We start from the raw sequence: 256,324 nt of genomic DNA on the forward strand, positions 1-256,324 counted from the left end.
TCAAAAGGAATTTAAAAATAGGAGTAGACGGCGCCATTTGTAAACTATGTAGAGGAAGAAAAGAAATTGGAGCGAAGGAGCAGGGATCCAAACAAAACAACACAGAGAGAAAGATGAGCTGTCCGGACAGGTAGAGCTGACCGCGCATGCGCAGTCTTCAGTTCCACCCTCGGCAGGAGTCAGGGGTTCAAGGTCATCCTTGGCTGCAAAGGGAGTTCCAGGCTAATCTGGTGTCTTAATTAGGGTCTCCATTGCTGTGAAGAGACACCACAGCCAAGGCAAATCTTATGAAAAGACAAATTTAATTGGGTTCAGACCATTATGATCAAGGTGGGAGCACAGGATAGCCTCGGCAAGCATGGTGAGGGAGGAGCTGAGAGTTCTGCATTTTCATTTGGCTGCAGCCAGGAGACACTGACTCTGGCCGGGCTTGAGCATATATATGCGACCTCAAAGCCCACTCCTACATGACATGCTTCCTCCAGCAAGGTCACACCTTCTAACAGTACCACTCCCTATGGGCCAAGCATATTCAAACCACCACACCTGGGCTACTTGAGGCCCAACATGTGGTAACATTGACCTACCTGGTCTCTATAGTAAGATGAATGCACATGTGTACACAAACACCTGCACACTCCAGAATTGGAAGACCGCATAGAAAACAGAAAGAAGAAGTTGGTGAGATGGCTCAGGGGGGGCACATGCTTACCATCAAGTCTTACAACCTGAGATCAGTCCCTGAGATCCACATGTTGGAAGTCAAGAACTGACTCCCAAAGAGTTGCCCTCTGACAACATATGCCCACCTGTTTCATATACACAATGATGTAATTTTTTGAGAAGACAAAAAAGGGAAGAGAAAGCATCTAAATAGCTTTCTATTCTGTAGTTTGAAATAGTATATTGAATATGCCATAAAGCTTTCTAGATAAAATATTAAAATCTGTTCTCCCATTTCAAGTTAAAATATAACTTTTAGAACACTAAAATTTGTTTTACCATTTTATTTTTTGAGTCAGGGGCTCACTATGTATCCCTAGATATTCTGGAACTCACTGTGTAGCCCCGGCTGGCCTCAAACTCACAGAGGTCTACCTGCCTCTGCCTCCTGAGTGCTGGAATTAAAGGCATGTGCAACCACCACCAGGCTGTCTTATCATTTTAAATAAAATATCAAAAGTTTTTTTGGGTGTGATGGCACAATCCTGTAATCTCAGCACTTGGAAGACAGAGGCAGACAGATTTCTGTGAGTTCAAGGCCAGCCTGGTCTACTCAGGAGTTCCAGGACAGCCAAGGCTACTCAGTGAGACACTGTCCCTGAGTAAAAAAATTATTTTACCATGTTGAATAAAACATAAACTATCAATTTTATTATTAAATTGTTATTGTATTTATTAATTTTAAAATATATTATTTTTTAGTTTATTTGAGAAATTTTCACAGGTGTACAATGGATTGTTATTCAGTCTCTACTTCTTTACAACTTTTTCTGCAATCTCCAAGAGTCCCTGCTCAACTTCATGGCTTTTCTTTGTTTTGATAGGGTACTGAGATCAATTAGTGCTGCCCATGGGTGTATGGCTATCCAGGAGCTAGGTTCCCTACAGAAAGTCCCTGAGGACAAGTGACAGGGTGGAGTGGGGCTTGGTGAGCTCCTTTGTCATCCATGCTAGTTCATCTTGAGCAGATGACCATGCTCACTAGACAAAAATTATTAGACTGTATAATAAAAGGCAACATGGGCTGATGTGAGGCTCAGTAGGTAAGCACTTTCCAATCAAGTGTGAGGAGCTTACTTTGAATCTCCAGAACCATGCAAAGCTAAATGTGGATACAGGAGATGGAGGAGATTGGAGGAGGAGATGGAGGAGGAGATGGAAGAGGAGGCAATGGAAGAGAAAATGGAGGAGGAGGAGATGGAGGAGGAAGTGAAAGAGGAGATGGAGAAGGAGATGGAGGAAGAAATGGAGGAGTAGTTGGAGGGAGACAGAGACAGAGACCACTGGGCTAAATATTTTGCTGACTGAAATAAAATCAGTCACAATGGAAGAATCTGGAATGATTCCAGCACAGGAGGTCTCTGTCTCAGTCATCCATGCACATACACGCAGAACACATAGAATTTATGGGAAATCAAGTCCATGTCGATATAATTTAAAACCTATCAGTTTATAAGCACCCACGAACATCTAAAAGCCTGGCATGCTGGGTAACAAATCATGCTGTCTAGCAAGTGATGATGGAACGTCTCTGCTGCTCATGGAAGACCAAGGAAGGAAACTAAGTGTCATGAGGAAGTCACCAGAGGCTGACCTTCAGCCTTCAGACTCTTCCACCGAGAAGGAAACTTCCAGATTTCACTGTGTCATTCAGTGAGTTCTTCCAGGAGACTCTGAGTGGCATCTGGAGGTGTTTGTGGTTGTCAGGGGAGAGGGTGGAGACCAGAGAGGTTGCTTCACATGCTGTGATGTACAGCACACCAAAGGGTGAGATCAGCCTGGCCCCGAAAGAACCTGCCAAACCCACAAGAATCTACATTTTATTCATTAGTTGTTTGAGACATAGCCTTGTCCTGTAGCCCAGGATGGTCCCAGAGTCTCAATCCCTTGTTTCAGCCCGCTGAGTGCTGAGGTGACAAGTGTGCTCCACTGTATCTGGCCGTGATTTTTACCATTTATCTGTAAGATGGATATCACAGTTTAAAGGTTTCTGCAACAAACTTTTCATTCTCCGTGCCTGGCCTCTAACTGCTTGGGCCACTTCCCACTGAACAACCTGCCCATTCTTGTCTCCTCTTCCAGTCTCCATTTATAATGGATTACAGCACTCTACTGACCTACTTAAAGCCAAGACATCTATTAAGGAGAATCTTCACAGATGCACATTGGGAATTTATCCCACTTACAGTTTGATGCAGTGTAGCATCATCGGGCAGGGTGCCTTTACTAAAAAAATGCCAGATCAGATTAGATCAGCCTGAGGCCATGTATGAGAGATTATTTTGACTGGTAATTGCCAGGAGGACCTGGACCCTGTGGGCAGCAGCATCACTAGGCAGGTAAGCCGGATATGTATAGTGGTACTCACTGGCCATGCCCATGAGTGGATGAGCCAGGGCACAGTGTTCCTGCATGACTCCTGCCCCAGGGTCCTGCCTTAAGTTCCTGCCTCGACTTCCTTCAGTGATGGATTGTGACCTGGGAGTGTAATCAAAACCAAGCCTGTTTCCTTCCTGAGATGTCTCTGGTCAAGGCATTTACTACAGCAACAGAAAGAAAATTGGAGCAAAGACATCTGGGTTCATGTCAGGACTTCAGCACATGCATTTGGGGGTGCCACATACAATGTAGTAGTCTGTAACAGGGCAAAGTCACTTACATTTTGATTTTTGGAGAGTCCTGGGAACACGCAAATCCTCCCAGAAGAGTTTTGGGGAAACTCAAAGATGAAAATGTCTTGGATTTCCATAAGGCATTTGAGAGGCTGCAGGTTCCTCACCAGGAAGTGACTTAATGGCATCTCTGGACAGCTTCATAGAGCTTCTTGTACCTCAGCTTGACTATCTATCTATCTATCTTCTATCTATCTATCTATCTATCTATCTATCTATCTATCTATCTATCTATCTATCTATCATCTATCTATCTATCTATCTATCTATCTACCTACCTACTATCTATCTATCTATCTATCTATCTATCTATCTATCTATCTATCTATCTATCTATCTTACCAGCAAGGCTCAGTATTGGCTGAGATTTCTCAGTTGTCAACAAGTGATAGATGCCAGACTGGAGATGATTGACAGCTGGAGCATGTGTGGACATGTGCACCTGGACACCTCTACCTGGACACATGCACCTAGACATCTGTACCTATGAACCACCTTCCTCCACCCTTCATAGCTCAGGAGTTTGGACAGTCCAGGAAATGAAGGGCATTTGAAGGGATGAGTCCCAGCTAGGTAGCCACCCCCAGCCTCCTGGTTGCTGAGTGAACTTTTCCAGGGAGATATGAACAGACACCTCCTCAACCCACAAAAGAGCAATGGCAGAATCAAGAAGAGATGACAACCAAAAGCGGCTTGGTGAACTACAGAATTAACTTATGGAACTTGTATAACTTATGGGCAGCCACACCATGGAGGAAAAGATCTGTCCAGGGAACAGTTAAATAACTATGGATCCTCAGGGAGTGGCCTCAGAGCCCCTTCCCCACATGACAGAAATGTAATGGTTTAGTCTTGTGCTTACTCAGCTACCAAGCATTCATGAGGGTGGTAACCATGGTGTGCCCACAGGCCAGTGCTCCACCCTACTGGTTCAGTCAAATCTTCAGATACAAATAGAGTTGGATTAGTAATGAGAAAAGAACATGAAAACTTTTTGCACTCTCATAGAGGTTTGTGTATGCCACACAGAAGCCCGAGTTTATGTTTCTTAGGAAGCAATCACAGAGAAAAGTACTGATGTGGGAGGTTGTATCGGTCTTGTTCATGTGAGCTTTGATTGGAAATTGCTGTTCCTTTAATAAACTCTTGTGATGGTTTGTATATTCTCAGACCAGGGAGCATATTCACCATTTGGAGGTATGGCCTTGTTGGAATAGGTGTGACCTGGTTGGAGTAGGTGTGTCACTGTGGGTGTGGGCATAAGATCCTTATCCTAGTTGCCTGGAAGTCAGTCTTCCACTAGCAGCCTTTGGATGAAGATGTAGAACTCTCAGCTCCTCCTGTACCATGCCTGCCTGGATGCTGCCATGCTCCCACCTTGATGGTAATGGACTGAGCCTCTGAATCTGTAAGCCAGCTCCAATTAAATGTTGTCCTTATAAGAGTTGCCTTGGTCATGGTGTCTCTTCACAGCAATGGAAACCCTCACTAAGACAACTCTATAGTCTGGTGTGAGGATGAAAGCCAGCTCACAGCCAGTGTCTCTATAGGAGACACTCAGAGTGTGGGAGGGGAGATAGACTTGGTAAGAGGCCCATGCTGGCCTTCACTACTCCATCAGCTCAATCAGTCACAATCTCCACCTCCCCGAGTGTCTTAGCTCCTTTTCCTGTGACTATAGTGACATACCTTGATAAGAGCAGCTCAAGAGAGGAAAGTTTACTCCAGCTCATGACTCAAGGGTGCAGTACACCATGGTAGAGGAGACACAGCAGCAGTGAGTGTCTCTGCAGCTCAGTTCCCTTTTCTACAGTTGAAGATCGAATCCAGGGAATGGTGCCACCCACAGTGTGAATGTGGGTCATTCTGCCTCAGCAATGCAACTGAGATAATCTCTATATGCATGCATGTGTGGTCCCAGCACTAGAGGGGAGGAGACAGGAGCTCACTGAGGGATGCTGGTCCACCACTCACAGTCAGGGAGCTTCAGGTGAGTGAGAGATGTTGCCTAAAAAAAAAAATCAATGATGCCTGAAGAATGACATCAAGGTTGACCTGTGGCTTCCACATGCATAAATATATACACAGATACATGTATACTACTGCATGGACATGTGTACACACACACACACAGAGTCACACACACACAGAGTCACACACACACACACACACACACACACACACAGAGAGAGAGAGAGAGAGAGAGAGAGAGAGAGGGAGAGAGAGAGAGAGAGGCTACTATGTTCCCTCTTTCCTTTTCTTCTTTCTTTATTTTTTCTTTTTGTTTTTTTTTCAAGTCAGGGTTTCTCTATATAAAAGCCCTGGATGTCCTAGAACTCACTCTGTAAATCTGGCTGACCTTAGAGATCTGCCTGCCTCCTGGGTGCTGGGATTAAAGGTGCACCACCATCGCCTGGCTGAGTTCCCTTTTCCAAACCCACTCTGATTAGTCCTGTGGATGTCAGGCTGCCTTTGGCATAATAGATGAGATGAACTGGAATTTTTTTTTTTTTTTTTTTTTTTTTTTTTTTTTTTTTTGGTTTTTTGAGACAGGGTTTCGCTGTGTAGCCCTGGCTATCCTGGAACTCACTTTGTAGACCAGGCTGGCCTCGAAATTTAAGTGAGCTCCTAACTATAACCATGTCAGTTAGTTTCCTGCTACTATAACAAACGACAGAGACAATGTGGAAAGAAAACATTTTGCTTTGGTTCTTGTTTTGGTCAGTTTCAGTCCATGAGTGGTTGTCCCCGTTGTTTTGAGACTGCTGGGATATGTCATGGTGGGAATACCTTGTGAGGGGGGAAGTCACTCCATGCTTGGGAAGTGAAAGAGAAAAAGGAATAGACCACATTTTCATTCTCTTCTTTGAGGGCCTGTTTCCAACTGCCTGATGATCTTCAAATAAGCCCCACATTTTTTTTTTTAGCATTTTCAATTTATTCTTTGAGAATAGCTACAGTTATATAATGCATTTTGATTATATTTATCCCCCTTTCAGGACCCTCCCATCCTCCGCTGTTCCACTTGTATGTCCTCTTTCCTCGTTATAACACACTCAGTCCAATGAGAACTGCCCGTATGAGTGTCCCACTCACTGTTATATTGCCATGAGGAGACACTATGGTCACAGCAACTCTTATAAAAGGAAGCATTTAGCTGGGAGCTTGCTTACAGTCTCACAAGGTTAGTCTCTTATCATCAAGGTGGGAGCAGACAGCCATGGTGCCAGAGCAGTAGCTGAGAACTTTACGTGCTCAGCTGCAGGCACCAAAGATTTTGAATCCTCAAAGCCCACCCCACTAACACATGTGGCCCTCCTTCAACAAGGCCACACATCTCAATCCTTCCCAAACAGTTCTGCTAACTGGGGATCAAACATTCAGACATATGAGACTAGTGTGTGTGTGGGGGGTCATCTTCATTCAAATGCCACAACCAGCATGGGTGAGTGTCATCCACTGGAGCAGTGTGGAGTACTAGGAGCCACACCCTTGAAGAAAACTGCTTCTCCGTGCTGCAAGGTGGCCTGACCTGATCCTGTGCATGGACCACAGCTGCTGTAGTTCACAGTTGCTGGGTCCTTTCATAGCCAGAAGACACTGGTTTGCTCTGGCCTTGCCTGATCAGACCATTACAGTTTTTCTGCCCCTTCTTCCATGATGGTCTCTGAGCCTTGGGGAGTGATGTGGCACAGACTTCCCATTTGTGACTGGGCATTCCTCAGTCTCTTGCTCTTTGCTCTGTAACCCGTTGTGAGTTTCAGCATTAACTATGGACACTGCAATGAGGAAACCTCTCTGATGAGGTCTGAGAGCCTCATGGATTGCTGCATAGCAAGATACTAAGTTAGAGGGCTTTTCACACTATGTCCAGCTAGCAAAGTAACAGTAGGTTCACCCTTGGGGTCTGTGAGTGCCCAAAACATGGCTTCTTGGCTGGGTTCACAGTACCAGGTATGACTTTTCTTCTGTGGAGTGGTCCTTAAATCCAACCAGAAAGTGGTTAGTTACCACAGTAACAGTCACCTAGCTATTGCACCAGTGGGTCCATCTTGTCAAACCAGTTATTGTTGTTCACACAGTTCACAGCTGAGTAAGATGACATGCTAGGGTCTTATCAGGTTCTGGTGGGCAATAAAGAGCAGTGGCAATAGCTTGTACTGTTCTGGAGGTCTCTGGGACATCTCTTACCAGCAGTTTGGAGGGAAGTGGAATACCCAAGCACCATCTCTGGGGAGACACATATGCGGCATAGCAACAACTACATCTACATAAAGAATAGTCACTAAAGATAAAGGAGCTCACTGTAGCCCAAACTACATAGATGGGAAAACTGGGGCCCAGAGGTGCCAAAGATGGGTCTCAAAGTCACCCAGCCTGGGAAGTGGCAGAGCAGGGATTTGAACTCTGAACATCAACTCCAGAACATAAGAGCCATAAGATTTCTCTGTGACGACAGCTCTCATTTTAACAGTGGTTAGCAGATGAGCTGTAGCACCATCCTACGACATTGCTACACCATCATTATTTGGGGGGTCTTGGTAGGAGGTGAGGGGAAGAAGGGTTATCAGAGATAAGGGTCAGCAACTGCCTAGGGGAGAATGGTGTCCCAGGGAGCAGTGGGTGGTGGGGCCCCAGGGGTAGAAGAGGAAACTCATCAGATAACCTTCTCAGAAACACAAGTAGGTCAATGTCTTGGCCGGGGCTTCCTGCCTCTAGGCTTTATCTAAAATTGCCAATGCCTACACCTCCGGGATCAGCCTCCCTTGGGTACCCCTTGCCCCCCATTCTTCTTGGCCCTCTTCCTTGTTCCTCCCCTCACAGTTTTACCTTCTTTCCTACTTCCCTTTCTCAGCCACCCCCCCTTCCTTCTACTCTCCTCAAGGCTGAGAAAAATCTAGAGTGATTTTTTTTTCCTTACAGCGGAAACTGCTGGTGGCTTTTTATAAATATACTGTCCCCACACCTTGGTCTCATCAAAGACACGGAAACAGGCCGTGATAAGCATAAAGGAAACTCCGATGGAGGGTGAGACTGGGTATTTGGGGGCTTTTCCACCTCCCACCAGGGTTGCAAGGACAGGACGCGGGAAGTCCGCTTGGACTGGCTTGGACTAGCAGCGACCCCTGAGCAGGGCGAGCCCGACCCTATCAGGTGTGGGCTCTGCATTTGAAGGTGCTGGGTAACTGCCCAGATGTTCCATTGGAGTAACACACAGCTATAGCTTTAGATGCCAAGAAAACCTAGATAAAAGGCATAAGACTGCCTCAAAATATATGAAATATATAGTTCAAAGCTAGCCTGGGCTACTTGAGACCCCTGTCTTCCAACAAACAAACAAACAAACCTGAACAAATAAACAAAAGCACAAATGATTAGAACATATAAAGTGCCTCTCAAACACTATTATTTAATATTTTTAAAATTTTATTTATTACGCATGTGTCCTGCGTGTGGGGTTTGGAGAATAGCCTCAGTTGTCATCTTCAGGAGCTATCGACTGAACTTGGAGCTCTTTGATTCAGCTAGACTGCCTGGCCAGTGAACCCCAGAGGTCCCTCCTGTCTCCATTCCCTATTGATGATCTCATTGTCACAAGTGCCCATCACCGCATCTGTGTCTTTATATGGGTACCAGGGATTCAAACTCAGATCCCCATAATTGCACTTTACCCACTGAGCCATAACCCAAGCCCACTTGCTCCCCATTGTGCCTTCCCACGATCCCATCAACTCCAGGAATCCAACAGGCCTGGCACAATCTGTTCTAAGTGTGTTGACTAAAGTATCCCCAAGGGTGTCACCTCCTCCCTGCCGCTTTGTTGTTGCTGTTTTGTTTTGGTCTTGTTTTCCCCCCTTCTCTTCTGCATTCCCTTCTTTCCTCCCTTTCCTCCCTTCCCTTCTGACCAACCATTCCTGGCATGTCTGTCGCTGCTGCGCATTGGACTGAGTACTGAGATCTCATCAAGATGTCCCTGAGGAATGTAGGTGCTCAGAAGCTCGTACCTGGCCAGTTGCAGCCAGGGGGCCAGTGCTGTTTTGGTGGCTGGAAACCAATGCAGCGGATGGATGGGAGAGGCCAGAGTGTGGTGGCAAGTCTGGAGCCCCAAGTCCTGCCAACATGGTCCTGATGACACTCTGGGAAGGTTTCTTGCCTCCAGCTCAAAACCCAGAAAGCCGAAATCTCAGTGTTTGCATCAGAAGCATAAATACCCCAGCTTGATTCTTTCTTCCTGAATATCAGGCAAATGAGCTGACCCCTCGCTCCTGGGCTCCACGCCCCAAGTCTCCAGGTCTCTGATTTGAAGATTGCCCAAAGCAGGTCAGCAGTCTACACCGCCCCGAGCACTGCAGAGTTCAGGGCTCCTTAAAGGGAGGACTTCAAACCCTATTGCTGGGTTTGAGGTGAGTCCTGGAGAGGTCCCTCCACAAAATACATTGTCACCGCAGCCTTCAGACCATGAAAGCTCCGAAATAGGACCTGGTGCCGTCACGTGGTCTGACCAGGCGGTTTCCAGGCACGCGGACCACCACCTCTTCCCCAGCCTCCAGATGTACCACGCCGCCCAGGAAGCTGCTGTCCCACCAGACTCGGGAGCTGTTGGCCCGGCCACAGGGTGACCGCCGACTGACCAGCAGTTCTAACTCCTTCGGGTAGCGGGATGTGCGCTTGTATAGTCCATGGGTGATGGGGAGGCCATTGGCCAGCCCCTGGGGGCAGCCCACGCCGCTCAGCTGCACTTTGGAGTACACATAGTAGTAACCGGGCTCCATGGTCACCAGGGCCCCATCATGATACGTCAAGCCCCTCAAGAAGGCCAGGCCAAGTCGTGTCTCCCATAACAGAGGTCCACCAATACCTATCAAGCTGGCGTTGGCTCCTGGGAGGAAAGGAGAGAGAAAGATAACCCGTCAGCACGGTTAGCATTGTGCCCACCCTTTCTGTGTGACCTTATGCTAGTTCCCTCTGGTTTCACCACCATAGTAGGCTGCTTGTCTGGGTTGACTCAGCCCATTCCTATCTTGCAGGGGGAAGAAACTGAGATACAGGAAAGCAAGCAAAGTAATTTGGTGGTTGTGTCTTAACTCCGTTCATTCCCATCTCCTTCTGCAAGGGTAGACACTGAAGCACTGAGGAGCAAAGTCACTTGAATACCAAAGAGGAAACTGAGGCACAAGGTATTGAAGCTTCCTAGTGAAATGTCAAAAAAATTTTTTTTAAATGGGGTTAGGATTTAGGAGGTGGAACACTCGCCCAGCATGCCGAAGGCTGTACATTCCAGCCCCAGTACCAAATAAATCAGGTGTAGTGGTGACATCCAGATCTTGGGACGTCGAGTCTGGAGGATCAAGAGTTCAAGGCCAGTTTAGGCTACATGAGACTCTATCTCAAAAAGTGTGTGTGACTGTATGTTTGTGTATATGTGTGTGATGTATGTGTTATATATATGTGTGTGTGTGTGTGTGTGTGTGCCCAGAAGTCAAAACCAGGCAACTTCCTCAGTTTCAACCTCTGTCCACCTTAGTTTTGAGGCAGAGTCTCTTATTGACCCTGGAAGTCCCCTGTTTGTCAAGGCTGCTGGACAGCAGGTCCTAGGGACCTCTCTGCCTGTCTCTGTCTCCATGACTGTCACAGGAGTGTGTGTCTGTCTGAATCTGCCTCTGTAACTGTCACGGGAGTGTGTGTTTGGCTTTTGGCTCAGATGTTGAGTCAAAAGTGGCTAGCAATTTGCACATGGAGCCACCTCCCTATCTCCCACATCATGTTTCAAAAATAGTTTTTAATTACAGCATACTTTATGTGTATTCTTGTTAGTTTCTTACTTGTTAAATTATAAATTAAACTGTCTATGCCAAAAGAAAAACCAGTATATACAGCTGGGTGTAGTGGCCCACGTCGTTAATTCCTGTTAATTCCAGTACTCAGGACAGAGGCAGGTCTACCCAGGCAGCCCAAGCTACACAGAGAGACCCTGTCTCCAAAACCAAAACCAACCAACCAATCAACCAACCAACCAACCAACCAACCAACCAACCAAACAAACAAACAAATATAAACTGTGGTAGGTCTGAGTCCCAACATCTTCTGAGGCCTCCAAGGACCTTGGGATGTGTCCCCATGACTAGCAGGGTGAAGAGTTGACTTTACATGGCTCCCTGTGGCTCTTCTCTGGGCTGTTTTTTAGTAAACACTGAGAAAAAAAAAAGTGACCGGCAAGATGGCGCAGAGAGTAAAGGTACTTAGAGCCAAGCCTGATGGCTGAGATCAGTACACGGAGGCCAAAAGGTGGAAGGAAAGAATCGTTCCCCTGAGAGTTTTCTGACCTCTACACTATGGCATGCACATGTGCAATAATAAATGAATAAAAAGAAGTAAATGTCAAAAAAAATTTAAAGACACACTAAATGAATGCATAAACGAGTGCTCTAACTTATAAAGATCTGAGTCTCCCAGGACATGCTAAACCCCATTCCGTGTGAAGATCTGGGGTCCCTCTCACCTGTAAGATGTGCTGCTGGGTTGGCCTGGTGAGATCGTTGATCTGAGGAAGAGAGTCAAAGGTTAGAGACAAAAAGAGGATTGTGTGTGTGTGTGTGTGTGTGTATGTGTGTGTGTGCACGCATGTCTCAGTGTGTGTGTACCCGAAGTTTCTCACACATCAATTGAGGCTACCTGTGTCAGGCTCTGTCCCTTTTGGACCCAGATTTCTGCTTCTCTGGCCCTGGGGGAGGGGCACCTGCGAGGCCTACAATGTGACACTGGGTGATGACCCAGAGTTGGTGTGGGGAGGTGCTGAGCGGAAACCATTCCACCTGCTTCAAAGGGACTGGGGCCCAAACTCACCTTGTATCAGCTTCTCCCAGGAGCCTTTGCCTCCATCCTGAAATGCAGACAGGGATGTTTGGTAAGGACATGCCGCTCCGAGTCTCACTGGTATGTGGTGATGAGACTGTCTGGCCATGGCCACAGACACCACCCATGGACATGTATGCAGAGCCACACATGCACATATCACATACATACACACAGATGCAGGGGGAGGGGCACACACCTAATTAGATCTGTTGTATTTCCAAGATAGGCTCTCATGTAGCCCAGTCTGGCCTCAGACTTGCTAAATAGCCTAGGATGACCTTGAACTCCCTCAGTCTTCTGCCTCCCCTGCCCAAGTGCTGGGATGAGGAATTAACTAGTCAAGTCGAGTGTCTGAAATGCTTGAGACTAGAATTGTTTCGGAACTGTTTTCGAGGTTTTTGGATAGTTGAGGGCCGGTGAGAGGGCTCAGGCGGTAAAAGTGCTTGCTGCCAAGCCTGGCTACCTGAGTTCAGTCCCTAGGACCCTCCACAAAGGAAGGCACAGAGAAGTGATTCCATAGAGGTGTTCCACATACATGCTGCGGCACATGCATACTTTTTCATGTCTACACACTAAATAAGTAAATGTAATTAAAAAAAAAAACTTAAAAAGAAAATATAGGCAAAGACTCGGGAGCATACTGTGACACACCCATGGCTTGTCTGAAAGGAACAGTGAGCAAGCACATGAGAGAGCTGCGAGTGAAGCAGGGTGACCATGAAGCCAGTGGTGGACAAAGGTTTGGGCTGGAAACAACAACCGAGTAGGTGAATCCCAAGGAAACTGCCGGGCACTGCACGTGTATCAGATCCTCATGTAAAGATGAGAAGACTGAGGGTCAGAGAGACAGGCTAACCGAAGCCCTGGGTTCTAGCACACAATACACAACCATAAAGGGACAGGTACTGGAGAAGACTCGCTGGTTCCCCAAGCCCCACTTACTGGCAGATGAGCTACTATGTCTCCAAGACGTTGATGCAGTCTCAGGAGAAACCAGCCCTGAGTGGCCAGCCCAGCACCTAGCAGCAGCACCAGGGCCAGGCTGACCTGGACAGTGCCACAGCGCCGTCTCCGGTGGTTCTGTTCCAGCCGCCTGAATGGGATGTCCGTCTGTCCATCCACCACAAACACTGAAGGCTGTACCACACTCTCCATGCCAGAGCAGCTGAGGCTCCGAAGCCCAGGGAAAGGGTTGGCAAGCCTGAGTTCCTCCTCTCCGGAGGAAACCACAATTGCCCAACACGCTCGGGCTGTGCAAACTGCAAAAGGTTCCTGTCACCCCTAGGACTCACTTTAAAGCTGAAGTCTGGTGCCTCCCCTTTCCTCACGTACCTCCTCTTCTTCCTGTGCCCCCAGAAGGCCCAGCCCCCGGTCGATCACTCTCACTGAGGCCACCATAGCTCACACTTTCCAGAAAATGTGACTCAGGTGGGATGGATGGGGCAGCCCCTGCTCCGATGTACTTGGTGGCTTTTGTTTCCCTCAGAGGAGCTTCTGTGGGTTCCATGCAAGCATCTTGCACCGCACCTGCATTTGCACGCGCTGACAAGCAGAGGCCTCTGTGTTTGCTTTAGTCTGTGCATATGGGTGCAGGTGCTTGTACAGATGCACGGTTCGTGGATGTGTGCACACAGGTGTAGATGTTCTGATATGTGTCTGCAAGTGCTGGAACAAGCACACAGGCATTTCCTGATGTGTGTGCAGGTCCATATATGGACACACACACACACACACACTACAGTGTCTATCATCTATTAGCACATGCACACATGAACCTCAGATGTGTTCATATGTGTGTCCACTGGAGACGGTGCTGGGGTAGATTTTCAGATACCACCTTGTCCCCAAATCTTCAGCTTGGACCTTACCCCCATCAGACACCCTCCCAGATACTGAGGACTTGGGGGTTCAGTTAGAAGACTCACCAGCGCCCCTTCTCAATGTCAATGGCCCCCATGCTGTAGTGTTTGTCTTGACACAGGGCTGGCAATGCTGTGACCACAGAACCCCAGTGCTCTGCCACGCTGCTGATTCATGGCTTCTCTAACCAGGGTTCCAGGGGAAGTACTGCTGAGACTCCTGTCCCCCTGCAGGACCCACCCATCCACCTGCCTCAGCAACAGAGCCCTTCAGAGGAAGCCCAGGTCTGTGAGGTGCTGAAGGGATGTGTGCTGTTGACATGAGCTTGTCAACAACTCCAGAGCCTCAGACCCAGAGGGAAACATAGCCTTCTCTTCTGGTCCACGCATGGATGTGCATGTCGCCAGTGTGTGTAGAATGTGTTCACCATCCTCCCCCTTGAGTGCTGACGCATGAACATAGCTCCCTTCCAGGGACAGTTCTTATGGAGACTAACTCAACCTGCCTTCCCCATCCCATTGTGCATATAAACCCTGCCTCCTTGCTTAACTGTATGTAATAAGTTGCCTTTTTCAGTGGTAGGCAATAACCCCACTTCTCCACTCGACTCTATATAATAACGTGCTAAGAGAACTCGTGTGCAGAAGGCCCAGATCACATGACCCCAGGATTCCTGGATGTCTGTGTTTGTCGTTTCTTCATCTCTTTGCTGTTGCCCAACTCAGGTCCATTCCTGGAACTGTGCAAATTACTCAGCAGCCCGGAGTATCTGATACTCCATAGAGGATCTGCCTGGAAGCGTTCTCTAGTCTCTCATGGTCTGTGCTGGCCAGTGTCAATTTGACACAAGCTACATTCATTTTGGAAGAGGAAACTTCAATGGAGAAAACACCCCCAACAGATTGGCTTGTGGGAGGCCGTGCTCACTGTAGACTGGGCCTTCCCTGCACTGGCATTCCTGAGTTCTATAAGAAAGCAGGCTGAACAAGTCATAGGACACAAGCCAGTAAGCAGTGTTCTTCCATAGTCTCTGCATCAGCTCCTGTCTCCAGGTTCCTGTCCTGACCTCCCTCAGTGGATGGGGTGTGACCTGAAAGTGTAAGCTGAGGTTGCTTTTGATCATGCTGTTTTATGACAGCAATAGAAATCCTAGCCAAGACACAAATTGGAATCAGGTGTGGGTTAGGAATAGGAAAGACCTGACTATGGTATTGAGAAGATTGTACGGCCTCTCAACTTTGGACTGGAGAAACTGTTCCATGCAGAGCTCAGTGGGCTGTTCTGTGGGAGCTTGGAAGTTCAAAATGCTGAGAATACGGCAGATGATGGAGGCCTGCCTTGTGAAATTACAGAGGGAAGTTTGAGAGTTTCTTAAAGACCACCAGGATTTCCTGGGTAGGGTAGTACACACCTTTGGGAGGCAGAGGCAGATGGATCTCCTGTGAGATCAAAACCAGCCTATTCTACATAGTGAGTTCCAAGAGAGCAAGAACTATAAAGGGATTCTATTTTAAAACAAAAACAACAACAAGGAGAGCATTGGGGATGTTTGATATTTGAAATGAGATTCTTAGTTCTGCTTAGCTTGTTCTGCAGAACTGGCCGTGATTTAGAAGAGACCTGCATCACTGAGGTGAAATCTGGGGAGTGTTTCCTGAGAGAACCAGTACACAGAAGCTGTGCTGTTAAGGTGAACAAGGTTATCCTCAGATGATGCTGGGTTTGGAAGGATAAGGAGGCCATGGAGAGAAGCTGAGGCATGGCACTGTGTGGGACCAGGAGAGGCTGTTGGTGAAAGTGCAGCCTCCGTGGCAGCAGAAGACCACAGTATTTTGAAGATGCTGGTGTCTTGGGATGATCACCAGCAGCAGCAGCAGCAGCAGCAGCCTTGGGGTGGAGCCAGCCCCAGCCTAGAAGACAAGATGTGAGGGCTGCATAGGGCAGCACCAGAGAAGGCACTCAGGACCTTTGGAGGAGCCCAGAAGATCATGTTTGAATCCCAGACACTGGAAATCGAATTATTTACACAGCTGGTATTTGGTTTTGCTTGTTCAGGTTGTTGACTGTGCCGTGGTTCTTCCCTCTTGAAATAAGGAAGTATTAAGCTTGTTTTCAATGTTATAGGATCCCACAGCTGAGAGGCTAGCTTTTAAAATATTTTAGATTTTAAAGGTTTTTCAACTTTAAACTTTGGAGTTTTAAAGACACTAAATTTTAACCTGTTTGAATTTGTAAAGTGGTGGGACTTTTTTTTTTTTTAAGTTTGCAAAATGTTTAAAAATTTATTTATTTCTATTTTCTGTACATTAGTGTTTTGCTTGCATGTGTGAGGGATTTGGATCCCCTGGAAAATGAATTAAAGACAGTTGTGAGCTGCCGTGTGGGTGCTGGGAATTGCTCATTTTCTTGAAGAACAGCCAGTGCTCTTAGCCTCCAAGCCATCTCTCTAGCCCACAAAATGTTTTTATGTTGTGACGTTGATATTAATGTTTGATCTTGGAGATGACAAGAAAGGAAAGGTTGTGGCTTACTAGTGTTGTGTTTGTGTGTCAAGATGACAAAGGGTACAGGGTGCTGGATAGTTTTATGTCAACTTGACACGAGCAAAAATCATCTGAGAGGAGGGAGCCTCAGTTGAAAAAAAAATGCCTCCATAAGATCAGGATGCATTTAAGCCCGTGGGGCATTTTCTCCATTAGTGATTGATGCGGAAGGGCCCAGTCCACTGTGGATGGCACCATCCCTGGGCTGATGATCCTGGGTTCTATAAGAAAGCAGGCTGAGCAAGCAAGCCATGGGGAGCAAACTAGCAAGCAGCATCCTCATGGCCTCTGCGTCACCTACTGCCTCCAGGATCCTGCACAATTAGAATTCCTGTCCTGATTTTATTCAGTGATGAACTATAACCTGGAAATGTAACTGAAATAAACCCTCTTCTCTCCAAGTTGCTTTTGGTCATGGTGTTTTAGCACAGCAGTAGAAACCCCAACTAAGACTGGGAGGAAGAAAAATCTTGGCTCATAGTGAGAAGTGTCTATCACAGTGGAGAAGTCAAAGTGGGGAGAGGGGAGGTAGCACGAGGCAGTTGGTCATGTCAAATCCACAGTGAGGTAGCAGAAACCAAAGAACACGGGTGCTCTGCTCACTCTGTCATTTTCATTCAGCCCAGGACCTCAGCCCTGAGATGACTCCACCCATACTCAGGGTCTTCTCTCTGTTAATGCAATCTAGATCATCGGCGATCCACGGTGATTCTATGCCCTGTAAACTTGATCATCTAGATTAACCACACAGGTGTAGATGTGAGTGTGCCAGGCAGGGGTCAGAAGAGTCTGGAGAAGTTCAGGAGAGCTCACAGGGAAGCCAGGACATGAGGTTCAGGGAAGGGGCAGCAAGCTGGTGTTGAGGGAAGAGGTGGGAACTGAGAGTTGAGACTCAGAAATGGGGGGTGGGGCAAGGGTGCCTGGCTGCTGAGGGCAAGGTACAGGGGAAGAGGGCAGACATGTAGAACCTGAAAGCTCTTGGGTAGCTTCTCCTAGGAAGACTATTTTTATACTTTCCTGCAGATAATGGGGGGAAGGAAGGACAGAAGAAGTGGTCACAGTTGATTACAGCGTGGTGACCCAGTGAGTTTATCTGGGTGACTTACAGAAGCATGGGTGAGAGTGACTTACAGGAAACCAAGTGACTCAAAGACACTTGTGTCATGAAAGTCCAGGCTGAGCATGTGCAATGACTGATACAAGCTGGCACGCCTGGACTTCCCCATTCAACTTGTAGGCAGCTCCAGCGAAGAGTCTCAAATTTCCCAGTAACTCACTCTGTGTGTGTGTGTGTGTGTGTGTATGTGTGTGTGTGAAGGTGTGTGAGAGAGTGTATATAGGTCTCTGTGTTAGTGTATTAGTGTATGTAGGTGCATGTGTGTGTCTATAAGAGTGTATGTGCGAGTGTGAGTATGGTATGTCTTTGAGTGTGGGTGTATATAAGTGAAAGAATGTGTGTGTAAGTATATGTGACAGTGTACATATGTCAGTTTGTTAGTGTAAGTGTATTAGTGTACAAGTGAATGTATGTATTAGTGTACAAGTGAATGTATGTGTGGTATGTCTGTGAGTGAGAGTATGTGCATATGTGTGTGACAATGTATGTATGTCTGTGTAATAGTATAAGTATTAGTGTGTGTGAGTATGTGACTTGTGTTGAGAAGGTATGTATGTCTGTGTATTAGTGTGAGTATTAGTGTATGTAAGTGTGACAGTGTGTGGAAGTACGGTGTGTCTATGTGAGTGTGTGTGACTAGGTGTGTGAGTGCTGTGTGGTATGTCAGTGTGTTAATGTATTTAAAGAACACACTGAATATCTTCTTCAATGGCTTTCTAATATGTATATTATATTAATAATATATATTATTATGTATATATATATTTAATTTATTTTATTAATTAGGTATTTTCTTTATTTACATTTCAAATGCTATCCCAAAAGTCCCCCAGACCCCCCCCCCCACTCCCACTTCTTGGCCCTGGCGTTCCCCTGTACTGAGGCATATAAAGTTTGCAAGACCAAGGGGTCTCTCTTCCCAATGATAGCCGACTAGGCCATCTTCTGATACATATGCAGCTAGAGACACGAGCTCCGGGGGTACTGGTTAGTTCATATTGTTGTTTCACCTATAGGGTTGCAGATCCCTTTAGCTCCTTGCGTACTTTCTCTAGCTCCTCCATCTACATTATATTTTTAACATTTACTGTTACTTACCTTTGTCATTGTGAGTGTATGCATGTGTGTATACTGCCTGTGGGAACCAGAAGGGGGCACCAATTCTGCCGGATATGCACTTAGAGCTGCCTGTGAACTCCTTCCATGACCACTGAGAAACAAATGTGGAACATCTGCAACAGCACTATGAACCATGAACTAATGAAACCTATCTCCATCCTTCTCCTTACATCCCTCCATCCTCCTCCCTTCATCCCTCCATCCTCCTCCTTACATCTCTCCATCCTCCCCTTACATCTCTCCATCCTCCTCCTTACATCCCTCCATCCTCCTCCTTACATCCCCCCATCCTCCTCCCTTCATCCCTCCATCCTCCTCCTTACATCCCTCCATCCTCCTCCTTACATCTCTCCATCCTCCTCCTTACATCCCTCCATCCTCCCCCTTTCATTTCTCCATCCTCCTCCTTACATCCCTCCATCCTCCTCCTTACATCCTCCTCCTTATATCCCTCCATCCTCCTCCTTACATCCCTCCATCCTCCTCCTTACATCCCTCCATCCTCCCCTTTCATCTCTCCATCCTCCCCCTTTCATCTCTCCATCCTCCTCCTTACATCTCTCCATCCTTCCCTTACATCTCTCCATCCTCCTCCTTACATCCCTCCATCCTCCCCTTACATCTCTCCATCCTCCTCCTTACATCCCTCCATCCTCCTCCCTACATCTCTCCATCCTCCTCCTTACATCCCTCCATCCTCCTCCTTACATCCCTCCATCCTCCTCCTTACATCTCTCCATCCTCCTCCTTACATCCCTCCATCCTCCTCCTTACATCTCTCCATCCTCCTCCCTACATCTCTCCATCCTCCTCCCTACATCTCTCCATCCTCCTCCTTACATCCCTCCATCCTCCTCCTTACATCCCTCCATCCTCCTCCTTACATCCCTCCATCCTCCTCCTTACATCCCTCCATCCTCCTCCTTACATCTCTCCATCCTCCTTCTTACATCCCTCCATCCTCCTCCTTACATCCCTCCATCCTCCTCCTTACATCTCTCCATCCTCCTCCTTACATCTCTCCATCCTCCTCCTTACATCTCTCAATCCTCCTTACATCTCTGTATCCTCCTCCTTACATCCCTCATCCTCCTCCCTACATCTCTCCATCCTCCTCCTTACATCCCTCCATCCTCCTCCTTACATCCCTCCATCCTCCTCCTTACATCTCTCCATCCTCCTCCTTACATCCCTCCATCCTCCTCCTTACATCCCTCCATCCTCCTCCTTACATCTCTCCATCCTCCTCCCTACATCTCTCCATCCTCCTCCTTACATCCCTCCATCCTCCTCCTTACATCCCTCCATCCTCCTCCTTACATGTCTCCATCCTCCTCCTTACATCTCTCTATCCTCCTCCTTACATCTCTCAATCCTCCTTACATCTCTCCATCCTCCTCCTTACATCTCTCCATCCTCCTTACATCTCTCAATCCTCCTTACATCTCTCCATCATTCTCATTTTTTTTGACAGATTCCACTTGATACTGTTCTTGGTTAAGAACTTTAATACATTTTTTCACCAAATTTACCAAAATACTATGCTACATATACTGATTCACTAGTTCCTACACTCATCTACTTATTCATTTCTGTAAGAGTTTTAATTATTGTTTGTTGTTCTGGCATAGTACAGAAAGTAGACACCTTTTCTGCATTGGTAAATATTAACTTTGAATCTTCAGATACATATATTTCATTTGAAACCCTCATGTATGTCAGGACACTAGTGAGGGGCCACAGACAGTTTGGAGAGGCAGTCCAGAGACCAAGGGATGAGAAGATAGAAGCTATGGTACCAAGGCTTTTAGGAGCTTAGTGGGATGGGGATGGGTTAGTTGTAGTGGATGTGAGGTCATGGTAGAGGAAGAAATATGGGACAGTTACATACACTGAAGGTAGATGAAACAGACATATGCAAATCTATGTACCATTGTACATGCTTCATTTACATATGTGCATATGTGTGTGTGTTAATCTATAATGAATGGGGTGATATCACTTCTCTTAGACACCACTGGCTAACAGATAAAAGCCCAATACCAGAAATGGTTACTTCTTTGGGGGTTGTTGACTAGTGAGGTCCCATAGACACTCCCAAACCTTACAGACTAGTGCCAGTGCCGTTGGCTAAGCCCAGGACTTCACGGTAAGACCCCATTACTGAAGACACCACATACTTGAGTCATAGAACATGAAAAAGTTGAGGTGATATGTCCTGAGGGCTTTGTTCCCTTTGGCTGGCCTTCACAGCGCAGGAAGGAGAAAAGTCGCCAGCAGTCTCATACAGCTGCGACCCCTGCATGCTGTAATAACAATGGGCCTGGCAAGGGATGCCCACTGACCAATAGTGAACCTAACACCGTAGGTGTAACCAGCCACCTTTTGGTTGGACTTAAGTCCCTCTTACAAGAAGAATCCTCTACCTGGCATCATGACTGGGCCACAGGACCTAGGGGAGATCCTATCGACTCATAATGACTCATCATTACAGCCCAAAGATCAGAGCAGCTTTCAACCATTGCCTGAGAAGTTTCTATTTGCATTAGTTGGCGATTAACACAGAGAGCTGCAGAGACTAAGAGACTGAAGATTTTTCACCTCTAAATGAAACATTTACCTGCACCTACTCTTCCCACAGTCCAGGGGTCATTCTAGAAGAGGGGGCAGAAAAGAGCACAAGAGCCAGAGGTAGTGAACAACTCTAAGGAAATTAGAGTCCTAGTCAGGGTTCCTATTGCTGGGATGAAACACCATGACCAAAGCTACTTGGGGTGGAAGGGTTTATTTCCACATTGTAGCTCATCATTAAAGAAAGTCAGGACAGGACTACACACAGGGCAGGAACCTTGGGAGTTGTAACTTTCCTAAACCCTGCCAGCGTGGTAAACTGCCGTCCACAAAGGACCATCTACACCTGGAGGACACAGCAGCACAAACCATGTGAGTCACAGTAGCCTAGGGAACAGAGACTCCTGAGGAATCAGATAGGACAGGGCTGAGCTGTGAGTAAGCGGGTGTGTGTGTGTGTGTGTGTGTGTGTGTGTGTGTGTGTGAGCGTGTGTGTGTGTGTGTGTGTGTGTGTGTTTGTGTGTGTCAGCGGAGGGAGACAATAGGTACCTCTAGAAACTCCAGAGCGGGCTGAGAGATAACTGTTGGCTAAGAGCTTGCTGTGTGAGGGAGAGAACTAGATGTCCGTCCTCGGAGCCCACATAATCCTAGCACAAGAGACAGAGACAGCCTAGCTGACTACTGAGCTCTCAGTAAAAGGGAGTAAAACCCCATCTCACAAACATGGTTCACCCACCTGGAGAAAGGTGCTGTGTGTCATGTTAAAAGCCACGCCACCTCCTTGCCCGGGTTGCATGCAGCCCGAGCTCCTGGCTTTGCCCAGGACTGTGGCTCATGCAGAGGATCAATCATAACCAACCCCTAACCTGGGAAAGCTGGGAGCTGCCATCTGCACGCCACCGGTCCCTCTCTGTTCCTCTCTTTCTCTGTCCACCTTAGCTCTGTGGAATGAAAACACTAGACGGTTTTATTATTTTAGAATTTGTCAGGTAGCACAATTGCTCCCCAAAACTTACCAGCTAACTTGTATCAGCTGGTCTACATCAGCCAGCCTCCACCGGTGGCGGAGGGCCCCCGGTTCTAATTTCCCTAAGATCTTACATGACTGCTGCTTTCTTCTTGTTTCAGTGCATGGCTGCAAAAGCCCCTCTCTCCTTTCTTGAGTCCCCTTTTTTCTCCCCTGGAACCCGGAAGTCTCACCTTTACCCTTCCCCCAGCCTTCTTTATTGATCAAATCAAGAACCAATTAGGGAACCAGATTTTAGTAATAGCTCCTCCCCCTACAGAAAGGTATGTTGGTTAAGAACACATACCGTTCTTGCAAAGGCCCCAGGGTCAGTTCCCAGCATCTATAATTTTGCAGCTCACCTGTAATTCCAGTTCCAGGAGATCCAAAGCCCTCTTCTGGCCTCCATGTGTACTGAACACAGACACAGACAGAATTTTGGTAAATTACTGGGGATGGAATGGTGGCTCAGCAGTAAAGAACACTTGTAGACATCCTAGGTTTGGTTCCCAGCTCCCCTTTGGGCAGCTCACAGCAATCTGTAGCTCCAGCTTCCTCTCCTGGCCTCTGAGAGCACCTATAATCATGTGGCAATATGAACTCATGTAGACATACATGAAATTAGTACATATATTAAAGATAAAATAAATTTAAAAATACAAAGTGTCTGCTGTGGTGGTGTATGCCTTTAATCCCCATACTCATGAGGCAAAGGCGAGGCCAGCCTGGTCTATAGAGCAAAGTCCAGGACAGCCAGGGTTACACAGAGAAACTGTCTCAATCAGAACAAACAAACAAGCAAGCAAGCAAGCAAACAAACAAACCAAACACTGAAAGATGGGTGAAATACAACTGAAGCTTTATTAGAGGGCTGGGCTGTAGTCAGTTGGGACAACCATAAACCACCATAGATTCTGTGAATGCCCCAAGTTCTTCGCACTGTTTCTGGTACTTCTGATCCTGGCATTCTTCTGCCTCAGGCCAGTGCTCCACCCACGTGTCCTTCCCAATGATGTAGCTGGTGCTGAGGAAGGAAGAGCTTGCAGTTAAGAGCAGGTTCCTGGGGTCAGTGGGTGGGGCCAGAGGGGCAGGCATACCGACATGCAGGGTGGGCACTTACTTGGGCTTTTCTCCCCAGAGGTCAGAGGAGAGGCCCCACATGAGGTACTTCTTCCCTTTCTGCAGCTTCAGGGCGTTTCTGCACTTGATGTGGCTGATGAACTTGCGTTGCTGCCCTGCCTGCACCTCATCTGAGCCTGCGGGGCAGGGAAGAGGAGGTTGAGTCCCAGCCAAGGCAGTTGGTCTGGGGAGGCAGGAAGTCAAGAGGGCTGGGTACCTGACTTGATGACCTGCTGGATGGTCATGGTGTACTCATCAAAATCATCCAACAGCTCTATGTTGGTTAGCTCGGTCTTGTACACTGTGGTGGGGGAAGGGGCAGAGAGGGTTTTGAGCAGGGTCGGTCATGGGGCCCTCACCAGCAGATAGATGCACCTGACTATGTGACACCCCCTCCCACGCCTACAAGCAGAGATAATGCTGAGTCAGAGCTGCTGTCAGTCTGTCCCCTCCCAGGGACACACACAACCAGGCCATCCCACTGCCACGTTCACACTCACGGGCTCAGTCACAGGGTCTTATCAAAACTTCAACCTCACTGGTGTGCCTAGGCTTGCTGGCCTGAGAACCGACTGCCTCTGCCTCACCTGTGGTTGGGTTCAGGACATGTGCTGTCATGCTGAGCTCTTTATGTAGGTGCTGGGGGATCAGATCTGGGAGCCCATGCCTGGGTATCCAGAGCCATATGAACAGAGCTATCATCCACAGTCTTTACGCTACTGCAAGGAACCACTCACCCTAGCTCTTATGGGTGACCCTAGTAACTGGCTGGTTCAGTAAGCTGGACCTGGGTGATCAGTGCCCTAACTGGTGTGAGTATCTGCCAAAACAAAACAAACAAACAAACAAACAAAAAAAACCCAAAAAACTCCATCACACAACACAGACCACCCCTTCACTATATATCTACACATGTCCTCTACACAACAGTCACATGCAACCACAGCCTGACAGGGACACAAGCACCACCACTGTTGTTCCCCACTGGGTGTGACACTGCTACTGTCACATCCACAGGGTCTGACAGCTAGCAGCAGCCATACTCACCATAGTCGACTCCGGGCTCACAAGCCTTGTCTAGCCGGACATTCAGGTTGATCTTCTCCTGTGACTGTTGCATGAAGCAGTTCTCTGCAGGGTGGGGTGCACACAGGCTCTTGAGTAGCCCCCCCAAACTCACTTTCTGGGTCGGGGCTGGTTCTAGAGGGAACACCTATCCTACTCCATGTCCCCTGGGTATGGTTTCAAGTCCTTCCCTCCTCACAGGAGTGGAGCGGCTGTGTGGGTGTGTCCTGTCTGGGACCCCCTTAGTACCCACTCCCAGGTCCTCCCTCCCCCATGGGGGTGGAGCATCTCTGTGGGTGTGTCCTGTCTGGGCCCATCCCTCACAGCCTCCTAGCGCCCACCTTCAGCACACCGGCACATTTCACTGTGGCACAGCTTGCTGAGCATCCCATCGTCCTTCTCTGGATGATAGAACCGGGTGCATGATTCCTCTGTGGGGAGAAGAGGTAGGAGGAGGTCAGAGGGCAGGGGGCTCCACCTGAAAGACCACTCCTGCTAGGAAATGCACAGTGAGTGAGTCCCCTCAGCCCTGAGATGCAAAGTCCCCAACCTCAGACCTAGTGGTACCCAAACCTTAGGCTTTCCGATCTTTGGTTCTTTCAGACCACGGTCTCTTGAAACCTCTACCTAGAGTCCTGGAACCCTCAGATGTCAAATTCTACGTCCCTGAGATGTTAAGGCCCTCCCTGCCTCTAGATCTCTGCTAGTCGATGGACCGTGAGTTTTCTGACTCTCCAAATCCTAGGACTCTAAGAAGCTCAGCGTATGGATGCCTCAGGATCCTCTGGTGCTATTAAAGGTCTCTGATACTCTGATCCCCAGGGTCTTTGGATGCCAGGAGGGCTCAGTCCCCACGCCGTGCCCTGGCTGCTCACCGAGGTTGTAATAGGAGTAGACCTTGACCGACCCGGGCTGGATAAGTCCCACATTAAAGTACTGGTGAACTTTGAAGGTCAGGCAGTCTTCTTCGGTGTGTGAAATCTGAGGGAAGGATTGGGCTGGTCAGTAGGTGTCACAGAGGGACCCCAGGACACACTCCTGGCATTTGAAGCCATGGTAGAGAAACTGAGGGACCAGGCAGGTTCTAGGTGGCGTGGGAAAACGAATGAGCAGTCGTTAAATCTATCTTCCTTTTCTACCGTGCTTGGAGCCAGACTGTTTCCAGAGTCCCCCTGATTTAGGGGCATTCAGGTGAATAAGCTCTCGCCAGCAGATCACTGTCTACCTGCTGTTGTTTGGATGGGATTTCTCTTCATTTAGGCCACAGCCTGGAAAATGTTAAGTAGACAGTGCCTTTAAGGTTATAGGGGATTAACGACCGTTTTGGGAGGAGAAGGCCAGGTCTTAGCAGAGTAGATTTGTTGCTGTGATGGTTGGTCTGGTTTCCTGGGTGTGGCCTTTCTTTTGTGTGCTCCTCCTGCCACAATGCCTGCCACCTGCCACCTCCTAGAGGATAGACAGTGGGATCAACCAGTCCCGAGCCATTTTTTCCCCCAAAAGTTTGGGCTAAATAACTCTCTTTGTAAACTCTGCTGCCTCAGGTATTCTGTTAGAACAAAATGAAGGGCACTATGACTGTGCTCATGAGAGCATCACATATAGCCAGGTATATCTCTATAATTCCAACACTCAGGTATATCTCTATAATTCTCAACACTCATGAGGCAGGAGGATTGTAAGTTTGGGACCAGTTCAGGCTACACTGAGAGACCCTGGCATTCACAATCAGACTAACCCATGCACTTTGCTTAGGCTATGGCTAAAAACTCCAAGATCCTAGAGATTCCAGAGCCACAAGGTGGAAGGAGTTTGGGTTCCTGTTTGATCATGGAGCGCTAGACTAGAGGGGGGAGGGGATGATTGGTCACTTTATATTACAAACTTTCTCCTATCCCCTCATAGCACAGATCCTGTGTTCCCAAGCCTGGGGCTAACGTGAGCTGGATATGAAGATGGAGAGAGAAACCCAGACAAGGAGGGGAAAGGAGGCACAGAAGCTTCCCTGGGGACAGGGCTTACCTTTTCTAGGTAGATGATGAGGGTGTTCTTGTTGGAGAAGGCTTTGTTCATCTCGTACTTGGAGATGTATCTATCTACTCCAGAGGCCAGCTAGGGAAGAGCAGAGCTGGTTAAAAAAAAAAAATCCCTCCCTCCCTCCTCAAAGCCTCTTCCAGACCTCAGGCTCCTTCCCTAGGCCCCAGACTCAAGTCTCCTTACCAGTTCCAGGTCCTTTGTGTCTGGAGCAAAGCCAGTCATCATGGAGATGTCCAGGATGGACATAGTGGCGTCCACATCTCCCAAGTACCTGCACATGTCAGGAAAAGGTTGTCAGCTTTCAGGATGGGCATAGCACTCAGGGCCAGTGCTTGGATGAGGGGGTCTCATCAGGACCCAGGCTCCTGCTTTCCACCCAGCATTGAAGAAGGGTTTGGTTTGGAAAACACTTGTCTGAAAGTAATATAAGTAGATGCAGCCAAGCATGGCAGTTCATGCTGCTGTCTCGGCACCTGGGAGGGAAGACTGTGAGCTGAGACTAGCCTGAGCTACTTAGTAAGTTGACACAGGCTAGCCTAGGTTACGAAGCAAAACGGTGTCTCAAACAAAATAAAACCTAACCAAAACCTAAAACTAAACTAAACTAAACTAAACCACAGCAGTGTGGAGGGCTGGCATTTGGAGTGTAGATGGCTGGCATGGCAGGCGACTTGACAGCTTAATCAGTAAAGTGCTTGCTGTGTAAGCATAAGGACCTGGGGTTGATCATCCACTGTCCATGAGGTAAAGAATGAAAAATCCACCCTGGTGGCAAGCACTATTAACCACTGAGCTATTTCTTTGGTGCGTGTTCATAGTTCCAGCCCTGGCGACATGGAGTCAGGAGGAACTCTGGGCTCATTGCCCAGCTAGTCTACTATACTTGGCAAATTCCAGGCCAAGTTGTAAAAGAACAAGGTGGAGGGCCAGTGAGGTGGTTCAGTGAGTACAGGTGCTCTAACCACAATGCTTGACAACCTGAGTTCAATTGCCAGAACATACGTGTCAGAAAAGAGAACCAACCTCTGCAGTTGTCCTCTGACCTTCACATGTATGCTGTGGCATGAAGAAATGCGCGCGCGCACACACACACACACACACACACACACACACACACACACACGTACAAGCATGATTGTGGAAAGAGGAAACACATAAGAAAAATGAAAATTCCTCTGGCAATTTTTTTTTTTGACCGTAACATCAATGATGCTTTAGGAGAGAAAATGGAGGGAGTCTCACATAACCCTGGGGTTTTGTGAGAGATGTCTTGTGTGGTCAGAGGGATGCAAGCTTGCCAGCATGAATGAAGAAGTGTTGTTAATGAAGGAGGTGGAGATGGGCTCAGGCCCAACACCACCCACGATGAAGAAAGCTTTCTAAAGGAGAGTAACTGGAGCAGGGGACCATGCCAGAAAACTTGGTTCAGAAACCCTGGACCCTCAGACTTGAGGACAGTAGGAATGTCACTTACTCCAGACCAGGTCCCTGTCACATGAGCACAGCACCCCATAGAGAAGACCATGACAATTAGTCACATAGGGGCAGCACCTGGAAGCCTCTCCACGTGCAGATGAGGCATCCCTACCATCTCAGACCAAGCCAATAAAAAGCATCTGCTTTTAGATCTCAACACACTCCAAAATGTACAGAAGACCCTGTCCGCAAGGACATAAAGGCACAAAAATTGTTTCAACAAATATCGTCCGGGAGTGTCTGTCATATAAGAACTATGACACTCTTGGGAAGAGAGTCGTCTCGAAGCTTTTGCCTGAGATGACCATGGCCACTCCCCACTCCGTAACCCTGGCCTTGGTTCCCAGCAGATGCTCCATCAGTGTTCACAGACTGGCAAGTAGACAGAACGAGTCTAAGGATCAGGATCCTTACTTGGTGCAGATTTCAAGGAACATGGTATTCTTGGCTTCCTCGGGCTTCTTGGCTACAAACATAGAAACAGAAAGATGGGAGGAGGTGCCTTTGGGTCCTGATTCAGGAGGAGTGCAGGCGGTAGGACAGGAGTGGGGCTGGAAGGTACTGGAGGGATCTTTATTCCTCTTACCTGTCTCAGGGGCTGGTCTTATGCTGACCCTGAGGTCAAACTTCTTGCAGGTGACTTTGCTTTTGAGTTTGGCATGATACACTGCCACCACCTGGTGAGATGAGAAGAAAGTCTCATGAGAGCAAGGGGTGGACAGGGGAAGGTGGTGGATGTGGCGGATGTGGGTTCCCTTCCTTACCGACAATGTGCCTCGGCCTTTTCCTTTGGCTGTTAGAGAGAAGGCCTCATTTTGCTTGGTCTGCAGAGAGTTGGGAGAGAGAAGAGGGGGTGTTAAGAGCCAGCTTTGGGACCAGGGGGATGGCACAGTAGACAAGGTGTTTGACTTATAGGTTTTATCTTGAAAATCCATGCAAAGCAAACTTGGTATAGGCCAGCACTGGGGAGACAAAGACAGGGGGCTCCTTGGGACCTGCTGGCCAGCTAGCCTATTCTATTTGAATTTCAGGCCAGTGAGACACTCTGCCTTGACAAACAAGATGGACAGCGCCTGAGGAATGACATTTAAAGTTGTCCTCTGGTCTACACACACACACATACACATACACACACACACACACACACACACACACACACACACACACACACACACACAAGCACACCTATACACAAACAAACACATACACAGGGGCCAGCTTCCTCTGACTCTGAGGGCCCTGACAGTTATCTGACCTCCCTCCTGCAGCCCTGGCTGGTACAGAGGGTTGAAAACGAGGCGGGGGGGGGGGGGGATGGGGGGGGGAGGGTAAGGCTGTACCTCTTCCGATCGCAGGAGGTTGCCATTTTCCCAGAGCAGGCGAAACGTGGTTGCAGAGCTACGGCTGGGGAGGTGGAAGGACACATCCATGTTCAAGTCCTTATGGTCAGGGACATCTGTTTGATATTGGGCCAAGGCTTGGAATACCATGAAGGTAGCCTAGAACCGGTGGAATAGGATGGTTAGCTTTGCATTCTACCTGGCGGTTAGGGTGTCCTGGGGAGATGATGATGTATAGGTCAGAATTATGGCGGCAGCAGCACACAGAGACCATTCTGGAGAATGTAGCAATGTAGGTGGAAGGGGGTGGATACCCACAGCTCCGTTGAGAGAAGCTCAGACCAAGGCTGGCCAGAAGTCATTCAGTGGTCTAGAACCCATGTGTAAAGGGAGCAGTGGAGGTCACTGAATATTGAAGACCTGTCTAGACTCCTACAAGGGGGTGAGCTTTTGTTCAGAAGTTACCAATGATGAAAACAAGTCAGACTATTTAGACCTGAAAATCTAGACCCATCAAGAGGAAGGAGGATTAGACTAGGGCTTAAGAGGCCAGAACTTAGTCTGGAACCATTTCATAAGAAAGAGAATAAAGCTGGAGTGTGGAGGGAATCAAACTCTAAAGTGATGGAGGATGGAACAAGTGCTGAGAAGTGATTGACAGCCCATGAGAAAGACCAGGCTGAAGTCTGAGCTTGTTTTGCCTTAACTTGCCCAAACCATCACCTGGAGGGCCCTAGAGAAAGAGGCTCCAGGCAGTGCCCTCACGTAGGACCTACTCACCATCATCTCCCCGGCACACCCTAACCACATGCCTTAGAATACACAGATGACAAAAGGTGGTAACGAGGGCTTGGGTGGAACTGGGAACTTGGTCTAGAACTCACCCTGAGGGGGGAGAGGGTGACATTTGAGAGCCCGGTGGAATAGAGAACATGATCTAGAACCCGCATAAGAGAGAGGGGGACATGGGAGGTCCCCTGGAATGAGGGAAGTGATCATTAACCCTTCAGTGACAAGGAGGCGTTGGGAGGCAAATGAAAGTGAGAACATGATCTAAAGCCCACACGTGAGAGATGGGACACTGTTACTCTAGTCAAACTGAGATCATGTTCTAGAACCTTCTAGTGGGGGTGTGCATTAAGAGCCTGGTGAAACTAGAAATGTGACCTACAAGTCTCCAGTTAGTGTGACATTAGGGGGCTTAGAAACATGGAACGTTACCTAGAACATTTTGATGAGAACATGTATGGGAACCCTAGGAACCAAGTAGAATGAAGAAGATAATCTACTGGAACAAGGCATGTGCTCTAGTTTCTCAGCTATCCCGCAGTCCCCACACTTTCAGGCACAATAGTTGGCATGCCTGGGAGACATGGGAAGTAAGCATTGGAGCTCGAGGCCACTTGCCTGGGTGGAGCCATAGCCGCCTCCGTAGTATCTTTGCTCATTGAGCCAGCGCACTACAGGGGGCACAGAGTCAAAGTCTTTCAGCAGCAGCAGGGCCAGGAGGGCGTAGGATGTGGCCTCTACGTTGTAGAGCTGCTGGTCAGGCTCCTCCCAGCGGTTCCGATCTGCAGAGAGACACCCCACCCCCTCAGTCATGTAGCCTGGGCGTGACTTAGGAGCTAGCTTTTCCCAGGACCAGGTAGCTGTGCTTATTATGTTCAATGTCCAGGTGCTCAGTTCTGTCAATCTGGGTCATCTGGAAGACAATCCCCTGGCCCTGTGAGTGGGGACTAATCCTGCGTTAACTGATGTGGAAGACCCATCTTGATGGTGGGCATGGCTATTCCCTGGGGTGGAGATACCAGACTGTGTAAGATGGCGAATGCGGACAGAGCGCTAGTGAGCTTGTTGGCCATCTCTCTGCTTCCTGATTAGGTCCCGCTGCCTTGATTTTTTTTCCTGCCACAATGGATTGCACCCTTGACCTGTGAGCTGAACAGAGCCCTTCTTCCCTTGAGTTGCTCCTATCGAGGTCTTTTATAACAGAAACGGGAAAAGCAATCAAGACCATTTCTAGTCTATCAGCTTCAGCCACCTTTTCTCCTCCCTTGGACTCAGAGGCCCAGTGTATGGTTGAATGGAAGATGCAGCAGGCCTCTTGTGTGATTTACATGGAAGGGTCAGTATACCTTAGAAGCCTCCAGTGCAGCTCAGTGTGGGCCAGGCATCCCACCTCTCAGCTGAGAGCCACACATCTTGGCTCAGTGTATGTATCCAGAACCCACCCTCACACCCCAGCTTTGCACCCCTTTGAGGTCACCCCTTAATACCCACCACCCATAAACCCCTTCCCCCTTGAGGTGACTCCCAACCCTCCCACACTCCTCCTCCCTTGAGGTGACTCCTCAGCCCCCACACACATACACCCCTTCCCCTTGAGGTGACCCCTTTCCCATCCATGCACACACCCCTTCCCCTTGAGGCAATCTCTCACCTTTGGCTGTGTTCAGAAACTTGCCGAGGTAAGGTTCCTCCAGTTTGTTCATCAGGGCCAGGGCATACCCAGCAATGGCCACTGTGTATGGTCTCTGCAGGTTCATGTAACTGGCTTCAATATACTCCCCTGCCTTGTTGATGCTCCCAGGAAGGCTCTGTGAGAGAGAGATAGGATCTCACATGACTTCTGGGCTACCAGGATAGTAGCTGTCCTTTGGCGCTCCCTTACCTTTGATGTGCCTGGTTTTAAGAGTTCCCTGGTTGTCGGGGACACTTGTATGGCACCTTTTTGTTGAACACTTTTATGTGTTGTCTAGCTTAGTCTGTACATTAGGTATGTACAGCCGAGTGTGTAATTGTGGGTTCTTGAGCAGTTAAGTCCTGCTTCAAAACAAAGGTGAATTATGGTTGTGTAAATAACTACTCCCCCAGGGGATGTCACTGAACAAATTGATGGTATAAAATGTCCCAAATGGGCATAAGCTAAAAGCCAAACACAGCATGTCGGTCTAAGCCTGTGTGCGCTATCTTCCTCCACCGTCGCTGTCACCATCCCATCTTGACTATGGGTTTGTCATTAATTCATTCATTGAATTTGGACGTGTGGCTCTGTGCTCTAAGTTGAAATAGTCCCTCCAAGATGCAGGGACACTCATAAAACTCAGGAAGACAATGAGAGACTTAGACAAAGGCTCAGAAGGCTCCAGAAACTCACAAGTGCTCGGGGCTCTCGGGAAAGGATTGAGATGCACAGAGCCCCTCCACATGGCTTACTAAGGCAGCATGCAGTTGCTAGGGTGAGGAGTCTCTCTGGTGGGCAGGGGACTCCAGAGGTACAGCTTTTGTGGCTTATCACCCATGTTGGGGTGGGCCTTTTGGCCCTTTGGCTGCCTTTGACTCTTGAAGTCCCCCGGCTTCCTCATATCTCTTATACCATATCACTGACTTACCTCATGATATCCATGAGTCTGAGGTAAAGCTGTATGGAACAGCAAACACACCTGCCTTTGAGTCTCTGCCTTGACTCTCCTCAGGGGTGGTCTGTGATCTGGAGCCATAAGCCCAAAAGAAACCCTTTCCTCCCTTAAGCTGCTTTAGGTCAGAGTGTTTGATCACAGCTGGGGAGGGCGACAGGATGGAGGGTTGAGAGGACACTCACATTGACCTGCCCCTCACAGATGTCCCTGGCTTCCTGCAGTGCGATGAGGACGAAGGCTGTGAGTGACACATCTGCCTCCTTGGCGTTCCGGAAGCCACCCTGTGAACAGGAGCAGAAGCAGGTCTTTCTTTGTCCCCACTCGGCTATCGAGCACCCTGAAGAATCTGAAGTCCGGGCTCAGCTCCTCACCCAGGGGGATCAAACTCTCTAGTGTGAATCAATTGAATGGTTTGCTCGTTCTCTGTTATTAGGGTCCCCTTAGCACTGCTGTCCCTGGTACAAAGGCCGAGGAAAAGCAGACATGGGTTCTAGCCCTCACAGGGCTTCTTGTCCAACAGGGAGGAAGGACGAGGGGCTCAGCTGCTCAGAGAACTGCTCCTTGACTTATGATGGGGCTACCTCCTGAGAGGCCCAGAGAAAATGGTAAATATCACAAGTCAAAGCAGTTAGCAGGGGCTGGGGAAATGGCTCAAGCCCGGGGACCTGAGTTTAATGTTTCAGAGCCCACATTAAAAAAAAAAATCTGTGTATGATGGCATGTGCTTGTAACCCCAGCACTGGGTAGGCAGAGACAGGCAGATGCTGGGACTCAGGGACTGGCCAACCTAGCTTTCTTGGTGAGCTTCATGACAATGAGGACCCCCCTCCCCCAAAAAAGGTGGTGGCCCTTGAGGACTGACACCCAAGGCTGACCTCTGATCTCTGTTGGTACACAGAATACCATCCATGTACCCCTCATGGCTGGGTCTGTCAGCCTCTGGATTCTTGGAATGCTTCCAGCGTTTTACAATTTTATTCACCTCCTCCCCACCCTGCACCTCCAACTGAGCAAGTAGATGGGGGCAGTACTCTCTCCTGTCCCTCCTGGGACCCTCTACCCTTCTCTTTCTGGAATTTGCCTGTCTCTTACAATCATTTCTTGGTGAATCACGGGCCCATCCTCCTGAAAGACACCATCCGGCTTCTGTTTCTCCAGAATCAACCATTTAACAGCCCCACACAGGACGTGAGAGTCGATGGCGATGAGGTTGGCAGCTAGAGAGAAGACCTTGACCACGTAGGCTGTCAGCCTGGGGGCGGGAGTTATAGGAACACCAGCTGAGACTCGATTGGTTTTAGTAGATAGATTGACATCTTCACCCACCAATGACCAGAGAGGGCTGGTGCCAGAGCCCTCAGTTATGGATTTTTAATTTCAAAGCCGCATAAAGCTGGTGCTTAAAGGACTCTAAGGCTCATTCAGTCCCTGCAGCCTTGACAGAGAGAGGCCAGACCACCACTGGTGGGGAATCAGGCTTTGCTCACGTGGATGTTGAGGCAGAGGGGACAGAGCTGACCACCCGCTTACCAGGTGCTGGGGGGCCGGTTGTTGAAGGCAGCATAGGCAGAGCTGGGCTGTTTGAAGGCCAGCTGCTGGGTGTACCCTGTGGGGAACAGACAGGGTCACCAAAGGAGGGGTGGACTGTGGGCTGGGCTGACCAGGATAGGCAGTGGGAGACCCAGGGCAGGATAAGGATGCTATCTATGTGAGGTGGGACGAGGGTTCAAAGAGGACAGGACAAGGATCCTGGGAGGGAGGGGTGTTAAAGGAAGGCTTGAAGGGAAAGGCTGAGAGAGGAAGGGCAGAGCCATGTGGGAGGGCTCACTGAGGAGAGGGAGGACAAGGGTGCTGCATGGGGTGGAACAAGTCTACAGAGAGGGAGGAAGGCTCAAGTAGGGCATGGATCCTAAAAAGAGGACTCGGGTTGGGTCCAGGGATCAGACAGGTGAGCCATCTCTGAAGAAAGGAGAGGGGAGGGGCTTGGAGGAGAGACATGGCCTTGGAAAGAGGGGTGAGGCTTGGGAGGAGATTGAGGAGGCGTAAGGCCTCAGGAGAAAGGGTGCAGCTTTGAAGATCGGGAATGGGGGGGGGGTCTGGGAAGGATGAGTGGGTGAGTTTGGGGAGCTCTAGCTCAGGCCCCACCTTTCTTGATGAGCTCCAGGGCCTCTTGCCTCTTCTCTATGCCGAACTTCTCCCACTGTTCGGTCTGGTCCAGGTAGTGTACCGCAATGACTGTTGGTGTCATGCCAATCATGTTCTGTTCCCCACAGCCTGCGGGGGTCACGATCAGGTGTTTCAGCCGCTCCCCGTCCACAGCATCTTCAGCCATCTGAACCACCGGGCTCCCTGCAGCGGAGGGTGGAGGAAAGGCTTGTTCAAAGACAGTCTCTGACCAGAGGAAGCCTAGGGCTTGGTGGCTGCAGGAGGGTGTGTGTGGAGGTCCTGTGTGGGTTTGGGGAAGGTTGTACCCTTGGGCACTTAATTTCACCTTTAGATAAAATAATGGCCATAGTCACAGACACAGGCTTACAGTTCATTGCTCATGTCCATTGGAGAACTCCACACAGAATCTCAAATAATCCTCAAACCACCTTTTTAGTGAGGCACTGTCACTAGCTCTCTATGCGTGCTTGTCTGAGGGGTGTGATGTCCCCTTGATGTCCCTGGATCCAGTCAAGAGTAGCAGAACATTTGCTCTTGACATGTGTGTGGCTTCTTATTTAATCTCTTTACCAGTAAGTGCTGTTTGCTGAACTGACTTCTGCAGGAAGCTCCTGCAGGCAAGCCCACAGCGTATTGTTCCAGATGAAGTGTGTGTGTGTGTGGATCAGGGGGGTCTGAGGCACTATGGCTCAACTCCCACAGCAAACAAGGCAGAGACTGTCTGTGGTGTTTGAATGAGAGTGGTCTCCATAGGCTTATATATTCCAGTGCTTGATCACCAGTTAGCCAAACTATGTTTGGGAAGGAACAGAAGCTGTGTCCATGTTGGAGGAGGTGTGTCACTGGGACAGGCTTTGAGGGTTCAAAAGCCCACTCTAGGCCCAATCTCTTTCTTTCTCTGCCTGCTACCTGCGGATCAAGATATAAAGCTCTCAGCTACCGCTCCACCACCATGTCTGTTTGCTTCCTGCCATGGTACTCATGGGTGAAGCCTCTGAAACTATAAGCCAGCCCCCATTAAATGTATCCTTTAATAAGAGTTGCCTTGGTCATGGTGTCACTTCACAATAGAACAGTGACTAAAACAGCATCGTATCATTGCCCTCATTTTTCATAGGGGGAAACTGAGGCACAGGGTGCCAGTATGTTAACAAATGAGTCCCAGGTTAATCAACTTGAAATTGATTTGAATCTGGGCATCCTGGACCAGGGTCTTCCCCCGCTCCCTTTCCTTATTCTCTTCTCTCCTCACCCTCAGCCCATGAGATGGAGCTCAGTTAACTTCTGGCTCCCAGCTACCCTGACCCCTGCATGGCAGGGAAGAGGCCATCTTACCTTGCAGGATAATTCTGGTCTCAGAGTCTGTGTCTGGCACTTGGTCGCTAAGGTCTGCGGCAGGCACATCCACCTTCTGCACTCCCCCTGCAGGGTGAGAGTGAAGCCGTGGATGGCACCAGCTTCTCTCTCACCCCTTCCTTTGTACCCTACCCCACCTTGCCCTCTCTGCCTGCCTCACCTTGACCGAGCTTCTCTGGGTCCAGTGTATGGATGGCCACAGTTTTGTTGATTCTCATTCCTTCTGGCTGTGGAGGGTGGTGGATAAAATGACAACAGATACACAGATGGTCAGCAGGGTACTCTTCAGAGAAAGTCCTTCCAAAGGCCCCTGCCTCTCTGCCTGTATGACTGGAGACCAGTTACTTAACCTCTCTATGTCTCAACTTCTTCTAAGGAGAAGGTGATACAAATGCCTACCTTATACTCATGTGTATGTGTGCATGTGTGTATTTATATGTGTGTGTGCATATTTGCATGTGTATGAGTGTGTTTGTGCAAGTGTACATGTGTGAGTGTGAGTGCATGAGTGTATGTGAGTGTGTAGTGTGCATGTTTGTGTATGTATGAGTATGTGTGCATGGGTGTATGTGAGTGTCCATGCATGTGTGCATGTGTGTGTGATTATGCACACCTGTATGTATGTGCAAGTGTGTGTGTCAGTGTGCATGCGTGTGCGAATGTGAGGGCATGAGTGTGCATTATGTGAGTGTGAGGTATACATGTGCGGGTTTGTGTATGTGTGTGAGAGAGTGTGTGCCTGTGTTCAAGATGTGCATGTGTGTGTATGTGTGGGTATATATACATATGTGCATAAATGTATGAGTGTGCACATGTATGAGAGTGTGTGCAAGTGTGAGTGTGAATGCAGGTGTGTGAAAATGTCAGTGCCATATGTCTTCTTCAATCCCTCTCCACTTCTTTTGAGACAGAGTCTCTTGATTCATCTGGAGTACCCAATTCAGCTAGGGTGACTGGTTGGTGAGCCACTTCCTATGGCTCTGAGCTCAGGTTGACACGCTTGTACAGCAGTCATGTTGCCGGCTGAGCCATCTCCCTGGGCCCTTTTTACTTTTTAAAAAGACTTGAGACAGGGTCTTATTAAGTTACCCCTGCTATTCTCAAATTCATGATCCTCCTGCCCCACACCTCCCAAGTGCTGGGATCCCAGGGCACACCTTATACCTGGCTTACAAAGTGCTGGAGAGGGAGCCTGGAACTTTGCATGAACTAATTGAGCACTCTCTTCTGAAGCCTAGCCAGTTCTAAGTTTCTGTAACATCTGGGCCCTAAGACAATCCTTGCTGTCTCAGAGCCCAGGTCAACAGCAGGGAGATCTGAAGGCTAGAGGCAGCAGATGCCCCGAGGACTCACCACGACCTTCAGTGTCTTCTTGACACCATCACTGATGAAGTGATTGAAGACAGCAGCCTTGACCTCCACCTCTTGTTGGCCGATCTTCAAGGGGACAATGACATACGGTACAGCCACCGAGGACTTGGGAGGGATTTTGATGGTCTGGAAGTAGCGATTCTTGGCGGTGGCCATGCTGCAGAAGGCTGGATTATGCAACAGTTCCACCCTCACCTGCAGGGGAGGGAGGGACAGGGCAGGTGTGTGAGGGAGGAGCTGGGGCAAGTGAGGGAGGGGACAGGACACGTGAGGGTGGGTTCATGGGTCCTGGTGGCCCTTTCAACTATGACTTGCTCCCACCTTAAGTTCCTCCTGTTCACGGTAGTTGAAGAGCACAGCTCTGATCTCCACCTGTTCGTTGCGCACTACAGAGTAGGGCAGCCGCAGGTCAATGAAGAAGTCCTGCATCACTCTGATCTCATAGGGGTCTGCCACACAGATCCCTGTCGGCAGAAAGAAGAGTGTGAAGGATCCAGGGTGCGAGGGCTGTGCAGGGAGGCAAAGGCAGGCTTCTGGTTCAAGTTCCCTAGCTGTCCATGGCTGATCCTATCTGCAGAAAGGTGAAGACTAAACATGCACATGTGATTGGCAGATCCTAGAGGCGATGGTGTCGCAGCCAGTTGTGTCTGACTTCATGAGTTTACATGTGCGCATGTGTGCATGGGTGCACACGCATGTGGAGGCCAAAGGTTGACCCTGAGTGTTGTCTTCAATTGCTTCTCTACCATATTTAATTTTAGCTATGTGCACACCACACACACACACACACACACACACACACACACACACACACACACACGAGTCTCCGCGTTTGTGTGCATCTCAGTGCAGTGCCCACAGAGGCCAGAAGAGGGCATCAGATCCCCTGGAGCTGCAGGGAGTTGCTTGGCTAGGCTGGCTGGCCAGGAAGCCCCAGGGATTCCCCCCAGCACTGGGGATGGCAAGCAGGCACGATGACTCCCTGCTTTCTATGCTGGTTCTGCAGATGGAGCTCAGGGCAAACTCTTCACTGCTGAGCCATCTTCCCCAGCCCCTCCTGTACCTTTCTTGTCTGACAAGCTCACTGCCAGAATCTCCCAGGTGGTGATGGAATCTTTGAGAAAGATGTTCATGACCTTCGTAGAGATTCTGGGTGGGACAGAAGTTTAAAAATTAAATTAGTGGTAAGATCTATCAAGGTGGAGAGGGCGCTGAGGTGCACGGCCCTCGGGCGGGGGGGCGCAAGTTAGATAGGAGCTCTGGGTTGCACCTGTGGCTTTGCTAGTTCAGCCCATCAGCCCTCAGGGATGAATCCAGAGGAGTCAGGAAGTTGGCAGCTCCATGCAAATTACATGCAAATGAGCAGGTCTGGGAGGATGCCTTCTGCCCTCAGGCAAGGATGTAGAATGGGGAGTGTCCCGGCCTCATCCCCCCCCCCCAAACCCTTTAAAAAATGTATTTACTGTGTATGTTTAAGTGTGGGTGGCACCTTTCTGCCAGAACCTTCGTGTGAAAGTCAGAGGGCAATTGTGGGGAGTTTGTTCTCTCCTTCCACCATGTGGGGTCAGTGGTGAGTCTTAGTGGCCAGCACCATTTTCACTGATCGGAGAGCCATACCCATTTTTCTCTGGTTCTTTCAACTCTTCTATGGTCCACAACCAGCTCTGTGGGAAGTGGCTTCTAGAGATAATATCTTCTTCTGGAATTATGTCTTCCTCCAATTCACCTGAGGGTAGGGAGACTTTTGGAAAAGTCTGCAGGTGGCTCCCTTGCAAACATTTCTGAGCTGCGTAAATGCATTCACCAGTGTGATGGTTTTCTACCAGCTCCAGACACGCTGGTCTGTGGGGATTTCCTCTCTCCACCTAGGAACTAAAAACTAAAAATCATGTTCTACAGATGTATTGCTATCAAGACGAGCATCATCCAAACTGGTCGGGAACTTGTTAGGTAGTCCATGCTGGCCTGGGACCTGCAGCAACCCTTCTACCTCAGCCTCCTGAGTGCTAAAATGACAGGCATGTGCGACCACACCTAGCTTCAGTGTGGAGTGATTGTAGGAGAATTTATCTTCATTTTGTTGAAGATGTATTGCTTTGTGGGATGGGACTATAGGTGCAGGAAAGCCAATGTCCAGTATGAGAAAAGCCCTAGGCTCTCTCCCTCACTCTTTCCTCACACACTGCCCAGCTGGCCTCCATCCTCCTCCTTCTAGCCTCCCAGGGGACAAGGTTGGGGGCACAGTCTTTGGGCCACTCTTCTAGCAAACAGGTGCAGCCACCCATCACTGGGCAGTTGTGCTCCCCCACCCCCACCCGAGTGTCACCCTACAAGCCACCACTCATTCCTGGCCAGGTCCAGCACTGGGCAGTTGTGTCCCCCCACCCCACCCGAGTGTCACCCTACAAGCCACCATTCACTCCTGGCCAGGCCCAGCACTGGGCAGTTGTGTTCCCCCATCCCCACCTGAGTGTCACCCTACAAGCCACCACTCACTCCTGGCCAGGCCCAGCACGTGGTCTCTTCTGTGTTGTTCACGCAGCTTGGTGATGTGGTTGCAGCAGTCTATGAAGGCCTTTATGCAGTTCTCGCCCTGGGTGATGAGGCGTGCCCGGCGCTGGCAGCTGTATCTCATAGGGATATCCCGCATACCATCCTCACAACACTTCCGAAGACCCTTGTCAGTGTACTGACCAGCTGTGGGAGGCCCAGACCTGATGTCAGCCTTAGCCATCAGGACATCATCAGACCAGACTTCAGGGAGACAAGGAAGGCAACGCCCTCCTCCTCCTATGGGAGGAGTGTGGGTGATGCATGGAGATGTGGGTCAGTAGAGGATTCCTAACCTTTGTCCATCCTTCTTTCCATCAACTGTACTGAGCGACGGCGGCGGGCTGCTGGCTTGGTGCACTCAAGATCTGAGGGGGAGAGAGAGACAGGAGTGACAGGGTAAGGCTGGGGTGTGATGGTTGCACCCTTTTGGTAGTGGAATAGACTGAGGTTCAAGAAGCAACAATAAAAGCGGTGAGACGGCTTATGGGGTAAAGGAGCTTGCTGCTAATCCAGATGTCCTGAGTTTGATCTCCAAGACCCACAAGTTGGAAGGTGAGAATGGAGTGGTACAAGTTGTCTTTTGACCTCCACATACAGAAATGTGTATGTGTGTGCGCGCACACACACACACATACACACACACACACACACACACACACAATGCACTCACACACACACAAAATGCACTCACATACACATGCACTCACTCACATAGAAGCTCTCGCACAGGGATGGGCAGGTGTTGCTGATGGAGGAAGGGCAGAGATTCAATCTCCTGGTCTCAGGGTTCTGTTCTTCTATGGGCATCTAGGTTTGGAAGCATGTCCCTCCTTGTGTCCTCCCCAGTCTCTTTTCTCACCTGCTCTCTGTTCAGTCTGCAGTCCTTGGCTTGTCTTGAAGGCCAGGCCTGCATCCATGAAGACACCAGCATAGTTCTTCCCACTGCCTGGGGTGCAGCCAATGTCTGCCTTCTCTACCACATCCCAGATCTGCAAGTGAGGTGGTATGGGGTGGATGGAGGGGATAGAAAAAGGCCCACCACCAACCCGTCATCAAGCTCAACCCAGCCGTCCCTGCCCCTCCTTACCCTAACATTCAGCCCTTGACAGACTCAGCTTCTAGCATCCACCACACTCCAGGTTGGGCTGAGAGATGCAAGCACTTACCTTGCTCTGTGTGAGTTTGTTCTTCTTGTTCAGCACAAACACTCCCTTGTCCACAGCCACTAGCCCCACTCGGGCCCCCTGGTTTCCTTCAATCCTGAGTGTCGTTTGTTGCCCAGGTGCGAGATGGTTATCTCTTGGGTCACCCTTCACCACCAGCTATAGAGAGGATGGAGAAGTAAGACAGGGAAGGGTTAATCCCAGAAAACCCACAGAGGGAAAGAGGAAGGGAGGGAAGAGAAAGGAGGCAGAGAGAACATAAGGGAGGATAAAAGGGGAGGGCAAAGAGACAGTGGGGGAGAAGAGATAAGCGAATGAGAGAGGTGAGGAGAGAGAATATGGACAGAGAAGAGAAAAAGAGGGGTTGCAAATGGCGTGGGTGGGTGGGGGGAGACAAAAGCAGGCAGAAGTCTGTGAGTCTGTGAGCCCAGCCTAGGCTAGTCTACATATTGAATTTTCAGGACAGTCAGAGCTGCATGGAGAGACTCTGTCTTTAAAAAAGGAAAGGGGGTAGGGAGAGAAAGAGAGAGAGAGAAAGAAAGAGAGAGAGAGAGAGAGAGAGAGAGAGAGAGAGAGAGAGAGAGAGAGAGACTCACCGTGCCAATACAGGAATCCTTCACATCCACCCACACAGAGTCAGCCACCACCTCCCTCTGGCCACTAGCTCCAATCAGGGTGTAGTAAGCCACCAGGCGAAATGAAGGAATAAACTCTGGAGTGATGGGCAGGGACAAGACCACCAGGTCCTGGCCAGGCTCCCGAACCTGGCGGCCTGCCTTCAGGAGCTTCCCCTTGTTCATAACCTGGAGGGATGATGGGCTAGCATAAGAACCAGGACAGGGCTAGGTAGAATGGGTACAGGAGACCCCAGGGCTGGGCATGAATCCCTGGGGTACTGGAGGAGCTGAGGCCCCTGATGGTCACGGACCAGGTAGGTGTAGTATCGGATCTTGGCCTCATGGCCTGGGTCTGTGCGCAGGTGGAAGTTGACATTGAGGTTGTCCCCCGGCTTGAGCTCCATTCGTGACACTGACAAGTGTAGGTAGTTGTTGGAGTTGTGCATAGTGCTGTAGGGATGGGCCTCCATTGTCTTGGTGGCCTGCCGTGATTCTGGGAGAGTGTCCTTCTTGGTGCGGACCTAGGTGAGGAATCCAGAGAGAGAGGCACGGTGGTTCCCAGAGCTGCCCAGGTTGGGGTGCTCACAACAGGGTCTGTGATGGTTAATACTGCTGGACAGCTTGATAGTGTCTAAAATCAGTCAGGCGATGAGCGCTGGCCATGCCGGTGAGGGGGGTTTTAGATTAGGTTGAACGTGTGGGTGGCACGGTTCTCCCCTGAGATAATGGACTGGACTGAATAAAAAGGAGGAAGTGAACTAAACACTCAGTGCTCATTCATCTTTGCTGGTAGGGTGTGAAAAAGATGCCGTATGCTCCTGCTGCTGTGCCTGCCAGCCACGCAGGACAGTCACCTCCCACTGTGAGCTGTGGTATACATTCCTTCCTTAAGTGGCTTTTGCCAGGTGTTTTATTACAGCAATGTGGGATCCTCTGGGTGGACCACGGAGGTGTCATGAAAACAGCAGAGCTCTGTGCTTCCCTGACCGTGGAGACCAGGGTTGGAGCTCTAGGCACTCACTGTGATGGTCAGGGGTTGGCGGCTGTTGGGTGTGTTGATGCTTAGCTTGGCCACGCCATCATCTTGGGTGAGAGCCTTTGCATTAGATCCCTGAGTGACCACCAGCACTTTGCTGGCCGGAGAGCCATCGGGGTTGGTCACGAACACCTGTGGACAGAGTCAGGTGGACAAGGGTCAGGCAGTGTGGTCAGAGTGACGGAAGATGGAAGTTGGGATTAGCCCTGGCTCTTACCATGAGGTCAAAGGGCATGGCTGGCTTGAAGAATTTGGGTGTCTTGGTGAAGTGGATCTGGTACGGGGAAGTGACAATCGGGATCCCACTGCGCTCTGCCTCTACCATGTCACTACCTGAGGAAACGGATGGAAGCAGTGAAGGCAGGCTTCCCAAAAGCCCTTCAGAGCCCAGCCTCCTCGCTCAGACTAGCCTTGCCACCCCTTAGTCAAAGCAAGCCTCACCTGAGTGCAGGATGACAGTGACGGAGACATACAGGGACTTCCCCACCAGGGCGTCGGCGTTGGAAGGCCGTACCCCCTCCATCAGCACCTTCCGGGTCAGCACTGCATCCCCCACACCATCCTCAATCTGCAGAGGATAGGAGAGCATGAGGGAGGGGAAAAGGTCCCCAAGATAAAGGAGGCTAAGAAGGGGAGGAGCTCAGAATGGGTGGCCTGGTTCAGCAAGGTGAGTGACTGGTAGGGGCACTAAGAGGTGGGATGGGCTCTGGAGTGATGATGGGGCGTGGTCGGGGGGCGGGGGAGGGAGCAGGGAGAGGCTGCCATTCTAAGCTCTCATTCCAAGGGGTGAGAAAGTACCACTACGCGCGTGAGGGAGTGGGCCAGAGAAATCTTCTTATCGCCATCCTGGACCCCAAAAATCACGAAGGCTGTCCCGTCCACGTTTTTCCCGTACAGGAACCTGAGAGACAAGGAGACTTGGGGTCCTGGAGACTTCTCTGGGTGTGGCTGAAGACACGCCCCCCATGCGTCAACGCCCCCCCCCCATGCGTCACCCCCATCCTCACTTGGCTATGATGGAAACTTCCAGGCCATTTGGGTCATCGATGTAATAAAATGTCTCTGTGGGCTCCACCCGGACCTCAAAACTGGGCAGCACTAGGATGGGGTATGAAGACGATGGTGTTGGCATGGCTGCCAGGGCAGCATAAGCACAAGGGCCTCACCTGCTGGATGCCCCAAGACTTACCGTATTCCTTCACCTCAAACTCTGCGGAGAAGATCTGCTTCGGCGCATGTTCGTAAAAGGCTCGGATCTTCCACTGCCCCATGCTGCAAGAAGATGAGGAATGTGGCAGAGCCTCCAAGAGCCTCTCCCCCATCTCTCCCCCCGGACGGGGGAATCCCGTTTTTTGGAGGCTCAGATTTACTTGACCAGTTCAGGAATGTTCCAAGACAAAGGCAAGATGCCGTGTTGGTTGTTGGAAGACAGAATGTCTCTCTTGACAGGAATGCCATCGGGGGTCTGTAAAGAAAGCATAAGGGACAAAGCAGCTCTTTAGAGTCACAACCACCCCATCTCTTGTTCACTGAGGCAGGAGTTAAGAACACAGACCTGGGTAACTCAGCCTAGGTTCAAATCCCTACTGTGCCACTTAGAAGCTCTGTGTTCTCAGGTAAATAGCTCAACCTCTCTGTGCATTTCCTTTTATGTTTAGGACATAATTAATGCAGCAAAAGCCTGGGTGTTTAAACGATGAGGGCTATGATGTGTGTGAGTTTGGAGCACAGGGTGCAAGGAGGAGGAAGGCTGGGAGGGAACTAGGCAGGGTGAGCAGGACCTTGTGCCTGGCAAGGAAGACTTTGACTCTACAGAAGTGGGAGCCACAGAGGGTTGTAGGGAGAGAAAGGAGGGAACTCCACTAGGGTTTTAACAGGGGCCCTCTACTGGGCAAAGTGGACTGAGTTACCAGTAATTCTTCCCAAACTTCAGATAGGGCAACTCAAGTTCAGGGGGTTTCCCTGGAGTTGGATGCCTCACTCTATGGGTCTTCCTAGGTCTCTGCAGTGATCGTTATGTATAGCCATTTGCTCATGGACCACCTCAGAGGACTGAGTCTCAGAGGAGAGGGTCTCAAAGGGGAGGGGACTTGGAGGGGAGGGGACTCAGAGAGGAGGGTATCCATCTCTGGGAAACTCAGCAGCTGGTACCTCAATGAGGATGACGACTGTCTTGCCCACGGGCAGTAGGTTGTTGTCCACAGTGAAGATCCGATATAAGACTGGAGGATGTGAGGGAGACACACAGAGAGTCCCCTTAGACCTTAGGCTCTGGGAGGCCCTTCCAGCCTCAGTGGGAGCAGCCTCCCACAGCACTTACCAGTGGAGCCAGGGGTGTAGATGGTCTTGTCTGTCTGGATGAAGAGGTACCCACTCTGGAAGCTTACCATCACTGCTTTCTCCACCACCGTTTCCCCGAAGTTTGCCACCACTGTCACGTACTTGTGCCCCTCCTTATCTGAGTTGAATTCCTTACTGGCTGGAATCTATGCGTGGGATGTCAGGAGTCTGTGTCAGGGAGTGGTGCCCAGAAAGCATCCCCTAGATCCCCCTGGGCCTCCTCTCTGTCATCTCCCCTCAGACAGGAGGGGCTCAAGGAGGAAGAGACTCAAGAGGAGAGGGACTGAGAGGAGGAATCTCAGAGGGAAGGGGCTCAGAGCAGAGGGTCTCAAAGGGTAGGGGACTCAGAGGGGAGGAGATCAAACGAGAGGGACCCAGACGGCAGGGGCGTCAGAGGGGAGGGACTCAGAAGGGAGGAGCTCCGAGGAGGCTATAGGAGGCAGCCTGAGGGACCCAGGCCGGACCGGAAGGGGCTACGGCTGACTGTAGTTCCAGTTCCTTGCCCACCTTGATGGAGACGCTTCTCAGATGTCCACTGGCTCCTGTCAACACTGTCTTCTCACTGGTCAGCACTTGCCTCTTTAGGAAGTCTTGCACAGTGACTGTGACTGGGATGTCACCCTGAGCATCGTGGGCCTCCAGTACGATGGTCTCTTCGCTCTCCAGCCGTAGGACATTGGGAGTAATGATGGAATACCTGACCGTGGGGTGTGGGAGCAGATGTCACCTCAAGGCCTGAGACTTCAGCCCTCACTCTGGCTGGCCCAGTCCCTAGTTCTAGCGTGTTCTAGTTCTCAGTGCTGGAGCAGATGCCTGGATCCACGTCCTCCCCACACAAGAAGGTACCAAACCACAGCCCACTTTCCCTTAGCCACTAGAAGCTGTCTTTTCCTGGCTTCAGCACTGGGTACCAGCCATAAGGACTTTGCTTGTACTGAGAAAGTGCTCTCTCTACCACTAAGCTATACCTCAGCCTCTCCTCACTTTTCTGTTTGGAAACAGCATCTCACTAAGTTGTTCAGGCTAGCCCTGAACTCACTCTGTAGCCCAGGCTTGGCTGGAATGTGTACACTTCCTGCCTGGGCTTCCAGAGTGGACAGGATGACAGGTCCATGTAATCAGGCCCAATGCTGAGCTTGGCTTTTGACAGTCCACACAAGGGCTATAGACCCCAACAACCCTCCAGTCCTCACATCTTAAAACTTACCATTGCCTAAACCACAAGACATCACAGACACCATAAATCTATAGACCTTCTTCTTCATAAGTAGGCACACCAATGCTACAATACCTGAGTTCTATGAACATAAGACAACCCAAACACTCACATTCTCTCTCTTTCTCTCTGTTTGTATGTATGTATGTATGTATGTATGTATGTATGTATGTATGTATGTATGTATGTCACGTCACAGGAAGATGTCCGGTGTCCTGTTCTATGCCCCTCCCTCCCCACACCTTGAGTCAACATCTCTCTCTGAACCTGGCACTGGGCTGGCAGTCAGCAAGCCCCAGTATCTGGTCTCCAGCCCCACAGTGTGGGGTTACAGGCTCTGGAGGCCACTCCTGGCTTTTCTGTGGGTGCTGGGAGTTTGAGTTAAGGTCCTTATGTCCATGCAGCAAGACTTCATACCCACTGAGCCATCCTCCAGCCCCCAGCACAAATTCTTAACATCCCTGTCTCCCCCCAAGTGGGTGACTCCTAGGTGACTCACCTAGGTGACTCCTAAATTGTATAAGAAACTGCACCCCCAAAAGGTAACTACTTACATGGGGATCCCCAGAGCTAATGGGGAGCTGGCCAACAGCAGCAGTAGCACTAGTAGCTGGGACCCTGAAGCTGGTCCCATAGTGAAGGAAAAAGGTGGAAGGAATGAAGGGGTAAGGGGCAGGGGTGGGCAGAGGCGAGCTGGGGCTGTAGCCGCTGGCTCTTTATATGGCTCTCCTCTCTGGTCCCTCCCTGTTCCTGCACCAGGGACTGCCCAAAATTTCGCAACATAGTTTCCTAAGCTTTTTCACAAACCTGGGGCAACAAGCCTTGGGGTGAGTAACCCTAGGCACATTTCCATTACCCTGGAGCTTGAAAGTACCTGCTTGGCTCAGGCTTTTCTTGGGGTCAAGGCCAGATGCTGAACCTGGGCTGGTCCCTGTTGTACTTGGTTACACCAGAGACCATTGAAGTCTAGAGTGACCTCCTCCCACACTTAGCTGGGTCCCAGTAACCCAGCACTTCTGGATGGCTGGTTCTCCCTACCCCCAAGGTCTTGCTAAATCAGTGGGTCGAGACACATTTGGCATTGCATTATATATCCTGCGTATCAGTATTTACCTTACAATTCAGAACAGTAGCAAAATTAGAGTTGTGAAGTAGCAATGAAATAATTTTATGATTGGAGGTCAGCACAACATGGAAGGGTGGCAGGTTCAGGAAGGTGGAGACCACTGTGCTAAACAGTTCTGAACTCCTACCTCTACCTCCTCAGTTGCTGGGCATTACCCAAGCCCTACTTATGCATTTATAATCCAAGTCTTTCCTATGAGGAGGATAAGGGGTGAGGGCATGTCCCAGCCCAGAGTCCCAGCTCTGTGGAGCATTTTCTGAAGTGGGAAAGAATTCTGGTTTTTTGAGGATCTGGGACGGTTTCTTGGCAGTGGGACAGTTAAGCTTTGGTTTTGAAGGCTGCCTAGAAGTTCGCCCTCCGGGGGGCATGCTTGCTTTCTAGGGAAAAGAATGAGGTGGACCTTACCTACCCTGTCACTCAGGGTGGCTGAATGACTCTGGTGGGCTTTGAGAGTCATGGAGGAAAAGCCTGCTCTTGTCTCTGCCTCTAGGACTTGTCCTGCCCCTATATTATCTCTTTCAGTTGTGTTGGTTTTGTGGTTGTAGGCAGATAATGATTCACAATGCTTAGTTGGTTTTTTTTGTTTGTTTGGTTGGTTGGTTTTTGGTTTTTTAAGACAAAAGTACAAATAGTGGCTTTAGAATACAGCTCAGTGGGAAAGTGCTTCCATACTCAGTAGCATAGGATTGATTCTGGTGGCATACATCTGTAATCCCAGCACGAGATGCTGGAGGCAAGAGGATCAGGAGTTCAAAGTCAACCTTGCTATGTAGCAAGTTAGAGGCCAGCTTGGGCTACATGACACCATTTCTTTTCTTTTTAAAATATTTATATGTATGTGTTGGAGTGTTTTGCCTGTATGTATGTATGTATGTATGTATGTATGTATGTATGTATGTATGTATGTATGTATATATGTATGTATGTATGTATGTATGTATGTATGTATGTATGTATGTATGTATATATGTGCATCATGTGTATGCCTGATGCCTACAGAGGCCAGAAGACAATGTTGGATCCCTGGATCTAGAATTGCAGGTGTTTTTGTGCGCCTCATGCGGGTGTTGGGAAACAAGCACAAATCCTCTGTATGGGCAACCAGTGAATCATCTCTCCAGCCACACAGACCCTGTTTCTAGAAAGGCCAATTCTGGCCCATCATGACCAACACACAGGTTTCACAGTAACCATTAACCTCCTCTCTGTATTGTTCTCCCAGCTCCCCTGAGGGCCGTCTGAGGGCTGTCTTGCTTTCTGTGTGTGACAGATTTGCCTCAACAATTATTGTTCCAGATCAATGCTCAGGGAGATTTCTCCTCCTCGCTGCCAACTGCCCCCCCCCCCGCCCTGGTACTTTATGTGAAAGCAACCAATGTATGCTGACAACAGACAGACTTCCGGGGTCACCAACCAACTCAGTGCCCACTTCCTCACTGAGCTGCCACTCAGCAGCCATGGGAGAGCCCGGGGTCCGAGTGTCTTCCTGCAAAGCATGGTATTAACACGGTTAGCTGCTGTCCCCTGGGGTTGCTGGATGTGATCTTGCTAGATCTTGCCAGCTCTCTGACTTTGAAGGTTCTACAGATTTATACATCTGCCCGCTAGGTTGCAAATTCCGAGAAATGAATTGCCAAATTCCTGCTGGCCTGGCTATTGGGCCATGCTAGCTTAGTTCTAGACCTTTGGAGATGGAGGGTCTATATAGTCCTGGCTGGCAGAGAACTCTCTGCTTCCAAAGTGCTAGCTGGGATTAAAGGGGTGGCCACCACGCTTAGCTGTTTTGTTTGTCTGCTTTCCTGTTGTATGAGACTGACTCTTCATTAGCCTTGGCTGGCTTCAAAGTTCCCATGTAAGAACGATGACCTTTGACTCCAACTCACCCTTCCTCACCTCCTGAGTGCTACAGTTGATGGGCAGGTGGACGCAGGTGGTCACCTTCACACCTCATCTGTGTGTTTCTTGGGATGTAACCCAGGACTTCATGTATCCCATGTGCTCCACCCACCTCCAGCCCCGGAGCGCTGGGTTGTCATACCCACCGAGTGCCAGTAGTTTTTTGTTGTTGTTGTTTTGTTTGCTTTCTGTAGCCCAGTCTGGTCTGGAACCTGCCAACCTGTGCTGTTCTGGCTCCGGAGTGATGAGCTGACTGGTGACCACACCCACTTGACTTGGAACTTTTTGAGTCTTGGGTAGTAAGTGGAATCTCCTGTCCCTGATGCCTACTGCCACCATGCTGTCCTCTATGACTGGGATGGGAATGGATGTGGGGAAACGCTTTGAACCAATGTGGTGATGCCCAATCCAAGGACAGGTGTTCACAAAACCTTCCATGAAGGGGTTAAGGGGGGGCAGTTTTGCTCTGATTTCCTGTAAAACATTCATTTTTCCTGACCTCTCGGGGCACGGGGTGGCTGGGAGTTAGAACAAACCTGGCTTGTCTTTTAGCTGTGATTGCGACATCCTTTCTGTGGAAGGCAGAAAGGGAGGGGAGAGGAGGGAGGGGGCGGGGAGGAGGGAGGTGCAGGCATTAGTTTGCCTCCAAAACTGGGGCCCAAGTTTTGAAACTGGTTGTCCGAGTGCCCCCCCCCTTTGACAGCTCTGCTTCTCCCTCTGCCCTACTCCAGACACTCAGTTTCTTGGTCTACTTAAACCCATCTTAAAACTGCATTTATTTGCATTTAACACATTTTTAAAATTGCATCTTATTTGTATTTATTATTGTATACACTCATGCATGTGTGGAGGTCAGAGGACAACTTATGAGTGTTCCTTCTTTCCTTCCACTCTGTGTGTGATGGAATTTAGGTTGTCAGGCTTGGCAGCCAACCCTACCACTCCAAGTGAGCCTTCTTCTTGGCCCCATTGTTCACTATTGCATGATTTACCAGCTGGCTTCTTTCCTGCTTAAGGGGTTTGCTTTTTGTCCTCCATGGACTTGCTTACCCTAGTGGGTGGAGGTGGGTAACTGTCAGGGCTGATTACAAAACAGCTAACCCTGTGGCTGAGGAGGAAGAAAGATCAATCCTCAACATAATGGCTAGTATATATTCCTGCTTCTGGGCTGGCTTAGGATGTGGCAAGGGTCTAGACCTTGTCCTCACCACCCTGGAAGTCAGCAGACTGCAGTGCTAGATGCTGGGAGGTAACCAGGAAGCTAGGAGTGGACCAGTGCCCACTGGGAGGGAGAAAGTGAGAGAAGGAAGACAGATGGGGGAATTCCTGAACCCAGTGACTCTCCTCTAGGGAAACAAGAACTTGTGTCCAGAACTTGGGAAGGGAGAGAGTGGGCCAGCAAGGCAGGGAGTTTGTGAGGGGATTTCCAGCAAGTGGAAGCCCTGTGTCCATCAGTCTGGTCTCAAGGCTGTTTATAATGCCTTTACATGCATCTAGTAAACTATTTGGCTAAAAAAAATTTGCATCTACACACACAATGAAAAAGCAGAGTTATCCCAGGTAGGGTAGTGTATGCCCATCATTCCAACACTTAAGAAGCAGAGGAGGGAAGACTGTTATTTGAGACCAATCTGGGGTACATATCAAGACCTGGAGAGATGGCTCACTGGGTTCAAATCCCAGCACTCATGTACAAAGTTAGTGATTTGGGCATTTCTGCATCCACTGATAGATACCCTCAGCAGAAGCAGGGATTCCCTGGGCCCTGGGCAAGCTGGCTTGCTGGACCAGAGGGAGCCAGTAAGCTCTGGGTTCAGTGAGAGGCCTTGGTAAGCAAAGAGACATGCAGAATGAGTACATCACAGTACATCAACTTTGGACCTACACACACACACTCTATCACATGCACACACACTCACACACACTCTCTATCACACACACACACTCACACACATGCACACACACATACTCACACACACAGACACACACACTCACACACATACACAAACTCACAGACACACACACTCACACACATGCACACACAGACACACACACTCACACACATGCACACACTCACAGACACACACTGGAGAGTAGTGCAAGAAGGTGGTACACGCTTTGCATTCTTCTTGAGAGGCTAAGGCAGGAGGATTGCCCCAAGTTCCAAGCCAGCCTGCACTTCTTAGTGAGACTTTGTCTTAAAATTCCAAATGAGCCAGGTGTGGTGGAGCGGGCCTGATATCTCAGTACTTGGGAGGATCAGGAATTCGAGGACATCCTTGGGTAATGAGAGTTTAAGGCCAGCCCGGGGTACACAGAACCCGGTCTGGCTATATTAAAAGAGGTAAAATAAAATGCTCTTTGAATAAATGATTCTTTAAAAAAAAATGAGAAATGCCTGGTATCATGGTGCACCCATTCAGGGAGGCAGAGGAAGGCAAAGCTCTCTGAGTTCCAGGCAGCCTGATCTACACAGCCAGACCCTTCGATCAGTGCTGAGCCCTGGTTTCGGGAGAGGATGAGAGGAACGGGTGGATCTGAGCTCTTGATTCCACTCTGGACGACCTGGGTGTGGTAACCCCTGTGCACACCTCACACTCCCTCCACAGGATTCCCTCCATACTTGAAAGCTCTGGTTCCCATCTCCTGCTTCTCCACTTCTAGGAAAGGTCTTTGCTACATGCCTTTCCTGGAATCCCTGTCTATCTTGCACACTCTCCCACCCCCACCAGTAACTCATTAACGCCCAGGGACCTTGACCCTGCACCATCCACACAGCCCGGCTCATGACATCAACTTCTTCCCTGAGCCCTGTGTGGATGCTTGCAGCGCCCAGCTGACAGAAGAGGAGGGGGACGAGGGGGACGAGGGGGACAAGATGGCCGAGGGTAGAGTCCAGCCCTGCAGCCTCAGCCTGGTCTCCAGGGACTGGCGCATTTGCTAGAGAGCAAGGTCCTGTCTATGTGGAAATGGATAGACATGGGCATGAGGGTCAAGCAACAGCCTCAGCCTGATCTCCGGAGACTCCCAAATGCACCAAACAGAACACTCAGGTAGGTGTCTCACACACCCCTCCCTTCTCTGTTTTCTTCCCTCCCCTTGCTCTTGCCTCTTTTTTTTTTTTTTTGTGTTTGTTTGTTTTGTTTTGTTTTTTTTTGTTTGTTTGGTTTTTGTTCGACATTTTCACTGCTCCTGAGCTCGGGAGGTCAGGCGTGAAGGCTATGCAGGTCATTCCCCTGTTGTCCACTCAGCTCGCTTCCCATTCCCGAGTCCTGTGAGGACACGGGGCCGACCCCACAAGGGTGCCCTCATCTGCCTCACCTTTAGATTGTTCCTTAACCCTCCTCCTCAGAGCCCCTCTGTTGCCTGTTGAAGACTAGGCTGTGTTCATCTTTGGGGTGGGAGGCTTATCACTACCTACTTCAGCATCTATAACTGCACAGGGCCCGAGTTTCCTCTTGATTGGGCCCTAGCACAGCGCCTCAGGAACCTGTTTTTGAGACTCTGCCTGTTGCTGCCTCAGCCAGGGCTGGCTCTGCCTCCCACCACCCTCTCCATGCACCTCCCCAGCCCATGGTGCTTCTGCTAGCTGGCTGCCCTATTGATGTATCTGGGCTGCAGCTGGTTTCTTTTCCTTACAGTGGAAGCCTTCCCCTGGGCCTCTCTCCTCCACGCCCTGCCACCATGATGCCTCTGCACTTGCTCTATAAGACAGGGTATCCTCAGGGGAAGGCAGAGAGGAGAGCCATCTTGAAGAGCTAACTCTAAGGGAATCTCCAGAGATCAGGCCGAGGCTGTTGCTTGACCCTCATGCCCATGTCTATCCATTTCCACATAGACAGGACCTTGCTCTCTAGCCCGGGCTAGCCTCAAACCCTAGTTAACTCTCTTGCCTCAGCTTTCTGAATATAGGAGTTAAAGGCTTGAACCGTCATGCCGGGCAGCCATTACTTTTACTGGGTGGCCTCGGCCTTAGGTACTTGGCATTCATTAACCCACACTGACTGTGTGTCTGCAGGTGTGGTGGCCATAGGTCAGCCTTGCCTGCTGTTGCTCAGGGGCCACCCATCCCAGTTCTGAAGCAGTGCAATCTAAAGGGCCTGGGCTGCATGAAGTAGGCTAGGCTGGCTAGGTGGCTAGGACTAGGGATCTGCTGCCTCCATCTCCTCAGTGCCAGGGTTGCAAGCTTACACAGATCGTTTTTTGTTTTTCGAGGCTTACACAGATCTTTATGGAGGCTTTAGGATCTGTGCTCCAGTCCTGGCAAGACATGGCAAGCACTTCACCCACCATTCCTACAGCCCGGTGGTGCCCTCTTCAGGGGACACGGGTTCGGCATCACCTTTCCTTTTCCCTTCCAGACGTCTGTGGCTGGGTCAGTTCCTGTGTGACCCCCAAGCTGGGGCTGGTGACTTGAAAGATCCTTAAGGGTTGGGATGGGAGTGGGGACTTGGTCGTGCTGTCCCCAGCAGCACAGGGCTCCGCACAGCTTTAGCTCAACAGGTGGTCCTCCCCTCACTGGGAATTCCACTTTTTCTTTATTTGTTTACTAATCAAGGTTTTATGAAGCCCGGGCTCTCCAGAGCAATGGGATGACAGGCACGTGCCACCCCGTGAACTGAGATCATAAATGCAGCCTGCCGTAGATACTCAGAACCCTCCAAGTCAAGAGACTGGTCCTTATTGTACCACAAGAGGCTGAACTGCTTGCTCCCTGGTGAGGAGAGGGCATCTTTTCTGAAGGCTCCTTGGGGATCCACATCCTGGATGCCTTGTCCGCAGCATCCCCTCCAGCTCCCTGCACACTTGGGACAAGTGTAGGGGTGCGAGGTGCAGGAGGTCTGAGGGCGGCTCACTGGACACAGGGAAGTCACAACAGCTCCCGGCCACTGGCTGTCTTGTTAACTTTGGACAGGCCTTCCCGAAACCCAGAGTCTGTCATCCTGGGAAAGGGTACATAGCAGAAGCAAAGTCTAGCAGCTGACTGGGAGCAGACCCTGTCCAGGAGCCGCTTTAGCCCCACCTGCTCTCATCCCATCCTTCCCCTCCCCCGCCCCCCCCCCCCGACCTAGCCCAGTGGTTAGTACATGGGTCTTCTATCCCTGCTGTCAAACCCGCCTAGCTCCCGCCACTCCAGAACTATCCAGTCCTGACCCAGCTTGCCTCTGAGGCTCCGCAGACATGGGTGCCACAGCCCACCATCCCCTACCAATATTCTAATCCCACCTCTATAGTAATTCCAGACCTGTCCATCCTCCAAGCTGCCCACCAATCTACATCCCTGTAGATTACCTAGATCCTACCCCTCACCCTCCACAGCCCACCTCAGAGCCAGCTCCTAGGCATCTTTAAGCAGCACTGAGACCAGCATTAGAGCCACCCATACCTTACCTTTAAGCCCCTTTTGGCCCCACCTCCCACAATCCTGTCCTATGGCCCAGTGCTCTGGGCCAGCTCCGGAGACACCTTGGTCCTGCCACACCCCACAGCTTTGCTCACACTTGCTCCATCTGTACGTCCTCCTCATCCTCCTGTGGCAGCTGCAGGTATGGGTTGTCCCCAGCCGGCTGGAACTTGTAGCCAGTGAGCACGAAGAAGGCCAGTGTGGAACTCTCCACCAAGAGCTGGGGGCGGGGCATGGGGTGAGGTGGGGCTTTCTGGTCACCCACACTTCCAGTGAATGACCCACACCCTCCTGGGGACTCCCCTCCTGGGGACTCCACCTTGCTCACCTGGTACAGCCACTGCCACTGGAAGGGCACTGCTACTTGCAGCAGAATGGCGATGATACGTGTAAAGTAGATATAGCAGATGACCTGGGGGCACGGGGTTGGCGGGGGGCAGGGGACAGGGAGGTATGGACACAGGACAGAGGTCAGGTCAAGGCTGGGGCTCAGGGGCACAGGGCAGCAGGGAGGGACTCAGGCCTGTGGGAAGGCAGGACTCCTACCATGACGTAGTAATGTCGGAACAGCTTCAGCCTGGCCAGGTTCACTGCCACTGTGGGTGGGCACAGAGTAGGGTAAGGGGGGTGGGGGGAGGATAACGAAAACTGGCAGGAGGGGAGGGCAGTGGAGAAGGGGGCAAGGTGTGGGGAGTGGTCCCGGGGCAATAGGATGAACAGTAGCAAAAGTAATTGAGAAGTGTGTGCGGGTGACTGGACGACTGGGTACAGACAGAGGAGTAAGACGCACAGCCGTGGAGACAGTGGCCCCCAGCACCTGGTGTCAGAGAGAAAGCAGGGCTGGGACAAAGTCCAGGAGGGGGTCTCACCCTTCCCATCAGTGCCGGATGCATCCTGCAGATGCCGAATGGACCTGGACAGGTGGAGGGATATGGGAAGTGCTCAGTATTGACCCCGTCCAGTGTACAGGAGTCTTCTGTTGGGTAGGGCAGGGGCCTCGGTGGGGCTGGAAGGCAGGCAGGCAGGCAGGTCCAGGTCCTCACCAGACCACCGGGAAAAGGATGGCACCACAGCAGATGAGATCCACCAGGAACAAGATCTCCTTCCAGAGTCCATAGTCGCTGGCACCCTCCTCACGGGACTCAATAACAATGTATGCTACATTAGCCAGGACCTGTGGGGATGGCAGGGTGCCAGGTGGTGTTGTCCCCAACACCACAGACGGAATTCCCTTCCTGTATGTCACCGGAGCAACCCAGCCTGTATCAATCCCCAGCATTCCTCTCTGAATTTCTCCTTACATGTCTCCATCGTCTCCTGAGCCTCTCTCCCTGCACCTTTCTTGGGACCCCCCCCCAGCCCCCCTCCCCCACAATACCTGCAGGGGAATCACAATGCCAAAAATCTTCTTCTCCTTGTCCGACAGCATATACTTCACAAAGGCCCAGCCTGAGCCGATCAAGGCGATGGTGATGAAGAGAAGGGCGCCCTTCAGCCTGGGAGACCAGGGGGTGGGGGTGTGTGTCTGATAATGAGGTGGGGACCCAGCCCTCCCTGCCTGCCTCCCCCACCTGTGCGCACAGCTGGGCGACTCACAGGTGTGTGATATAGTGCATGACCGCGAGGCCTTCGATGGGGTGGCCCTGGCTGTTGATGAAGTAGTAGTTGATCTGGAGGTGAGCAGATGCATGAGCAGTCAGAGAGGAGGATGGGTACAGGGGAGGGGGGCAGTTAGGAACACAGAGAATAATTATGGAACAAGCAGGTGATTGGGGGTGGGGTGAGATGAAGGTTACAGTCAGTCACCACGGGCTCCCTCCACCCAAGAGACAAGTTAGGTGGGGGGATGGTCAGACAATAGGGTGGACAGTCAGCACTGACTGGGCCAATGGATGTTCCTGGAGGGTTGGTGGTGAGAGCTGGGCTGAGCGGAAGAGAGATGAAATGGACAAGGTGCACAGGCAGACAGATGTCCCATCTCACCATCCCACCCTTGTGTTGTCACCGGGCCCTGTGTGCTCACGCTGTGGAAGAGTAGGGAGACACTCTTGGTGAACGCCAGGGCTGCCATGAGCCAGTGGATCTTGAAGACACTGTATCTGCCAGAGGGAGAATGGGGTAGAGAGTGTTCGCTGAGGTGAACCCTCATGTGAGGCCCACAGAGGAGAGGGAAGGCGAGGGTGGGGTAGAGAGGGGCTTTACGTGTTCTTGCAGAGCACGGACACCCAGAAGATGTCTGCGGCCAGAAAGCAGGCAGACATGATCAGGTAGAGTTTGAAGAGGGGGATTTCGGCTGCTGACAAGAAGCCTTCTGGATTCTTCTCCCGGATCATCACCTGGAAGAGAAGGGAGGGGGTGACAATTCAGGTAGATGGCCTTGCCCCTGTAGCTCTAGCTTTGGGTTTCATAAAGTTCTAGTCTCTAGATCTCCAACTTTCTAGCTAGAACCTCAGTTGGTCCTGTCTCTCAAATGGGTATACAGCCTTAAACCAGAAGCCAGATGACTGGCACTGGAACTCCAGAAGAACCAACACCCAAGGATGACCCAGTGTCTGTAAAAAGGAAGTGGGTATTTGTGGTATAGGGTCTCCCACATCTCCAGAAGGCTCTGAACAGCTGAACAAGCATGCCAGGGATACAGAGGTATTACATGAAGTTGATTAGGAGACATCAGGAGGGTCTGCACTGAGAGATGACCCTGTGCCACAGCTCTCCATATCTAAATTCCTCCTGGAGGGAACAGGTCTCCCAGGAGTACTGACACACAGGCTTGCATGAGGGACAAGCCACAGTCAGAGACAGGAAAACCAGTTAACACCAGAGATCATCAGATCATCCCAGTTCTCCCACCACAGCAAAACCTGGTTACCCCACAACACCAGAAAAGTAAGACTCTGATTTAAAATCACATGTCTTGATGATGATAGAGGACATTAAGAATGACATAAATAACTCCCTTAAAGAAATAAAGGAGAACACAGGCAAGCAGCCAGAAAACCTTAAAGAGGAAACAGAAAAGTCCCTCAAAGAATTACAGGAAAACACAACCAAACTGGTGAAGGAATTGAACAAAACCATCTAGGATCTAAAAATGGAAACATAACCAATAAAGAAATTACAAAGAGAGAGAACCCTGGATTTAGAAAACCTAGAAAAGAGATCAAGAGTCATAGATGCAAGCATCACCAACAGAATACAAGAGAGAGAAGAGAGAATCTCAGGTGCAGAAGATACCATAGCAAACACTGACACAACAGTCAAAGAAAATGCAAAATGCAAAAAGCTCCTAACCCCAAACATCCAGGAAATCCAGAACACAATGAAAAGTCCAAACCTAAGGATAATAGGTATAACAGAAAGTGAAGATTCCGAAGTTAAAGGGCCATCAAATGTCTTTAACAAAATTATAGAAGAAAACTTACCTAATCTAAAGAAAGAGATGCCCATGAACAAACATACAAGAAGTCTACAGAACTCCAAATAGACTAGACCAGAAAAGAAATTCCTCCTGTCACATAATAATCAAAACACCAAATGCACTAAACAATGAAAGAATACAGTAAGAGAAAAAGGTCAAGCAACATATAAAGGCTGACCTATCAGAATTACACCAGAATTCTTGTCAGAGACTATGAAAGCCAGAAGATACTGGGCAGATATCATACAGACCCTAAGAGAATACAAGTGCTAGTGCAGGCTACTATACCCAGCAAACCTCTCAATTACCATAGATGACGAAACCAAGATATTCCATGACAAAAATAAATTTACACAATATCTTTCCACAAGTCCAGCCCTACAAAGGATAATAGATGAAAATGCCAACACAAGGAGGGAAACTACACCCTAGAAAAAGCAAGAAAGTAATCTTCTTTCAACAAAACCCAATAGAAGATAGCCACAGAACATAAAAATAACATAAAAAATAAACAGGAAGCAACAATCACTATTCCTTAATATTTCTTAACATCAATGAACTCAATTCCCCAATAAAAAGACATAGACTAACAGACTGGATACATAGACAGGACCCAGCATTTTGCCACATACAGGAAATGCACCTCAGTGTCAAAGACAAACACTACTACAATTTTTCAAGCAAACGGTCCCAAGAAACAAGCTGGAGTAGCCATTCTAATATTGAATAAAATCAACTTTCAACCAAAAGCTACTAAAAAGAACAAGGAAAGACACTTCATACTCATCAAAGGAAAAATCTACCAAGATGAACTATCAATTCTGAATATCTATGCTCCAAATGCAAGGACACCCACATTCATAAATGAAACTTTACTAAAGCTCAAAGCACACATTGCACCTCACACAATAGTAGTGGGAAACTTCAACACCATTCTCATCAATGGACAGATCATGGAAACACAAACTAAACAGAGACACAGTGAAACTAACAGAAGTTATGGACCTAATGGATTTAAAAGATATCTATAAAACATTTTATCCTAAATCAAAAGATTATACCTTCTTCTCAGCACCTCTTTTCCAAAATTGACCATATAATTGGTCACAAATCAGACCTCAACATATATAAGAAGATTGAAGTAATCCCATGCCTCTTATAAGATCACTACAGATCAAGGCTGGTCTTCAACGGCAACAGAAACAACAGAAAGCCCACATATACATGGAAGCTGAACAACACTCTACTCAACGATAACTTGGTCAAGGAAGAAATCGAGAAAGAAATTAGAGACTTTTTAGAATTTAATGAAAATGAAGGTACAACATACCCAAACTTATGGGACACAATGAAAGCAGTGCTAAGAGGAAAACTCATAGCTCTGAGTGCCTCCAAAAAGAAACTAGAGAGAGCATACACTAGCAGCTTGACAGCACACCTAAAAGGAAGCAAATTCACCCAAAAGAGTAGTAGATAGCAGGATATAATCAAACTCAGGGCTGAAATCAACCAAGTAGAAACAAAAAGAACTATACAAAGAGTCAACCAAACTAGGAGCTAGTTTTTAAAGAAAATCAACAAGATAGATAAACCCTTAGCCAGACTCACTAGAGGGCACAGGGACAGTATCCTAATTAACAAAATCAGAAATGAAAGGGGAGATATAACAACAGAAACTGAGGAAATTAAAAAAAAATCATCAGATTCTACTACAAAAGCCTATACACAACATAACTGAAAATTCTGGATGAAACGGACAATTTTCTAGAGAGATACAAAATCCAAAGTTAAGTCAGGATCAGATAAACCATCTAAATAGTCCCATAACCCCTAAAGAAATAGAAGCAGTCATTAAAAGTCTCCTAACCAAAAAAAGCCCAGGACCAGATGGGTTTAGTGCAGAGTTCTATCAGACCTCCAAAGAAGACGTAAAACCAATACTCTTCAAACTATTCCACAAAATAGAAACAGAAGGAACACTACCCAATTCATTCTATGAAGCCACAGTTATGCTGCATATTCTCCCTGGAGATGGAATGGTTTCTGTCTAATCAGAAACTTGTCAGAATTTCCTCTCATAGAGGACTTCATAAGAGATTTTTTTTCTACTTCTAACATGTTTCACGTTCCAAACAGATTTTAAAAACTGGTTGAGTGGATATTACTTTTAGGTTCAGAAGATATCATGTACATTTAAGAGGTGTTTAACTATTATAAATTATTTTGATGACTTAAAAAATGTCAATACTGAGTTGTATATTTTAAAATAAATTTTATTAGTTTAATAAAAACAAAATATACCCCCTCCCCCCCAAAAAGGAGACACCAGGAAAAAAGTGACCCACAGTAGTCTAATACCATGTACCCATGTTGTGACTGGACCATTCAGGGCATACTGTGTGACCTGTGTGTGTGTGTGTGTGTGTGTGTGTGTGTGTTTAGGCCAATGACAGCTTCAGGCAGCACCTTGAGACACATGTCTTTAAGGCAGGAGAGAACCGACTCCTGCACCTTGCCCACTGACCTCCACACGCACTGCACAAGCACTCACATTCAAAATCAATGTAAAACAAGTCTTTAGGATGCTCGTGACATCTGCGCATACATGAGGCTGTGGAGGCAGCTCATGTAAGGTGCTTGCCTTGCGAGCTTGAGGCGCAGAGTTCAGATCCCCAGAACCCACCAGGGATGGTGCCATCTGCCTGAGACCTCCCCTTGCTAGCTAGCTTGACACAATCTGTGAGCTTTGAGCCAGTCAGAGACCCCGTTGCAAAAAGCAAGGTGAACTGGGTGCAGTGTCACACTCCTTTAATCCCAGCACTCAGAGGCAGAGGCAGGTGGAGCTCTTTGAGTGCAATGCCAACCTGGTAGTGAGCTCTGGGCCAGCCTGGGCTACAAAGTGAGGCCCTGCCTCAAACCAAACCAAACTAAACCAAACAACAACAGTACGGAGATAGACAGCATCCTGGGGAATACCACTTGGTGAACTAATTTCTATATGTACATGATACAAGCACACCTGTACATATGAACACACACACGCTTCTGAATACATCTGGAACAGGTACAATTTTTGTCTTCCCTTAAATGCTTTCAATCAGAGGAGGGGTGGATACCCTATCTTGCACGTCCCACAAAAGCCCAATGAAGGACTTTTAAGAAGTCCATCCTGTGGATGGCAAGATGGCTCAATGGGTAAAGAAGCTTGCTGCCAAACATGATGACCTGAGTTCGATCCCTGGGACCCACATGGAAGAAGAGACAACTGACTCCTGAGCGCTGTCCTCTGACCTCCACACATGTACTGTGATGGCTCCCCCCACCCCCCCCCCCCGCCCCAATAAGTAAACCTCCACACATGTACTGTGATGGCTCCCTCCCCGCCCCCCCCCCTGCTCCAATAAGTAAAGTGTGATTAGAAAACAAAGAAAACCACAGAATGCAGACAGAGCTGCGCAGCTGTGTGCTACACTTATCCCGACACTCACAGTGAGGTCGAATGGCTGCTCCTGGCCTGGGATGGAGTTGTGACAGTTGTGGAAGTTGAGGCTGTACTGGCCTTCCTCAGCCCTGGAGCTGATCACAATGTGGAACTGGTCGCATGGGGAGAAGGGGATGTCAGTCTGGAGGGTTCCTTAGCCGGGGCCCGCCCGGTTCGGGGGAGGTGGGGACGTGAGGGCAGGGCAGATACTCACACTGAAGTTGTAGGAGTCATTGAGGTGGCCCAGTCCCAACACCTGATCCTTCTCCTTCCCACTGGGGTCCTGCGTGGGTGGCTGTCTCTCGGATGAGTGCCTGTGTTCCCCTGGGGTAGTTTTATCCCCTGAAACCTGGGGCGCTGTCTGATTCTCCTTGACTGCAGACATCTCTGTAGGAGATGGGTGAATGACTGTCAAAAGACAAATGGGCAGAAAATTCGGGGTACGTCCAGGGCAGGAAGAGCTACGGTGTACAAGTGAGCTCCCTGGAGATGGCCCACTGTCTTGCGTGGCTAAGACGGGAGGGCTCTGGTGAGACACAGCCCCAGAGACTTCGTCCCAGGATTGCTTCTTGCAACTGGTATGTTTCCTCATGTTTGTCAATGCCACACTCGTCACACACTTGACTTGGTGTGAGTGGACACCAGGAGACCCTCACTGCCTATAGCCTGGTGTGAGATTACTTCTGGGTGATATCCACCCTATTGGATAAATTTCCTGTAGATCAACTTGAAGATCAACTTTCATGAATTAGTGCTGTTTAGACAAATAATGACTTTATAGAATTCCTGATTTGATTCAAATAATTTTAGGAAGAACGTTGAAGGAGATGGTTTTAGTTGTTTTACTAGAAAGATATAATAAAGTTAGAAGAGTTAACAACAGAATGTACCCCCTCTCATAGAATAAAGGCTGCATAATAAGGAATACAGTGATCATTCAGAAATTACACTAAGAGGAGAAATAGGCTTGAGACAGATTTGTAATTAAGGAAAAACAGTCATTCTAGGTCAGATCTGAGGATGAAGCCACATGCGTGCACCATGATAAGGCAAGGCCATGGGAAACTGCTGCTCTGAGCTTAGGAGCTGACAGACCAAAGCACAGCTTTGAACTAAAGATCAACATCCTCCTTCTGTAACTATCCTTTCGTGTAACATTTTATCTATGAGAGCGTGTGTGTGTGTGTGTGTGTGTGCCTGACTTTTTCTTTCCCCTTTTCTCTGACTCATGAAGAGTTAACGGTCTCTGAGCCTCTGGCCTGATCAGCAAGAGGTCTGTGAGCAACGCATAGAGCCCAAGTAGTTAAGTTTCTTTTCTAAATCCCCTGCTGCTATCCACAGGAGCTAAACTGTTAGAAGCCACCACCTTTTGGCCCCAGAACAGCGAGCATTAAACTGCCAAATGTCATCTGCACTGACCCCGGCCACTGATGTCACACCTGGCTGCCTGCTTTGGTTTAATTTCCCCAGTAGTGTTAAAGCTGGTCTTTGGCACAGCTCTGCAGGCCACCTGGACTTACCGTGGTTGTCCTTGGGGGTGCCTGCTGGGTCTGGTTTCGGGGGACCTGACTGGGTGGGAGCTTCAGGGAGAAGGCCAGGGGAGATGAACAACTTCTGCTCCCCATATTTTCGGACTTGGACCCTGGGGTGAGGGGAGGAATCAGGAAGGGGGAGGTCAGGTATAGAATGTGTACGGATGCCCTTCTTAAGGGGTTGGTTCATTGCTCTGAGCCACTGGTCACCAACTCTCAGCACCTGGCCATTGCCTATCACAGTAGCTCACACACTCATGGCTGCCTGTAATAGCAACTATCAGATCACTGGGATGGGCCATTTCAGCACCAATTTAAAAGATCACATGGCCCGGTCTACAGAGGGAAGGCCTGTGAGTCAAGATTCTCGGGAGGCTGAGGCAGGAGGACTGCAGGTTCAATGTCAGCCTGGGCTACAGAGTGGACTCAAGGCCCAAACCGGTAAAACTTATTGAGACCTTGTCTTAAAAAGTACAAAGAGGGCTGGGGGTTTCTCAGGGGGTACTTGAAACCCCCCCTGTGAGGGGCTGGGAGTGTGGCTCAGGGATGGAGGTTTCCACTGCCCCCACCCCCCTTAGAGTCCCCTAGTGAGAGGATGGTGGTGTGGCTGTGGTATGGTACTTGCCTATAATTTCTAAGGCAGTGGGTTCAATTTCCAGCAGCATGTACACACACACACACACACACACACACACACACACCCCACACCCATGATGTACCATGTAGCAAGTGACTCGCTTTCTCCCTAGGGCTGCCCCACCCCAACTCACTGCAGGTCCTTGATATTGATGAGGAACAGGACCAGGAAGTTGCTGCTGTTTCTATCCAGAGGGCATTCATGGGAGTTCCGTCTCTGGGGAGTGGACAGAGGGGGCCGGGGTTACAGCGGGCCCATGGATCCAGCCTTGTTCAGTGTGCTTCCCCATCCACCCACAGCTTCTCCCTGCCCCTCCTTGGCTGTAAGCGTACCACGGAGAAGAGAGGCCCCCAACACCACGCCCATTCTCCCTCATCCCTCCCGATGCTCTCCACTCACCGAGTAGGAGCGGACACTGCCAGACCGAACTCTGCTCAAGCTGAACCCCACCTGATGGAAAAAGAGGAGAAGGGAAGGGCTCCCAAACTGTCCTCAGCAGCAGAAGAAACGAAGCCTCGTTCTGCTCTGCTCCAAGACAGGGACTAGCCAGGTCGCCCTGGGTGGTAAGGTACTCACCATATTGTCCAGGTTGGAGTTGAACTTTCAAACTTGCAGCAACCCTACTGCTGCCTCAGCATGCAGCACCGCTACTGGCTCATCTCACAGGTACTGAACACCCACTATGTGCTAGCTTCTCAATGTCCTGCCCCATCCTGGACCCACAACGCTCATGCAGAATGCACTTCCTGATTGGTTTGACCCACCTAAAAGGTTAATGGTGCTGGGCAGAACAGAGCACGCTTGCAATTCCAAGGGCTCTGGACTTGAGGCAGAAGGGGCTTGACTTTGAGACTAACTATATGAGACCCTGTCATAAGAGAAGCTGTCAGGAGAGGCTGCTTGCCAGGCGCAGGAGTGCACGCCTTTTAATCCCAGCACTGTGACGGTGGATCTGTGAGCTCAAGGTCTACATATTGAGTTCCAAGACCCTGTCTTGAACATTACCTCTCTGCCAAAAAAACCACAAGGCCACTCCCAATGGGTCATTTATATCACACCTCTTCACCCAAGGCTCAGGGAATGAAACTGAGGAGGAGGAGGAGGAGGAGGAGGAAAAGGAAGAGAAAGAGGAAGAGGAAGAGTCAAGACTGTAAAGGCAGAGGCTGAGGAGGGCAAGAGGGGAACATTGTCCTCTGAACACAGCAGACTGTTGCTTATGAACTCACAGCAGCTGTGGTTGCCCACACAGGATCGAGTCAGTCAACATTCCAGCATGGAGGGAAGAGGGGTGTTTGAACCCCTACACCTAACTGGGGAGCTGTGGACAGCTAGCTGATAGATGCTGAGTGAGTGAGGGTGTGGCCCCAGGAGAAACAAACAAACAAACAAACAAGAGCACCGGCCTTAGATCCCAGCACTTGGGAGACAGAGGTTGGCAGATCTCTGAGTCTGTGGCCAGCCTGGTCTACACAGAGTTCCTGGCTATCTGGGGCTACATAGTGAGGCCATATCTTTTTTTTTTTTTTTTTTTTTTTTAAAGGACATGAGATTGGGAGGAGTTTGGGAAGGTGGGAATGGATTTTGGAGGAGTTAGGGGGAGAAGCGTGTATGATTAAAATGCATTATATACATGCATATATGTTACATATATACTGGCTGGCTAATTTCTGATCCTCCTGCCTAAGCCAGCAGGGACACTAAGATGACAAATCTGTACCCTCAAACCCAGACTGCATGAGACACTGTATTCATTCTTAGGTGACAGGTGGGGAAGGCTATGAGACTGGCCACAGATCACACCGGTGAGGGACAGAGCTAAGACAGAATCCCAGAACTTGCACACTGAGTCCTCCCATGAGCCCCCTCACCTTTGGCAACTTCTTTTCTGTCTCCTGGAGGCTGAGTCGCAGTAAGCTCAGCTCTACTTCCAGGGAACCATTGGTGTAGAATCCGAAGCTGTTCAGTTGGATGTCAGCTCGCTTCTCCCCCTGCAGGAAACCAAAGACACAGTGGCACAAGGGCACTCTCCCCACCAAGTCCAGCACGACGGCGTGTTTCCCTGAGCGTCTCTATACATTTTTATTCAGGACAGGAGCATGTGAGAAAGCCTTCCTGGGTACATCGTATTGGTGCTGGTGACATTTTCCTACTTCAGTCCGAGGCAGCTAGAGGGTGGGGTTGTGTGTCCATGGGGTGAAACCCTGGCAACCCCATGACAGTCCCCATATAGACGTGCACCACCCCGAGAGCGGGCTACATAGGCTGGTGTGACTAGTTTCGACTTTCCAGAAAAGTTTTCGATTCTATCTGGGCTAAATTTTGAAAGTAGTCTCCTGTCACTCCCCTAAGTGAATTCCAGGAAGATCCTACCAGGTGGTACCCCTTCCTCCCAGGTCCTATGGTTGTTACCAAGTGTTCCCTGAAAGTTTAAGCGCCAGGAGTCAGGGGTCCCAGGAGATGAAGCCCCGCCCTCTAAGCCAGGCCAACCCATTACGAGCACCGGGCGGGGAGACCCCGGGACGAGACCACTAGCGGCCTGCAGTGGGGGGTGCGGCTGCTCCATCCACCGGCGGAGCTATGGGGGGAGACAACGAGGCCAAGCCTGCGGGGCTCACTGTGAGAGTCAGCCGGTGGATACGGCCTGAGCAGCCGCTCAGCGTCAGCACCAGCAGCGACAAGTATCCCCATCGGCACTGCGTTGGGCTCTCGCCGCTGAGCCCCCTCCTCTCGCTCACTGCCATCTCTGGGGCTGCGACTGCCCCCCGAACACAGCCTCTGACGCCTGATAAGGCCTACCCACTTTTCAGCCAATAGTCGCACGACGTGGTCTAGTCACCCAATTAGCAACTGAGATTCTTTTGATTGTCAGAAGGCCTCCCAAATGGGCGTGCTTATCCTTTTCAGCCCCGGCTTTCATACTCTCCAATCGCTAAACAGATTGTCCCGGATGTAGTTTGAGGAACAGGACGATTCACCAATGATCCAGGAACCCATATCCGTCCCTTAAAGCGGAATTCCTTCAGCAACTCTTAACGGTCCAAGACTACATTACCCAGAATATAGAGGGAGCAGATCCGTGCAACGAAGCATGCATAAACTACATTTCCCAGTATTCCCAAGGACGCACTTCCTCTCCCACCCCTCACTTCCCCGATACCCTGCTCCCGGCCAGAAGTGGAGACTTAGTCAACGTACGCGTCTATGAGCTTACCTTGTTTCAACTTTGCTGGGCCACCGAAAAGCCTAAAATTCTTCGCACTATGCTGATCTCTAATCCTCGGCTGAATGCCGCTGTAGGTCCTACCTGAAGACTCCGCCCTAGGCGTAACCTTGCAGCAGCTGAGTTCCCTACTTCAAACTGAAACATAGGCTCCTCAATTCCTACTGAGTCCTCAGATCTGGAAGAGTCCCAGCTGCTGGATCCTAGTTGTAGCTTGCAACTCTTAATTAGATTGCTGACCCTGGCGCGAAGCTTCCCACCGTAGTGTGATACCTTTTTCGTCACTGGGACTCTGAGTCCTTCTCCACCCTCCTCCACCATCCCTCTACCCCACTTTACATCTCAGAGCTTAGCCCACAAGCCACCAGCAGGTGGGGCCAAGGCCTATTGGAGCCTCAGTTCCAGCACTGGCTCCAGGGCGTCTTTCCTCAGAAGTCTAGACTGCTCTTCTAGCTGCAACACAATGGTGTTTTGACACTTGCGTAGCGGCGGAGAAAGCACCTACAGCCAGGGAGAGTGGGGTGGGAGCCAACAGGGCCTCTTCCCTTTTATCCGGGAGCCTTAAGGGGGTTTACAAGGCGTGAAAGGACTTTTATGATTGGGAGGACCCGAAATCCTAAGCCCCAGGGTCCCAGAATCTAGAGGCAGTTCTGATTTGGGCCTTACATACTGAATGAGGCTGGAAAATGTGTAGTCAAGTGCAAGTGCGCGGTGCTGTGCGTGCATGCGTGTGTGTGTGTGTGTGTGTGAGTGTGTGCCTAGCCCAGAACGGTGCCCAAAGGACAACCTGTCCTCTGTTTCTCAGAGGAGACTCTGGCGGGAAGGAAGAGAAGTCAGGATGCGGTGGTGTTGGGGGGTGCTAATGGACCTGGCCTTGGCTGGATGTGCATCCTGGGCAAGATCGAAGTCATCCCATCTCTGTGGCCGGAGGGAAACAGACTATTAGTGAGACGAAATGGAGATTTCTGGAGCCGAGTAGGTCCCCGCAAGAGCCTAATGACCAACCACAGATTTTCCCTGCCATGGAGTGGGGACACGTGGGAAAGACTGCTTGGATTTGGGGTTTTGATCTCTTGACCCTTTATAAAAAAAATGCGAAGTTGAAAGGAAAGGATGAATAGTTTGGGATGGCAGAGGAGAGAAATATGGGGTACAAATTTTGAAAATTAATCGAGGCGTACTTTGAGGTGGCGCATGGCCCTTTAATGGGGGGCGGGGCATCATCTGGACTCCGCCCTCAGAGCCCCCCGCTGGGGGCTCGGCAGAGTAGAGGCGTGGAAAGGCACGAAGGGGCGTTGTAATCTAGGCTGGTGGGCGTGGCCTGGCGGCGGGGCGGGGCGAGGTTGGGCACACTGCCCTGGGGCTGAGTCTCCGGTGGAGGGCGGCGGAGACCCGGGCAGGAGGCGGTGGCGTCCTGGGCGGCAAGAGCAGCATGGATTGGGGTACCGAGTTGTGGGTGAGTCTTTTTCCCCAGTTCCCACGGTTCTCCCTTGCTGGGGTCCTGGCTTCTCCGCTCTTTGTCCCCGAAGTACCTTAGCCCGGACTCCACGCTTTCCCTTGCAGCTGATCCCTTGGGTCCCCGCCCTCTGCCCTCCGCACTCACTCAAAAGTTCCTTTGGGACTTTCAAGACGCCCCGAGGACGTAGGGATACTTTGCCCAGGACCCGCATAGGGAAACTGAGGCACAGAGTTGAGAGGAAGACCATCTGAAGAAGTCCCTGGACCAGGCCAGGGAGGGGGGACAGCTGGGTGAGGTCACCTATTTTGAGCGCCCTGGCCTGGCTTGGAGGCTAATCTTACGGCCCCTGGGTCCCTGCCCGTCGCCCGCCTGTCCGGCTGGGAGGGGGAGGGGACCCTTTGGTCACCTTCTGTCCCACGTGGGGCCTTACCGGGTTCCTTCCCCGCTTACAATTGGAACGCTGAGGGGGAGGGGAAGGGGCTATAGGACTCGGCCCCGGGCGCTGGGCGGAGCCACCCCTTACCCGCCTCTTAACCTCACCCAGGAAGCCCTAGAAGTTTCCCTGAATCCTTGTCGGACTATTGACCCCTCCTCTTTCTGGAGGCGGTGCAATCTTAGGATGTAGTGGGGGTGAGCCACTATAGTGGAGGCATCACAGAAGCAGGGGAAACTGAGTCACTCAACTGAGGATCCCGGGGGATCTTGGCGAGTGGGGAAATTTGGCCATAGAGGCCCCCCGACCCTGCTTCCACGCACTTTGAGCTGCACGAACTCATCCCTTCTGTGCCTGATTTTTGTGCCAAGCCCTCTTGATTTTTTGGAATTTGGAGGGGATTAGAGGAGGGGTGAGGGAACTGGCGTGGTTTAGCCTCCTTCCACACCCTTGCTGGCCACCCCGATTCCGAGAGACCCTGCTGTCTGGTTTGGGGCCCTGGCCGTGTTGTCCAGGCCCTTCCCTGGAGGAGGACATGGGGGTTCCCGCCAGCTTCCTGCCTCCCCTGCGCCACGCCGGGGCGGCGCCTGGGGAAGCCAGCCAGCCCTTGCTGGAACCGCTAAGCCCCGAGAGATTGTCCACCCCACCCCACCTCCGCTGTTCCGGGTCGCTGGGATTTCGGTGCCTCCTACCCAGGTGACCCTAACGTTCCCCAATCGCGCTCCTGCAATCAGGATCAGTTTGAGGTGCTGGAACGCCACACGCAGTGGGGGCTGGATTTGTTGGACAAATACGTGAAGTTCGTGAAAGAACGCGCGGAGGTGGAGCAGGCTTATGCTAAGCAACTCCGGTGAGCATGAGGGTGGGTGCTCGCTGCTCTGGGACTCCAAGGGGAGACCGCAGGAGGTCCGCGTTCTTAGCCTCCCTGCCTCTGTCCCAACCTTTAGGAGCCTGGTGAAAAAGTATCTTCCCAAGAGACCTACCAAAGATGACCCTGAAGTCAAGTAAGAATGGGAGGGGGAGGGGCGAGGGAGGGGCTGGAGGCGCAGGTCTCTCACCTTCTTAGAGGCCACTCTACCTCACACTTCCAGTCCCACCTCCTGTTAGTCTGGATGTCCTAAGGTGGAATTTACTCGCTTCCAGCAGGGAGCCCTTTTTGGTTTGTAAATTCTCAGCTTCTATTTTCCCCTCACTGTGCTGTAGCTGAGTTATTTGGGGGCTTCTTATTCTTTATATATTTTGGAGAGCGAGATGCACCCACTTATCCACAGAACGCAAGTCCTCTGGAAGTCAGAGGACAGTTTGAAGGAGTCAGTTCTTGCCTCTCACCATGTGGATCCCAGGGATCAGACTCTGGTGTTTAGCCACAGGCACCTTTACCCCTTATACCACGTCACCAACCCGAGTTTTTATCTTTGAGATAAGGTTTTGGTTGTCCTGTTACTCCCTTTAGCCAGGACTGGTCTCTTAACCCAAGAGCTTTAATGTATCAGTGACTTTGATTGCCTCTGTTCTCATCTGTGAAATGGGTCTGATGGCAGAACTTACTACTCTATCTTGTGTGTTCGAAGAACTGACTTTTTGTGTCTAAAAGCAGTGGACAAAGCTGGGCGCGTTGGTGCATGCCTGTCATCCTAGCCCCCTTGGGTTGGTTCAAGGCTAGCCTCAGCTATGTAGTTAGTTTGAGGGTAGTCTAGGCTACATGCCACCCTGTCTCAAAATTCTAAACAAACAAACAAACAAACTGGTAGCCAGCCTGTAGTTACTTCCAGAAACTTTAACCTTCATTCTAAACCCTTCCCTTTAAAATCTAAAAGGTGAGCTGGGTATGGTGGCAAATGTCTACTGTCCCAGCACTCTTGATTGGAAGATTGTGAGTTCTGGACCACGTTGGGCCACTTAGTGAGACTGTATTTTGAACAAATACACAAATAAAAGTTTTACTCCAAAAAGCTCCAGAAATTAAGGTAGTTGTTTATTTGGTATATCTAGTTTCATTGGTGGCTTGATGTGAATGCTGTTTCAGGGTTTCCGAGGATTGGAAAAAACTGTGTGTGTGTGTGTGTGTGTGTGTGTGTGTGTGTGTGAGAGAGAGAGAGAGAGAGAGAGAGAGAGAGAGAGAGAGAGAGAGTGTGTGAGTGCGTGTGGTCTCATGTAGCCCAAGCTGGCCTCAAACTCACTCTGTAGCCCAGGGTGACCACAAACTCCTGATCTCCCTGCCTCAGCCTCCAGGGTGCTGGGATAGATCTAGGCACTCTACCCACTTAGCACCTCTAGCCCCAGCCCAAGGACTGAAGACACTCCAACAAAGTCATTTCTTTCTGGAACATAGACAGACTTTCTGGTCACTGTTCCCTAATCCAGACAATTTGGATTAAGTGCATAGTGTTTACATCGTAGAGGAGTCCTGAGTCATCTAGAGAGGGTCTGGGCCAGCAGCACAGACTCTGTGCAAATCCTGCTGGTGTATAGAAGGCCTTGAGCATCCTTTATTTTGGTACCCTCTAAGTACCCTAGAAATGGTGGCCATGGCTACTGAAGGATTATCGTATTCATACCTCTAAAGTTTGATAAGGGAGCTAGGCATAGTGGCTTAGGTCTGTAATCTGTGCAGCCAGGAAGCTGAGGCAGGAAGAGCAAGGGGTCTCAGCTAGCCTAGGCTATGTAACTGGACCCTGCTTCAAAACCGAAACAAACACTTGATTCTAGTATTCTGCCACCAGCCAGGGAATGACTAATAGACGATGTTGCAAAGGCTGAGCATGGTGGGCTCACAACTTTAATTCCATCACCTGAGAGGCAGAGACAGACAGAGAGTTTACAGGCTGGACAGAGCTACATAGTGAGACCCTGCCTCAAACAACAACAGTACAGATGTTATAAGCATTGTTCCTCCAAAAATTCAGTTTGCAAAATTCTTCTGAATTAAGGGGCTGGAAGTTAGGGACACAGACTTTTGAACAGATGTAGCTCAAGACTTCGTTCTACTTCTTCCTTTTGCTTTCTCCTTCCTTTTGTCTCTTTTCCTTCCTTCTGCCTTTCTCTCCTTCCCTCCCTTCTGCCTCCCCACCCTCACTTTCTCTCTTTCCAGGGTCTCAAGTAGCAAAGGCAGACCTCAAACTCACTATGTAGACAAGGCTGGCCTTAAACTCTCCATACCTCTGCCCCACCCTGCCCTGGGATGACAGGCCTATGTCACTGTGCCAGGCCAGGTCCATCTCTGGTCCTGAACTCTGTTTGTCTCCTGCTGCCAGGTTCAGCCAGCAGCAGTCATTTGTCCAGCTTCTCCAGGAGGTCAATGACTTCGCAGGCCAGAGAGAGCTGGTGGCTGAGAGCCTCGGTATCCGAGTGTGTCTGGAGCTGGCTAAGTATTCACAGGAGATGAAGCAGGAGAGGAAGATGGTGAGGACCCCCTCCCCCATGCAACCCCTGCTCCTCACTGAGGACCCTGGTGGAACCTCACTGAGGCTCTCCCATTTGTTTGCACAGCACTTCCAGGAAGGTCGTCGGGCCCAGCAGCAGCTGGAGAATGGCTTCAAACAGCTGGAGAATGTGAGTGTGTATGGGGGCAGCTGGTAGCTCAGGCCCAGAAGATGTGTGACTGCTTATTCACAGAGCCACTCAACGTTCTGTGCCCAGGGCCCTTCTCCTTGTGGGGTACTCAGCACACCTACTGAGCCTACACCTTTTATTTTGAGGTGGGGCCTGGAGTAGCCCCGTTGAACTCTATCTGTGTGTGTGTGTTGGGGGGGGGGGATTTGCACATCATGAGGTGCATGTGTGACTAGAAGACATTTCTGGAGTCAGTTTCCTCCTTCCACCTCTGAGGAGTTTCTAGGGATTAAACTCAGGTAACAAGTATCTTTACCTGCCGAGCCATCCTTTTGGTTCTGTTTTGTTTTTTGAGACAAAGTCTCATGTGGTGTTCCAGGTTGGCCTTGAAGTCCTAATCTTCCTGTCTCCTGGTGTTGGTTTGACTGGGCCGATGCACAGCCCATTCTGCTACTGGGGAAGGCAGGTCCTTCACTCCACTTTTGTCTCCCTCGTAGAGTAAGCGGAAGTTTGAACGAGATTGCCGGGAGGCTGAGAAAGCGGCTCACACTGCTGAGCGCCTAGATCAGGACATTAATGCCACCAAGGCGGATGTGGAGAAGGTGTGTATCGGGTGAAGTCCGTGACAGGCCTCTGCCATCTTGAGTGTGGTGAGGCCAGCACCTGACCACGACCTCCACCCTGCCATCCCACTGCCCAGGCCAAGCAGCAAGCTCACCTTCGGAACCACATGGCAGAAGAGAGCAAGAATGAATATGCGGCCCAGCTGCAGCGCTTCAACCGAGACCAGGCTCACTTCTACTTCTCACAGATGCCCCAGATATTCGATGTGAGTGCGTTAAGCTTGTTGACAAAGTCCCTGAATATTCGTTAGCTCCCACTTGGGTGTTAGAATCCCAGCTCCTATGTCCTTATGTGCCTAGATTGAGAGAGTGGAGCCTGCCAGTGTGTTTCCAAGCCAGCTTGGTTTACATAGCAAGCAAGTTCCAGGGGAGCCAAGGCTTAATAGAGAGACCCTGTCTCAAAAGGGTGGAAAGGAAGGAAGGAGTGGGAAAGGAGAGGAGAGATAGAAGGAAGAAAGAAAGGAAGACACTCTTCGATTTTTGAAACTCCTATTCATCCTTCTAAGCCCTAGCTCTAACAAGCTTCAGGTCTCAACTTTCCCTAGCCTTCTTTCCCACTCTCTGTCCCAACCCTGGTGTTAGGATTGTCTATATTCCATGTATTCTTTATCCAGGCTCTGTCTCTTTGTAACCTCCTTTGAGAAGACTCTTCTGAGCTCCTCGGTCCGCTCACCAAACACTCCTGGCCATGCATCGTCACCCCTGCCCCTGGGCTCATGAGGGCAGATCTGATTCTGACTTCCCTATCAAGCCTGGGGCTCGAGGGCTGAAGGCTTCAGTTTGGCGGTGTTTGCAGGGTTGGCTTACTTACCCTTTACTCTCCTCTGCTCTCCAGAAGCTGCAGGACATGGACGAACGCCGGGCCACCCGCCTGGGGGCCGGGTATGGGCTCTTATCAGAGGCTGAACTGCAGGTGGTTCCCATTATTGGCAAATGCTTGGAGGGCATGAAGGTGGCCGCCGAGTCTGTGGATGCTAAGAACGTGGGTACTCAGCATGCGCCCGGGGGGGATGGATGAGGGAGGGTGGCTCCCCAAAGAGTTTCTTAAACTAGCCACTGGTTGCCATTCACTCCGTGTCCCTTCCCAAAGGACTCACAGGTCCTCATCGAATTACACAAGTCCGGGTTTGCCCGCCCAGGGGACTTGGAATTTGAAGACTTTAGCCAAGTTATCAACCGAGTGCCTTCGGACAGCAGCCTGGGCACCCCGGATGGCAGGCCTGAGCTCCGAGCAGCCTCCAGCCGTAGCCGCGCCAAGCGTTGGCCTTTCGGGAAAAAGAACAAGGTGGGGTCCGGAGCTCTTGGGGTGAGGAGTGGGTGGAAAGGGGGGATAGTCAGCCGAGGTCCTCATTGAGTCAGCTCCAGCCACATGGAACACAAAGTCCTGGGGCAGGAATTTTCCTCTTGGCTGTGGGCCCAGGCTGGAGGGAAGGAAACAGAGGAAGGCAGGCCCGAGAGCCTACTCGCTGGCTTCCGAGTCCCTTTGAGCATGAGAGGGGACAGGGTTGGGGGCCTGTGGCATCTTCTGCTGAATCCTAAGACCCTTGAAGAGCTCATGTTGGCCTGACAGCTGTGGCATTGCCACCCAATCCCTGGGAGTCGTCCTTCCCTATCTCCAGCCTCTATGATTTTGGGGACCCTCCACTTCCTGTGCATTTTCTCCTTGGGAATTTGACTTTTAGGGTCCAGTGTATACCTTGACACCCCTTGGTTTATCCCTCCCACAGTTACTCTTTCTTTTAGCTATACCTTGCAGTTGTTTTTTTTTTTTTCTTTTTGTTTTCCCTCTTCTTCTTTTCCATCCCATTTAACTTAGACTTCTCTTACCTGACACCTGCCATCCCTCCTCCCACCTGCCATCCCTCCTCTCTTGAACTTGGACTTCTGGAGTAGGCAAGCACCTGATATCTCCCACCTCTCATCTACCTGCCTGTCCCCCTTAGCCTATGTGTCTGACCACCCTGGTTCTTTAAAAAAAGATTATTGCTTTTATTTATTTGTTTATTATGTGTATGTGTGATTGCTCAAGCACATGTAGATGCCACGGAAGGACTTTCAGGACACAGTTTTCTTCTGGTCCCAGGGATCAAACTTAGGTCATTGTACTTGGTGGTGGCAAGCAGTTTTTTGTACTGAGCCATCGCTTTGTCCCCAGCCTTTAGTTCTGTCATGCACCCCTACCTTCTAGACTGTAATCGCAGAAAGCCTGGCAGGTGTCTCACCTCCTGGGGTCCTGTATGAGTCCCTAAGACTCAAGGGACAAAGAAGGCTTGGGGAGTGACTGGCACCTGCCTCACAGTCTTTAATTTATTAACTTTTTATATTTTGGGGTGTATAGAGGTCAGATGATAGCTTATGGGTATCAGTTTTCTCTTTCTATCCTTGGGTGCTAGAGGTGGAACTCAGAGCTTGGCACAACCCCCTTTCCCTGCTGAGCCCTCTTGCTGGCCCTGGCTCCCCTTCTCTTGCCTTCTCTGGCACCGCCCAAACCTTCCGTTGTTGCTTTTATAGGTGTTTTCTGTGTGATCTTATCATTCAGTTGTGGTTTTCTTATCATTATTTTTCCCTCTTTCTCCATTTTGTTTTTCCTGTTTCCTGTGTCCTGTCCGTCCATCCTTCTCCGACTACATCCTCGCGCCTCCATACCTGACCCCCCTTCCTGGGCTCCCACGGTTAGCCACGTCCCCCATCCCTGTCCCTCCTGGGGGGTCACCTACCCTCCACACTGTCTGATGGACCCTCATCCCCCCGTTCTGGCCGCGACCCCTTGGCCATACTGAGCGAGATCAGTAAGTCGGTCAAACCGCGGCTAGCATCCTTCCGCAGCTTCCGAGGTGGCCGTGGGGTAAGTTAAGGCCGGATGGTGGGACCCTGGGCTCTTTCCTGCCGCCTGCTGGGTCCCCCCCAGATTCCAGCTTTGCTCTGTGCATGGCCTCACTCCCTAAAATCCCTGCTAGGGGAGGAAGGTGGACCTGGTATCTCAGGAGCGAGAGAAGTGCTTGGGAAACATAGGGTCGCAAATCCTGAACTCAGACCCTGTCTCACCTTGCAGACCGTGGCTACCGAAGATTTCAGTCACTTGCCCCCGGAGCAGCAGAGAAAGCGACTTCAGCAACAGCTGGAAGAGCGGAACCGAGAGTTGCAGAAGGAGGAGGACCAGAGGTGAGCGTGTAAGGCTGAAGGAGACCAGAGTTAAATACAGAACTAAGCAAGGCTGCTCAAGGACTGGGGTATAATAGCCTCCTCAGAAGAGCACTTGCGGGCTTCCAGAGGGCCACATCCCTGCTGCTACTGTGTTTCAATGGTGCACAAGTCTCTTTTGCCAACACAATCTGGGCTCTGAAGGTCTTGCGTGGAGGTCAGCATCCTCTTTCTTCATTCTTTTTCTGTGAGGCAGGGTCTTTGGGTCTTTTCGGCTAGGCTGGCAGCCAGCAAGCTCTGGATATCCAGTTTCTGCCTATCAAGGTTGCAGGTGGTGTGTGGCTGTATACCCAACTTTCTACATGGATGCAGGAATCGGAACTCTGGTCCTCAAGGTTGCTCAGTAAATGCTTTTAACCACTGAGCAGTCTCTTCAGCCCCATACCTTGTCCATTTTGTTTGTTCGTTTTTGCTTTTCTTAAAAAGTTAAGTATTTATTATTATTATTATTATTATTATTATTATTATTATTATTATATTCTTTAATCTGTTTTTATGGTCCAGTTTTTATCCCCGTCCTGGTTCACCCTCTGTTCCACATCTCCAAGAGAATATCCCCACCTCCCTACCCCCACCCTACCAGACCTCCCCAACCCCTGGGTCCTCAAGTCTCTTTAGGTTAGGTGCATCTTCTCTCACTGAGTCAAGACCTGGCAGTCCTCTGCTGAATATGTGTTGGGGGCCTCATATCAGCTGGTGTATGCCGCCTGGTTGGTGGCTTAGTGTCAGAGCAATCTCGGGAGTCCAGGTCTGTTGAGACCGCTGGTCTTCCTATAGGGTTGCCCTCCTCCTCAGCTTTTTCCAGCTTTTCCCTAATTCAACCACAGGGGTCACCAACTTCTGTCCATTGGTTGGGTATAAATATCTGCATCTGACTCTTTAAGCTGCTTGTTGGGTCTTTCGGAGGGCAGTCATGCTAGGCTCCTGTTTGTGAGCACACCATAGCATCAGTAATAGTGTAAGGCCTCGGGGCCTCGACTAGGTCTCACCAAGTGGCCCTGGCTGGCCTGGACATCACTATATAGACCAGGCTGGTCTTGAAAGCACAGAGATGTCAAGTGATGGCATTAAGGACCTACACCACCACACTGGCTTCACTTGACATTTTTTTTTTCTTTGAGTCAGGGTCTCTCACTGGGACCTGGGCTTGCTGAGTAGCCTAGGCTGATTGGCCAATGATTGACCACTCACCCAATGCTGGGATTACAAATATGAAGTCTCATGCCAGGCTTTGTACAATGGAGCTGGGAATCAGAGTCCTGCCTTGTGCCTGTGCAGTGAACACTATTGGCTGAAGCCATCTCCTCGGCCACGTCTGATGGTTTTTAAAGGAGATTCCTGCCATATAGCTAGGTGTGGTAGCCTGTGTCTGTAATTCTCTGCATTCCAGAGCCAGAGGCAGGAGAATCCTAAGTTCGAAGCCAGTCTGGGCTTCTTGAGACACTGTCTCGAAACAATAGCAGTGAAGAACAAAAGCATAAAAGCTGGAAAGAGTCCTTTATTTTCCATTTCCTGTAAATCACTCCAGCGGATGGAATCTGGTGAGCCCTTTGTGCGGTCTCTTTCCACGCATCACTGAGCAAAAGACAAGAAAATTACTGGTCCCCACAGTGATCTGACTCAGTGGCTACAGGTACTTGTCACGTAAGCCTGAAGTCCTTAGTTTGAACTCAGATGGTGGAAGGAGAGAACCCATTTCAAACAGGTGCCGTGGCATGTATGATAAGAAATGAATAAGCAAATAGGTAAATTAAAGAATAGCCAGCTTATGGTAATATATACTTTGCCACAACAAACTGTTGAATATAGTTTCTAAGACAGGATTGTTCTCTGTAGTCTAGGAGCTGCCCTTAACAGCACTAGGGGATTCTAGGGGTAGGGGACATGAAAGGGGGGGGGGTGTGATACGTTCCTAACCACGCCCTCAGCCTCTCACTGGGGGACTCTTGACAACGATTCAACCCCTGACCATGCCCCCCAGCCCTCTCTCTCTCTTTTTTTTTAAACTCCCTATGCCCACCCCAAGACAGGGTTACTGTGTGTAGCGCTGTCTGTCCTAGAACTTGCTCCATACACCAGACTGGCCTTTTAAACTTCATAGATCCACCAGCCTCTGCCTCCTAGGTGCTGGGATTAAAGGTGTGCACCACCACCGCCCAGCTTTATTTGTTTTTATAATTCTTATTTAGAGACTAGATCTGGGTAAATTGCCGAGGCTGGTCTGGAACTTTGAATTCTCCTGCCTCAGTTTCCCAAGTAGCTGGAATGACAAAACTGGCACCTAGACTCAGTTTCAAAGTTTTTAGTAGACTGCAAAATAAAACAAAATGCCCATTCCAGAGAGCCTTCCCCCATTAATGCCAAGACAGCTCACTGTCTAATCACCATCAGGAGCTCAGTCAGTCTGAGTCACCGTCTTGATAGGAGGAAAAGGAGAGCCGAGTTATCTAATGCCGAAACCCAAAATATTAACGTGAAAAATCTGCCAGATTGAAAAGGACAAGGAACTCTTTAGTCATTCTTTCCAAGCAACAAAATCCTCTGCCCAGCCTCCTTATATAACAGCAGTGACGCTTGCCACTTGTTAGCAGGTGGCTGGCCAAATTCTGTTTGGCTGCTCACATGTGGCCTTCTCCACAGAATGGAAGTCATGGGACAGAAGCCGTGCTTGGAACTGCATGCAGCCTGGGTGTTTATAGTGGCGTGAAGCATCTGCCTGCCGAGAGTAAAAAAACAGCTGGCTTTTCAGTTGATTTATTTTATCTTTTATCGTGTTTTTATTCATTCTCTTATTTTGTGGATGGGCTTACCCATGATATGGCTCCTATGCAGAAGTCGGAGGACAGCTCGCTGGAGTCGGTGGGTTCTCTCTTTCTACTACATGTGGCCCAGGGATGGAACTCAGGTCATTAGGCTTGGTTGCAGGTGCTTTCATCTGCCGAACCATCTTGCTGGCCCCTTACTTTCATATTTTATTTCGAGAACGGGGTCTTGCTAACTTTTCCAGGTTGCCTTGGAACTTTAGTCTTCCACCCGTGCCTGGCTTGTTTGTTTATTTCACGTGTGTGGTCAGTCATGCTTGCGGTGGCCACAGGCCGACCTTGAGAGCGGCTCCTCAGGTGCTGGGAGTTTCCTCTGTGGGTGTGTATGCAGCCTGTATGTGTATGAGCACGTGTAGCTAGCTGTGCACATGGAGGTCAGAGGGTCTCACTGATGGCTGTTCCATCTCTCTAGCACATTCCCTTGAGATAAGGTCTCTCACTGAACCAGCAGCTGCTCTCATGGCCAGCAGGTCTCTTAGTCGTTGCCTCTTCCTAGCTCTGTCCTGCACAGCACTTGAGTTATAGGCACCCATGTGAGCTGCACTGATTTTTTACATGGGTGCTGGGGATTCAAACTCATGTCCTTAGACTGATGCATCAAGTGCTCTTACCCACAAAGCCATCTCCCCTGTCGGCCTTGTTTTGTTGAGACAGGGTCTTTAACTGACATGCTGCTCAGATGTAACTAGAGTGGCTGGTTTAGTCTTTCTGTCTCTGCCTCCTTGATGCTGGGATTACAAGTGTATGACACCATGCCTGGCTTTTGACCTGGGCACTAGGGATTGAACTCAGGTCTTCTCGCTTATGTGCTTGGGTTACCCACTGAGGTCAACTATAGTCTTGTTTTGATCTTTTTGAGACAGAGTCTCACTAAGTTGCCTGGGTTGGCCTTGAACTCAGTGTTGTAGCAGAGGCTGACCTTAAACCTGCTATCCTCCAGCTCAGCGCAGGGACACAGAGACATTTGTCTCTATCCCCAGAGTCTTGCCTCTCCTTGAGCCTGGATTTTTACTTGGTAAGTCATAAGAGTGTGTGTTTTCCTTCTTTCCTGTCTGTCTGTCTGTCTGTCTCTGTCCTGTCGCAGGGAGGCCCTGAAGAAGATGAAAGATGTATATGAGAAAACACCACAAATGGGGGACCCTGCCAGCTTAGAGCCCCGCATTGCAGAGACCCTGGGCAACATTGAGAGGCTGAAGTTGGAAGTGCAGAAGTATGAGGTCAGAGGCATGGCCTGGGGAGGCCTGGTGGCAGGCAGAGCTGCATGAGTCACTGTGGGGTGGGGGACAGGGAGGTGCTTGGGGGGATAGGATCCAGCTGCCTACTATCTAAGGTTTGGGTGTGCGTGGGTGATGTCATGAGGTGACCCCAGGCCAGAGTGGGATGACCTCAAAACCTTGCTTTGGAACTCATGCTGTGATCTCCAACCAACCCTAGGCTTGGTTGGCAGAAGCTGAAAGCCGGGTCCTCAGTAACCGAGGGGACAGCCTAAGCCGTCACGCTAGGCCCCCTGATCCCCCAACTACTGCCCCACCTGATAGCAGCAGTAGCAGCACCAACAGTGGATCCCAGGACAATAAGGAGAGGTAGGTCGGGAAACCAGAAGAAGTTATGAGGTGTTGGCCTGGTATAGCACTGGCCTAGAATCTCCCAGTGAGGGCCTGTGGATGTGGCCAGGGTGGAGCTCCAGTTTAGAATCCCCCAGTGAGGGCCTGGGGGGCTGGTCAGGGGTGGAGCTCTGTCTAGAATCCCTCAGAGTGGTCAGGGGTGGAGCTTTGCCTAGAATCCCCCAGTGAGAGTTTTGGGTGTGGCAAGGGGGGTGGAGCCCCAACCTCGAATCCCTCAGTGAGGGCCTGGGGGCTGGCTAGGGGTAGAGCTCTGCCTAGAATCCCACAGTGAGGGCCTGGGGGCTGGCTAGGGGTAGAGCTCTGCCTAGAATCTCACAGTGAGGGCCTGGGGGATGGTCAGGGGTGGATCTCTGTCTAGAATCCCCCAGTGTGGTCAGGGGTGGAGTACTAACCTAGAATCCCCCAGTGAGGAGCTGGGGTGTGGATAGAGGTGGAGCTCTGCCTAGAGTCCCCCAGTGAGGGCCAGGGAAGTGATTCAGAGACCCTGGGGGTCATGCTCCTGTCTTTTTTTCCATTTCTCAAGCAGCTCAGAAGAGCCCCCTTCAGAAGGCCAGGACACCCCCATCTATACTGAGTTCGATGAGGACTTTGAGGAGCCTGCATCCCCTATCGGCCAGTGTGTGGCTATCTACCATTTTGAAGGTGGGCCTTTAGCACAAGTTAAATGTTTCTGTTTTGACAAAGGAACTTAGTCTGAAGCCTGTAGCTCGGTGGTAGAGTGCTTGAGCGGTGTCCTTGAGGCTGTCCATTCAGTCTCCAGTATTAGCCAAAGGAAAGACCTGAGGAGTCACCTTAAGGAAGGGTTTATTTTCTTATTTGAAACCATTTTTGTGTTGTGTGTGAGAGAGGTGGGTTCCCTCCTACTGTCTATGTCCTCGGTATCAAACATGACAGCTGGCATCTTTACCCACAGAGCTGCCTCAGACTCTCAATTTTCCTTTGTATAGTACAGGACCCCAACCAGTGGGATGGTGTTGCCCATATTCATGGTGGGGCTTCCCATCTTAATTCAGACAATCTAGAAGCTCCCTCTCGGACATCCCAGAAGTTTGTCTCTGAGATTAGAAGATCCCAGGTTCCCCTTACACCAGGGGATGTAGCAGTTGCTTGGAGCCATGCCTTCTGATCAGATTCATCAAATCTGACCTGCCCCCGCTACTCCCCAACAGGATCCAGCGAGGGAACCGTCTCCATGTCCGAGGGGGAAGACCTCAGCCTGATGGAGGAAGACAAGGGTGATGGATGGACGCGGGTCAGGAGGAAACAGGGAGCTGAGGGCTACGTGCCCACCTCTTACCTCCGAGTCACACTCAACTGAACCCCACCAGAGGGGGACGAGGGGCAGGGCTGTCAGCTGCTGCTTCTGGGCCACAGGGGGGGCCCCCAGGACCTTGCACTTTATTCCTGCCCACGTGGCTTTTGGCTGAGACCTGTGTAACCTGCTGTCCCTCACTCACCTGTCACCTGTCACCCTACGGGGACCCACTTGTGGCTTCCCACGTGGTTGTACATATTTGTCATTTAAGATCTTTCTTCCCGCCGCTTGGCTTGAGCCAAGTTTTGTTTTATATTAAAAAAGTATATATAATTATATAAAGTTCTTGGAGTCTGCACCGCCAGTGTCGGGAATGGACCTTCAAAAGGCATCTCTGTGGAGAGGTGGTTTGGGAGTCGGGTTTTGGATGCTCTTGCAGAGGACCAGGAGTTGGTTTTCAAAAGCAGCTCCCAAAGCTCACAGACATCCAAGCCTAGGCCCCCTCTGGCCGACTCTGGCAGTCGCACTCATACCTGCATGTATCCTGCCCAAGTTAAAATGAGATAAAAGCTTTCTTATGAGCCCCGTGTGGAATAAATGGAGGTGAACCTCGGTGCGCTCTGGCAAGCCTGCCTTGTGCATGTTACCCATGCTTGTGATCTCCATGCTCTAGAACAGGCATGTCTACCTTCCGTTTCCCTAGAGTGCAGAGATTTCCCAGCTGCCGGGATGAGTGGTTCATACTGGAGCGTGAGTGTTGTTCTGTGGATACTTGAGTGGGTTTATTGGTAAAAAGGAGGCAGCTGTTACACCCCAGTCTCTTGGGGTCCATTTTTGTACCCCAGTCTCTTGGGGTCCATTTTTGCACCCCAGTCTCTTGGGGTCCATTTTAAGAGGAAGATTCTTATAAACTTGGACCTGGGAGGGGAGCAGAATTCAAAACAATTTCCCCATAGTTTTCATAGAGCCCAGGCTGGCCTCAAACTTATGTAGCTAAGGATGGTCTTGAACTCCTGATTCTCTCATCTGCATTTCCCAAGTGCTGGCGTGATGGATGTGGGCACCAAGTTCAGTTTGTAGCCTCTTGAATAGCTGGAGGCAGTGTCCTTGGGGTCCCGCCAGTATAAGAGGGATGGGGGATGGGCTCTCAGCCATGAGGTTCTTAGTTGATGGGACAGGATGTGATAGAACTTCTGTATGCGGTCAGCTCTGGCAGCCTGGACTCCCTTGTTCCCCCACAGTAGGCAGTACAGGAAGTTGGTGGTCAGTGTCTCCCATAGTGCTGGGTTGGGTCTGGATCCTGTAGGCAGAGTCAGGTGCCCTGGGGGTGTGGCTCAGGCCTCTCCCATACCTGTCCTTTAATGCTAAGAACTTTGACCTGGTAGGAGCCATGGGGGAGTGCCTGGGCAGGGGTTAGCAGAAGGGTACAGGAGAGCAGGTTGCAGGACAACCATGGGGCACAAGGGTGGCCAGTCTGGATGCTCAGTGCAGGGGTCCCTGCCTTAGGGGACATGCCTGGAGGGTGGGATTGAGGGGCATGTCCACCCAGCTTACCCCTTTTGAGGGTGGAGACATCTGAGGTCTTAGAAATGACCCAGCATAAGAGTCTTAGCAGTTGGGTTGGGCCCAGCAAAGAGATGGGATTCTGACTAGGGAAGGGGTCTTGGAGGGGATGGATCCCAGTGATCATCCGGGAGATCTTCCTAGGCCAGAGGTTGGAGTGAGACACCATGGTTGTAGCTCTGCTGGCTCAGTGGTCCCTTTTATTGTGGGAAGCAATATTTGGTGTTCATGACTGCAGTTAGACCCCTCTCCAGGGGTGAGGCGTCCCAGCTGGGTGAGACTGGAAAGCTTAGCCTAAGAGGCCTCCAAGGGACCCTTGTTCACCTTGCAGGCGCTGGGCAGCCGCCCTGCGAAACAGGGGTGCATCGTGGGCCACCTTGGTCCAGCCGCCCAGAGGTTTCTTCACCCTCCAGCAGGCGCACTCTACTGGCTTGCAGGGTACTGTGGGCAGAGTAGGATCTGGGCTGGGGACTGGCATAGGGCAGAGCCTAGGTGGAGCAAGGGCGTGGTCAAAGACTTGCGGGGAGTGGAAGGGCGGGGGCGTGGCGAAGTCAGGGATAGGAGCAGAGCCTAGGGAAGGGGAGGGTGCTTAGGATTAAGGAAGGATTTAGTTAAAGGAGGACCTAGGATGAGGCCAGGGAGGAATCTAGGACCTAGAGCAGGAGCGAGGAAGACTAGAGTGACTCGAAGAAATGGCAGGGGAGGAGCCTAAATAGCAAGGAGGGCTGGGAGGGGAAGCCTGGATCTGGGAAGGAGGCTAGGACAGGGGAGGAGCATATGACAAAGGTGGTAGCACAGAGCAGGAAGCCTAAAAGGGGGGGGGGGGGGAACTTAGGGCCGGGAGAGGATCAAGGAGCAGAATAGGAACCTAGGGTTGGTGGAGGTGGCTAAGCAACCCACTTCCTGCCTTCCCTCCCATCACAAACTCTCCTGCTGTCCCCAGACCCTTGCGTTCCACCTCTATAGAACTGAGGTGTTGGCGCTGGCCGGGGAGGCCCCTGGAAGAGCTCACAGCCGCTCTGAAAGGCCTGGTGGAGTTGGCACTGGTGCTGAGGCCAGGAGCGACAGGGGATCTGCTAGGACTGGCTGGAGTCATGGGTGCCCTGCTCATGCCCCACCTGAGTTGGGAACAGGGATGGAGAGGAAGCCATGCAGGGTGTAGGTGACAGGAAAGAGAGGGTGTAGGTGAGATTCCTGTCTCAGTATCCAGGTGTCACAGGCTTGAGAGCACCTGGCGTCATCTACGAAGGTGCCACATGGAGGCTGCGCTCTGGTCTTTAAACAAGAGCTAAAGTCTCTGATGCAGGCTCTAAATGAAGGTTCAGGTGAGAGGCCTTGACTGTGCCTTACCTGCCTAGAGCTGTTTCTTAACCTTAGCTCTCCCTTCCTAGTCACCTTCCTTCTCGGCTTCCCACCACCAAGCCTCTGGCTCTGGATAGCTTAGTCTGGGAATTTTTCTCTGCGTGCTGGGCACTGGGGGGGGCGGGGGGGGGAGTTCGCAGGATCTGGGGGAGCTATTTGGAGGCCAGGGAGGGTGACCAGAGTGGCTTAGAGGGAGCCTTTGCATGAAGCTGTCCATCAGAGACTCTGAGACTGTCTGTCATAGTTCCTAGGTGAGGCAGACCCTTCAGCAAGGTGGGTTCACTGTCTGCAGCGTGCAGGGCAGATCCAAAAGCAGGGGGTGCTTCGAAGACAAGGAGAAATAGGGTTGTGTACAGAGAAGGCAGCTCGGCAGAGGGGCTGGGAATGAGACGCAAGCCGCTGGCTTTCCTGCTTCAGCTACTGGTTCAGCCCAGTAACTGAGGACGTCTTCCCAGCGTCTGCAACCTCAGAGATAAACCTTCAACACTTTGGGAGCGTTCTGAATTCTGGATACTGGCTTTAAATTTGAAGGTGTTTGTGTCTGTGTGTTTGTGGGTGTGCACACACATGTATAAGGACGCCAGGGGATGGCATTCCAATTGTCCCTCAGGCGCCCACTGTTTGGAGAGGTGTCTGTCACTGGCCTGGAGATTCCTGACTAGGTCAGGCTGGTGAGCCATTGAGCCCTACCTGTCTCTAATAAAAATGTACCAGCAAGCTTGACTTTTTAAAGCATGGGCTCTGAGCTCAGGTCCTCATGCTTGGGCAAGCACTTTACCCCCTTGTAGCATCTCCCCAGCCTTTTTCCTTCCTTCCTTCCTTCCTTCCTTCCTTCCTTCCTTCCTTCCTTCCTTCCTTCCTTCCTTCCTTCCTCCCTCCCTCCCTCCCTCCCTCCCTCCCTCCCTCCCTCTTTCTTTCTTTCTTTCTTTCTTTCTTTCTTTCTTTCTTTCTTTCTTTCTTTCTTTCTTTCTTTCTTTCTTTTTCCGAGAGAGAGGGTCTTGGTGGATAGTGTAGGTTGACTTGAATCAGAGACCCTCATGACTTTACCTCTCTAGTAGCTGGGCTGACAAGGCCCAGTGCATACACACACTCGAATGCACACTTATGGCCCTGTGTCAGTACAGTAGAACCTCTCAGTTGACCAGAGCAAGAAACCAAGAGGTGGGGCCAGGGGACTGAGCTCACTTAAGGGAGAGTGGCAGAGCCAATCTCTGAGCCATTGGCACTTTGGGGACCCCTCACCTGCTCTGGTGCCATCTTTACCTCTTCCTGAATGGTACAGACCTGCTGTCTGACTGGAGCTCCCCTTGCTAGGCCTAGTCAAAAAAGGTTTAAAGGGCCGAGGGACCATCCTGAGAGGAGAAAATGCCACCAACAAATATCATCAATCTGCCAGCCACATCCGCGATGGCATTTCTCAGTTCTTAGTTATGAGACTAGACCAGCAGAGGTGGAGGCAGGGGGATCAGTAGCTCAGGGTCATGCTCCACTACACAGGGACTTTGAGTCCATCCTGGGTCCCGTGAGACCCTGTCTGAAATACGACAGAAGAACCCTCCATACCGAGTACCTGAAAGGCCTGGCTGCAGCCCGGCTGTCTGTGAGCACATCCTCACTGAGGCTGAGCATCAGTGGCCTCTGATGACTTAACAGGCTTGGAGACCACAGCTCCTGTGGCCTGGGACAGTGGGCACCTGCAAGTCATGTAACTTTGGACCAGGCCAAACATGCTGGCAAATCTCTCATCTTTGAGCGGAAAGAGGGCCTGATGGCGGCCAGGCCTGGGATGCAGTGCTACTTGGAACACCTCAAAATGTAGAGTCTTGCCTCGCCAATGGTAGGAGATTACCTCACGGGACTCTGAGTCATGAACAAGGAAGTCACCATCTTGTTGTAGAAGGGCTTCAGTTTCCTGATGATGCTGAACAGGTGGCATGTGTCCAGACCCCTCCCCTTCCACACTGGACAAGAGCCACCCTGAGTCAGAGGCTCCACCCAAGACCAAGGCCCCAGTCCCTCACTGGGGAGGTGAGAGGTCATGGCAGGGTGAGGAGGAATGTCTTTACTCCTAATCCATGCCCCCAGCCCCTCACTAGGAGATTCTAGGCAGTGACTCTGCTCTTGAGCCATATTCACAGTCTCAAATTGTGGGGTTCTGGGCCAGTGTTCTACTGCTGGGCCAGGACTCCAGAATTACTGAGTTTGTAATTTTTTTTTTTAAGAGAAACTCTATGTGATCCAGGGTGGCTTTAAACGGTAGAGCCTTTGGAGTACTGTGCTTGTAGGTGTTTGCTACTTGGTGTTTTTACTTGGCTCTAAGAAGTATTTTTTTTTTTTTTTATTTTGACAGGGTCTTACTACATAGCCTTGGCTGATCTGGAACTCACTCTGTAGACCAGGTTGGCCTTTAACTGGCAGAGATCAGCCCACCTCTGCCTTCTGAGCACCGGGATTATAGAATGTACCACCACACCAAACCTGAGAGGAATTCTTTGATTTCCACTCTGATTTAGAATCTGAGTATCATCGCTTCTCGGCCTTTTGGCTAAGATCAAGTATAGAATCTGAGTATCAGAGAAGACAAATTCATTGTCCATAGTCCCAAAGAATGTAAGTCTAGGACCTGGACGCAGAATGTCTGGCTTCTGGGCAATCACCTTAGCTCCCTGTCTGTCATAGTTTAGTGTAGTTAAGTGGGGGTATGGTACCTCTGCTCAGTCTCCATTACCATCCTCAGCGGTATCCCAGAAAAGGTGGATTTCAGTTCCGAGACTGACAGCGCCTACGTATCCAAACTTCAAGAGTGTCTCTGGTCCTCCAGCCCACCTAGTTCCAACAGACCCTGGCTCCAAATTGCTCATCTAAGATGAAGGATTTCTCACATCAGAGTGGGAGAGACTTCCCACCAGCCCGCAGGGTCAATACCTCTCGTCAAGGTCTCAGGGCTGGCGGCAAGGTTATCTTTCTCTTGTAGTGCCTGCTTGGAGCTCTTGGTGGAGGGCATCAGGGATGAGCCTGTCTCAGTCTTTCACAACTGCAGAGTGGGAGCACTGAGTCCTGCACACTGAGGGGCTGGGTGTTACCCTTGCACCGTTATCTAACTTTTGAAAGCGGCAGATTCAGTCATTCATCTGCTCTAGTCAGTTTTTTAAATGTCAACTTTACACAGCACAGAGGCACCTTGGAAGGGCGTCTCAGGTGAGGGCTTGACCTGATCAGATTTAGCTGTGGGCACGTCTGTGGGGGATTGTCTTGATTGTTAATTGTGAAGAAGGGCACAGACCCTCTGTGGGTAGCACCACTCATTCCCTGGGAAGGTGGTCTTGGGCTGTATGAGGAAGCTAAGTAACTGTGTGTGTGAGCCAGCAGGCGGTGTTCCTCCAGTGGGGGGCTGTCACCCAGAAGCTGCAGCAATCCTCTCCTAAGCTGCTTGTGGTCAGCGGTTCATCCCAGTATCAAGAATGAAGCCAGAAGGAGCACACATTCAGCACACAGAGCACTGGGCTTCATTATGACATCTTCAACCTGCTTATAATATTCTGCTCATAGTCACCCCATCACCCCTCTATTATTTAAAGATTTGTGTATATGTGTGTGCATGTGTTTATGTGTGTGTGCATGTATATGTGTGCACGTGTGTGTATATGTGTGTGCTCCTGGGTACGTGCAGGTGTCTGCACCCTTATGTGCATGTTGAAGCCAGAGGTGGCTATTGCATTTCTATTACTCTCTGCCTTATTCCTTGAGGCGGGGGTCCCTCAGCGAACCAGAAGTTTGGCATTTTGGCTAGGCTGCTTGGCCAGTGAGCTCTGGGGACCTGCCTATCTCTGCCCAATGCTGGGTTTACCCAATGCTGGGTTTACCGGAATGTGTAATCATGGACAGCTTTTCACATGGGTGCTGGGGACATGTGTGCCAGCATTCTTTCCCACTGAATTACATCTGCCCATTGTCACCCTCTCCCGTCTGCACCCTCCATTGTGCTGGTTCTCCTTCACTTCTAAGTAGTTCACCTTTTAACTTCATGGCATATATGTGCCTGTATGTACATCTAAGTATCTGATCATATGTAGTTTACAAACAAGAGAAGAAACAGGGTATTTGTTTTTCTGGGTCTTGCTTATTTTAATTAACACAACAAATCTCCAGTCCCATCAGTTTTCCTGCAAATGACATATTTTGTTTTTTATAATTGCACGATACTCCATTATATATACACCAGATTTCCCTTTTATTACTCTCCAGTTGTTTTTGGAGATAAAAATCTCATGTAGGCCAGGCTGTTCTTAAACACTTTCCTCCACTTCTTGAGTCCACATGTCCTTCCTATTTATGTGTTGATGGACATCTATGAAGATCTACACTGGTTGTTGTGAAGAATCCACATAGCACTACTGCTCAAATGACATACTAGATGAGATGAGCACATGTGTGCGTGCACACACACACACACACACACACACACACACACACGCGCGCGCACACTGAATGCATATGATAAATTAAACAAGCAATTTGGAGCCATATTTGCATATATATATATATATGTTCTTATATATATATGTTCTTAAATATATATGTTGAAAGAGGGTCACATTGTGCAGCCCTTGCTGGCCTGGAATCAGCTATGTATTCCAGACTGGCCTGGACATCACAGAGATCTGCCTGTTTCTGCTTCCTGAGTGTTGGAATTAAAGGTGTGAGCTAGTATGCTTAGCTAATTTGTGTGTATGTATGTGTTGCTGGGTTTGAACCTAGGGCTTCCTAGGTCTAGGCAGGTACACTGACACTGAGCTACCTCCCAGTCCTAAGTATCTCACACTGGCTATATTCGCACTGGGGGTTGAGCCAAATGAGATAATTTTGTATATAAATAAATACAATACAGTTATTTATAAATAAATATATATTACAGAAAACAAAATGATATATACTTGTCCTACTTTGTTGCTGTGAGCAAACCCTGATCACAAACAACTTGTGAGAGTAGAGGATTTATTTGGGTTATACTTCCAGGTCACACTCCATCTGTGGGGCAAAAATGGGGTCCCGAGACTGCTCAGAGCTAGGGCCGCTGGGTGAGGCTGAATGTGGGAAGTATGACTGTGTCCACCCCACGGAGCCACCAGGCAAGTAGGCTGTAGGAAGCCGTGGGACCCTGCTCTGGGGGTGGGGAAGATGCAGCCTGAGGTCCCCGAGGACCTGTCAGAGTCGGGCTCCGACTCTTGGGCACCACAGTTGCTGCTGGGTACCGCGGAAGAGCTGGTTCTGGGGTCCCTGGGCTGCACGGAGGCCAGGGACGTCAGGTTCTCAGTCTTGGACACTGCAGCCAGATGTCACGGAAGAGCTGAGAACAGAGTGGGACCCTGGCTGGACTCTGGCCCGGGCCAAAGGGAAAAGGGGCAGGGAGAGGGTTCTGGTAACTGCAGGAATGAAAGTCCTAGGCTTGCTCGGGTGGGTGGCTTGGTGGTGAGAAGCTTGGCTTGGCTGGCAGCCATGGCTGGATAGCAGGGAGGCCTCCTGGAGGGAGGTAAGACCGTGACTCGTTAGGGGAAGACCTGTTCCATTGCTCCAGCATGGTGGGTCCCTGATGAGCAGAGATGGTCCGTGGTTTTAAGGCATTTATTGTAGAAACACAGAGAGAGGGAGAGAGTAGGGAAGTAGAGGCCGATCATGGCCATGTGGAGGCGGGTGCGGGGGGGGGGGGGGCGGGAAGGCGAAGAGAGGGGGAGCAAGGGAGCGAAAGTAAGAGCAAGAGAATAAGAGGTAAGAGATCGAGGAGGGGCAAACAGCTCCTTTTATAGTGGGCTGAGCCATCCTGGCTATTGCCAGGTAACTAGGGAGGAGCATACCTGGCTATTGCCAGGTAACTGTGGTGGTGGAGTCCAGACAGAATACCAGGAGCTTGGGGCACTGCCTATGTGACTGATGGCTACACACCTCTCTGTGGGGGGCTGTGGGAGGCTGTGGGAGGCTGTATCTGCAACAGGAGCCAGGGGCCAAGGGACGTGGCCTAACACCTGCCATCCCTCTTAGGCAGAGCCACCATCTACTGGGTCACTGGGGTTCAAGACCTGTGCTCGACTGGGGACCAGGTTGTCTGTGCACGGCTCACTGCCGCACATCCATCCTTGTCTCAGACAGGAACCAAAGCAGAGGGCTGGAGAGAGGGCTCAGCAGTCAAGAGCGCAGACTATTTTTGCAGATGACCCAAGTTTAGATCCCAGCACCCACATTGCAACCCATAACAGCCAGTAACGTCAGCTCCAGGGGATTCCACAACTTCTTCTGACATCTACATTTCCTGCCCTGCACCTATTTGTGGCATACATTGGGTCGCACACATTTACACACCCACCCCCCCACACAGGTAGAGAGAGACATTTATCCATACACATGTATATGTATTCCAGAAATGATGCAGGAGCACTGGTTCTCTGTTAGCTTCTTATACAGCCCGGGTTCACCTGTGCAGGGGTAGACAGCCCACAAGGGGCTCACACTCACACACAAAGGAGAGACAAAGCATATGGAGGATATACACACATAGATACATAAAATCTGCCCATAAGTAACATGCTTAGCTTTGTTACCATCATTTATGTTGGGTACTGCTGCTTATGACTGTAAACTCAGCACTCTGGAGGCTGAGATAGGAAGCTCTGTGAAACCAAAGCAGGAGCCACATTGTTATATATTGTTACTAAGTCTCCATGCCTCCCACAGCCAAGCATTAGACGAAGCTTGTGTATATACATGTGTATGTATAAATGTCTCTCTCTACATGTGTTAAAAAGTCTCCATACCTTACAAGAATAAGTTTCTAGTTTCTAAACCTAAACCTAATGTATCCTGTAAACCATTTTGTTCAACCTATGCTGAACTTGTAACCCCACAAGGTATACCCACCCACCTTTTCACATGATGTATTCTCTCACAGTTCTCAAAGGCAGCTTTGAGCCCCGAGTGCCCCAGTCTTCTGTCCAGGTGCTAACAGCCAATTCTCTCAACAGCTGTCTTCTATCAGTCCCAACCCTTCCCCATAAAAGGGGTGGCAGAACCCATTGAGAGGCTGCTCTCTGAAATCCCAACTTAGGGTGAGGCAGCCATCTGGCCAGACTAAATAAAGCTTGCTTAATCAGACAGTCATAGAAATGTTCCCCCCACCCTCCTCAGGTCCTAAGTCAAGGCTAGTCTGGGCTACAGAGTGAGACCCAATCTGAAAAAGTTTTCCAAACAGTAAAAATAAAATTGAACAATAATATTCGATTTTATTGATGGGAACTGCACATCTGTGGGCTCCTTGCCAAGATGTAAGATGTTATATATTACTTTCCAACAAAACACAATTTTTGTTTATTGTTTTGAGGGTCTCATGTAGCCCAGGCTGGCTGGAACTCATTATATAACCCAGGATGCTTTTGAACTCCTGTCTCCACCTCCCCGGTGCTGGGATGACAGGCAGGAACCCCCAAGCTGGGCTTGTTTAGTGCTGGTCAGGAACCTGAGGCTTCATGCATGCTAGGCTCTACTACCGAACCACAGGCTGAGCCCTCCTTCCTCCCATCCCCATTTGAAATTCAAACTTAGAGACTACAATTTTACATTTTGAGTTTCTCCATGTATTTGGGAATTTTGTTAGTATATGATAGTTAGGTTTTAGGTCTTAGACATTATTTCACAAGCGTCAGCCTGTGTCTCAAATACGTCAGAAAAATCATATTGGATGGGAGGGTTTTGTGTGTGTGTGTGTGTGTGTGTGTGTGTGTGTGGTCTGTCTGTCTGTCTGTCTGTCTGTCTGTCTCCCTATCTCCAGATGCCGTCTAGGAGTCTAGGAGTCTAGAAGTGACCCAGGCCCAGGCTTTGGGAAGAGGTGCACAGCAGGATTCTTGCTTCTTGAGTCACTACTTCCTGGAAAGAGGGGAGGGGGGCAAGGCGACCTCAGCTGAGACCTGTGCCCTGGGGGTGGGGTGGGGTGGGGTGGGTGAGGCAGGAGGAAGCTGCTGCACGCGCTGCATACCTAAAGCCAGGTGTGCTCCAAAATATGCACACTTCCTGTTTGTCACCTAGGTAACTCCGCCCCCTCCCACTCCCCATGGTCCTGAACTTCACACCTCATATAGAATTTTCTGTTTCTCCAGTAGCCAATGGAGGAATGGGGGCAGGCGCAAACTCTAGTTCAAGTTTGGAAATCTCAATCGATGGAGTCGTCATTGTCTGGGTCTTTTGGGGGATAATTTACTTGGGCGGGGGAGCGTAGGGGTGGGGAAACAGGGAAGGGAATAGGCAGACTTGAGGGAGATCTGTGGGTCTACTGTGTCTGTGCACAGCTGCACAAAGATTCAGGGGTGTAGTCTCCAGCAGACACTCCACAGATTCAGGTGGAGTTGGGATCTGGGGGGTCTCACTTTTCACACTAAGCTGATATGGATGATTTAAGACCTACTGTGTATCAGCCTGTCCCTGGAAGCTCAGTTACCCCAATTCCAGCTACAACCAACAACCAACAGAGAGATGAACGAAGATAATTTCTAATGGTCCCTCCTGGTTTAAGCCATGAGACAGGAAGATTCGAGAAGGAAGGCTAGGGGGAGCAGGCTTTTTTTTTTTTAATTTAAATTTTATTTAAATAAACAACATTCAAATTCATTTACATTATATAAAAATTAATTTAAATGACAGACCGGGTGCCCAGGTTCGAGGATGGTGGTCAGAGGACAAATCTGTAGAAAAGGCTCTCTCCTTCCATCTTCACGTGCGTTCCAGGGACGGAACTCAGGCTAGCAGGCTTTAGGGACAAGCGCCCTCATCAGCTGAGTTATATTGCCAGCCCCACGCGGACTGGCGTTCTTTAAGTATGAAAGGAGGCGGTAACTTGGGAGCTGAGACCTAGGTTTAGATTGAGGCAAGTTTTGGGATGCCTGAGAGGTCCGTGGTGGTGGGGTATGGAGAATGAAGAGTGAGGCGGTTAGACGGGCTAATTTTGATCTTTTCACAGGACCAAAATGCTGATGTGGGTGAGGAGTGGACCAGAAAAAGAGGCCAGGAGGGGAGACCACTCAGTAAGAGGCGCGCCCCGTTTTAGCCAGTGACCACAGGGGAGTTTAGGAAAGGTTTTGGAGCCAGCCAGGGAGGGAGGGGCAGATCCGGATTTGCGATGGCGTACACGAAAGTGGAAGCCAAGAGTATTTCCGCAGAGAGCAGGAAACACGCTGGGAGCTGCGCGAGGGCCACCTAAGACACGCCTGGGTTCCCGGACACGCATGACGCGTGGCTATTCACTTGGAGAGCTATTCCGGCGCCCGCAGACTGTCTTGGATAGATCCTCCGGTTCTCCCTAAGGGCTGATGGCTCCACCCTGACCAGTAGGGAGCCCGGGATCTTACAACGACCACCTCCTCACTTACCTGGAGGGGACTCGGGGAATCCGACGGGACTCAACCTGAAGGCTCAGCCGCTGAGCAGCGAAATGCCCACACCCCAGCTAGGCCCAGCCTCCGCTGCCCTCACCTGGCTGGTGCCCAGCCCCGGCCCCTGGCTCCGCCCCTATAAGCCCCGCCCCATCGAGGCCCTCTCCGTCAGGCCCCGCCTCCATAGGAACCTCCCAGGCGCTCAACCAGCCCCTTTGGAACAAGTCCCCGTCGGAAGCCGCGCTCCCTTTGAACCTCTGTGTGTGTGTGTGTGTGTGTGTGTGTGTGTGTGTGTGTGTGTGCGTGCGCGCGCGCCTGTGCATGTGCGCGCGCGCGTGTTTGTCTTGTTCTCTTTATTTCTTTTCCTTGGCATCTCCAAGTGGCCCTTACTTACTGTCCAGTTCTTTAAACAGACGCCCCACCTCCTCACGGCCACGCCCCACTAGTGCTGAAGTTTGGGAAACTAGAACGATTTTTACGCTTTCTTTCTTTTTCCTCTTCGTTTTTTTCTCCTATCTCCCAGCTCCTTTATAGCACTCAGCTATGTATCCGAGGATGACTTAGGCTCCTGATCCTTGAGAGCCGGGATGACAGGTGTGCCATATCTGGTTTATGTGGTGGCTGGGACTGACCTGAGAGAGCGCCCTGCCCACTGAGGGCCAGCCTCAAGCTCTGGAATGACTTTTACTACATGCCATGTCTCCCTGAACGAGTTGAGGCTGTCTCTCCAAATCCCCAGGGATTCAAGTCGGTTCAGGGCAGCTCTGGGGCTGTGGCGTCAAACCTGCAGCTTCCTCCAGGCCCGCCCCCGCCCCGGTTTGGAATTGTGAGAAAGGCGACAGCCTCCCGCTAAAGACGGGATCGGGCTGGATTTTGGGACCAGGACGAGGAAAGAGGGAATCTTTTCTCAGGTTGGGGGTGGGGCTGTATCCTGATGGCTGGAGAAGAGTTAGAGGAAGTCGAGGGTTGGGAATTTGCGGCAAGAGAGGCAATACTACGTTTATTCAAAGGCCACGTTTGTACACTGGCCCAGCACGCAGGAATCAGGATTTCAGCGTCAGCCTTAGATACATCACGAAGTTCAAGGTCAGTCTGAGCTCTACATGAGACTTTAGTAAAGTATTCTATATAATAGAGGCAGCCCTCATTAAACTCCTACGGTAAACCAAGACAATTCGGCTTGCCTTCTCTTGTCTCAACGGCTCAGTTTTCAGTTACATCCTCCTAGGAATGAGACGTGTACCATTCACCCCCATTTTCTCTATGGAGAGATCGAAGCACGAGACGAGAGGAACTAAGCCATTCGTGCAAATGTACCTCAGCTTGGAAGTGGTGGAGATGGAATTCGAATCTAGAAACCTAGTGGGCGCTCTCCAGCTGCCTCTCGTTTTTGTTTTGTTTTCACTGCCTGGCCTTCCTACCCTAACTGCGTGCAAAGAAAACAAATTGTTACCCGGTTTAGAGAAGAGGGAGAGGACGCGTAGGAAGTCACAGACGCCAAAAATAGGGGATAGAAATTGTCCTCGCCTGTAAGGTTGCAAAACGGGAGGGTTTTCAGGTTGTGCCCACCCCTACCCATATCCTCAGTGCGTAAATGAGACTCAAGCTGGTCCAGTGAAGCCGTTTAGCGCCGCCTAGAGGCCATAAGGATAAAAGGTGGGGTGCTAAGGAAGCGGCTTGGAATCTGGTGGGTTAGTCAGGGAGAGGCTTGCTTGCCAAGGTAATTTTAGTTCCTGAGAAGCTATGGTCAGGAAAGCAGTACATATTTGTTAGACAAATCAACTAATAAATGACAGGGAAGGGCACTGGTGACCTTGACTCGGACGAGAACTCACAGCAGGGAAGGTGGGCTTATAGTATGATAATTAAGGGTGGAGGAGGGCTGTGGCTTAAAATTTAGGAAGACTTAAGGGAAAAAAAATGACATTTGGGGGCTGGGGAGATGGTTCAGTCAAATGCTTGCTACTCAAATGAGAGGACAAGAGTTCAAATCCCTAGGGCACAATTAAAGCAGGAGGAGGTAGTCTGTGCTCTTTAATCTCAGTGCTCCTAAGACGAGATGGGGGCAGAGACAATTCTGGAAGTTCAGCTAGCCAGGAGCAGTTAGCCCAGGAGTAAGAGAGACTCTATGTTAAGTATGTGGAAGAGAGGGTCTACACTGAGGCTGTCCTGCCACCTCAACACACACGCCATAGTGTTCTCTCTCTCTCTCTCTCTCTCTCTCTCTCTCTCTCTCTCTCTCTCTCTTTCTCACACACACACATACAAGTTTTAAAGAAAAAAGGAAAAGTGGGTGGTGAGGGTGAGAGGGCTCTGTGGGCAAAGGTGATTGCTACCAAGCCTAATGATCTGAGCTCAATCGTTGGGGCTTGCATGGTGGAAAGAGGACCTACTCCCTTGGGCTGGTGAGATGGCTCAGTGGGTTAGAGCACCTGACTGCTCTTCCGAAGGTCCAGAGTTCAAATCCCAGCAACCACATGGTGGCTCACAACCATCCGTAACAAGATCTGACCCCCTCTTCTGAAGTGTCTGAAGACAGCTACAATGTACTTACATATAATAAATAAATAAATAAATAAATCTTTAAAAAAAAAAAAAAGAGGACCTACTCCCCCATGTTAACCTTTGACCTCCACACATGTACTGTGCCCCACATGTACCTTCACACATACACACATACATATGTATATATATACACACACACACATATATATATGTAATAAAAGTGAAATGGCTTTCAAAGTAGAATATATTTTCTAATGTTTATTATAGTTCTATTTGTTGGCAGTTTCCTACATGTTAACAACCTATCTTCGTCCTACCCACCCTCAACTCCCCTCTGACTCCGAATGAGAGTGGACTCTCTTTACCTTATCCCCACTTTCTTGCTCTTTTGTAACCCTTTGCATCCATTACTGCTGCCTGTGGGCATGTTGGCTCCCTCCTGGCTTTGTCTTGTGCTGCCACCATAACTGCACGGAGTTCATGAGCGTAGTGGCCATGGGTATGCCCTGGAGATAGCATTTCACATCCCCCGCCCCCGACTCTTACCGACTTTCTGTTCCTTCTCCCTTGAGCCTCGGGCTGGTGGTGGTATAGATGTCCCATCTATGGCTGAGCACTCAGTAATCAAAAAGTAACATGTAAGAAGTGATGGAGTGAATTAGTGTCTTCTGTCAGGTGGTGGGCACAAGTGCAAAGGCCCTGGGGCAGGATGGAGGTCAGGGAGTGAAGAACAGAGAGAGGAGAAGAGGCTGGCAGGGGTTGGGGCAGGGTGAACAGGGCCTTGTGGGGTGCAGGAAAGACATGAGTTTTGGCCCCAAAGCAAGGTTGAACCAGGAGGGTTATGGGTGGTGGAAGAATGGTTGAGACTTGACTCAGTGTTCAGTGGTCCCTTTTGGCTGCTGCAGGGGCAAAAGGCTGTGAGAGATCAGGGCCGTAGACTGGGGACCAGGAGGAGACAGGAGGTGACAGCCTAGGTGCCTACGGCTGGATGAGATAGTGGCACCTTAGTTCAGCAGGTGCCCAGGTCTGCTCAGTGTAGGTGGAGAAAGACGAGGTCACACCAGTGAGTGGAAGCTGTGAGGGCGTAACTGCAGATGCTGCTCCCCCTCCGCCCCACAGCTCCTCCCCACCCCCACCCCGGGGCGACAGTTACAGTCACAGAAGAGGAAGTGGTGTTGTAGTTGTCCCCACTGGGGCAGGCGGCGGCGGTGGTGAAGGAACGAGGGTGCACGGGGCCTCCCCGAGGGGCCAAGTGAGAGGCCGGCAGCCACCATGGAGCTCTGGCGACAGTGCACCCACTGGCTGATCCAGTGTCGGGTGCTGCCTCCCAGCCACCGTGTGACCTGGGAGGGGGCCCAGGTGTGTGAGCTGGCACAGGCACTGCGGGACGGTGTCCTCTTGTGCCAATTGCTTAACAACCTGCTTCCCCAGGCCATTAATCTTCGCGAGGTTAACTTGCGGCCCCAGATGTCCCAGGTGAGTCTGCTGGGTGATGCTAGGGCCCGACTGGATAAAGGCTGGTAGGCCCGGCTCTGGCTATGGAGAGGTGTCGAGCAGAACGGAGCTCTGGGTGGGTTTGTACACTCTTGGTTGGCTTGCAGCTGTCCCAGCAAATTTAGGGGGAAATCTCCCTATCCCGCCCCGCCCCCAGCTGACTCTGTTGAGATCCATTTAAAGGGGTCCTAAGAGGTATCTTGTTGCCTCGTAGTTAGCCAAGAGGGTGCATGAGGTTGGAGAACCAGATTCAAGAGAGAGAGGCCTTCAGTTTCTCCCCCACCGGTGGCTCCTCCTCTTCCACCTCTTCTGCCCCCCTCCTCCTCACATCTTCCTTCACCTCCATTTCCTGCCAGGGCTTTGTGCTGTGTGGCGTGGAGTGTTGGGGGCTGCAATGCGAGACCCTGTGGCATCCCAACTCTACCTATTTCGGGAAGGGCCCATTGAAGTGCAGGGCCCAGGCCTAGGGTCCTAACAAGGCCCTGGGTGTCCCTGAGTTTGACATCTGTGCACTCTCCGTGTTTCAAGTGGAGGCATGGTCAGACTATGCCCCGGTGAGCCTAGAAAATGTATTCAAATCCTTATTTGAATGTGGCTGGGGTGGTGGTGAAAGGTGACTGGTGGCTTTGTACTCTTTTCTCTGCTTCCCCAGGGATGCTGGGTTTCGGGGGGAGGGCTGATAGCCCTAGAAATGAAAGGTATAGGTTCAAGTCAAAGGGATCCACAGCCTTACCGTGGGGTGTGAGGGACATGAGTTGTATCTAAGGGAACATGGCCTTGCCATGGGGTCTGAAGGACACATCCTTGGTGTAGGGGGCATCTGTCTGTCTGTCTGTCCTCTTGCTCTCAGTCTGCCAGTCCTGTACAGCCTGTTTTTCCAAGTCCCAGGAGGCTGTCCCTAGAAATGATGAGCAACGGGGTCAGAGCCTAGTTTCTTCCCTTCATGCGAGGGGTCCCATGGAGTTGAAGACGGGAGTTACTTTAAGAATGGCCTGCTGCAGTCTCCAGGGTATTTCTGGGGTTGTCAGTGAGCCAGCAGTCTCTGAAGCTGTTGTGAGTCCTCTGAAGGAAGTAGGGAACAGAGCACCCACTGTCCCCCATGGACCGTCCCTCTGGCTGGCTAGGGGTCAGCAGAGATTTGCCTACATTTGCTTGAACTTCAGTAGCTTTCAGGGCTTGAGGAAGTAGCTATGGGACTCTTGGGCCCCAGCTCTGGCGGGACTCAGGGTGCCCAATGATGTGGCAATCACAGCTGTTGGGAAAACGGTTAGAGTCAAGGATGGCCTTCCACCCCCCTGTGTATTGTAACTAAGGTTGACTTTTCTGAAGGACAGGTGTTCATGGTGTTAATCCCCAGAGGACTAGCTGTGTCCCAACAGCAGCCTTAGTGTGTGTCAAGCAATGTTGGGAACTTGGCTCTGGCCCCCAAAGAGTTCTTAAACTCAGTGAGACAGAAGAAGATGCATCACAGGCTCTTGTTCTCTAGGGATGTAAGGACATTCACTGCTTGAGAGAATTAGGTCTTATGTACGAAGGGGTATTTAAGCTGGGTTCTGAAGAATCAATAGGAGTTTTCTCATTGCTCTGGCTCTCTATGTCCAGCTGTATGAAGCCTCAGGCTGGGCCAGTGTTCATCCTCATTTTCCCCCATCTATCTTCTTGGTAACTTCTGGCCTCTGGTCTCTCTGACTTTCTTGGAAATCCTACATCTGGTGGAGATGTAGGTGAGAATCAGCAGGCTATTTACAATATGCCAGAGGAGGTACCCCAAGGGAAGGCAGAAAGAAAAAGGAAAGGAGCCACTGACTGGGAAACAGGAGAGATAAAGTCGTAGAGGTCGGAATGAAAGAATAGTTCCTTCGTTTCCCTATCTCTCTCCTTTGTCCAGCAAATAGGGAAGAAATAATTTATATACTACCAACTCGCCCATCTACCAACCCATCCATCTATCCATCCATCCGTCCATCCGTCCGTCTGTCCGTCCATCCACCCATCCATCTGTCCATCTGTCTATCTGTCCACCTGTATGTCTACCCACCCACCCACTCATTCATTTGTCCATTCATCCATCTGCCCACCAGTCTATCTGTCCATCCTCCATCCATCCACCCATCCATCTATCTATTCAGCCAGCCAGCCAGCCAGCCAGCCAGTTATCAGGTCCAAAAGAAACTTGGGACAAATGGCTCACTGTAGTGCCTATTAGCATACCAATCCATATGCTGGTGCCCAGATTTACTCAGTGCCTGTGGCTAGTCTGTTCTTCTCACCCCATTCCCTTTTCTAGACATCACCAGCTTCTGGGTTAGCCTTCCCCAGTTTCTTCTTCCTATACAACCCTGCCATTTTGACTGTGTGCCCTCTGCACTCTTGGCCCTCTCTCCTCTCTTGCTCTCCCCCCTCCCACTGTGGCCTGGTCCATTCTGCTGGCCATACTCAGTCTGCTATTTTCTCTCATGATATGTACTCTCATAGATGCTTCTGGCTGTATTCTTCCTCATACCAACAATAAAATCTCCCCATCAATCATATCTCAGAATGGTCCTGTACTCACTTTATACATCTGGTGCAAAAAAAAAAAAAAACCAAAACAAAAAAAAACCAAAAAACCAAAAACCAAAAAACCAAAAACAACACACACACACACACACACACACACACACACACACTTTATGCCATCCATCCATCCATCCATCCATCCATCCATCCATCCATCCATGTATCCATCCATCCACCCACCTACCCACCCACCCATTTATACATCTACCTATTTCTCCACCCACCTATTCACCAGCTACACTTAAGGATGAGCTTTTACCCTTGTGTGTCATAGTCAAGGCTGACCTATCCATCCATCTGTCCATCCATCCATCCATCCACCTGTATACCTGTCTATCCACTCATCCATCCACTTACTCACGCACCGATCTATTCATTCACCTGTTCTCCTATTCATTTATTCTTTTACCCCGCCTACCCATCCATCAAACAGTGACTATTCAGGACAAGCCCTGCCCTTGGTTTTGGGAACTGTGGGAGTGGGATACAGATGCTCGTGTCTTATCACATGATATTCTAAAGGAGGGAAATGTACCAACGAGACAATGAGGACAGGTGTACATTTCTAGGAGGTGGCTCATACTTTGAAGAAAGCTATACTTAGAAAGAGTGCTTTGTGGCATTTTTGAGTAAGGAGTCTAGGAAATCTCACTAGACTAGAGCAGAAACCTGGGCTTGGTAAAGGCTTACCCTTGTGTGGGTAGTGACGTGTGTGTGTGTGTGTGTGTGTGTGTGTTGGTGCTGCCTGTGCAAAGGTCCTGAGGTAGGTAGTGGCAGGCAGGTATCCATGTGCTCAGGGCAGTGGCTTTCTAGCTGGTTGCACTGGTGTTGGAGATCTGAGTAGAACATCTTCAGACTGGCCAGTGCCCATGAGGTCTAAGACCCACAGAAAGGCTGATGACATCATGGTTAGAAACAGAGGCTTCAGACATCACAAACGTGTGCTTGCCGCCTCTGTGGGACTGTGCAGTCCTCTGTGTGGAACTCTGAGGCTCAGGGTCTGAGGAGAAAGCGATGAATTTTTTGGAAAGGTTTGGCAGGATGCGAGGCTCATAGGATGAGAGGCAGGAATTGGTGTATAACACATTGACAAGCCTCCAGCTGTAGGAAACCATGCAGGTGGGTACGAGGGTGTGCACCTGGTGTTATGGGTATAGCCCTTGGTTGGTGTGTCTGAACTGAGAGTAGAAGCTAACATAGCGATTGACTTAGGTTTAGTGACTCGGATAATAGCATTTGCTGTGCGACCATAAAGACCTGCACACATATTAAAAGGCCAGGCATGACTGTGGGCTCCTCCTTGCAAACCCGGTGCTGTGGGCTTGCTGGTTGCCAGCCAAACTCCAGGTTCAGTTAGAGACCCTGTCTCAACCAGACAGAGACTGATAGAGCAGGACACCCGACGTCCACATCTGCCCTCTGCATGCACATGAAAGAACAAAATGGAGACAGCAGTGTGGAAGCACAAGTACACAGCACAGTATGGACAGAACACAGTGCTATCCCTGGGCATCAGATAGTGTTTGGATGTCTGAGAACACAACAGGACCTTCCACATAGTTAGGTGTTTGGTTAAATGATCCATCTGTGGGACTGAAATAGAAAGATTTGTGGAAATGGAACCCCCAACACTGTTCCTTAGCTAGGGTCTCTTGCCAGGAGGATATGCTCCTTCTGAATTTTTCTGTCATTTATTGAGTCTCCCTGAGAGTGTGCATGCAAACAGCAACTAGGAATTCAGGCAGCTATGGGCGGGAGAGTGACCCCAGAATAGCCAAGCTAGAAGGTCTGCACCCGTCATAGATGATGGCTTTGGTATGGCTGTGCAGATGGAGCCCTTGCCTTTCCATGCTGTGTACTGTAGCACCTCCCCAGACCCTGAGGCCACATGCAGTTAGGGCAGAGTTGTGCACAGTGGCTCGGGGAGAGTGGCTGGATGCTCAGGTCAGGGTCTGATGACCCTTTCTGACCTTCCTCCTCTGAGGGAATAGGAACAGTCTACAGGCCCAGCTGCAGTGATCTTTTGTAAGGAGCAGAGCTGAGCTCATGAAGATGGCGTCAGTTTGGTTCAGATGACGATCCTGTATGACACTTTACTTACTGAGTGCTAGGATGACACAATTGTGCCACCTGGTGTACATGTTGCTGGGGACGGAACCTGGGACCTTGTGTGTGCTAGGTGAGTGCCCTGCCCACTAAGACCCAGAAGTGGCATGTAGTCTTAACACTAGGTACAGCTGAGTGAGGGGGAGGCACATTGCTCCTCTGAGGGGGACTTTGGCGGTGCCTGGGCTCATTGCTGTCTCCAGGAAGACCGGGAAGATATTGCTATCCACAGTGTGCGATCCAAGGATGCTGGTGTATATCTCACAGTGAACAGGATCTCATCTCTGAGATTTCAATTCGGGCTCAATGGAACGAGACTTGAGGCCCTGAGTGCGGTTAGTGGTCTGGTATGCTCTGAGTTCTAATTCCAGCCGCAGGATCTTGGGGAAGTGTCTTAGTTACTTTTCTAATGCTGCGATAAAACATCATAGCCAAGATAACTTCCAGAAGAGCTCATTTGAGCTTATGGTTACACAGGGATAAGAGTCCATCACCGTCAAGGTGGCAGTCATGTGGCAGGAAGAGCTGGGAGCTCCCACCTTGAACAGCAAGCAGGAAGCAGAGACAGCAAACTCAAGCTCTGAGAGCCACCTCCAGTGACATATTTTCTCTAACGGGACCACATCTCCTAAGCCTTGCCAAGCAATGCCATCAGTTGAGGACCACATGTTCAAATGCCGGAGATGATGGGAGATATTTTTCAAATGGTCACAGGGAGGAAGATTTGTTCAGGCTCAAAGTTCCAGTCTATCATGGTAGGGAAGGCCTGGTGGGAGGAGTGAGGCAGCTGGCCACAAATCGCATCACTGTCAGGAAGCCGAGAGATGGACACTGGTATTTGGCTCATTCTCTCCTTTTCTCTCAGTCCGGGACCCATGGAATGGTGGGTCTACAGTTACAGTGTGTCTCTCTACCTCAATTAACCCAATCTAGATGGTCCCTCACAGACAGGTACAGAGCTTAAATAATCTTTCACAGGTGTGACTAGAGATTGGCTCCAACCTAACCCCATATCCAGTCAAGTTGATGACACTAAACATTACAGGAAGTTACTGAAAAATCTCCATGACTCAGTTCCCTATTTATATCTCTTTTTGTCTCAGCTGCAGTGGAACTTAGAACTTCCTGAGCTAGACCAGTGTTCTACCTCTGAGAAATTCCCTCAGGGCCCTCATTGGGGGATTCTAGGCACGGTTCCACCCCTGACCACGCCCACAGATCCTCCCTGGAAATCTAATCATAGAGTCCTTAATTGCTTTCCATTCAAGGACAAATGTCAAGATTTGGGTCTTGTGGTGACAATCACAAACACTGGGTTTGTTTCACAGGCCCTAGTTTTGGTTCCTCAGACACCTGTTTCAGTCACCCCTCCACCCTCCTCTGGTGGTTGATTCCAGACACAGGCCTCTCAGCCTTTCTTCCAAAGCGCCCACCACAGTCCTGCCTCTGGTTCTTTGTGCTGGCTGTTTCCCATCTGGAACAGTGCTCATGTCAGGATCCACCTGACTGCCCTCTTACCTCCTTCAAGCCTTTGCTCAAACATCAGTCTCTCAACTCATCCCTGAAATCCCACCTCTCATGCACTGCTCAATCCACTTTCCCCTTGTGTGTCTGTGTGCTTGCGTGTGCTCCCATACGTGTGCATGCTTGTGCACAAGTCTGTGGAGGCCAGAGGCTGATGATAGGTGTCTTCCTCAAGTGTTCTTCTTCTGTATTAAAATTTATATATTTTAAGGTGTTCAATTATGAGTACATGTCTGTGAGGACACTGCGCTTGTGTGCAGAAGCCAGGCAAAGCCTGAGGCACCACACTGCCTGGAGCGGCAGTGACCAGTGGCTGTGGCTGCTGGGACCTGAACTTGGGTCCTCTAAAGAAACACTACATGCTCTTAACCATTTTGCCAACTCTCTAGCCCCACCATCTCTTTTGAGCCTGGCCTGTGATACCCAGGGATCCTCCTGTCTGCACCCTGCCCTCCTCCCAGTGCTGGGATTACAAGTGTCACCACTATGTCCCGCTCTTATGTTGGATTCGAACTTGTGTCCTCATGCTTACACAGCAAGTGCTTTACCCACAGAGTCACCTTAGCCACACCTAATGTAATGTTCTTATGTATTTTCTCCGACGGTGTCCACAACCTTCTGACAAGCCATATGTAGTCCCTCGGTACATGAGAGACTAGTTTCATGGATTCCAACATCAGCTTATTCTTTGATCTCTTGAAGAAAATGGTGTGCTACTTTGATAGATCCTACTTGTATCCTCCCTTGGCTTTTAAGTCATCTGTAGGTGAGTCTCCACAGCTGGTAGAATGCAAATACTATGGAAGGATCCACACCCTCTATTGTTTAGGGAATAATGATAGCAGCAGCCATCCTGAAAGCTGAGTACACCATAATTTATTTTTAAAAATTCCTGAGACAGAATCTCTTGTAGACCAGGTTGCCCTTGAATTCGATGTGTAGCCAAGGATGATTTTAAAATAAAAATAAGATGGAGCTCAATTAAGGAAGGACGATACCCAGTGCTGACCTCTTTTGGCACACACATGTGTGTATGCACAGTACATGAATGCACGCACATTCATATGCACAGTCATATAATACACTCACATGCATTCACACACACACACACACACACACACACACACACACACACACACACACACAGACACACACAGACACACACAGACACACACAGACACACACAGACATACACACACCTAAATTTAATTTAAAAAGAAAGCAGAAGAACGGAAGAAGGCAGGAAGTAGCTACAGCTCACTCTGCTCTGTCTCCTAAAAGCAGCAGTTTATAAAAGACCAAAGGCTTCCGAGGGACGAGGGGTGGATCTGTGGTTATGAGAGGGAATGAAGCCACCGCTGATAAGTTATGCAAAACACTTTCTCTGTTCGTATTCCTGTTCTTCCCATAATAAATAGCCCAAAGCAGAGGGAAATCTATACAGCTCCTATGCAAATCAATCTTCCTTAAAGCCAGAGGGCTTTCAAAACTGCTCCTGGCAGGGAACAGATAGTAGGATCCTGTTCAGCCTGTCATCTCTTCGCTGACTCAGCAATTATTATTCAGTGCTACCAGGTCTGGGTGTGGGATACACAGCTGGAAGAAAAAAATGCATGCATCCATGCCTTCAAGAGGGTGACACACACACACACACACACACACACACACACACACACACGCACGCACACACACTGTAAAATGAATGAATGAATTGAAAAGATGTGTAATCATTTCTTCCCCCATATCTGTCTGTGCTATATCTGAGTTTAACAAATCATGGCTCAGTTAGCAAAGAGCTTGCCTTTCAAGCAGCAGGATCCGAGTTCAAATCCTCAGCGCTCAGGTAAAAACAAACAAACAAACAAACAAACAAACAAACAAACACCTCAGGTGTGGTGCTGTCTACCCATCACAGCACATGGGAGATGGAGACAGGGATTCTGGAGTTCGAAGCTCAGCAAATGCCTGCGCTCCAGGCCAGTGAGAGAGACAGACCTCACCCCCGCACCCCCCCCCCCCGCATCCCCCCACCCACCCACCCCGCCCCCGTCTCAGAACACAAGGTGAATGGCTCCTGAGGAAGAGCCTTCAAGCTTGTCCTCTGGACTCCATCCACACGCACAGAGACTTGAGTGGCTGCCCTGGGGAGGGGCTCCTGTCTGTGTTGGTCATTACAGACTGGTGGTTTGCAGCCATCAACCCTCAGCTCTTTTCGCAGCGCTTTCATTCTGTCAGCTGAGATAAGTCACCACAGGTGACTTCAAGTCTCTGGGAGGATATGCAGCTTTGTTACAGACTGCCCCACCACATAGAAGGGTCTAGAAGGTATGGCGACACCTGCTTATTTATTTATTTATTTATTTATACCTGGGAATGAGGGCAGGGTCCTGAAAACAGTCCACTTGCAGATACAGAGGATCCGGAGTAGCTGTTCTTTTAAAAGCAGGGGCGTGGGGGCCGGGAGGTGGCTCAGGATAAAGTACTTGCCATGCAACCATGTTGATCAGACATGATGGAGTTTGTCTGGAGTCCTTGTATAGGGAATGTTGAGATAAAAGATTGCTGGGGATCTCTGACCACCCAGCCTAGCCCAATGGGCCAACTCCACATTGAGAAAGAGACTCTGTCTCCAGAAAATAAGGTGGGGATGAAGAGATGGCTCAGGGGTTAAGAGCACTGGCTGCTCTTGCAGAGGACCCAGGTTCAGTTCCCAGCACTCACATCAGGCAGCTCACAACCAGTTTTAGGGGCTCCAGTGCACATCTCTGGCCTCCTCTGGTACCTGCCGTCATGTATCCACACACAGCCCTTCACTGGTGGATTCTAGGCAGGGCTCCACCTCTGACCTCGTCCCCAGTCCCTCACTAGTGAATCTAGGGTAGGGGCTCCACTCAGAGTCACATCCCAGCCCTTAGAGATTTTTATATTTTGAGTGGAGCTGATTGTCAGGAGTCTAGGTTGCACAGCTTTGTGTGTGTCACTGTAGATGTTCGGAGACTCTTGGTTGTTTTTTGTTTTTTCAAGACAGGGTTTCTCTGTGTAGCCCTGGCTGTCCTGGAACTCACTCTGTAGACCAGGCTGGCCTTGAACTCAGAAATCTGCCTGCCTCTGCCTCCCAAGTGCTGGGATTAAAGGCGTGCGCCATCACGCCCAGCTTAGAGACTCTTTTTTTTAAAGTGGAAGCACCTGTACCTTGGAAGGTCACCCCGTCCAGCCTTCTCCCATACACTGTCCATTACCGCTCTGACTTGCTGTGGCTGCCAGCTGAGCCCCACTTTCCCCTGCACTACCCCACAGCTGTCCAGTTGTCTGTCCTTGTTACTGTGTACCTCAGCTGTCTGTACTTCCTATCACACACTCCAGTTGCTGTTACCAATTGATACCCAGATTGCTTTGTGCTGGAAGCCCCTCCTGTTTATCTACCCCACCTCTCCAGGTTATAAGCACTGGGGCATCAGGGTCATGTTTTCCTCACCCACTACTGGGTCTCAGGGCTGGGTAAACAGTAAATGCTTAATATATGCTTTTGGAGTCAACTAATGTCTGGGTTTTTGGTCAGGCTTTGTGTTAGTGCTCAGTTCTAAAGTGGAGAGGTTGATTCTCCTTCTCTCTGTTCTTCTGGCTTTCGCCTTCTCTCCCTCTCTCCTTCTTTCCTTTTCTCCTCTTTCTCTGTTCTTCTTCCAACCCCTCCACATTTGTCCCTCTCCTTCCCTTCCTATTCCCTCATCTTTTATCGTATGAATAACATTTTGTCTCCTGGGGGAGATGTGAACACGTGTCTACTCGTCTCAGACAGGGCCAACAGCCAGGAAAAGCAAGGATCCCGCCAAAGTCCAACTTGATGAAGCACTGAGTGTCACTGTGTTACAGATAGGAATGTGGGTCAGGGCTCACTTAACAGGAACAGAAATGGCTCAAATACAGCTGTATCACCAAAGCCTGGCATGGATGGTGGGCGACTCAGGAAAGCTGCCTTCAGGCAGCTCTGAAAGGTGGACAGTTGTCTCTTCTAGGTGCCTTGTCCTGTCTGAACCTCTTCTGGGCAGTTCAGCTTGTCTTGAGAGCGGTCACCAGTAGTCCTTACAGCTTGTGCTTGGGGAGGGCAGTGCCTAGAGAATCTGGTCTGTTTCAGGAACTTCCTGCATATCTCCTGTTGTTTCCTGAGCTTCACGGGCTTTTCTGTAGGCTAGAATGCTTCACCTCCACTTAGCACATCCTATGTCTTAATGAGCTTCCTTCCAAGGTGGAAGGTTTCGTCTTAAGGGAAATTGCTACACAGCACCCTCTTTCCCCCTCCCTCTGCCTTCTCTCCCTTCCACTATCTTCTCCCCTCACCCCTGTTTCCCACCCCTGTTTTTGACACAGGGTCTCACTGTGGTTCCCTGGACAACCTGGAACTCACTCTGTAGTCCATGCTTACCTCAGAGTTTAGCCATCCTTTGCTCTGCCTCCTCTTCCTGAGCGCGGAGATTACAGGTATATTCCACCACACTGGGATTTCATTTCTGATTTTTGGTTGGAGAACCCAAGGCAGGATGACCTGTCCAAGGTCCCCCTGCTTACCAGTTTCAGCTGGGAGTCACCAGACACCTAGTTGTGGAAGGCGTACTGGGGTGTGAGGTGACAGGGAAAGAAGAGGAAGTCTGATTCCCAGAATGCTTTAGACTCATGCTGAAGAGTTGGGTCATCAGCTCCTCAATTCAAAGCTCTGGACAGGATGAGCAGCGTGACCACCCGCTCTGGGAAGCCTCAGGGAGCTAGCTGGAGTCTGAAAGATTACAGGGCTGAAGGAAGGCAGAGAGCCATGCCTCTACCCCTTGTCTATCTTCCCCAGCCAGGCCTGGTAACAGGCATTTCCTGTTTCCGGCCATCTCCTGGGTTTGGGTTGTGGGTGTGGAAAGCGCAGAAGGCAGAATTTGTGTTGAGTCTGGGCCGCTTTCTCCCAGCCCCCAAGAGAGGCCACTGTCCTTACTGCTACTTCCTTGAACAGAATTCTCTCTATTTTGGGCAGAGGCACCAAAAGCCAACTTCCGGCTTGATCACAGTGCCTGGCTCCTGATTTGCCTAAAGCCTTCTTGCTTGTCTAGCGCCATGGTCTTCTTTCGTCCCGGAGGATAAGGGAAGCAGAGGGGTTGTCCCTATAAAACAAGGAAGAATTCTCCTTCCACGTGCCTCCTACAGTGAGTGGCTTCCTGTCCTTCATCATCTTTTCACATGCCTTACGGTGCCAGGAAGTTCTTCTGGTGGTCTAACCACAGTCACCGTGCTTTCTGAAGGAGCCCAGCTCTCTAACTAGCTACTCTGAAGCGGTGGAAGGGGTTATGAATCATACTCCTTTTGGAAGAGTCATGTGACTTGAGGGAAGGCAGTCTCAAAGCTCAGCTGATTCTCTGAGGTTAGGAGGGGGATTTCCTTCCTTAGGCCACACAGACCTAAGGCCAGACATCACCTCTGGTGTTGGTCTGCCAGCCCTGTCTGCCTGTCTATGGCCCACAGGACTTCTGAGTGCTGTATATAATGGTGTATATAATTTCTGTGATATGCTGGTCCCTGTTATGTCCCCGTGAGGCCTGGGCGAGGGGGCTGTGGTGGCTCAATGTGGTTCAGGAGCTAGGGTAGAGCAGGAGTGGGGCTGGGTTCTGTGTGTTTCTCCACACTCCTGCTTTTACATGTGTGACTCTGGCAGGTGACAGCCCTGTGACAAGCCTCAGTTTTCCCACCTGTCAGATAGAAGTCCTTTGTTTAGCCATTTCGTCTTTCACTTGTGCGTGTGTGTATTTGTATGCATTTGTGCATGTTTATTATTACTATTATATTGTGTGTGTGTGTGTGTGTGTGTGTATGGGTGCAGATGCCTGAGGAGGCCAGAAGAGGGCATTGGATCCTCCTGAGTTGGACTCACAAGTGTGTGTGATATGGGATGGAAACCAAACTTGACTCCTCTGTGAGATGGACAGTGCCAGCACCCCTGAACATTCTCGTGGGTTTAAGCATTGAACCCAGGGCCTTGCTTTAGCAATTGAGTTGCCTCTCAGACCTCCTTCAATAACTTAGAAATTAGAGCATATTTTTTTTTTGGCAGTTTGGTCTGTGTACATATGTATTTTGATCATGGCCGCTCTACTCCCTTGTCTTTTTTGTGTTGTTGTTGTTGTTGTTTTTTTTTTTTTGTGTGACCCAGTGAGTTGAATTAGAGTTTGTGACAGGAGTCAGGGTGAGGGGTCATGTACCAGTGGCTGCAACACTGAAGAAAATGCCTCTCCCTTCCCTGGAAGCTGTTAGCTGCCTACAAATCCCCAGGGAGGAGTGGGTCCTCATTTGACTCCCCACTCCTTCAACACAACAACTTCTCTTGAGCTCCACCCCAGCCCCAGGTCTTTAAATAGTTGTCCACATGGAAGAGCGAGCCCTTGAGTGACCTGTGGCCTTAGGTAATGGTGGAGTGTCATGTAGGGTTGATGACTGTCACAAGTGGACCAGTTGTCTGTGGGGAGTTGATGGTGCTGAGGCTGTATACATGGAGACAGAGCTCCATTTGGCTGACAATCCAAGATAGCTGAAAAAAAATAGTTTAAATCTGGGGCTGTGCCTCAATGGGAAGAACATGTGTCCAGTGTGCACAGAGTCCTGGGTACCAGCCACAGCATCCAATGACTCCTGTCATGCCCAGCAAACCAAGAATACTTCCTTATCCTTGGCTGTACAGTGAACTTGAGGCCATCCTGGGCTGTGTGAGAATCTGCCTCACAAACAGAAAGAAGGACTGTAGAGAGATGGTTTGAAGGAGAAAGTGTGCAGGCTAGTGTGCAGACTGGAGCTTCATTTCCTAGAACCCAGTGGAAAGCCAGGAGGGGAAGTGAGGCAGTCCTGTGATGAGATGGGACTCGGAGACAGGGGAGTCCCTAGAGGCTCCTCTCATGTGACTGGTGAATTCACTGAGGTCCCATTGTCACTTCAGACAGTTATGACATGGTATGATCAATACCATGCATTTATTAGTAGAGACTTAGACACTGGAACATGTAGGTTGATGGAGAACTGTGCACATCATGGTGATGCGTGTGATTGATGGGAATGGAGAGGGTGATAATGGTGATAATGGTGATGATGGTATTGATGGTGACAGTGATGGTAGTGGTGACGGTGATGATGATGATGATGGTGATCATGACTGTGATGACAATAATTTCCAGATACTGAGGGCTCACACCAGGTCAAGCTCTTTGAATGGCTCTATCACTGCATTACCAGATACTGTAGACAAGCTCTTCCTGTATTTGTATTATCTCCGCTTACCTGCTTATCAGTGTGTAACAAATAATTCTATAGCTTGGTAAGTATGATTCTCATAAAGCTCTTTGGCTCAATAATTCTGAAGTGGCTTAGCGGGACAGTTCACCCTTGAGGTCACAGCCAAATGTTAGATGAGGCACTTGATGGTCATTGGGTAAGTCATTTGAAGATCCACTTCTCAAGGTGGTTCAGCCATGCAGAACCTCAGATCTTCTCCACAGCACTGATTGGGCAGCCTTACCACATGGCTGTGGTTAAGTGATGCGAGAAGTCAAAGAGAACGAGCAAGGCCGCAGCGCCCAGTTATCAATACTTCCACCAATACTCAGTCATGTGCAGCGAGCTGCCTCAGCATGGGAGGGGCTACAAGAGAGGCTACTGCATTTTCTTCACAGACACTGGGAGCTGGGCCCCATGATGGCCAGCGTAGGGGCTGGCGGCCATTATCGCACTGTTGGAATAGCTGTAGATTTATGATGACAATTCTCCGGGACAGAAGAGATGTCACAGTTGGTCAAATGCTGACCTGAGGACCTGGGTTTGGATCCCCAGCACCCACATAAAAGGTGGAAATATACCTGCAATTCCCAGCACTGGAAGGGGAGTTAGCCAGACAGCCTAGCTAATTAGGGAGTTGTGGCTCACTGAGAGACTCTGCTTCAGTAAATAAACTGGAGAGTGATTGGGGAAGACATTCAATGTCAAATTGGTCTCAGCTCGCACACACAGCATACCTGCACATACATACAAACACAAGATTTCTGATAATTTTTAATATCTTGCAAGGCCAGCAGTCCCACATGATTTTTTTTTTATTGTCAGAACATCTTGCTTAGTTTTTATACTTCTATGACTTGCTATCCAATTTTAATAAATCACACGACAAGTCCAATAATTTTCAAAAAATGGTTATAGTATAAATTGCATTGAGTTTATAGTTCAGTCTTGGAATGGTTGAAATACATCTTTCCCCACTCCAAGGCTCAAAGGATGTCTCAGAAGAGGAGGCAGAAAGAACACCAGGAGGGATGCTGGGAATGGCTTGTCTTCTGGACATGACATAGTCATGAATTGACCACAGCTGTGGGTCAAGGCAGCAATTCACCAGCATGGACTGGTGGGTAGATGGTGGTAGGCTCCGCCCTCTCCGAGGAGCTAGTGACAGCACACCGTTTGTAGAGGAGGTGCTAATCATTCTTTGCAGAGGGTGTGGCTTCTGGTGGGATTCCCATTCCATTCCAGTGGAACCCATACACTATGTACACGCATGTGTACACAGGCACCAGCATGCTTGGCTAACATTTTTTCAATATCAAGAATAAAATAAACCACCGGGTGTGGTGGCACACGCCTTTAATCCCAGCACTCGGGAGGCAGAGGCAGGTGGATCTCTGTGAGTTCAAGGCCAGCCTTATCTACAAAGTGAGTTCCAATATAGCAAGGGTTCTTAAACAGAGAAACACTGTCTCAGAAAAACAGAAGCAAAAAAAAAATGTTTTGTTTTATGTGACCGAGCGTCTTGTGTGTTTGTCTGTCTGGGTATCGTGAACATGCCTGATGTCGTGGAGGATATCGGGTCCCCCATAACTGGGCTATGGATGGTTAGAGCCACCATGTGGGTGCTAGGAACAAAACCAGGGTCCTTGTGCTCAAGGGCAACAAGTGCTCTTAACCTCTGACCCATCTCTCTAGCCTTGCTTCTTGTGGCCTTTATACATAGATATGATGGCATATGCTTAACACCTCCATCCACCCCTTCCACTTCTCCTATGTCCCATCTAACACACTTTCTCCCAAGTTTGTGTCATTTTAGATAATTCATTATACATACCCTGTTAGTGCTTCTAATGTGTGGGGCACCCACTGGAGCTCCGAAACCCTATTAATGACCATACCCTCAGCAAGGCATGAGTCTCCTGCTCTCAAACCTATGTGCTGCCAAGAGCTCCTTAGCAAGGGTGGGGCCTAGGACATCTACCAGTCTATGCCAAGGTCAGCTAGCTGGCTTGATCCTGTGTAGGCACCCACAGCTGCTGTCGGTTCCCGAGAGCAACGGCTGTGTCATCTCCAGCAGACAGCATCTTACTGAGTTCCCCCCCAGGCCCCCCCCACCCCGCCCCACGCTCTGGCTCTCATGCATTGCATTCCCAGAGCCTCAGCTGGGGTGGGTTAATGTAGACGTCTCATTAGGGCTGAGCTCTTAGCTTCTTCTTTTCAGCACAGAGTCCGATGTTCCTACAAGATGCTCAATTGTTGGAGTTCTCCATGAAATCACTTCTACTTACTTTGAACCCTCATGCAGCCCAGATACTTCCCAAGATAAAGAGCACGTTCATCCTTTGTGCCTTTCTGAGTTGACGCCCCCCCAGCCCCCCTCCCCCCCATGCAACCTCTGATAAGTCCTGTCACCACCCCCTGTACTTGCTCTAGGATTTTGGCAAACATTATCTTATCTTAAAAATAACATTTTTGGGGGCCCAAAGAGAGGGCTCAGGGGTAAGGGCACTTGCTACCAAGACTGATCACCTGAGTTTGATTCTCCGGACCCACATGGTGGAAATAGAGTTCTGACTTCCGCAAGTCATCTTCTGACCTCCAAGTGTGCACCTGATCACATATTAATATGTGTAATAAAAGTATAACCTTTCCTAGCTGGGTATGGTGACACATCCCAGCACTCGTTATTACCCGGAGGCAGGAGGATTATACAAGTTCAGTGCCTAGCAAGGGCTGCATAGTGAATTCAAGGCCAGCACAAGGCGAGCACAGTTTTTGTTAATTATCATTATTATTGTGGGTGTGACTGTACCTGCATGCGCCACAGCTCCCATGTAGAGGTGAAAGGACAACTTTGTGGAGTCTTCTTCTCCTTGTCCATCTTTGTGTGGGTTCTGTGGATTAAACTCAGGCTTACACAGCACGCACTTTCAGCTGAAGAGCTATCCTGCCAGCCCTATTTTGCTTTTATTTACACATATATTTATTTTTTATATCTGTGTTTTCTGGTTTGCCTGTGTGTGTATGTGTGTGTACACACACACACCATATTGTATCCCCAGCCTCATTTCTCTTTGCCATAGTTCCTTTGTCTTAAGAACATTCGAACCTTCCTGTCTACTTGCTGTGAGAAGTTCGGCCTCAAGCGCAGTGAACTCTTTGAGGCTTTTGACCTCTTCGATGTGCAGGACTTTGGAAAGGTGAGCTGGATTCCCAGTGCCCAAAGACTGGACTTTGATTCATTTCTAGTACTGACTAGTATGCTTGAGTGCGCGCGTGCGCCTGAGGGTCTGCCTGTGCATGTGCCCATAGACTACTAGGGAGCTTCCTGCTCGTGAGCTTGGGGCATGGGGAACAAGTTCAAGGGTCTGTTCACCTACTTTCTGTGTGACCTTGGCTGGTGCTGTGTGGTTCTGCCCCTCTGATCTCTCATCTTTCCTACGTAACAAGTTATTGCCTTGTCTTGCCTGAGTGATTGTGTGGACCTGATAGTGGGGAGACATTGTCTGGGGTGCAGGGATGTATAGAAGATGCTGGGTTATGCTCCTCAAAGTCTGGTGGGCATGTCTAACATCAAGGGATAGCTTCAGGTGCTGGTAGTCTGAGGGGTGGGTATGGAAGGGAGTTTTGAGCAATTATGATCCTTATCACAGGTCATCTACACCCTGTCTGCTCTGTCATGGACACCCATTGCCCAGAACAAAGGAATCATGTGAGTAGAGCCAAGAAGTGAGGCTGGCCCATTCTTGAAGATATTGCCCACTGTCCCACAGCCCTGATTATGCTAATCTGGTTCCCCAGGCCCTTCCCAACAGAGGACAGCGCTCTGAACGACGAAGATATTTACAGTGGCCTTTCAGACCAGATTGAGTGAGTATTAGGACCTGATGGGTGCAGCTTGTGAGACACAGTGGAGACTGGAGCCTGAGAGACATGCATCTGTTGTGTGGTCTGAGAGGGCTCTGATCTGTCCTGGAGTCTGAAGGGACACAGATCTGTCCCAGAGTCTGACAGAACATAGATCTGTCCTGTAGTTTAAGGTGACACATTGCAAGACGTGGGGGGAGGGGTGGCATTGTGCATTTATTCTTCATTCTGAAAGTTTCTGATGGGTCCCTGGCTTGGGACATGGCCTGAATCTGTCCCCTAGTGACACCGCAGAGGAAGACGAGGACCTTTATGACTGCGTGGAAAATGAGGAGGCAGAGGGGGACGAGATCTACGAGGACCTAATGCGCTTGGAGTCGGTGCCTACGCCAGTGAGTGGGCCTGGGAAGGGCGGGGCAGGTGGGAAGGGTAGAGATGGCTGCAGGGAGCTTCACCAGCCTCTATGGTCTCTGCTCACAGCCCAAGATGACAGAGTATGATAAGCGCTGCTGCTGCCTGCGGGAGATCCAGCAGACGGAGGAGAAGTATACAGACACACTGGGCTCCATCCAGCAGGTGTGTCACACCCCTGGGTCCTGCCAGCCTGGGTCCTGCCAGGGGCATCTCCTCCCTGCTTCCTCCTAGGAGGTCTTCTTATGTTGCCCCAAGCTGCCCATAAACTGATAATCTTAATGTCTCAGTTTCCTGAGAGCTGGGATGGCAAACATGTGTCACCACACCTGGCTCCATTGTTAAAAAACAAAACAAAACAACCCAAAAACCTAGCTTAGTAGAGATGGATAAATACACTAAACGACCCACTCAGTCGTTAAATCCAACAGTGGGCAGCCATTGCTGCTGTTTAGTTATACAGCATGCTACTGTTCTTGATGGACACATGGTATACCTTAGCTGTAATCTGTAGGCTCCCCACTTTCGCCATCTACCAGAACCCATGCATCCACTTTATGTCGCTGGACTCCCCCATTCTGCACATTTCCTGCTGAGAAGCCTCACCCTGCATGGTCTCATGGGTTTGGTTCTCTCACCTAGCACAATATCCTTGAGGTCTCTCCACATGTGTTGGAGCCTGCTCATTGCTGAGCAATGTTCTAGCAAATAGATGAACCATACTTGGTCTATGATCTACTGGTTGACATTTGATGGCGCCCACCTTGGGCTATTAGTGATAACTCTGACTTGGAACAGTTGAAGGCAATTTTTTTTCTTACTGCACATTCCCTTTCTCTTGATTTTTCCTTAATTTAAACACTTGAATTTATTAATCTTATTTTAAGTGTGAGTGTTTTACCTGCATATATGTATGTGCAACTTGTGAGTGTGTGGCAGCTTGGGAGGCTAGCGGAGGGCACCAGATCCACTAGAACCGGAGTTGTGGAGCTTGAGAACCACCATATGGGTGCTGGGAATTGAACTGGGTCCCCTGCAAGATCAACAGCACGGAACTATCTCCTCACCCCTCGTTTTTGTTTGTTTTTTTGTTTTGTTTTGTTTTTTGTTTTTGAGACATCCTCACTATGTAGCCTGCCTGATCTTACACTAATGATGCCCTTACCTCAGACACTCTAGCACTGAGATGGCGGGCATGTGCCACCATGCCTAGGTCTCCTCTTCTTTTGCTCTGTCTCTGTCTGTCTCAATTTCTAATTCTTTGTATTTGCCTGTCTCTATTTCTGTGTTTCTGTGAATCTGTCTGTCTATCTGTCTGTCTGTCTCTGTGTGTCTGCCTCTATTTCTATGTTGGTATCTGTGTCATTCTGTAACTATCTCTGTTTATGTCTCCATCACTCTGTCTGTCCTTCAATCAGTTCGACTGTCTCTTCCTTGCCATTTCTGTCTGTGTTGTCATTGTCTCTCTCTGCGTCTGTTTCCTAGCCCCTTGCTGTTGGTGTGTCCCCCCTCCCCCACGCGTCCTTGTTTCTGTCTCTTTGGGTGACCTAGATGGAGGATCTTCTTCCGTCTTACCTTCCTTTGGATCTCCTCAGCACTTCATGAAGCCTCTGCAGCGATTCCTTAAGCCTCAAGACATGGAGACCATCTTTGTCAACATTGAGGTGAGCTAGCAGGTTCCAGGAGGTCTTTGTCTTTTCCAAGGGGATTTGTGACTGTCACTTGCCCTGGGACATGTGTATGACCTCCTCCTCTGCTGTTCTGTCCTGTCTGTGTCTGTGTCCGTGTCCGTGTCCGTGTCCGTGCCCGTGCCCGTGCCCGTGCCCGTGCCCGTGTCCGTGTCCGTGTCCGTGTCCGTGTCCATGTCTGTGCCCAGGCTACAGCCCCAGCCACATCTCTTTTGTTCCTTTTTCCCTCGGGGTAGGAGCTGTTCTCTGTGCATACCCACTTCTTAAAGGAACTGAAGGATGCCCTGGCTGGCCCGGGAGCAACAACACTGTATCAGGTCTTCATCAAGTACAAGGAGAGGTGAGACATGCCTGACTGAGTGGGACACTGAGAGGCATTAGAGACTACTGGGCAGGGTTCTTCATTGGATGAGAGTCAGAGGCTGAATAAATCCAGGACTTGGGGAATTCTAGGGGGGCTCCACTCTGACCATGCCCCTAGCCCCTTACTGGGGGATTCTAGGCAGGGCCTCCACCCCTGACCATGCCTCCAGCCCCTTACTGGGGGATTCTAGGTGGGCCTCCACCCCTGACAACACTCAGCCACGCCCTCAGAGCTGGCTTTCCCAGCTCTCGTTTGATTTTTACTTCTGTGTGCCTCACTGGGAAGCTACTGTTTTCTCGTCTATGAACGGGCATGTTCAGGTACACAGTGAGGACTGAATAAACCATTGTATAAGGTACTTAGCAAAGGGCTGGCACACAGCTGATGCTCAATAATTGTTTGTGAAGTCAACAACCGTTGGTCACAGGCTGTATTCTGCACTCTACCATTAACAATTATGTTAGACCTCTGGGAGGTATTGTTGCCAGGCCTGTGTTACAGATGGGGAGATGGTGGCTGGGGTTATGCGTTTGGCTGAATGAGGCCAGAATGGGTGCTTAGATATCCCTGACTTCACAATCACCCTTCCATGGTGTCCCACCCTGGCCCACAGGTTCCTGGTTTATGGCCGTTATTGCAGTCAGGTGGAGTCAGCCAGCAAGCACTTGGATCAAGTGGCCACAGCACGGGAGGATGTGCAGATGAAGCTGGAGGTGGGGCTATGCCACCCTCGTGGGACCCTCCCTCTGCTTTATGCGTCCTGGGGAGCACAGGGAAGATGGAGTTGGGTTCATTTTGCCGTTTACAATCTTTTGTGTGTGGGGTATGTGCAAGCATGTATGTGTACATCCATGGTCCATGCATGTATATGTGCCCACATACATGTGAGTGTGTGTGCACGTGCAGCCAAAAATCTATACTGTGTGTCTTCCTCTATCTACCACATTCCACCTTTCTTCTTCTTTTTTTTTTTTTTTTTTTTAAATTTTTTTTTAAGATTTATTTATTTATTCTATGTAAGTACACTGTAGCTGTCTTCAGACACTCCAGAAGAGGGCGCTAGATCTCGTTACGGATGGTTGTGAGCCACCATGTGGTTGCTGGGATTTGAACTCTGGACCTTTGGAAGAGCAGTCGGGTGCTCTTACCTGCTGAGCCATCTCACCAGCCCCCTCCACCTTTCTTTTTAATTTAAATTTAATTTTATTTTATTTTCGTAGGAGTTTTGTCTGTGTGTGTATATATCTGTACACTGCTTTTGAGCAGTGCCTGTGGATGCCAGAACAGGGCATCAGGTCTCTTTGAACTGAAGTTAAGGATGGTTGTGAACCACCTTGTGGGTGCTGGGGATCGAACTCAGGTCCTCTGCAAAAGCAGCTGGTGCCCTTAACTACAGAGCCACCTCTTCATTCCCTCTTTTACTTCTATCTATCTATCTATCTATCTATCTATCTATCTATCTATCTACTATCTATCATCTATTTGCTTTCTCTGTGTGCACATGCCACAGTGTGTCTGTGAGGGTACCAGGGACTGGACTCAGTTGTCAGGTTTGGCCTCTTTACCTGCTGAGCCCGGTCATCAGCTCCTCCACCGTGTTTGTTAGACAGGGTCTCTCCCTGGGACTGGAGGCTTGCTCATTTGATTAGGCTGGCCAGCCAGTGACCATGTGACCATCAGGGGTCAACCTGCCTTTGCCTCCTGAGTGCTGAGCTTGCAACTGCCTGCTTGCACCAACATGCGTGGTGGTTTTTATTTGTTTTGTTTTGTTTTGTTTTGGCTGTGGGTTGTGGGGATGGAATTCAGTTCCTCATGCTGGTATGGTAAGCACCTCACAAACTGAGTCCTTGTACTTAGTCAAATCCATTTGCCCCTCCTCCCCTGCCTCCTGTCCTCCTCCTGCCCTGTGCCATATGTGTTTCCCATGATGCTCCTATTTTCCACCCTGCCAGGAATGTTCTCAAAGAGCTAACAATGGCCGATTCACCCTACGGGATCTGCTGATGGTACCTATGCAGCGGGTGCTGAAGTACCACCTCCTTCTCCAGGTGCCAGCACACGGCTGGGTCCCCTTGGGTGTGGCTGGGTGACACCCTAGTCTCCATTTTGTTGCTGCAGTAAAAACATACAGGCAAAAGCAACTATAAGGGAGAAAGTGCGTGCCTGGGAAGTCAAGGCAGGAAAGAAGCAGCTAGTCACACCCTTAAAGGGCAGAGCCAACTGAACACACGCTTGCTCAGTCTTGCTTGGCTAAATCTCCACTTACACAGGTCCAGGATCCAAACCTGGGGACTGATGCCACTCACAAGGAGTGGGTCTTCCCACCTCTACGAACGCAATTAAGACAGTCCCCCATAAACACACGTGCACACAGGCTAACTTGATCTCTAGAGTCCCTCACCGAGACTCTCTTTCCAGATGATTTTCGACTGTGTCAACATGACAATTAAAATGAATCATTACAGAATCTGGGCTGGGCCCAGAGGGTGGGGAAGGCTGGCTTTGAGAGGTTGGGTACATCAGCTATTGGGTTATGCCCAGTGTCTAGGAGGACCTAGTGGGTCAGCATCAGTTGGAAGTTCTGGGGGATGGGGATAGGCCCAGGTTAATTCTGACACCTTGGTGCTCACAGGAGCTAGTGAAACACACACAGGATGCTACAGAGAAGGAGAACCTGCGGTTGGCCCTGGACGCCATGAGGGTGAGTGAGCAGGTGCTGCTGGTTACCCATGCTGGCAGCAACCTCTCTGCCTCTACTAGCCGGCTGATTTTTTACCCTTGGTTGTGGAAGGGATTGGCCCAGGGGGGTAGGCAAGAAAGCTTGTTACTATTTCCCCACTCACAGGACCTGGCACAGTGCGTGAACGAGGTCAAGAGGGACAATGAAACCCTACGGCAGATCACAAACTTTCAGCTGTCCATTGAGAACCTGGTGAGGGGTGGAGCTGGGTGGGCCAAGGGTGTAGACCTATGGGCAGGGTGCCGGTCCTCTTCCAGGGGAATCTGTAGCTAGACACCATTCTGCCTACCGTGCAGGACCAGTCTCTGGCTAACTATGGCCGGCCCAAGATTGACGGTGAGCTCAAGATTACCTCAGTGGAGCGTCGCTCAAAGACAGACAGGTGGGTAGAGCCAATGGACAAGGGAGGAGGAGAGATTGTGGGCGGGGCCAGTGCTTAGGCAGAAGGTGGAGGAGAGTCAAATGAGTCTGGGGGAAGGCTTGGGCAGTAGGTTGGTCCTGATTTCTACATAGGCAGGTAGGTGGGCGGGTTCAATATAGATTTGAGGTGAATCTATGTGGGGGTATCATCTCTTAGTTTTGAGAGAGAGTGTGTGTGTGCTAGGCTGGTCTTGAACTCAAAAGAGATACACCTGCCTCTTCCTCCTGAGTGCTGGGATAAACGGGCGACTGACCCCATGCCCAGCTAAAGCCAAGTTTTTAGACAGGCAGGTAAACTTGGATCTGAGGTGCAGTCTAGCCAGGGGGCGTGGCTACAGCCTAGACAGAAAGGTGAGTGGAGCCAAGATATACCAGAAGGATTCTTGGTGGGGCTAGCTGCCGGAACGGACTTGTGGGCAGTCATCCTAGGCTTGGGGAGCAGCTTGATGGATGTGTGGTTGAGCAAAGTTGGACAGGATCAACTTGGATCAAGATAGGATGCACAGATGAACTTAGTAAGTTGGTTAAGGTTAGGATGCGAACCCACAGCAGAGCAGGCAGAGGCCCAGGAGATGGCAGGGGGACTGGAGGGGTTAGATTTGGGCCCCTGACTTGGAGGCTCGCAGGTATGCCTTCCTGCTGGACAAAGCACTGCTCATCTGTAAACGCCGCGGGGACTCTTACGACCTCAAAGCCTCGGTGAACTTGCACAGCTTCCAAGTTCGAGATGACTCCTCCGGGGAGCGAGACAACAAGAAGGTGGGACTCTGCCACCGGGTCTCGGGGGTTGCCTGCATGTGGAAGAGAGACACAGAGAGAGTGAGAGCAAGAGCGAGTTTAAGGACCTTGGGGTTGCCTGAATGTGGGGAGAGAGAGAGGGAGAGAGAGAGGGAGAGAGAGAGAGAGAGAGAGAGAGAGAGAGAGAGAGAGAGAGAGAGAGAGAGAGAATTTAAAGACTTGTCCTTCAATCTTCTCAATCTCATTGAAAAATTCTTGTGTGAGTTAGAGTTCAGAGGCAACCTCAGGGACCATCCATCTTTTAAAATTTTTATTATTTTATTATTATTATTATTATTATTATTATTATTATTATTATTATTATTGGAGACAGAGGCTCTCACTGAGCCTGGGGCTTGCCATTTAGGCTAGGTTGGCTGACCAGGGAGGCCCAGAGTCTCCCGTGTGTCTGCTTCCCCAGCTCTGGAATTATAAGCACATGACATCACTCTTGATATTTTTAATGTAGGTTCTGGGGTTTGAACTCAGGTCCTCATTGACTGTTGGACTTGCTGATGTGTGTTTGGATGGTCTAGACAGCCTTGTTTGAACACACCCATGTATGTGCCCTGGGCAAGAGTAGCTTATTACTCTGAGGGATGAAGGACAGGTGGGATGTGATCCTGCCTACTGCAGGGGATCCATTTGCGATGTTTTTCCACACACAGTGGAGCCATATGTTCCTTCTGATTGAGGATCAAGGCGCCCAGGGCTATGAGCTGTTCTTCAAGACTCGGGAGCTGAAGAAGAAGTGGATGGAACAGTTCGAAATGGCCATGTGAGCCTCCTTTTCCTGTTATTTGGTTCGATTCTCACTTCACAAAAACATCAGCAACAATAAACTCAAAACAAAACAAAACAAGAAAACCCTAAAAGATAAAAATAAAACACCTAAAGCAAACAAAAACAGCAACAAACTAAAAACAAAAAGACAACAACAATAACAACAACAACAACGACGACAACAACAACAAACATACAACAAAACAAAACGAACCCCAAAAAAGCCCCAAACCAAAAATACAAACCCAAAAACTCGAAACCAAAAAACCCAAACCAAACACCTCCCCACCCCCCCAAAAAAATCCCCAAAATTAAAACCAAAGACTGTGTCCTCACGTTTCTTCCCACCTTTTTCTTCATTTCCTGCTCTTTCTTCTTCCCTTCTTCTGGCCTTCCTCCATGCACACCCCCCCCTTCTCTGTTTCTCTCTCTTTACCTCTCTCCTTCTACCCAATGTCCTCCTCCTCCTCCTCTTCTGTCTTCTCCTCCACTGCCCTTCATTCTGTTGATGTGAAAATTACATAACTAACTCCAAACATCTCACAGCTACAATTCCATGGCATTTAATGCATCTGAAACGTGTAATTAAAACCCTCTCATCTTAGCTCAAAACCCTCTCATCACCCTCAAAGGAGACCCTGCACCCATTAAACAACCACTTTCCATCCCTCTCCTAGCTTTCGGCACCTGCCCAGCTGTTTCCCCTCTCCGCTGATACTCACAACACCTTGTCTCACAATAGTTCCCTGAAGCTGGATACAACTCCAGCATCTATGGACAGATGCCCAGATACCTTGATACTTTACTCTGTAGACAGCTGTGCATCCATGTTCAGGATGAAGGACTGCTTCTCTCATTTCAAATTCTCTCCCCAGCTCCAACATTTACCCAGAGAATGCTACAGCCAATGGGCATGATTTTCAGATGTTCTCCTTTGAGGAGACCACTTCCTGCAAGGCCTGCCAGATGTTACTCAGGTGCGTATCTGGGCGATCTTGAGCCTCGAGCTTGCTTGGCCTTTCCTCTCTGCTTGAGAGGAGGGAGGCCCTACTGTGACTCATTACCCCTCTTCTATACCTCTCCCTTCTCCTCTTCCTCTGCTTCCCTTCTTCCTCTCCTCTTCCGGCCTCTTTCTCCTCTTTCTCCTTTTAGATAGTGTCTCCCTCAGAAGCCCAGGCTAAGCTTGGATGCAGTATTTGCTTCATCCTTTCCATGATGGAATTACAGATGTACATCACAAAATTTGGCCTTGGCTTTCTTTCAAAGGACATACTGGTGGTTAGGGTGCCAGTAACTCTCCATGTCTCTCCTTTATCTCTCCTGCATTGCAGAGGCACATTCTACCAGGGATATCGCTGTTACAGGTGCCGGGCACCTGCACACAAGGAGTGTCTGGGGAGAGTGCCTCCCTGTGGTCGCCATGGGCAAGGTATTTCTAGGATAATGTAGGGAAGTGGGCTAGCTTCTCTGTAGGGGAGTTCCCTTCTGAATGAACTTTTCCCTTCCATAGATTTCGCAGGAACCATGAAGAAGGTAAGATCCGATTTCATTCTGTACCTGGGAAATCACAGAGGCTCATGAGAGAGGAACCAGAAGACACCAGGAATGAGCACCGTCATCCCTGGCTGGACAGGGACAGTGAAGGGCTAAGGAATCTCCTGCCTGGGAATAGCGTGACTATGTTTATGCCTACTTTCTTCATCCCTCCCTCCAGGACAAGCTCCATCGAAGGGCCCAGGACAAGAAAAGGAATGAATTGGGTGAGTGTGCAGAGTGCTGTGAGGGAGGCAACTGCAAGAAACTCCAGGAGGGGGAGGAGGCTCCACCCCCTAACCACACCCCCAACCTCTCATTGGGGGATTCTAGACAGCGGCTCCACCCCTGGCCACACCCCTAGCTCCTCACTGGGGAATTCTAGGCAGGGGTTTTACCTCTAGGCAACGGTGTATTTTCATTTTCCTCAGTGTTTACACTACAATGGTATTGCTGGGAACCAGGGTAGATACCCTTATCTTCAGTAGATGCTGTCCAACTTGTGTTCTAGTTTCTCCTCACCATCATCACCACTTGGTATTATCTATCTTTTTCTGGTTGGGTTTAAAGACACAGCGTTGAGTGTTCTACCGACCATGTTGTTTCATCTCCTTCCACCTTCCAGGTCTGCCTAAGATGGAAGTGTTTCAGGAATACTATGGGATCCCTCCTCCACCTGGAGCCTTTGGGCCATTTTTACGGCTCAACCCTGGGGACATTGTGGAGCTCACTAAGGCAGAGGCTGAGCACAACTGGTGGGAGGTATGGACACTGGCTGTAGGAGCCAGAGGCAAGGCATGCGTGTGGAGCTATGGATACAAATGACATGAAGGGGTCAGAGCACTACCTCATGAGGCTCTTGAGTTGCTTCCTGAGGAGTACGAGAGTAAATAAGGTCATGATTATGGGCTCAGGTCAAGGTCATGGGTGCAGGGAATCTGAGGGAGTGGGGTCATAGTCTCAAAAAGTTCTGGAGTTGGCCCCTGTGGGAAGGGTATGTGAGTAGAGATGTCTGGGGATGGTCACCTTCCTGGGAACCTGGTACTCCTTGGTAGCTCTATAGCTACCACAATGTCTTTTCTTCTATAGGTTAGATTTTATTTTACTTTTTTTGTGGTTCTGGGTATGAATCTCCGGGCTTCAAGGATGCTAAGCAGCTGTCTGTTGATAGCTTAGACTCTCACTGAGGGATTCTAGGCAGGAGCTCCATCCATGAGCCACGCCTCCAATCTCTCAGTGGGGCATTCTAATCAGGGGCTCCACCCATAAACATGCCCAGAGCCCCTCTCTGAGGGATTCTAGGTTGGGGCTCTACCTTTGAAACAGTCCCAGGTTCCTCATGTTGAATGAGAGATGAATGAATAATTCTATCCAAGTATCCATTGAAAGAAATGGCTACACACATGCAAGTGAGCAGGTTCTCTCTCTCTCTCTCTCTCTCTCTCTCTCTCTCTCTCTCTCTCTCACACACACACACACACACACACACACACACACACACACACAAGGATACCCATATATTCTGATTATGTTTTGTCTCCTGCCTTTTTAGGGAAGGAATACTGCTACAAATGAAGTCGGCTGGTTTCCCTGTAACAGAGTGCATCCCTATGTCCACGTGAGTGCCTCAATTCTGGATTGTATGAGGGTCAAGGGTTCAGATAGAGCCCTAGTAGACTGGGCCAATCAGGGAGGTGAGAATGAGTTGTGGATCATTCATGTATCTTAGCCCCTCCCCATCCTGTTTATCATGGCAGGTCAGGTCTTGCCAAACGAAGACCTTATCTGCTTCTCTGCGCCACCTTTAGTCAGCATGTGACTGCTGATGTAGAAACCTCTTGCTTTTTCTGTGAAACAACTTGCATTTTCCCTGGGGTGTTGTGTGGGACGGAGCAGATGCTCAGAAGCTGGGCCAGTCCCTAGCTTCTTTCTCAAACACTAAGCTGAATCGTGTGAAGGCATCATGGCCTCCTTCTTCCTCACCACGCTCCTCCTGATGGATAGATCTGTTGTTTCCTCCCAGTGGTTCCCTGTTCATAATTTCATAATTCTCTCTCTCTCTCCCTTTGATAAAAACAAGTTGGAGAATTTCTTACATACATAAAATACATTTTGGATCATATTTATTCACCATTCACCCCTTAGTTCCTCTCAGATCCAGTTTCACCCCTACAGACTTTGTGTTCTTTTTATTTTTTCTTTTAAAAAATGATCCAGAGTCTAAGTTGTGCTGTCATACACTCATGGGTACGAGGCCATTGGCTGGAGCTAGGTTCATCTACCACGGCCGCACCCACTGATTTCAGCGTTATTAACTTACCTTTATATTCTTTTCCATTACTCTCTGCTTGCTTATTTATTTTGTTTGTGTTGAGTGTGCATTCCAGGGCCTGCATGTGTGGAGGCCAGAGGACAACTTGTGGGAGCTAGGTTTCCCCTTCTCACTGGGTATTAGACTCGTGAGCTCAGAGGTGGTGGTGAGAACCTCTACCCACCAACCCTCTTGCTGGCCCTAAATTAACTTTTACTTAATATTGAAACAATGGGCTTCATGATGACAGTTTTATATGTTTCTATCATTGTTCTGTGTTCACATTGTTAACTCCCCCAACTGTCCTCTCTCCCCCTCTTCCTGCTGTTCCCTATCCTCTTCCCAAACAGTTCCCCTTTATTTTCAGGTTACATTTATAGGCCCTCGCTCTGAATTTAAGTATCTCTAGTGTCAAATTTCATTGTGAGTTTCAAACTCCGCCATTCCTTCCAGATTGGGTAGTATCGATTGGTTATCTCAAGGTCTAGGCTGTGGTCAGGGGTGTGGCTATGCCCTGCTTAGAATCCCCCAATGAGAGTCTGGGGTTGTGATTAGGGGTGGAGCCCTGTCTAGGATCTGTCAGTGAGGAGCTGAGGCATAGCTAGGGGGTAGGGTGCTTGCTTTTATGTACTAGGTCCCCAATCTCATCCCCATCATTGCCAACAAATTCTAAATGATGACAAAAATACATCATTCAGGCTTGACAATGCAGTAGAGAGGTGCACTCCTTGCCTAGAAAGCAGTCCCCTTTCTGTTTCCATAGCCATTCATGTGTCCATGGGCCAACTGCCTACCTAGTGTCCCTGCAAGCAATGATTTGTATCATTTGCACAAGTCAGGAAATCTTTTTAAATATAGTTTTAAGTAGTGAGTACTCATCACACCCAGCTGTGGACTTCAGAAGGCTGTTGTCATACATGTGTGTGATGTCCCTTGACTGTGTTCACTGCTCCCTGCCTTCTTCCTCCCTCCTCCTTCCTCCTCCTCAGCTGTGCTCCCACTCTTCCCTCCAGGCCTTCTTGCTCCTACTCCCACATTGTCTATACATCTGCATTGTGTAGACTTGAGTCCTTTGTTGACATAAACAAACACCATCCTCAGTGTTCTAGCTTCATTTCTGTTGCTGGGATAAAATACCCAGACAGAAAGCAACTTGGGGGAGAAAAGAGTCTTATGGTTATAGCCCATCATTGTAGGGAAATCAAGGCAGGAATTTCAGATGGCTGCTCATGTTACACTGACAGTCAAGAGCAGAGAGAAATGACACCTGCACTGTCACCTGCTCACTTGCTTGTGCTCAGCTCAGTTTACCCTCTTAAAAAGTTCAGGACCTCCTGCCTAGGGAATGATCCCCACAGACACACCCACTGGGCGCCCGATCTACTCAGTCCTCACTCTCTTCAAAGGTGATTTTGGTTTGGGTCATGTTGGAAAGCTAGTCATCATACATGACTTGAGGTTAATATATATAACTATATATAATATGATGTAAACACACAGGGAAACAGGGTTCTAGAGTTGTTTCTCCCATGAATAGCACATACTTGGAATGTGGAACCAATTCAGCAAATGTTAGTGGAGTGGATGTGTGTGGGTGTCCCTGAAGTCTTCAAGGCAAGGACATCATCTCTGAGTTTGGGTTTTTGTCTGTGTTCCCAGGGCCCTCCTCAGGACCTGTCTGTGCATCTCTGGTGAGTATAATCATGTTTCCTTTCTTTAAAATGGGTGTCTGTTGAGGTGTGGGTGGGTTAAGGGAGAGCTCAGGCTAAACATGGAGGCTTTCAGAGTGATCAGTAGTTTATGATTTGGATCCTAAGCACTTCTGGGTTTATCCTGGGCTAAGAGCTGCTGGGGAAGGACAGGGGAAAGAAAGGTTCCTGATTCTAGGCAATTATGAAGGTCACAGTGACAATCATGATGGTGGTGGTTGTGTTGGTGATGATGGTGGTGATGGTGATGCTGTTGTTGTTGGTGATGATGATAGTATTGCTGATAATGATCGTGGTAATGGTTGTGATGGTAACAGTGATGGACAATGGTGTGATGGTGGTGATGATGTTATGGTGGTGGTAATGGTAGTAAATGTGGTGATGTTGGTGATGTTGGTGTTGGCTATAGTGGTGATGGTGTTAACTGTAGAGAGGAAAGTATGATTGTGATGAATATGATGGTGGTGAGAGTGATAGCAACAGTAGTAGTGGTGGTGTTGAGGGCAGTGTGGTGATGGTGATGATGGTGATGATGGTGATGCTGTTGAAGGTGATGGTGATGCTGTTCATATACAAAATATGTATATACATATCATCATAACAAAGTCTACATGTACTCATACATATAAATATGGACACTTCAGCACGTATTGTGTAAGGAGAGAGACATGACTGGTGAACAACTCAGTGGATAAAAGCACTTGTTGCTAAGTCCAAGGACCCGAGTTCAAGGAATAAAACAAGTCTTTATTTCTCTGGTGGGAGGAGAGAACTGACTGCCAGTCTCCACTGTAGTATGAAATGTTTTGTGTGGCAGTTGGCTCTTCTGGGAACAGGAGAGGATAATAAAAGCCAGCAGAGGCTGAGCCAGTGGAGGAACAGTGAGAAAGGAGTAGGAGAAGTCGGGTCCAGGAGACAGAGAAGAAGAAAGAAGATTGAGCAGGGCTGGGAAAAGATTAGAAGAGAGATTTGGAAGAGTGAAAGTAGAAGACGGTTGAAAGTGAATTGGGCTTGCAGACTGAGAGAGCAGCTGGTGACAGCTGAGCCAAGAGAAGCCCAGCCGAACCAGAGAAGATGCTGTTAGGAGATGATAAAAGAAGAACCCACAAACAAAGTAGCTATATAAGTTTATCCAGACAAAAATTATAAAACAAAAGGAACATTTTTACAGTTTACTTCTTTTCACTTTTTACAAAAAACCACACTCTACATCTAAGTCAGCAATAATAAAGAAATTTAAAGGAGACATAAATGTATCACATCACAATATATTATATTACAATCATATCTACACTTGTATTCACTATGTTTTGGTGCACTCAGAATGGAGTGCCGTCATCGTCTATAGTTCCAGAACATTACACCCATCCCCCAGTCTTATTCCTCTAAGCAGGATTCTCCTGACCAGTCTCAGCACCCATGAACCTGCTCTCTCTCTCTCTCTCTCTCTCTCTCTCTCTCTCTCTCTCTCTCTCTCTCTCTCTCTTTCTCTCTCTCTCTCTTTCTCTCTCTCTCTCTCTCTCCTCTCTCCTGCTGTGGACATTTCTCACATGGAGTCGCACACTGTGTGGCCTTTGGTGTCTGGTTTTTACACTGGCCTTGGCATTCTTAAAGCCTCACTGTGTGAGCATGGTGTCCTTGAGGACCCACTGTGTGAGCATGGTATCCTTGAGGACCCACTGTGTGAGCATGGTGTTCCTGTAGCCTCGCTGTGGCTGTGCGTAGGCCTCATTCCTTTTTTTAGTTGGCTTTTAATTGTTCTGTTTTTTTTAAACATTGCATTAAAATACTACTGATTTATTTCAGACCTTCCCTTAAATGTTTTTATACTTTGTATGTGTGCATGCATGTGTGTGTGCCTGTGTATATGCATGTGTGTACCTGTGTATGTGCACATGTGTGTGTATGTTCATGTGTGCGTGTGTGCGTGCGTGTGTGTGTGTGTGTGTGTGTGTGTGTGTGTGTGTGTGTGTGTAGGACAGAGAAAAACTTGCAGGAGCTGGTTCTCTTTCTATCTAGTGGTTCCCAGGGATTGAACTCAAGTCCTCAGGCTTGGCAGCAAGCTCCTTTATCTGCTGAGCCCTCCTGCTAGCCCTGCCCTTAATCTTTGTATTTGAGGCTGACACCTCACTCTACCCTGGTGCTCACAGAGATTAGTTTCTAAAGTGAGCTCAGAAGATGGTCATCAAAGCAAATGACCAAATTCCAGGGGTCCCCAGAAGCCTGAACTTCAACCCAACCCTGTACCCCTTGTCATGACTGACTCAGGTGTGTCCTGGCAGGTATGCGGGCCCTATGGAACGAGCAGGCGCTGAGGGCATCCTCACCAACCGTTCTGATGGGACCTATCTGGTGCGGCAGAGGGTGAAAGATACAGCGGAGTTCGCCATCAGCATTAAGTAACTCCTCCTTCCATGACCACGCCCCTTTGACGTGGGTTCCTCCCTCCCTGACCACATCCCCTCAGACTTGGGGTCATCCCTCCATGATCTCAGCCGCTCTGATCTGGGCCCCTCCCTTCTTGATCATGCCTCCTTTAACCTGGGCCTCTCCCACTTTGACCACACCCTTTCTGACCTGAGCTTGCCAAGGCTGTCTTGTCATTTACCAAAGTGTACACTCGTCTGCAAGCGCCTTTTATTGACCTACCGTTTTTTTCTCCCGACTTTCACTTTCCTCCACTCCTCTTCCCTCCCTTACTTTGTGCCCCCTTCCTTCTCCCTCCCATTGTACCTTTTCTTTCTATTCTTATTTGAGGCCGACACTTTTAGCTCTAATGTTGTGCTTTAGAAGTTGCAGTATTTGTCTTCCTGCACCTGACTTATTTCACGTGACGTAATATCCTCCAGTTCGTCTACATTGTAGATGACAGGTTGCTATCTATCCTTTTAGTGGCTGAATTATGTTTCACTGCATGTGTCTATCGTAGTTTCTTCATCCATGGACACCTTAGTTGATTTTGTGTTCTGGCTGTTGTTGATAGTTCTGCAAAACAAACACAGGTTTGTTGGTATCATGTGGATACGCTGGCTAAATATCCTTGGGAAATAAAATCTAGCTGCCCCAGGACAGATCTCCTGGTCTCCACATGGTACTAACTTCCATCCCTACCGTTGAACTGTGACTTTACTTGTGTTAATTTTTGTTATTTGTGGACATGTATGTGGGCATTTACTGATGTGTCCACATGTGGAGGCTGCAGGCTGATTATAGGTATTTTCAAGAAGTCAAAAAATTCTATTTATTTATTTATTTATTTATTTATTTATTTATTTATTTATTTATTTATTATTTATGTGTGGGAAGGCATGTGTGTCAGAGCATGCATGTGGGGACAATGACAATTTGTTGGAGGTAGTTCTTTCTTTCCACAGTATAGGTATCAGGGCTTGAGCTCATGTTGTCAGGCTTGGTGGCAAGTGACATCTCAGCAGTCCCTCCCTACTTTGAGTTTTGAAGCATTATTTTTCACTGAGAAGAGGCGCTGCTGGCTGCCAGTGAGTTCTCAGGAACCCCCTGTCTCTGTGTCCCTGGGCTGGGGTTGTAAGTGTCACCTTGCTTGCCTTATATGGGTGCTGGGAATCAAACTCTAGTCCCCATGCTTGAAAGCAAGCTCGTACCGACTTAGCCATCTCCCCAGCCCCTAAAGACATCTTACCCCAGTTTTGGTTGAGGAGTAGAATTCTAGCTTAGCTTTTATCAAGAGTTTGCAACCTCACAGGGTCCTTTGTCCACCCAAACCTCTCCAGAATTTTGGTTGTGCTTTTTCTTGGCAACGACCATAATGACTGGGGTCAGATGGCACCTAAATGTAGTTTTGATTTGCATCTGCACAATAGCTTCAGAAAATGCCCCACGATAGGAACTGGGGAGTTGGCTGCTTGAGAAGTGCCCTCCATACCACATTCGGGCCTTTGTATGATTTCTTAGCAGCCTCTGAAAGCTGTGCTTGTGACCCCAACAACTGGAGAGAGAGATAGATAGATAGATAGATAGAGAGAGAGAGAGAGAGAGAGAGAGAGAGAGGCAGGAGGATCCTAGGGCCTCACTGGCAAGCCTCGAGAAATCCCTGAACTCTAGGACACTGGAGGGTGGAGACACTGTCCATGCTTGTGGAGTGACCACATGAAATGTGGGGCAAGTAGCCGCAGTTCAGGGACCCACTCCACCCGTGCACATGACTGGATGGTGCAGCCACCTTGCGTGCCACGCTCAGTGCTGCTATTGGAGTTAACTTGTGCTGGCTGGCTGCTCTACCCTTGTTCCCAACTTTATTTTTAGCTTTGGGGTTTTCCAATATTTTTGTGAGAGTTCACTGGTTTGAAAATGTTTCTTTCTGGTGTGCCTACGCACTGGGGTGGTACAGTGTGAAGGCTGGAGGACAGCTTGCAGACGCCAGTTCTCACTTTCCAACATGAGGGCCATGGGGGTTGAACTCAAGTTGTCAAGCTTTGTGGCAAGCATCTGGGTGACCCCTCAGCAGTTAAAAAACAAAAGCATTTCTAGGGATTTTGTGTTACCTAGCTTCCCCTTTGTCAGAAATGGCCATCTTCTCCCTATGCTGTCCTTTTTTAGTGTGTCATCTGCCATATTCAAGAGGTTGGGTGTCTCCTTCCATTTTGTTGTTCTGTAATCATCCACATTAACAGAGCCCCAGTGTTTTGAGTGCTTCCTATTCCCCCATCTTTCATGCTGTGTAGCAGACTTTTTCTCTCTATCCAAGGACACTGTCTTCTTTGCAGGCTCCTACTGGCTTCTTAACACACCCTTGAGGCAGGGGTTTTACGCATTGCAGCACTGTGTGATAAAGTCCCTAACAAAAACAACTTGGTGGAGAAAGAGGGTTTGTTCAGCTTGCTCTTGGAGAGACCTGTCCGCTCTAGTGGGGAAGGCACGGTGGCAGGAGCATGAGGCAGCTGGTCGAATCGCATCCACACTCAGGGAGCAGACTGTGTCTTAGGGTTTCTATTGCTGTGGAGAAAACACCATGGCCCAAAGCACCTTGGGGAGGGAAGAGTTTGTTTCAGCCTACACTTGGGCATATGCTCCATCACTGGGCTCAAGGCAGGAAACAAGGAGGTAAGAGCTGAAGTGGAGGCCGTGGAGGATCACTGCTTACTGGCTTGCTGCCCATGGCGCTTGCTCAGCTCGCTTACTTATAGAATGGTGGACCACCAGCCTAGGGATGGAACCACCCACAGTGGGCAGCGTTCTCCCATATCAATCACCAAGCAAGACAGTGCCCCACGGGCCAAGCTGATGGGAACATTTTTTTTTTTCAATTGTGGTTCCCTCTTTCCAAATGACTAGTTTGTGTCAAGTTGATGTAAAACTAGCCAGCGTAGAGATGAATGCTGGGTATTCGGCTTGCTTTCTCCTTTTTTTATTCAGTTCAGAATTTCAGTCCATGGGCAGGTTTGGGGGGGGGGGCTTCTCCTGTCAGTTAACTCAATGTAGAAACTCCCACATAGACATGCCCAGAAGTCTTCTATGGTGATTCTAGGCCCTGTCAGGCTGACCTTCAAGATAAGCCACAGGGAGAACAGGAAACTCTATATAAGACAATGAATGGAAGGTTTAGAGTAGCAGAGACCCCAGGAAGGGATGGGTCGGGCATTGTTCCAGACTCTGAACTGCAGGGCTTCCTTTGCTTGAAGGAGTCCAGCTTGATTCTTCTGTCCTGGGTGGATGGTCCTCAGACTTGGGACTCAACAGTCTGTTTATCTTTCTCCCTCACTCCAGGTATAACGTGGAGGTCAAGCATATTAAAATCATGACGTCAGAGGGGTTGTACCGGATCACAGAGAAGAAGGCTTTCCGGGGCCTTCTGGTAAGGGCTGCTATCGGCTAACCCTACCTAAGCTGCTCAGAGCCCGTGCAACAGTGTCTGTACCTGTGTCTCAGGGTCCTACTAAAGCCCTTCCCAGAGAGCCACTAATCATGAACTCATTCCCTTAAGGACCCGTGGTTAAAAACGGTTATGACAAATAGTGCTTATGGAGGAATCCTTATTGATGCCAAGCAGGCTGAGCTGTGGAGATGTCTTGTGGATAAGGCTCCAGAGGGCCTGAATTCGATCTCTAGAACCCATGTAAAAGCCAGGTGTGGCAGTGTATGTCTGTAACTCCAGCTCTGGGAGCTGGAGACAGACGGCTCTCCTGGGCTTGCCACTGAGTCAGGGTAGGTAACCAGGGAGTTCCAGGCTCAGTGGGAGTCCCTTCCTCAAGATACAGGTGGAACGTGATAGAGGAAGACACCCGAAGTCAACCTCTGGGCCTCACATACGTGCCCACACTCAAATCCATAGGTGTGCACACTCACTGTCTTAGTTAGGGTTTTACTGCTGTGAACAGACACCATAACCAAGGCAACTCTTATAAAGGACATTTAATTGGGGCTGGCTTACAGGTTCAGAGGTTCAGTCTATAATCATCAAGGTAGGAGCATGGCAGCATCCAAGCAGGCATGGTGCAGGCAGAACTGAGGGTCTACATCTTCATCTGAAGGCTGCTAGCAGAATTCTGGCATCCAAGCAGCTAGGATGAGAGTCCCATGCCCATAGAGACACACCTAGGCTACACCTCCAAATAGTGCTCCTCTCTGGGCAAAGCATGTCTTCCTGGACAAACCACCACACTCACTCTCTGATTGTTAGAGATAAGACTCAAGTCCCTCCCTTTGCCTGCCTGTTTCTCAGGCCTCCAGAGCACATATGCTTGCAGATCTCCAAACTGGCTCTGCATGATCTGTCTTGCTGAGAATTTATGAGTGTTTAGCTGGTGTCTGCTGTCCTGTTAATTCTTTCTATCCTTTCCTAGCCATTTAAAACAGATTGGTATGTATGTAAGTCATGTGAGCCTTTCCCATGATCAGTAGACCTGAGAAGAAACTGAGGTCACTGAATGAAAATTCATAACTTAAAAATTAGATTCTCCTCTTCCTCTTCCTTCTCCTCCTCTTTCTTCTTTTTCTTCTCCTCCTCTTTCCTTCTCCTCCTCCCACTCTCCTCCTCCTCCTCCTCCCCCCATCCTCCTCCTCCTCCTTCTCCTTCTCCCTTTGTGTGCACATACTCACTACAGTGAACCTGTGAAGGTCACAGACTCTGTGGAGGCAGGTCTCTCCTTCCATCTTACGTGGGTTCTGGGATGGAACCCATGTCTCCAGGTTTTTGAGGCAAGAATTTGACCCACTGAGCCATCTCACCAGCCCTGCCCCCAATTTTCTTTTTTGTAATGACATTTTTAGTCTGGATCTCTCCAGTAGAACTCTTGGTTGTTTTTTTGTTTTGTTTTTGTTTGTTTGTTTGTTTTTTTTTGAACACCCTTGAATTTGGACCCAACTAGTTACCTGTCATTAGCACAAGCTATTTGTGAAAGAAATATCCATAAATCAACGCATTGGGAAGCTGAAATCAAATACAAAGTCTTTTACAGAGGCCAGGTCGAAAACTCAGCTGTCACCCATGATAAGCTTGCCTGCTGTGGGACCTGAGCAGAGAACTTGACATCTCTGTCTTCATTTCTGTTTATAAAATGAGAGAGGACTGGCAAGCTGGCTCAAGGGGTAGTGGTGATTTCCACCAATCAAACCAAGTCAATGCCAGCAGCCAATAGCTGCTATTCTAAAGATGGAAGGAGAGACCTGCCTCCACAGAGTCTGTGACCTTCACAGGTTCACTGTAGTGAGTATTCACACACACACACCACCACCACCACCACCACCACCACCACCACCATCGTCATCATCATCGTCTAATTTTTAAGTTATAACTTTTCATTCAGTGACCTCAGTTTTTTCTCAGGTCTACTGATCATGGGGAAGACCCACATGGCTTCCATCCCTTGAACCTGCGTGGTGGATGGTGAGAATCAACTCCTACAAGTTGGCCTCTGACTGCCACATGCATTCCTTGACATCCATCTGTAATAAAAAATTATTAGTATATCCTGATGCGGAGTTCCTTCCCATCTTAAACCATTTATGTTCCTGGATGAAAGACATACAGCTTTTATATTTTTAGATATGCCTTAGGCATCATAATAGCTGGCCAGCTGCCTACGCTCCATGCCGCTAGAATCTACTTTTCCATCGATAACCCCAAATTATCACTCACTATTACCATGTTACATCTTGGTTTTTCTTAACCCAGTTGGGCAGCCCTCTGGGCCATGATCTCTTGGCCCTTAGCCCATGGCGGCTGCCTCCCCCTCCCCATTCATTCTTTTCCATGGCAGCTCTCCTTCTTCTGCTCCTTCCTCATGGTCTCTAGCCAGGAAACCACAACCCTGCCCGCCCACGTCTCTTCTCTCCAGCTATTAGCTGCTGACATCTTTATTTACCAATCAGATTTAACTGGGGGCAGGGTCTCTCATGCTACTGCAGACTCCAAATCTTGGAGGCCAGCACTTAGCATTACAATAAACAGTAAAAGACAAAATCTCAACATTCATTCTCCAAACAAATAAACCAACCAACAAGCAAACAGACAACAAATATAAAATGGGAGAATTGTGAACATCCGCATCACTTGGGGTTCCTAGGAGACCTTAGTGGCATGTTCTGTGCACACTGCTCTGAGCTTAGAGGTTATCAACTATAAAGACATGGACATTGATGGGAGGCCTTGAATCTGGCGATCCTATTTGGTAGGTCTGGTAAGAACTGGCCTTAGCCTGTGGTGCCTGTTGGCTACTTTGTTCACTGCTGTGAGAGAACAACTGACAAAGCAGCTTAAAGAGGGACAGGCTCTTCCAGATGATAGGCTGAGGACAGGAGCATGAGGAGGCTGGTCATGTGTTCATAGTCAGAGAGCAGGGAGAAACGGAGGCTGGTGCTCAGCTTGCTCTTCCTTTTCATTCAGCCTGGATGAATGGGATGGAGCCATCCACGCTCAGGGGGCTCTGCCCTTCTCAGTTAACTTAATGTAGACATGGCCACAGGCTAGTCTCTCAGGCAAGTCAACATTACCCATCACAGGGTCCCTTCCACAGGTGGTCCCTGCTGTTCCAGTAGAGGAAGGAGTTTCCCATCACAGGGGCTGTTTGGAATGCAGACGAGGGCTCGCGCTCTGCTGCACCGTGGGCTGGCCATTTGGGATCATGACGATTCTGTGGTTATTTTTCCCAGGAACTGGTAGAGTTTTATCAGCAGAATTCCCTCAAAGATTGCTTCAAGTCGTTGGACACCACCTTGCAGTTTCCTTATAAGGAACCTGAGAGGAGAGCCATCAGCAAGCCACCAGGTAGGAGGATGCTGCAGGCTGGAGGGCTGTACAGTGCCTTCTCTTGTGGGAGGAAGAGCCAGGGCTTCCAGGGCCAGCTGGCCTGCCTGTACCTTTTTTATTTTTTTAAATGATTCTTTATTGAATACTTATTTATGTGGCATTGTGTGGTGTTGGGGATGTCTCCTTTTATTTGCTAAAGATTTATTTACATGTGTGCTGTATGTGTACATCTGTGTGTGTTCCACACCAGTGCAGTATCTGCAGTGGCCAGAAAAGGGCACTATGTCCTTGGAGCTGGAGTTATAGGTGGTTGTGAGCTGTTCAGAGTGGGTACTGGGAACTGAACCCAGGCCTTCTGGAAGAGTGGCAAGCATTCCTTATTTTCCCCTTCCCTCCGTCCCTCCCTCCCTCCCTCCCTCCGTCCCTCCCTCCCTCCCTCCCTCCCTCCCTCCCTTCCTATTTTTTTTTTTTTTGAGGCAGAGTTTCTCTGTGTAGTCTTGGCTGTTCTGGAACTTGCTCTATAGATAAGGCTGTCCTTGAACCTAGAAAGTCACCTGGGTCTGCCTTCTGAGTGCTGTGTACCACCAGTGCTTGACTTCAGCCAGCATTCTTAATTACTGAGCCCTTACTTTATACATATATATATATGTATATAATTTTTATATATGTATATATAGCAATAATTATTATTTAATTTTTTTTTTACAATCCAGTCGTTATTCCCCTCCTCGTCCACCCTCTGACTGTTCATCATCTCCAAGAGGATTTCCCCCACTCCCACCCCCACCCCATCAGACCTCCCCACTCCCTAGGGACTCAAGTCTTTCAAGAGTTAGGTGCATCTTCTCTCACTGAGGCCAGATCAGACAGTCCTCTGATATGTGCCTGGGGCCTCATATCAACTGGTGTATGCTGCCTGGTTGGTGTCTCAGTGTCTAAGAGATCTCTGGGGTCCTGGTTAGTTGAGACTGCTGGTCTTCCTATGGGGTCGCCCTCTTCCTCAGCTTCTTCCAGCCTTTCCCTAATTCAACCACAGGGGTCCCCAGCTTCTGTCCATTGATTGAGTGTAAGTATCTGCATCTGACTCAGCTGCTCGTTGGACCTTTCGGAGGACAGCCATGCTAGGCTCCTGTCTGTAAGCACACCATAGCATCAATAGTAGTGTCAGGCCTTGGAGCCTCCCCTTGAGATGGATCCCAATTTGAACCTGTCACTGGACCTTCTTTTCCTCAGGCTCTTCTCTATTTTTGTCCCCGCAGTTGTTTTAGATAGGAACAGTTCTGGGTCAGAGTTTTTGACTGTGGCATGGCAACCCCATCCCTTCACTTGATGTCCTGTCTTTCTACTGGAGGTGGGCTCTATAAGTTCCCTCTCCCCACTGTCGGGCATTTCATCTAAGGTCCTTCCCTTTGAATCCTGAGAGTCTCTCACCTCCCTGGTCTCTGGTACATTCTTCCCCCAACTGAAGCTCCTTTCTCTGTGATAACTCAAGCCTGTGTCAAGTTGACACACGAAACCAGCCAGTACAATTGACCCCTTGTCAGCCTGACACACAAACACATCACTATTAAGGCTCAACCCTAACTTTCTTATTCATCCCCAAGATCTAAATAACTTTAAAAGTCCCACAGTCTTTGCAAATTCTTACATATTAAAATTTCAATCCCTTAAAAATATCCAATCTCTTTTAAAATCTGAAGTCTCTTTACAATTATAAGTCTCTTAACTGTGGGCTCCACTAAGATACTTTCTTCCTTCAAGAGAGAAAAATATCAGGACACAGTCACAATCAGCAAAATCAGACTCCAACTGTCCAATGCCTGGGATCCACTCACGATCTTCTGGATTCCTCCAAGGGCTCGGGTCACTTCTCCAGCCCTGCCCTTTGTAGCACACACCTTGTCTTCTACGCTCCAGCTGCCTATACTCCCCTGCTGTTGCTGTTCTTGGTGGTCATCTCATGGTACTGGCATCTCCAAAAGACTGCTGTCTTCTGCTGTAACTAGGCTTCACCAACAGCCTCTCATAGGCTCTCTTTATAGTGTCAAGCCTCAATTCCTTTGCATGACCCCTTCAGTCCTGGGCCATCAATTGCAACTGAGGCTGGACCTTCACCAATGGCCTTCCGTGGCCTCTCACAGTGCTGAGCCTCAGCTGCTCTGCATGACCCCTTCATGCCTTCAAAACCAGTACCACTTGGGTGACTCTTACACATTACCAAGTCCTGCTGCTGCACAAGGTACAACACTGGCTATCTCTGGAACACAGCTTCTGTGCTCTCAGAAAACACTTTCCAGAGGATTTCACCTCAATTATGCTGGTCTTTTAATCACTGAAAATTTCTTAGCTCCAGCTAACCAGCATCAATAGTGCCAGTAATGCAAAGTTTTTGCTTTAGTAGTTCTGGTATCTTGCTAATCACAGCTGATTCTTCAGCCCCAGCTAACCAGAACCACAGAATCTTCACAATCAAAATAGCAACAGCCCTGATAAAAGTCTGTAATCTTCCCTCTGAAATTTCACAAGCCAGGCCTCCATCTTCTGCATTGTTCTCAACATTATCTTCCAAGCTCCTACAGAACATCCCACAATGCTCTTAACACCAAATAGATCTTCTAGTCCAAAGTTCCAAAGTCCTTCCACAGTCCTCCCTAAAACATGGTCAGGTTGTCACAGGAATACCTCACTTCTGGCACATCCATCCTTGCCAGTAATCCCCTTTCCCAGTTTCCCCTCTGAAAACCCCCTATCCCATCTTCCCTCACTCTGCTTCTATGAGGGTGCTCCCCTCCCCCACTCATGCCTCCCTGCCCTAGCATTTCCCTACACTGGGACATCGAGCCTTCACAGGACCAAGGGCCTCTACTCCTACTGATGTCTGACAAGGCCATCCTTTGCTACATATGCAGCTGGAGCCATGAATCGCTCCATGTGTACTCTTTGGTTGGTGGTTTACTCCCTGGGAGCTCTGGGGTGTCTGGGTGGTTGATATTGTTGCTCTTTCTATGGATTGCAAACCCCTTCAGCTCATTCAGTCCTTCCTCTAACTCCTCCATTGGGAACTCCATGCTCAGTCCAATGGTTGGCTGCGCGCATCCACCTCTGTATTTGTCAAGCTCTGACAGAGCCTCTTAGGAGACAGCTATATCAGGCTCTTGTTAGCAAGCATTTCTTGGCATCTGCAATAGTGTTTGGGTTTTATGTCTGTATAGGGGATGAATCAACAAAATACTCCTAAGAGGAAACGAGGAGACAAAGTATGGAGCAGAGACTGAAGGGAAGGCCATTCAGAGGATGATATTTTCTAGTTCCATCCATTTGCCTGTAGAATTTGTGAATTTCACATCATGCACCCCAGACACAGGGATCTCCTCACTTCTCCACATCTGTCCTCTGCCTCTGCAACCTTCCCCCAAAGAAAACAAACAAACGAAAGAAAACAAAAAACCCACCTAGCCATGAAATCTGCAGTGTGTCTCAGCCTGCTGTGCAGTACACCTTGTCCAAACAGCTTTGCTCTCAAATGATCATTGGTCTGCTTCGAGGACTCTGGCTTCTGCCACCGTGTAGTGGGTATGGGTAGGCGAGTAGGTAAGGGTGGGCAGTGAGTAGGGGTGGGGGATGCAGGGCCAGCTCACCTCCCTGCTGTAGGAGGCAAGGGTGGGGGTGGGTGGGGCATCTCTTTGACATCTGTGCCACTTTCTAGCATTTGAGGGTAGGGCCAGCTCTCCCAAGTGCTTTAGCAGGGGAGGGTGTGGCCAGCTTTGCTCAGTCCTTGGATATCTTATCTGGCCCCAGGTAGCAGCCCAGCTCAGGCCATCCTTACGGCCCTTGGTGGTAATGTCAGCTGTGACATTGACACAGATCCTGACATGGCCCTCAGTGGCAGCACTGGCTGGAACTTCACCATGGCCTCAGGTGGAGCACAGGCTATCCACATCTGTTTGTTTCTCATTACCCTCATGTCTCTGGGTCTGCCTCTTCATAGTGCACAAATAATTTCCTGTCTCTTCTTCTCCCATCTCTCTATCACATTCTTGCTCATCATAGTGCCCCACTCCCACCCCTGACCCCAGAGCCATCGGTGACATCTTCACCGATGTATGATGGTTAAATGTTTGTCCAACCCAAAGATTCCAAAGGAAGTATATCCCTGGCCAAAGTTAAACACAGCACAGCAAAAACTTAATTCAACATATAGTTGCACAGTCTCATGGTTGAATCACAAGCAAGTAGAGAGATCAGCAGATAGGCCAATGATGAGAAGTCAACACAGCCGGATATGACAGTCAGCTGTGGTCTCCACTCTGCAGGTTCTGCTCTTCTTCCTAGCCTAGGATGCAGCTCTGAGAGTCATAGCAACAACACTGTGGTGGGTTTTCTCAAAGGAAAAGGCACAGCCCCACTGGTACTTGTGTCTCTTATTGGCTCTATTGAGTGACAGTGTGGTTCCCCAAGGAGCAAAAGCAACAACAGCTTTTGTGTCACCAATCCCACCTCTCTTCAGAGGGCTCAAACCACTTAGCTTCTCTCCCTCTTCCTTCTCTACACTTGTTTGCTGCCTGCTGTGGCTGCCCCGGGGAGCCGTGCAGGGTTGTCTCTGCACTTCCCACACTGCATCTGGGCAACTCAGTGAAATCTGGATGGAACTCTAGAGACAGAATGGCGGCTATAGCCACTGCTCTTTTCCCTAACAACGCTTGTCTCAGTGCCACTGACATTGAGATATCTTTTAAATTGTTTTTGTTTTTTCTTGAGGCAGGGTTTCTCTGTGTAGCCCTGGCTGTCCTGGAACTCACTCTGTAGACCAGGCTGGCCTCGAACTCAGAAATCCGCCTGCCTCTGCCCCTCAAGTGCTGGGATCAAAGGCGTGCTCCACCACCGCCTGGCACTTATTTTTAATTTTAATTATGTGTATACATGTGTGCCTGTGTATGGCTATGTGCACTTGAGAGCAGTGTTTACAGAATACAGAAGAGAATGTTAAATTTCCTGGAATTGGAGTTGTAAGTGGTTGACAGTCTCCATGTGGGCGCTGGACTTGACACTCTGAATCACCCTCTAGCCACCTGTAATGACTTTTTAAAATATAGTCTCTCCGTGAATCTGGACCTAAATATGCTGTTAGGGTCTCACAGATGTAGAGAAATTGAGTGTACACAAAACGCTGTTAAAATTATGGAAGACCTGGTTTTACCAGGTGTGATGGTGTGTGTTCATAATCCCAGCACTGAGGAGGAACCTGAGGCAGGAGAATGACAAGTCAAATCACACTACATCATGAAACCCTACTTAAAAAATTCAAATTTCCTAAACTTGGGTACTCATCAGGCTGGGAGGTCAGTGTTGGAAGTAGAGCTGTATCCCTTCAGCTTAGAGGTCACTTAGTACGGTGCATGCTCTAGTTTTATGTCTATTGATGTGATAAACTATGACAAAAAGCACCATAGGGGAGAAAGGGTTTATTTTACTTCCTGGTTCCAGGTTCCTGTCCCTTACTGTGCAGCTGGTCACATCCTATGAGCAATCGTGAGCAGAGAGAAGTGAATGTGTGCTTCTCATTTGCACACAGCTTACTTTGTCCACTCTTATTTGGTTTAAGTCTCCGCTCCTCTCCTTCTCCAGCCCTTGCCTAGGGAATGATGCCACTCATGGTGGCCTGAAAATACCCATCAATTCACTTCATTAAGGCAATTCATGTAGACATAGCCACAGACCAACACACTGTAGACAGTCCCTTACTGGGACTCTCTTCCTGGATGATTCTAGGTTGGGCCAAGTTGACAATCGAAGCTAACTATCACAAAAGCCCAAATAGATGGTACCATCCGGAGAACATGTCCCCTCTCTACACTGTCTACAGATGATGGCTGGATGTTTATCTCAGATGCTTAGGTATCTCATTTTCTCTTCACAGCTGGAAGCACCAAGTATTTTGGCACTGCCAAAGCCCGCTACGACTTCTGTGCCCGGGACAGGTCGGAACTGTCCCTTAAGGAGGGTGATATCATCAAGATCCTCAATAAGAAGGGACAGCAAGGCTGGTGGCGTGGGGAGATCTACGGCCGGGTGAGGCTGGAGGGATGGCCATCTGGGTAGGGCGTGCAGCGAGTGTCCTGACTGTGGTGAGATGGATTGTGGCTCCTGTGCAGGTCGTGCCTAGTCAGAGAGGCAAAGGACACTGAGATTTAACATATTTCCCCCACCTACATCAATCTATTGAGAACCTCCTATGAGATGGAGATGTTTCTGGGTGCAAAGGGAGCACTGTCTAATTGTTATCTCTGTGAAGCAATGTTTAGTGAGTTTGTGCTGAACTCTAACCAGGCAGTCACACTAGAGAGTGGTCAGGATGGCAATGGGAAAAAGGACTCCCGAGGGAGCTTCTTGCGCACCCTTCCAGAGATGAGGATGAAATGACTGCCACTGGGCTGGGTTGGTTCTCAGCTGATTAAGTGCTTGCATTACAGATTTGAAGACTGAGTTTAAATCCCAGAATCTCCTGATCCATTAGTTCATCCATCCCCTAGAACCCACCCATACATCAGTTCATATATCACTCAGATCCCATCTATCCATCCATCCATCCATCCATCCATCCATCCATCCATCCATCCATCCATCCACTCACTCATTTATCATCTCAGTGCTGCAAAGACTAAGACAGATGGATAACTCAGCCTCACTGAACAGCCAGCCTCATCTAATTGGTGAGTTCCAGGCTGCTAAGAGATCCTGTACCCAGCCTCCCCCCAAAACCAGACTGTCAGTAAGTGTCTTAGTCAGGGTCACTATTGCTGTGATGAAACACATGACAAAAGCCAATACAGGAGGAAAGGATTTTATTCACTCACAGTTTCATATAACAGTTCATAGCAAATTAGAGAGGGCAGGAACCTGGAGGCAGGAGCTGATGCAGAGGCCATGGAGGGTGCTGCTTACTGACTTGCACCCCATGGCCTGCTCAGCCTGCTTTTTAAAAAAATAGAAGCCAGGATCACCAGCCCAGGGATGGCACCACCCACAGTAGACTGGGGCCTCCCCCATCAATCACTAAATAAGAAAATGCATTACAGTCAGATCTTGTGGAGGCATTTTCTCAATTGAGGCTCTGCCTTTCACAGAACTCATGCTTGTGTCAAGTTAATTAGACAGGGCAGTAAGAACACACAAAAGACAAATTCCCCAGTGTAAAGGTGAGAGAGTGACTGACAGATTCGGGAGATGAAATGGACGGATTGTGTCTGGGTGGCTCACTGCTTTGTCACAGGCTGTGGCACACAGTAGGTGTTCAGTAACTATGGAATGTGTGAAGAGGCAGACTTGGGGTGAACCACACTGCTCTTTGCCTGCTCTGGTCCTGGCTTCAGGAAAAAGAAGACACTTCAGGCCAGCTTGCTTTGGCTGAGTTCCTACGTTGTACTGTAGATGGAGACCTTTCAGCAGCGGATGAATTCGAGCATCTAGCATTCTTCCTTGCTGGAAAGGTTTCTCAGATATTTGTTGAGTGAAGATAAGGACACTGGTTAGAGCTTTTATTCTGTCGGGGGAAACACTTCACAAAGCTCCCATGATTTGGAGAAATGCTTATAAACTTGTTAAACACATGTGCTGTCACATTTAGTGAGTGGTGGTAGACATCTAGGGGTTGAAAGAGTCATTCAGAGTTTTTAAGAAAGTCTGGGGCAGACAGGGTCTATCCAAGCATCTATTTGCTGGTCACCCGTCTCCCTGAATGGCCATCATTTTTATGTGTCTGTCTCTCCACCCACCCATCTTTCCATCCATCCATGTATTCATCAAACTCTCATCTACCCACCATCCATCTGTTTACTAATATCATCTATCTACTTATCCATCTAACACCACCCATCACTCATTATTCTTCTATGTATCCACTCACCATTATCCGTCCATTCATTTATCCATTCATCTACTCTTTCATCCATCCATTCATACATTTGCCCATCCATCCACCCTTCCATTCATCCATCTACCCATCTATCCATTTTCTATCTCTTCATCCACCTACTCATCTATCTATGCACCATCCAACCACCCATCTGCTCAAGTATGTATGTATGTATGTATGTATGTATGTATGTATGTATGTATCAGCCTGGCTGTCTATGTATGTATCATCTACCTATATACTTATCCATATATCTATGTATCTATTTATGTATTTATCTATACATCTATATTTATGTATCTCTCATATATCATCTATCTGTTTATGTATGTATGTATCATCTTTGTGTCTATTTATGTATTTATCCATATATCTATGTATCTCTATGTATCTGTATTATCTATTTATCTATCTGTCTATCTATCTATCTATCTATCTATCTAGCTATCATCTGTTTATGCATGTATGTATATATCTATCATCTATGTATCTATCCATACATGTATCTACCTATCCATTTATCTATCTACCTATCTACCTTTCACTCATCCATCCTTCTGTCCACTCAGCATCCCAAGAGATATTAATAAAGTGTTCACTGAGCACTGGGGTCTATTCTAGGCTCTTGGGAGTCTGGTGAGAGGGAGTCAAAACGTCCTGCCCTTGTAGACCTTGTGTTGTGTTGGGGGAGGGAAATTGGTTTAGCAATCAATCCTGTAAATAGGCAGAATATGTGATCATTCAAATGATGGTAAAGTTCTACGGAGAACAGTTGAGAGAGAGAGTGTGTGGAGTGTGTGGTGCTTACTACGATAAGCAGGGTGACTGGAAGGCTTCACTGACGAGGTGACACATGAGCATAGACTTTTAGGAGTCGGAGGGCCATCCTCATGTGTGTACAGAGGAGAAGTCAGCAGTAAGTGTGAAAGCCCCAAGGCAAGAGGGGTCCAACCTGCTGTGATGAGGCATGAAAATGACAGTGGCTTTTCTGATGGGTTTCTCTTCTCTCTGCAGATCGGCTGGTTCCCTTCTAACTATGTGGAGGAAGACTATTCCGAATATTGCTGAGCCTGGTGCCCTGTAGGACACAGAGAGAGGCAGATGAAGGCTGAGCCCAGGATGCTAGCAGGGTTGAGGGGCCATGAACTGTCCTCACCAGCGGAGGATCTGGATGGCGTGCAGATGGCTAGTGGCCAGCTGGCAGGGTTCCCAGGATAAAGCCCAGAGATGCGTAATTTATAACACACTGATTTTCTCCAGTCCTCCACGAAAGGTGGGGCTTGAGGCAACTGATTCTAATAAAGTGAGGAGAGCAGGAACTGGCGTGTTCCAGACTGACTGTAAGGGGAGCCACAGGGTGGGCACGCACTGACCAAAGTTCACTCAAGCAATGCCCTCCTTGTGTCAAGGCCTCCCTTCTCTGACTTTTACAGTACAGGTTGAAGGAGACCTGGGATTTCTACGCAGCAGAAGAGAGTGCTGTCTTTACAGGGTCTGGATTGCAGAAATCAAGTCTATACCTCCCCTTCCCTTCTTTTTGTCCTCAACGCCAAGGAAAGACCTCTTGACCTCAGCATGATAGGAAGACACACTACAGCTGAGCGCCTCACTGGGAGATTCTAGGCAGGGGATCCACCACAACCATTCCCTAACTCCTCACTGGGGGGATTCTGGGTGGGGCTCCACCCCCTGACCACGCCCCAGCCCTTATTGTGGGCTTCTGGTAGTGGGGTTGGGGGAGGGGAGGGGACTCTACTGCTGTGCCACACTCCCAGTCCTTTAAAATCTTCGAGACAAGGTCTTGCTAAATAGGCCAGACTGACCTTGAACATATTGCAGCTGGACTTCAACTTGTCATCCTCCTGCCTCAGCTTCCTTATAATAGAAGTTAATGTTTTGAGTTCTCTCCTTCCGCTGAGTAAGGGAAAAAAACCTCAATATATTCTCTCTTCCCCCCCCCCCTTTATTATATATATGAGTACGCCCTCGCTGTCTTCACACACACCAGAAGAGGGCATCAGATCCCATTACAGATGATTGTGAGACACCATGTGGTTGCTGGGATTCGAACTCAGGACCTCTGGAAGAGCAGTCAGTGCTCTTAACCCCTGAGCCATCTCTCCAACCTCTCAAAATAAGCTCTTCAAAAATCTAGGGTAAATCCTATAAACCTTGGCTCTGGTGTACTGAGGAGATAGCCAGCTCTCCTTTGCTGCCTTGCTTCCTGTGGAGACGACATTGCTCACATCAGAACCCTTCTTGGCCCGCCAGGTAGAACAACCGCACGCACTCTGGTTTACCCAGGCTCATTTTGCCTGTTGCCCTGGTGTAGTTATCTGTGACCTGTGTCCTACTTTGATTTTTGTTGCTGTGGCAAACGACTTGACCTAATGCTCCCCGCGGAGGAAAAGATGTATGTTTTGGCTACACTTCCAGTGTCCACAGTTTGTCACTGATGGAAGTCAGGGCAGGAGCTGAATCAGGAGCTGAAGCAGGGGCCAGGGGGCGGGGGATGCTCTTACTGGCTCATTATTGGCTTTATGCCCAGCTACCATCCTTTCTTCTTTTTCAGTAATAAAGTTTTTACTTACTTTATAGCCAGATGGCAGCTTCCCATCCTTCTTCTCTTCCAAGCTCCCCCGCCCCTCCCCCGCCCCTCCCCTTCCCCCTCCCCCACCCCTCCCCCTTGCTTTCCTCCTCTGAAAAGGGGAGGCCTCCTGTGGTGGCAGTTGCTGTAAGATGAGGCACCTCCTCTCCTGTTGAGGCTGGATGAAGCAACCCAGTAGGAGGAAAGGGTCCCAGAGGCAGGCAACAGGGTCAGAGACAGCCCTGTCTCCTGCTTTGGGACTTCCACACGAAGACCCAGTTACACAACTGTGGCATATATAGAGAGGGCCTAGGCTCATCCCAATGCATGCTCCTGGTTGGCAGTTCGGTCTCCGTGAGATTCTTTGGGCACAAGTTTGTTGATCCTGTGGGTTTTGTTGTGAGTACCCTTCACTCCTTTGGCTCCTTCAATTCTTCATCCCCCTCTTCCACAGGGTTCTCCAAGCCCTGCCTAATATTTGACTGTGGGTCTCTGCATCTATTTCCATCAGTTGCTCAGCTGGTTTCGTTATATAGCCCTGGACCACCTGTTTAGGGATGGTTCCATCCATATCAGGCAACATCAGTTAAGATGATCTCTCACAGACATGGCCACAGGCCAGTCTAATCTGGTCAGTTACTCAGTGTAGACTCTCTCAGAGTAGCTGTGTTGACAGCTAGAGCTAACCAGGCACTCTGTTTCATTCTCCAAAGTGTCACATTTTCGTGGCACCTGCTCTTCTCATTGGTGGGATAAGATACTCTGGGAAATGCAATTCAGGAAGAAAGATTTATCATGGTCCCCATCCCAGTCCACCACAGCAGGGAAGGCATGGTGGCAGGCGTGTGAGCTGCCTGATCACCCAGCATCCACAGTTACAAAGTGGAGAGGTGAATGCTGGTGTTCAGAGCAGCACCCCAGCCCACGGGATGGGGCCACTCACAGTCAGTTAGCCTAATCAAGTTAATCCCTTACCCATCGCCAGAGAATGGATTCCCATATGATTCTCAAGCATGTCCATAGCACCACCATCGTAATTTTGGTGTCTTAGGCTGTGCCATCTGCAGTCAGAGCCCAAGATAAGGATTTGGGGCTATAAGGTCTCCCTGGGATGTTCCACAGGATCTCCAGAAGAGAGAGAGGTGCCACATTATCTGTATCTTCTTTTCTTCTTGTGCATATATGCACGTGTGTTCATATGTGTGCCAGTGCACATGTAAATGTAAGTATGCCTGCACATGTGTCATTGCTCATGGGTCGTCATTGTTTCTTTTGAGACAGGGTCTCTCTCTTGTCTGGAACACTGTCAGTGAGCTGCCAGACAGCTTGGGCTGGAGAACTGCAGACAGTGTCTTCTCTGGGTGCTGGGAAAGAGGGATGTCAGAGCTCCTCTTAAAAGTTAAAAAAGATCTTTATTCTGGAGCTGGAGAGATGGGTCAGCCGTTAAGAGCCCTGGCTGCTCTTGTAGAGGACCTGGGTTCAGTTCCCCACAGCCACATGGCAAGTCACAGCCATGTGTAACTTCAGTTCCAGGGGCTTTGATGCCGCCTTCAAGCCTCTGCAGGAACCACACATACATTGTGCATAGACAGACGTACTGGCAACACATCCACACAAAACAGTTTTAAAAATGCTTCTTTATTCCTAAGAATCCCATCTATGTGTACAATGAGTTGTGGTCATGTATAGATAGTATACATGTATACTTGTATTCCTTTCCATGTCTTTCCTCCAACTTCACCCATACAACACATTCCCATCTGAACTCCATGTCTTCAAGCAAGCCAACAAACAACCCCACTCCCAAAGTGCAGTCAGCTGCCCATGCGCAGGGCTTCATGGCCGTCTGCTGAAGTGTGGGACAACTTCTAGTGACCACACCCTCAGCAAAGAATGGTTCCTCCTGCCCCAGCCAAGAGCTCCTCGGTGAGGGCGGGGCCTGGAGAACTCCTTCCCAACAGTGCTTGGTCTTGTGCGTGTAACCACAAGTGTCCGTGAGTGTCCTCGCCATGCCAGAGTCTCACTGTGCTCTTCTGGCTTCCTCCTCTGTGATCTTCAGCAAATCTCAGTGGTGGTGGAATTAATTGTCTTGTCTAGGGGTGAGCACTCCATCTTGTATTCTCAGCACTTTGAACAATAATGCATCTCTCCATGGACCACGGTCTACTGTAGAAGGAGACTTCTATGACCCAGGCTGAGGTTTGCCAGCATTGTGGATGCACACATAAATATTTAGAAGGTATTTTTATAACATGACCATTTAGGAAATTAACAGCTATGACTTCCAAGCCCTGGGCCATGACATCCCAGCCCTGGGTCACAACCTTCCAGCCACAGGGTATGACCTTCCAGCCATGGGTCACGACTTCCCAGCCATGTCATGACCTCCCAGCCTTGGTCATGACCTGCCAGCTGAGGATGTTTGACCAGAGTCACAGTCCTGAGCAGGAAATTGCTCCTGTCAGAGGGATTTCAATTTTATTTTTTATTTTGTTATTATTTTTTTTTTGGAGACGGGCTCCCATGAGTCTCACAATGGCCACGCACTCACTATATAGCCAAGGGTGATCTTGAACTCCTACTCTTCCCGTCTCCACCTCCTAAGTGCTGGGCTGAGAGGTGTGCACCACCAGGCCCGGTGGATGGAACCAGGGCCTCGGACATGACAGATGACAGCTCTACCCACTTAGCCACAGCTTCACCCAGCACAGAGAAATCTCTCTTCTCATGGTACCCTATTTCGGTTGTGGATGGACTTGTGGGGATAGGATTCCATCTTTTTACCACCACAGACTGTAGCTCGTTCTCTCCTATCTGCCATCTGTCTGTCTGTTCTCTTGGCTTCGGACTTCTGTTTATTTTTTTTGGCATGTTTTTAATGGTGGATATTACTTAAACCTAATAATGAACCCATTATTATGATATTTCCATACATGTATTATTTATTTTGATCGTATCCTCCGTCATTCTCTCTTGTCCCCTCCCACTTCAGCTGATTTCCTTCCTTTTCCTACCCAGTCTACCTTCTACTCCCATGTCTGATTTCTGACAGACCACAGAATTCTATCAGGGCTGAGATGAGAGGCAATTACAGGAGTGTGGGCCGCTGACTGTGGCTATATCACTGAAGAAATTGCTATCCTGTCCCAGGAGACCTTGAACTGTCTATCAATCCCAGGAAGGGGTGGGGCCTCATGAGCCCCTCCCCCTCCAATTGTTAACTCTATTAGTCACCAGGAAGGGGTGGGGCCTCACGAGCTCCTCCCCTCCCAACTCTATCAGTCACCAGGAAGGGGCGGGTCCTCATGAACCCCATCCCCTTACCTCTGTTGATTGTTTCAGAAAAGGCCTGTGCATCAGACTGATTCGTTTCAACATATATTATTCATGCCTTGGCATCTCTTTCTTATTGAATAGACTTTATTTTTAAGACTGTGGTTAAGCACAGCACACAGTCTACCATCCCTGCCATTGTGAGTGTTTTAACTATTGCTAAGTGTATTCATGGCCCCAGAACCAATACCCACCTTCCAGAACTTTTTCATCATTTACATTACACCCACCACCCTCTGGCCCCAGGCCTTGGCAGTACCCCCCTCTCTCTCTGATTTGACTTTACCTGCAGTACTTTAGGGCTAAGTCAAGAGCTAAGTAACTGACCTTTTTGGGTGGATTTCTTTCGATCGGCTGGGATCACCATTACCAAGCTCAAATAAAAGAAGGGCTAGCGTTGGTGGCCAATGGGACAGGACTTCAGAGTGTACATTATTTAGGAAGGCGCCATTGTATCGAACATCCCCATGGCCCAATATTAGATCCAGCTTTGTGGGCGGTGGAGAATGTTGGTTGAGACATAATGGACTTGGAGGTCATCTCACCCCCTGGAAAATTGACGGTACATTACCAGAGAGTCAGGGACATATTTTTTTGAAGGCACAGCATCGTGATGTGTCTGGAGAGAAGGCTCAGAGGTTCAGAGTTCTTGCTGCACAAACATGAGGACCTGAGTTTGAGTCCCCAGCATTCAGGAAAGATCTGGGCTTGGCCAACCCTGGGCAGGAGAATTGCTGGGACTTCTGGCTGTCAGCCAAGCTCTGCATTCGGCAAGAGACTAGGTATCAGGGGAATGAGTGGGGAGTGTTAGCCTCCAGTGGCCTCCACACCTGTGACGGTATAAGCACCTGCATATGTAGAATTACAGGTGTGAGTACATCCCACATAGCACACACACTAAAAAAAGCTGAGTCTCAGGGCTAAGCTGTGTTCTCAGCACCCTAGTGCAGTGGTCACAACCCCTTTGGTAGTTGAATGACCCTTCCACAGGGGTTGCATATCACAATATCCTGCACATCAGATATTTACATTACAGTTCCTAACAGTAGCAAAATTACAGTTAACAAAGTAGCAAGGAAATAATTTTGTGGTTGAGGAATTGAGTTAAAGGGCCACGGCTTTAAGAAGGTTGAGAATTACTGGTCAAGTGGCTAACAGAGGCCACAGCACTGCCTGGTTCTCTCTCAGGAAAGTCAGTGCCCGAGTGCTGTCTCACACACATTCTTGGCCAACGATAGACTATGGCACAGGAGTCTGGTCTGAAATGCTTATCACGTCTGAAGGGTCTGCCTTCACTGTAGGGAGAGTCACTGGATTTGCGGGCTTCAAGAACTGCATTAGAGTTCACTAGAGGAACAGGACTGATAGAATCAATAGGTATCAAAGGAAGATTTGTTCGTCTGGCTTATCTGATACAGCCTGGGCAGTCTATAATGGCTGCCTGTATGCTGCCAAGGCCGAGAACCTGGTAGCAGCCCAGTCTATGAGGTGGGTGCTGCAAAGTCCAGATCTGAAGGCCTGGGGTGGGGGGATTTCTGGAGGGTCCCAGGTCTTCAATGCATGTCAGATAAGGATTGTAGGAACAACACAGGGGCAGTAACAGAGTGGAGGAGCTCTCCAGGAAGGGGCAAAGTCCCCCCGTGAATTTCCCCAGAAGCACGTCTCTCAGCTGATTCAAGTTCAAGTTCAAGTCCACAGTCAAGGTTAACCATCACAAGCACCATGGTAACAGAATGCTGCCTGCTCCCATGGTTCTCCCATGAAAAAGAAAGGCTGAATCATGCGATGCTGAGGAGTTAGAGGTCACGAATCTGCTCTTGGAGCCATTCCAGCCATGCCCAGAGTGTTCAGTCCATCTTTAAGGCTCAGGGTGGCAGAAGTTTGTATTAGTCAGCTCAAGTTACGTTTTGCTGTAGTGACTGCCTACGGTGGGTTGACTTGTAGGGTCTGTGGGGGATTGATGTGGGAAGACCCAGCCTGTAGTGGGCCACACCATTCCCTAGGCAGGGATCCAGAACTGTGGAGAAATGAGCATGCTGGCCTTCACTTCTTCATTCTTGACTGTGGTTGTCACGCGGCCAGCTGTTTGAGGTGTGTGTTCTAACTGCCCCACAAAGATGGGCTGTAATCTAGACCTGTAAACTCAACCCCTAGCTTCCAAAGCTCCCTTTTTTTTTTTTTTTTTGGTCAGGATATTTTATTATAGCAACAGAAACTAGGCCAGTCCTCAAAATACTCTCCCTACACTGTTCTAGGGATTTAAAAACATGGATGAAGATGTGGGAAATCGGACATAAGCTTCAAACGCAGGGGCAGACATCCAAGCAGGACCGGTCCGAGGCAGACAGCTGGACGTTAAAGGCACGATCGCCCCCTCGCGGACATGTGCGGTAATGACACAACGTCTGCAGCTGGGCGGGTCGTTTGCAGAGGGGAGGAAAGACGGAAGAGATTGAGTTTATTTGTGGGTGTGCACACGTGTTTACTCACAAGTCTGTGGATATGAGCCTAGAGAGGCCCCCAGGAAGGGACCCTGGTATTTCTGGCATCTCCACCCAGTCTTCTAGAAGGAATGGCCAGCGGCACTACTGGATGATATGGTGTCTTCAATTTATTTTTAGTTTATTTTCTTTTCTGTTTTTTATTTTTATTATTTATTTATTTATTTATTTTTTTGAGACAGGGTTTCTCTGTGTAGCCCTGGCTGTCCTGGAACTCACTCTGTAGATCAGGCTGGCCTCGAACTCGAACTCAGAAATCCACCTGCCTCTGCCTCCCGAGTGCTGGGATTAAAGGAGTGCGCCACCGCTGCCCGGCTTAGTTTCTTATTAAATTTATTTGATTTGTGTTTGTGTGAACGAGTGTGTGAGTATCCCGAGAGCAATAGGAGGCCAGAGGACATTGTGCAGGAGTCAGTTCCCTTTTTCTATCGTGTAGGCCCTAGAGATTAAACTCAGGTCATTAGGTGCAAAACTTCTTTACTTGCTGAGCCACCTCACAGCCCCTACCCTTCAATAATTTATTGTTACATATTTTTCTTAAAAAATGTTTACAACTTATTTTTATCTCTAGTGATTTCTAGGTGGATCTGAGCTTCATTTGTTGAATTGGTACTCTGGATAATTTTATTATTTTTTAAAAGAGAAATGCATTTATCCGAAACAATGACCCTTGTACTGGTGGAATTCCAGCCTATGAAGTCAGGCATAGACTCCAGCAGGCTGTGTTTCCTTGTCTGTGGCGCCGAGGCCCCCATTTTTCACTTCAAGGAACACTTTGCAGTCTAACCACACAGCGCTCACTTGCAGCCCTGTGCTGCCACCTAGCGTCCACGAGTGATATGGCCCCTGGGTTCAACTGTGTATATTCCCCAACTCCTCCCAGATCCGCTGTCATCCAAATCGTCTTACAACACCATGCCTTCTTTTTAAATTTTAAATAGCCCATCCAGTTTAATTTGGGGTGTCCATGTAGTACTTGGTGTGTGGCTATCCACTGGGGCATGGTCAGCCTGCGGGGTCAGGGGCATAGTTTAAAGAAAACTGCCTCTCCCTCCATCAGCAGCCATCAACTGTCCAGCTCCTCAGTTAGGGTGGGCTCATGAGCCCTTCCAACTCCTGCTGTAAGGTTGACTGGTCTGATTATAAGCAGCAGCCACAGGTGCTGTAGTTTATTAGTACCGAGATCCTGCTTCAGTCGTGCCTGACTTCTGGCTCTTACAGTCTTCCTTGTCTCCTCTTGGGGAGAGGGTTCCACCTTATTTTTTTGAGACAGGTTCTTCTATAGCCCTGGAGTTCAGTAAGTAGGCTGGCCACCTTGGGGATACATTGATCTCCACACCTCCCTCTCTCCAGGGCTAGATTATAGAACTTCATTTCCATGCCTGGACTTTAAGTGAGGGTGTGCAGAGCTCACTCAGGGAGCTTTGCTTGCTTAGCAAACACTTACTGACTGAGCCTCCCCTCCCCCCACAGCCTGGGTCTCTCTATGTAGCAGATCAAGGCTGGATTTGTGCTTATAATCCTCCTGCCTCAGCCTCCCCAGTATCTGAGATTTCATAACCTGCACCACGAGGTTCAGCTAGAGTGAGCAGTATCTGTTTTAATAAAAACTTAGGCTGGCTGTGGTGACAAAGGTCTTTTATCCAAGCACTTGGGAGGCAGAGGCAGAGGCAGAGGCAGAGGCAGAGGCAGAGGCAGAGGCAGAGGCAGAGGCAGAGGCAGAGGCAGAGGCAGAGGCAGAGGCAGAGGCAGAGGCAGAGGCAGAGGGAGAGGGAGAGGGAGAGAGAGAGAGAGAGAGAGAGAGAGAGAGAGAGAGAGAGAGACAGAGAGAGACAGAGAGAGACAGAGAGAGAGAGGCAGAGAGGCAGAGAGAGAGAGAGAGAGTGAGAGAGAGAGAGAGAGAGAGAGAGAGAAAGAGAGAGAGGCAGAGGCAGGCACATGCCCTTGAAACTAGCCTGGTCTACAGAGTGAGTTCCAGGACAGCTAGGGCTACACAGAGAAACACTGTCTCAAAAAACAAAACAAAACAAAACAAAACAAACAAACAAAACAAAACAAAAAACCAAACCAAACCAAACCAACCAACCAACCAACCAACCAACCAACCAAAAAAACCCAAACAAACCCCAAACCAAAATCCAAACCAAAACCCAAAACCCCAAAACCAAAACCAAAAACCAACCAACCCCTCCTCCCTCCCCCACTAAATGGGTGTGTGTGGACAGGGCTCAGTAGTGAATACACTTGTCAGTTTCTGATGACCCAAGTTCATCCTCTGGAACTCTTGTGGTGGAAGGTGAGGACCATTTCTTGAAAGCTGACGTCTGACCTCCACATGCACACAGCAGGATACACATTCAAACAAACAAACAAACAAACAAACAAACACATGAGAAAGGACAAGGCGATGGTTGAAGGGGAGGGGGATGCTAACTGCCTCGAGAGGTCACCATTTCACTCGTAATCTACGTACCAAATTGTTAAGGTGTGCATCACCCGACGAGGAAAAAAAAAAAAAAAAAAAAAAAAGGAACGGAATAAACCACACAGCCTGTGTACTTTGGAGTCTCCTCAGCAAGGGAGGTGGAGAGGAGGCCGGTGGGATTGAGGGATAGGCTGCACACACACAGAACCTGGATCCGTTTGAAGTCCTAATTAGAAACCAGCGTCTCTGTGGATGGTTGTGCTTTTCCTGAAGCGTGCTGGCTGGCCCAGCTGCTCCAGTGCTCGCTCCACAAACGTGAGGATCCATGTCTCGACTTGCGGATTCTAGGGTAGCGAGGAAGACCCCGTCTTAGGAAAACACATGTGAGTGGCACAGATTTGACTTAGGAGGTTAGAAGACCAACCAACAAGGGAGGGCACCAAGTTGATAATGGTGGGCAGACGAGAGGAGTTGGGAGCGGGAGGGGGAGCACATGTAGGAAGTTCTCAAAGAACTAATGAAAAATACATTAAAGCAGACAGTGGATGCTGCGTGATGGAGAAGATTAAGGTTGGTCTGCACATGCGCATGCAGGTTCGCACGCACCACCACCCCACCTTGCCACTGAAATTGATGGGCTATATTTAATTTTTTCAAATCCTTTCTGATTCTTAGAAGCTTTGCCTTATCAAGGATCATGATCTCCTGCTTCACTCTGACAAAGATGAAACGCAATAAACAAGATTTGCAAACTTCTCCTTTCTGAGTTTCCGGTAACCGTGGCGACCATGGTTCCAAATAAAGGGACAGCTCTTCCCCGGAATTCAGACCGGACCTTCTTTTCTCAGTTAGTTCTTTTTTATTTTCAAAAAATATGATTACTTTTATTACTTTTTCAAGAATTACATTTATATATTTTTCAGTGTCCCCCTTTTTTTTAAAAAAAAGAAATTAAACCACTTAGACTTATTTTATGAGTGTTTTGTCTACATGTATATATTTGCACCATATGCATGTTTGGTGCCTACAGAGGTCAAAAGGTGACAGAACTCCTGGAACTGGAGTTATGGATGGTTTTGAGCCACCACATGGGTACTGGGAATTGGCCGTTGGCCTCTCTGAATCTCCTCTGGTGTTCCCACTTTGTTCTCTAGTTTTTCCGTGGTCACGATCATCTCCTGGGGTAATGTCTCACTTCGTTTCCTGTCTAGCCGTTTTTCAGCCCATCCTGTGACCTTCATCCTTAGACTTCTTTTCTCTCTTCATCTCTGTCTTTCTCTCTCCCTCCATCTCTTTGTACCTCTCCCCTTCTTTCTCTCTTCCTTCACATTCTTTACATTTTATTAGCATCTCTTTACTAGCCTGTATTCATTGTACATACTGGGTTTATGACATTTTCACACACACACACACACACACACACACACACACACACACACACACACACACACCATTTTGATGATATTCACTCCCTTCCTGTCCCCTCCATTCCTGCAGATCCCCTCCCAACCAGTCCCCTCTCTACTTTGAAGCCTTTTGTTTTTAGTGACCCAGTGAGTTTTTTTTTCTTTTTCTTTTCCTGTTTACTTATTGATTTACATCCCAAACTCTGCTTCCTCTCTTGGTCCCTGCCTTACAGAGTCCAGTGAGTTTAATTATGGTCACTTAGGAGCATGGCCGACTCACCAGTGATCACACCACTCTACTGCAGCAAGCAAGTGTCTTTTCCTCTCCCAGCAATCACTAATTGCCCATGGTTTTCTCCCAGGGATCGTGGCCTTTTGAGCCCCTTCAGCCTCCGCGGCAGGATGTCCGAGGGCACCATCTTGTCCAGCTATAGCTGCTGGAAGTTCAAGAGCGAAGGGTTCACATTGCGCCCAGGAGTCAGGGTTCTGCACCCCTCCTCCTTCCCCCAACTCTCACATTCTTTCTGCCAGTTCCCTCCCACCCCCACTGTTGACCGAATCTTGGGAGGGGTGGGTGACACAACTGCCCTGTTTGAGACTGAGCACCCAAGAGTCATGTCAGACTCTCAGTACTCTGGCCAGTCGTGAGTTTCTGCTGTCGTCGCTCCTGTTGCACAGAGGCTTCTCTGAGCTCTGCTGAGAGCGATGGGGTGGACATGCCATGTTCACAGAGCAAGAAAGTAGTGCCTAGGCTGGTGCCGAGCTCAGGAATCCTCCTCAGGTTATGTGCATGAACCATCACAGGCGGCTTTGTTCTTTATGTAAGCTGTGCCTTTATGATGTTTTTGAGAAGTTTTTATACATACACAAGAAAATATGATGACATCCACATCCATTTCCCCCTAAGTTCCCCCAGATCCTCCACCACTTCCCCCTCTCCTCCCCTCCCCCTCCCCTGCTTCCTTCTCCTCTTATCATCTTCTTTCATTTAGTGCGTGTGTTGCAGTTTTTTGAAAAAATTTTTTGATTATGATATAATTACAACATTTCTCTTTTTCCTTTCCTCTCTCCAAACACTCCTTATGCCCTTCCCTTCTCTTCTTCAGTTTCATGGCCTCCTTTTTCATTAATTGTTATTGTATGCATTCAGGTATATGCATACATATGCATACACGCAGACAGGCAGATCACACACACACACACACACACACACACACACATTCCTAAGGGTAACCTGCTCAATCTGTAGCATGTTACTTGTATGTACTTGTATGTGTGCTTTTAGGGCTGACCATGTGGGATTAGATAGCCATTTGATGTGCTCCCCCCTAGGGAAGACTATTTCTCCGACTCTCGGGACTCCTTAGTTACCTGTGATTCTTTGTGCAGGGTTGAGGCCTCCAGGGCTTTTCCCTGTCCACTTTGGCGTGTGTATTGTCATCCTTGTTCAGCGCATGTGTGGGCAGTCGTGGTGGGAAGACTTTATGAGCACAGCTTCTGAAATTACCAGAAGACACATTTAAACAGAAAGTTCCCTGGCCCTCTGGTTCTCACAGTCCTTCCACCCTCTCCTCTACAATGTTCCCTGAGTCTTAGGTGTAGTAGATATAGCCATTGGGACCGGGCTTCATAGTTCTGCATTTTGATAGGCTGTGGTTTTCAGTCATGGTCTCCATCTATTACAAAGAGAACTTTCCTTGATGAGAACTTATTTTTGGCTATAAGGGCAAATGTTAAGAATATAGTTAAAGATTATCCTGGTTTAGGAAAGTGGTGGGTGTAGGTTTTCTTCTCAGATCCATGACTTCACTAGCACTGAGTAGTTAGCTAGGTTTCTAGTACCAGCCAGTTTCCCTCTTGTTGAGCCTGTCTTAAGTACAATTAGACAGTTGTTGGTTACTGCCAAGTTATGCGTGCCACCGCTGCACCCAGGATGCATCTTTTAAAAGGACCATCTCCCAGGAAACTGCTCCATCTCAGAGACTCCAGTCTGAGTCCTTGAACATGTTAGCCATAGCCCACACTTCTTATCATGCTTTTTCAGAGTGTATAAGAGTACTGAGCAGCAGGAGAGATGGCTCAGCCTGCAAAGTGTTTGCCATTCACAAGTGTGCCTGGAGTTCAGACCCATGTGAAACCCATGCATCTAAGCACATCCCGCCCCCTCCCCCGCCACAATCATCTGCACTTATGTACACTGTGAGCTTGCATACACACATAAATAATAACTAATTAACTAACCAAATAAATAAAATAAATAAATAAATACAGATGGCCCTAGCACAGCCATCTGTAATTTCAGCAACAGGAGATACGATGCCCTCTTCTGGCTTTCCTGGGCACTGCAAACACACACACACACACACACACACACACACACACACACACACACACACACACACACACAGACAATATTAAGTCTAGGACCAGGTGTGGTAGCTCACACCTTTATCTCAACACTAGGAGGCAGAGGCAGGTGGCTCTCTTCGAGTTGGAGGCAGCTTGGTCTATGTAGCAAGTTCCAGGGCAGACAGGGCAACATAGTGCGACACCATGTCAAAAAAAAAAAAAAATCTTAAAAGAAAAGGAGAGCAAACACTAATGGTTAGTGTTTAGTCTTGGACACCAGGTCACATGCCAAGGACTGACATGGTGGGGCTGGGTACGAAAGGTGAAAGTTGAATTCAGTTATAACCTTCCCACATACACACAGAAGAGTCAACCTTAGATTCTTTAAGATTGACTTCCTACAAACTGGGACTCCTTCCTCCTCCAGCTCTGGGGCCCCAGTTTGTCGGGTTCAAAGTTGATGATGATGGTAGATCCTTATCTTCTGCAGCCTCTGTCACTCCACATCCTCTTCTGAATCCACTTGTGTTGACGTGAGGGGGGGAGGGGGTGCAGCAGCTCCTCCTGCTGCCGCTTCTGCATCTGCTGAGGCAGAGAAGGCAAGACATTCCTTCGAGGGGAACTTGCTAGCTGCTCAGCCTGAAGCTTTTGCAGAAAACTGCAGAGGAAGAGTAGAGAGTACACTCACTCATTCAATAGTCCAGCTCAAAAGAAATGGCCAAGCTCCAGGAAGGAAAAGGGCGACGAGTTCCAAGATTTCCCCCTCCCCCCCCTTCCTCTCCCTGTTTCTTGGGACATTTTGAGACAAATGCAATTTAAGGCAGGCTTTGCGTGGATCACAGTTTGAGGGGATACGGTCCGTCATGATGGGAAAGGCATGGACAGAGGAGCTTGAGGCAGCTGTCACACTGTGCGTACGCACGAAAGAAGCAGAGCGCTGTGGTAGTGCCAGTGTTCAGCTCAGTTAGGGTTTGTCCAGTTGACCCAGCCTAGGTCATGCCCCATAGGCATGTCCAGGAGTCTTTCCCCCTTGGTGGTTCTAGATCCTCTGAAACTGTCAATCAATGGTAAGCATTTCAGTAGCTGACATCCCCCACAGTTCCGCTACTCATGGATCAGGACCTGAGGTCATGAGCGGGCCTCAGGCATGCAGCTAGGCGTGCTCTCCTGAGTCTGTTCTATACTTTGATCAGGCGCACTGGTTGGAGGAATGGCCTCCATCAGGTCAGTCTGTAGGCAACTCTGGGTTGTGTTTCCTAGACTGATGTTTGTAGTGGGAGGGCCCTGCCACCCCTGGGAAAGTGGAAGGGGGCGAGAAAGCCATAGGTGCAAGCTACTAAGCAGTGTCAATTCAGTTCCTGCTTCTAGGTTTCCATACTGACTTCCTGCCCTGACTTCCCTCAATGATGGGCTGTTATTTGAGGGTATAAGCCAAATCCACCCTTTCGTTCCCCATGTTACTTCTGGCCAGTGTTTTATCACAGCAACAGAAGAGCAAAGTAGGTATCAAAATTTTGGAAGCCACCCATGTTGAAAAGAGTTATCAGGGCTGGCTCCCGGGAATTGGGGTTTGTGGATGGCCTGTGTCAGTTGTGGTACCCAGAAAACTGACTCATCAGTGACCATAGTATTTGTGACTATACAATATTGCTTCTGAGTCTTTAATGGGCATTCCTGGTAGAAGCCCTTTCTAATGTCACAAGTGGATAGAAGGGTTGGCTGGGCTCTGTGGAACTGCACAGGGCAACCACCCTTGGATATTTATTTGGTATCCTGTGGGCCTCAGATCACATACTCTTTGTCTTTGTTGATTTATAGTTTGTTGTGCAACTTTCCTAGAGAGAGACATGAATAAATGTCTACTTACTTCAGGCACCAACAATGGACCAAGGAAGTGACTACACATAGGTCTAACTTAGTGAACCATTGATTTTAACATAGTCACATGGTAGTGACTACTCAATGGTAGTCACATCACATGAAAGCCATTCAGCATGGGTAATGATTGATTTATGGGCATCCTGGATCTGTCTATGGCATTTGCATGCAATGCTCCACATTGGAGAGTGTTCCTTCCTCAGCAATCATTCCTGATTATGTAACTTGGTGAGGGGCCTTGCCAATCTTGCAAGCTTCAGGGCCTTCCTGAGCTTTGTGAGTTGTTGACTGCTTACTTCCTGAGGCTCAAGGAACATCCCTAGGATCAGACATGTCAATTCTCAGGACACAGGTTTGCAGGTGAGCATGTTTCAGATAAGGCATTAAGATGTTAATTGAAGGCAAAACTAACTTTTATTTATGAAAATTTGAAGACAAAGACTGTAATTTTTAATGTGTAATAAAAACTAAGTACATTTCTGCATCTGAAACATTTCTTAAGTAAAAAACGCCATCTGTAGACACAGTGAATGTGCTTTTTATATTGGCAAGTTCTGACTTGAAGTGTTCAGTTCACAATTTCATATGAGTGTTTGTACACAAATAATTTGTTGAGTACAGAATGCCATATTATAAAGTACATTGTGAAATGGTACCAAGCCCATTTTAGGGATTTAGGCAAGGGGTCTCCGAGGGTTCTTGTGCTTTTGGCAGTAGAGGAATTTTGTATGTGTGTGTCTCAGCAATAGTTCAATAACTTTTCCCTTTGCTGTGATTAATTAATAATTAATTAATACCTCACAGAAGAAAGTTACCTAACAAGAAGGTTTGAGGGACTCAGTCCACCTGCTGGGAGTGTGAGGAGGTGGCTGGTCATGTTGTGTTCACAGTCAGGAAGGAGAGAGGGAGAATGGGAGGGGGAGGGGGAGGGAGAGGGAGAGGGAGAGGGGAGAGAGAGAGAGAGATAATTGTCTCCATTGTCCCTCATTAAACAACTGTTTGACAGTTCATACACATATACAAGGGACTTCAAACCTTGTTCCTCTCCCTCTGAAACTCCCTTCTCAACAAGGCCCCTCTGACTTCTGCTTTTAATTCAGTGTGTTGCCCCAGCCCGTGAGATGCCACCACCTACATTCAGAGTAGGTCTTCCATACTCCATTAACCCTCTCTAAGAATGCCCTTCCAGGGTGCCGCAGCACTGTGTCTCCTGGCTGATTCTATCCTGTCAGTTTGACTTGCCATCATAGTTAGGATAATGTCAGCTAAACTCCCCAGAGAGGTTTGTCTCCCCTCAGGGTCTGTGGATTTCCATGTTTCTGTGATCTTTAGGTGAGGGCTATAATTTGGGTCTGTGGTTTGCTGCAGCTGGTCAGCAAAGAGCAAAGAGGAAGCTGTGAGCTGATAGCAATAGTCAGAGTAGCTGGGTGCAGCAGCCAGTGCACAGTGCCAGGTCAGGAGTTCCCAGAATACACTACAGTGTTCTCAGATTTTTGCCAGGTGTATGTGGCAATCAATCAAGATGGAAGATGGGCAGATAACTTGGATTTTTTTTTCTCAACTTGACACCAACTAGAGTTGTCTGGGAAGAGGGAACTTAGCTAAGAAGTCCTCATGGGACTGCCTGTAGGCAAATCTGTGGGGGCATTTTCTTGGTTACTGATTGACGTGGGAAGGCCACATCCACTGTGGATTGTACAACCCTAGAGCAGGTGGTTTTGGATTGCAGGGAAAGCTAGTGGAGGGAGCTTGGTCCTGCACTGCACGGAAGCTTTGGCTGAGCAAGCCTGTAAGCAGTGCTCCTTTGTGGTTCTGCATCAACTCCTGCTTGCAGGTTCCTGCCCTGACTTTCCTCAGTGATGGAGTGGGACCTAGGAGTTGTAGGATGCAATAAAGCATCTTCTTCCTGTGAGGCTTCTGGTTATGCTGTTAATCACAGCAACGGAGATCCTGAATAAGACACTAGACTAGATTATGCCTATGCAGGGTCCTAGGCTCTACTGGGCTCAAATGTCCTCCCAAGGCAATGGAGAGTCAAGAAAGATCTTACAGACAAGTAGACCAATGGAACAGAATTGAAGACCCAGAGATGAATCCACACACCTATGGTCACTTGATCTTTGACAAGGAAGACAGCATTTTCAACAAATGGTGCTGGCACAACTGGCGGTTATCATGTAGAAGAATGCGAATTGATCCATTTCTATCTCCTTGTACTAAGGTCAAATCTAAGTGGATTAAGGAACTCCACATAAAACCAGTGACACTGAAACTTATAGAGGAGAAAGTAGGGAAAAGCCTCGAAGATATGGGTACAGGGGAAAAATTCCTGAATAGAACAGCAATGGCTTGTGCTGTAAGATCAAGAATCGATAAATGGGACCTCATAAAATTGCAAAGCTTCTGCAAAGCAAAAGACACCGTCAATAAGACAAAAAGGCCACCAACAGATTGGGAAAGGATCTTTACCTATCCCAAATCGGATAGGGGACTAATATCCAATATATATAAAGAACTCAAGAAGATGGACTCCAGAAAATCAAATAACCCCATTAAAAATGGGGCTCAGAGCTGAACAAAGAATTCTCACCTGAGGAATACCGAGTGGCAGAGAAACACCTGAAAAAATGTTTAACATCCTTAATCATCAGGGAAATGCAAATCAAAACAACCCTGAGATTTCACTTCACTCCAGTCAGAATGGCTAAGATCAAAAACTCAGGTGACAGCAGATGCTGGTGAGTATGTGGAGAAAGGGGAACACTCCTCCATTGTTGGTGGGATTGCAAGCTTGTACAACCACTCTGGAAATCAGTCTGGCGGTTCCTCAGAAAATTGGACATAGTACTACCAGAGGATCCCGCAATACCTCTCCTGGGTATATATCCAGAAGATGTCCCAACCGGTAAGAAGGACACATGCTCCACTATGTTCATAGCAGCCTTGTTTATAATAGCCAGAAGCTGGAAAGAACCCAGATGCCCCTCAACAGAGGAATGGATACAGAAAATGTGGTACATTTACACAATGGAATACTACTCAGCTATTTAAAAAATGAATTTATGAAATTCCTAGGCAAATGGATGGACCTGGAGGGTATCATCCTGAGTGAGGTAACCCAATCACAAAGGAACTCACACAATATGTACTCACTGATAAGTGGATATTAGCCTAGAAACTTAGGATACCCAGGATATAAGATACAACTTGCCAAACGCATGAAATTCAAGAAGAACGAAGACCAAAGTGTGGACACTTTACCCTTTCTTAGAAATGGGAACAAAACACCCATGGAAGGAGTTACAGAGACAAAATTTGGAGCTGTGACGAAAGGATGGACCATCTAGTGATTTCCATACGCAGGGATCCATCCCATAATCAGCTTCCAAATGCTGACACCATTGCATACACTAGCAAGATTTTGCTTAAAGGACCCAGATATAGCTCTCTCTTGTGAGACTATGCCAGGGCCTAGCAAACACAGAAATGGATGATCACAGTCAGCTATTGGATGGGTCACACGTCCCCCAATGGAGGAGCTAGAGAAATTACCCAAGGAGCTAAAGGGAACTGCAACCCTATAGATGGAACAACAATATGACCTAACCAGTACCCCGGAGCTCTTGTCTCTAGCTGCATATGTATCAAAAGATGGTCTAGTTGGCCATCACTGCAAAGAGAGGCCCATTGGACTTGCAAACTTTATATGCCCCAGTACAGGGGAACGCCAGGGCCAAAAAGGGGGAGTGGGTGGGTAGTGGATTGGGGGGGTGGGTATGGGGGACCTTTGGGATAGCATTGAAAATGTAAACGAGGAAAATACCTAATTAAAAAAAAAAAAGAAAGGTCTTAGAGCACTAGAGGGACATGGTCAATTTCAATGGGGCTTCCCTGGAGCTCTTCCCTGGGGTCCTTCAGGTTCTCCCCACTCAGAGTGACAGCTCAGGGGTTCTGTTTATTGCAGTCGACTTCTCTAATGGAAAATGTCTCGTGCTTTCTCCACTGCTGGGGAAGTTATAACGGGCTTTGGCTTGTGTAAGCAGCTTGGTTAGAATTACTCACTTCCCCCTTTCTGTCCCTCCAGTATCTCTTTAGTCCACGTTGGACAGCCCCAGTCATCTTTTAGGTTAGAGGGTGTGTAAGGTTTTCTGGCTTCAGTGATTCCTCCTCATCAAGACCTCACGGGGGGGTAGGTAGAGCACGAGATGACTCCTGACTCTCCACATTCCTGTGTTCTAGACAAGGCCTGAGCATTTTCTCTTACATGGAAAAGGGGCCTTGCAGATGGGGCTTGGTTAAGGACTTTGAGAAGAGGCTATTATTAGATAGATGTTTCAATGTTACCACATGGTTCTTGTATAATAAGGAGAGAAAGAGGAGGGGAGAGAAAGGAGGGAGAAGAGAGAGAGAAAAGAAAGAGGGGAGATGAGAGAGAGAGGTGGGGGAAAAAGGGAAAGAGAGAGGAAGAGAAAGGAGGGAACAGGCTGAGTAGAGAGAGGGAGAGATGATAGATAGATAGATAGATAGATAGATAGATAGATAGATAGATAGAACTACCCTGCCATTTCTGGAGATAGTTCTCTCTACAATGTGGGGCCTGGGGATCGAACTCTGGAGGTCAGGCTTGGCTGCAAATGCCTTTGCACTGAGCCTCCTCACCCCCACAATACTCTTTCTGGAGACAAATGAAAAACCTCAAGCCAAGGAGGACCGAAGCCAAAAGACTCTTTCCTTCAGCATCTAAAGGGCACAGATGCCAGCAGAACCCTGATTTTAGACTCCAGGACCCAGGGTGTGACTTCCAGATCATGATACTGTGCTCTTGCAACCCAAGTGTGAGTCAGCTCACACAGCAGCCACATGGCACTTGGCTACTATCTCCTTCCACCGTTTGCCCTCAGGAACCTGGGCTTGACTGTACAAGCTTCAAACTTGGTCTCTCTGCCAGATGTAACTCAAATGTTCTTGGTTTATCCCCTAAACTTGTTACTTTTTACACATCTGAACTTTATCCTGGCCAATGCACAGTTTGTGTGGTACCAGTGACATAAAAATACTGGCTTGAGTTTGTGGTGTCATCACGGAACCCATTCGTATTGTCCCAAAGCCAGACCCTGGGAGATGGAGTTAAGGTAGTTGTGAACAGCTGGACTGGGTGCTGGACCAGAGTACAGGGCCTCGCATGGACTACTAAGTGCTCTTAGCCATAGCACCAGCACTGGATTAATTTCTCCTAAGATGAGGTCTCACTATGAAGTCCAGGCTGGCCTCCAACTCTCAGACCTCCAGCCTTAGTCCTCCATTTTGAGTGCTAGGACCGCAAAGGTTTACCATTGTGTCCATCTCATAACAAATCCTTTCCTTTTGAAAATGTAAATAGTATTTTTAATTTATGTTTTTGAAAATTTTATACATGTAGCCACTCCCCTCTAACCCTCCCCAGGCAACCCAAACTCATCTCAATCCTAATTTCATGTCCTATTTTTCCTATATATATATATATTATATATATTATCTCATTTGATTGCATGAGACTAGAAGAAATCAATCAATAATACAATTACTGAAAAGTACTAGATTGCATGGTCTTGCTTAATCTTACAGATTGCAAGTCCATGCATTTTCTTGCTAATTTTGTGATTTCAGTTTTTAGAGAGGAATAGTATTATTCCCTTTTCTATGTGCGCCTGATTTTCACTATCCATCACCTCTGGATGAGAAGTCGGTACAATGTATAGAAAAGACATCAAGTCAGGTAGTATTTTGTGCAGGACACATAAGTCATGAGTGGGGATAGGAAGCTGATGGTTTCAGTTCTAACTCTGTCCTGTATCTGTCTGTGTGGTTGAGAGACGCATAACAATGAGAGCCTGAAATCCAAAGAGTGTGTCCCCCCTCCACTGCTGCAGCCTTAGGTCTGCCTCATCTCATTTGTGATTCTTTTCAATCGCAAGTTCTTCACAATAAAGTGGTTTTTTTTTTAAAATTATAAGTAATTAAAAAGAACTTAAGAGAAACTGAGGATGCACAGACATTTGCTTACATCTTTTCAGAAGTGTTCAAAAACTCTGTTTTGAGGGAGGCGGTTTGGTCACGGTAGGTGCCAGCTGGGTGGTGCTAATGCGGCCCTCATGGGGCTGGGTTGGTTCCAGTGAGGGTGGGGTGTCCCCTTCTCAGTGTCTCGCTTCCTGTCTCATTATGTGGTCTCTTTTGTATGTGTCCCTACGATGGATGCCATCTGTCAAAAGGTCCCCACATAAGCTGAGCACAGGCTAGGATCTTCAGGACCATAAGCTAGGCAGGCCTTTACCTTTGTAGTGTGCTCAGTCTTGGAGCTTTTGTTATTAGCAATACCAAATGGGCCAAGACACATGAACTTCTTCATAACATCCCTCAAACATTCTCACAATGTTAGTGAGCAATTGTACCAAGGCACAGTGTTGAGGAAGGAGGCCACCATGCCACCATGGCCGAGTCTCAGTGGACATACACTGGCACACTCTTTTTTTTCCTGCATATCAGGATCAAGTCACTAAGTTCAGCTCATACTCAAGAAGGGAGGGATGAAGCCCCATTGCTTGAATAAAGAAGTGCCAGAGAATATTCAACACGTGATCAAAGTACACGACATATTTTTTATTTATTCTTATTTTTTATTTTTATTAGATATTTTCTTTATTTACATTTCAAGCGTTATCCCCTTTCCTGGTTTCCCCTCTGAAAGTCCCCTTTACCATCCCTCCTCTCCCTGCTTTTATGAGACCATTGTGGATGCCAAGAAGTGCTTGCTGACAGGAGCCAGATAAAGCTGTCCCCTGAGAGGCTCTGCCAGAGCCTGACAAATACAGAGGTGGATGCTCGCAGCCAACCATTGGACTGAGCATGGGGTCCCCAATGGAGGAGTTAGAGAGAGGACTGAAGTTGCTGAAGGGGTTTGCAGCCCCATAGGAGGAACAACAATATCAACCAACCAGACCCTCCTGAGCTCTCAGGCACTAAACCACAAACCAAAGAGTACACATGGAAGGACCCATGGCTCCAGTTGCACGATGTATTTAAATGAAGATGTCATTATAGAGCTGATGGCTTAGTCAGTGAAATGTGTCTGGCAAGTACGAGGATATGAGAGAAACCCCAGGCAAATAGATCAGTTATGCACGGTGATGCATGTGTTCCATCCCAGCTCTGGGGATGCAGAGAGAGCAGGACCCCGAGACTCACAGGAGTTATGGCTACCCACATGACACCTGTCTAAAGTCAAGCCAGCCAAACTTCTAGCAGAGATGAAGTCCTTCTCTTTAGGCCCTGCTCCTTACTGAGAGGTGGCTGGGAGTGCTGGGTGCTGGGGAAGGAGAAACAACCATTTGAGGGGGTGGCCAGTGGTTGGGTGGCCATGCTTCCGTGTGTGCCTTGTGCCCACGCACATAAGGCAGCACTAACTAGACTTAGTGGCTTATCAAAAAAAAAAGACATAGTTGGATGAGGGTGAGTTTGGGGGCTGTGGGAGAAGGAAAATAGGGGTGGATATGATCATATTTCATTGTATGAATATAATTCTCATGGGTAAAGCAAACTTACTTTAAGGAGAGAAGTAGAGATGAACATACAAATGCTTAGCAGTGGCCGTGAGTTGGCTGTGTCCCTGTAGGGCTTGGTTGTGATTTTCACAGCACTGGTGCTAGTCTGAGGGAAATCCTCTTTGTGGCTATTTGGGTTTCTGGGACTGTACTCAGCGTTGAGTGATCAGACATATCTTATAAAGTCCTGAGGGAACTGGGCATGGTGGCCATGCCTCTAATCCCAGCACTTGGGGGCACGGGGTGGGGGTGGTGAGGCAGGTGGATCTCTGTGAGTTTCAGGCCAGGCTGTTCTACATTGTGAGTTCCAAGGCAGCTAGGCTACAGAGTCACCAGCACCTCACTGAAGAGATACTCTGGTGACAATTTCAGTGAAACGGAAGGAACAAACTCAAGAGAGCTGCTGTGCCCTATGGCCACTCTAGCTAAGAGAAGCTGCCATCTTAAGTGTGAGCTGCCTTCACGGCATAGTTATCTGTTTGCTTGGGAGAAACATGGAAGGGGGGTGGGAGATGCCTCAGTGGGAGAAGACGGTTGCCGTGAAGCCCCGATTGCCTGTTCTGATGCGGTGGCTTGTGCCTTGTGCCCTGTGCCTGTGACCCTAGCCATTTATACGTATGGTGAGATGCGCACCATCCTTGGCTGAGTGCCAGTTTCTTGTCTGGAAAACAGGGGCCAATATTCAACTGTTCTTTTAAGGACATGAGCTGGCTTGTATTGGTTGACAAGATCTAGACTCTCCTGGGAAACACGTCTCCTTGCACACCTGTGAGGGGTGACTAAGGTGCGGGTAGCCTTTGGCTGTGCCTGTGGCTGATTATCCTAATTAGGTTAGTTGAGGTGGCAAGAACCATGCTGAATTTGGGTGGCCTGAGGACCTCGACTGGTAGAAAGGAGACAGCAAGCTGAGCACTGGCACTCATTGCTGTCTTCCTGGTAACTGCAGGTGCTGCTTCCTTTACATCCCCATCACCATGGCCTGTACCCTCAAACCGGGAGCCCAAATAAACCCTTCTCAAAACAGCTTTGTTGACATATTTTTAACTGTATCTTTTACAGGGGCAGAGGACCCTTGTGTACCGTGGCATACATGTAACGGTCAGAGGAAAAGCTGCGGGAGTAGGTTTCTCTGCTTCCTTCCACTATGTGGGTTGGATGGATCTCAGGTTGTCAAGCTCGGTGGCAAATAGCTTCACCTGCTGAACCATCTTTAGCTCTTATCAAAGTATGTTCTCACAGCGATATGATGAGGATCTAGTAAGGCCCCAGTGAATGGCTAATGCATGGCAGGTATTCAGCGAGCAGCACTGACCCTGGTCATTGGCTATGAGTGATGTTGACGCTTTTGGCACTTGAGGGTAGGCAATGATTTGTCCTCCTCACTGTGGAATACAAGCAAAAAGATCCAGGGGACACAGACTGTAGTTATAAGTGTGACCCAGGTGGGAGTGGAGATAATGGCTGTCCAAAGGAGCCAATGTCTAAGAGGAGACCTGGGAAATCTCCAACCCAGGATTCCAGCCTAGAGAATGGAGCACCCACTCCATTGGTGGTGGATCTCCCCACCTCACTGAGCCTAATATAGACAGCCCCTCACAAGAATGTCCTCAGGCTAATCTAATCAAGGCCGTCCCTCACAGGCAAGCATTCTGTCCATTAAGCTCAGCAGAAAGAGGGTGCTAGCCAAAGCAAGATTCACACAGATGCTACAAACTTTAAGGAAAACTGAATTCTGAAGGGGACTTTTCACATTCTTCCAGTTCCAGGATTCCTTCCATGTTTAGTATGTGTGTGTGTGTGTGTGTGTGTGTGTGTGTGCATGCATGCATAAGTGTTTGATAAGTGTGAATGCATGTGTATACATGGGGTAATACATGTGAATGTGTGTATGTATGTGCATTTATATGTGTGCATGTGTTCCTGTTTGTGTGTTGGTATGTGTGTGTGTGAGTGTGTGCAAAAGTTTATGTGTGAATGAGTGTGCACATCTTTGTGTGTTCATGAGCATGTGCATGTGTGTGTGCGTGAGTGTTCATGTGCGTGTGAGTGTGTGTGCTGCATTCAAGTGTGGAGGTAGGAAAGCAGCCTCAGGTCTGGGTCTTCATGTTCCACATTATTCATTCAGGTCTGTCTCATTTATGCTGCTCCACACTCCAAGACAGCTGGCCCAGGAGCTTCCAGCAGGTTTTCCTGTCTCCATCTCTCATTTTGCTATAGGGATGCTGAAGAAGCTGGGATCCTAGCACTCAGGAGGCAGAGACTGGAGGAATCTCTGTGAGTTTGAGGCTAGCCTGGTCTATTTAGTGAGTTCCAGGACAGACAGGCTACATAGTGAGACTTTCTGAGCATATCAGCCATTTTCATCTTCATTAGAGACAACCATGACTCCATTCCATGAAAGACTATGGAAATGGGCCCTACTGACATTCTCTCATAGAATGGGGGTGAATATGATCAGAGTAATTAAGACGTGTATGAAAATGTCATCATCAAGTCCATTATTATGCATATTAGATACATATATTAACAAGGCATTTAAGTTTGTACATTATTATCACAGAGGACCTTCAGCTATAGTGTGTTTTTGTGTGGCTAGGGACTATCACTGCTGATGCTGTGGTGAAAGCACTCATGAGACTGTCCCACTTGGGAGGATGCTATGGAGAACTGTGGAGATGTCTAGGAGGGATGGAGGGTAAGCCTGACTCCAAGTCATCACATCTCAGGTCTTAGCCTCTCTCTTCTGTGCCGCTTTGACAGCTCTGCCCCAGCTGCATGTGGTCTTGAAGGTGCCAGAGCATACAGAGGTTAATTTTGTCATCATGGGGAAGCTGTCATCCATTGAAGGGTGAGATGTTTATGTTGGTGAGGTTGCTTTGTGGTCACCTATGCCCCTGAAAGTCACCTTCACTCATTCTTTTGCAACTAAGTCCAATAACATCGCTGCATCACCAAGTTGGATTTGAATGGAATTGTCACTTTGGTGTGTCATTGGTGCTCTGTCTGGGATGAGTAGAGGTTAGTTCATGACTCCCCAGGAGAGGTTTATGTACTGATGTAAAAACATGGGGCTCAGAGCTAGCTAGATTTCATAGTCCTGAAAGGTGCTATGTTGGCTGCTGGGTGACAAAAGACATAGCCCACTCAGCTATGAATTCTGCACACAAGACTGACTTTACCAGCACAATAGTGGCTCTGATGTTATGAGGTAATCAACTTCTCTCTGGTTGGATCTGAGGTCCAGTCCACAATCCATGCCTGGTACTGTAAGCTCATCAAAACCCTGAGGCTGGAGAAGTCATTGGTCATTGAGGGGACTGAATACTGTTGCTTGGTTCTCTTGACACAGTGTCAAGCTGTCTTCCTAAGTATTTCTGTTTACATCTATGGACAAATGCCACTCTGGGCTTTGACCTGAGAAGTCTTTCATAAATTGTGATAGATGTAGAGAGTCATGGCTGCACAGGGTGCTGAAAGTAACAGATGATTAATCAGATCTGCATAAGACATTCATACCATCCCTTCTAAGGCTCAAGGAACACTGTTAAGAGAGGACAGGAGAATGTAAGAACTGGACAATAGGGAGAAAGACTGTGAATAGGGAGAAAGACTGTGGGAGAAAGACTTCAGGGGAAGACACAGCCACTTCAAACATGATCCCACAACAGTTGTGAATGCACATAGTGTGTCTGCAGAGTGCAGGACAGATGGAGGAGGAGCGCAGGGTCTTACCCCTCACTGCTGAACTATTTGCTAAAGATTCAGGGAAATGAGCAATTATTGACTTCATTTGTGTATCCACTGATGACCCCAACGGACTCCAAAATATAGTCTCAATCCAGAGGGGCCCTGGTCAAGCAAAATGGTCACAAAGAGAACCCCAAAATCATGAGTCTGGGAAAAAGATAGTAGGGATGGAGTGGGATAAGGGATGGAAAGGAAATAAGAGCAGGGAAGAGAAATTGTCAAATAAGAGAAATAATCAATAAAAATGGGGAAAAGGTAAGGTCCAGAAAGGTGAGTCACCTCTTGTGGATACCTTGGTTGGGCCTACCATGCATCAGGATTTGATAACACTTCTTGGTAACAGGTCTTAATTGGCCAGACAGTGCTCAGAGCATTTCTTACACCAGGCTATGCTCCAGGCATGTAAGCATTGGGGGGGGGGGTTGGGGGTCAAGTCTATTGCATCTCCCTGTTCTGGAGAATCAAAGTCTAGCCCTTGAGAATACTCATGTGCTTCTGGGAATGGGGTCAGCCTCTGAGCCCCTTAAAGAAAACTGACTCAACATAAAAAAGGCTTGAGGATACACTGGGATCCTGAACACCCAGTGTGGTTGCAGGCTGGCTAATAAAGACTTTCCATGGGCTTAAATCCACGTTTGAGCAGTCTTCTTGGTGAATACCCCCACAGCAGTATAGATACCACCTTTGTTGCTGAGCACATCACTGACACCTTCTTTGCACTTTGACACTTGTGAGTTTCTGTGTCAAACACCATGCACTGAACAAAGACACTTCTACAACAGGGTGTGTGAGTGCTGCCAATCATGATGGTGTCACCAGTGAGAACTCCATACCAGTTAAGCACAGTGATGTTTTTGAAGCTTTCAATGGTGATCACATCAGACTGAAACATATTTCTTAGAAGATACTGACTGGGCATGATAACAAGTCTAGTTATGACGTAGTTTGAGCATATTTATGCCCTTGTTGCTAATATGTTTCTCCTCCTCATTCCAGCCACTCCACTCCACTTCCCAACTCTCCCTTCTACTTCCATGCCTTTTTGGATGACCCAGTGGATTTCTTTGAAAAAAATTATTGGTTTATATCTATTTACATTTCAAATGCTATCCCCTATCCCAGTTTCCTCTCCACAAACCCTCTATTCCCTCCCCCATACTCCCTGCTTCTATGAGGATGCTCCTCTACCTACCCACCCACTCCCTGCTCAGTGCCCTAGCATTCCCCTATGCTGGGGCATCGAGAGCCTCCACAGCACCAAGGGCCTCCCCTCCCATTGATGCCAGATAAGGCCATCCTCTGCTACATATGCAGTGGTGCCATGGGTCTCTCCATGTGTACCCTTTGGTTGGTGGTTTAGTCCCTGGGAAATCTGGGTGTGTGTGTGAGGTTGGTTAATACTGTTGTTCTTCCTATAGGGTTGCAAACTCCTTCAGCTCCTTCAGCCTTTCTCCTAACTCCTCTATTGGGGGTTCCACCTCTTCCTTTCTCCCTCCTAGATCTCTCTTTCCTCTACTTCCCATGATTATTTTCTTCCCCATTCTGAGTAGGACTGAAGCATCCACATTTTGGTCTTTTCTTCTTGGGAGTCATATGGTCTGTGAGTTGCATCATGGGTATTCTGAACCCTTTTTCTTTTTTGGCTAATATCCACTTATCAGTGAGTATATAACATGTGAGTTCTTTTGTGACTGGGTTACCTCACTCAGGATGATATTTTTCTAGATCCATCCATTTGCCTGCAAATTTCATGAAGTCAATATTTTTAATAGCTGAGTAGTACTCCATTATGTAAATGTATCACTTTTCTGTATCCATTCCTATGTTTAAGGATATCTGGGTTCTTTCCAGCTATTACAAATAAGGCTGCTATGAACATAGTGGAGCATGTATCCTTGTTATATGTTGTAGCATCTTTTGGGTATATGCCCAGCAGTGGTATAGCTGGGTCCTCAGATAGTACTGTGCCCAATTTTCTGAGGAGCCACCAAGCTGATTTCCAGAGTGGTTGTAACAACCTGCAATCCCACCAGCAATGGAGGAGTGTTTCTCTTTCTCCACATCCTCACCCGCATCTACTGTCACCTGAATTTTTGATCTTAGCCATTCTGATTGATGTGAGGTGGAATCTCAGGGTTGTTGTGATTTGAATTTTTCTGATGACTAAGGATGCTGAACATTTCTTTAAGTGCTTCTCAGCCATTTGAGATTCCTCAGTTGAGAATTCTTTGTTTAGGTCTGTATGCCATATTTAATAGGGTTATTTGGTTCTCTGGAGTCTAACTTCCTGAGTTCTTTGTATATTTTGGATATTAGTCCTCTATCAGATGTTGGGTTGGTAAAGATTTTTTTCCCCCAATCTGTGAGTTGCTGTTTTGTCATATTGACAGTCTCCTTTGCTTTACAGAAGCTTTTTAATTTCATGAGGTCCCATTTGTCAATTGTTGATCTTAGAGCCTGAGCCATTGGTGTTCTGTACAGGACAAATTTTCCCCTGTGCCAATGTGTTCGAGGTTCTTCCCCATTTTCTTTTCTATTAGACTCAGTGTATCTGGTTTTATGTGGAGGTCCTTGATCCACTCGGACTTGAGCTTTGTACAAGGAGATAAGAATGGATCAGTTTGTATTTTTCTACATCCTAACTGCCAGTTGAACTAGCAACATTTGTTGAAAATGTTTTTTTTTTTTCCCTCACTGGATGACTTTGACTTCTTTGTCAAAGATCAAGTGACCATAGGTGTGTAGGTTCACTTTTGGGTCTTCAATTTTATTCCATTGATCTACCTTTCTGTCATTGTATCAATACCATGAAGGTTTTTTAAAAAAAATTTTTTTTAATCATATTGCTCTGCAGTACAGCTTGAGGTCAGGGATGGTGATTCCCCCAGAGGCTCTTTGATTGTTGAGAACGGTTTTTGCTATCCTGGGTTTTTTGTTATTCCAGATGAATTTGAGTTGGGATTTTGATAGGGAATACACTGAATTTGTAGATTGCTTTTGGCAAGATGGCCATCTTTCCATCTTCTGAGGTCTTTGATTTCTTTCTTCAGAGACTTGAAGTTCTTGTCATACAGATCTTTCAATTGCTTGGTTAGAGTCACACCAAGATATTTTATATTATTTGTGACTATTGTGAAGGGTGTCATTTCTCTAATTTATTTCTCAGCCCGTTTATCCTTTGAGTAGAGGAAAACTACTGATTTGTTTGAATTAATTTTATATCTAGCCACTAAGCTGAAGTTGTTTATCAGCTGTAGGAGTTCTCTGGTGGATTATTTTTTAGGGTTATTTATGTATTCTACCACATCATCTGCAAATAGTGATATCTTGACTTCCTCCTTTCTAATTTGTATCCCTTTGACCTCCTTTTGTTGCCTAATTGTTCTGGGTAGAACTTTGAGTACTATATTAAATGATAGGGGAAAAGTGGACAGCCTTGGGTGTGGTGTGTGTGGTATGGTGTGGTGTGTGTATGGTGATGATGCATGTGGTGTGTATGGTGTGGTGTATGTGGTGTGGTGTGTGGTGGTGGTGATAATGATGATGGTGGTCTCTCTGTCTCTGTCTGTCTCTTTCTATCTCTGCCTCTCTCTCTCTGTCTCTCTCTGCCCCCCTCTGTCTCCCTCTGTCTGTCTGTCTGTCTCTTTGGTGTGATGTATGTGGTGTGTGTGTATTCTACAAGGTTGACATGATGACAGAATTTAATTTTCTTAGCAGCAAGCTCATGGATCCTGGTGATAAATGCAGCATGACTTTACTGAAAAGGCTTTGTGATCTTGAAGAGTGGATTGACTTCACTGTGGGCAGCACATGCAATCTCACTTGTTTGGTGTAATGAAAGAAGAGAATGAGAGGTGGAAGGGGGATGGTAATGTTGAAAAAAAGAATGGTACAGAGGAAACTGAGGTTGGAGAGAGATGGGGTAGATGGTAAGAGATGGAGAAAGAGGGAAGGAAATGGAGAGAAAGACAGAGAGACAGAGAGAGACACACAGAGAGACACACAGAGACAGAGAGGAAGGGAAAGGGAAAGAGAAAGGAAGAGGAAGAGGGGGAGGGGAAGGGGAAGGGGAAGGGGAAGGGAGAGGGAGAAATGTGGACACTAGCCAGATTTAAGGGAGAAATTAGGGGGTTGCCAGTCTGTCCACCTCTGATGGTGGCAACTCAGCAGAAAGCTGCTGGGCTCAGTCTGGCTTTGTTGAGCAACCCTGACTCCACCCCTTTTCTTCCCCACAAAGCAAGCTTTTAAAGGGAAGGCTTTCTTCATTGAATGACTGCCACAGTACGATGTGGGGCTTTTGGCTGCTCCTCTTCTGGGGTGAGTATGAGGTTGAATGGGGCATGGATGGCTGAGGTGTGGGCTGGAAATAGGTTGCAGGGAGAAAGGCCAACCTTGGAGGGGTTCGGCCCATAGGCTAATGTCTATTGCACACAGCAAACTTTACCTTGGGAAACCTTTGACAAAATTCCTTGACTTAGGGAAGTCTATTCACCAGGGTAGATCTTCCTGTAGCTGTTCATGTGGCATGTCTGTGTTTGTGAGCCATCTCAGTTTTAGTTAGAATTTAACATGGAGTAAACTTGTGAGGCTCCGGTGCGTGCATCTGGGATGGTGCAAGGGGGATGGAAGTCCACACAGCAATGGAAACAGTCCCCTTACCATTGCGTAGCCCTTTTTTATCAGCCATAGCTCACAAAGCAGAACATGGGTGTGAAAGAGGTAACTTGCCGGGCTTTGGCAACAGTTTAGTGTGTAAAGTGCTTGTCCTACAAGCACAAAGATCTGGATTTGATCCCAGAATTTATGTTAAAAAACCAAGTATGTGGTACACTTCTACCTCTGGCTCTGGAGAGTAGAGAAGGAGGATTCCTTGGTTCTTGATGGCCAGCTAGCCTAGCCCAATTGGTGGATTCCAGATCAGTGAGAAAGTCTGTCTCTAAACAATTAAGGTAGATGGAACTGGAGAAAGGTGTTTGAGGTCATCCTCTGGTTCCTACATGCCAGTACACACAAGTGCATGTTCACCTGCACTACACATTGCACAATGTCATGCACACACAACACAAGTGCAATGCACACACAGACATGCAATGCACACAAAAGGCACATGTGTACTCACAGATGCAAAAAGAAATACTGTGAGCAAGTCTTAGCTAATGAGGGGTAGAGCCACGGTATAAAATCATTCCAGCTCTGGCCTTGTTCAAACTCTTAGTCATGGCTGGTTTGTGCTGTGGGAGTCAGCGAAGATAGTCCCGTTCTAGAAATAGACTCGGGGCTACACCTTCCTTTTCTGGCTCCTGTTGCTTTTGTTTTGGGCACTAGCGCATTTCACTGTGTGATCTTCCACGTCACTGGTTTTCTCGCGTGTTTGCAAGATTTTTTTTCCCCATTGTTTTAAATTTAGATGGGAGATATGGATTTCCGGTTTTAGGGATGAGAAGAGGGATCTATTTTGCCTCACAGTTTGAGATGGTATGGTCTGCCATGTTGTGGAAGCCTTGGAAGAGTCATAGTTAGATGGTGGGCTGGCACTGCTTTCTGCTTGTTGACTGTGAAGCAGAGAGCTAAGAAGTTGAACTGGCGTACATATTTTCAGGTCCCCTCCCATGGCCTCATCTCTAAACTTCCTCAGACAACACCACCATCTGGTGACCAATAGGTTAAACACATGATTGTGTTGGTTACATTTCACATCCAAACCACAGCAAACAGCTAGCCTGCATACATGTATATGTACATTACATGTACATATATGTGTCTTACACACATAAAGGCAATAATTTTAATATCGTCTCAAGAATGAACTTAAAATAATATCATGCTTATTTACTTAAATACATTTTAATTTATTCTTTGAGGATTTCATACATAAAGGCAGTAATTTTGATTACCTGCACCTCCGTGCCACTCTACTCTGAGACCTCTCTTCACTGTGACCATCTCTAACATCATGTCCTACTTTAAAGAAAACCCACTGAGAGCAGGGTGACCTTCTGGGGCATATCCCTGAAGCAAGAGGATTCTCCTCTTAGCAGCCATTGACTCTCAGTAGATCATCAGCTCCTCAGGATGGGACCAGACTAGAATGTTGGCTGGCTTGACCGTGCAGGTTTCATGTAGGCAGCCACAACTGACATGAATGTTTAACTAAAATCATGCTTGGAAGTCAGTAAGCAGCACCTTCCATGGCCTCTGCCTCAGCTCCTGCCTCCAGGTTCCTACCCAGTGTGAAAGTCTTAAAATGTTAAAGAAAGTGCTGCAGGAGAGGATTTTTAAATATTCTCACACAAAGAAATAACAAACGTTTTAGAGGAAGCATAAAAGCTAGAAACAAAACAAGACCTCCACACAAACAGACATGAAAATAGGGGCAGACGGGAAAGAGAGGGGTCAACAGGTGTGGGAGGGGAGATAAATGTAGGTGCATGAGCACCGTATAGAGCATACTCCTGAATATACAAACCACCACCAGTAGCAACACCAACAAAAATATAGGGCTCAGAGAGATGTCTCTGCAGGAAGGCACTGGCTGCTCTTGAAGAGAACCTGGGTTCAGGTCCCAGCACCATATGGTGCCTCTCAAGCACCTGTAAACCCAGGTCCAGGGGATCCTTTTAGCCTGTGTGGACACTGCACTCTTTAAAAACAAAAACCCTAACAAGTGCAAAGAAATCAGGAGTGCGCTGTGAAAATTATGCAAAATGACATGGCTTCCTCAGTGGGAGTTCCCGTCCAGCTTTGTTTGAGCATAGCCAACTTTCCTTTCTTTCTTTCTTTCTCTCTCTCTCTCTCTCTCTCTCTCTCTCTCTCTCTCTCTCTCTCTCTCTCTCTCTCCTTCTTTCTTAGATATTTTCTTCATTAAATTTCAAATGCTATCCCCAAAGTCCCCTATACCCTCCCCTAGCCCTGCTCCCCAACCCACCCACTCCTGCTTCCTGGCCCTGGCAGTCCCCTGTACTGGGGCATATGATCTTCCCAAGACCAAGGGCCTCTCCTCCCATTGATGGCCAACTAGGCCATCCTCTGCTACATATGCAGCTAGAGACATGAGCTCTAGGGGTACTGGTTAGGTCATATTGTTGTTCCTCCTATAGGGTTGCAGACCCCTTTAGCTCATTGGGGGCCCTGTGTTCCATCCAATAAATGACTGTGAGCATCCATTTCTGTATTTGCCAGGCACTGCACAGCCGACTTTTTTAACAGTTTATGCCTGTTCCTCCTCTTCACAGGCTTCAGTGGGATGTACAGATGGGGGATGACCACACTTCCCACCCTGGGACAAACACTTGGTGGTGAGTCGCTTAAAGAGAACAAATGACTGGCTTGAGCAAGGTGGGGTTTTTTTTTGGGGGGTGGGGAGAGCTCTCCTGTCCCAGCAGATGACCCTTATACTTTGTGGGACCCAGTTAAAGGCAGAAGCAATAGGATTAGGTTCCCTGGTTCCTGCTCCAGGACAGTCCATTTATACTCTAAAATTACTGTGCAACCCTAGGCGAGATATGTAATCTCTCTGGTGCTCAGTTCCCTCAAGGGTGGGCTTTAGAGACCTCTGTGCATCTTGTTACTGGATGCTGCGAGGCCTCTCTTCTAGTAAGTCCCTGCCCAACAATATTTTGCAGTCTTAACATAAATTCTCTCTTTTTGTTCTCTCATTCTTGTTGTGGAGACAGTAATAGGGACATAAGGATGTCCTTTTCTGTTTTGTAATTCTGGAATTAAAACCTGGTTATTAGATCTGAGCTTGCTTTGGGTCTGTGTAATCCAGCTTTGACTATAATAAATATCCCGAGTCAATCAGTTTATAAAAAGAGGAGGTTCGTTTTGGCTTGTATTGATAGGGATCTCTGTCTGTGGTTGGTTAGTGCTGGGAGCCTCCCTGGCTGGGATGGGTTGAAGTGGGATGCAGCATTAAATGCAGACCAAAGACTGATGACCTCCCATCTTGTAGGAAACAACTCATTCTTACTCTTCTGTGCTTCATTAAGCATGGGGGAAATTTAACTCTTTATCTCTCTTATTACTTACTTTATAATTCTCTATGCTTGAATAAGCACCAGAAAACTTAACTCTTACATACTTTATAAACAAGGACAGAGCTTGGGGAATTCAGCAGAGGATTTATTGATAAAGTTCCTTTCTCTCTGGCCTGGAAGCCTGACCTCTTACTGGGAAGGCAAGAGGGAGGCTTGTGGCAAACGATATTTAGTGAACCAGGAAAAGAAAGTCATGCTTGCAGAAAGAAAAATGTTTACATAGGCAAAATGTACAGAAACACATGAAATTATACAGTCACATATTTTGTTGGATCCAACCACCTGTCTCATCCACTCCACAAGTATTCTCGCATACTTACATACATACACCTATACTTACACAGACACACACACACACACACACACACACACACACACACACACACACACACACACACACGTATTTGGTGGATGGAGCAAAAGCCCCTATGAGTAGGTTTCACTGAGCAAGCGCCAGTGCAGAAAGAACACACCCATTCTGAATGAAAAATAAGTTCTGACCTTTATTGTTTAGAGAAAGAAAACTTCTGCTTTTTTTTTATTGAGTATGAAAAAGCTCTGTCCTTGTCAGTATGAAGAAGCCTGCTGTTAAGAAAAGTCAAAAAAAAAAAAAAAAAAAAAAAAGAAAAAAAGAAAAAAGAAAAGTCCCATCTCTGCCAGGCAGTGGTGGCACACGCCTTTAATCCCAGCACTCAGGAGGCAGAGGCAGGTGAATTTCTGAGTTCGAGGCCAGCCTGGTCTACAGAGTGAGTTCCAGGACAGCCAGGGCTACACAGAGAAACCCTGTCTCAAAAAAAAAAAAAAAAGAAAAATTCTGTCTCACGGTAATAAGAAGCCTCGCTGGTCTCTCTGCTCTCTTATTGTCATTGTTTCTAGTTCTTGTGCTTTTTCAGGATACATGATCATATGGTATTATAAGCATCATTTTTCAAAAGTTCACAACAAGTTCAAACATAAATTCAAACCATAAATTGAAATAAGAAGTTACAACAGAGATTTATTTTTATTTTTAAAAATATTTTCTTTTTTTAAAAAATTGGATATTTTCTTTATTTACATTTCAAATGTTATCCGCTTTCCCGGTCCACTCCATCAAAGTCCTCTATCCCATCTTCCCTCCCCCTGCTTCTATTAGGGTGTTTTTCCACCCACTCCCCCACCCACTCCCATCTCTCTGCCCTCAGTTATCCTACACTGGGGCATCAATCGAGCTTTCATAGAACCAAGGACCTCTCTTCCCATTGATGCATGGCAAGGCCATCCTCTGCAACATATGCAGCTGGAGCCATGTGTATTCCTTTTTTGATGGCTTAGTTTCTGGGAGCTCTTGGCAGACTGGTTGGTTGATATTGTTGTTCTTACTGTGGGGTTGCAATCCTCTTCAACTTCTTCAGTCCTTTCGCTAACTTCTCTATTGGGAATGTCGTGTTCAGTCCAGTGGTTGGTTGTGAGCATCCATCTCTGTATTTGTAAGACTCTGGCAGGGCCTCTCAGGAGACAACCATACCAGGCTCCTTTCAGAATGCACTTCTTGGCATCCACAATAGTGTCTGGGTTTGGTGTCTGTATATGGGAGGAATCCCCAGGTGGGGCAGTCTCTGGATGGCCTTTTCTTCAGTCTCTGCTCTACACTTTATCTCCATATTTGCTCCTGGAGTATTTTGTTCTCCTTCTAAGAAGGACTGAAGCACCCACACTTTGGTCTTCCTTCTTCTTGAGCTTCATGTGGTCTGTGAATTGTATCTTGGTTATTTGGAGCTTTTGGGCTAATATCCACTTATCAGTGAGAGCATACCATGTGTGTTCGTTTGTGATTGGGTTACCTCATTCAGGATGATATTTTTTTTAGTTCTACCCCTTTGTCTAAGAATTTCATGAATTCATCATTTTTAATAGCTGAGTAGTACTCCATTGTGTAAATGTACCACATTTTCTGTATCCATTCCTCTGTTGAAGGACATCTGGATTCTTTCCATCTCCTGGGTATTATAAACAAGGCTACTATGAACATAGTGGAGCATATATCCTTATTAAATGTTAGAGCATCTTCTTGGTATATGCAAGATGTGGTATTTTCTTTCTTTCTTTTTTTTAATATTTTTTATTATGTATTTTCCTCAATTACATTTCCAATGCTATCCCAAAAGTCCCCCATACCCTCCCCTCCAATTCCCTACCCACCCATTCCCAATTTTTTGGCCCTGGCGTTCCCCTGTACTGGGGCATATAAAGTTTGTGTGTCCAATGGGCCTCTCTTTCCAGTGATGGCCGACTAGGCCATCTTTTGATACATATGCAGCTATAGTCAAGAGCTCCGGGGTACTGGTTAGTTCATAATGTTGTTCCACCTATAGGGTTGCAGATCCCTTTAGCTCCTTGGGTACTTTCTCTAGCTCCTCCATTGGGAGCCCTGTGATCCATCCAATAGCTGACTGTGAGCATCCACTTCTGTGTTTGCTAGGCCCCAGCATAGTCTCACATGAGACAGCTATATCTGGGTCCTTTCAGCAAAATCTTGCTAGTATATGCAATGGTGTCAGCGTTTGGAAGCTGATTATGGGATGGATCCCTGGATATGGCAGTCTCTAGATGGTCCATCCTTTCGTCACAGCTCCAAACTTTGTCTCTGTAACTCCTTCCATGGGTGTTTTGTTCCCAATTCTAAGAAGGGGCACAGTGTCCACACTTTGGTCTTCATTCTTCTTGAGTTTCATGTGTTTAGGAAATTGTATCTTATATCTTGGGTATCCTAAGTTTCTGGGCTAATATCCACTTATCAGTGAGTACATATTGTGTGAGTTCCTTTGTGATTGGGTTACCTCACTCAGGATGATGCCCTTCAGGTCCATCCATTTGCTTAGGAATTTCATAAATTCATTCTTTTTAATAGCTGAGTAGTACTCCATTGTGTAAATGTACCACATTTTCTGTATCCATTCCTCTGTTGAGGGGCATCTGGGTTCTTTCCAGTTTCTGGCTATTATAAATAAGGCTGCTATGGACATAGTGGAGCATGTGTCCTTCTTACCGGTTCGGACATCTTCTGGATATATGCCCAGGAGAGGTATTGCTGGATCCTCCGGTAGTACTATGTCCAATTTTCTGAGGAACCGCCAGACTGATTTCCAGAGTGGTTGTGGCAGCTTGCAATTCCACCAGCAATGGAGGAGTATTTCTCTTTCTCTACATCCTCGCCAGCATCTGTGGTCACCTGAGTTTTTGATCTTAGCCATTCTGACTGGTGTGAGGTGGAATCTCAGGGTTGTTTTGATTTGCATTTCCCTGATGAATAAGGGAATTGAACATTTCTTTAGGTGCTTCTCAGCCATTCAATATTCCTCAGTCGAGAATTCTTTGTTTAGCTCTGTACTACATTTTTTAAACAGGGTTATTTGATTTTCTGGAGTTTAACTTCTTGAGTTCTTTGTATATATTGGGTATTAGCCCTCTATTGGATGTAAGATTAGTAAAGATCTTTTCCCAATCTGTTGGCTGCCTTTTTGTCCTATTGACAGTGTCCTTTGCCTTAAAGAAGTTTTGCAATTTTATGAGGTCCCATTTGTCTGTTGTTGATCTCAGAGCATAAGCCATTGGTGTTCTGTTCAGGAATTTTTCCTCTGTGTCCATGTGTGGGCTCTTCCCCACTTTCTCCTCTATTAGTTTCAGTGTATCTGGTTTTATGTGGAGGACCTTGATCCACTTGGACTTGAGCTTTGTACAAGGAGATAAGAATGGATTGATTTGCATTTTTCTATATGCTGAGTGCCAGTTGTGCCAGTACCATTTGTTAAAAATGCTGTCCCCCCCCCCCACCCCCCACTGGATGGCTTTAGCTCCTTTGTCAAATATCAAGTGACCATATATGTGTGTGGGTTCATTTCTGGGTCTTCAGTACAACAGAGATATTTTGCATGTGTTTCCATTAAGACTAGTTATCTAATTAAACGTTCATTATCTGTCACTAGCTCCATAGACTTATTAAGAGTTCAAAATTTATGTCTTAAGTTAGCATGGTTTTGTAAGAGGCAAATCATCTGCCTAGTGTCTCATTAGTTTAGAGGTTTTGTATAGATAAATCCAGTCAATATTTTATTTTCCATCCTTGAACCTACAATAAATTGTTCATTCCCAGTTTATGACCTTTAGTTATCAAATAATGTTTTTATGGCTAGCCTAAAAGGCATGTTTTTCCTTGATCATAAATCCAGTTCAGGCCTCCTTTTAATCTTACTGCAATTAACCTGTGACACATGAAGGTTTACCAAGTACTAGTTGCAGCCTCCATACATAGAGGGCTCAAAATTAGCTATATAAATTAAGGAATTCCGTAGAACCATTATTAGGAATTAAGAAATCATCTATTTCTCTACATAGCATTACTACATGAGAGTACATCTTTGTTAATCTGCAGAAAATCTGCCCATCAGGGTGGGCTGATGCCCAGGGATCATCATTCTATTTAATAGTAGTAGGAAAGGCATAACAAGAATCAGTTCTGAGATGAACTCTCTTGCGGTTTTAGAGTCTATCCATCAAAACCATGCAAAATGATGTTACTTTCTCAACTCTCCTAGATGGCTAGCCCCCAAAATTGTGGGTCTTGGACTGGATGAAATAGGGGAAAGCCTGCAGAACATCATTTATCTCTCTAGTTCAGACTGCAGATACAGTGTGACCTCTGCTTCTGTCAGAGTGCTTTCCTTGAAAATCAACCCTTCCCCCTTGAAGGGGCTCTTGCGAGGCATTTTCTTACCTAATCAAGACAACTCACCTAAATCTATGACATTTGTGTTAATTCTTTGAGATTGTCGTACAAAGAGGCTGTGTGTTTTGATTACATTCACCTCTCATTCTCCTCTGTCTCCTCCCAGAACCACCATCACCCCTGCCTCCTAGGTCTATAGCCTCTTTTAAAAGTAATGTTATTTTTAAGTATTTTATTTAAAGTTAACACCTATATTCCCTTACTTCCAGTTCCTCCTTTATTTTCCTCATCACTTTTCCTCCCAACTTCATGTTCTGTTTTTCTTTTATTTTTTATTTAAAATAATTGAATATTAAAATATAATTATATCATTTGCCCTTCTCTTTCCTCCCTTCAACCTCTCACATGTCCCCACCCCTGCCACTCTTTACATTTTTGGTATTTTTCTTTGATTGTGTTATTGCTACACACACATACACACACACACACACACACACACACACACACACACACACACCTCTCCCAACATACCACACACAAACACGTACAGACACTCACATATACACACATGCATACACAGAACCTCCCCAGCATAATAACACAACATATACATATACACATGTAACATACCTCCTCTATATAAACACATAATATATACTAACACTCCCCCCAAAAGTGCAACACTATTATTTTAGAAAGGTATACTTAAAATACCTAATGCACACTTCATTAGATTTTGTTTACTGAATTGGAAATTTTTATTTCTTCAGAAAATATGGCTTATTTTTTTTTTTTTTGTGGTGTCCTGGAACCTTTCGGTTCCTACAATTCTTCGTCACCCTCTTCTGCAGAATCCCCCAAGTTCTGACTTGTTTCCATGTGTCTCTGTATCTGTTCCTATCAGTTGATGGGTAAAGCCTCTCTGATGACAATTATGCTGAGCTCTTTCCTGAAAGTGTAACAGAATATCATTAACAGTGCCAGAGGGGCTCCCTCTCATGGCGTGCTCCTCAAGATGGACCAGTCATTCATTGGCCACTCCCTCAATTTCTGTGCCACCTTTACCCCAGATCATCTTGTAGGCAGGACAAATTGTAGGTCAAAGGTTTTGTATCTGGGTTGGTGTCTCAGTTCATCCAGTGGAAGTCTTGCCTGGTTACAGGAGATAGCTGGTTCAGGCTCCATATCCCCAATGCAAGGAGTCTTTTTTTTTTTTTTTTTTTTTTTTTTTTTTTTTTTTTTTTCATTTTTTTTTATTAGGTATTTAGCTCATTTACATTTCCAATGCTATACCAAAAGTCCCCCTTACCCACCCACCCCCACTCCCCTACCCACCCACTCCCCCCCTTTGGCCCTGGCGTTCCCCTGTACCGGGGCACACAAAGTCTGCGTGTCCAATGGGCCTCTCTTTCCAGTGATGGCCGACTAGGCCATCTTTTGATACATATGCAGCTAGAGTCAAGAGCTCAGGGGTACTGGTTAGTTCATAATGTTGTTCCACCTATAGGGTTGAAGATCCCTTTAGCTCCTTGGGTACTTTCTCTAGCTCCTCCATTGGGAGCCCTGTGATCCATCCATTAGCTGACTGTGAGCATCCACTTCTGTGTTTGCTAGGCCCCGGCATAGTCTCACAAGAGACAGCTACATCTGGGTCCTTTCAGTAAAATCTTGCTAGTGTATGCAATGGTGTCAGCATTTGGAAGCTGATTATGGGGTGGATCCCTGGATATGGCAGTCTCTACATGGTCCATCCTTTCATCTCAGCTCCATACTTTGTTTCTGTAACTCCTTCCATGGGTGTTTTGTTCCCACTTCTAAGGAGGGGCATAGTGTCCACACTTCAGTCTTCATTTTTCTTGAGTTTCATGTGTTTAGGAAATTGTATCTTATATCGTGGGTATCCTAGGTTTTGGGCTAGTATCCACTTATCAGTGAGTACATATTGTGTGAGTTCCTTTGTGATTGTGTTACCTCACTCAGGATGATGCTCTCCAGGTCCATCCATTTGGCTAGGAATTTCATAAATTCATTCTTTTTAATAGCTGAGTAGTACTCCATTGTGTAGATGTACCACATTTTCTGTATCCATTCCTCTGTTGAGGGGCATCTGGGTTCTTTCCAGTTTCTGGCTATTATAAATAAGGCTGCTATGAACATAGTGGAGCATGTGTCCTTCTTACCAGTTGGGGCTTCTTCTGGATATATGCCCAGGAGAGGTATTGCTGGATCCTCCGGTAGTACTATGTCCAATTTTCTGAGGAACCGCCAGACTGATTTCCAGAGTGGTTGTACAAGCCTGCAATCCCACCAACAATGGAGGAGTGTTCCTCTTTCTCCACATCCTCGCCAGCATCTGCTGTCACCTGAATTTTTGATCTTAGCCATTCTCACTGGTGTGAGGTGGAATCTCAGGGTTGTTTTGATTTGCATTTCCCTGATGATTAAGGATGTTGAACATTTTTTCAGGTGCTTCTCTGCCATTCGGTATTCCTCAGGTGAGAATTCTTTGTTCAGTTCTGAGCCCCATTTTTTAAGGGGGTTATTTGATTTTCTGAGGTCCACCTTCTTGAGTTCTTTATATATGTTGGATATTAGTCCCCTATCTGATTTAGGATAGGTAAAGATCCTTTCCCAGTCTGTTGGTGGTCTTTTTGTCTTATAGACAGTGTCTTTTGCCTTGCAGAAACTTTGGAGTTTCATTAGGTCCCATTTGTCAATTCTCGATCTTACAGCACAAGCCATTGCTGTTCTGTTCAGGAATTTTTCCCCTGTGCCCATATCTTCAAGGCTTTTCCCCACTTTCTCCTCTATAAGTTTCAGTGTCTCTGGTTTTATGTGAAGTTCCTTGATCCACTTAGATTTGACCTTAGTACAAGGAGATAAGTATGGATCGATTCGCATTCTTCTACATGATAACAACCAGTTGTGCCAGCACCAATTGTTGAAAATGCTGTCTTTCTTCCACTGGATGGTTTTGGCTCCCTTGTCGAAGATCAAGTGACCATAGGTGTGTGGGTTCATTTCTGGGTCTTCAATTCTATTCCATTGGTCCACTTGTCTGTCTCTATACCAGTACCATGCAGTTTTTATCACAATTGCTCTGTAGTAAAGCTTTAGGTCAGGCATGGTGATTCCACCAGAGGTTCTTTCATCCTTGAGAAGAGTTTTTGCTATCCTCGGTTTTTTGTTATTCCAGATGAATTTGCAGATTGCTCCTTCTAATTCGTTGAAGAATTGAGTTGGAATTTTAATGGGGATTGCATTGAATCTGTAGATTGCTTTTGGCAAGATAGCCATTTTTACAATGTTGGTCCTGCCAATCCATGAGCATGGGAGATCTTTCCATCTTCTGAGATCTTCTTTAATTTCTTTCTTCAGGGACTTGAAGTTTTTATCATACAGATCTTTCACTTCCTTCGTTAGAGTCACGCCGAGATATTTTATATTATTTGTGGCTATTGAGAAGGGTGTTGTTTCCCTAATTTCTTTCTCAGCCTGTTTATTCTTTGTGTAGAGAAAGGCCATTGACTTGTTTGAGTTAATTTTATATCCAGCTACTTCACCGAAGCTGTTTATCAGGTTTAGGAGTTCTCTGTTGGAATTTTTAGGGTCACTTATATATACTATCATATCATCTGCAAAAAGTGATATTTTGACTTCCTCTTTTCCAATTTGTATCCCCTTGGTCTCCTTTTGTTGTCGAATTGCTCTGGCTAATACTTCAAGTACTATGTTGAAAAGGTAGGGAGAAAGTGGGCAGCCTTGTCTAGTTCCTGATTTTAGTGGGATTGCTTCCAGCTTCTCTCCATTTACTTTGATGTTGGCTACTGGTTTGCTGTAGATTGCTTTTATCATGTTTAGGTATTGGCCTTGAATTCCTGATCTTTCCAGAACTTTTATCATGAATGGGTGTTGGATCTTGTCAAATGCTTTTTCTGCATCTAACGAGATGATCATGTGGTTTTTGTCTTTGAGTTTGTTTATATAATGGATTACATTGATGGATTTTCGTATATTAAACCATCCCTGCATCCCTGGAATAAAACCTACTTGGTCAGGATGGATGATTGCTTTAATGTGTTCTTGGATTCGGTTAGCGAGAATTTTATTAAGAATTTTTGCATCGATGTTCATAAGAGAAATTGGTCTGAAGTTCTCTATCTTTGTTGGATCTTTCTGTGGTTTAGGTATCAGAGTAATAGTGGCTTCATAAAATGAGTTGGGTAGAATACCTTCTACTTCTATCTTGTGAAAAAGTTTGTGCAGAACTGGAGTTAGATCTTCTTTGAAGGTCTGATAGAACTCTGCACTAAACCCGTCTGGTCCTGGGCTTTTTTTGGCTGGGAGACTATTAATAACTGCTTCTATTTCTTTAGGGGATATGGGACTGTTTAGAAGGTCAACTTGATCCTGATTCAACTTTGGTACCTGGTATCTGTCCAGAAATTTGTCCATTTCGTCCAGGTTTTCCAGTTTTGTTGAGTATAGCCTTTTGTAGAAGGATCTGATTGTGTTTTGGATTTCTTCAGGATCTGTTGTTATGTCTCCCTTTTCATTTCTGATTTTGTTAATTAGGATTTTGTCCCTGTGCCCTTTAGTGAGTCTAGCTAAGGGTTTATCTATCTTGTTGATTTTCTCAAAGAACCAACTCCTCGTTTGGTTAATTCTTTGAATAGTTCTTCTTGTTTCCACTTGGTTGATTTCACCCCTGAGTTTGATTATTTCCTGCCGTCTACTCCTCTTGGGTGAATTTGCTTCCTTTTTTTCTTGAGCTTTTAGATGTGTTGTCAAGCTGCTAGTATGTGCTCTCTCCCGTTTTTTCTTGAAGGCACTCATAGCTATGAGTTTCCCTCTTAGAAATGCTTTCATTGTGTCCCAAAGGTTTGGGTACGTTGTGGCTTCATTTTCATTAAACTCTAAAAAGTCTTTAATTTCTTTCTTTATTCCTTCCTTGACCAAGGTATCATTGAGAAGAGTGTTGTTCAGTTTCCATGTGAATGTTGGCTTTCTGTTATTTATTTTGTTATTGAAGATCAGCCTTAGTGCATGGTGATCTGATAGGATACATGGGACAATTTCAATATTTTTGAATCTGTTGAGGCCTGATTTGTGACCTATTATGTGGTCAATTTTGGAGAAGGTACCATGAGGTGCTGAGAAGAAGGTATATCCTTTTGTTTTAGGATAAAATGTTCTGTAGATATCTGTCAGATCCATTTGTTTCATCACTTCTGTTAGTTTCAGTGTGTCCCTGTTTAGTTTCTGTTTCCATGATCTGTCCATTGGTGAAAGTGGTGTGTTGAAGTCTCCCACTATTATTGTGTGAGGCGCAATGTGTGCTTTGAGCTTTACTAAAGTTTCTTTAGTGAATGTGGCTGCTCTTGTATTTGGAGCATAGATATTCAGAATTGAGAGTTCCTCTTGGAGGATTTTACCTTTGATGAGAATGAAGTGTCCCTCCTTGTCTTTTTTGATGACTTTGGGTTGGAAGTCAATCTTATCAGATATTAGGATGGCTACTCCTGCTTGTTTCTTCATACCATTTGCTTGGAAAATTGTTTTCCAGCCTTTCATTCTGAGGTAGTGTCTATCTTTTTCTCTGAGATGAGTTTCCTGTAAGCAGCAAAATGTTGGGTCTTGTTTGTGTAGCCAGTTTGTTAGTCTATGTCTTTTTATTGGCGAGTTGAGACCATTGATGTTAAGAGATATTAAGGAAAAGTAATTGTTGCTTCCTGTTATTTTAGTTGTTAAAGGTGGCATTCTGTTCTTGTGGCTGTCTTCTTTTAGGTTTGTTGAGGGATTACCTTCTTGTTTTTTCTAGGGCGTTGTTCCCGTTCTTGTATTGGTTTTTTTCTGTTATTATCCTTTGAAGGGCTGGATTCGTGGAGAGATAATGCGTGAATTTGGTTTTGTCGTGGAATACTTTGGTTTCTCCCTCTATGATAATTGAGAGTTTGGCTGGGTATAGTAGCCTGGGCTGCAGTTTGTGTTCTCTTAGTGTCTGTATAACATCTGTCCAGGCTCTTCTGGCTTTCATAGTCTCTGGTGAAAAATCTGGTGTAATTCTGATAGGCTTGCCTTTATATGTTACTTGACCTTTTTCCCTTACTGCTTTTAGTATTCTATCTTTATTTAGTGCATTTGATGTTCTGATTATTATGTGTCGGGAGGAATTTCTTTTCTGGTCCAGTCTATTTGGAGTTCTGTAGGCTTCTTGTATGTTCATATGCATCTCATTCTTTAGATTTGGGAAGTTTTCTTCAATAATTTTGTTGAAGATGTTTGCTGGACCTTTGAGTTGAAAATCTTCATTCTCATCCACTCCTATTATCCGTACGTTTGGTCTTCTTATTGTGTCCTGGATTTCCTGGATATTTTGAGTTAGGATCTTTTTGCATTTTCCATTTTCTTTGATTGTTGTGCCGATGTTCTCTATGGAATCTTCTGCACCTGAGATTCTCTCTTCCATCTCTTGTATTCTGTTGCTGATGCTCAAATCTATGGTTCCAGATTTCTTTCCTAGGGTTTCTATCTCTAGTGTTGCCTCGCTTTGAGTTTTCTTTATTGTGTCTACTTCCCTTTTTAGGTCTAGTATGGTTTTGTTCATTTCCATCACCTGTTTGTATGTTTTTTCCTCTTTTTCTGTAAGGACTTCTACCTGTTTGATTGTGTTTTCCTGTTTTTCTTTAAGGACTTGTAACTCTTTAGCAGTGTTCTCCTGTATTTCTTTAAGTGATTTATTAAAGTCCTTCTTGATGTCCTCTACCATCATCATGAGATATGCTTTTAAATCTAGGTCTAGGTTCTCAGGTGTGTTGGGGTTCCCTGGACTGGGCGAAGTGGGTGTGCTGGGTTCTGGTGATGGTGAGTGGTCTTGGTTCCTGTTAGTAAGATTCCTCCGTTTACCTTTCGCCATCTGGTAATCTCTGGAGTTAGTAGTTATAGTTGACTCTGTTTAGAGATTGTTCTTCTGGTGATTCTGTTACCGTCTATCAGCAGACCTGGGAGACAGATTCTCTCCTCTGAGTTTCAGTGCTCAGAGCACTCTCTGCTGGCAAGCTCTCTTACAGGGAAGGTGCGCAGATATCTTGTATTTGGGCCTCCTCCTGGCCGAAGAAGAAGGCCCAAAACAGGACCTTTCTCAGACACTGTGTTGCTTTGGCAGTTCCCAGGTGGTACAGACTCTCACCTAAGCAGACTAAATTCCTAAGTTCCTTGGAGTCCCGGGACCAAGATGGCGACCGCTGCTGCTGTGGCTTAGGCCGCCTCCCCAGCCGGGTGGGCACCTGTCCTCCGGTCCGGAAGGTGGCCGGCTGTCCCCGGCCCACACAGGGTGCTGCCTCAGCGCCTCTGTGCTTCTGCCTGTTCCAGAAGCTGTCAGGTTCTCTGGCGCACCCTCTCACCTGTTCAGACTAATTTCCTAAGTTCGGCGGGTCCTGGACCAAGATGGCGACCGCTGCTGCTGTGGCTTAGGCCGCCTCCCCAGCCGGGTGGGCACCTGTCCTCCGGTCCGGAAGGTGGCCGGCTGACCCCGGCCCACACAGGGTGCTGCCTCCGCAAGGAGTCTTAGCTAGGGTCACTTTCCTGAGAGTTTCCATTACCCTGGGTTTCTAGCTTGTCCCAGAGATGACCCTCCAATTTCCCCCTCACCCCCATCCTTCTCCACCTGATCACACCTGTGTCAACATGCATCCCACTCCCATTCAGTCCCCATTCCCATCCACCCAAGATATCTATTCTATTTCTCCTTCTTAGGGAGATTCATGTGCCTCTTTGAGCCCTCTTTGTTATTAAGTTCTTTGCTTCTGTGGATTGTAGCATGGGTATCTTGTATTTTTATGGATAGTGTCCATTTATAAGCGAGCGCACACCTTTTGGATCTAGATTACATCTCTCAGGATGATCTTTTCTAGTTCCATCCATCTGCCTACAAATTTCATGTCAATTTTTTATTAGATATTTTCTTCATTTATGGCATTATTTTTGATAGTTAAGTAATACTCCATTGTGTAAATGTACCACATTTTAAAATCCATTCCTTAGTTGAAGGACATCTAGACTATTTCCAATTTAAGACTGTTGTGAATAAGGCATGTATGAACATAGTTGAGCAAGTGTCTTTGTGATAGGATGGAACACTCTTTGGGTACATGCCCAGGAGTGGTATAGCGGTATATCTGGGTCTTGGGGTAGAACTATTCCAAAATTTCTGAGAATCTGCCAAACTGATTTCCAGAGTGGTTGTACAAGTTTGCACTCCCACTGGCAATGGAGGAGTCTTCTCTTGCTCCACATCCTCATCAGCATGCTCTGTCATTTGGGTTTCTGATCTTAGCCAATCTGGTGAGTGTAAGGTGGAATCTCAGGGTCATCCTGATTTGTATTTCCTTGATGACTAAGGATGTTGAGCATTTCTGTAAGTGCTGCTAAGCCATTAGAAATTCCTCTGTTGAGAATTTTCTGCTTAGTTCTGTACTCCATTTTTTGAGGCATACCTTTTTCTCAATTTATTTATTTATTTCTTTACTTATTCAGTTTACATCCTGCTCCCTGCCCCTCTCCTGGTCACCCTTTCACACAATCCTTCCTCCATCCCCCCTTTCCTTCTGAGTGGGTATGGGTCCCTGGGTATCCCTCCACCCTGGCACTTCAAGTCTCTTTGAGGCTAGGCATTCTTACCTGGAGGCCAGACAAGTCAGCACAGCTAGAAGAACATATCCCACCTATAGGCGACAGCTTTTGGCTAGTTCCATTTCCAGTTGTTTGGGACCCACATGAAGACCAAGCTACATACATGCAGGGAGGCCTAGGTTCAGGTCACGTTATGTTCTTTGGTTGGTGTTTCAGACTCTAAAACCCTCAAAGGGTCCAGGTTAGTTGACTCTGTTAGTCTTCCTGTGGAGTTCCTATCTCCTTCAGAGCCTGCAATCCTTCCTCCTATTCTTCCATAAGCTTCCACAGCTTAAAAACCCCTTCAGAAAAGGGGCTGGATAAAAGTTAACTCGAAATAATTAGCCCTCCTTTATACAAATAATTAACTGGATGATAATGAAATCAGAGAATAGTGAAGATTTTTTTTCCCAGTCTGTAGGTTGCTGATTTGTCCTATTGTCTATGTCCTTCACCTTACAAAACCTTTCCAGTTTCATGAGGTCCCCTTTATCACCTCTTTTTTTTTTTTTTAATTTATCAACTCTTAATCTTAGAGCTTGAGCCATTGGAGTTCTGTTTAGGAAAATTTGCCTGTGCCAATGTGTTTGAGGCTCTTTCCCACTTTCTCTTTTATTAGATTTAGTATATCTGGTTTTATGTTGAGGTCCTTGATCCACTTGGAGTTGAGCTTTGTGCAAAGTGACAAATATGGATTTATATTTATTTATTTTTTTACATACAGACTGCCAGTTAGACCAGTATCATTTATGGAAGATGCATTCTTTTTTCCATTGTATACTTTTGGCTTCCTTGTCAAAGATCAAGTGTCCATAAGTGTGCAGTTTTATTTCTGGGGTCTTCAATTCCATTCCACTGATCAACATGTCTGTCTCTATACCAATACCATGCAGTTTCTGTCACTATTCCTCTGTTTACAGCGTGAGTGAAGGATGGTGATTTCCCCTAGAAGTTCTTTTATTGTTTATAATTGTTTTCCCTATCCTGTTTTTTTTTTTCACATGAAATTTAGAATTGCTCTTTCCACGTCTGTGAAGAATTAATTGTGTTGGAATATTGATGGGGATTGTGGTGAATCTGTAGATTGCTTTTGGTAAAATGGCCATTTTCACTATGTAAACCCTACCAATCCATGAGCATGGGAGATCTCTTCATTTTCTGAGGTCTTCTTCAATTTTGTTCTCGAGTGACTTGAACTTGCTGTCATACAGCTCTTTCTCTTGTTTGATTAGAGTTACCACAGATAATTTATTTGTGACTATTGTGAAGGTGAAGTCTGTTATAACTCTAATAGGTCTGCCTTTGTATGTTACTTTGCCTTTTTCCCTTAAAGCTTTTAATATTCTTTGTTCTGTGCATTTAGTGTTTTGATTATTACATGATGAGAGGGTTTTATTTTGTGTTCTGTAGGCTTCTTGTACATTTATGGCTATATCTTTCTTTAGGTTGGGGAAGTTTTCTTCTTTGATTTTGTAGATGTTTTCTGGTCCTTAGAGCTGGGAATCTTTGCTCTCTTCTATCTTATTATTCTTAGGCTTGGTCCTTTCATGGTGTCCTGGACTTCCTGGATGTTTTGGGTTGGGTTTTTTAATGTTTAGCATTTTTTTGGCCTTTTTGTCAATATCTTCTAAGGTGTCTTCTATGTCTGAGATTCTCTCTTCTATCATTTGTATTCTGTTGCTGTATCTGTAGCTCCTGACCCCTTTCTTAGGTTTACCCTTTCCAGGGTTTCCTCCCTTCATGTTTTCCTTATGTTTTTTTTTAACTTCCTTATTGAGGTCTTGGAAAACTTGGTTCAGTTCTTTCACCTGTTTGATTATGTTTTCCTATATTTCTTTAAGGGAATTATTTGTTTGTTTTTTTTTAAGGCTTCTTCTTACCTGCATTTTAAAGTATTTCTTTCAGTGAGTCATTTATTTATACTTTTTATTAGGTATTTTCCTCATTTACATTTCCAATGCTATCCCAAAAGTCACCCATACCCTCCCTGCCACTCCCCTACCCACCCATTCCCACTTTTTGGCCCTGGCTTTCCCCTGTACTGGGGCATATAAAGTTTGCAAGTCCAATGGGCCTCTCTTTACAGTGATGGCCGACTAGGCCATCTTTTGATACATATGCAGCTAGAGTCAAGAGCTCCGGGTTACTGGTTAGTTCATAATGTTGTTCCACCTATAGGGTTGCAGATCCCTTTAGCTCCTTGGGTACTTTCTCTAGCTCCTCCATTGGGGGCACTGTGATCCATCCATTAGCTGACTGTGAGCATCCGCTTCTGTGTTTGCTAGGCCCCGGCATAGACTCACAATAGACAGCTATATCTGGGTCCTTTCAGCAAAATCTTGCTAGTATATGCAATGGTGTCAGCTTTTGGAAGCTGATTATGGGATGGAACCCTGGATATGGCAGGCTCTAGATGGTCCATCCTTTTGACACAGCCCCAAACTTTGTCTCTGTAACTCGTTCCATGGGTGTTTTGCTTCCAATTCTAAGAAGGGGCACAGTGTCCACACTTTGGTCTTAGTTCTTCTTGAGTTTCATGCATTTAGCAAATTGTATCTTATATCTTGGGTATCCTAAGTTTCTGGGCTAATATCCACTTATCAGTGAGTACATGTTGTGTGAGTTCCTTTGTGATTGGGTTACCTCACTCAGGATGATGCCCTTCAGGTCCATCCATTTGCCTAGGAATTTCACAAATTCATTCTTTTTAATAGCTGAGTAGTACTCCATTGTGTAGATGTACCACATTTTCTGTATCCATTCCTCTGTTGAGGGGCATCTGGGTTCTTTCCAGCTTCTGGCTATTATAAATAAGGCTGCTATGAACATAGTGGAGCATGTGTCCTTCTTACCGGGTTGGGACATCTTCTGGATATATACCCAGGAGAGGAATTGCAGGATCCTCCGGTAGTACTATATCCAGTTTTCTGAGGAACTGCCAGACTGATTTCCAGAGTGGTTGTACAAGCTTGCAATCCCACCAACAATGGAGGAGTGTTCCTCTTTCTCCACATCCTCACCAGCATCTGCTGTAACCTGAAGTTTTGATCTTAGCCATTCTGACTGGTGTGAGGTGGAATCTCAGTGTTGTTTTGATTTGCATTTCCATGATGATTAAGGATGTTGAACATTCTTTCATGTGTTTCTCTGCCATTCGGTATTCCTCAGGTGAGAATTCTTTGTTCAGTTCTGAGCCCCATCTTTTAAGGGGGTTATTTGATTTTCTGGAGTCCACCTTCTTGAGTTCTTTATATATATTGGATATTAGTCCCCTATCTGATTTAGGATAGGTAAAGATCTTTTCCCAATCTGTTGGTGGCCTTTTTGTCTTATTGACGGTGTCTTTTGCTTTGGAGAAGCTTTGCAGTTTCATGAGGTCCCATTTGTCAATTCTTGCTCTTACAGCATAAGCCATTGCTGTTCTATTCAGGAATTTTTCCCCTGTGTCCTTATCTTCGAGGGTTTTCCCTACTTTCTCCTCAATAAGTTTCAGTGTCTCGGATCTTATGTGGAGTTCCTTAATCCACTTAGATTTGACCTTAGTACAAGGAAATAGGAATGGATCAATTTGCAGTCTTCTACATGATAACCTCCAGTTGTGCCAGCACCATTTGTTGAAGATGCTGTCTTTTTTCCACTGGGTGGTTTTTGCTCCCTTGTCAAAGATCAAGTGACCTAAGGTGTGTGGGTTCATTTCTGGGTCTTCAATTCTATTCCATTGGTCTACTTGTCTGTTGCTATACCAGTACCATGCAGTTTTTATCACAATTGCTCTGTAGTAAAGCTTTAGGTCAGGCATGGTGATTCCACCAGAGGTTCTTTTATCCTTGAGAAGAGTTTTTGCTATTCTAGGTTTTTTGTTATTCCAGATTAATTTGCCGATTGCCCTTTCTAAATCGTTGAAAAATTGAATTGGAATTTTGATGGGGATTGCATTGAATCTGTCGATTGCTTTTGGCAAGATAGCCATTTTTACTATATTGATCCTGCCAATCCATGAGCATGGGAGATCTTCCCATCTTCTTAGATCTTCTATAATTTCTTTCTTCAGAGACTTGAAGTTCTTATCATACAGATCTTTCACTTCCTTAGTTAGAGTATTTTATATTATTTGTGACTATTAAGAAGGGTGTTGTTTCCCTAATTTCTTTCTCAGCCTGTTTATTTTTGTGTAGAGAAAGACCATTGACTTGTTTGAGTTAATTTTATATCCAGCTACTTCACCGAAGCTGTTTATCAGGTTTAGGAGTTCTCTGGTGGAATTTTTAGGGTCACTTATATATACTAACATATAATCTGAAAAAAGTGATATTTTGACTTCCTCTTTTCCAATTTGTATCCCCTTGATCTCCTTTTGTTGTTTAATTGCTCTGGCTAGGACTTCAAGTACTATGTTAAATAGGTAGGGAGAAAGTGGGCAGCCTTGTTTAGTCCCTGATTTTAGTGTGATTGCTTCCAGCTTCTCACCATTTACTTTGATGTTGGCTACTGGTTTGCTGTAGATTGCTTTTATCATGTTTAGGTATGGGCCTTGAATTCCTGATCTTTCCAAGACCTTTATCATGAATGGGTGTTGGATTTTGTCAAATGCTTTTTCTGAATCTAATGAGATGATCATGTGGTTTTTGTCTTTGAGTTTGTTTATAGACTGATTACGTTGATGGATTTCCGTATATTGAACCATCCCTGCATCCCTGGGATGAAACCTACTTGGTCAGGATAGATGATTGTTTTGATGTGTTCTTGGATTCGGTTAGCAAGAACTTTATTGAGGATTTTTGCATCAATATTCATAAGGGAAATTGGTCTGAAGTTCTCTATCTTTGTTGGGTCTTTTTGTGGTTTATGTATCAGGGTAATTGTGGCTTCATAGAATGAATTGGGTAGAGTACCTTCTGTTTCTCTTTTGTGGAATAGTTTGTGAAGATCTGGGATTAGATCTTCTTTGAAGGTCTGATAGAACTCTGCACTAAACCCATCTGGTCCTGGGCTTTTTTTGGTTGGGAGACTATTAATGACTGCTTCTATTTCTTTAGGGGATATAGGACTGTTTAGATCATTAACCTGATCTTGATTTAACTTTGGTACCTGGTATCTGTCTAGAAACTTGTCCATTTCATTCAGGTTCTCCAGTGTTGTTGAGTATAGCCTTTTGTAGAAGGATCTGATGGTGTTTTGGATTTCTTCAGGATATGTTGTTATGTCTCCCTTTTCATTTCTGATTTTGTTAATTAGAATGCTTTCCCTGTGCCCTCTAGTGAGTCTGGCTAAGGGTTTGTCTATCTTGTTGATTTTCTCAAAGAACCAGCTCCTCGTTTGGTTGATTCTTTGAATAGTTCTTGTTTCCACTTGGTTGATTTCGCCCCTGAGTTTGATTATTTCCTGCCGTCTACTCCTCTTGGGTGAATTTGCTTCCTTTTGTTCTAGAGCTTTTAGCTGTGTTGTCAAGCTGCTAATGTGTGCTCTCTCTCATTTATTTTTGGAGGCACTCAGAGCTATGAGTTTTCCTCTTAGAAATGCTTTCATTGTGTCCCATAAGTTTGGGTATGTTGTGCTTCATTTTCATTAAACTCCAAAAAGTCCTTAATTTCTTTCTTTATTCCTTCCTTGACCAAGGTATCATTGAGGAGTTTCCACATGAATGTTGGCTTTCTATTATTTATTTTGTTATTGAAGATCAGCCTTAGTCCATGGTGATCTGATAGGATGCATGCAACGATTTCAATATTTTTGTATCTGTTGAGGCTTGTTTTGTGTCCAATTATGTGGTCAATTTTGTAGAAGGTACCATGAGGTGCTGAGAAGAAGGTATATCCTTTTGTTTTAGGATAAAATGTTCTGTAGATATCTGTTAGATCCATTTGCTTAATAACTTCTGTTAGTTTCACTGTGTCCCTGTTTAGTTTCTGTTTCCGTGATCTGTCCATTGGTGAAAGTGGTGTGTTGAAGTCCCCCACTATTATTGTGTGAGGTGCAATGTGTGCTTTAAGCTTTTCTAAAGCTCCTTTAATGAATGTTGCTGCCCTTGTATTTGGAGCATAGATATTCAGAATTGAGAGTTCCTCTTGTAAGATTTTACCTTTGATGAGTATGAAGTGCCCCTCCTTGTCTTTTTTGATGACCTTGGGTTGGAAGTAAATTTTATTAGATATTAGAATGGCTACTCCAGCTTGTTTCTTCAGACCATTTGCTTGGAAAATTGTTTTCCAACCTTTCATTCTGAGGTAGTGTCTATCTTTTTCCCTGACATGGGTTTCCTGTAAGCAGCAAAATGTTGGGTCCTGTTTGTGTAGCCAGTCTATTAGTCTATGTCTTTTTATTGGGGAGTTGAGTCCATTGATATTAAGAGGTATTAAGGAAAAGTAATTTTTGCTTCCTATTATTTTTGTTGTTAAAGTTGGCATTCTGTTCTTGTGGCTGTCTTGTTTTAGGTTTGTTGAGGGATTACCTTCTTGCTTTTTCTAGGACGTGGTTTCCATTCTTGTATTGTTTTTTTTTCTGTTATTATCCTTTGAAGGGCTGGATTGTGGAAAGATAATGTGTGAATTTGGTTCTGTCATGGAATACTTTTGTTTCTCCATCTAAGGTTATTGAAAGTTTGGCTGGGTATAGTATCCTGGGTTGGCATTTGTGTTCTCTTAGTGTCTGTATAACATCTGTCCAAGCTCTTCTTGCTTTCATAGTCTCTGGTGAAAAATCTGGTGTAATTCTGATAGGCCTGCCTTTATATGTTACTTGACCCTTTTCCCTTACTGCTTTTAATATTCTATCTTTATTTAGTGCATTTGTTGTTCTGATTATTATGTGTCGGGAGGAATTTCTTTTCTGGTCCAGTCTATTTGGGGTTCTGTAGGCTTCTTGTATGTTCATGGGCATCTCTTTCTTTATGTTTGGGAAGTTTTCTTCTATAATTTTGTTGAAGATATTTGCCGGTCCTTTGAGTTGAAAATCTTCATTCTCATCTACTCCTATTATCCGTAGGTTTGGTCTTCTCATTGTGTCCTGGATTTCCTGGATGTTTTGAGTTAGGATCTTTTTGCGTTTTGTATTTTCTTTGATTGTTGTGCCGATGTTCTCTATGGAATCTTCTGCACCTGAGATTCTCTCTTCCATCTCTTGTATTCTGTTGCTGATGTTGGCATCTATGGTTCCAGATTTCTTTCCTAGAGTTTCTATCTCCAGCGTTGCCTCACTTTGGGTTTTCTTTATTGTGTCTACTTCCCTTTTTAGGTCTTGGATGGTTTTATTCAATTCCATCACCTGTTTGGTCGTGTTTTCCTGTAATTCTTTAAGAGATTTTTGTGCTTCCTCTTTAAGATTTTCTACCAGTTTAGCAGTGTTCTCCTGTATTTCTTTGAATGAGTTATTCAGGTCCTTCTTGATGTTCTCTACCATCATCATGAGATATTCTTTTAGATCCAGGTCTAGCTTTTCGGGTGTGTTGGGGTGCCTTGGACTGGGTGAGGTGGGAGTGCTGGGTTTTGGTGATGGTGAGTGGTCTTGGTTTCTGTTAGTAAGATTCTTACGTTTACTTTTCGCCATCTGATAATCTCTGGAGTTAGTTGATTTAGTAGTCTCTGGTTAGAGCTTGTTCCTCAGGTTATTCTTTTAGCCTCTATCAGCAGACCTGGGAGACTAGATCTCTCCTCTGAGTTTCAGTGGTCAGAGCACTCTCTGCAGGCAAGCTCTCCTCTTACAGGGAAGGTGCACAGATATCTGGTGTTAGGACCTCCCTCCTGGCCGAAGTCGAAGGCCCAAAACAGAACCTGTCCCACGACTGAGTTGCTTTGGCCTGTCCCAGAAGCTGTTAGCTTCTGTATTCTACACTTTCACCTGTGCAGAATACTCTCGGAGGAGTCCTGGAACCAAGATGTCTGCAGCCGATGCTCAGGCAAAGCGCTCCCGGGCTGGGCGGACCCCTATCCTCTGGCTGGGAAAGTGGCCGGATGTTTGGGGCCCAGAAAGGGGGCTGCCTTAGAAGCTCTGTGGCTCCCGCCTGTCCCAGAAGCTGTTAGCTTCTGTATTCTGCACACTCACCTGTGCAGAATACTCTCGGCGTGGTCCCGGAACCAAGATGTCTGCTGCCGATTCAGTGAGTCATTTATATGCTCCTTAATGGACTCTATTATCTTCATGAGATAGGATTTTATGTCAGTGCCCTGGTTTTCAGGTGTGTTGGGGTATCTATGGCTTGATGTGGTGGGAGAACTGGGTTCTGATGGTGCCAAAGTATATTAGCTTCTGTTCCTTATGGTCTTGTGCTTGGCATCTGGTTATCTATGGTGTTAACTGGCCTGGGTGTCTCTGTCTGGAGTCTGCCTCCTGTGTCCCTGGGTTGCTGTAGATCTCCTTGGAGACCTGTGGTCCTTGCTGCAGCAGATCTCCTGGGAGGGCTTCAGACTGTGGTGGTTTTCAGAGGGGTATGCACACCAATGATCTGTTGCCGTGGCTGCAGCATATATCCTGGGAAACCTTCAGATTGTAGGGGTCTGTTGCCCTGGGTGCAGTATATCTCCTGGGAGGCCTTCAGACTGTGGAGTCTTCAGAGGGGCAGACATGTTGATGATCTGTCTTGTTGCCCTGGGTGCAGCAGATTTCCTGGGAGGCCTTTAGACTGTGGGATCTTCAGAGGGAAAGACAAGCTGCTGATTTGCCTTGGTGGAAGGCACAGGCTGGAAAGGGGTGAGTTAATTTTATATCCAGCCACTTTGCTGAAGTTGTTTATGAACTATAGGATTTCTCTGGTTGAATTTCTGGGGTCAGTTATGTATACTATCATATCATCTTCAAATAGTGTTACTTGACTTCTTCCTTTCCAATTTATATTCATTTGACCTCCTTTTGTTGTCTAATTGCTCTATCTAGAACTTTGAGCACTCTATTGAATAAATAGAAAGAGAATGGGCAGTCATGTCTTGTTTCTGATTTTAGTGGGATTGCTCCAGGTTTTTCTCCATTTAATTTGATTTTGGCTGCTGGTTTCGTGTATATTGCTTTTATTATATTCAAGTATCTCTCTCTCTCTCTCTCTCTCTCTCTCTCTCTCTCTCTCTCTCTCTCTCTCTCATCTTTCTATCTATCTATTTAGTTTTTTGAGACAGGGTTTCTCTGTATAGCCCTGGCTGTCCCGGAAATCACTTTGTAGACCAGGCTGGCCTCAAACTCAGAAATCTGCCTGCCTCTGCTTCCTGAGTGCTGGGATTAAAGGTGTGTGCCACCATGCCCAGCTATATGTCTTGAATTCCCGATCTCTCCTGATCTTTTAACATGAAGGGGTGTTGTATTTTTGTCTAAGGCTTTTTCAGCATCTAATGAGATGATCATGTGATTATTTTTTCTTTGAGTTTGTTTATATCATGGAATAGGTTGATGGGTTTTCATATATTAACTGTCCCTACATCCCTAGGAGGAAGCTTACTTGATCATGGTGAATGATGGTTTTGATATGCTCTTGGATTTGGTTTGCAAGAATTTTATTGAGTATTTTTGCATTGATATTCATAAGTGAAATTGGTCTGAAGTTCTGTTTCTTTGTTTGGTCTTTGTGTGGTTTACATATCAGCATAACAGTGGCTTCACAACATGAATTAGGTAGTGTTCCTTCTGTTTCTATTTTGTGGAATAATTTGAGAAGTACTACTAGTACTAGGTTTTCTTTGAAGGTCTGGTAGAATTCTGCACTAAAACCATCTGGCCCTGGGCTTTTTTTTTTTTTTTGGTTGGGGGAATTTTAATGACTTCTTCTATTTCCTTGTGTACTGGCTAGTTTTGTGTCAACTTGACAGAGGCTGGAGTTATCACAGAGAAAGGAGCTTCAGTTGGGGAAATGCCTCCATGAGATCCAGCTGCAAGGCATTTTCTCAATTAGTGATCAAGGGGGGAGGTCCCTTTGTGGGTGGTGCCATCTCTGGGCTGGTAGTCTTGGTTTTATAAGAGAGCAGGCTGAGCAAGCCAGGGGAGGCAAGCCAGTAAAGAACATCCCTCCATGGCCTCTGCATCAGCTCCTGCTTCCTGACCTGCTTGAGTTCCAGTCCTGACATCCTTTGGTGATTAACAGCAATGTCGAAAATGTAAGCTGAATAAACCTGTTCCTCCCCAATTTGCTTCTTGGTCATGATGTTTGTGCAGGAACAGAAACCCTGACTAAGACACCTTGAAAGTTATGGGACTGTTTAGATAGCTTATCTGATCCCGATTTAACTTTGATATGTGGTATCTGTCTATAAAATCATCTATTTCATCTAGATTTTCCAGTTTTGTTGAGTATAGGCTTTTGTAGTAGGTTCTGATGACGTTTTGAATTTCCTCCGTTTCTGTTGTTATAACTCTTTTTTATTTCTGATTTTGTTAATTTGGATACTGTCTCTGTGCCCTTTAGTTAGTTTGGATAAGGGTTTATCTATCTTGTTGATTTTCTTAAAGTACCAGCTCTTAGTTTTGTTGATTCTTTGTATTGTTCTCCTTGCTTCTAATTGGTTGACTCCATCTCTGAGTTTATTTCCTGCTATCTATTCCTCCTGTGTGTGTTTGCTCCTCTTTGTTCTAGAGCTTTCAGATGTGTTGTTAAGTTGCTAGTATAGTATCTTTCCAAATTCTTTATGAAGGCACTTAGTGCTATGAATTTTCCTCTTAGTACTGCTTTCATTTTGTCCCATCAGTTTGAGTATGCTGTGCCTTCATTTTCATCAAATTCTAGAACATCCTTAATTTCTTTCCTGACCAAATTTCATTAAATAGTTATTCAGTTTCCATCAGTATGTGGGATTTCTGTTGTTTTTGTTGTTATTGAAGAGTAGCCTTAGTCTGTAGTGATCTGATGCAGTGCATGAGATTATTTCATTCTTATTGTAACTGTTTTTTTTTAATAGATTACTAGGAAAATATGCATAATATAGTGTTTTTTTCTTTTTTCTTTCTTTTTCTTTTTAAAAATTTTTATTAGGTATTTTCCTCATTTACATTTCCAATGCTATCCCAAAAGTCACCCATACCCTCCCCCCCCAACTCCCCTACCCACACACTCCCACTTTTTGGCCCTGGCTTTCCCCTGTACTGGGGCATATAAAGTTTGCAAGTCCAAAGACCTCTCTTTCCAGTGATGGCCGACTAGGCTTTCTTTTGATACATATGCAGCTAGAGTCAAGAGCTCTGGGGTACTGGTTAGTTCATAATGTTGTTCTACCTATAGGGTTGCAGTTCCCTTTAGCTCCTTGGGTACTTTCTCTAGCTCCTCCATTGGGGGCCCTGTGATCCATCCAATAGCTGACTGTGAGCATCCACTTCTGTGTTTGCTAAGCCCCGGCATAGTCTCACAAGAGACAGCTATATCAGGGTTCTTTCAGCAAAATCTTGCTAGTGTGTGCAATGGTGTCCTTGTTTGGAGGCTGATTATGGGATGGATCCCTGGATATGGCAGTCTCTAGATGGTCCATCCTTTTGTCTCAGCTCCAAACTTTGTCTCTGTAACTCCTTCCATGGGTGTTTTGTTCCCAATTCTAAGAAGGGGCAAAGTGTCCACACTGTGGTCTTTGTTCTTCTTCAGTTTCATGTGTTTTGAAAATTGTATCTTATATCTTAGGTATCCTAAGTTTCTGGGCTAATATCCACTTATCAGTGAGTACATATCATTTGAGTTCTTTTGTGATTGGGTTACCTCGCTCAGGATGATGCCCTCCAGGTCCAACCATTTGCCTAGGAATTTCATAAATTCATTCTTTTTAATAGCTGAGTAGTACTCCATTGTGTAAATGTACCACATTTTTGTATCCATCCTTCTGTTGAGGGGCATCTGGGTTCTTTCCAGCTTCTGGCTATTATAAATAAGGCTGCTATGAACATACTGGAGCATGTGTCCTTCTTACTGGTTGGGACATCTTCTGGATATATGCCCAGGAGAGGTATTGCAGGATCCTCTGATAGTACTATATCCAATTTTCTGAGGAACCGCCAGACTGATTTCCAGAAGCACATGAGTATTCTTAAGGGCTAGACTTTGATTCTCCAGCACAGAGAGATGCAATAGACGTGACCTCCCAATGCTTACATGCCTGGAGCATAGCCTGGTGTAAGAAATGCTCTGAGCACTGTCTGGCCAATTAAGACCTGTTACCAAGAAGTGTTATCAAATCCTGAAGCATGGTAGGCCCACTCAAGGTATCCATAAGAGGTGACTCACCTTTCTGAACCTTACCTTTTCCCCATTTTTATTGATTATTTCTCTTATTTGACAATTTCTCTTCCCTGCTCTTATTTCCTTTATATCCCTTATCTCACTCCTTCCATACAGTCTTTTTCCCAGACTCATGATTTTGGGGTTCTGTTTGTGACCATTTTGCTTGACCAGGGCCCCTCTGGATTGAGACTATATTTTGGAGTCTGTTGGGGTCATCAGTGGATACACAAATGAAGTCAATAATTGCTCATTTCCCTGAATCTTTAGCAAATAGTTCAGCAGTGAGGGGTAAGACCCTGCACTCCTCCTCCATCTGTCCTGCACTCTGCAGACATACTATGTGCATTCACAACTGTTGTGGGATCATGTTTGAAGTGGCTGTGTCTTCCCCTGAAGGTGACATTTCACAGACTTTCTCCCTATTGTCCAGTTCTTACATTCTCCTGTCCTCTCTTAACAGTGTTCCTTGAGCCTTAGAAGGGATGGTATGAATGTCTTATGCAGATCTGATTAATCATCTGTCACTTTCAGCACCCTGTGCAGCCATGACTCTCTACATCTATCACAATTTATGAAAGACTTCTCAGGTCAAAGCCCAGAGTGGCATTTGTCCATAGATGTAAACAGAAATACTTAGGAAGACAGCTTGACACTGTGTCAAGAGAACCAAGCAACAGTATTCAGTCCCCTCAATGACCAATGACTTCTCCAGCCTCAGGGTTTTGATGAGCTTACAGTACCAGGCATGGATTGTGGACTGGACCTCAGATCCAACCAGAGAGAGGTTGATTACCTCATAACATCAGAGCCACTATTGTGATGGTAAAGTCAGTCTTGTGTGCAGAATTCATAGCTGAGTGGGCTATGTCTTTTGTCACCCAGCAGCCAACATAGCACCTTTCAGGACTATGAAATCTAGCTAGCTCTGAGCCCCATGTTTTTACATCAGTACATAAACCTCTCCTGGGGAGTCATGAACTAACCTCTACTCATCCCAGACAGAGCACCAATGACACACCAAAGTGATAATTCCACTCAAATCTAACTTGGTGATGCAGTGATGTTATTGGACATAGTTGCAAAAGAATGAGTGAAGGCGACTTTCAGGGGCATAGGTGACCACAAAGCAACCTCACCAACATAAACATCTCATTCTTCAATGGATGACAGCTTTCCCATACTGACAAAATTAATCTCTTAGGGTCTGCAGGACACCTTTCCAACATCTTCTGGCTTTTGGAGTCTCTTTTTTTTTTCTTTTCCATTTTTTATTAGGTATTTAGCTCATTTACATTTCCAATGCTATACCAAAAGTCCCCCATAGCCATCCACCCCCACTCCCCTAACCACCCACTCCCCCTTTTTGGCCCTGGCGTTCCCCTGTACTGGGGCATATAAAGTTTGCGTGTCCAATGGGCCTCTCTTTCCAGTGATGGCCGACTAGGCCATCTTTTGATACATATGCAGCTAGAGTCAAGAGCTCCGGGGTAATGGTTAGTTCATAATGTTGTTCCACCTATAGGGTTGCAGATCCCTTTAGCTCCTTGGGTACTTTCTCTAGCTCCTCCATTGGGAGCCCTGTGATCCATCCATTAGCTGACTGTGAGCATCCACTTCTGTGTTTGCTAGGCCCCGGCATAGTCTCACAAGAGACAGCTACATCTGGGTCCTTTCGATAAAATCTTGCTAGTGTATGCAATGGTATCAGCGTTTGGATGCTGATTATGGGGTGGATCCCTGGATATGGCAGTCTCTACATGGTCCATCCTTTCATCTCAGCTCCAAACTTTGTCTCTGTAACTCCTTCCAAGGGTGTTTTGTTCCCACTTCTAAGGAGGGGCATAGTGTCCACACTTCAGTCTTCATTTTTCTTGAGTTTCATGTGTTTAGGAAATTGTATCTTATATCTTGGGTATCCTAGGTTTTGGGCTAATATCCACTTATCAGTGAGTACATATTGTGTGAGTTCCTTTGTGAATGTGTTACCTCACTCAGGATGATGCCCTCCAGGTCCATCCATTTGGCTAGGAATTTCATAAATTCATTCTTTTTAATAGCTGAGTAGTACTCCATTGTGTAGATGTACCACATTTTCTGTATCCATTCCTCTGTTGAGGGGCATCTGGGTTCTTTTCAGCTTCTGGCTATTATAAATAAGGCTGCTATGAAGATAGTGGAGCATGTGTCCTTCTTACCAGTTGGGGCATCTTCTGGATATATGCCCAGGAGAGGTATTGCTGGATCCTCCGGTAGTACTATGTCCAATTTTCTGAGGAACCGCCAGACTGATTTCCAGAGTGGTTGTACAAGCCTGCAATCCCACCAACAATGGAGGAGTGTTCCTCTTTCTCCACATCCACGCCAGCATCTGCTGTCACCTGAATTTTTGATCTTAGCCATTCTGACTGGTGTGAGGTGGAATCTCAGGGTTGTTTTGATTTGCAATTCCCTGATGATTAAGGATTTTGAACAGTTTTTCAGGTGCTTCTCTGCCATTCGGTATTCTTCAGGTGAGAATTCTTTGTTCAGTTCTGAGCCCCATTTTTTAATGGGGTTATTTGATTTTCTGAAGTCCACCTTCTTGAGTTCTTTATATATGTTGGATATTAGTCCCCTATCTGATTTAGGATAGGTAAAGATCCTTTCCCAATCTGTTGGTGGTCTTTTTGTCTTATTGACGGTGTCTTTTGCCTTGCAGAAACTTTGGAGTTTCATTAGGTCCCATTTGTCAATTCTTGCTCTTACAGCACAAGCCATTGCTGTTCTCTTCAGGAATTTTCCCCCTGTGCTCATATCTTCAAGTCTTTCCCCCACTTTCTCCTCTATAAGTTTCAGTGTCTCTGGTTTTATGTGAAGTTCCTTGATCCACTTAGATTTGACCTTAGTACAAGGAGATAAGTATGGATCGATTCACATTCTTCTACATGATAACAACCAGTTGTGCCAGCACCAATTGTTGAAAATGCTGTCTTTCTTTCACTGGATGGTTTTAGCTCCCTTGTCGAAGATCAAGTGACCATAGGTGTGTGGGTTCATTTCTGGGTCTTCAATTCTATTCCATTGGTCTACTTGTCTGTCTCTATACCAGTACCATGCAGTTTTTATAACAATTGCTCTGTAGTAAAGTTTTAGGTCAGGCATGGTGATTCCACCAGAGGTTCTTTTATCCTTGAGAAGAGTTTTTGCTATCCTAGGTTTTTTGTCCAGATGAATTTGCAAATTGCTCCTTCTAATTCGTTGAAGAATTGAGTTGGAATTTTGATGGCGATTGCATTGAATCTGTAGGTTGCTTTTCGCAAGATAGCCATTTTTACAATGTTGATCCTGCCAATCCATGACCATGGGAGATCTTTCCATCTTCTGAGATCTTCTTTAATTTCTTTCTTCAGAGACTTGAAGTTTTTATCATACAGATCTTTCACTTCCTTAGTTAGAGTCACGCCGAGATATTTTATATTATTTGTGACTATTGAGAAGGGTGTTGTTTCCCTAATTTCTTTCTCAGCCTGTTTATTCTTTGTGTAGAGAAGGGCCATTGACTTGTTTGAGTTAATTTTATATCCAGCTACTTCACCGAAGCTCTTTATCAGGTTTAGGAGTTCTCTGGTGGAATTTTTAGGGTCACTTATATATACTATCATATCATCTGCAAAAAGCGATATTTTGACTTCCTCTTTTCCAATTTGTATCCCGTTGATCTCCTTTTGTTGTCGAATTGCTCTGGCTAATACTTCAAGTACTATGTTGAAAAGGTAGGGAGAAAGTGGGCAGCCTTGTCTAGTCCCTGATTTTAGTGGGATTGCTTCTAGCTTCTCTCCATTTACTTTGATGTTGGCTACTGGTTTGCTGTAGATTGCTTTTATCATGTTTAGGTATGGGCCTTGAATTCCTGATCTTTCTAAAACTTTTATCATGAATGGGTGTTGGATCTTGTCAAATGCTTTTTCTGCATCTAATGAGATGATCATGTGGTTTTTGTCTTTGAGTTTGTTTATATAATGGATTACATTGATGGATTTTCGTATATTAAACCATCCCTGCATCCCTGGATTATAACCTACTTGGTCAGGATGGATGATTGCTTTAATGTGTTCTTGGATTCGGTTAGCGAGAATTTTATTAAGGATTTTTGAATCGATATTCATAAGAGAAATTGGTCTGAAATTCTCTATCTTTGTTGGATCTTTCTGTGGTTTAGGTATCGGAGTAATAGTGGCTTCATAAAATGAGTTGGGTAGAGTACCTTCTACTTCTATCTTGTGAAAAAGTTTGTGCAGAACTGGAATTAGATCTTCATTGAAGATCTGATAGAACTCTGCACTAAACCCGTCTGGTCCTGAGCTTTTTTTGGCTGGGAGACTATTAATAACTGCTTCTATTTCTTTAGGTGATATGGGACTGTTTAGAAGGTCAACTTGATCCTGATTCAACTTTGGTACCTGGTATCTGTCCAGAAATTTGTCCATTTCGTCCAGGTTTTCCAGTTTTGTTGAGTATAGCCTTTTGTAGAAGGATCTGATGGTGTTTTGGATTTCTTCAGGATCTGTTGTTATGTCTCCCTTTTCCTTTCTGATTTTGTTCATTAGGATTTTGTCCCTGTGCCCTCTAGTGAGTCTAGCTAAGGGTTTATCTATCTTGTTGATTTTCTCAAAGAACCAACTCCTCGTTTGGTTAATTCATTGAATAGTTCTTCATGTTTCCACTTGGTTGATTTCACCCCTGAGTTTGATTATTTCCTGCTGTCTACTCCTCTTGGGTGAATTTGCTTCCTTTTTTTCTAGAGCTTTTAGATGTGTTGTCAAGCTGCTAGTATGTGCTCTTTCCCGTTTCTTCTTGGAGGCACTCAGAGCTATGAGTTTCCCTCTTAGAAATGCTTTCATTGTGTCCCAAAGGTTTGGGTACGTTGTGGCTTCATTTTCATTAAACTCTAAAAAGTCTTTAATTTCTTTCTTTATTCCATCCTTGACCAAGGTATCATTGAGAAGAGTGTTGTTCAGTTTCCACGTGAATGTTGGCTTTCCATTATTTATGTTGTTATTGAAGATCAGTCTTAGGCCATGCTGGTCTGATAGGATACATGGGACAATTTCAATATTTTTGTATCTGTTGAGGCCTGTTTTGTGACCAATTATATGGTCAATTTTGGAGAAGGTCCCGTGAGGTGCTGAGAAGAGGGTATATCCTTTTGTTTTAGGATAAAATGTTCTGCAGATATCTGTCAGATACATTTGTTTCATAACTTCTGTTAGTTTCACTGTGTCCCTGTTTAGTTTCTGTTTCCACAATCTGTCCATTGATGAAAGTGGTGTGTTGAAGTCTCCCACTATTATTGTGTGAGGTGTAATGTGTGCTTTGAGCTTTACTAAAGTGTCTTTAATGAATGTGGCTGCCCTTGCATTTGGAGCGTAGATATTCAGAATTGAGAGTTCCTCTTGGAGGATTTTACCTTTGATGAGTATGAAGTGTCCCTCCTTGTCTTTTTTGATAACTTTGGGTTGGAAGTCGATTTTATCCGATATTAGAATGGGTACTCCAGCCTGTTTCTTCAGACCATTTGCTTGGAAAATTGTTTTCCAGCCTTTCACTGTGAGATAGTGTCTGTCTTTTTCCCTGAGATGGGTTTCCTGTAAGCAGCAGAATGTTGGGTCCTGTTTGTGTAGCCAGTCTGTTAGTCTATGTCTTTTTATTGGGGAATTGAGTCCATTAATATTAAGAGATATTAAGGAAAAGTAATTGTTGCTTCTTTTTATTTTTGTTGTTAGAGTTGGCATTCTGTTCTTGTGGCTGTCTTCTTTTTGGTTTGTTGAGGGATTACTTTCTTGTTTGTTCTAGGGCGTGATTTCCGTCCTTGTATTGCTTCTTTTCTGTTATTATCCTTTGAAGGGCTGGATTCGTGGAAAGATATTGTGTGAATTTGGTTTTGTCGTGGAATACTTTGGGTTCTCCATCTATGGTAATTGAGAGTTTGGCCGGGTATAGTAGCCTGGGCTGGCATTTGTTTTCTCTTAGTGTCTGTATAACATCTGTCCAGGCTCTTCTGGCTTTCATAGTCTCTGGTGAAAAGTCTGGTGTATATCTGATAGGCCTTCCTTTATGTTACTTGACCTTTCTCCCTTACTGCTTTTAATATTCTCTCTTTATTTAGTGCATTTGTTGTTCTGATTATTATGTGTCGGGAGGAATTTCTTTTCTGGTCCAGTCTATTTGGAGTTCTGTAGGCTTCTTGTATGATCATGGCCATCTCTTTCTTTATGTTTGGGAAGTTTTCTTCTATTATTTTGTTGAAGATATTAGCTGGCCCTTTAAGTTGAAAAATCTTCATTCTCATCAATTCCTATTATCCATAGGTTTGGTCTTCTCATTGTGTCCTGGATTTCCTGGATGTTTTGAGTTAGGATCCTTTTGCCTTTTGTATTTTCTTTGACTGTTGTGTCGATGTTCTCTATGGAATCTTCTGCACCTGAGATTCTCTCTTCCATTTCTTGTATTCTGTTGCTGATGCTCGCATCTATGGTTCCAGATCTCTTTCCTAGGGTTTCTATCTCCAGCGATGCCTCGCTTTGGGTTTTCTTTACTGTGTCTACTTCCCTTTTTAGTTCTAGTATGGTTTTGTTCATTTCCAGCACCTGTTTGGATGTGTTTTCCTGTTTTTCTTTAAGGACTTCTACCTGTTTGGTTGTGTTTTCCTGCTTTTCTTTAAGGGCCTGTAACTCTTTAGCAGTGCTCTCCTGTAATTCTTTAAGTGACTTATGTCACTTCTTGATGTCCTTCTTTAAGTCCTTCTTAATGTCCTCTATCATCATCATGAGAAATGTTTTTAAATCTGTGTCTAGATTTTCGGTTGTGTTGGGGTGCCCAGGACTTGGTGGGGTGGGAGTGCTGCGTTTTGATGATGGTGAGTGGTCTTGATTTCTGTTAGTAGGATTCTTACGTTTGCCTTTCGCCATCTGGTAATCTCTGAAGCTAGCTGTTATAGTTGTCTCTGTTAAGAGCTTGTTCTTCGGGTGACTCTGTTAGCCTCTATAAGCAGACCTGGGAGGGTAGCTCTCTCCTTAGTTTGAGTGGGCAGAGTATTCTCTGCAGGCAAGCTCTCTTCTTGCAGGGAAGGTACCCAGATATCTGGTGTTCGAACCGGACTCCTCGTAGGAGTTGTGTTCCACTCACTAGAGGTCTTAGGATCCAGTGGGGAATCCTGTGTGAGCCCTTGCGGGTGTCGGGCGCCTCTGCTGGCAAGGTACCTCGGGGCTCGAGTGGAGCGGAAGGGGCTTGTGCCTGGAGTCTCTTTTGAGAAGTCAGGTGTAATTTTGATAGGTTTGCCTTTATATGTTACTTGGCCTTTCCCCTCACTGCTTTTAGTATTCTTTGTTCTGTATATCTAGTGTTTAGATTATTATATGATGGGACGAATATCTTTTCTGGTCTAATCTATTTGATGTTCTGTAGACTTCTTGTACATTTATGGCCATCTCTCTCTTTAGGTTAGGGGAATTTTCTTCTATGATTTTTATAAAGATAATATAACGATATTAAATATAAAGATATTTTCTGGCCTTTTGAATCCTAAATCTTCACTGTCTTCTATTTCTATTAGTCTTAAGCTTGGTCTTTTCATTGTCCTGAATTTCCTGGCTATTTTGGATTAGGTGGTTTTTGCACTTTGTATTTTCTTTAACTGTTTTGTCAGTATCTTCTATGGAATTTTCTATGCCTGAGATTCAGCCTTCTATCTCTTGTATTCTGTTGGTGATGCTTGCATCTGTAACTCCTGATCTCTTTCCTAGGTTTTTCATTTCCAGGGTTTCCTCTATTTGTGACTTCTTTATTATTTTTATTTCCATTTTTAGATCCTGGACATTTTGGTTCATTTTCTTCACTTGTTTGATTGTGTTTTCTGTATTTCTTTAAGGAATTTATGTGTTTCCTTTTTAAGGGCTTCTATCTGTTTACCTGCATTCTTCTTTATTTCTTCAAAGCAGTTATTATATCCTCCTTAAGGTGTTCTATCATTGTCAAGAGATGGGGTTTTAGGTCAGAATCTTGCTTTTCAGGTGTGTTAGGGTATCCAGGGTTTGCTCTGATGGAGAACTGGGTTCTGGTGGTGCCAAACATCATAGTTTCTGTTGGTTATATTCTTGAGCTTGCCTCTCACCATCTGGTTATCTCCAGTGTTAACTGGCCTTGCTGTTACTGACAGGACCCTGTCCCTCCTGTGAGCCTGGTTGTGATGGAATCCCTCAAGTCAAGATGTCTCTGGGTATGGGAGTGGGCCTGGAACCCTGTCTCTGCCAAGGGCAGAGTTACAGGCCAGAAGCAAAATGTGTCTTTTGCAGGGTGGATAGGTCCTTCCTCTGTTGGACTCCACGGAGGTCTCATTTAGGTTAGGTATTGTGATGGGGGGTGTGTGTGCCCCTGTGAGCCTGGTTTTGACAGATCTCCTGGGAGTCAAGCTGTCTCTGCATGTTGTTGAGGGGGACTGGAGGATCTGATTCTCCTCCGGGCACAGTTGTGGACTGGAGTGATGATTTGTCCCTATTTATTTATTTATTATTTATTTATTTTACATTGTCTAACAAAAAAGATTATCAGTGTTTCTAGGAGAGACATTATTTTATCAGTAAATATATTTTAAACATTTCAAAATAGCAAAAACTCTTTGAAGTTAAACATTAAGAAAATGCTAATTTCAAGCACAGTGAGAAAAACTATCAATAATATTTCCATGATGTTTATAGAACATGATTTTAATATTTCAACTGTTAATATTCAACAAACAGAATAATTATTTTAAGATATAATTTGTTGTTACATCTACCTTTTCATTTCTGATTTTATTAATTTGGATACTGTCTCTGTGCCCTCTGGTTAGTCTGGCTAAGGGTTTATCTATCTTGTTGAGTTTCTCAAAGAACCAGCTCCTGGTTTAATTGATTCTTTGTATAGTTCTTTTTGTTTCTACTTGGTTGATTTCAATCCTGAATTTGATTATTTCCTGCTGCCTCCTCCTCTTGTGTGTATTTGCTTATTTTTGTTCTAGAGCTTTCAGGTGTACTTTTAAGCTGCTAGTGTATGCTCTATCTCCATTTTCTTTTTGGAGGTACTCAGAGCTATAAGTTTTCCTCTTAGCACTGCTTCCATTGTGTCCCATAAGTTTGGGTATGTTGTACCTTCATTTTCATTAAATTCTAACAAGTCTTTAATTTCTTTCTTTATTTCTTCCTTGACCAAGTTATCATTGAGTAGAGTGTTGTTCAGCCTCTGTGTGTATGTGTGTTTTCCATTGTTTTTGTTGGTATTTAAGACCAGCCTTAGTCCGTGGTGATCTGATAGGATGCATGGGAATATTTCAATCTTCTTGTACCTATTGAGGCCTGATTTATCTCCAATTATATGGTCAATTTTGGAGAAGGGATCATGAGGTGCTGAGAAGAAGGAATATCCCCTTGGTTTAGGATAAAATATTATTTATTTATTTATTTATTTCCATTTTTATTAGGTATTTAGCTCATTTACATTTCCAATGCTATACCAAAAGTCCCCCATACCCACCCATCCCCTCTCCCCTACCCACCCACTCCCACTTTTTGGCCCTGGCGTTCCCCTGTACTGGGGCATATAAAGTTTAGGATAAAATATTCTATAGATATCAGCTAAATCCGTTTGTTTCATAACTTCTGTTAGTTTCACTGTGTCTCTGTTTAGTTTCTGTTTCCATGATCTGTCCATTGCTGAGAGTAGGGTGTTGAAGTCTCCCATTATCATTGTGTGGGGTGTGATGTGTGCTTTGAGCTTCAGTAAAGTTTCTTTTATTAATGTGGGTGCCCTTGCATTTGGAGCATAGATGTTCAGAATTGAGAGTTCATCTTGGTAGATTTTTCCTTTGATGAGTATGAAGTGTCCTTTCTTATCTTTTTTGATAACTTTTGGTTGAAAGTTGACTATATTCGCTATTAGAATGGCTACTCCAGCTTGTTTCTTGGGACCATTTGCTTGGAAAATTATTTTCCAACCTTTTATTCTGAGGTAGTGTCTGTCTTTGTCACTGAGGTACATTTCCTGTATGCAGCAAAATGCTGGGTCCTCTTTATGTATGAATCCATTGATGTTAAGAGATACTAAGGAAAAGTAATTGTTGCTTCCCATTATTTTTGTTTTTAGATGTCGAATTATGTTTGTGTACTTTCTTGATTTTTCTAGGGTGTAGTTTCCCTCCTTGTGTTGGTGTTTTCCATCTATTATTCTTTGTTGAGTTAGATTTATTGAAAGATATTGTGTAAATTTGTTTTTGTCATGGAATATCTTGGTTTCTCCATCTATGGTATTTGAGAGTTTTGGTGGGTATAGTAGCCTGGGCTGGCATTTGTGTTCTCTTAGGATCTGTATGAGATCTGCCCAGGATCTTCTGACTTTCATAGTCTCTGGTGAGAAGTCTGGTGTAATTCTGATAGGTCTGCCTTTATATGTTACTTGACCTTTTCCCTTACTGCATCTAATATTCTTTCTTTGTTTAGTGAATTTGGTGTTTTAACTATTATGTGACCAGAGAAATTTCTTTTCTGGTCCAAACTATTTGGAATTCTGAAGGCTTCTTGTATGTTCATGGACATCTATTTCTTTTTTTAAAAAAATATTATTAAAAATCTTTTTATTTATTGAATGTATTTAAAAGCTTATAGGAATTTTAACAATTTTTCTTTTACATTTTGCTTCTTTTTATTTATTTTTTTATTAGGGATTTTCCTCATTTACATTTCCCAATGCTATCCCAAAAGTCCCCCGTACCCACCCCCCCCCCCCCACTCCTCTACCTACCCACTCCCCCTTTTTGGCCCTGGCTTTCCCCTGTACTGGGGCATATAAAGTTTGCAAGTCCAATGGGCCCCTTTTTCCAGTGATGGCCAACTAGGCCATCTTTTGATACATATGCAGCTAGAGTCAAGAGCTCCGGGGTACTGGTTAGTTCATAATGTTGTTCTACCTATAGGAATGCAGTTCCCTTTAGCTCCTTGGGCACTTTCTCTTGCTCCTCCACTGGGGGCACTGTGATCCATCCAGTAGCTGACTGTGAGCATCCACTTCTGTGTTTGCTAGGCCCAGCATAGTCTCACAAGAGACAGCTATATCAGGGTCCTTTCAGCAAAATCTTGCTAGTGTGTGCAATGGTGTCCTTGTTTGGAGGCTGATTATGGGATGGATCCCTGGATATGGCAATCACAAGATGGTCCATCCTTTCATCACAGCTCCAAACTTTGTCTCTGTAACTCCTTCCATGGGTGTTTTGTTCCCAATTCTAAGAAGGGGCAAAGTGTCCACACTTTGGTCTTCGTTCTTCTTGAGTTTCATGCATTTAGCAAATTGTATCTTATATCTTGGGTATCCTAAGTTTCTGGGCTAATATCCACTTATCAGTGAGTACATGTTGTGTGAGTTCCTTTGTGATTGGGTTACCTCACTCAGGATGACGCCCTCCAGGTCCATCCATTTGCCTAGGAATTTCATAAATTCATTCTTTTTAATAGCTGAGTAGTACTCCATTGTGTAAACGTACCACATTTTCTGTATCCATTCCTCTGTTGAGGGGCATCTAGGCTCTTTCCAGCTTCTGGCTATTATAAATAAGGCTGCTATGAACATAGTGGAGCATGTGTCCTTCTTACTGGTTGGGGCATCTTCTGGATATATGCCCAGGAGAGGTATTGCGGGATCCTCTGGTAGTACTATGTCCAATTTTCTGAGGAACTGCCAGACTGATTTCCAGAGTGGTTGTACAAGCTTGCAATTTCACCAACAATGGAGGAGTGTTCCTCTTTCTCCACATCCTCTCCAGCATCTGCTGTCACCTGAATTTTTGATCTTAGCCATTTTGACTCGTGTGAGGTGGAATCTCAGGGTGACATCTATTTCTTTAGGTGAGGGAAGTTTTCTTCTATAATTTTGTTGAAGATATTTACTGGCCCTTTAAGTTGGGAATCTTTGCTGTCTTCTATACCTATTATCCTTAGGTTTAATCTTCTCATTGTGTCCTGGATTTTCTGGATGTTTTGGGTTAGGATCTTTTTGCCTTTTCCACATTTCTTTGCCTGTTGTGTCAATATTTTCTATGATATCTTGTGCACCTGAGATTCTCTCTTCTATCTCTTGTATTCTGTTGGTGATGCTTGCATCTATGACTCCTGATCTCATTCCTAGGTTTTCTATGTCCAGGGTTGTCTCCCTTTGTGATTTAGTGTTTTTATTTCCATTTTTATATCTTGAATGGTTTTGTTCATTCCCTTCACCTGTTTGATTGTGTTCTCCTGTAATTCTGTAAGGGTTTTTTTGTGTTTCCTCTTCAAGGGCTTCTAGCTGTTTTACTTCTGTTCTCCTGTATTTTTAAAAGGGAGTTATTTATGTCTTTCTTAAAGTTCTCTATCATTATCATGAGAAGCAATTTTAGATCCAAATCTCGCTTATCTGGTGTGATGGTGTATCCAGAACTTGGTATGGTGGGAGAATTGGGTTCTGATGATGCCAAGTAACCTTGGTTTCTGTTATTTATGTTCTATTGCTTGCTTCATGCCATCTGATTATCACTAGTGCTACCTCTCCTCGCTATATCTGACTGGAGACTGTCCTTCCTGTGTTCTGGGTTGTGTCAGAACTCCTCAGTGTTCAGCTGTCTTGGTGACCCTGTGATTCTGGGATGCTGTGATCCTGAGATCCTTGGTGTGTCAGAGCTCCTGGGAATCAAGTTGCCTCTGGGACCCAGAGGTCCTGGTGTGACCAAGCTCCTGTGATCCTGTGATCCTGTGGTCCTGGGCATGTTAGAGCACCTGAGAGTTGAGCTTCTTCTGGGTGTTGTAGGACTGGCTGCAGATTTAGTGCCCAAGGTCTGCTCAGGGCACCTCTGATTCTTTGGGTGTGTTAGAGTGCCTGGGAGTGGAGCTTCCTCTGGGTATTGTGCAACTGGCTGTGGAGTTTGTGCCCAAGGTCTGTTCACGGCACCAGATCATACCAGAAGGAACCCATGCCACTGGTCATGTGGAGTACTTTGGTGCCTGGGTACAGCTGGTCCTAGTTACTCCTGGTGTTAGGGCAGATGTTGTGTCCTTCTCACCTCTGCTCCTATGATCCAGGGCATGTTAGAGTGCCTGGGAATGAGTCTTTTCTCTGGGTGTTGTGGGACTGGCTGTGGAGTTTCTGTTGTTCAGTTCTTTCTTTCCTTCCTTCCTTCCTTCTTTCTTTCTTTCTTTCTTTCTTTCTTTCTTTCTTTCTTTCTTTCTCTCTCTCTCTCTCTCTCTCTCTCTCTCTCTCTCTCTCTCTCTCTCTTTCTTTCTTTCTTTGACTTTACATCTGCCCCCCTCCTGGTCACCTCCTCCCATAATTCTTCCCCCATTCCCATTCCCATCCTCTTTTCCTTCTCCTCTGAGCTTAAGGGAATCCCTTGGGTTTCCTCAACTCTAGCACATAAAGTCTCTGTGAGGCTAGAGGCATCCTCTCCCACTGAGGCCAGACAAAGTAGCCCAGCTAGAAGAACATATAGCATGTATAGACAACAACTTTTGAGATAGCCCCTTACTCCAGTTTACAACCCACATGAAGACCATGGTGCACATCTGCAACATAGATGCAGCAGGACTAGGTCCTGTCCATGTATGTTCTTTGGTTTGTGGTTAAGACACTTACTTTGGAAGACTCAGTCCAGGGGCAAGAATGCTTGTCTCTAGGCTGTTCTTCTAAAAACCATCTATTTACCTTTGTTTCTCACATGGCCAAGACATGCATAAGATCTTCTTCATAGGCAGGAGACTCTAGGGTGTGACTCCTCCATTCCTTTTTGTGACTCCTTGAAAGTGCTATTCCAGTGTTTTACACACATCCATATGCTTCTCTGCATGCTACCTAGGTGTGAATGAGTGTCAAGATACTACCACTTGCCCAGCTTATGCCACCTGCACTGACACCACAGACAGTTATTACTGCACCTGTAAACGAGGCTTCCTGTCCAGCAATGGACAAACCAACTTTCAAGGCCCAGGAGTGGAATGTCAAGGTGAGTTTATGTTGTATGGCTTCCTGGGGAGACATGAATAAACATCTACTCTCACTACTGAAGAAATTATCCCTACATCACACTCAGGCAGCTTAATTGTGTATTAATCATATGTCCAAGGGAAGGAACCTTGTGAATCTGATGTTTAAGGTGTTTTGCGTTCCTAGCAGTCACTTCCTCCCTCAGAAGGGAATGCTGCAGTTCAGAAGAAATCACTACACAAGTGTTCATATTCTATCAAAACCTGCTTGTGTTTGATAGGAGGTCAGTGGTGTTTGACTTAGCAACCCACTTTTATGAACTTGGAACCATAATTATAAGACTGCTTAGATTTAAACAGAGGGACTCTAAACCCCACCAAAGTCACCAGATAATGAGCTCACAGAGGGAGGCTCATATTAGTTTCAGAACAAGGGCAGTTTGTCACTCTAGCCCTTTTCTTTGCTCAGATGTTAACGAATGTCTTCAAAGTGACTCACCTTGTGGTCCTAACTCAGTCTGCACCAATATCCTGGGGAGAGCCAAGTGCAGCTGTCTTAGAGGCTTCTCTTCTTCCACTGGGAAAGACTGGATTCTGGGAAGTTTGGATAATTTTCTCTGCGCAGGTAATATCCTCAGGCTCTCTGCCACAGGTCTTTGGTGGTCAGCACACAGCACATAGTTCACTCACTCTCTTTTACTGCCCTGCAGATGTTGATGAGTGTCTGACAATTGGGATCTGCCCTAAGTATTCCAACTGCTCTAACTCTGTGGGAAGCTACAGCTGTACCTGTCAACCAGGCTTTGTCTTGAATGGCTCCATTTGTGAAGGTTTGCAACACCTGGTCCTTGCAATTTTTCTTTTTTTTTCTTATTTATTTATTTATTTATTTATTTATTTATTTATTTATTTATTTATTCTATTTATATCCCAATATCAGTTCCTCTATTCCCCCCAGTCATTCTCTTACACAGCTCCTCCCTCTATTCCACCATCTTCTCCTCTGAGGAGGCAGAGGCCCAACTTGTGTATCACCCCACCATGGCACATCAAGTCACACTTCAGGATTGGGTACATCCTCTCCTACTAAAGCCTAACAAGGCAGTCCAGCTAGGGGAAGGGGATTCAGTGGTAGGCAATAGAGGCAGGAACAGTCCCTGCTAAAAATTTTAGGGGATCTACAGGAAGACTAAGCTACACATCTGCTGTGTGTGTGTGTGTGTGTGTTGTGTGTGTGTGTGTGTGTGTGTGTGTGTAGTACCAAGCCATCTTTGGTTGGTGACTCAGTCTCTGGGAGCCCCCAAGAGTCCAGGTTAGTTGACTCTGTTGATTCTTCCTGTGGAGTACCTGTCCCTTTCAGGTCCCTCAATCTTCCCCCCAACTCTTCCATAAGACTCCCAGAGCTCCATTTAATGTTTGGATGTCGATCTCTGCAATTGTTTCCATTTGCTGCTAGGTGGAGCATCTCAAAGGGCAGTTTATGCTAGGCTCCTGTGTGCAAGAGAGAGAACATACCACACATGTCTTTTTGGGTCTGTGTTACCTCACTCAGGATAAAGTTTCCTAGTTTCATTGATTTGTCTGAAAGATTCATGATATCTTTGTTTTTAATAGCTGAGTAGTATTCCATTGTGTAAATGAGCCACATTTTCTTTATCCATTCTTCGGTTGAGGACTATCTGGATTGTTTCCAGCTTCTGGCTGTTGTGGATTTAGTTTAATGTTTGCATTATGTTATTTGGGTTTCTAAAACCACACAGGAATTCACATGTCTGTATGTAAGATGCTGAGGGTCCCTGAACCCAGTTGGCTTAAATTGGTAAATAAAGTTGCCAGTGGGTAGTGGCTGGGCAGGGAGGGAGAGGCGGGACTTGGCCTGGGAAATGTAGAACAGAGAGACAAAGAGACAACCAACATGTAAGAGTTTAGGATTGTGGGCCAGGAGGACTATATGCCTGGATATGGGGCAGCCAGGATGGAATATAGGTTTTAGTAAGTAATAATTTAGGAATATTGGGGAGGAAAGTATGCTAGCAACGTGGAAGATAAAGTAGTCCAGCCATTGAGATAATTAAGGCATATTAAATATGTGTATGTGTGTGTCTTTCATTCAAGAATCCAAACATTGGGACAGGTAGTGAGGAACACTGCTGGAGAGATTAGAGTGGATTAATCAACTACAGCTATACTGACTATTGCAAATAATGTTGATATGTACATAGTTGTGTAAGTGTCCTTTAGGGACAGTGGAGGATATTTTGAATATATGCCCAAGAGTGGTATAGCTGTTTTTTGAGGTAGAACTATTCCTACTTTTCTGAGAAACCACCACATTGTAGAAGTACATGTTTGTATTTCCACCAGCAATGGAGGAGTGTTCCCCTTGCTTCACATCCTTGCCAGCATGTGCTGTCCCTTGAGACTTTTGTTTTTCTCCATTAATTAATTTATTTATTCCCTTTACATTTCAATTGCTGCCCCCTTCTCCTGTTTTCCCTTTCACATGGACCATCCTGTATCCCTCCTTTCCCTTCTCCTCTGAGAAGGTATCCTTTCACCCTGTCACATCAAGTCTTTGCAGGGCTTGGTGATTCCTCTCCAGATTTTGCTATACAAAGCAGCCCTGTTTAGAGAATGTGATCCACAGACAGGCAACAGCTTTAGAAACAGCCCTCCCCCAACTCCAGTTGTTGGGGGACCACATGAAGACAGAACTGTACATCTGCTACAAACTTGCAGTGGGCCTAAGTCCAGCCCATTTATGTTCTTTGACTGGTAGCTCAGTCTCTGAGAGTCCCTAAGGATCCAGGTTAGTTGACTCTGTTGGTCTTCTTGTGGAGCCCCTATCCCTTCTGAGGCCCTTAATCCTTCCCCCAACTCTTCCATAAGACTCCCTGAGATCTATCTAATATTTGGCTGTGGGTCTCTGTATCTGTTTCAGTCAGGTACTAGGAGGAGCCTCTCAGAAGACAGTTATACTAGGCTCCTGTCTGCAAAAGTAAGAGTATCTCCATAGTGTCAAGGATTGGTGCTTGTCCTTGGGATAGGTCTCTATGAGCCAATTATTGGTTGGTCATTCCCTCAGTCTCTGCTCCATCTTTGTCCCTGAATTTCTTTTAGACAGGACAAATTTGGGGTCAAGCGTTTTATGGGTGGGTGTGTGCCCTTATCCCTACCCCGGGGATCCTGCCTGGCTACATGAGGTGGTTACTTCAGATTCCACATCCCCACACTTAGGAGGCTTAGGTAAGGTCTATCCCATAGATTCCTTGGAGTCTTCCCCATCCTGGGTCACTAGCATGTCCTAGAGATGACCTCCACAAGTACTCTTCCTAGCTGCTGTTTTCCATTCATTCTCTTGGCCCTCTAGTTCTCCCTCCTGTCTCTTCCCACACTTCTTGTTGTTCTTTTTAAATAGATATTTTCTTTATTTACATTTCAAATGTTATCCCCTTACCTGGTTTCTCCTCTGAAAACCCCCTAGCCCACCCTCCTTCCCCTGCTCACCAACCCATCCACTCCTGCTTCCCTGTCCTGGCATTCCCATACTATGGGGCATCAAGCCTTCACAGGACCAAGGGCCTCTCCTCCCATTGGTGTCTGACAAGGTCATCCACTGCTACATATGTGGCTGGAGCCATAAGTCTCTCCATGTATACTCTTTGGTTGGTGGTTTAGTCCTTGGACACTCTGGGGGTACTGGTTGGTTCATATTGTTGTTCCTCCTATGGGGCTGCAAATCCCTTCAGCTCCTTGTATCCTTTCTTTAGTTCCTCCATTGGGGACCTTGTGCTCAATCGAATGGATGGCTGAGAGCACCCACCTCTTTATTAGTAAGGCTCTGGCAGGGCCTCTCAGGAGACAGCTATATCAGGCTCCTGTCAGCAAGCACTTGTTGACATCCACAATAGTGTCTGGGTTTGGTGACTGTATATAGGATGGATTCCCAGGTGGGGCAGTCTCTGGATGGCCTTTCCTTCAGTCTCTGCTCCACAATTTGTTTCTCTGTCTCCTTTCATGGGTATTTTGTTCCTCCTTCTAAGAAGGACTGAAGTATCCACACTTTGGTCTTCCTTCTTATTGATCTTCATGTGGTCTGTGAATTGTATCTTGGATATTCCGAGCTTCTGGTCTAATATCCACTTATCAGTGAGTGGATACCATGTGTGGTCTTTTGTGGTTGGGTTACCTCACTCAGGATGCTATTTTCTAGTTCCATCCATTTGCCTAAGAATTTCATGAATTCATCATTTTTAATAGCTGAATAGTACTCCATTGTGTAAATGTATCACATTTTCTGGATCGATTCCTCTGTGAAAGGACATCTGGGTTGTTTCCAGCTTCTGGCTATATATATGTGGCTGCTATGAACATAGTGGAACATTTGTCCTTATTACATGTTGGAACATCTTCTGGGTGTATGCTACTCTAAGGAGGAAGGAGGAATGAAGTATCCATGCGTTGGTCTTCCTTCTTGATTTTCTTGTGTTTTGCAAATTGTATCTTGGGTATTCTAGTTTCTGGGCTAATATCCACTTATCAGTGGTGCATATCATGTGAGTTCTTTTGTGATTGGGTTACCTCGCTCAGGATGATATCCTCCAGATCCATCCATTTGCCTAAGAATTTCATAAATTCATTGTTTTAAATAGCTGAGTAGTACTCCATTGTGTAAATGTACCACATTTTCTGTATCCATTCCTCTGTTGAGGGACATCTGGGTTTTTTCCAGCTTCTGGCTATTATAAATTAGACTGCTGTGAACATAGTAATTCTCCTGCATTTTATCCCCAACTCCTCAGATGAAGATGAATGTGTGACTCGAGACGTTTGCCCTGAACATGCAACCTGCCACAACACTCTCGGAAGCTATTATTGTACGTGCAACTCAGGACTTGAATCTAGTGGAGGAGGGCCAATGTTCCAGGGCCTGGACGAATCCTGTGAAGGTAGGTGGAGGTTTTGACCAGTAACTCAAATAACATTTATTAAAAGGATGGTGATAAGGGGCTTGGACTTAGGATGAGTTTAAAACTTTCATCTGTAAAGTAGAAGCCAAGATTCCTCCCTCCCCTCTTGTCCCTTCTCCTTTTCCCTCCCTCTCTCTCTTTTCCTCCCTCCCTCCTTCCCTCTCTCTCTGTTTTCTTCCCTCCCTCCCTCCCTTTCCTCTTCTCCCCCCCCCTTACTTCTTCCTTCCAGGAGTGTGGGCATGTGCACATCTTGGAGCATGTGTGGCGGTCAGAGAACAACGTTTAGGAGTCAATTCTTGCCTTCCACACTAGTGAGACAGGGTCTTTCTTATTTCTGCTGCTGTGGTGCCTGCTGCCTACTTACTAAGATTATCTAACTCTCCCCCACTGTGCTGTAGATAACAAATTCATGGAGGTTCTGGATTGTTGTGTGGTACCACTCCATCAGAGGGAGCATAGCTTACCAAACCTCAGCTTTTCTGAACATGTCTTTGTGTCTATTCATTATTCATCCCCTCACTGCCTTAGCCAGGTTTTCAGGACCCCAGTGTGTGGGATGCAACACACTTCCATGTGTGCATGCCATGGCATGCGTGTGGAGGCCAGTGTGTCAGTCCTTGCCTCCTGCCTTGTTGGAGACAGGGTCTCTTTGCTATTGACTGCAGCATATACCAGGTTTCCTGGCCCATGGGAATCTGAAGATTCTCTTATCTCTGCCTCTCACCTTATTTTGAGAGTGTTGGGATTGGACATGTACTGTGAAGTGTATATGGCTTCATTTCTTCACAGTCCCACAGTGTATTAGTTATTTTTCTGGGCTGTGGAAAAAAAAGGACACCATAACCAATGGCACCTTGAGGAAGACAGAGTTAGTTTGGTCTATGTGTTCAGAGTGATGGGCTCAGTATGGAGTGAGAACATGGCAAGAGGTAGAAGGCAAGGCAAGGGGTGGAAGATATGACAGCAGGAGCAGGAAGCTGAGAGGCAAAGCTCATACACAGATAGCAAGCAGAGAAAGCAAACAGGAAATAGGATGAAGCTATATACTCTCAAAGCTTGCTACACTTCCCCACCCCGACCAGTGACACACTTTCTCCAGCAAGTCCTCCAGCAGGTTTCTTCTGAACCTCTCCAAACAGCACCACCAACTGGGGACCAAGAGTCCAGATGTCTGAGTCTGTGAAGGTCATTCTTATTCAAGCCACCACATTCCACTCCCTGGTTTCTAACAGCTTGTGGCCATACCATAATGTGAAATGCATTTAGTCACAGCCAGAGCTTTACCTGCTAATAATTTCCTGGCTCACATGTCATTGTTCTGTCTCACTCTGACATTCTGTTTAGATGTGGATGAGTGCTCCAGGAATTCAACTCTCTGTGGTCCCACCTTCATTTGCATCAACACTCTGGGATCCTACAGCTGCTCATGCCCAGCTGGATTCTCTTTGCCAACTTTTCAGATCCTTGGCCATCCGGCAGATGGGAATTGTACAGGTAATGTCCCCAGCTTTGTAGAGAACTCACTAATGGGTAGTAAATTAATCTCAAACATTATGTCTTATAGCAACTGCCATTTGTCCTTGCTTACAGTGGACTACCTTTTCTGTTTTATTTAGTGTCCCTAGGGGCTGTGCCTACAGCAGCTGGCACATCTTTTTTTATTGGATATTGTCTTTATTTATATTTCAAATATTATCCCCTTTCCCAGTCCCCCCCCCTTCCCAGAAACCCCATATCCCATTATCTCTTCCCCTGCTTCTATGAAGGTGTTCCTCCACTCACCCACCCACTCCCACCTCCCCGACCTCTATTCCCTTACACTGGGGCATCTATCGAACCTTCATAGGACCAAGGACCTCTTCTTCCATTGATGCCTGACAAGGACATCCTCTGCAACATATGCAGCCGGAGCCATGTGTACTCCTTTGTTGATGGCTTAGTCCTTGGGAGCTCTTGAGGGACTGATTGGTTGATATTGTTCTTCCTGTGGGGTTGCAATTCCCTTCAACTCCTTTGGTCCTTTCTCTAACTTCTCTACTGGGGACCCTGTGCTCAGTCCAATGGTTGGCTGTGAGCATCCACCTCTGTATTTGTAAGGCTCTGGCAGGGCCTCTTAGGAGACAGCTATATCAGGCTCCTTTCAGCATTCACTTCTTGGCATCCACAATAGTGTCTGGGTTTGGTAACTGTATATGAGATGAATCATGAGGTGGGACAGTCTCTGGATGGCCTTTCCTTCAGTCTCTGCTCTACATTTTATCTCCATATTTGCTCCTGTGAGTATTTTGTTTTCCTTCTAAGAAGGACTGAAGCACCCACATTTTAGTCTTCCTTCTTCCTGATCTTCATGTAGTCTGTGAATTGTATCTTCAGTATTTGGAGCTTTCAGGCTAATATCTTCTTATCAGTGAGTGCATACCATGTGTGTTCTTTTGTGTTTGGGTTGCCTCACTCAGGATGATATTTTCTAGTTCCATCCATTTGTCTCAGCATTTCATGAATTCATCATTTTTAATAGCCGAGTAGTACTCCATTGTGTAAATGTACCACATTTTCTATGTCCATTCCTCTGTTTAAGGACATCTGGGTTGTTTCCAGCTTCTGGCTTTTTAAAACATGGCTGTTATGAACATAGTGGAACATGTGTCCTTATTACATGTTGGAGCATCTTTTGGGTATATGCCCAGGAGTGGTATATCTGGGTCCTCAGGTAGTACTATGTCCAATTTTCTGAGGAACTGGCAAACTGACTTACAGAGTGATTGTAGCAGCTTGCAATTCCACCAGCAGTGGAGGAGTTCTCCTCTTTCTCTACATCCTTGAGCTGGCATGTATTAATAGTTGATTTCATTTGGCTGAAAACTCTACTAAAACACCCAGTTTCCATAGTGACACTTGGGCTTCCTCATAACATGGTTCCTGTTTTTAAAAAGAAATGTGTTTCTAAAAGAAAGAATGGATCATATGCCAGGTGTTTGAGTCTGGGGTTAGAGAACTCAGAACATCACTAATACCTCATCCTGTTGGTTACAGTCAAGAACCAACCTAGATTTCAAAGTGTGTGTGTGTGTGTGTGTGTGTGTGTGTGTGTGTGTGTGTGTGACTCTGTATGTCATTTGGTTAGTTTTGATTGTTAGCCTGACACAATCTAGAACCATCTTGGAAGAGCATCTCAATGAGGAATTGCTTAGGTCAGTTTGATCTGTGGGTATGTGTTCTAGTTTCAATCTGTTGCTGTGACAAACACCATGACCCAAAGTAACTTTGAGAAGAAAAGTTTCATTTGGCTTATACTTCCAGGTCACAGGTGATCACTGAGGAAACTCAGGGTAGGAGATCATGTCAGAAATCTGGAGGCAGAAGCCATGGGAAAATGTTTCTTGCTAGCTTATTTTCAGGTTTGCTCACAGGCTTATGTGAGATACCTTTCTTATACAATTGAGAACTACATACCCAGGGAATGGTCTAGCTCACAGTAGGCTTGGTGCCATCAATTAAGACAATGAAAACAGTTTCTCATGGACATGTCTCCAGCTGGTGGGGGCTCTCCTGGGAATCATTCCATGTCAAGGTATTTTTTTTTTAAATCATAACAACAGAAGTGAAACTAGGAATCTGGCTTCCCGGGGTTGAACTGAGGTCCTTATGATCACACCACAAGCTCTTTTCCCACGGAGCCATCACTCCAAACCTCATGCTCATTCTCCACTGTGCAGATATCGATGAGTGTGATGACACATGTCCTTTGAATTCATCATGTACCAACACTATTGGGAGCTACTTCTGCACTTGCCACCCTGGCTTTGCATCTAGCAATGGACAGCTGAATTTCAAAGACCTAGAGGTGACATGTGAAGGTGAGCAGAGGATTTCCCAGATGGTTTGGGGTGTGCATTTCTCCCTGTTCCTCTGAATTTCATTATGTATTTGATTTTTATTGCAGATATTGATGAGTGCACCCAAGATCCATTACAATGTGGACTGAATTCTGTCTGCACCAATGTACCAGGCTCCTACATCTGTGGCTGCCTCCCTGACTTTCAAATGGATCCAGAAGGCTCCCAAGGATATGGAAACTTCAACTGCAAAAGTAATGTCTTAGTGCATTGGCAAGGGGAGCTGTATCTTTGATTTGCTCATAAAACGTTTTTTCCCCAATAACTAAGTTCTCTACTTACTTTCATTTCATGTATGCAGTATCTTGCTACCTTTTACTCCTTTACTGATTCATTGGTGCACTCAATAGTAGGTTATTGAGTGGGATTTGGATCAACTTTTTTTTTTTTTGCAGACAGGGTCTCATGTGGTACAGGTTAGTCTCAAACTCACTGCTAGCCTTGAACAACATTCCTCATTTCTCTACCTACCAACTGCTGGCATCATAAGTGTACAGGACCATACCCAACTTGAAGTGCAGAATTGAAAGAGTGGAGACACACTGTCACAGTTACAGTATGTGAAAAGGTCCTGAGAATTCACACAAAGTTAGACACTTTAGATGTGTCTGTAACCATGGCTGGAATTCAGGCTCTTTGACATTTTGGTGTCTTATGAAAACATTTAGTTTTTTTCTCTCAAGAACAATAAAATATTAAAATTTTTATTTGGATTTCAAGACAGGATTTTACTATATACCTCTGTCTGTCCTGGAACTTACTCTGTAGATCAGGCTGGCCTTGAACTCAGAGATCTACCTGCCTCTGCCTCCCAAGTGCTGGGATTAAAAGTGGGCACTATGACTGCTTGGCCTAAAAAATTTGAGTAGTAGGTTCTAAAATTTACAGTCCTGAGTATAAATATGGCTGGGAGAGGAGCTCATAGCCTCTCCTTACTGAGGGGCAATAATAGCTTCTCAGGGAGGGCCACTTTTCTCCAAGGGTGTGGCCCTATGTATTAGTGTTGCTATGATGAAACACCTTGTCTAAGGCAGCTTTAAAAAAAAAGAGTTTATTTGAACTTATGGTTCCAGAGGGTTAGAGTCCATGATGCTGGATTGTGACTAAGATTCTCAATGCCAATTTCTGGGTTTCATATGTATGGGCATAAATAATATTACATACATGAGCATGTTCACATACATGTATACCACACTCACATAAACTAAATTCTAAAACAGAATGTATGTATCCTGAATGGCTGCAGTGAAACACAGCAACAACAGAATTTACATAAGATCCTTCCCCACACAGAGGTGAGAATGTCACCAGTGCCATTCTGTCCTCTACACACTCCTTCCATCCTCCATTTTTCTGTCTTCTCCTCACAAAGAACTATCTATAAATATGTATTTATTATGCCATTTACTTCCCACCTTTCTTTTTTTTTTTTAAATTTATGTTGCCTAGCACAGGTGTAAAGGCCATGCCAGTTGGCTCTGAGGAAATCATGAAAAGAATATTATTCAGATGTAATCCCTCTTCTCTCCTTTCTCTCTTTCTTCCCTCCATCTCTTTCTGCTTCTCCCCTTTCCCCCTTTCTTCTTGTCTTCTTCTTTTTCCTCTTTCTCTGCCTTTTCCCTTCTCATCCTCTCCTCTCCTCCACTATCTTCTTATCCTCCATTCCTTCCTCTCCTCTTCTCCTCCTCTTTCCTCCTCTCTCATTTCCCCTCACCCTCTCCATCTTCTCATCTCTTCCAATTCCTTCCTTCCCTCTTCAATGCTTCCCCTTTCCTGTATTTTCTTTTTCCCAATAGTTCCTCCCCTCTACTCTCATATTTCATGTGTTTTGTTACCCTATAAAACCCATTCTTTAAATCCCTCCAGGGTCCTGTTTTCTCTCGCACTTACATCCATTTAAATATATTTAACCTGTAGAAGTCAAGATCTGTGTATGAGTGGCAATATGAAGTGTTTGTCTAGGTGTCTACTATCTCAGTATATTTTCCAGTTTTACTCACTTTCTTAAAAATGAATTTCATATGGCTGAATAATATTCCATTGTGTATAAGTACCACATTACTTATCCAGTTACCTGTTTGTGAACATCCAGGCTGATATCACTTTCTGGTTATACTGTTCTACTTGATCATTGTGCCTTCAGACATTCACCAGCTTGCTTACCTTTCTTTGTCTTAGAGTTTTGTATCACCGATATCTTAGTTTTTGCCAATGTAAAACAAAATACCTGAGAAATGCAACTCAAGGAGAAAGGGTTTATTCTGGCCATGGTTCAAGAGAGTAGTTCATCATGCTGTGGAATTAGAGGCAGCCGGTCACATCAAAGCCACAGTCAGGAGCAGAGAGTGATGAATGTTGCTGTTGGAGCTGCTCAGTTTTCCCATTCTGTGCAGTCCAGGGTTTCCTGACCAGGAAATGGTCCTCTTCACAATTAAGAGGTGTCTTCACATACCAACAAATATAATCTAGATGATTCCTATAGACATGCCCAGAAGCCCACCTCCCAGGTGAAACTGGATACAGATGAGATGAGAGTTGACGGGAGTAGTCATTGTAGCACTGGACATTGCGTCCCGTCTCACTCCCTTTAAACCCTTGCCATGATCTTGGAGCTTCTTACGTTTGGTGTGTAGTGCAGTTTGCTCTCAGTCACTTCTGTTTATTATGGCTGAGGTCAGATGTTATGTATAAAGAGCACAGAATCAGTTTTGTCTAGTTGTCAGTCACACCTCATTGTGCTGAACATTTTGCATGGTTGATTTTTCTTCCTTCCAGGGATCCTCTTCAAGTGTAAGGAAGACTTGATACTCCAAAGTGAGCAGATACAGCAATGCCAAGCAGTGCAGGGCAGGGATCTTGGTTATGTAAGTTTTTAAAAAAATTATCTTTATTCTTGAGAGTTTCATCCATATGTACAACAAACTATGATAATATTTATCCCTACCTTTCCCTAACTTCCCAACATTTTTCAATCCATCTCCCTTCCAATTCTGTGTGTGTGTGTGTTTTTAATTGATGACACACTAAGTTCATCACGGGTGCCATACATGCATTGGTGTGGGGCATCCACTGGAGCATGAGACTCTATCAGTCACCATAGCATCAAGAAAGAATGATTCTCTGTGTCCCAGAAGCTCTCACTGTAGAGAGATTCTCAGTGAGAGAGGAACTGGAGAGCATCTTCTCAGTCTATTCCTAGAATCTTGGCTGGTTTGGTCTCGTGTAGTTACCCACAGCTTCTGTGTGTTCATAAATGCTGTCACCATGTCATACCCAGAAGACAGCATCTCACTGCTTTCTCCTCTATCCTTCTACTCTTATATTCTTCCTGCCTCCTTATCTGCTATGGTTCCTGAACCTTGGTATGTGTGTGGCTTTGATACAGATACCCCTGTAGGACTCAGTGAATATTCTTATTGAATATGTCAGTGTTGTACATTCTTAGTTATTGATGTTTTCCAAGAGGCTACTTAGGATAAATATTGCTTCATCAATCTTAGTCAAATAAATGCAATAGTAAAATAGCACAACCCATAGTAGCTGTATTGTTATGCTAGGCTCCTGTCTGCAAGCATAACAGAATATCATGTTAGAGATTGGTGCTTGCCATTGCCATTTGTGATTACATGGGTTTCAGATTGGGCTGGTTATTGATTGGCTATTACCTCAATCTCTGCTCCAACCTTGCCCCTGCATTTCTTTTAGACAGGACAAATTTTGGGTTGAAAGTTTTGTTGGTGGGTTGGTGTTCTTGTCTCTCCACTGGGGGTCCTGTCTGGCTACAGAAGGTAGTCCCTTCAGGTTCTATACTCCCACTGTTAGGCATCTTGGCTAATGTCACCTGCATTGACTCCTGGGAGCCTCCCTCATCTCAGATCTCTGAGACTTCCTAAAAATTTCCCCACCTCTGGCAGCTGCCAATTTTTGTGCATTCTCCTGGTCCTCTGGGACTCTCTCCTGTCTCTCCCCACACCTGATCCTGTCTCCTTATTATTCTACCCCTTTCCACTCCCACCCAGTTTCTCCATCCCTATGCATCTTATAACTATGTTGTTCTTCTTTCTAAGTATGATTCAAGCATTCACACTTGTGCCTTCTTTCTTGTTTAGCTTCTTTGGTCCTGTGGGGTGTATCATGGGTATTCTCTGCTTTATGGCTGATACCCACTTATCAGCAAGAACATACCATGCATATCCTTTGGGTCTGGGTTATCTCACTCAGGATGTCATTATGGAAATGCAAATCAAAACAACTAAGCTTCTTCCTTACACCAACCAGAATGGCTTAAAAAACCCAAACCAAACCAAACCAAACCAAACCAAACCAAACCAAACCAAACCAAACCAAACAAAACAGAACAAAACTCATGGGACAGCACATGCTGGGGAAGATGTGGAGAAAGGGGAACACTCCTCCATTTCTGGTGGGATTAAAAACTTGTACAATCAATCTAAATAAATCTGGTGATTTCTCAGAAAATTGGAATAGTTATAACTTAAGACACAGCTATACCACTCCATTTCATTGGCCAACCATTTCACTGCTGAGTTTAAAGGAAAGTGCAAGAAGGACATCAGTGAGAACAGGAGCCATCTGCATGCTGCCTGTGAAGTGGCCAAGCATATTCTTCCTTCCATCACCCAAGCCAGTATTGAGATTGGTTGCCTCTATGAGGGAATTGACTTCAATACCTCCATTACCCATGCTCAATTTGAAGAATTGAATGTTGATCTGTTCCATAGCACTCTGGATCCTGAAATAAAAGTTCTTCAAGATGCCAAACTGGATATGATACAGTTCCATGATATTGTCCTGGTGGGAGTCTGACCAGAATCCCCAAGATTCAGAGGCTTCTGCAAGGCTTCTTCAATGGAAAAGAACTGAATAGGAGCATTAACCCTGATGAAGCTATTGATTATGATGCAGCTGTCCAGGCAGCCATTCTACCTGGAGACAAGTCTGAGAATATTCAGGATTTGCTGCTCTTTGATGTCACTTCTTTTTCTCTTGGTATTGAAAGGGATGGTGGAGTCATGGATGTTCTCATCAAGCATAATACCACCATTCCTACCAGGGAGACACACAAGTACTATAATGAACAGTGGGCACTGTTGTCTAGTTCCTGATTTTAATGGGATTGCTTCATTTTTTTCTCCATTTAGTTTGATGTTGGCTACTGATTTGCAGTATATTGCTTTCACTATGTTTAGGTATGAGCCTTGAACTCCTAATCTTTCGAAGATTTTTAATATGAAGGAATGTTGTTGAATTTTGTCAAATGCTTTTCCAGCATCTAATGAAATGATCATGTGGTTTTTCTTCTTTGAGTTTGTTTATGTAGTGGATTACATTGATGGATTTCCTTCTATTGAACCATCCCTGCATCCCTAGGATGAAGCCTACTTGTTCGTGGTGAATGATTGTTTTGATGTGTTCTTGGATTCAGTTGGCAAGAATTTTATTGAGTATTTTTGCATTGTTATTCATAAGGGAGATTGGTCTGAAGTTCTCTTTCTTTGTTGGGCCTTTGTGAGGTTTTGGTATCAGTGTAACTGTGGCTTCATAGAATGAATTGGATAGTATTCCTTCTGTTTCTATTTTGTGGAATAGTTTGAAGAGTATTGGTATTAGGTCTTCTTTGAAGGTCTGATAGAATTCTGCACTAAACCCATCTGGTCCTAGGTGTTTTTTTTTTTTTTTTTTTTTTTTTTTTTTTTGGTTAGGAGACTATTAATGACTGCTTCTATTTCTTTAGAAATGATGGGACTGTTTATTTGGTTTATCTTATCCTGATTTAACTTTGGTATTTAGTATCTGTCTAGAAATTGTCCATTTCATCCAGATTTTCCAGTTGTGTTGAGTGTCAGCGTTTGTAGCAGGATCTGATGATTTTTTTTTGAATTTCCTCAGTTTCTGTTGTTATATCTCCCTTTTCATTTGTGATTTTATTAATTGGATACTGCCCCTGTGCCCTCTGGTTAGTCTAGCTAAGGGTTTATCTATCTTATTGATTTTCTCAAAGAACTAGCTCCTTATTTTGTTGATTCTTTGTATAGTTCTTTTTGTTTCTACTTGGTTGATTTCAGCCTTGAGTTTGATTATTTCATTCCTTCTACTTCTTTTTGGTGTATTTGCTCCTTTTTGTTCTAGAGCTTTCAGGTATTCTGTTAAGCTTTCAGTGTATGCTCTCTCCAGTTTCTTTTTGGAGGCACTCAGAGCTATATTTTTCCTCTTAGCACTGCTCTTATTGTGTCCCATAGGATTGACTGTATTTTACCTTCATTTTCATGAAATTCTAAGAAGTCTTTAACTTCTTTCTTTATTTCTTCCTTGAATAAGTTATCATTGGGTAGAGTGTTGTTCAGCTTTCATATGTATGTGGGCTTTCTGGTGTTTCTGTTGCTATTGAAGACCAGCCTTAATCCATAGTGATCTGATAGGAGGCATGGGATTATTTCAATCTTTTTATATCTGTTGAGGTCTGTTTTTGTGACCGATGGTCAATTTTGGAGAAGGTACTATGAGGCGCTAAGAAGATGGTATATTTGATTTAGGATGAAATATTCTATAGATATCTGTTAAATCCATTTGGTTCATAACTTCTCTTAGTTTCACTGTATCTCTATTTAGTTTGTGTTTCCATGATCACATTTCACAACACACATTCATTGCTGAGAGTGTGTGTTGAAATCTCCCACTATTATTGTGTGGGGTACAATGTATACTTTGAGTTTTAGTAAATTTTCTTTTATGAATGTGTGTGCCCTTGCATTTGGAGCATAGATGTTCAGAATTGAGAGTTCTTCTTGGTAAATTTTTCCTTTGATGACTATGCAGTGTCCTTCATTATCTTTTTTTTTTTCATGACTTTTGGTTGAAAGTCGATTTTATATGATCTTAGATTGGCTATTCCAGCTTGTTTCTTGAGACCATTTGCTTGGAAAATTGTTTTCCAGCCTTTACTCTGAATAGTGTTTGTCTTTGACACTGAGATGATTTTTTTTTGTATGCAACAAAATGCTGGGTTCTGTTTACATATCCAGTCTATTAGTCTATGCGTTTTTATTGGGGAATTGAGTCCATTGATGTTAAGCGATGTTAAGGAATAGTGATTGTTGCTTCCTGTTAGTTTTGATGTTATTATGCTTGTGCGGCTATCTTCTTTTGGGTTTGTTGAAAGAAGATTATGTCCTTCCTTTTTTTAGGGTTTAGTTTCCCTCCTTGTGTTGGTGTTTTCCATCTATTATCCTTTGTAGGGCTGGATTTGTGGAAAGATATTGTGTAAATTTGGTTTTGTCATGGAATTTCTTGGTTTCTCCATCTATGCAATTGCAAGTTTTGTTGGTTATAGCAGTCTGGCTTGCATTTGTGTACTCTTAGGGTCTGTATGACATCTGCCCAGTATCTTCTGGCTTTCATAGTCTCTGGTGAGAAGTCTGGTGTGATTCTGATAGGTCTGCCTTTATATGTTTCTGAAAAAATTTCCCTTACTGCTTTTAATTTTCTGTCTGTGTGTGTGTATTTAGTGTTTTGATTATTATGGGAGTGCTAAGAAAAGAGATGTGCACCACCATGCCTGGCCTTGATAATTAATTTCAATTGTCAGTTTGAGCCAACCTACAATCCATTGGAAAGAGAATTTCATTGAAGGATGTCTACATTGTGATGGCCTTTGAGCATGTCTCTCTCTCTATGTGGGGTATCTTAATTAAGCTAATTGATGTGGAAAGGCCAAGTCTACAGTGGGCAGTATCATTTCCCAGGCACAAGTTCCTAAACTGTGTAACAGTGGAGAAATAGACCTCAGCACCAACAAGAGTATGAGAAAACAGATGCTCATCACTCAGTGTTACTGACTATGGCCATGATGAGTCTTTTCAGGTTCCTACCTTGAGTTACCACCATGATGGATGGTAGCTTAGAATTGTAAACTAAAACAAACCATTTCTTTCCCAAGTTGCTTTTTGTCAAGGTATTTTTTTTTATCCAGGCAACAGAAATGAAGTCAGGACAGTATGTAACAACTCTGTACACCATCAGAGTATGTTGGGGCTGTTTCAACATGGATATACAATGTGCTCTGGTCAAATCAGGTCAGTTTAGGAAATTTTTTCTCTTGACTTCAGTTTGTAACTGGAGTCTTTACCTCTCCTGGTTATTCATGAAGTATACATGAGGCTATTATGAACTACCATCTCCCTGCTGGGCAGGGGATTCCAGGCCCCTCTAGAGTGAATGCATCTGTTATCTGCCACCCAGCTTCTCTGAAATGAGGACTTTATGGGATGAGTATTTATTTCCCTGAGAATGGAAACTCAGGAATTTGAACTACTCATATGTTGAACTTTATTACTCAGTTTTTCCACTTTGCAATTCATGACAGACTAGCCAGTACTCAAAAGTGCTCTTTCTCTTGGAACACAGGCTTCCTTCTGTACACTTGTGAATGCTACCTTCACAATCCTTGATAATACCTGTGAGAACAAAAGTGCCCCAGTGTCCTTACAGGTAAGGGGAGCACCTTCTTTATTGATGTCTGTCTCTTCTTCTTCTTCTTCTTCTTCTTCTTCTTCTTCTTCTTCTTCTTCTTCTTCTTCTTCTTCTTCTTCTTCTTCTTCTTCCTCCTCCTCCTCCTCCTCCTCCTCCTCCTCCTCCTCCTTTTCTTCTTCTTCTTTTTCTTCTTCTTCTTCTTCTTCTTCTTCTTCTTCTTCTTCTTCTTCTTCTTCTTCTTCTTCTTCTTCTTCTTTCTACTTCTTAATTTTTAGTATTTTTTATTGGTATTTTCTTCATTTACATTTCAAATGCTATCCCAAAAGTCCCCCATACCCTCCCCCCCACTCCCCCTACCCACCCACTCCCACTTCTTGGCCCTAGTGTTCCCCTCTACTGAGGCATATAAAGTTTGCAAGACCAAGGGGCCTCTCTTCCCAATGATGGCCGACTAGGCCATCTTCTGAGTAGCGTCTTCTTTTGCTTCATCCTTAACCCCTTTTTATCCTAGGGCTAGAGAGAGCATAGATTATTTTGCTAACAAGAGATGGAGGAGAAGAAGGAGGAACAGGAGGAAGAAGAGGAACATAGAGAGGAAGTTCCTAGGGAGGAGGAGGAACAGGGTGAGGAAGGGGAGAGAAGGGTAACAGGAGGAGAGAGAGCAGGAGGAGGAGTAGGAGAAAAAAGAGGGGCATGGTGAGAAGAAACCTGGGGGGGGGGAGCAGGGAGAGGAAGGGGAGGGGAGGAACAGCAAAAGGAGAGGGAGAAGGAGGAGGAGCAGCAGGAGGAGCAGGAGGAGAAGGGAGAGGGGCATGGAGAGAAGAAGACTGAGGACGAAGAGGAGCAGGGACAGGGGAGAGGAGGAATAGTAGGAGTGAGGGAGCAGGAGGAGGAACAGGAGGGAGAGGAAGAGTGGAAGGGGTGAGAAAGAACATTAGCAAATGTTTCTTTCCTTGCAGAGTGCAGCTACAAGTGTCTCCCTCGTGCTGGAGCAAGCGACCACATGGTTTGAGCTCAGCAAGGAGGAGACATCCACTCTGGGCACCATCTTGCTGGAGACTGTGGAAAGCACCATGTTAGCTGCTCTTCTGATACCCTCTGGGAATGCCAGTCAGATGATTCAGACGGAGTACCTAGGTAATGCATTCCTTTGAGGGAAAGACTGATTTTCAGGGGGTGACTTGTATTCAGGTTCTCATAGCTGTCTGTCCACATACCTTTAAAACCTCCAATCCACAGCAAAGAAGGTTTGATATTAATGACATTTACAGTTTACCAATCACTTAGCTAAGATCAGACATGACACAGAGAATGTGTCATTAATTCATTCAAACAAACCTTTGTGGATTGTCTATTATGTGATTTAATATATGATAATCATTTTCTTGTTCAGATATTTCTAGTTTTCCCATCTGAGGTGATAATTGGATTGTACCTCTTGGTTTGACATTGGGAAAAGGTTTTTTCTCTTTTCCTTAGAGCATCATTAACTATTTATTCACTTTACATCATAATTGCACCTCCCCCCTCTTCTCCTCCCAGTTCTGCCTTACAAACAACGTCCCCATTATTCTCTCCCTTTCTCCTTAGAGAAGGTGAAGCTTCCCTTGGGTACAATCCAGCCCTGGGACATCTAGTCCTAGCTGTCCATTCTTTTCCACTGAGGCTCAACCAGGCAATACAGATAGGAATGGGGATCCAATGGTAGGCAACAGAGGCAGGGACAACCCCTGCTCCAATTGTTAGGGGACCTACATGAACCAAGCTCCAAATGTATAGGGGACCTAGGTCCAGACCCTGCGGACTCTTTGGTTGGTGGTTCAGTTTCTGAAAATCCCCATGGTCCCAGGTTAGTTTGCTCTGAGATCTTCTTATAGTGTTCTTGACCCCTCTAGCTCGATCAATCCTACCCTCCAGTCTTCCACAAGACTCTCTGACCTATGCCTGATGTTTGGGTGCAGGTCTCTGCATCTGTTTTCATCTGCTGCTAGATGAAGCCTCTCAGGAGACAGTTATGCTAGGTTCCTGTATACGAGCATAGTAGAGTATCATTAATAGTGCCGGGGTGGTCTCTCTCCCATGGAATGGGTCTCAAGTTGGGCTAGTCATTGGTTGGCCATTCCCTCAATCTCTGTCCTATTTTTGTTCCTGTACATCTAGTAGGGAGGAAAAATTTTAGGTTGAAAGTTTTGTGGGTAGGTTGATGTCCTTTTCCCTCCACTGGGAGTCCTACCTGGATACAGGAAGTGGCTGTTTCAGGATCTATATCCCCAACTGTTGGGGGGCTCAGCTAGAGTCACCTTCTGGGGCCTCTCCATATTCAAGATATCTGGCATATCCTAGAGATTACCCCATCCCACGTCATCTCCCTTCTCTCTTCCCTACTCTCCTTACATATGACCTCCCACAGACCATTCCCCTCCTTACCCCCTCTTTCTCCCAGTTCCCTCTTTCCATCAACCTCTGATATCTATGTTGTTTCTTCTTCTAAGAAAGATTCAACCATCTTCCCTTGGGCCCTACTTGTTATTTGTTTTCTATGAGTTTGTGGATAATAGCACAGTATCCTGTACTTTATAGCTAATATCTCCTTATAAGTGAGTACATGCCATGCATATCTTTTGCATCTGGGTTACCTTACTCCGGATGATATTTTCTAGTTCCATCCATTTGCCTGCAAATTTAATGATGCCCTTGTTTTTAATGGCTGAGTAGTATTCCATTATTTTGATATACCACATTTTCGGTATCCATTCTTCAGTTGAAAGACATCTAGATTTTTTCCAGTTTCTGGTAATTATGATAAAGCCTATGAACATAGTTCAGCAAGTGTCCTTGTGGAATGGTGAAGCATGTTTTGAATATATGCCCAGAAGTGGTATAGCTGGATCTTGAGGTAGAACTATTCCCAGTCTTTTGAGAAACCACCAGATTGATTTATAAAGTGGCTGTACAAGTTTGCACTTCCACTAGAAGTGGGGAGTGTTCTCCTTGCTCCACAACCTTGCCGGCATGTGCTGTCCTTTGAGATTTTGATCTTAGACATTCTGATGGGTGTAAGGAAGAATTTCAGAGTCATTTTGGTTTGCATTTCTCTGATGACTAAGGATGTTGAACATATCTTTAGGTATTTCTCGGCCATTGAGATTCCTCTGTTGAGAGTTCTCTGATTAGTTCTGTACTTCATTTATTAATCAGGTTATTTGAATTGTTGGTATCTAATTTCTTGAGTTCTTCATGTATTTTGGGTATTAGCCTGCTGAGTCCAGTATGGCCTTGGTGGGGACATGGGCCTCCAAGAGCATCAATGCCTTTCATGGACATAAATCTTGTTTGTATAATAATGAACATATTTTACTTTCATCCTTTAAGGAATGTCCTCTCTTGTTAACATTAATGATCCTATGATAATCAGACAACATTAGTCCAGAAGGCAAAGGTGTGGCTAATGTCTCAGCAAAATGGTAAATGCTGGGACCTTCAGGACAGCCCTTAATGCTGTAGAAAAAACTCTAAAACACGAGTTCAAAAATATACAATTTCAGCCGGGCATGGTGGCACACACCTTTAATCCCAGCACTCGGGAGGCAGAGGCAGGTGGATCTCTGAGTTCGAGGCCAGCCTGGTCTACAAAGTGAGTTCCAGGATAGCCAGGGCTATACAGAGAAACCCTGTCTCGAAAAACCAAAAAGAAAAAAATATATATATATATACACATACATATACATATATATACAATTTCTTTTTTCTAGACTCATCCAAATCCATTATTATTATTATTATTATTATTTTAATTAATTAATTAATTTTTTTTACACTCCAAGTTTTATTCCTCCCCTATCCACTGTCTGACTGTTCCACATCCCAAACCTCCTCCCCATCCCACTGTCTCCATGTGGATGTCCCCCACCACCCAGTCCACCTGAACTCTAAACTCCCTGGGGCCTCCAGTCTCTTGAGGGTTAGCTGCATCATCTCTGAATGAACACAGACCTGGAAGTCCTCTACTGTATGTATGTTGGGGGCCTCATATCAGCTGGTATATCCTGTCTATTTGGTGGTCCAGTGTTTGAGAGATCTTGGGGGTCCAGATTAATTGAGACTGCTGGTCATCCTACAGGATCCCTCTTTTCCTCAGCTTTCTTCAGCCTTCCCTCTTTCAACAGCAGGAGTCAGCTGCTTCTGTCCATTGGTTGGGTGCAAATATCTGCATCTGACTCTTTCAGCTGCTTGTTGGGTCTTCTGGAGTGCAGTCATGTTAGGTCCCTTTTTGTGAGTGCTCCATAGTTTCAGTAAAAGTGTCAGGCCTTGGGACCTCTCTTTGAGCTGGATCCTACTTTGGGCCTGTCACTGACCTTCTTTTCCTCAGACTCCTCTCCATTTCCATCCCTATAATTCACCAATGGACCAGACATTGAAACAGAAACTAAACAGAGACACAGTGAAACTAAGAGAGGTTATGAACCAAATAGATTTAAGAGATATCTATAGAACATCTCACCCTAAAACAAAAGAATACACCTTCCTCTCAGCACCTCATAGTACCTTCTCCAAAATTGACCATATAATTGGTCACAAAACAAGCCTCAACTGATACAAGAAGATTGAAATAATATCATGGTGATCCTATCCTATCACCACGGACTAAGACTGGTCTTCAAGAATGGCAAAAACTGAGAAGTGACCCAGCTTTTGGGACAGACCCCGATTCAGGCTCCAGACATCTGGGCACCTTCTCCACCAGAGGAGAGGTGTCTGCCTGGGAGGGCTCTGCTGGAGTAGGTGGGGGAACCATCTTGGGTCCCTGATCCCTCAGAGACTAGTCTGAGCAGGTGAGAGTGTGGACTACAGAAGCTACACAGCTTCTGGGACAGGTAGAAGCTGCACAGATTCTGGGACAGACCCCATTTCGGGTTCCAGACATCCAGGCACCTTCCCCACCAGAGGAGAGGTGTCCACCTGGGAGGTCTCTGCCAGAGCAGGTGGGGGAGCCATCTTGGGTCCCTGATCCCTCAGAGACTAGTCTGTGCAGGTGAGAGTGCGGACTATAGAAGCAACACAGCTTCTGGGATAGGCAGAAGTGACACAGCTTCTGGGACAGGCCCTGTTTCAGGCTTTCATCTTCAGCCAGGAGGCAGGTCCGAACACCAGATATCTCTGCACCTTCCCTGCAAGAAGAGAGCTTGTCTGCAGAGAATACTCTGACCACTGAGACTCAGGAGAGAGCTAGACTCCCAGGTCTGCTGACAGAGGCTAATAGAATCACAGGAGGAATGAGCTCCAACCAGAGACAACTATAACAACTAACTCCAGAGATTACCAGATGGTGAAATACAAATGTAAGAATCTTACTAACAGAAATCAAGACCATTCACCATCATCAGAACCCAGAACTCCCACCTCAGGCAGTCCTGGATACCCCAACACACCCAAAAAGCAAGACTAGGATTTAAAATCATATCTCATGATGCTGGTAGAGGACATCAAAAAGGGCTTTAATAACTCACTTACAGAAATACAGACGAACACTGCTAAAGAGGTAGAAGTCCTTAAAGAAATACAGGAAAACACAACCAAACAGGTGATGGAATTGAACAAAATCATCCAAGATCTAAAAAGGTAAGTAGAAACAATAAAGAAAACTCAAAGTGAGACAACGCTGGAGATGGAAACCCTAGGAAAGAAATCTGGAACCATAGATGCCAGCATCAGCAACAGAATACAAGAGATGGAAGAGAGAATCTCAGGTGCAGAAGATTCCATGTTCTCTACATGGGCACAACAATTAAAGAAAATACAAAATGCAAAAAGATCCTAACTCAAAACATCCAGGAAATCCAGGACACAATGAGAAGACCAAACCTACGGATAATAGGAGTAGATGAGAATGAAGATTTTCTTTTTTTTTTTTTTTCCATTTTTTATTAGGTATTTAACTCATTTACATTTCCAATGCTATACCAAAAGTCCCCCATATCCACCCACTCCCACTCCCCTGCCCACCCACTCCCCCTTTTTGGCCCTGGTGTTCCCCTGTACTGGGGCATATAAAGTTTGCAAGTCCAATGGGCCTCTCTTTCCAGTGATGGCCGACTAGGCCATCTTTTGATATATATGCAGCTAGAGTCAAGAGCTCCGGGGTACTGGTTAGTTCATAATGTTGTTCCACCTATAGGGTTGCAGATCCCTTTAGCTCCTTGGCTACTTTCTCTAGCTCCTCCATTGGGAGCCCTATGATCCATCCATTAGCTGACTGTGAGCATCCACTTCTGTGTTTGCTGGGCCCCGGCATAGTCTCACAAGAGACAGCTACATCTGCGCCCTTTCAATAAAATCTTGCTAGTGTATGCAATGGTGTCAGCGTTTGGATGCTGATTATGGGGTGGATCCCTGGATATGGCAGTCTCTACATGGTCCATCCTTTCATCTCAGCTCCAAACTCCGTCTCTGTAACTCCTTCCATGGGTGTTTTGTCCCCAAATCTAAGGAGGGGCATAGTGTCCACACTTCAGTCTTCATTCTTCTTGAGTTTCATGTGTTTAGCAAATTATATCTTATATCTTGGGTATCCTAGGTTTGGGGCTAATATCCACTTATCAGTGAATACATATTGTGTGAGTTTCTTTGTGAATGTGTTACCTCACTCAGGATGATGCCCTCCAGGTCCATCCATTTGGCTAGGAATTTCATAAATTCATTCTTTTTAATAGCTGAGTAGTACTCCATTGTGTAGATGTACCACATTTTCTGTATCCATTCCTCTGTTGAGGGGCATCTAGGCTCTTTCCAGCTTCTGGCTATTATAAATAAGGCTGCTATGAACATAGTGGAGCATGTGTCCTTCTTACCTGTTGGGGCATCTTCTGGATATATGCCCAGGAGAGGTATTGCTGGATCCTCCGGTAGTACTATGTCCAGTTTTCTGAGGAACCGCCAGACTGATTTCCAGAGTGGTTGTACAAGCCTGCACTCCCACCAACAATGGAGGAGTGTTCCTCTTTCTCCACATCCTCGCCAGCATCTGCTGTCACCTGAATTTTTGATCTTAGCCATTCTGACTGGTGTGAGGTGGAATCTCAGGGTTGTTTTGATTTGCATTTCCCTGATGATTAAGGATGTTGAACATTTTTTCAAGTGCTTCTCTGCCATTCGGTATTCCTCAGGTGAGAATTCTTTGTTCAGTTCTGAGCCCCATTTTTTAATGGGGTTATTTGATTTTCTGAAGTCCACCTTCTTGAGTTCTTTATATATGTTGGATATTAGTCCCCTATCTGATTTAGGATAGGTAAAGATCCTTTCCCAATCTGTTGGTGGTCTTTTTGTCTTATTGACGGTGTCTTTTGCCTTGCAGAAACTTTGGAGTTTCATTAGGTCCCATTTGTCAATTCTCGATCTTACAGCACAAGCCATTGCTGTTCTGTTCAGGAATTTTTCCCCTGTGCCCATATCTTCAAGGCTTTTCCCCACTTTCTCCTCTATAAGTTTCAGTGTCTCTGGTTTTATGTGAAGTTCCTTGATCCACTTAGATTTGACCTTAGTACAAGGAGATAAGTATGGATCGATTCGCATTCTTCTACACGATATCAACCAGTTGTGCCAGCACCAATTGTTGAAAATGCTGTCTTTCTTCCACTGGATGGTTTTAGCTCCCTTGTCGAAGATCAAGTGACCATAGGTGTGTGGGTTCATTTCTGGGTCTTCAATTCTATTCCATTGGTCTACTTGTCTGTCTCTATACCAGTACCATGCAGTTTTTATCACAATTGCTCTGTAGTAAAGCTTTAGGTCTGGCATGGTGATTCCGCCAGAAGTTCTTTTATCCTTGAGAAGACTTTTTGCTATCCTAGGTTTTTTGTTATTCCAGACAAATTTGCAAATTGCTCCTTCCAATTCGTTGAAGAATTGAGTTGGAATTTTGATGGGGATTGCATTGAATCTGTAGATTGCTTTTGGCAAGATAGCCATTTTTACAATGTTGATCCTGCCAATCCATGAGCATGGGAGATCTTTCCATCTTCTGAGATCTTCCTTAATTTCTTTCTTCAGAGATTTGAAGTTTTTATCATACAGATCTTTCACTTCCTTAGTTAGAGTCACGCCAAGATATTTTATATTATTTGTGACTATTGAGAAGGTTGTTGTTTCCCTAATTTCTTTCTCAGCCTGTTTATTCTTTGTATAGAGAAAGGCCATTGACTTGTTTGAGTTTATTTTATATCCAGCTACTTCACCGAAGCTGTTTATCAGGTTTAGGAGTTCTCTGGTAGAATTTTTAGGGTCACTTATATATACTATCATATCATCTGCAAAAAGTGATATTTTGGCTTCCTCTTTTCCAATTTGTATCCCCTTGATCTCCTTTTGTTGTCGAATTGCTCTGGCTAATACTTCAAGTACTATGTTGAAAAGGTAGGGAGAAAGTGGGCAGCCTTGTCTAGTCCCTGATTTTAGTGGGATTGCTTCCAGCTTCTCTCCATTTACTTTGATGTTGGCTACTGGTTTGCTGTAGATTGCTTTTATCATGTTTAGGTATGGGCCTTGAATTCCTGATCTTTCCAAAACTTTTATCATGAATGGGTGTTGGATCTTGTCAAATGCTTTTTCTGCATCTAACGAGATGATCATGTGGTTTTTGTCTTTGAGTTTGTTTATATAATGGATTACATTGATGGATTTTCGTATATTAAACCATCCCTGCATCCCTGGAATAAAACCTACTTGGTCAGGATGGATGATTGCTTTAATGTGTTCTTGGATTCGGTTAGCGAGAATTTTATTGAGGATTTTTGCATCGATATTCATAAGAGAAATTGGTCTGAAGTTCTCTATCTTTGTTGGATCTTTCTGTGGTTTAGGTATCAGAGTAATAGTGGCTTCATAAAATGAGTTGGGTAGAGTACCTTCTACTTCTATTTTGTGAAATAGTTTGTGCAGAATTGGAATTAGATCTTCTTTGAAGGTCTGATAGAACTCTGCACTAAACCCATCTGGTCCTGGGCTTTTTTTGGTTGGGAGACTATTTTTTTTTTCCATTTTTTATTAGGTATTTCGCTCATTTACATTTGCAATGCTATACCAAAAGTCCCCCATAGCCACCCACCCCCTCTCCCCTACCCACCCACTCCCCTTTTATGGCGCTGGCGTTCCCCTGTACTGGGGCATATAAAGTTTGCGTGTCCAATGGGCCTCTCTTTCCAGTGATGGCCGACTAGGCCATCTTTTGATGCATATGCAGCTAGAGTCAAGAGCTCCGGGGTACTGGTTAGTTCATAATGTTGTTCCACCTATAGTGTTGCAGATCCCATTAGCTTCTTTGGTACTTTCTCTAGCTCCTTCATTGGGGGCCATGTGATCCATCCAATAGCCGACTGTGAGCATCCACTTATATGTTTGCTAGGCCCAGGCATACTCTGACAAGAGACAGCTATATCAGGGTCCTTTCAGCATAATCTGGCTAGTGTATGCAATGGTGTCAGCATTTGGAAGCTGATCATGGGATGGATCCCCGGATATGGTAGTGTCTACATGGTCCATCCTTTTATCTCAGCTCCAAACTTTGTCTCTGTAACTCCTTCCAAGGGTGTTTTGCTCCCACTTCTAAGGAGGGGCATAGTGTTCACACTTCAGTCTTCATTTTTCTTGAGTTTCATGTGTTTAGGAAATTGTATCTTATATCTTGGGTATCTTAGGTTTTGGGCTAATATCCACTTATCAGTGAGTACATATTGTGTGAGTTCCTTTGTGAATGTGTTACCTCACTCAGGATGATGCCCTCCAGGTCCATCCATTTGGCCAGGAATTTCATAAATTCATTCTTTTTAATAGCTGAGTAGTACTCCATTGTGTAGATGTACCACATCTTCTGTATCCATTCCTCTGTTGAGGGGCATCTGGGTTCCTTCCAGCTTCTGGCTATTATAAATAAGGCTGCTATGAACATAGTGGAGCATGTGTCCTTCTTACCAGTTGGGGCATCTTCTGGATATATGCCCAGGAGAGGTATTGCTGGATCCTCCGGTAGTACTATATCCAGTTTTCTGAGGAACCGCCAGACTGATCTCCAGAGTGGTTGTACAAGCCTGCAATCCCACCAAGAATGGAGGAGTGTTCCTCTTTCTCCACATCCACGCCAGCATCTGCTGTCACCTGAATTTTTGATCTTAGCCATTCTGACTGGTGTGAGGTGGAATCTCAGGGTTGTTTTGATTTGCATTTCCCTGATGATTAAGGATGTTGAGCATTTTTTCAGGTGCTTCTCTGCCATTCGGTATTCCTCAGGTGAGAATTCTTTGTTCAGTTCTGAGCCCCATTTTTTAATGGGGTTATTTGATTTTCTGAAGTCCACCTTCTTGAGTTCTTTATATATGTTGGATATTAGTCCCCTATCTGATTTAGGATAGGTAAAGATCCTTTCCCAATCTGTTGGTGGTCTTTTTGTCCTATTGACGGTGTCTTTTGCCTTGCAGAAACTTTGGAGTTTCATTAGGTCCCATTTGTCAATTCTCGATCTTACAGAGCAAGCCATTGCTGTTCTGTTCAGGAATCTTTCCCCTGTACCCATATCTTCAAGGCTTTTCCCCACTTTCTCCTCTATAAGTTTCAGTGTCTCTGGTTTTATGTGAAGTTCCTTGATCCACTTAGATTTGACCTTAGTACAAGGAGATAAGTATGGATCGATTCGCATTCTTCTACATGATAACAACCAGTTGTGCCAGCACCAATTGTTGAAAATGCTGTCTTTCTTCCACTGGATGGTTTTAGCTCCCTTGTCGAAGATCAAGTGACCATAGGTGTGTGGGTTCATTTCTGGGTCTTCAATTCTATTCCATTGGTCTACTTGTCTGTCTCTATACCAGTACCATGCAGTTTTTATCACAATTGCCCTGTAGTAAAGCTTTAGGTCAGGCATGGTGATTCCACCAGAGGTTCTTTTATCCTTGAGAAGAGTTTTTGCTATCCTAGGTTTTTTGTTATTCCAGATGAATTTGCAAATTGCTCCTTCTAATTCGTTGAAGAATTGAGTTGGAATTTTGATGGGGATTGCATTGAATCTGTAGATTGCTTTTGGCAAGATAGCCATTTTTACAATGTTGATCCTGCCAATCCATGAGCATGGGAGATCTTTCCATCTTCTGAGATCTTCTTTAATTTCTTTCTTCAGAGACTTGAAGTTTTTATCATACAGATCTTTTACTTCCTTAGTTAGAGTCACGCCGAGATATTTTATATTATTTGTGACTATTGAGAAGGGTGTTGTTTCCCTAATTTCTTTCTCAGCCTGTTTATTCTTTGTGTAGAGAAAGGCCATTGACTTGTTTGAGTTAATTTTATATCCAGCTACTTCACCAAAGCTGTTTATCAGGTTTAGGAGTTCTCTGGTGGAATTTTTAGGGTCACTTATATATACTATCATATCATCTGCAAAATGTGATATTTTGACTTCCTCTTTTCCAATTTGTATCCCCTTGATCTCCTTTTGTTGTCGAATTGCTCTGGCTAATACTTCAAGTACTATGTTGAAAAGGTAGGGAGAAAGTGGGCAGCCTTGTCTAGTCCCTGATTTTAGTGGGATTGTTTCCAGCTTCTCACCATTTACTTTGATGTTGGCTCCTGGTTTGGTGTAGATTGCTTTTATCATGTTTAGGTATGGGCCTCGAATTCCTGATCTTTCTAAAACTTTTATCATGAATGGGTGTTGGATCTTGTCAAATGCTTTTTCTGCATCTAATGAGATGATCATGTGGTTTTTGTCTTTGAGTTTGTTTATATAATGGATTACATTGATGGATTTTCGTATATTAAACCATCCCTGCATCCCTGGATTATAACCTACTTGGTCAGGATGGATGATTGCTTTAATGTGTTCTTGGATTCGGTTAGCGAGAATTTTATTAAGGATTTTTGAATCGATATTCATAAGAGAAATTGGTCTGAAGTTCTCTATCTTTGTTGGATCTTTCTGTGGTTTAGGTATCAGAGTAATAGTGGCTTCATAAAATGAGTTGGGTAGAGTACCTTCTACTTCTATCTTGTGAAAAAGTTTGTGCAGAACTGGAATTAGATCTTCATTGAAGATCTGATAGAACTCTGCACTAAACCCGTCTGGTCCTGAGCTTTTTTTGGCTGGGAGACTATTAATAACTGCTTCTATTTCTTTAGGTGATATGGGACTGTTTAGATGGTCAACTTGATCCTGATTCAACTTTGGTACCTGGTATCTGTCCAGAAATTTGTCCATTTCGTCCAGGTTTTCCAGTTTTGTTGAGTATAGTCTTTTGTAGAAGGATCTGATGGTGTTTTGGATTTCTTCAGGATCTGTTGTTATGTCTCCCTTTTCATTTCTGATTTTGTTAATTAGGATTTTGTCCCTGTGCCCTTTAGTGAGTCTAGCTAAGGGTTTATCTATCTTGTTGATTTTCTCAAAGAACCAACTCCTCGTTTGGTTAATTCTTTGAATAGTTCTTCTTGTTTCCACTTGGTTGATTTCACCCCTGAGTTTGATTATTTCCTGCCGTCTACTCCTCTTGGGTGAATTTGCTTCCTTTTTTTCTAGGGCTTTTAGATGTGTTGTCAAGCTGCTAGTATGTGCTGTCTCCCGTTTCTTCTTGGAGGCACTCAGCGCTATGAGTTTCCCTCTTAGAAATGCTTTCATTGTGTCCCATAGGTTTGGGTACGTTGTGGCTTCATTTTCATTAAACTCTAAAAAGTCTTTAATTTCTTTCTTTATTCCTTCCTTGACCAAGGTATCATTGAGAAGAGTGTTATTCAGTTTCCACGTGAATGTTGGCTTTCCATTATTTATGTTGTTATTGAAGATCAGTCTTAGGCCATGGTGGTCTGATAGGATACATGGGACAATTTCAATATTTTTGTATCTATTGAGGCCTGTTTTGTGACCAATTATATGGTCAATTTTGGAGAAGGTCCCGTGAGGTGCTGAGAAGAAGGTATATCCTTTTGTTTTAGGATAAAATGTTCTGTAGATATCTGTCAGGTCCATTTGTTTCATAACTTCTGTTAGTTTCACTGTGTCCCTGTTTAGTTTCTGTTTCCACGATCTGTCCTTTGAAGAAAGTGGTGTGTTGAAGTCTCCCACTATTATTGTGTGAGGTGCAATGTATGCTTTGAGCTTTACTAAAGTGTCTCTAATGAATGTGGCTGCCCTTGCATTTGGTGCGTAGATATTCAGAATTGAGAGTTCCTCTTGGAGGATTTTACCTTTGATGAGTATGAAGTGTCCCTCCTTGTCTTTTTTGATAACTTTGGGTTGGAAGTCGATTTTATCCGATATTAAAATGGCTACTCCAGCTTGTTTCTTCAGTCCATTTGCTTGGAAAATTGTTTTCCAGCCTTTCACTGTGAGATAGTGTCTGTCTTTTTCCCTGAGATGGGTTTCCTGTAAGCAGCAGAATGTTGGGTCCTGTTTGTGTAGCCAGTCTGTTAGTCTATGTCTTTTTATTGGGGAATTGAGTCCATTGATATTAAGAGATATTAAGGAAAAGTAATTGTTGCTCCCTTTTATTTTTGTTGTTAGAGTTGGCATTCTGTTCTTGTGGCTGTCTTCTTTTTGGTTTGTTGAATGATCACTTTCTTGGTTGTTCTAGGGCGTGATTTCCGTCCTTGTATTGCTTCTTTTCTGTTATTATCCTTTGAAGGGCTGGATTCGTGGAAAGATATTGTGTGAACTTGGTTTTGTCGTGGAATACTTTGGTTTCTCCATCTATGGTAATTGAGAGTTTGGCCGGGTATAGTAGCCTGGGCTGGCATTTGTGTTCTCTTAGTGTCTGTAGAACATCTGTCCAGGCTCTTCTGGCTTTCATAGTCTCTGGTGAAAAGTCTGGTGTAATTCTGATAGGCCTTCCTTTATATGTTACTTGACCTTTCTCCCTTACTGCTTTTAATATTCTATCTTTATTTAGTGCATTTGTTGTTCTGATTATTATGTGTCGGGAGGAATTTCTTTTCTGGTCCAGTCTATTTGGAATTCTGTATGCTTCTTGTATGATCATGGGCATCTCTTTTTTTATGTTTGGGAAGTTTTCTTCTATTATTTTGTTGAAGATATTAGCTGGCCCTTTAAGTTGAAAATCTTCATTCTCATCAATTCCTATTATCCGTAGGTTTGGTCTTCTCATTGTGTCCTGGATTACCTGGATGTTTTGAGTTAGGATCCTTTTGCATTTTGTATTTTCTTTGACTGTTGTGTCGATGTTCTCTATGGAATCTTCTGCACCTGAGATTCTCTCTTCCATTTCTTGTATTCTGTTGCTGATGCTCGCATCTATGGTTCCAGATCTCTTTCCTAGGGTTTCTATCTCCAGCGTTGCCTCGCTTTGGGTTTTCTTTATTGTGTCTACTTCCCCTTTTAGTTCTAGTATGGTTTTGTTCATTTCCATCACCTGTTTGGCTGTGTTTTCCTGCTTTTCTTTAAGAGCCTGTAACTCTTTAGCAGTGCTCTCCTGTAAATCTTTAAGTGACTTATGAAAGTCCTTCTTGATGTCCTCTATCATCATCATGAGAAATGTTTTTAAATCTGGGTCTAGATTTTCGGTTGTGTTGGGGTGCCCAGGACTAGGTGGGGTGGGAGTGCTGCGTTCTGGTGATGGTGAGTGGTCTTGATTTCTGTTAGTAGGATTCTTACGTTTGCCTTTCGCCATCTGGTAATCTCTGAAGCTAGCTGTTTTAGTTGTCACTGTTAAGAGCTTGTTCTTCAGGTGACTCTGTTAGCCTCTATGAGCAGACCTGGAGGGTAGCACTCTCCTTAGTTTCAGTGGGCAGAGTATTCTCTGCAGGCAAGCTCTCTTCTTGCAAGGCAGGTACCCAGATATCTGGTGTTCGACCCAGACTCCTGGCAGAAGTTGTGTTCCACTCACTAGAGGTCTTAGGATCACGTGTGGAAACCTGTGTGGGCCCTTGCGGGTGTCAGGCGACTCAGCTGGCAAGGTAGCCCGGGGCTCAAGTGGAGTGGAAGGGGTTTGTGCCCCAGATCAAGCCCGGGTAGCCTGCTTCCCTATGTACCGCAGTCTCAAGTTCCACGCGATTGGATTGGGGTAGGCGCTGTGTTCCACTCACCAGAGGTCTTAGGGTCCCGTGGGGAGTCCCGTGTGGGCCCTTGCGGGTGTTGGGCAAGACTCTGCTGGCAAGGTAGCCCGGGGCTCGAGTCTCGAGTCGAGCGGAAGGGACTTGTGCCCCAGATCAGGCCCGGGTAGCCTGCTTCCCTATGTACCGCAGTCTCGAGTTCCGCGCGATTGGATTGGGGCAGGCACTGTGGTCCACTCGCCAGAGGTCTTAGGGTCCCGTGGGGAGTCCTGTGTGGACCCTTGCGGGTGTTGGGCAAGACTCTGCTGGCAAGGTAGCACGGGGCTCGAGTCTCGAGTCGAGAATGAAGATTTTCAACTCAACGGGCCAGCAAATATCTTCAACAAAATTATAGAAGAAAACTTCCCAAACCTAAAGAAAGAGATGCCCATGAACATACAAGAAGCCTACAGAATTCCAAATAGACTGGACCAGAAAAGAAAGTCTTTCAGCACATAATAATCAGAACAACAATGTACTAAATAAAGACAGAATATTAAAAGCACTAAGGGACAAAGGTCAAGTAACATATAAAGGCAGGCCTATTAGAATTACACCAGACTTCTCACCAGAGACTATGAAAGCCAGAAGATCCTGGACAGATGTTTTGCAGACCCTAAGAGAACACAAATGCCAGCCCAGGCTACTATACCCAGCAAAACTCTCAATTATCATAGATGGAGAAACCAAAGTATTCCATGATAAAACCAAATTCACACAATATCGTTCCATGATTCCAGCCCTTCAAAGGATAATAGAGGGAAAACACCAACACAAGGATGGAAACTACATCCTAGAAAAAGTAAGAAAGTCATCCTTCAACAAACCTAAAAGAAGACAGCCTCAAGAACAGAATCCCAACTTTAACAACAAAAATAACAGGAAGCAACAATTACTTTTTAAAATTTCTCTTAACATCAATGGACTCAATTCCCCAATAAAAAGAAATAGACCAATAGGCTGGCTACACAAACAGGACTCAACATTTTCTTGCTTACAGGAAACCCACCTCAGGGAAAAGGACAGACATTACCTCAGAATGAAAGGCTGGAGAACAATTTTCCAAACAAATGGTCCAAAGAAACAAGCTGGAGTAGCCATTCTAATATCGAATAAAATTGACTTCCAACCCAAAGTTATCAAAAAGACAATGAGGGGCACCTCATACTCATCAAAGGTAAAATCTACCAAGATGAACTCTCAATTGTGAATATCTATGCTCCAAATGCAAGGGCAGCCACATTCATTAAAGAAACTTTAGTAAAGCTCAAAGCACACATTGCACCTCACACAATAATAGTGGGAGACTTCAACACACCACTTTCATCAATGGACAGATCATGGAAACAGAAACTAAACAGAGACACATAGACACTAACAGAAATTATTAAACAAATGGATTTAATAGATACCTACAGAACATTTGAAAGCATTTGACAAAACCCAACACTGCTTCATGATAAAAGTCTTGGAAAGATCAGGAATTCAAGGCCTATATCTAAACATAATAAAAGCAATCTACAGCAAACCAGTAGCCAACATCAAACTAAATGGAGAGAAACTTGAAGCAATCCCACTAAATCAGGGACTAGACAAGGCTTCCCCCTTTCTCCCTACCTATTCAATATAGTACTTGAAGTTCTAGCCAGAGCAATTCAACAACAAAAGGAGATCAAGGGGATACAAATTGGAAAGGAAGAAGACAAACTATCACTATTTGCAGATGATATGATAGTCTATATAAGTGACCCTAAAAGTTCCACTAGAGAACTCCTAAACCTGATAAACAGCTTCAGTCCAATAGCTGGATATAAAATTAGCTCAAATAAATCAATGACCTTTCTCTACACAAATGATAAATGGACTGAGAAAGAAATTAGGGAACCAACACCCTTCACAATATTCACAAATAATATAAAATACCTTGGTGTGACTCTAACTAAGGAAGTGAAAGATCTGTGTGATAAGAACTTCAAGTCTCTGAAGAAGGAAATTGAAGATCTCAGATGATGAAAAGAACTACCATGCTCATGGATCGGCAGGATTAATATAGGAAAAATAGCTATCCTGCCGAAAGCAATCTACAGATTCAATGTGATCCCCATCAAAATTCCAACTCAATTCTTCACTGAGATAGAAAGGGCAATTTGCAAATTCATCTGGAAAAATAAAAAACCTAGGAGAGCAAAAACTCTTCTCAATGATAAAAGAACCTCTGGTGGAATCACCATGCCTGACCTAAAGCTTTACTACAGAGCAATTGTGATAAAAACTGCATGGTACTGGTATAGCGACAGACAAGTAGAGCAGTGGAATATAATTGAAGACCCAGAAATGAACCCACACACCTATGGTCACTTGATCTTTGACAAGGGAGCAAAAACCATCCAGTGGAAAAAAGACAGCATTTTCAACACACGGTGCTGGCACAACTGGCAGTTATCATGTAGAAGAATGTGAATTGATCCATTCCTATCTCCTTGTACTAAGGTCAAATCTAAGTGGATCAGGGATCTCCACAT

General features: G+C 46.6%; 6 protein-coding genes, 1 non-coding gene and 3 pseudogenes across 26 annotated transcripts in view; 5 read left to right on the forward strand and 5 right to left on the reverse strand.

Annotated features, from left to right (window-relative positions):
• Nucleotides 1–8,810: 8,810 nt before the first annotated feature.
• Nucleotides 8,811–13,518, reverse strand: Tnfsf14 (tumor necrosis factor (ligand) superfamily, member 14). The gene is made up of 4 exons (NM_019418.3): nucleotides 13,194–13,518; nucleotides 12,240–12,276; nucleotides 11,896–11,937; nucleotides 8,811–10,275 (listed from the first exon to the last, which is right to left on the reverse strand). Exons 1-4 carry the CDS (start codon nucleotides 13,404–13,406, stop codon nucleotides 9,848–9,850), a joined length of 720 nt encoding a protein of 239 aa, NP_062291.1. The 5' UTR covers nucleotides 13,407–13,518; the 3' UTR covers nucleotides 8,811–9,847.
• Nucleotides 13,519–23,303: 9,785 nt separating this feature from the next.
• On the reverse strand, nucleotides 23,304–47,473 carry C3 (complement component 3). Of its 2 annotated transcripts, NM_009778.3 has the most exons (41): nucleotides 47,293–47,473; nucleotides 46,030–46,219; nucleotides 45,503–45,668; nucleotides 45,334–45,404; nucleotides 44,553–44,647; nucleotides 44,372–44,454; nucleotides 44,190–44,280; nucleotides 43,981–44,083; nucleotides 43,624–43,750; nucleotides 43,400–43,515; nucleotides 43,168–43,314; nucleotides 42,458–42,667; nucleotides 42,126–42,332; nucleotides 41,533–41,688; nucleotides 41,226–41,355; nucleotides 40,660–40,731; nucleotides 40,310–40,510; nucleotides 39,431–39,539; nucleotides 38,877–38,962; nucleotides 38,135–38,277; nucleotides 37,796–38,008; nucleotides 36,603–36,669; nucleotides 36,422–36,508; nucleotides 35,066–35,269; nucleotides 34,451–34,526; nucleotides 34,013–34,172; nucleotides 33,103–33,201; nucleotides 31,942–32,098; nucleotides 30,909–31,072; nucleotides 29,502–29,660; nucleotides 28,926–28,985; nucleotides 28,748–28,838; nucleotides 28,576–28,627; nucleotides 26,869–26,956; nucleotides 26,671–26,760; nucleotides 25,527–25,632; nucleotides 24,993–25,082; nucleotides 24,634–24,717; nucleotides 23,804–23,887; nucleotides 23,588–23,723; nucleotides 23,304–23,491 (listed from the first exon to the last, which is right to left on the reverse strand). In NM_009778.3, exons 1-41 carry the CDS (start codon nucleotides 47,370–47,372, stop codon nucleotides 23,350–23,352), a joined length of 4,992 nt encoding a protein of 1,663 aa, NP_033908.2. In that variant the 5' UTR covers nucleotides 47,373–47,473; the 3' UTR covers nucleotides 23,304–23,349. The 2 variants fall into 2 exon arrangements, with proteins under 2 accessions (NP_033908.2, XP_011244560.1); XM_011246258.2 differs by lacking the exons at nucleotides 40,310–40,510; nucleotides 40,660–40,731; nucleotides 41,226–41,355; ... (12 more) ...; nucleotides 46,030–46,219; nucleotides 47,293–47,473 and adding an exon at nucleotides 40,234–40,302 and having other exon boundaries at nucleotides 23,310–23,491.
• On the reverse strand, nucleotides 36,509–36,565 carry Mir6978 (microRNA 6978). Its single transcript, NR_105944.1, has one exon. It is a non-coding gene; the product is annotated as a microRNA 6978 (primary transcript).
• Nucleotides 47,474–52,556: 5,083 nt separating the features above from the next.
• On the forward strand, nucleotides 52,557–83,034 carry Trip10 (thyroid hormone receptor interactor 10). Of its 6 annotated transcripts, none has more exons than NM_001242389.1 (15): nucleotides 68,788–68,908; nucleotides 70,079–70,194; nucleotides 70,292–70,348; nucleotides 72,599–72,746; nucleotides 72,834–72,896; nucleotides 73,394–73,498; nucleotides 73,597–73,725; nucleotides 74,355–74,501; nucleotides 74,610–74,804; nucleotides 76,197–76,364; nucleotides 76,572–76,681; nucleotides 80,627–80,759; nucleotides 80,977–81,125; nucleotides 81,691–81,809; nucleotides 82,337–83,034. In NM_001242389.1, exons 1-15 carry the CDS (start codon nucleotides 68,885–68,887, stop codon nucleotides 82,483–82,485), a joined length of 1,812 nt encoding a protein of 603 aa, NP_001229318.1. In that variant the 5' UTR covers nucleotides 68,788–68,884; the 3' UTR covers nucleotides 82,486–83,034. The 6 variants fall into 6 exon arrangements, with proteins under 6 accessions (XP_006523464.1, XP_006523463.1, NP_001229318.1 ...); NM_001242390.1 differs by having other exon boundaries at nucleotides 81,694–81,809; XM_006523400.3 differs by lacking the exon at nucleotides 70,292–70,348 and having other exon boundaries at nucleotides 68,728–68,908; nucleotides 82,337–82,758.
• Nucleotides 54,251–68,080, reverse strand: Gpr108 (G protein-coupled receptor 108). Of its 8 annotated transcripts, none has more exons than XR_003952213.1 (17): nucleotides 66,848–67,036; nucleotides 66,101–66,220; nucleotides 64,632–64,682; nucleotides 64,366–64,448; nucleotides 63,584–63,705; nucleotides 62,278–62,450; nucleotides 62,071–62,175; nucleotides 57,367–57,500; nucleotides 57,148–57,263; nucleotides 56,761–56,834; nucleotides 56,543–56,660; nucleotides 56,208–56,338; nucleotides 56,034–56,077; nucleotides 55,711–55,760; nucleotides 55,493–55,576; nucleotides 55,260–55,384; nucleotides 54,251–54,703 (listed from the first exon to the last, which is right to left on the reverse strand). XR_003952213.1 is itself a non-coding variant. In XM_017317727.2 (17 exons), the coding sequence occupies exons 6-17, from the start codon at nucleotides 62,446–62,448 to the stop codon at nucleotides 54,631–54,633; spliced, it is 1,185 nt and encodes a 394-aa protein (XP_017173216.1). In that variant the 5' UTR covers nucleotides 62,449–62,450; nucleotides 63,584–63,705; nucleotides 64,366–64,448; nucleotides 64,632–64,682; nucleotides 66,101–66,220; nucleotides 67,444–68,080; the 3' UTR covers nucleotides 54,251–54,630. The 8 variants fall into 8 exon arrangements, 6 of the variants coding, with proteins under 6 accessions (XP_017173216.1, XP_017173215.1, NP_001295001.1 ...); XR_876592.2 differs by having other exon boundaries at nucleotides 62,278–62,471; XM_017317727.2 differs by lacking the exon at nucleotides 66,848–67,036 and adding an exon at nucleotides 67,444–68,080 and having other exon boundaries at nucleotides 57,188–57,263.
• Nucleotides 83,296–87,282, reverse strand: Gm46575 (predicted gene, 46575; annotated as a pseudogene).
• Gm52326 lies at nucleotides 87,873–88,005 on the forward strand (annotated as a pseudogene).
• A 10,431-nt stretch (nucleotides 88,006–98,436) lies between these two features.
• Vav1 (vav 1 oncogene) lies at nucleotides 98,437–148,573 on the forward strand. Of its 4 annotated transcripts, NM_001163815.1 has the most exons (28): nucleotides 98,437–98,621; nucleotides 98,694–98,738; nucleotides 115,319–115,435; nucleotides 115,889–115,947; nucleotides 116,037–116,105; nucleotides 116,386–116,494; nucleotides 116,583–116,678; nucleotides 118,109–118,177; nucleotides 118,438–118,541; nucleotides 119,179–119,278; nucleotides 120,518–120,613; nucleotides 121,198–121,266; nucleotides 121,411–121,497; nucleotides 121,602–121,687; nucleotides 122,352–122,484; nucleotides 123,171–123,280; nucleotides 124,161–124,262; nucleotides 124,617–124,714; nucleotides 124,796–124,818; nucleotides 125,000–125,045; nucleotides 125,444–125,580; nucleotides 126,371–126,436; nucleotides 128,789–128,820; nucleotides 131,121–131,237; nucleotides 134,581–134,668; nucleotides 137,965–138,079; nucleotides 143,979–144,130; nucleotides 146,988–148,573. In NM_001163815.1, the coding sequence occupies exons 1-28, from the start codon at nucleotides 98,535–98,537 to the stop codon at nucleotides 147,039–147,041; spliced, it is 2,466 nt and encodes an 821-aa protein (NP_001157287.1). In that variant the 5' UTR covers nucleotides 98,437–98,534; the 3' UTR covers nucleotides 147,042–148,573. The 4 variants fall into 4 exon arrangements, 3 of the variants coding, with proteins under 3 accessions (NP_001157287.1, NP_035821.3, NP_001157288.1); XR_385313.3 differs by having other exon boundaries at nucleotides 98,437–98,738; nucleotides 131,121–131,271; nucleotides 146,988–148,568; NM_011691.4 differs by having other exon boundaries at nucleotides 98,437–98,738.
• Nucleotides 148,574–177,917: 29,344 nt separating this feature from the next.
• Adgre1 (adhesion G protein-coupled receptor E1) overlaps nucleotides 177,918–256,324 on the forward strand; it is a 124,949-nt gene continuing 46,542 nt past the window's right edge. For 2 of the 4 annotated variants that reach the window (NM_010130.4, NM_001355722.1), the window contains exons 1-12: nucleotides 178,023–178,093; nucleotides 181,009–181,071; nucleotides 221,242–221,388; nucleotides 221,838–221,993; nucleotides 222,079–222,198; nucleotides 226,171–226,317; nucleotides 227,683–227,832; nucleotides 230,055–230,195; nucleotides 230,282–230,428; nucleotides 233,010–233,098; nucleotides 238,659–238,742; nucleotides 239,684–239,861. In NM_010130.4, the coding sequence (NP_034260.1) occupies nucleotides 178,063–178,093; nucleotides 181,009–181,071; nucleotides 221,242–221,388; nucleotides 221,838–221,993; nucleotides 222,079–222,198; nucleotides 226,171–226,317; nucleotides 227,683–227,832; nucleotides 230,055–230,195; nucleotides 230,282–230,428; nucleotides 233,010–233,098; nucleotides 238,659–238,742; nucleotides 239,684–239,861 (1,453 nt within the window). In that variant the 5' untranslated portion in view covers nucleotides 178,023–178,062. Of the gene's footprint in view, nucleotides 178,094–181,008; nucleotides 181,072–221,241; nucleotides 221,389–221,837; nucleotides 221,994–222,078; nucleotides 222,199–226,170; nucleotides 226,318–227,682; nucleotides 227,833–230,054; nucleotides 230,196–230,281; nucleotides 230,429–233,009; nucleotides 233,099–238,658; nucleotides 238,743–239,683; nucleotides 239,862–256,324 lie in introns of all 4 variants that reach the window. The other 2 variants (NM_001355723.1, XM_006523602.2) reach the window with 2 other exon arrangements.
• Gm18069 (predicted gene, 18069) lies at nucleotides 234,759–235,318 on the forward strand (annotated as a pseudogene).

This window comes from Mus musculus, chromosome 17 (genome assembly GCF_000001635.26).
Source record: "Mus musculus strain C57BL/6J chromosome 17, GRCm38.p6 C57BL/6J".
NCBI lineage: Eukaryota > Metazoa > Chordata > Mammalia > Rodentia > Muridae > Mus > Mus musculus.

Coding starts and splice junctions, on each gene's coding strand:
- Tnfsf14 (NM_019418.3), bottom strand. CDS start 13,406: ATGGAGAGTGTGGTACAGCCTTCAGTGTTTGTGGTGGATGGACAGACG. Junction 12,277..13,193: donor ACATAGTAGCTCATCTGCCA/GTAAGTGGGGCT, acceptor TCTGCATTTCAG/GATGGAGGCAAAGGCTCCTG. Junction 10,276..11,895: donor CCCAGCAGCACATCTTACAG/GTGAGAGGGACC, acceptor CTTTCCTCCCAG/GAGCCAACGCCAGCTTGATA.
- C3 (NM_009778.3), bottom strand. CDS start 47,372: ATGGGACCAGCTTCAGGGTCCCAGCTACTAGTGCTACTGCTGCTGTTG. Junction 38,278..38,876: donor GAGCTTGTCAGACAAGAAAG/GTACAGGAGGGG, acceptor TTCTGCCGACAG/GGATCTGTGTGGCAGACCCC. Junction 28,628..28,747: donor AAGACCAGCCCCTGAGACAG/GTAAGAGGAATA, acceptor CTATGTTTGTAG/CCAAGAAGCCCGAGGAAGCC.
- Gpr108 (NM_030084.4), bottom strand. CDS start 66,973: ATGGCAGTGAGCGAGAGGAGGGGGCTCAGCGGCGAGAGCCCAACGCAG. Junction 56,661..56,760: donor ATGCACTATATCACACACCT/GTGAGTCGCCCA, acceptor CTGGTCTCCCAG/GCTGAAGGGCGCCCTTCTCT. Junction 55,385..55,492: donor AGTGGCAGTGGCTGTACCAG/GTGAGCAAGGTG, acceptor CCCCGCCCCCAG/CTCTTGGTGGAGAGTTCCAC.
- Trip10 (NM_001242389.1), top strand. CDS start 68,885: ATGGATTGGGGTACCGAGTTGTGG. Junction 68,909..70,078: donor ATTGGGGTACCGAGTTGTGG/GTGAGTCTTTTT, acceptor TCCTGCAATCAG/GATCAGTTTGAGGTGCTGGA. Junction 80,760..80,976: donor TGGAAGTGCAGAAGTATGAG/GTCAGAGGCATG, acceptor AACCAACCCTAG/GCTTGGTTGGCAGAAGCTGA.
- Vav1 (NM_011691.4), top strand. CDS start 98,535: ATGGAGCTCTGGCGACAGTGCACCCACTGGCTGATCCAGTGTCGGGTG. Junction 120,614..121,197: donor AGTACCACCTCCTTCTCCAG/GTGCCAGCACAC, acceptor TGGTGCTCACAG/GAGCTAGTGAAACACACACA. Junction 122,485..123,170: donor GGGAGCGAGACAACAAGAAG/GTGGGACTCTGC, acceptor TTCCACACACAG/TGGAGCCATATGTTCCTTCT.